General features: G+C 42.7%; 2 protein-coding genes and 1 long non-coding RNA gene across 9 annotated transcripts; 1 reads left to right on the forward strand and 2 right to left on the reverse strand.

Moving 5' to 3' along the window:
* Positions 1 to 20615: 20615 nt before the first annotated feature.
* On the reverse strand, positions 20616 to 125858 carry LOC124013828 (1-phosphatidylinositol 4,5-bisphosphate phosphodiesterase beta-3-like). 4 transcript variants are annotated; one of them, XM_046328389.1, is made up of 33 exons: positions 125170 to 125851; positions 99115 to 99201; positions 73386 to 73454; positions 60203 to 60352; positions 59147 to 59226; positions 58943 to 58996; positions 58363 to 58435; positions 56157 to 56257; positions 55841 to 56007; positions 55548 to 55694; positions 54939 to 55096; positions 53447 to 53529; positions 53221 to 53305; positions 52416 to 52572; positions 47447 to 47548; positions 47236 to 47309; positions 47031 to 47127; positions 46579 to 46788; positions 46252 to 46406; positions 45984 to 46145; positions 45085 to 45184; positions 44876 to 44980; positions 44370 to 44464; positions 43679 to 43814; positions 42897 to 42932; positions 42667 to 42776; positions 42337 to 42446; positions 41961 to 42120; positions 41733 to 41809; positions 40278 to 40367; positions 29539 to 29596; positions 29201 to 29287; positions 20616 to 22541 (listed from the first exon to the last, which is right to left on the reverse strand). In XM_046328389.1, the coding sequence occupies exons 1-33, from the start codon at positions 125266 to 125268 to the stop codon at positions 22248 to 22250; spliced, it is 3768 nt and encodes a 1255-aa protein (XP_046184345.1). In that variant the 5' UTR covers positions 125269 to 125851; the 3' UTR covers positions 20616 to 22247. The 4 variants fall into 4 exon arrangements, 3 of the variants coding, with proteins under 3 accessions (XP_046184345.1, XP_046184347.1, XP_046184346.1); XM_046328391.1 differs by having other exon boundaries at positions 22301 to 22541; positions 29176 to 29287; positions 125170 to 125853; XR_006834934.1 differs by lacking the exon at positions 20616 to 22541 and adding an exon at positions 38392 to 39893 and having other exon boundaries at positions 29208 to 29287; positions 125170 to 125858.
* Positions 125859 to 151624: 25766 nt separating this feature from the next.
* On the reverse strand, positions 151625 to 164554 carry LOC124013535. The gene is made up of 3 exons (XR_006834889.1): positions 163745 to 164554; positions 152692 to 152780; positions 151625 to 151685 (listed from the first exon to the last, which is right to left on the reverse strand). It is a non-coding gene; the product is annotated as an uncharacterized LOC124013535 (long non-coding RNA).
* On the forward strand, positions 163123 to 195393 carry LOC124013534 (polyadenylate-binding protein-interacting protein 2B-like). 4 transcript variants are annotated; one of them, XM_046327846.1, is made up of 4 exons: positions 163123 to 163397; positions 170022 to 170194; positions 182527 to 182703; positions 192867 to 195393. In XM_046327846.1, the coding sequence occupies exons 2-4, from the start codon at positions 170033 to 170035 to the stop codon at positions 192921 to 192923; spliced, it is 396 nt and encodes a 131-aa protein (XP_046183802.1). In that variant the 5' UTR covers positions 163123 to 163397; positions 170022 to 170032; the 3' UTR covers positions 192924 to 195393. The 4 variants fall into 4 exon arrangements, with proteins under 4 accessions (XP_046183802.1, XP_046183801.1, XP_046183799.1 ...); XM_046327845.1 differs by having other exon boundaries at positions 163125 to 163412; XM_046327843.1 differs by lacking the exon at positions 163123 to 163397 and adding an exon at positions 163782 to 163937.
* The last annotated feature ends 46442 nt before the right edge of the window (positions 195394 to 241835 follow it).

Consider the following 241835-nt stretch of genomic DNA (forward strand, 5'->3'; position numbering starts at 1 on the left):
ATCGCTGCCAACACCCGCCCGCCCGTCCAGCATCACTACTCTGGACGGTTCTGACTTAGAATATGTGGACAACTACAAATACCTAGGTGTCTGGTTAGACTAAACTCTCCTTCCAGACTCTCATTAAACCTGTCCAATCCAAAATTAAGTCTAGAATCGGCTTCCTATTTCATAACAAAGCATCCTTCACTCATGCTGCCAAACATACCCTCTTAAAACTGACCATCCTAACGATCCTAGACTTCGGCGATGTCTTTTACAAAATAGCCTCCAACACTACTCAATAAATTGGATGCAGTCTACCACAGTGCCATCCATTTTGTCACCAAAGCCCCATATACTACCCACCACTGTGACCTGCATGCTCTCGTTGGCTGTCCCTCGCATCATACTCATCGCCAAACCCACTGGCTCCAGGTCATCTACAAGTCTCTGCAAGGTAAAGTCCCGCCTTATCTCAGCTCACTGGTCTCCATTGCAGCACCCACCCGTAGCAACCGCTCCAGCAGGTATATCTCACTGGTCACCCCCAAAGCCAATTCTTCCTTTGACCACCTCTCCTTCCAGTTCTCTAATGCCAATGACTGGAACGAACTGCAAAAATCTCTGAAGCTGGAGACTCTTACCTCCCTCACTAGCTTTAAGCACCAGCTGTCAAAGCTACTCACAGATCACTGCACCTGTACCATAGCTCATCTGTAAATAGCCCATCCAATCTACCTCATCCCCATACTGTATTCATTTATTTATTTATCTTGCTCCTTTGCACCTCAGTATCTCTACTTGCACATTCATCTTCTGCACATCCTACCATTCCAGTGTTTAATTGCTATGTTATAATTGCTTAACCACCATGGCCTATTTATTGCCTTACCTCTCTTATCCTACCTCATTTGCACATGCTGTATATAGATTTTTCTACTGTATTATTGATTGTATGTTTCTTTATTCCTTGTGTAACTCTGTTGTATGTGTCGGACTGCTTTACTTTATCTTGGCCAGGTCGCAATTGTAAATGAGAACTTGTTCTCAACTAGCCTATCTGGTTAAATAAAGGTGAAATATAAAAAATAAAAGAAATACTGAGGAGTGGCTTCTGTCTGGCCACTCTACCATAAAGGCCTGATTGGTGGAGTGCTGCCAAGATTGTTGTCCTTCTGGAAGGTTCTGCCATCTCCTCAGAGGATCTCTGAAGCTCTGTCAGAGTGACCATTGTGTTCTTGGTTACCTCCCTGATCAAGGCCCTTCTCCCCCGATTGCTCAGTTTCGCCGGGCGGCCATCTCTAGGAAGAGTCTTGGTAGTTCCAAACTTGTTCCATTTAAGAATGATTGAGGCAACTGTTATTGAGGAGCTTCAATGCTGCAGACATTTTTTGGTACCCTTCCCCAGATCTGTGTCTCGACCCAAACCTGTCTCGGGGCTCTATGGATAACTCCTTCAACCTGGATTGGTTTTTGCTCTAACATGCATTGTCAACTGTGGGACAGGTGTGTGGCTTTCCAAATCACATTCAATAAATAGAATTTACCACATGTGGACTCTAATAAAGTTGTAGAAACATTTCAAGGATGATCAATGGAAACAGGGATGCACCTGAGCTCAATTTCGAGACTCATAGCAAAGGTTCTGAATACTTATGTCAATACTTATGTCTGAAAACCTGTTTTTGCTTTGTCATTATGGGGTATTGTGTGCAGATTGTGAAGATTATTCTTTTTTAAATTAATTTTAGAATAAGGCTGCAACTCAACAAAATGTGGGGTCTAAATACTTGCACTGTATATTAATATGGGCTGTTTTTATACCTTTCCAGTGTAGCTTATCAGAGAGACATAATATGGAAAAGAACAAACAAAGCAAGAGAGAAAAAAACATTTTCAGCAGTCCATCAATCTGTTGGTGTTTGTGTACTGTGGGTTTGAAGCTATGAATCCACAGGCTTTGCTCTCTCATCCCTTACAGGCTTTTGGTTGAGAGGTTGGACAATGAGCCTGTCATAGCAGATGTAAGCAATATCCTCACGCGCTCTGGCAGCTTTTATGGCTAGGATACATTTTTTCCTCTTCTTTTGCATAGCTTCAGGATAGTCCTCGTTTAGGAAGATGGACATTAGTCCCAAGTTCTTGGCTCTTTCCAGAACAGCTACCTTGTCTTCAGTGGTTTAAAGTACTTAAGTAAAAATACTTTAACACTTTTACCCAAGTAGGATTTTACTGGGCAACTTTCCCTTTTACTTAACTTGAGTCATTTGCAGCTTGTAAGTTTTTCCGTCAGGAATTTATGTTGGCTCCTTGGTTGTTATTTTTGCTGCGCAATTCAATATCTTGACAGCAGCCCTTTCAAATATACAGATATGGAAACTCATATTTCAAAATACCTTGAGGAAATCAATCAAACATGTCCCATTGTTGCTATCTTTAATTTTACTCAAGAATTACATTGGGTACTTTTTCCACCACAGCTTGTCTTTGAACCTAAAGGACTTGACCACTATCGGCCTGTCACCTGTGCTGGTGGTGGGTTTTCCAATCCCGTGGGCGCGCTCCACCTCAATATTCCTGTGGTTAATGTTTCAATTTCACAGTGATCATTTCCCTCACTTTGAGCCCAGACTCCTTCCTGGTCTCATGTGGAGATTCTGCAATTCCGTCCACCACAATGATGTTCCACTCATATTCTCATACAGAAATGATATCCTCTCTAAATAACTTGTAATCTTGCTGTTCTCCTGTTTAAACTTATCGAGCTGACCCTGGGAGAACTGCAAACAGTTCTTCAGGTCCTGGACCTTTCTGGTCAGATCGTCCATTATTTTATTACTTGACTCCACCAGTATTTGGACACAACACTTTAAGCTATTTTCTTGTTGTTGCAAAAACTGCTTGTAGAACTATTTTGTTTGTTTAAATGATCCTTCACCTGTGATAAAGATACGTCACTGTCCTCAACCACACTCCCGCCGGCTTTTTTTTAATGGTAGGCTTTGCTGTTACTTCTCACTGTTCCAGACAGGGCTGGTCGCAGGGCAGATGGAAACAGCAGCAAACAGCAAGAATTCAAACAGTCTCACTCCCGAGACAATCTGTGGTCCTAGCTGCAAAGTTTGTGTACAAGCTGTACAAGGACAACTGGTTAGCTTGATAGCTAGCTAACATTAGAAACTAGGCTAGCATCTGCGCCAATGAAGGAACAATGAGCGACTTCTATGAAATGCAATCCATGCAATTGGTGGTCCAGAAGGGCATTCCAGAGGCCCACGGTGGTCAAGCTGATAACAAAGTATTCCCTATGAGCCCTGGCCAAAAATGTTGTATTACATAAGGAGTAAGCAGCCATTTGGGATGTAACCATAGTTTTACCTGGTGAGGTAGGCCAGCATACCTGACCTCACAGAAGAATCAAGGTCAAGGTTAGTTCAGTTCCTCCAGGTCGCCCTCCTCAACTGTCCCAGGATGCACCTCTTCCTCTCCGTGACCACCAGGTGACCTCCTTGGTCTCACTGCCACCTGTGACAGCCCTCCCCATTGACACACACACACACACACACACACACATATACAGTCATCTCAGAAGGGGTATGGCTATCTGATACCACACAGTGTGCCTGAGAAAGACAGAGATAGGGGGTGAGAGAGGAGAGAGAGAAAAGACAGGGTGATAACATTCAATCCAATGAAGCGTGCTGTATATTAAAATACGTAGTGGGAGAGAAAGACAAAAAGAACAGAAAGAAGGAGAGGAACGAGACAGAAGGAGGGCCAGGAAAAGTGTAGGAGTGAACATTTAGAACCTGTTGCTAATCAAACATCCAAATGCATACACACAAACATACGTTCTCTCTCAGCTCAGAAGCCATTTAATATCCGTCTCCAGATACACACAGTGGCTAGGTACAGATGTAGGATCTTACTTTCATAAATCTGATGCTGAGAATTTTCCTGCACTGCAGGAAATGCAGATGAGCTTCAAACGGTTATATTGACATTATTGCAGTTTTCATGAAGGCTAATTTTGGCCAGCTGAGAGCATAACCACCGATCAAGCAACATAATCGTTAAAATCCTGTAGCTGAAGGTTTATTTTGCTGCAGCAATACTGGTCAAATTAAGATCTTACACCTGTCCTGGTCAAAATATGTCCACTACATAGGGAATAGGGTGCCATTTGGGACACAGGCACAGTCTGTTGCTATTTAATGTGTTTATATTATGGCAGCGTGTCCATTTAATGTGTTTCTATCCTTAACTTAATCAGGTGGTTATTATAGAAGTTATTATACCATCTGAATGGACTAATGTAGCCCCCAGGGAGCAATAAAGAGACAAGACACACATTGTTTGTGTGTGTGGGGGGGTGTGTGTGTGAGAGAAAGTATTAGAGAGACACAGAGAGAAAGAGAGCAAGATAAAAAGAGAGAAAGAAAGAGCGAGACAGTGACAGAGCGCGCGAGAGAGCGAGAGACACACACACACACACACACACACCTTCCCATCACCAGTCTTTGCCTCTGTTTGCCCTGGTCTGAGACATTCCCTATATGTCACATTGGGAGAGAGACTGAAAAAGTTAAATACAGAAAGAGAAAGATTGAGAGGGAGGGATGGAGTGAAGGAGAAATATGAATGTAGCCTTGAGTGTTGTTGTTTGCTTTCGGTAGGCAATCGTCCCACTCTTGTTCCCTTCTTCCAGCACGTTTAACACACAAACACACATGCTGTCAACTATATAGCACCCTCAGGACACACACACACACTTCCATAAGGTCATGTTCTAGCACAGCTCTGTATAAACTCAATGTAAAAATGACCTAGTAGTAAATCCTCACATTTTAACCCATCCATCACAAACACACACACACGTGCACACACACACACACACACACACGTGCACACACACACACGTGCACACACCTACTTACTATGAGAGGTGAAGCAGAACTGATTACTTTCAAATTAGCTGTCTGATTTCTATTCTCCGTGTTTCCCATTCAATGTTTACTTCTGCTTCAAGGAGTGTGTATGTGGGGTGTCTGTATTCCTGTATATGAGTGAGAGCGAGATAATATTTGTCAACGTCTGTATGTATACTTGTATGTAAACTTGTTGGATGCATTTGCTGTTTGTTTTGGTTGTGTTTCAGATTATGTTTTGCCCAATAGAAATGAATGGTAAATAATGTATTGTGTATCTCCTTTTTTTTCTCCAATTTTAAACTTGTCTCATCGCTGTAACTCCCCGACAGGCTTGGGTGGCGAAGGTCAAGTCATGCGTCCTCCGAAACATGCCCCGCCTAACCGTGCTCCTTAACACACACCCGCTTAACCCGGAAGCAAGCCGCACTAATGTGTCGGAGGAAACACCGTTCAGCTGACGACAAGGTCCACCTGCAGGAGCCCGGCTCGTCACAAGGAGTTGCGAGAGTGTGATGAGCCAAGTAAAGCCCCCCCTGTCAAACCCTAACAATGTTGGGCCAATTGTGAGCCGCCCTATGGGACTCCTGATCACGGCTGTTTGTGATACAGCCCGTGATCGAACCCGGGTCTGTAGCGATTACCTCTAGCACTTCAATGCAGTGCCTTAGACCGCTGCGCCACTCGGGGAGGCCATGTATTTTGTATTTTTATTGTAAATAAGGATAAAATATGTTTATGAACACTTCTACATTATTGTGGATGCTACCATGATCATGTATAATCATTAATGAATCGTGAATAATGATGAGTGAGAAAGTTACAGAGGCACAAAGATCATACCCTCAAAATATTCTAACCTTTCACCATTACCAATAACAGGTAAGGTTCACTTTTTTTTAGCGGGAATGATATTTATGCCTCTATAACTTTCTCACTCATCATTATTCACAATTCATTCGTGATTATCCATAATCATCGTAGCATCCAAAAGTGACTCCAAAATGACACAATATTTACCATTCATTTCTATTGGGCACAATATAATCTGAAACACAACCAAAACAAACAGCAAATGCATCCAACAACTTTGTGTAGTCATTGCGTGCTAGGAATATGGGACCAAATAATAAACGTTTGACATCTTTAAAGATGTTTTGGATGCATGTTTTGGTTGTGTTTCAGATGATATTGTGCCCAATAGAAATGAACCCTTCAAATGGGGGGACTAGATACATAAAATGCTTTCATTTCCAAATAATCAAACAAAAAATAAAAATCCCCTTAAATAAAAGGTGACATTCTGTACTGTTGCCTCATATGATGAATAAAAAAATCATAATAATATTAACCCCTCACCACCCCCCCCCCCTTCATAGGACAAATATCTTTTCATTTTTTAACAGCTTTTTTGCTACATAAACTCAGCATAAAAAGAACAGTCCTCTCACTGTCAACTGCGTTTATTTTCAGCAAACTTAACAGATAACAGATGTTCTGAAAGAGCTGCAAAACCTGGACCCGTATAAATCAGCTGGGCTTGACTATCTGGACCCTCTATTTCTGAAACTATCCGCCGCCATTGTCGCAACCTCTATTACCAGCCTGTTCAACCTCTCTTTCATATCGTCTGAGATCCCCAAGGATTGGAAAGCTGCTGCAGTCATCCCCCTCTTCAAAGGGGGAGACACCCTGGACCCAAACTGTTAAAGACCTATATCCATTCTGCCCTGCCTATCTAAGGTCTTCGAAAGCCAAGTCAACAAACAGGTCACTGACCATCTCGAATCCCACCGTACCTTCTCCACTATGCAATCTGGTTTCCGAGCCGGTCACGGGTGTACCTCAGCCACACTCAAGGTACTAAACGACATCATAACCACCATCGATAAAAGACAGTACACTGTGCAGCCGTCTTCATCGACCTTGCCAAGGCTTTCGACTCTGTCAATCACCAGATTCTTATCAGCAGACTCAGTAGCCTCGGTTTTTCGGATGACTGCCTTGCCTGGTTCACCAATTACTTTGCAGACAGAGTTCAGTGTGTCAAATCGGAGGGCATGCTGTCCGGTCCTCTGGCAGTCTCTATGGGGGTGCCACAGGGTTCAATTCTCGGGCCGACTCTTTTCTCTGTATATATCAATGATGTTGCTCTTGCTGCGGGCGATTCCCTGATCCACCTCTACGCAGACGACACCATTCTATATACTTTCGGCCCGTCATTGGACACTGTGCTATCTAACCTCCAAACGAGCTTCAATGCCATACAACACTCCTTCCGTGGCCTCCAACTGCTCTTAAACGCTAGTAAAACCAAATGCATGTTTTTCAACCGATTGCTGCCTGCACCCGCATGCCCGACTAGCATCACCACACTGGATGGTTCCGACATTGAATATGTGGACACCTATAAGTACCTAGGTGTCTGGCTAGACTGCAAACTCTCCTTCCAGACCCATATCAAACATCTCCAATCGAAAATCAAATCAAGAGTCGGCTTTCTATTCCGCAACAAAGCCTCCTTCACTCACGCTGCCAAGCAACTTCGTCGATGTCATCTACAAAATCGCTTCCAACACTCTACTCAGCACCTGGATGCAGTTTATCACAGTGCCATCCGTTTTGTCACTAAAGCACCTTATACTACCCACCACTGCGACTTGTATGCTCTAGTCGGCTGGCCCTCGCTACATATTCGTCGCCAGACCCACTGGCTCCAGGTCATCTACAAGGCCATGCTAGGTAAAGCTCCGCCTTATCTCAGTTCACTGGTCACGATGGCAACACCCATCCATAGCACGCGCTCCAGCAGGTGTATCTCACTGATCATCCCTAAAGCCAACACCTCATTCGGCCGCCTTTCGTTCCAGTACTCTGCTGCCTGTGACTGGAACGAATTGCAAAAATCGCTGAATTTGGAGACCTCACCAACTTCAAACATCTGCTATCTGAGTAGCTAACCGATCGCTGCAGCTGTACATAATCTATTGGTAAATAGCCCACCCATTTTCACCTACCTCATCCCCACAGTTTTTATTTATTTACTTTTCTGCTCTTTTGCACACCAATATCTCTACCTGTACATGATCATCTGATCATTTATCACTCCAGTGTTAATCTGAAATATTGTAATTATTCGTCTACCTCCCCATGCCTTTTGCACACATTGTATATAGACTCCCCTTTTTTCTACTGTGTTATTGACTTGTTAATTGTTTACTCCATGTGTAACTCTGTGTTGTCTGTTCACACTGCTATGCTTTATCTTGGCCAGGTCGCAGTTGCAAATGAGAACTTGTTCTCAACTAGCCTACCTGGTTAAATAAAGGTGAAATAAAAATAAAAAATAAAAATGTGTCACAAATCATCCCAAGGTGGCATAGCAGTCAGACGTCCTTTGTCCTCGTCTTGTCGTGTCCAATATATACTATACAATATATATATATATATTTACACCTTACTTCGCATATCTTTTATATATTTCCAAAAACTCAACTTCAAAACACTCTCCTGCAACCCGCCTCACCATTTTTTTAAAGAAAGTATTATTTACCTCAAATCTGAAATCCACAATAGAAGCTAGCCAGAAGCTAACCAGAAACTAATCAGAAGCTCGCCGAAGCTAGCCAGTTTACTGGCCAACGTTAGTATTCAGCTAACCACAGTTTGTTGTCATCAGCTATCCTTTAGCTCGAAAATCTATCGGCAGTTTTGTACAACACAACTCAGACTAGAACATACCGGACCTATTTTTCTCTCCATATCCCCGGGTTTCAACCGCAAGCTCTGGACATTTACACCTGGATCTTGCAGCTAGCTAGCTGCTATCCGTGTGACTATTGGCTTACGTCGATTCCAGAGCAAACATCAATGATTCCGGAGCTAGCCAGCCGAAGAGTTCTATCAGCCACTCCTGGGCTACAATCACCTATCAGGACCCGTTTTACTGCCAATACAGAGCCCCACGGGCCTTCACAACTGGACTACCGACGTTATCTTCCCGAGGGAGTTATCCAACTGGCCCCTCCGTCGCGACGTTACCTGAACTCCCATCTGCGGCCCGCTAATCGTTAGCTGTCTTATTGGTTGCTATCTGAATAGATCTATCGGACAATTTTTCTTGGGTCACTATAACTATATCTATTTTGTCAATTGGATTGATCTCCTCTACCACACGGAACCCCACGAATCTACTGACGGAAACGCACGAGGTGGCTAAAAACAGACCTCCATCCTATGCTAGCTTGCTACCAATGGCCCGGCTCGCTGTCTGAATCGCCGTTACCCCAACCAACCTCACTACTCACTGGACCCTTATGATCACTCGACTAAGCATGCCTCTCCTGAATGTCAATATGCCTTGTCCATTGCTGTTCTGGTTAGTGTTTACTGGCTTATTTCACTGTAGAGCCTCTAGCCCTGCTCATTATACCTTATCCAACCTTTAAGTTCCACCACCCACACATGCGATGAAATCACCTGGTTTCAAGGATGTTTCTAGAGACATTATCTCTCGCATCGTCACTCATTACATTTACATTTAAGTCATTTAGCAGACGCTCTTATCCAGAGCGACTTACAAATTGGTGCATTCACCTTATGACATCCAGTGGGACAGTCACTTAACAATAGTGCATCTAAAACTTAGGGGGGTGGGGTGAGAGGGATTACTTAACCTATCCTAGGTATTCCTTAAAGAGGTGGGGTTTCAGGTGTCTGAAACCCCACCCACTCAATACCTAGGTTTACCTCCACTGTATTCACATCCTACCGTACCTTTGTCTGTACATTATACCTTGAAGCTATTTTATCGCCCCCAGAAACCACCTTTTACTCTCTGTTCCAGACGTTCTAGACGACCAATTCTTATAGCTTTTAGCCGTACCCTTATCCTACTCCTCCTCTGTTCCTCTGGTGATGTAGAGGTGAATCCAGGCCCTGCAGGGCCGAGCTCCACTCCTATTCTCCAGGCGCCCTCTTTTGAAAACTTCTGTAACCGTAATAGCCTTGGTTTCATGCATGTTAACATTAGAAGCCTCCTCCCTAAGTTTGTTTTATTCACTGCTTTAGCACATTCTGCCAACCCGGATGTTCTAGCCATGTCTGAATCCTGGCTTAGGAATACCACCAAAAATTTGGACATTTTCATCCCTAACTAAAACATTTTCAAACAAGATAGAACGGCCAAAGGGAGCGGTGTTGCAATCTACTGCAAAGACAGCCTGCAGTGTTCTATCGTACTATCCAGGTCTGTACCCAAACAATTTGAACTTCTACTTTTAAAAATCCACCTCTCTAAAAACAAGTCTCTCACCGTTGCCGCCTGCTATAGACCACCCTCTGCCCCCAGATGTGCTCTGGACACCATATGTGAACTGATTGCCACCCATCTATCTTCAGAGCTCGTGCTGCTAGGCGACCTAAATTGGAACATGCTTAAACAGCCACCACTAACATTGAGTGGCTGCTGACAACATACTGACTCAACTCCAGCCACTTTAATAATGGAAATTGATGTAAAAAATGTAGCCACTTTAAACAATGCCACTTACTATAATGTTTACATACCCTACATTACTCATCTCATATGTATATACTGTACTCTATACCATCTACTGCATCTTGCCTATGCCGTTCTGTACCATCACTCATTCATATATCTTTATGTACATATTCTTTATCCCTTTACACTTGTGTGTATAAGGTAGCAGTTGTGGAATTGTTAGGTTAGATTACTTGTTGGTTACTACTGCATTGTTGGAACTAGAAGCACAAGCATTTCGCTACACTTGCATTAACATCTGCTAACCATGAGTATGTGACAAATACAATTTGATTTGGATTTGTTTACCACTTGGATCCTGTTTCAAGTAATAATGAAATCAGACCTTGTTGAGTGTCTGATAATCTACCTTTTTATATAGGAGTGGTTAAAACATGCTAATAATGGTCTTCTTAGTATTTAAAGTTTGATATACTTCCTCTGGCATGCCATCCTCTGGCATGCCATCCACCCCTGGATTTTTCCCAGACTTAAAGGCTTTAATTGCATAAAGAAGTTCCTCTGTAATTTGGCCTTCACATGAGTCTCTCTGTACATATGCTATTTTTACAGTATTAATAGGAAAACAATCCATACAATTAGCTTCGGTTAGTGGAGATGGAGGAGACTGAAATGAAAACATATTCTTAAAGTACTTTACTTCCTCTTTCAAAATATCGTTTGGTGAATCATGTGTGACTTCAAAAAGAATTTGGTGCATTTTTTCCCCATATTCCATCCAGCTCGCTTTATTTTCATAATATATACAATGGATCTTTCTTGAAACAGTTCTTCCATTTCTTTTTGTTTTTTCCTCTAACTTACTCTGACCCTCTATGGCACACTTTGTATGGCTATATATCTGTACTTTTAGCCCTTCAATTTCCTTTGTTAATATGGACTCTTGACATAAATTGCTTTTGATGAGCACTGAATTGCATGGCCTCTAAAGGCAAATTTGAAAGTATCCCATACAATAAGGGGATCTGCTATACCCATGTTATGTCGGAAAAAGTAAGTTATAAATTCTTCTGTCCTAGTTAAAAACAAGTTATCATCCAGTAGGCTTTGATTAAATTTCCAATATCTTCGCCCACGTGGAAATTCTGTAAGAGTAATATAAATGACAATTATGTGATGGTCTGACTGCATTCTGTCCCCTATCAACACTTTTTAACTTTTGGTGCCAGAGAGAATGACATAAGAAAGTAATCAAGACGACTAGCTTGATTAAGCTTCCGCCATGTATCTCTCACTAGGTCAGGGTATTTAAGCCTCCATATATCCACTAATTCCAATATATCCATGACATTCATGATTTCCTTAAGTGCCTGAGGGTGATAGTTTGTGGTTTCCTTTCCAGTCCATAGAGGTATTTAAAACCGTATTATAATCTCCCATAATAAGAGTCTAGTGTTGCTTGTAGAGTTGATCAATTCGTAATATATATTTTCAAAGAAGCTTGGATCATCATTATTTAGACCGTATAGGTTAATAAGGCATATCGGTTTATGGTCAAATAACATGTTTAAAATCATCCATCTACCTTGAGGATCTGTTTGGACAATATCATCACCCATTTTAAGTTTCTTTACCCATGGGAGAAATATATTTCACACCCCCAGTCCTTTTTCCACAAAACTTATCAAAAATTGTTGAATGAGTTTCCTGTAAACAATAGATGTTATATTACTCTCTTTTAGCCAGGTAAATACTGATCGTCTATTATTATCTGCTAAGCCATCACAATTATAACTGGCTATACTTATTTCACCAATTACCATAATGAGACACATAATGTTTGTAAACATACCATTAAAAAGTAACATGATGATATAGCGATACCATGATATTTGCATTGCTACTAAGTAAACCTCCAATTGGTCCCCACTATTCCACCCACTAAAACCCCTCATCCCGAGTTGGGTTGTCATCCCAATGCCTGGCAGACCCCCACCGACCCCCTGGATCCCATGGCCTGGAGAGACTGCGACCCATCCTTCGAAAAGAGCACACAGTGCCACCCACAAAACAGAAGCAGATCAACCGGCAAAAGTATTTCCATCGCCCTCACCTCAAATTGTATTATATCGCTATTAAAAAAAATATATACATTTAGAAAATACAGGTTCTTAATAATTCTTAATAATAATTAGCCACTCATTTTTGTAGTAATGTAGGCAGTTTATGCACAGGATTGTTTCCTCTTACCAGTATTGCCATTACGGCAAGCAACTATTATTTTGGCAAACAATTGTGATTCATCCGATATAATGTCCCTAACATCTTTTACTCCCTCGCAACACGCACACTCACAGAGAAACACACACACTCAACCCCTTTCCCCACAACAACCATAGACTCAGATTCTCAACAGTTGCACTATCCCAGAGCCCAACTCAAGAAAGGTCTTGATTTACGAGTGCGTATACAGTGGCAGCTGTATGAGAAAGCCTGCAAAACTGAGCAAAAAAATGGGCAGAAATGGGGAGATTTGATTTACCATTGTAGTATCATTTTATCTAAAGAGGATCATTTTTTAAATGTTAAAAAATATATATTTTTAATGAAATTCACTGAGGATGATTCTTCCCTTCTTCTTCTCCCCTCCACTGACTTAGATGTACAAGTTGGGCGAATGTCAATATGGTTTTCACAGAAGTAGTGCACTGGTCCTTTACTATTATTAGCAGACCGACATAGACATCTGTAGCCTGAGCAAAAAACTTTCTCAGCATCTCCACTTTGGCAAAAAAAGGTAGTATAAATAAGACCAGTATCTTGCAATCGTAAAAGTTGTTGCCCTTTCCCTTTTTCTGCGATTGTCATTCTAATGGTATCCAGAAAGACCTCTCCTCAAACATTTACATCAAAAGGTGCAAGGTTATGGGCAAAAACATCCACATCAAATTAAATATTTGTATTGATCAAATAACATGGAAAACAACCACTTTCTGTGCAGTATTAAGTTTACCATCCTTACAAACCACTTAATGTAAATATGCATTACTGTATTGTACATATTGTAGGCTGGTCATCCTGGTTTGTACCCAAAGAATTTCCATCACCATGAAAGAAACTATACAGTATACAGTAATTGAGTACATTGAAACATCAAGAGGTTTGTGATGATATGATGTGGCACTGTTGGTAGTTTGCAATGCAAGGCTTGTGGGATCGATTCCCATGGGGGACCAACACGAAAAATCATTTAAATGTATTCACTCACTACTGTAAGTTGCTCTGGATAAGAGTGTCTACTAAAATGGAAAATTAATTATGACTGTGACTTTCAGTTTTCACATATAAATAAGTTGCATTTGCAAAGTTTTCAAGAAACTGGAAACATATCAAGCATTTTTACATTCCACAAGTATTATCAGATTAACTGTTTTGTACAGATAATTATCAGACTCAAGAAATGCTCAAATACATTACATTTTTTCACAAAAGTAGTGCACTGGACCTTTACTAGTCCTGTATTAGCGGACCAATATAGTAGTTTTAAGTGCGGGAATAATTTTTGCTGCACCAGACAATATTACACACACACAGACATACACCCACACACACACTAGTACACATAATAAAATGGTTAGCTTACTTACCCAATGGCCAGGATTCAACACGCCTTTTAAAAGGCAATGTTACCGTGTTTGCAGAGATTGCATTCAAGGTAAGCACTGTAGATGTTTGCTCAATTGGAAATTCATTTTAAATGTCAAGCATGTTTCGGATTGAGTCCTGGCCAATATAACACAATAATAGCTAAACTCCTTTCACAAACTGTTTGTAGGAAATATTACACAGTACTTGCAATCTGCTGGCACTGCTTCTTGAAAATATAGTTTTCAGGAAAATAAATAGAACAAAAAAAACAAGAGACGAGGATCACAATGAAAACAAACCTTCAGTCTTTATTGTGTTTTATTCTTATGTACTGTTCTCTCCGACTGGAGCAGTGCAACCAACCAACCAAGACAAAGCAGAGATTTTAGACAAAAATTTAGTATTTATTGAATTTACAGTTATACAGTTTATATTATATCTCCAGATAAACAATAAAACATATTACATCTTGATGCATCATAGTATTATTCCCTTTGACATGGTGGACCAGTCCTTTCTATATACAGTGTCTTCAAACTATCTCTCACTCTTTCTTCATCTTGATTTTTAAAAATGTTTCTCTCTATATATATATTAAGTGGCTTGGGGCAGAGAGAGAAACTCATAATTTCTACATACAGCGTCAACAAACTCTGTCTGCGCCCCAAATGGTACCAGGGCCCATAGTGCACTATATGGGGAATAGGGTGTAATTTGGGACAAAACCTATACCTCTCTATCTCTTTCTATTAAGTGACCTGGGGGCTCGGAGAGAAACTCTTGTAAGGGGAAGGAGGGAGAGAACGATGGATGGAGGGGTAGACAGGGTGAATGTAAGAAGGCATTGCAGTCATACAGTGTCAACCAACTATACCGCTCCTCCATCTCTCAGTCTGTTCTAAAGATCATGAACAGTCAAAATGATGTCTTTCATGAAATTGGATGATATTTGGATGAAACCAGATCCCAGTATGATGTCCAAAGTACGAAAAATAACTGTTGCATCTACATTGATAAAGTTTGAAAATAAAGTACCTGGTCCTCTCCCCAGTGTTAAACACTTGGATACAGGTGGCAAGATTATTAGGGGGATAGGGTGACATCTCTAGAATTTTAATACATCAATGGTAACATGATATTCTCTAACCTAATTTAAATAAGTACCGCCTTGTAACCAACAATGGAGAAGGCGGGTTTGCAGAAGGGCGCGGTTTACATAAATAGATAGCTACTCCGCTGGTGGCCAAAATTTTACTGAAGGGTTTCAGAAAATATTATTAAAGGTTTACCCTCTTCATCTAAGGCAAAGGTTATTGTGTTTCCCCTTTATCCGTGTCTGGTGTTAGCTAGTTAATGGCTAGCTAGGTGTTCAGCCAGCATGGAACAAACAAGGGGGAAGGGTCCTTCAAAACTCAAGACGCAGCTGTCAAGTCAACACATCCGCCAGTGCAGCTGTGAACCACATCACAAGAGACATGACAAATGAGAGATGTAAAAAACATTTTTGACATCATTGATAAAATTTCATAAAATTAGCTTGGGATGGTTTTACTGCAATGCTGCTCACTGCATCCAAGTTGCTTGACATACGTTTTTCAAAGAGCTGTCAGTCTTGGCGAGCTCATGAATATAAGCTTCCCGCCCACTCAGCCTGCCTTTTCAAACATCCTGGTAGTTAGCCATGAGAGAAAAAGTACTTAAAAAAAACCTTTTTATCAAAAACAAATATTATGGGTGATATTTTCATCACTCAAAGGGCTTTTTAAAATGGGAATCAGAATGACTTTTCGGGACCTTTAAGTGACCTGGGGATGGAAGAGAAAGTCTTGTAAGGGGAAGGATCAATGTAAGAAGGGATGGCAGTTGGCGCCCTTACACATGGTCTACAGCAGGGTTCCCCAACTGGGGAATTTGTATTTGCCCCACCAAGTTTTTTGAGCATAAAATATATTTTATTTTTTATATACAGAACCAGTCAAAAATTTGGACACACCTACTTACTAAAGGGGTTTTCTTTATTTAGACTATTTTCTATATTGTAAAATAATAGTGAAGACATCAAAACTAATGAAATAACACATATGGAATCATGTAGTACCCAAAAAAAGTGTTAAACAAATCTTCGAAGTATCCACCCTTTGCCCTCGAGGACAGCTTTGCACACTCTTGGCATTCTCTCAACCAGCTTCACCTGGAATGCTTCCAAAAGTCTTGAAGGAGTTCCCACATATGCTGAGTACTCGTTGGCTAATTTTCCTTTACACTGCGGTCCAACTCATCCCAAACCATCTCAATTGGGTTGAGGTTGGGTGATTGTGGAGGCCAGGTCATCTGATGTAGTACTCCATCACTCTCCTTCTTGGTCAAATAGCCCTTACAAGGCCTGGAGGTGTGTTGGGTCATTGTCCTGTTGAAAAACAAATGATAGTCCCACTAAACACAAACCAGATGGGATGGTGTATTACTGCCAAATGTCGTGGTAGACATGCTGGTTAAGTGTACCTTGAATTCTAAATAAATCACCAACAGTGTCACCAGCAAAGGACTCCCACACCATCACACCTTCTCCTCTATGCTTCACAGTAGGAACCACACATGTGGAGACCATCCGTTCACCTACTCTGCATGTCACAAAGACACAGCAGTTGAAACCAAAAATTCAAATTTGGACTCATTAGACCAAAGGACAGATGTTCACTGGTTTAATGTCCATTGCTCGTGTTTCTTGGCCCGATTCACGATTCAAGGCCTGATTCACGCAGTCTCCTCTGAAAAGTTTATATTGAGTGTCTGTTACTTGAACTCTGTGAAGGATTTACAATGGCGTGCGAAAGTATTCACCCGCCTTGGCATTTTTCCTATTTTGTTGCCTTTACAACTTGGAATTAAAATAGATTTTTGTATCATTTGATTTACACAACATGCCTACCACTTTGAAGATGCAAAATATTTTTTATTGTGAAAAAAAAGACGCAAGACAAAAAAACTAAACTTGAGCGCGCAATTACAGCTGCAAGTCTTTTGGGGTATGTCTCTATAAGCTTCGCACATCTAGCCACTGGGATTTTTGCCCATTCCTCAAGGCAAAACTGCAAAACTACAGCAATCCTTAAGTCATACCACAGATTCACAATTCGATTGAGGTCTGGGCTTTGACTAGGCCATTCCAAGACATTTAAATGTTTCCCCTTAAACCACTCAAGTGTTGCTTTAGCAGTATGCTTAGGGTCATTGTCCTGATGGAAGGTGAACCACTGTCCCAGTCTCAAATCTCTTGAATACAGAAACCGGTTTCCGTCAAGAATTTCCCTGCATTTAGTGCCATTCCATCATTCCTTCAATTCTGACCAGTTTCCCAGTCCCTGCCGATGAAAATCATTCCCACAGCATGATGCTGCCACCACCATGCTTCACTGTGGGGATGTTGTTCTCGGGGTGATGAGAGGTGTTGGGTTTGCACCAGAGATAGCATTATCCTTGATGGCCAAAAAGCTCAATTTTACTCTCATCTGACCAGAGTACCTTCTTCCATATGTTTGGGGAGTCACCCACATGCCTTTTATTGTTTATTTGTTTACCTTTATTTATACAGGTTTGAGGCTGGTAACTCTAATGAAATGATCCTCTGCAGGTAACTCTGGGGCTACCTTTCCTGTGGTGGTCTTCATGAGACAGTTTCATCATAGCGCTTCATGGTTTTTGCGACTGCACTTGAAGAAACTTTCAAGTTCTTGAAATTTTACGGATTGACTGACCTTCATGTCTTAAAGTAATGATGGATTGTTGTTTCTCTTTGCTTATTTGAGCTGTTCTTCACATAATATAGACTTGGTCTTGTACCAAATAGGGCTTCATCTGTATACCACCCCTACCTTGTCACATCAAAACTTATTGGCTCAAACGCATTAAGAAGGAAAGAAATTCCTCAAATGAACTTTTAACAGGGCACACCTGTTAATTGAAATGCATTCCAGGTGACTAATTCATGAAGCTGGTTGAGAGAGTGTAAAGCTGTCATCAAGGCAAAGGGTGAAGAATGAAGAAGAATGTCAAATATAAAAAATATTTAGATTTGTTTTACACTTTTTGGTTTACTACATGATTCCATAGCTGTTATTTCATCGTTTTGATGCCTTCACTATTATTCTACAATGTAGAAAATAGTTTTTTTTTAAACAAACAAATTAAAACAGTGATGAGCAGGTGTGTAACTTTTGACTGGTACTGTATTTTTTTACATTTTCATTGTTGGACATAATAATCTGTAAAAACACCAGGAAAACAGCTCAAAGTTATTTTACTTCAGAAAATCTGTTCCAAAGTATTCCCACACATAATTGAGTGACACATAATCGTATACAAATGTAAGCATAGTTTGAAATTATTAGGTTGTCGTCAAATATATCTGTTTGGGCTTTTTGCGGTGCAATTTGTGGTCTACAAATGATTTGTAATTATGCTCCGGCCCACGGCTGAATCTAGTTGATGGACCCTGGTTTACAGTGTGGGGCTGAAGAGTGTGTGTGTGTGTATATATGTGTGGCGATAGAGTTGAAAATAGCCCACAAGGCTAAACTGAATTAATTCCCAGGCTGAGTCTCTAGGGTAGGAAACTGGCTAACCACAATAGTAAACTGAGCACAATCTTCTGGCTCTTTCTGTTTCATCTAGATCTTATTTGATACCCGCATGCACGCATTACACGCACCTTCAATGGAACTCTCTTCAGCATGTGAACGTGAAGGCCTATGAAGAGCCTCTAACTTTGTAACATAGAACCACTGCATTCTAGAACTTAGTGTTCTTCAGTAAAATTCTCTGGACATATTCTAGAACATAGAAGACTATATTATCTAGAGCCATTTCGAGAGTTAAGACATTGAGTTTTCTGCATTATGATGCATTTACATGACACTCAATGACAATGAGTGTCATGTAATTGTGTCATGTAATCAAATAATTCCATATGGTAGCCATGTGCATTATTGACAAATAGCAGTTTATAGAATTTTCTTAATTTAAACATGCTAAGTAACTGAACATCTTGAATTTATTTAAAAATCCAAATGTTTGTCATGAATGGATAAATGGAATGCTCAATGGCAGCAACATGGTGTCCATTCTAAAAATTGTCTGAACTCTCTCTATATAGAGTTGAAGTCGGAAATTTACATACACTTAGGTTGGAGTCATTAAAGCTCGTTTTTCAACCACTCCACAAATTTCTTGTTAACAAATTATAGTTTTGGCAATCTACTTTGTGCATGACACAAGTCATTTTCCAACAATTGTTTACAGACAGACTATTTCACTTATAATTCACTGTATCACAATTCCATTGGTTCAAAAGTTTACATACACTAAGTTGACTGTGCCTTTAAACAGCTTGGAAAATTCCAGAAAATTATGTCATGCCTTTAGAAGCTTCTGATAGGTGAATTGACATAATTTGAGTCAATTGGAGGTGTACCTATGGATGTATTTCAAGGCCTACCTTCAAACTCAGTGCCTCTTTGCTTGACATCATCCACAGAAATCAGCCAAGACCTCAGAAAAGAAATTGTAGACCTCCACAAGTCTGGTTCACCCTTGGGAGCAATTTCCCAACACTTTAAGATACCACGTTCACCTGTACAAACAATAGTACAAAAGTATAAACACAATGGCACCAAGCAGCCGTCATACCGCTCAGGAAGGCGAGATTAAGGAAGGAGAGATTAACGTACTTTGGTGCGACAAGTGAAAATCAAATCCAGAACAACAGCAAAGGACCTTGTGAAGATGCTGGAGGAAACAGGTACAGAAGTACCTATGTTAATAGGCCGCTCAGCAAGGAGAAGCAACTGCTCCAAAACCGCCATAAAAAAAGGGGGACAAAGATTGTACTTTTTGGAGAAATGTCCTCTGGTCTGATGAAACAAAAATCGAACTGTTTGCCATAATGACCATCGTTGTGTTTGGAAGAAAACGGGAGAGGCTTGCAAGCCAAAGAACACCAAAATAGATGGCATCATGAGGAGGAAAAGTAGGTGGATATATTGAAGCAACATCTCAAGACATCAGTTAAAGCTTGGTCGCAAATGGGTCTTCCAAATGGACAATGACCCAAAGCATTCTTTCAAAGTTGTGGCAAAATAGCTTAAGGACACCAAAGTCAAGGTATTGGAGTGGCCATCACAAAGCCCTGACCTCAATCCTATAGAAAATTTGTGGGCAGAACTGAAAAAGCATGTGCGAGCAAGGAGGCCAAAAACCTGACTCAGTTACACCAACTCTGTTAGGGGGAATGGGCCAAAATTCACCCAACTTATTCTTGGGAAGCTTGTGGAAGGCTACCTGAAATGTTTAACCCAAGTTAAACAATTTAAAGGCAATTTACATTTACATTTAAGTCATTTAGCAGACGCTCTTATCGAGAGCAATGCTACCAAATACTAATTGAGTGTATGTAAACTTCTAACCCACTGGGAATGTGATGTAAGAAATAAAAGCTGAAATAAATCATTCTCTCTACTATTATTCTGACATTTCACATTCTTAAAACAAAGTGGTGATTATCACTGACATAAAACAGGGAATGTTTACTTGGATTAAATGTCAGGAATATTGAAAAACTGAGTTTAAATGTATTTGGCTAAGGTGTATGTAAACTTCCGACTTCAACTGTATATGGCTCTGCCTCTGGCTACCTAATAGCTAAGGTGACACTATAAACTATTTAAGAAATGGTTGTCATGACTTCTTTGAATAAAAGGTTTTAAAACTAATAAAACCGTGTGATAAAAGAGCAATAACAAAATGTTTCAAAACTTTAAATTCAGCTTTTAAAAACATATTCTCGTAAGGAAAAGCGAGACACAGAGACAGGTTAAAGCTGTTGTTCTGTGTGTTAAACACATACTATGGTGGGTTTCCTAAAATCACCATCTTTAGCACTAAGTACATGTGCTGATCAAAAAAATAAATAAATGTAAGTCCAAACTAATGCTCCGGTGTACATAAATACATATAAATTGGGATTCATGTTCCCTGATTCGAAACCACATCAGTGTAAAAATAAAACAACTTTTGGGGTCCTAAATGTACATTTACATTTGAGTAATTTATCAGACGCTCTTATCCAGAGCGACTTACTGGAGCAATTAGGGTTAAGTACCTTGCTCAAGGGCACATCAACACATTTTTCACCTTAATTAGCTCAGGGATTCGAACCAGTAACCTTTCAGTTACTGGCCCAATGGTCTTAACCACTAGAGGTACCCTGACACCATGGTACTTGGAACTTACATTTTTTTTGACGTGTGTGAGGTCTTCTCCCTGCTAGCAATGGTGTGATCCATTCAATCAACAATGTGTATGAAAACGTTCAAACTTTTAAATAGACCCTCACAACCAAAAGGGAGGGGGAAGGGGTACGATGATTGCTAAAATAACACAGCAAATTAACCCCCCCACCCAAAAAAGAATCTCTGCATTTGCTCAACTGACTAAATTAAATAGATCATCCATCACAAAAAAATATAAAAACAAATTAAAGAGTAAAAAAGTGGTAAAATAATGTTGATGAATATACACAGAGGCATATTATAATATTATATACCAAGACAGACAGGCAGCAAGTACCAGTGGGGGAGGATTGGTGAGAAGAGGAAGGTTTTTCTATTCCAGAGGAGAGAAAGGTCTTTCTATTTCAGAGCAAATCAGCATCGCTCCTCCCAAAAATCTAAATTGTTCACTACCACGATCACTTCTCCTCCTCTTCTCCATTCATCCCTCCTTTCTCCCCAAAGACACATTTAGTCAGTAGTACAGGTCATGTAAAACAACAACATTACATGACACAGATTAATAATAATAATATATCCACCGAATATTCTTAACAACTGTCCACATACAGAATATTTCTGCGTCCCAATGTACCCTATTCTCAATAGGGCTCTGGTCAAAACTAATGTACTAAATAGGGGAAAGGGTGCCATTTGGGACGCAGCCCAACATGTGAAAACACACACAGGGCATTTTCCTGGGAAGTTCAAAATCAACCAAAAACTTTTGGTAACCTCATCTATCTCTCTATCTAAAACCCTGGTGAGAAGAAAAAAAATATATATATTTTTAATGAAAACATTAACAAAAAAACTAACTGAAGCTCAGGACCATTAGGTTTACATAAATGTACATATGGCTTACATATCTGCTTCTGATAGGACAGGGGTAGAGGAAGAGGATGAGTCCACCAATGAGGCAATGCTATTGTCCAGACTCCTGTTCCAGGTGCTCCTATTGGGTGTTAAGGGAAAAGTGGGTGTGGAGCAGTTGGAGGGCGGACCCGAGCTGGAGCTAGGGCTGTGATTGGATAAGGAGAAGAGAGCGTCGCTACGGAGACCTTTGGACTCGAGTTCTGCCTGCAGGTATTGGCAGATCTCCTCTGGTAGACGTTGTAACTCCGCCTCCAAGTCTCGCTCCAATCGGGCCTGCAGCTGGAAATCACAAAATGGAACATACACCAAATTGAAACTGCATTCAGAATACTACAAAAATATCCCCCGTGTATAACGTAAAATACCAAATAATGCATGTAGAGCAGAATTAGGCCTTTTGGTAGTGATTCCCAAATCTTCCATAACAAAGCCATCACCTACAGAAACATTAACCTGGAGAAGAGCCCCCTAAGCAAGCTGGTCCTGGGGCGCTGTTCACAAACACAATTAGAACCAACCAAATCATGAGAAAACAAAAAGAGAATTACTTGTAAAATAATTTACAGTGCTATTTGGCCCTAAACAGAGAGTACACAGTGGCAGAATACCTGACCACTGTGACTGACCCAAAACGAAATAAATATTTGACTATGTACAGGCTCAGTGAGCACAGCCTTGCTTTTGAGAAAGGCCGACGAAGGAAGACCTGGCTCTCAAGAGAAGACAGGCTATGTGCACACTGGCCACAAAATGAGGTGGAAACTGAGCTGCACTTCCTAAACTCTTGCAAAATGTATGACCATATTAGAGACACATATTTCCCTCGGATTACACAGACCCACAAAGAATTTGAAAACAAATCCAACTTTGATAAACCACCACATCTATTCAAATCAAATCAAATTTTATTGGTCACATACACATGGTTAACAGATGTTAATGCGAGTGTAGCAAAATGCTTGTGCTTCTAGTTCCGACAGTGCAGTAATATCTAACAAGTAATCTAACAATTTCACAACAACTACATTATACACACAAGTGTAAAGGGATGAATATGTACATATAAATATATGGATGAGCGATGGCCGTGCAGCATAGGCAAGATGCAATAGATGGTATAGAGTACAGTATATACATATGAGATTAGTAATGCAGTGTATGTAAACACAATATATAGTGGTATTGTTTAAAGTGGCTAGAGATACATTTATTACATCTAATTATTACATTTATAACATCTAATTATTACTTATTAAAGTGGCTAGAGATTTGAGTCTGTATGTTGGCAGCAGCCACTCAAAGTTAATAATGGCTGTTTAACAGTCTGATGGCCTTGAGATTGAAGCTGTTTTTCAGCCTCTCGGTCCCATCTTTGATGCATCTGTACTGACCTTACCTTCTGGATGATAGCGGGGTGAACAGGCAGTGGCTCGGGTGGTTGTTGTCCTTGATGATCTTTTTGGCCTTCCTGTGACATCGGGTGATGTAGATGTCCTGGAGGGCAGGTAGTTTTCCCCCGGTGATGTTTAACATTTTAACATTTAAGTCATTTAGCAGACGCTCTTATCCAGAGCGACTTACAAATTGGTGCATTCACCTTATGACATCCAGTGGAACAACCACTTTACAATAGTGCATCTAAATATTTTAAGGGGGGAGGGGGTGAGAAGGATTACTTTATCCTATCCTAGGTATTCCTTAAAGAGGTGGGGTTTCAGGTGTCTCCGGAAGGTGGTGATTGACTCCGCTGTCCTGGTGTCGTGAGGGAGTTTGTTCCACCATTGGGGAGCCAGAGCAGCGAACAGTTTTGACTGAGCTGAGCGGGAACTGTACTTTCTCAGTGGTAGGGAGGCGAGCAGGCCAGAGGTGGATGAACGCAGTGCCCTTATTTGGGTGTAGGGCCTGATCAGAGCCTGGAGGTACTGAGGTGCCGTTCCCCTCACAGCTCCGTAGGCAAGCACCATGGTCTTGTAGCGGATGCGAGCTTCAACTGGAAGCCAGTGGAGAGAGCGGAGGAGCGGGGTGACGTGAGAGAACTTGGGAAGGTTGAACACTAGACGGGCTGCGGCGTTCTGGATGAGTTGTAGGGGTTTAATGGCACAGGCAGGGAGCCCAGCCAACAGCGAGTTGCAGTAATCCAGACGGGAGATGACAAGTGCCTGGATTAGGACCTGCGCCGCTTCCTGTGTGAGGCAGGGTCGTACTCTGCGGATGTTGTAGAGCATGAACCTACAGGAACGGGCCACCGCCTTGATGTTAGTTGAGAACGACAGTTTGTTGTCCAGGATCACGCCAAGGTTCTTAGCGCTCTGGGAATGATGTGTTGTGCAGACAGCACTACCCTCTGGAGAGCCTTACGGTTGAGGGCGGAGCAGTTGCCGTACCAGGCAGTGATACAGACTGACAGGATGCTCTCAATTGTGCACCTGTAAAAGTTTGTGAGTGTTTTCGGCGACAAGCTAAATTTCTTCAGGTTCTTCACCATGCCGTCTGTGTGGGTGGACCATTTCAGTTTGTCCGTGATGTGTACGCCGAGGAACTTAAAACTTTCCACCTTCTCCACTTCTCCACTACTGTCCCGTCGATGTGGATAGGGGGGTGCTCCCTCTGCTGTTTCCTGAAGTACACGATCAACTCCTTTGTTTTGTTGATGTTGAGTGTGAGGTTATTTTCCTGACACCACACTCCATGGGCCCTCACCTCCTCCCTGTAGGCCGTCTCATCAATGTTGGTAATCAAGCTTACCACTCTAGTGTCGTCTGCAAACTTGATGATTGAGTTGGAGGCGTGCTTGACCACGCAGCCATGGGTGAACAGGGAGTACAGGAGAGAGCTGAGAATGCACCCTTGTGCACTCAAATACTTATGTCATGCAATGAAATGCAAATTAATTACTTGAAAATCCTACAATGTGATTTTCTGGATTTTTGTTTTGGATTCCGTCTCTCACAGTTGAAGGGTACCTATGATAAAATGTACAAACCTCTACATGCTTTGTAAGTAGGAAAACCTGCAAAATCGGCAGTGTATCAAATACTTGTTCTCCCCACTGTGGCTATTCCTCTTGTCCAGATGGGTTAGGGCAGTGTGCAGTATGATTGCGATTGTGGCATCTGTAGACCTTTTGGGGCGGTAAGCAAATTGAAGTAGGTCTAGGGTATCAGGTAGGGTGGAGGTGATATGATCCTTGACTAGTCTCTCAAAGCATTTCATGATGATAGTCGTTTAGCTCAGTTACCTTAGCTTTCTTGGGAACAGGAGCAATGATGCCCCTATTGAAGCATGTGCGCACAGCAGACTGGGATAGGGATTGATTGAATACGTCTCTAAACACACCAGCCAGCTGGTCTGCGCATGCTCGGAGGACGCGGCTAGGGATGCCGTCTGGGCTGGCAGCCTTGCGAGGGTTAACACATTTAAATGTTTTACTCACATTGGCCACGGTGAAGGAGGGCCCACAGGTTTTGGTAGCGGGCCATGTCAGTGGCACTGTATTGTCCTCAAAGCGAGCAAAAAAGGTTGTTTAATTTGTCTGGGAGAAAGACGCCGGTGTCCGCGACGGGGCTGTTTTGCTAAATGACTTAAATGTAAATGTAATCCGTGATTGACTGTAGACCCTGTCATATATGTCTCGGGTTTGAGCCGTTGAATTGCGACCCTACTTTGCCTCCATACTGACACTTAGCTTGTTTGATTACCTTTGGAATAGCTACACTGTTTGTATTCGGTCATGTTTCCGGTCGCCTGGCTGTCAGTCTTGTGTGAATGCTGCCATCAATCCTTGGTTTCTGGTTAGGGAAGGTTTTAATAGTCACCATGGGTACAACATCACCGATGCACTTGCTAATAAACTCGCTCACCAGTCCACGTGATGGAAGCAATCTTGAAGCGTGGAATCTGATTGGTCGGACCAGCGTTGAACATACCCGAGTACGGGCTTTCCTGTTTTAGTTGATGTCTATAGGCTGGGAGCAACAAAATGGAGTCCTGGTCAGATTTGCCGAAAGTAGGGTGGGGCAGGGTTTTGTATGCGTCGTGGAAGTTAGAGTAGCAATGATCCAGAATGCTGTCAGCTCGAGTCGCGCATTCCATATGCTGATAAAATTTAGGGAGCCTTGTTTTCCGATTAGTTTTGTTAAAATCCCTAGCTACAATGAATGCAGCCTCAGGATATATGATTTCAAGTTTACATAGAGTCCAGTGAAGTTCTGTCAGGGCCGTCGGGGTGTCTGCTTGAGGGGGAATTGCACGGCTGTGACTATAATCGAAGAGAATGCTTTTGGTAGATAATTCGGTCGGCATTTGATTGTATGGAATTCTAGGTCAGGTGAACAAAAGGATTTAAGCTCCTGCATGTTGTTATGATTACACCACAAGTCGTTGGTCATAAGGCATACACCCCAGCCCTTCTTACCAGACAGATGTTTGTTTCTGTCGGTGCGATGCGTGAAGAAACCGGGTGGCTATGCAGACTCTGATAACATATCCTGAGTGAGCCATGTTTCCGTGAAACAAAGAATGTTACAATCTCTAATGTCTCTCTGGAAGGCAACCCTTGCTCGAATTTCGTCTACCCTGTTGTCAAGAGACTGGACATTGGCGAGTAGTATACTCGGGAGCGGTGAGTAATGTTCCCGTCTACGAAGCATGACCAGTAGACCACTCAGTCTGCGGCACCTTTTGGGTCGCCTACTGGGATCAGATCCATTGTCCTGGTTGGTGGTCCGAACAGAGGATCCACTTCGGGAAAGCCGTATTCCTTGGCTGTATGTAATAAGACTTATGATTTCCTGGGGTAACAACGTAAGAAATAATACATAAAAAAACAAAATACTGCATAGTTTCCTAAGAACACGAAGCGAGGCGAACATCTCTGTCGGCGCCATCTTACTGGGTGAAATACCACTGTGTTCACTCACAGCAACAAGATTTGTGACCTGCTGCCACAAGAAAAGGCCAACCAGTGTCGAACAAACACCATTGTAAAAACATCATACAGTTGAAGTCGGAGCTTTACACACACCTTTGCCAAATACATTTAAAGTAATGTTTTCACATTTCCTGACATTTAATCCTAGTAAAAATCCCCTGTCTTAGGTCAGTTAGCATCACTACTTTATTTGAAGAATGTCAAATGTCAGAATAATAGTATGATTTATTTCATCACATTCCCAGTGGGTCAGAAGTTTACATACACTCAATTAGTATTTCGTAGCATTGCCTTTAAATTGTTTAACTTTTGGGTCAATCGTTTCAGGAAGCCTTCCAAAAGCTTCCCACAATAAGTTGCGTGAATTTTGGCCCATTCCTCCAGACAGAGCTGGTGTAACTGAGTCAGGTTTCTAGGCCTCCTTGCTCGCACACGCTTTTTCAGTTCTGCTCACACATTTTCTATGGGATTGAGGTCAGGGCTTTGTGATGGCCACTCCAATACCTTGACTTTGTTGTCCTTAAGCCATTTTGCCACAAATTTGGAATCATTGTCCATTTGGAAGATCCATTGGGACCAAGCTTCAACTTCCTAACTGATGTCTTGAGATGTTGCTTCAATATATCCACCTACTTTTCCTCCTCATGATGCCATCCATTTGTGAAGTGCACCAGTCCCTCCTGCAGCAAAGCACCCCCACAACATGATGCTGCCACCCCCGTGCTTCACAATTGGGATGGTGTTCTTCGGCTTGTAAGCCTCCCTCTTTTTTTTATTTCTGTTTCATCAGACCAGAGGACATTTCTCCAAAAAGTGCGATCTTTGTCCCCATGTGCAGTTGCAAACCGTAGTCTGTCTTTTTTATGGCGGTTTTGGAGCAGTGGCTTCTTCCTTGCTGAGTGGCCATTTAGGTTATGTGGATATAGGACTCATTTTACAGTGGATATAGATACTTTTGTACCTGTTTCCTCCAGCATCTTCACAAGGTCCTTTCCGTTGTTCTGGGATTGAGTTGCACTTTTCGCACCAAAGTATGTTCATCTCTAGGAGACAGAACGCGTCTCCTTCCTGAGTGGTTTGACGGCTGCGTGGTCCCATGGTGTTTATACTTGCGTACTAGTGTTTGTACAGATGAACGTGGTACCTTCAGGCATTTGGAAATAGCCCCCAAGGATGAACCAGACTTTTGGAGGTCTACCAATTTTGGCTGATTTCTTCGGATGATGTCAAGCAAAGAGGCACTGAGTTTGAAGGTAGGCCTTGAAATACATACACAGGTATACCTCCAATTGACTCAAATGATGTCAATTCGCCAATCAGAAGCTTCTAAAGCCATGACATCATTTTCTGGAATTTTCCAAGCTGTTTAAAGGCACAGCCAAATTAGTGTATGTAAACTTCTGACCCACTGAAATTGTGACACAGTGAAATATAAGTGAAATAATCTGTCTGTAAACAATTGTTGGAAAAATTACTTGTGTCATGCACAAAGTAGATGTCCTAAACGACTTGGTCAAAACTATAGTTTGTTAACAAGAAATTTGTGGAGTGGTTGAAAAATGAGTTTTAATGACTCCAATGTAAGTGTATGTAAACTTCCAACTTCAACTGCATATTTATTTATTTGACCTTTTGTACTTTATTTGCACATAATTACAACACATCCATAATATGACTTTTGAAATGTCCTTATTATTTTGGAATTCTTGTGAGTGTAATGTTTAATGTTCATTTTAAATTGTTTATTTAACTTTTGTTTATTATCTATTTAACTTGCTTTGGCAATGTAAACATGTTTCCCATGCCAATAAAGCTCCTTAAATTGAAGTTGAATTGTGAGAGAGAGAGGGATAAGGTGAGATAGAGGAAGAGAGAAAGAGAGTGAAAAAATATACTCTAATTGATTAGATGAAGGATTAATTCAACTTTAACAGCCATGCCAATAAAGCATATTTGAAGGTACAGTATGTGTGTCTGTCTCACCAGTGTCTGTGTGTGTGCGTCTCACCAATGGTTGCTCCTCCTCTATGTGTCGTTGGGCTTCTCTCTGACCAATTACCAACTTCTCCTGACGCCTTGACTGGGCCTCATCCAACTAGGCAAGGTGAGGAGACAGAGAGAATGGAAAGAAAGCAGGAGGAAGGGGAAGGGAGAGAGGAAGAGGGAGAGAGAGAGGGAGAGAAAGAAAAGAGAGAAGAGGGAAAGAGAGGAGGGAGAAAACAAAGAGCAAAAGGGAGTTATTGACATCACAATGTCTGACAGAGATGTATTCCGCCATAAGCATGAAAGGGATGTACTCAAGAGTGAGGCGATAAGTATGTGTGTGTGAGGCCTGCACACACTTACCCGGCGGATTAACGTGACAGAGTCTGAGATATGCTTCCTGTTGATCTCATTCAGTTCCCTACAGAAAGAGGTAGAAAGAGAGAGAGGTGAAGAGAGACCATGAGAAACAGACACAGACACACAGACTAGTGTTGTCTCGATACCAGAATTTTGTGGTCCTTCTGTAGCTCAGTTGGTAGAGCATGGCGCTTGTAACGCCAGGGTAGTGGGTTCGATCCCCGGGACCACCCATACGTAGAATGTATGCACACATGACTGTAAGTCGCTTTGGATAAAAGCGTCTGCTAAATGGCATATATTATATTATTATATTATTATATTAATTTGATACCAATACCAGGTTTAGTATCATGGTATTTTCGATACCACTGCAAAAAAAGATTAAGCGTATTAGTGAAGTCAAAGAATAAAAGCTGGGCTGAATTTACACTATTCAGTGCATTCGGAAAGTATTCAGAACCCATGACTTTTTCCACATTTTGTTACGTTACAGCCTTATTCTATAATTGATTCAATATTTTTTTCCCCCTCATTAATCTACACACATAACCCCATAATGACAAAGCAAAAACAGACGAACAAATTGTTTCAAATGTACTACAAATAAAAACAGAAATACCTTATTTACATTCAGTACCAGTCAAAAGTTTGGATACACCTACTCATTTCAGGGTTTTTCTTTGTAGAATAATAGTGACAACATTGAAACTATGAAATAACACATATGGAATCAGGTAGTAATCATGTTAAACAAATAAAAATATATTTTACATTTGAGATTCTTCAAAGTAGCAACTCTTTTCCTTGACAACAGCTTTGCACACTCTTGGCATTTTCTCAACATGAGGTAGTCACCTGGAATTCATTTCAATTAACAGGTGTGCCTTGTTAAAAGTTAATTTGTGGAATTTCTTTCCTTCTTAATTCGTTTGCGACAATCAGTTGTGTTGTGAGGGGTGGTAAACAGAAGATAGGCCTATTTGGTAAAAGACCAAGTCCATATTATGGCAAGAACAGCTCAAATAAGCCATGAGAAATGACATTCCATCATTAATAAGACATGAAGGTCAGTCAATATCGGAAATGTCAAGAACTTTGAAAGTTTCTTCAAGTGCAGTCGCAAAAAACCCATCAAGCGCTATAATGAAACTGGCTCTCATGAGGACCGCCACAGGAAAGGAAGATCCAGAGTTACCTCTGGTGCAGAGGATAAGTTCATTAGAGTTACCAGCCTCAGAAATTGCAGCCCAAATAAATGCTTCACAGAGTACAAGTAACAGACACATCTCAACATCAACTGTTCAGAGTAGACCGTGTGAATCAGGTCTTCATGGTCAAAATAAAATGCTACTAAAGGACACCAATAAGAAGAAGAGACATGCTTGGGCCAAGAAACACGAGCAATGGACATTAGACCAGTGGAAATCTGTCCCTTGGTCTGATGACTCCAAATATGTGATTTTTGGTTCCAACCGCCGTGACTCTGTGAGATGCTGAGTAGGTGGACGGATGATCTCTGCATGTGTGGTTCCCATCGTGAAGCAAAGAGGTGGTGGTGTGATGATGATTTGCTGATGACACTGTCAGTGATTTATTTAGAATTCAAGGCACACTTAACCAGTATGGCTACCATAGCATTCTGCAGCGATAGGCTGGTTTGCGCTTAGTGGGACTATCTTTTTAAATGTTTTACAAACAGAACAATGACCCAACACACCTCCAGGCTGTGTAAGGGCTTTTTGACCAAGAAGGAGAGTGATGGGGTGCTGCATCAGATGAACCGATCTCAATCCATTTGAGATGGTTTGGCATGAGCTGGACCGCAGAGTGAAGGAAAAGCATCCAACAAGTGCTAAGCGGATGTGGGAACTCATTCAAGACTGCCTGAAAAGCATTCTAGGTGAAGCTGGTTGAGAAAATGCCAAGAGTGTGCAAAGACATCATCACTTTGAAGAATCTAAAATCTATTTAGATTTGTTTAACACTTTATTTTGGTTCCTGCATGATTTCATATGTGTTATTTCATAGTTTTGATGACTTCATTGTCTTGATTGAAGTCCAACTGTGGTATAATTCAATTGATTGGACATGATTTGGAAAGGCACACTTGTCTTTATTAGGTCATTGTCAGTGCATGTCAGAGAAAAACCAAGCCATGAGGCCAAAGGAATTGTCCGTAGAACTCTGAGATAGGATTGTGTTGTGGTACAGATCTGGGGAAGGGTACTAAAAAAAGTCTGTACCATTGAAGGTCCCCAAGACCACAGTGGCCTCCATCATTCCTAAATGGAAGAAGAGAAGGGCCTTGGTCAGGGATTCAACCAAGAATCCGATGGTCACTCTGACAGTGATCCAGAGTTCCTCTGTGGAGTTGGAAAACCTTCCAGAAAGACAACCATCTCTGTAAAACTCTACCAATCAGACCTTTATGGTAGAGTGGCCAGACGGAAGCCACTCCTCAGTAAACGGCACATGACAGCCCGCTTGGAGTTTGCCAAAAGGCACCTAAAGACTTTGGTCTGAAGAATGACAAGCGTCACATCTGGAGGAAACCTAGCACCATCCATATTGTGTTAAACAGTGTATTGTTTGTAACAGTGATAACATCAAGTAAAACGGAAATTATAAAAAAGAAATCCAAAGTATAGATATCCACTGGCGAGTGTAGAGCGTATAGAGATATTGTTATCCACGTCGGCACCAACGATGTTAGGATGAAACAGTCAGAGATCACCAAGCACAACATAACTTCTGCGTGTAAATCAGCTAGAAAGATGTGTCGGCATCGAGTAATTGTCTCTGGCCCCCTCCCAGTTAGGGGGAGCTCTACAGCAGAGTCTCACAACTCAATCGCTGGTTGAAAACTGTCCCTCCCAAAATATAGAATTTGTAGATAATTGGCCCTCTTTCTGGGACTCACCCACAAACAGGACCAAGCCTGACCTGCTGAGGAGTGACGGACTCCATCCTAGCTGGAGGGGTGCTCTCATCTTATCTACCAACATAGACAGGGCTCTAACTCCTCCAGCTCCACAATGAAATAGGGTGCTGGCCAGGCAGCAGGCTGTTAGCCAGCCTGCCAGCATAGTGGAGTCTGCCACTAGCACAGTCAGTGTAGTCAGCTCAGCTATCACCATTGAGACCGTGTCTGTGCCTCGACCTAGGTTGGGCAAAACTAAACATGGCGGTGTTCGCCTTAGCAATCTCACTAGGATAAAGACCACCTCCATGCCTGTCATTATTGAAAGAGATCATGATACCTCACATCTCAAAATAAGGCTACTTAATGTTAGATCCTTTACTTCAAAGGCAATTATAGTCAATGAACTAATCACTGATCATAATCTTGATGTGATTGGCCTGACTGAAACATGGCTTAAGCCTGATGAATTTACTGTGTTAACTGAGGCCTCACCTCCTGGCTACACTAGTGACCATATTCCCTGTGCATCCCGCAAAGGCAGGAGGTGTTGCTAACATTTACGATAGCAAATTTCAATTTATGACGTTTTTGTCTTTTGAGCTTCTCGTCATGACATCTATGCAGCCTACTCAATCACTTTTTATAGCTACTGTTTACAGGCCTCCTGGGCCATATACAGCATTCCTCACTGAGTTCTCTGAATTCCTATCGGACCTTGTAGTCATAGCAGATAATATTCTAATCTTTGGTGACTTTAATATTCACATGGAAAAGTCCACAGACCGACTCCAAAAGGCTTTCGGAGCCATCATCGACTCAGTGGGTTTTGTCCAACATGTCTTTGGACCCACTCACTGTCACAGTCATACGCTGGACCTAGTTTTGTCCCATGGAATAAATGTTGTGGATCTTAATGTTTTTCCTCATAATCATGGACTATCGGACCACCATTTTATTACGTTTGCAATTGCAACAAATAATCTGCTCAGACCCCAACCAAGGAACATCAAAAGTCGTGCAATAAATTCACAGACAACACAAAGATTCCTTGATGTCCTTCCAGATTCCCTCTGTCTACCCAAGGACGCCAGAGGCAGCATTCCCCAAGAGAGGATGACTTTCACTTTAGCAGTGATAAATTCATGAACATCTTTGAGGAAAAGATTATGATTATTAGAAAGCAAATTACGGACTCCTCTTTAAATCTGCGTATTCCTTCAAAGCTTAGTTGTCCTGAGTCTACACAACTCTGCCAGGACCTAGGATCAAGAGAGACGCTCAAGTGTTTTAGTACTATATCTCTTTACACAATGATGAAAATAATCATGGCCTCTAAACCTTCAAGCTGCATACTGGACCCTATTCCAACTAAACTACTGAAAGAGCTGCTTCCTGTGCTTGGCCCTCCTATGTTGAACATAATAAACGGCTCTCTATCCACCGGATGTGTACCAAACTCACTAAAAGTGGCAGTAATAAAGCCTCTCTTGAAAAAGCCAAACCTTGACCCAGAAAATATAAAAAAATATCGGCCTATATCGAATCTTCCATTCCTCTCAACATTTTTAGAAAAGGCTGTTGCGCAGTAACTCACTGCCTTCCTGAAGACAAACAATGTATACGAAATGCTTCAGTCTGGTTTTAGACCCCATCATAGCACTGAGACGGCACTTGTGAAGGTGGTAAATGACATTTTAATGGCATCGGACCGAGGCTCTGCATCTGTCCTCGTGCTCCTAGACCTTAGTGCTGCTTTTGATACCATCGATCACCACATTCTTTTGGAGAGATTGGAAACCCAAATTGGTCTACACGGACAAGTTCTGGCCTGGTTTAGATCTTATCTGTCGGAAACATATCAGTTTGTCTCTGTGAATGGTTTGTCCTCTGACAAATCAACTGTAAATTTCAGTGTTCCTCAAGGTTCCGTTTTAGGACCACTATTGTTTTCACTATATATTTTACCTCTTGGGGATATTATTCGAAAACACAATGTTAACTTTCACTGCTATGCGGATGACACACAGCTGTACATTTCAATAAAACATGGTGAAGCCCCAAAATTGCCCTTGCTAGAAGCATGTGTTTCAGACATAAGGAAGTGGATGGCTGCAAACTCTACACTGGCTTCCTGTCAAAGCAAGGGCTGATCAAGGTTTTACTGCTGACCTACAAAGCATTACATGGGCTTGCTCCTACCTATCTCTCTGATTTGGTCCTGCCGTACATACCTACACGTACGCTACGGTCACAAGACGCAGGCCTCCTAATTGTCCCTAGAATTTCTAAGCAAACAGCTGGAGGCAGGGCTTTCTCCAATAGAGCTCCATTTTTATGGAACGGTCTGCCTGCCTACCCATGTCAGAGATGCAAACTCGGTCTCAACCTTTAAGTCTTTACTGAAGACTCATCTCTTCAGTAAATATGATTGAGTGCAGTCTGGCCCAGGAGTGGGAAGGTGAACGGAAAGGCTCTGGAGCAACGAACCGCCCTTGCTGTCTCTGCCTGGCCGGTTCCCCTCTTTCCACTGGGATTCTCTGCCTCTAACCCTATTACAGGGGCTGAGTCACTGGCTTACTGGGGCTCTCTCATGCCGTCCCTTGAAGGGGTGCGTCACCTGAGTGGGTTGATTCACTGATGTGGTCATCCTGTCTGGGTTGGCGCCCCCCTTGGGTTGTGCCATGGCGGAGATCTTAGTGGGCTATACACTCAGTCTTGTCTCAGGATGGTAAGTTGGTGGTTGAAGATATCCCTCTAGTGGTGTGGGGGCTGTGCTTTGGCAAAGTGGGTGGGGTTATATCCTTCCCGTTTGGCCCTGTCTGGGGGTGTCCTCGGATGGGGCCACAGTGTCTCCTGACCCCTCCTGTCTCAGCCTCCAGTATTTATGCTGCAGTAGTTCATGTGTCGGGGGGCTAGGGTCAGTTTGTTATATCTGGAGTACTTCTCCTGTCCTATTCGGTGTCCTGTGTGAATCTAAGTGTGCGTTCTCTAATTCTCTCCTTCTCTCTTTCTTTCTCTCTCTCGGAGGACCTGAGACCTAGGACCATGGCCCAGGATTACCTGACATGATGACTCCTTGCTGTCCCCAGTCCACCTGGCCGTGCTGCTGCTCCAGTTTAAACTGTTCTGCCTTATTATTATTCGGTGCTGTTGCTCCAGTTTCAACTGTTCTGCCTTATTATTATTCGACCATACTGGTCATTTATGAACATTTGAAAATCTTGGCCATGTTCTGTTATAATCTCCACCCGGCACAGCCAGAAGAGGACTGGCCACCCCACATATGCTCTCTCTAATTCGCTCTTTCTTTCTCTCTCTCGGAGGACCTGAGCCCTAGGACCATGCCCCAGGACTACCTGACATGATGACTCCTTGCTGTCCCCAGTCCACCTGACCGTGCTGCTGCTCCAGTTTCAACTGTTCTGCCTTATTATTATTCGACCATGCTGGTCATTTATGAACATTTGAACATCTTGGCCATGTTCTGTTATAATCTCCACCCGGCACAGCCAGAAGAGGACTGGCCACCCCACATAGCCTGGTTCCTCTCTAGGTTTCTTCCTAGGTTTTGGCCTTTCTAGGGAGTTTGTCCTAGCCACCGTGCTTCTACACCTGCATTGCTTGCTGTTTGGGGTTTTAGGCTGGGTTTCTGTACAACACTTTGAGATATCAGCTGATGTACGAAGGGCTATATAAATACATTTGATTTGATCAACAAACTTCTTATAGCTTAGCATGCTGTCAAGATGTTATTCAGCGGCAGGGACTGGGAGACTAGTCAGGATCAAGGGAAAGATGAACGGAGCAGAGGACAGTGAGATCCTTAATAAAAACCTGCTCCAGAGCGCTCAGGACCTCAGACTGGGGCTGAAGATTCACCTTCCAACAGGACAATGACACTAAGCACACAGCCAAGACAATGCAGGAGTGGCTTCGGGAGAAGTCTCTCAATGTCCTTGAGTGACCCAGCCAGAGCCCGGACTTGAACCCGATTGAACATCTCTGGCGAGACCTGAAAATAGCTGTGCAGCGACGCTCCCTATCCAACCTGAGCTTGAGAGGATCAGCATAGAAGAATGGGAGAAAAAAAACAAATACAGGTGTGCCAAGCTTGTAGTGTCATACCCAAGAAGACTCAAGGCTGTAAAGGGTCTGAATACTGTAAATGTGATATTTCTGGTTTTTATTTGTAATACATTTGCAAACATTTATAAAAACGTGTTTTTGCTTTGTCATTATGGGGTATTGAGTGTAGATTGATGAGGGTGAAAAAAAACAATTTAATCCATTTTAGAATAAGGTTGTAACGTAACAAAATGAGGAAAGAGTCAAGGGGTCTGAATACTTTCCGAGTGCACTGTTATAGAAAAGTATGTGGACACCCCTTCAAATGAGTGGATTTTAGCCACACCCGTTATTGACAGGTGGGTAACAATCCGAGCACACAGCCATGCAATCTCCATAGAGGCTCAGCCACGAAGCTAACAGAACGGGAGCACCGAGTGCTGAAGCACATAGCGCGTAAACATCATCTGTTCTCAGTTGTAACACTCACTACCAAGTTCCAATCAGCCTCTGGAAGCAACATCAGCACAATAGCTGTTCATCGGGAGCTTCATGAAATGGGTTTCTATGACCGAGCAGCCTCACTGCCCCACACCTGCCCCAATGCATATTGCCAAATGTAAAGTTTGGTGGAGGATGAATAATGGTCTGGGGTTGTTTTTCATGGTTCGGGCTAGGCCCCTTCGTTCCAGTGAAGGGAAATCTTAACGCTACGGCATACAACGGCATTTTAGACGATTCTGTGCTTCCAACTTTGTGGCAAAAATTTGGGTAAGGCCCTTTCCTGTTTCAGCATGACAATGCCCCCGTGCACACAGCGAGGTCCATACAGAAATGGTTTGTTGAGATCGGTGTGGAAGAACTGACCTCAACCCCATCGAACACCTTTGGGATGAATTGGAATGTCAACTGCGAGCCAGGCCTAATCTCCCAACATCAGTACCCAACCTCACTCTTGTGGCTGAATGGAAGCAAGTCCCCGCAGCAATGTTCCAACATCTTGTGGAGAACCTTCCCAGTAGAGTGGAGGCTGTCATAGCAGCAAAGGGGGGATCAACTCCGTATTAATGCCCATGGTTTTGGAATGAGATGTTCAATGAGCAGGTGTCCACATACTTTTGGTCATGTAGTGTATTGTTTTTACATTGAACAATATGTTGATAACTGGTAAAATAACCAATATAATATATTTTATTCTATATTCAATTTCTTTCCAAAATATACCACCATATTAAATACCATGAGAATTTATTACATTTTCCTAATGAAAAACCATAGCTGAGATAAATTTACAATTACATTACATTAACTGTTTTAAAATGTAATTTGATACATATTTGGGTTAATTTGCTCATCTATGGCCATAATATCAGGTCACATTACATTCATTAGACCTATGATTCATTATTCATTGTACCTAAATCATTTTATATATTAAATCAATAGTTGAGTTCCAAACGACATAAAAAAACACTTTGAAGCTCATTTCTGAAGCTTCCATATTGCAATAGTCTACACACTATAGAAATCATTTCATTTCTGAAGTTTCTGTATTGCAATAGTCTACATAGCATACTACAATTCCCAGAGTGCATTGCAACTCCCAGGGTGACTACTGCTAGCAAGCCCAGACAAACTCGAAGTAACATTAGTCTAAATATACTGCTTTCATAGCTAAGTTATGAGTGCATTTCACATTACTTTTGGGTTGTAATCATATTATAATGCTCACATGAATGTCATGCTGAATATATGTTCATGTCATTGTCCCCCCCCCCAAAAAAAATCAAGTTAAGTTGCTAGCAGAATGTTACAATGCAAATATCATTTGTAAAATAGTTTTTTATGTTGTTTCGGAACTATACCTCCCTTGCACTGCACCGCTTTGTAACACCTTTTGCTTAGTTGTTTCGGAAGGATGGCCGTCATTAACTGATCTGTAAGCAAAGTATTCCCATGATGTTTATGTTAGAAAAGCCCATTTCTCTTTCCTTTCGCTTGCTTCTCAAAAGTGTCTTGCGCTGTCAGGTAACCTGGCCAGCTTACTTCTTCCCCTTTGAGAAGATTCAGACAAATGATTCAAATCAAATTGTATTATAGTCACATGCTTCGAGGAAAAATAACATGGCTATATACAGGGCGTACCAGTACCGAGTCGATGTGCAGGGGTAGCTATGTATATATAGGTAGGGATCAAGTGACTAAGCAACAGGATAGATAATAGAGAGTAGCAGCAGCGTATGTGGTGTCAGTATGTATGTGTGTGTGTGTGTGGCGTCAGTTTGCATGTGTGCGCATGTTATGTGTGTGGGGGGGAATATGTAGTGTGGGTGTGTGTGTGTCCAGCGTATGTGTGATGTATGTGCGTATGTGTGAGTCCAACGTGTGTGCATAGACTCAGTGCAGGAAAGTTAGTGCAGAAAATGGTCAATGTAGGTAGTCTGGGTATACATTAAATGAGCTATTTAGCAATTTTGTTTAGCAGTCTTATGGCTTGGGGATAGAAGCTGTTCAGGGTCCTGTTGGTTCCACACTTGATTCACTGGTACCTTTTGACATTTTGAGTAGAGAGAACAGTCTATGGCTTGGGTGGCTGGAGTCTGACAATTTTTTGGCCCTTCTTCTGACACTGCCTTGTATAGAGGTCCTGGATGGCAGGGAGCTCGGCCCCAGTGATGTACCGGGCCATTCTCACCACCCTCTGCAGCACCTTGCAGCTGCCGTACCAAGCAGTGATGCAGCCAGTCAAGATGCTCTCAATGTTGCAGCTGTATAACTTTTTGAGGATCTGAGAGTCCCATGCCAAATCTTTTCAGACTAGTAAGGAGGAAGAGGTGCTGTCGTGCCCCCTTCCCAACTGTGCGGGTGTGTGTGGACCATGTTAAGTCCTTAGTGAGTGATGTGCTCACCGAGGAACTTGAAGCTCTCGACCCGCTCCACTACAGCCCCATCGATGTGGATGGCGTGCTCGCCCTTCCGTGTCCTGTAGTCCACAATCAGCTCCTTTGTCTTGCTGACATTGAGGGATAGATTGTTGTCCTGGCACCACACTGCGATGTCTCTGACCTCCTCCCTTTAGACTGCCTTATCATCGTCGTTGATCAGTCCTACCACCTTTGTGTCTTTAGCAGACTTGATGATGGTGTTGGAGTCCTGCGTGGCCATGCAGTCATGGGTGAACAGGGAGTACAGGAGTGGACTAAGCCCAGTGTTGATGGTCAGCGTGGCAGCTGTGTTGTTGTCTACCCTCACCTCCTGGGGCCGGCCCATTAGGAAGTCCAGGATCCAGTTGCAGAGGGAGGTGTTCAGTACCAGGGTCCTGAGGCTGGTGATGAGCTTGGACGGGACTATGGTGTTGAACGCTGAACTGTAATCAATGAACAGGATTATTACATGTTCCTTTAGTCCAGTGTGGACTGCAATAGAGATTGCGTCATCTCTGGATCTGTGGGAGCGGAATGCGAATTGGAGTGGGGCCAGTGTTTCTGAGATGATGGTGTGGATGTGAGCCATGACCAGCCTTTCAAATAATTCATGGCTATAGATGTGAGTGCTAAGGGGTGACTAGACAGATTCAATCCTCTCAATCCGTATATGACGTGAGACACATTTGACAGAAGCACCAAAAGTAAAAACAATTATTCTACCGAGACATTTTTCATGTTCTAGTATCGAAAAAGTTCAGAAGTTTCGGTATAGCGTGCAACACTAACACGCACATGCACGCACGCACACACACAGAGTGACATACGACTCAGCCTTGTCTCTGTCTCTGCTCTTGGCCTCGATAATGCTGTGCTGTCTCTTCCTGTCTAGAATCTTTTGAAGCTCCTTCTTCTCTCTGTAAACAATAACAAAAACAAATAAACAATAACTTGTAACTTAGCTTTCTGGTAATGGTGTTTTGATATGAATCCATCTGCATTCGGAGTAATACAGTTGCTATAATAGCTGATGCGTGGTGAGCGTTCTGGCACAAATGGTTGCAGTGCACCACCTAAGTGATGAGCTTTACGTTGGTGGTGGACAAAGTGAGTTCCCCTTAGTATTTACAGCGCTTTGAACATCTGGGAAAGCGCTATATGAATCCAATCAATTATTATTATAAATGATCATAAAACATGATCTTACTTCTTACCAGTGCTGGGATTAGTTACTTGAAAAAGTAATACATTGCATTTAAATCAATACAAAGAACAAAAGTAAAGCGTTACTTTACAAAAGTACTTTGTGTGAAAAGGAATGACTTGTGTTACTAGTTAAATTACTTTGACTTATTGTCATGAAAAAAAATCTCAAGCCGCGCGCTCTACTAAATATAGGCTACTTACTAACTCTGGTTTTCATCAGTGGCGTTCTTCCCCGTGCTAGTCTACAATTACTTCACTATCATATGGGCTGCTTAATTAGCCACATATACTGCAAGCCAAACATCTGTACAGATCTTTTTGTTCAAAATCTTTCTCTCAGCTCGCAAGTTCTGGTTATAGACCGCACATATATGATGGACCCATAGAGATGTAAGTATATAGGGCACACTTGCAGCTAGACAAGAAAGCCCTCTATGGGCTTTCATATCACAGAAGTGATCAATGTCAAAGATCAGAGCCCTCTACATCTCTATGGACAGCATCTTTAATGACATTTCTCCAAACAGACTTTCTCCGCTCGATCATGGAAACACGCACCCAGTAGAGATATGGTTCTGAAAATAACTGTAAAAATATTACCCAATTTGAAAAAGTAATGTGTTACTTTAGTCCGCTACTCATAAAAGTAAGCTGATTACGTAACGTGTTACTTTTGTTACACTTTACCCCCAACACTGCCGCTCACATAAGAACTTAACTCTACTTATAAAGGTGTTTTTATATAAATCCATCTACACTGAACAAAAATATAAATGCAACATGCAACAATTTCAAAGATTTTACTGAGTTACAGTTCATATAAGGAAATCAGTCAATTGAAATAAATTCATTAGGCCCTAAAGTATGGATTTCACGTGACTGGGAATGCAGATATGCATCTGTTGGTCACAGATAACCTAAAAAAAGGTAGGGGCATGGATCAGAAAACCAATCATTATCTGGTGTGACCACCATTTGCCTCATGCATCACCTTCGCATAGTTTTGATCAGGCTGTTGATTGTGGCCTGTGGAATGTTGTAAAACTGTCGTTAGAAAGCATGAAACAGTATCTTACCTCTCACAGATCTCCTTAAGTTTTTTGAGCTGAGCCGTCTGACATTCCTGGGATGTCTCCTTTATTTTCTGAAATGCCTGGAACACACAGCAGGAGGGGTGAGAATCTGTATGTGTGTGCGTGTACTTCTCATAGGTTTGTGTGTGCGTGTACCTCTCGTAGGTGTGTGTGTGTGCATGTGTTCGTGTGCGCATGCGTATGTGCTTGGGTGCGTGCGTGCGTGCATACCTCTCGTAGGTGTGTGTGTTTCTTCTCTCTCTCCAGTGTGTGTTGTTGTTGCCGTAGTTTTAGGAGCTCTTGCATTTGCCACTCTCTCAGCTGCACGGTCTGTTTCTGTAACTCCATCTCCAATGCTGTCAACTGCCTCTGCACCGGCTCTGCTGGCTCACTGACACACACACATAAACAAACAAATATATATATTTTTCTACAAATATATTATTATATACATACAAACACATTAAAACACACAAATATTCCCCAATGTGTCTCCCCCCTTTCCCTTGTAAGGGGCAAGTGGTTGATTTGGAATGTCTTTCTCCTTTTCATCACCCCCTACCAACTCTTCATCACCCCCCCATCCATCCCTCCCTCGCTCTCTTACTTTTTCTTCATGCTGCTTTTGAGATGTTTCTCCATCTGACTGCGTCGTCTCTGTGTGTCAGAGCGGAGCTGGTTACAGCGACTCCTCTGCTCTTTACTCAAGGCCCACACCTTTTAATACACACACGCACGTATACACGCACAACCGTGCACAGACACACACACAACACATGTCAAATAGACGGTGTGCTGATGCAAACACAAACAGCAGTATTCGTAATGGATTTAAGCTGTCTATAAAAAATATCACTGTGGTTTATTGACAACATCTTTACAAGTTAGTATTTCAAATTTTGCAGAAAGACGGCCAAGCTGTGTGTGTGTGTCTAACCTTCTTGAGGTGTTTCTTGCGGAGCTCCTTGAGTTCTTTACATTGTTTCTTCAACAGCTTCAGATACGACTTCTGCTGTTTCAACTCTTCTGTAGATTGAGCCTGGAGATCTGAGAGAGCGAGAGAGAAAGGGAGAAATTATCTAACTGGTTTGGCCTCCCACCACATGAGGGTGATAATGAGTTCTGTGGTGTAATGTAATGTGGATGGGTGGATAGGAGATGACTTACTTGCCAGGACTGTAGCAATAAGATCCTCTTTCTGGCCTGACACATGGAGACAGGAACAGGACAGGACAGGTTGAAATGTAGATGTGATGTTTTCACTTCAGAACTCAGCAATGATACTCACATAATGGTTGTGCTCCAGGCTGACTACATTGCAGACATGCTGAGATCTGCATCTGCAATGTAGTCAGCCTGGAACGCGACCAATAGCTCTCCCAGGTTCTTGAATAGAGCATCTGGTTAAGCCTACACACGATAACTAAGAACAAATACGTGCTCCAGAGTGGCCCAGCCGTCTAAGTCACTGCATCTCAGTGCTAGAGGCGTCACTACAGAACCTGGTTCAATCTTGGGCTGTATGACAACCGGCCGTGATTGGGAGTCCCATAGGGCGGCCCACAATTGGCCCAGCGTCGTTCGGGTTAGGGTTTGGCTGGGGTAGGCCGTAATTGTAAAGAATAATTTATTCTTAACTGACTTGCCTAGTTAAAAAGATATATACAATACTAACAATACAACACTCACAATACTCACACACATCACCAATCCCCATAACTCCATAAGGCCTGATATATAATACAATACAAAACACACCAAGGGTGGCTGGTGGGTGGAGATATCGGAGGATGGGCTTAGTATAATGTCTGGAATGGAATAAATGGATCGGTGTCCTCCGCTTATGCAAGTCATGTGTTTGATACCTTTCCATCCTCCAATAGCTCCACTCACCAGCATCCTCTATAATACACCAAACAATGATAGGTGTGTGTTACAGTGTGGTCTACCTGGTCCAGGTGAGCTGATGAGGTCGCTGATGTCATCAATGGGGGCGGGGACGGGTTGGAGGGGGGAGGGGATCTTCCCCAGGGATGCGTCGCCCTTCCGATCCCTCTCTCCCTCCTTCGGCTGCTCCAATACACGCTACACACAGTGGAGAGAAGGTTGATGATTCTTAACTTGTGACTTGTGTAAATCTTTAATTCACAATTTTGACATCAGTCTTAAAGGCCTGCTACATTGGATGTCTAACTTTAGCAGATTGCGAGGCATCCTACTCATTTCAATGAACCCTGGGCGTAAGCAGCATGGCTCCGCAAGGAAATTAAACTTTGGTTCTATTTTCAAGAATTCGATGCAGATAAAACCCTATTGGTTTTCACCACGCCTCAGTATATCATGTGATGTGTTTGTGTGTAGGTGGGTTCTTCTATCCTTGTGAGGATGTAAAATCCCCCAAAGTCCCTACAAGGATAGTAACACAAGGAAAATTGTCCTTGTGGTAAGGGGTTTTAGGGTTAGGGTTACAATTAAGGTTAGACTTAAAATTAGGGTAAGGGGTTGGTGGATAGATTTAGGAGTTAGGTTTAGGGTTATGGTAAGGTTTACGGTTAGGGGTTAGGTAAAATCATTTTAGGTCACCATGAGGATAGAAGAACATAACATGCGTGTGTGTGTGTGTATGTGTGGTCTCCTCACCTCGCCATTGTCCTCCATCAGAGCAGCTAGCTGTCTCTCTCTCTGGTCCAAAAGACTCACATGTTTGATGGGGTTGGTCAAGGCCTCAGCATACTCTAACATAAACACACAACACAACACAAAAGTGAGAAATGTGCCTAGACCTAGTATACATACACACACTTAGTCATGTTTGTTGCTCTTGGAATTTAACTGCAGAAAATGCTGTCATCAAAGTAATTTTCTTAGTAGGCAACGTCAGAGTTCAGCATGTCTGTAAACTCAGGATAGACGGATGATACCCCAGTTTCTGATTTGTTATTACGACATGGAATATAACGAAGTGGAAATGAACAGGTTTTCTTGGTCGGAATTTCAGATAACTCAGTTCTGTAGTCCTAGAGGTTATGGGTAATATAGTCCTAAGGGGTCATGTGCAGTGTAGTCATTGGGGGTTATGGGTAATATAGTCCTAGGGGTTAAGGGTAGTGTAGTCCTAGGAGGTTATGGATAGTGTAGTTTCTTACCCTGGTGTTCATTAGGAATGTAGTCTTGAGCCTCGGTGTAGACCAATAGAGAGGGAAGCAACAGAGGCTGGTTCATCTCGTTCTTCAGACTGATGTAGTGGTAACCTACACACACACACAAGATGACAGCATTGAAGGAACAGACTGTACAATACAAGATCAAAAAAATCCGCTCGCACGCAGCGAAGGCAGACAAACACAGTACTGACCCGGTCGGATGGTTGACACAGGGCAGATCCGATGTCCGAGGAACTTCCCGTTCTCCTCAAACACAGCTATCCTCAGAGAGGCCAGAGTGGGCAGGACCACCTACACACAGAATGCTGTTACCTTGTGTATGTTTGCATCGTTATGTGTGTATATTGTTATACATTGAGTGTATGAAACATTAGGAACACCTTCCTAATATTGAGTTGCATCCCCTTTTGCCCTCAGAACAAGCCTCAATTCGTCAGGGCATGGACTCTACAAGGTGTCGAAAGCATTCCACAGAGATGCTGGCCAATGTTGAATCCAATGCTTCCCACAGTTGTGTCAACTTAGCTGGATGTCCTTAGGGTGGTGGACCATTCTTGATACACACGGGAAACTTGAGCGTGAAAAACCCAGCGGCGTTGCAGTTCTTGACACACTCAAGCCGGTGTGCCTGGCACCTACTACCATACCCCGTTCAAAGCAACTTAAACTTTTGTCTTACCCATTCACCCTCTGAATGGCACACATACCCAATCCATATCTCAATTTAAATCAAATGTTATTTTTCACATGCGCCAAAAACAGGTGTAGACTTTACCGTGAAATGCTTACTTACGAGCCCTTTCCCAACAATACTGTTCAAAAGTAAGAAAATGAACAAAAAGTTAAAAAGAAAATAGTATCACAATAAAATAACGAGGCCTATTTACAAGGAGTACTGGTACCGAGTCAGTGTACTGGGGTATGAGGTAGTTGGAGTGACTGACTGAGGTAATATATACAGTACATGTAGGTTGGATTCACCTGCTCAGTCTGTGTCATGGAAAGAGCAGGTGTTCCTAATGTTTTTCACACTGTGTGAGTGTGTGTATCGATATGGTGTGTGTGTCTCTTCAGCCTGTAATAACGTTACCTTGTTGAAGACAAAAGTCTCATCGTCCCAGAGTGGGTCCAGGCTGTTACCATTGGAAGTTCTGGTACGGTACTTCCTCTTTGTGTCAGCAGGAAGTCCAAATATGTCCACTTCCACATACACACCCACTTTCTTATCGGTCAGGAACTGGCCCGAGATCACCTAGAGACGGAGAGATGGAGAGAAGGAGATAGTTACAGACATATACGTACATACACACACGTAACCCCACCGCCCCACCCCCACCGAGACACACATACCCACTTACCCTGATCTTGACGGTGTTGGCTACGATGCCGTCCACTATGTTTTCAGTGAAGGGGTCAAAGTGTTTGTCTGTCCTTCTCATGAATTCTGGTTTGAGCAGGTAACCACTGTGTCCATTATACTCAAACACACCCATGTTCAACTGCATGGGCAGGTCTGAGAGAGAGGGGGAGAGAGGGAGATTGTCAGTCATGGAAATAAGTGAAGCAGGGGGACAGAAGACATAACAGAGGGAAAGAGAGAGGGATGAGAGCGAGATGAGAAAATAATAAAGAAAGGTATGAGAAGATAAGAAGAGTTCAGGTGTAAGGAAGAAAGATCGACATACCGAGTGTCTGGAAGTTTAGCGCCACCATCTGACAGCCTACGTTCCAGAAGAGTTGGGGCATGTAGTTTGAACTATCAACTCTCGTCCCTTTAGGATAGATACGACTCAGCTGCTTCTTATTGTACTCAACAAACTCGATGGGTGCACTCTTCAGTGTGTCCATACCCTTGGTCTCCACAAATGATGACATCTCAAAATACTTATTCCTCTCTGTGAGAGAGAGAGAATATATACAAATCAGTTCAAATCAATCAATATGTCAGTGTGTGTCTCTTGGCTAATAATGAACTATGAATTAGTAATTTAGCTAGCCTTATGCACTACATGAGAGGAGTGATTAGGCGTAAATGACACCTATCCGCTCACTCACACATACACACGCACACCAATGATGAACATCATTGACACACACATACACACCTTGCTTGCTATCATCAGATGCACACACTCACTGTTTGCAACCTCAAAGCTCTTGAACTTGACAGGTTCTATGTAGTTGACAAGAGTAGACATCTCCTCTGTCGCATTTACCTCACTACTGGCAGTACCCTGAGACAGAGAGAGAATTGTTATGTGTTCATTTTATCACTGGGCTGACCCATATCGATAGAAGACTTCGGGGATCAATGAAGGTCAATCAATAAATAGAGGTTTCACCTCATCAGAGTTTGGTTTCTTCAGTTCAGCCACAGGTTCATCTTCCTCCTCCTCATCACTCTCTCCCTCCCCTCCTAGAAAACATGCACAAACAACTGTTACCAATATCCTCCATCTATCCAGCCACCCATTCATCAATCCATCCATCTCTCCCCTTCCTCTCTCCATCCCTCCCTCCCCAGCATGTTCTTCATTCAAGATGTGAACTGACCAATTGACTTCCGAGGATCTCCGTCCTTGACCAGACACTCTGCCAGCTTCTCTTCCCCATTGGACAGCAGCTGCCCCCCCTCGCTGTCACTGAATGGGAAGTCTATATACACACACACACACACACACACACACACACACACACACACACACACACACACACACACACACACACACACACACACACACACACACACACACACACACACACACACACACACACACACACACACACACACACACACACACACACACACACACACACTTAGTGCATTCATCTTAAGATAGCTTTGTGGGACAACCACATATCACAGGGATAGAAAGTACATTTTTTCCTCAATAAAGTAGCTATCATTTTAGTCTGAGCTAGAAAGGAGGGGGGGGGGTCAAGTACAAGTGCGGTGAGGCGGATTATTTAAGATACTGTTTTCAGAAAAAGGACAGGGACTCTGTCCTAGCTTCAGGGGGAAGCTGGTTCCAGGACAGGGAAGAGCTTGGACTGGGCTGAGCGGGAGCGCTGCCCTCCCGTAGCGATGGGAGGGCCGAGAGAACTGAGGTGGCAGAACGGACTGCTCGGGTTGTGGTGTAGGTTTTGAGTATAGCCTGAAGGTAGGGAGGGGCAGTTCCTCTGCTGTTCCGTAGGTAAGCACCATTTGTAGATGTGAGTTTCGACTGGAAGCCAGTGGAGTGTGCAGAGGGACGGGGAACTTGGGAAGGTTGAAAACCAGGTGGGGCTGCAGCGTTCTGAATAGGTTACAGGGGTTTGATCACACAAGCGGGGTGTCCAGCCAACAGCGAGTTGCAGTACTCTAGATGGGAGAGGACAAGTGCCTGGATTAGGACTCGCACCGCTTCCTGTGTGAGGTAGAGTCGTACTTTACGGATGTTGTAGAGTATGAACCTGCAGGAGCAAGTCACTGCTTTGATGTTTACAGAGAATGACAGGGTGGTGTCCAGGGACATGCCGAGGTTCTTTGCACTCCAGGAGAGCGACACTGTGAAGTTGTAAACTGGCCTTTCCTGGGAGAAAGAGCAACGCTTGTCGAGGTTGAGCTTGAGGTGGTGGGCCGACATCCAAGTTGAGATATCTGCCAGGCACGCAGAGATCCATGTCACCACCTGGGTGTTAGAAGCGGGGAAGGAGAAAATTAGTTGAGTGGCATCCGCATAGCAATGATAGGAGAGACCATGTGAGGATATGACGGAGCTGAGTGACTTGGTGTATAGAGAGAAGAGGAGAGGGCCTAGAACTAAGCCCTGGGGGACACCAGTAGAGAGAGTACGTGGTGCAGACACAGATCCTCTCCACGTCACCTGGTAGGAGCGGCCTGCCAGGTGGGATGCAATCCAAGAGTGTGCAGAGCCTGACACGAACAGCCCTAAGAGGATGGAGGAGAGGATCTGATGGTTCACGGTGTCGAAGGGAGCGGATAGATCTAGGAAGATAAGAACAGAGGAGAGAGAGTCAGCTTTGGCAGTGCGGAGAGCCTTCATGACACAGAGATGAGCAGTCTCTGGTTAGGGTCAAGAAGATCATTCTGAGAGAGATAATGAAAAAGTTAATCAGAGAAGGGATATAGGTCTATAGTTTTTGACGTCAGATGAGTGTCGGTTTCTTGGAGGGGAGCGACTCGGGCCATTTTGAAGTCAGACTCATCCCTGACCACTGAGTTGATGAAGGAGGTGAGGAATGGGAGAAGGTCTCCAGAGATGGTCTGGAGGAGGCAGGCAGGGATGGGGCCGAGCGGGCAGGTTGTCGGGCGGCCATACCTCACTAGTCACAGGATTTCATCTGGAGAGAGTGGGGAGAAAGGTAGTTCTGTGTGAGTGACACTAGTGGACTCAATAGGCTGAGTGAATAAGTAGTGGATGTCTTCAACCTTTTTTTTCAGTGGTTGATAAAGTCGTCCGCAGGATTTTTTTGTCTTATTTTGTCTGTCATAGTTGAAGTGTACCTATGATGAAAATTACAGGCCTCTCTCATCTTTGTAAGTGGGAGAACTTGCACAATTGGTGGCTGACTAAATACTTTTTTGCTCCACTGTAAGTATTTGGTAGAAAAGCAGACCTTAATATTTGGTACAGAAACTTTGTTTGCAATTACAGAGATCATACATTTCCTGTAGTTCTTGACCAGGTTTGCACACACTGCAGCAGGGATTTTGGACGACTCCTCCATACAGACCTTTTCCAGATCCTTCAGGTTTCGGGGCTGCCGCTGGGCAAGACAGACTTTCACCTCCCTCCAATGATTTTCTATTGGGTTCAGGTCTGGAGACTGTCTAGGCCACTCCAGGACCTTGAGATGCTTTTTTTCCTTCTTTTTTTAAACCTTTATTTATGTCAGTTAAGAACAAATTCTTATTTTCAATGACGGCCTAGGAACAGTGGGTTAACTGCCTGTTCAGGGGCAGAACGACAGATTTGTACCTTGTCAGCTCGGGGATTTGAACTTGCAACCTTCCGGTTACTAGTCCAACGCTCTAACCACTATGCTCCTTACAGAGCCACTCCTTAGTTGCCCTGACTGTGTGTTTCGGGTCGTTGCCACAACCCATCTTCAATGCTCTTACTGAGGGAAGTATGGTGTTGGCCAAGATCTCGCGATACATGGCCCCATCCATCCTCCCCTCAATATGGTGCAGTCGTCCTGTCCCCTTTGCAGAAAAGCATCCCCAAAGAATGATGTTTCCACCTCCATGCTTCACAGTTGGATGGTGTTCTTGGGGTTGTACTCATCCTTCTTCTTCCTCCAAACACGGCGAGTGGAGTTTAGACCAAAAAGCTCTATTTTTGTCTCATCAGACCACATGACACATTCTCCCATTCCTCCTCTGGATCATCCAGATGCTCATCATCCAGATGCTCATGGCAAACTTCAGATGGGCCTGGACATGCGCTGGCTTGAGCAGGGGGACCTTGCGTGCGCTGCAGGATTTTAATCCATGACGGCGTAGTGTGTTACTAATGGTTTTCTTTGAGACTGTGGTCCCAGCTCTCTTCAGGTCATTGACCAGGTCCTGCCGTGTAGTTCTGGGCTGATCCCTCACCTTCCTCATGATCCTTGATGCCCCACGTGGTGAGATCTTGCATGGATCCCCAGACCGAGGGTGATTAACCGTCATCTTGAACTTCTTCCATTTTCTAATAATTGCGCCAGCCAATTGAGAAGGATTGGGATGAGGGAAGGAAAAGCAGCCAACAAGTGCTCAACATATGTTGGAAAAGCATTCCAGGTGAAGCTGGTTGAGAGAATGCCAAGAGTGTCCAAAGCTGTCATCAAGGCAATGGGTGGCTACTTTGAGGACTCTAAAATCTAAAATATATTTTGATTTGTTGAACACTTTTTTGGTTACTACATGATTCCATATGTGTTATTCCATAGTTTTGATGTCATCACTATTATTCTACAATGTAGTGTGTGTGTGTGTGTGTGTGTGTGTGTGTGTGTGTGTGTGTGTGTGTGTGTGTGTGTGTGTGTGTGTGTGTGTGTGTGTGTGTGTGTGTGTGTGTGTGTGTGTGTGTGTGTGTGTGTGTGTGTGTGTATGCATTTGTGTTATGTGTATGTGAATGTGTGTGGGTATTGTGTGAGAAAAAACAACAACATTAATACCTTATTTATTCAGAGCCTTTGCTTTGAGACTCAAAATTGAGCTCAGGTGCATGTTTCTACAACTTGATTGTAGTCCACCTGTGGTAAATTCAATTGATTGGACATGATTTGGAAAGGCACACACCTGTCTATATAAGGTTGACAGTGCATGTCAGAGCATAAACCAAGCCATGAGGCCAAAGGACATGTCTGTAAAGCTCATAGACTGGATTGTGTCGAGGCACAGATCTGGGGAAGGGTACCAAAACATTTCTGCAGTATTGAAGGTCCACAAGAACACAGTGGCCTCCATCATTCTTAAATGGCAGAAGTTTGGGACCACCAAGACTAGTCCTAGAGCTGGCCGCCTGGCCAAACTGAGCAATCGGGGGAGAAGGGCCTTGGTAAGGGAGGTGATCAAGAACCTGATGGTCACTCTGACAGAGCTCCTGAGTTCCTCTGTGAAGATGGGAGAACTTTCCAGAAGGACAACCTTCTCTGCAGCACACCACCAATCAGGTCTTTATGGTAGAGTGGCCAGACGGAAGCCACTTCTCAGTAAAAGGCACATGACAGCCCGCTTGGAGTCTACCAAAACGCACCTAAAGACTCTCAGAACATGAGAAACAAGATTTAACTCTTTGGACTGATTGCCAAGCGTCACTTCTGGAGGAAACCTGGCACCATCCCTACGGGTAAGCATGGTGGTGGCAGCATCATGCTGTGGGGATGTTTGTCAGTGGCAGGGACTGGGAGACTAGTCAGGATCGAGGGAAAGATGAACAGAGCAAAGTACAGAGAAATCCTTGATGAAAACCTGCTTCAGAGCGCTCAGGACCTCAGACTGGGGTGAAGTTTCCCCTTTCAACGGGACAACAACCCTAAGCACACAGCCAAGATAACGCAAGAGTGGCTTCTGGACAAGTCTCTGAATGTCCTTGAGTGGCCCAGCCAGAGTGACCCAGTCGGACTTGAACCCGGTCGAACATCTCTGGAGATACCTGATAATAGCTGTGCAGCAACGCTCCCCATCCAACCTGAAAGACCTTGAGTGGATCTGCAGAGAAAAATGGGAGAAACTCCCCAAATACAGGTGTGCCAAACGTGTAGCTTCATACCCAAGAAGACTTGAGGCTCTAATCGCTGTCGAACGTGCTTCAACAATGTAAAGGGTCTGAATACTTGTGTAAATGTGGTATTTCCATTATTTTTTTTCTATACATTTGCAAATATGTCTAAAACCCTGTTTTTGCCTCATTATGGGGTATTTTGTGTAGATTGATGAGAAAGAAAAATTATGTAATACATTTTAGAATAAGGCTGTAAAGTAACAAAATTTTGAAAAAGTCAAGGGGTCTGAATACTATATTGTATATACCGTTAACAGGTGAAGCCTGCTCCAGAGCGTCTATTTCTCCTGTCCTCCTCCTCATGTTGACCCCGCTGGACGCTCTGTGGTGGTGCTTCTTCTTGTTCTTTATCAGAATCTTACCCAGCAGCTCCTGGGGCGAGGGTAAGGGCTGAACAGGGATCAGCTATAGGAATGGAGAGATAATATAATACATTACTAAAAAAGTTTAACGGCTTATCTAGAACCAGCTCCTAAAGCAGGAATCATCAACTAGATTCAGCCGCGGGCCAATTTTATCTTGAGTGGCTGGTCGTGGGGCCCAGAACATAATTCCAAATAAAAAATGTTTTTCTTTTTTTTTTTCTTAAGAATAATTCCAAATAATTATTTGACTGCAAATTACCCACAAAAATAATATATAATATTTGACAAAAAAGTTGAATAAACGTAGCAGTTCCATGAGTGCAGAGTGCTATTTTTTCTTCCTTTTTCTTTATTCTTTGAAGTATTCTGGGGTAAGGAATGTTTGTATTTTTATTTTATTTTTATTTCCAAGTACCTCAGTCGAGCACCTGATTCCCCTTTTGTGTTTAAGCTGGGCTGAAGTGCATTTGGGTACACTTTTATTTACACCATAATGAATGTTGGTCATGTGCAGCAGGTGGCAGTCCTATCACCTCTGACCACAGAACATCTGCTGTGATTTTCTGTTTCATTCCACCCAGCAGGTGCTCTACGGCACAAGGTCTATGGTGTGTCCCGCCCTTAAGAATCACCCCAACCCTGACATCTAACCCCTAACCCTTGACCTCTAACCCTTAGCCAGGCCTACCGGATATTTCTCTAGAGGGTCGATGAGGAGGGCGTCGCCAAAAATAGTCCTACAATATTCCGCCATCTTGGCCTGCTGCTTCGCCCTGAGAGAGGGATGGTACGGGGGGGATGAGAGAAAGAGAAAGATAAAAAAAATAATGGAATAAGAGAGAGATACCTTTTAGATTTTTAGTTTTTCTTTCAATGAGCCATTCTCCTTATCACTACCCAGAATGATCACTCACGAGTCAACATGGTTTTCAAAGGAGAGGATTACGGGATAGGGAGAGGTCTTAAACGCACTTTCTGCTATTGCTTCAATCACCTCCTATAGGAGAGAGACAGAGAAGAGACAGAGAGAGTGTGAGAGAGAGAGGTCAAAAATAGAATTCCATTTCAGACACATCCAATAATATGTGTGGTTAAGAACCTTAAAGGGTATCTCCGTGGACATGGTGAAGCCTTGTGTGATGCATACTGAACAGAAATATAAAACACATTCAAATAGTTTACTGAATTACAGTTCATATAAGGAAACCAGTCACTTGAAATAAATAAATTAGGCCCTAATCTATGGATTTCACATGACTGGGAACACATTTATGCATCTGTTGGTCACAGATACCTTTTAAAAAAAAGGTAGGGGCGTGTGACCATTTGCTTCATGATGCGCTACACATTTCCTTCGCATAGAGTTGATCAGGCTGATGATTGTGGCCTGTGGAATGCTGTCCCACTCCTCTTCAATGGCTGTGTGAAGTTGCTGGATATGTAACCTTTATTTAACTAGGCAAGTCAGTTAAGAACAAATTCTTATTTACAATGACGGCCTACCCCGGCCAAACCCGGAGGGAACTGAAACACACTGTCGTACAGGTCGGTCCAGAGGATCCCAAACATGCTCAATAGGTGACATGTCTGTTGAGTTTCCAGGCCATGGAAGAACTGAGACATTTTCAGCTTCCAGGACTTGTGTACAAATCCTTGCAATGTGGGGCCGTGCCATATCATCCTGAAACATGAGGTGATGGCGGCAGAATCTCGCCACGGTATCTCTGTGCATTAAAATATTCATTGATAAAATGCAATCGTGTACGTTGTCTGTAGCTTATGCCTGCCTATACCATAACCCCACCGCCATCATCTGGCACTCTGTTCGCAACATTGACATCAGCAAACCACTTGTCCCCACAACACCATACACGTGGTCTGCAGTTGTGAGGCCGGTTGGACGTACTGCCAAATTCTCTGGAGGCAGCTTATGGTAGAGAAATTAACATCCAATTCTCTGGCAACAGCTCCGTTGGACATTCCTGCAGTCAGCATGTCAATTGCAAGCTTCTTCAAAACTTGAGACATCTGTGGCATTGTGTTGTGTGACAAAAACTGAACATTTTACAGTGGCCTTTTATTGTCCCCAGCAGAAGATGCATTTGTGTAATGATCATGCTGTTAAATCAGATTCTTGATATGCCATACCTGCCAGATTGGTGGATTATCTTGGCAAAGGAGAAATGCTCACTAAGAGGGATGTAAACAAATGTGTGCACAACATTTGAGAGAAATAACCTTTTTTGTGCATATGGAAAATTTCAGGGATCTTTAATTTCAGCTTACGAAAAACTTTACAAACACTTTACAGCTTATAAACGCACTTCACGTGTTGCGTTTATATTTTTGTTCAGTGAAGAAGTAAACACACATACTGAACCCCCCCCACCACACACACACACACACCTTGAAGGGTATCTCAGTGGTCATGGTAAAGCCGTGCGTAATGTAAGGTTCTTCATCCTGGGGCCGTCCTTTCCAACAGTCCAGCTCTATACAGCGACAGCCGGTCAGCAACACCTGGCGATACATCTCCACCGATGACAGACCTGTCAACTGACCAACTGTGTGGTGGGAGGGAGGGGGGGTGGGTTGAGGTAAGAATGAGTGAGATGAGTGTGCGAGCAGCAAGTGTATCATTGTGTGTGTGTGTGTGGCATGTGTATCCATGGTGTGTATGCGTGTGTGGGTGGGTGAGAGGATACCTAGTCAGTTGCACAACTGAATGCGTTCAACTGAAATGTGTCTTCAACATTTAACCCCTCTGAATCAGAGAGGTGCGGGGGGCTATCTGAATCGACGTCCATGTCATTGGCGCCTGGGGAGCAGTTGTTCTTGTGGATTGACTGCCTTGCTCAAGGGCAGAACGGTTTATTTTTCCATCTTGCCGGCTCAGGGATTCAAACCGGCGACCTTTCAGTTACTTAACCGGTAAGCTACCTGTGTGTGTAGCTGTGAGGCTTGTCTGTGTGCATTTGTGTGTGTGTCCGGGTGTGTGTTTGTGTGTGTACCTACCTGTGAGGTATGTGTTGTGTGAAGAGTTGATAAAGTAGTGGGACAAGGGCTGGTTCATATCATCTATGATGTCTAGTCTCTCTGGTGGGACGATGGTATTCTCCTCTCCTCCAAGATATTTACTGAACCCCATCAGACTGATCTGGTCTGGAGAGAGGGAGAGAGAGAAAGGGAAGGAGAGAGTGAAAGTGGGAAGAGAAGTGAGTGATCAAAAATAAACACATACAGGTGTCTGTGCAAACACATATACACACACAACAACCACAAACACAGTCTCTCTCTGCCCCCATTACCTCTCTCCAGCTGGCTAGCGTTGCTCTCGTATTTCTCCATCAGTTGTCTGATCTGCTCTCTCTTCAGAGGAGGATAGAGGACCTCGTTGAGACGAGAGTCTCTCTGACGACGGTTTATGAAGTCTGTCAGCTGATCCAATGAGAGGAACGGCTTTCCCCGAGAACCACTGGGTGGGGGTGGGGGGTTCGAGAGAAAATAGTGTTGAGATTTGAATCTGGCATCATAACATGTTATTTTTATGTATGTGTGAGCTTGTTTGTTTTTGTGTGTGTGTATATGTGCGCATGTTCATGCATTCGTGTGTGAGTGACTCACAGCTCGACAAAGATGCGCTCTATCTCTGGTCGTAGACAGAGACTGTGTAGAAAGCTCTGGAACATTTCCCATGTAAAATCATCTGGCTTAATGCCCTCCACCTACAGAGGTTGCGAGGGATGAAGGGAGGTGGAGAGAGGGAGGCAGGGAGAAAGAGGCAGTTAACCCACTGTTCCTAGGCCATCATTGAAAATAAGAATTTGTTCTTAACTGACTTGCCTAGTTAAATAAAGGTTAAAAAAAGTGTCAGTTGAAAGGCTTCTACACATCTATCAAACTAACAATTGATCTAGGAGGAAGGGAAAGAGCAACTAAGGTACACAATAGTACATTTTGGTAGATAGAAGGTGCTCTTTGGTAAAAGGGGTAAATTGGTCATCAAAAAGAAAGGAGCTAGGTTATCATAAAAATACAACTCCAAGCTAGAAGTATCAGAACACTTAGAAAGGTAGTTCTAATCTTAAAAATGACTGGGAGAAGTGTCAAGAATAAGAAATCAATATATTCCATAGTACACTAGAACACAGCAAAACATGAACAACAACAGTCTAAACATAGCTGAGGGCAATTGAGCAAAATGTCCACTAGATGACAGCAAATGGACCTATCACAACCCTACAGGAAGGGTGAGAAATCTATATCTTCATTTAAACCAGGGTATTTAGTGGCCTGTAGTTTGTAAATCCAAAAACTTTCCCTTTGGTTTAGCTGTTTAAGACGGTCCCCTTTTCTAATAGAGGCCGGAATATGATCAATACCCCGAGCTTGTAGGGAGGCAGGATTGCCATGGTTAGAACTACCTTTCTAAGTGTTCTGATACTTCTAGCTTGGAGTTGTATTTTTATGATAACCTAGCTACAGTATTTCACCTTTTAATGTGTATAGTATTGTTTACTAGGTGTGTCTAATCAATTTTGTCACAACTCCCTCTTCCAATTAGGGCTAATTGGAAAAGCTGTTCAAGAGAGGACATTGTATTCTTTTTTTTCCGTACTCCCTGACGAAGGCCATGTAGCCGAAACGCTGCATTGCCTTCGATTAAACATGCCATACTAATAAAGGCATTTTGAATTAATTATGTGAAGAGTGCCTTGGTCCTCCTTTCTTTTTGATAACTATTGATCTGTTGGGTAGTTTTCCCCGCAACACCAACTGTTGGAACTATGAACCACTATGTCCAGCTACGGCTACACATCATCAAGATTCTCTCAACAACTGTCCGTAGATGGTTGGGTTGGCTTTAGTTTAATAGATGTGTAAACGCCTTGACAGTCAGTTTACCAGCCCTTCTGTTATTGAATCAGCAGGGGGCAGAATGGGACAATAATAACACACACAGGCCTGGTATGACCAACTACATACAACAGTTCCCAGGGCAGCAAAGTATGTTGCCAAGTGTGTGTGTGTGTGTGTGTGTGTGTGTGTGTGTGTGTGTGTGTGTGTGTGTGTGTGTGTGTGTGTGTGTGTGTGTGTGTGTGTGTGTGTGTGTGTGTGTGTGTGTGTGTGTGTGTGTGTGTGTGTGTGTGTGTGTGTATTCATAGGGAGAAATGGTCTTCGACTAAAGCCTCCTACATGCAATTTTACACCCAACTACGATGTTTGGTGCAGTATTTATCAAGTGAGAAAATGTGCATGAAAACGAGTCATCTATCGTTGAATGACAACAAACACTTCATTGAAGAATCCCTACCAACCAATGACCGACGAAGGTGCAAAGACTTGAATTTGTGTGCACGAATAGCCAATAAAACCCAAAACATCACAAAATGTTGTAATAATACAGTATATGCACAAACTGTTCTGAACTATTTCAGATGGGAAGCATGCGGACGCCTTAAGGGACACCACAATATTACGGAGGAAATGGGTTTGAACTTTGACCTTTGAACCTGACTTTGCAATGCTTTCAGCAGTTCACATATGCTGATCAGCTCTAGGGGCAACTTCACCCTACACCGTATTTACTGATAGACAAAAAATGGAGGATTATGGATGAATTTGATAACTGATAACTGTGCCAGACAGGTTAGAGATGAGGTTATTGGTTATAGATCAAGATATTGATTACCCTGATCAGACCACACTATTCCAACCACATTAATAAATGAAGGATTGTGGATCAATAATAATTTTACTGATAACTATGACAGAGGTGATTGATTACAGATTGATAGTTAATTAATTGATTGAGTGATTGATAGATTACCCTGTTGGTGACCAAACCACACTGCTCCAGCGCTGTCTCCACTCGCTTCTTATCAGAAAACATCTTAAGAATACTGAGCGAGAAAGAGGGAGGAAGGGAAAGAGGGAGAGGGGTAGGGAGGGAGAGAGAGAGGGAGACAGAGTGAGGCAGGGAGACAGAGGGAGGAAGATGAGGAGGGGAGGGGAGAGAGAGCGAGAGAATTGTTCAGCATTGCTGATTTGGCAACACAAAAAAAAAAATGTCACGCCAATAAAGCATTTAAACTGAATTGAAATGGAGAGAGATGGAGGGCGAGAGCATGTGTTATTGTTAGAATCCATCTTACTAAATTGGATGTAATGATTAAGTTCACCTAAGCACTTAGCATTTAGTTTGGAAACAAAATGTTACATGGCTGGATTTCAGTTTCATTCAAATTAGTTGAGAGGGATAGCGAGCGAGAAGGAGAGAAAGAGAGAGAGTAGGTAGAGAACAACAGAGGGAGAAAGTGAAACTGAGAAAAGAGGTAGAAAGGAGAAGTGGAAAGTCATGTCTGAGAACTACGCCAGGAATGGCAGAAGTGTGTATGTTTGCGTCTCACTTCTTCACTGAAATCTTTCCATCCTGATTCACCTGCAACTTTAACTTGGTGTACCTGAGAGAGAGAGACAGAGAGAGAGAGAGAGAGAGAGAGAGAGAGAGAGAGAGAGAGAGAGTGACAGAGAGAGAGAGAGAGAGAGAGAGCATCAAAAAACATGCTATTTCAGTATGAGTTTGATGCACACCACACACACACACAACTTACGCTTTGAGGAGGAAAGTGTTGCGAGATGCATTCTGAGACAGAATGTTTGTGGCCAGTTTAAACAGCTCCTCTGTCCACACCTGAACATACACACACACAGCGAACAATTATTATCAAGAATAGTGATAAACACACAAACACACACACAATCAGCACTTAAAATCATAACTGTAATATTACCCACAGTTACATAAACACAAACCACAGACTCAATATCACAAAGAACACAATCAGTGCAGGGACTGAGAGACAGGTCATGTCCCAAAATGGCACCCTATTCACTATATAGTGCACTGCTTTTGACTAAGGCCCATAGGGCTCTGGTGAAAAGTTGTGCACTTTGTAGGGAATAGGGTGTCATTTGGGGGACACACAGAAGGGGATAACAGAGAGAGTGGAGGGGGAAGGAAGGAGGGAGGGAAGAGAGAGATGAATGCAAACATAAAAGAGAGAAAGGAGGAGGGAACAAACAACAGGAACAGGTGAGCAGCTCAGTGTTAGAGGTGGAGAGGAGAGAGTGAGAGAGAGAGAAATATAAAAAAACATAAGCAGAGAGAAGAGAGTGATAGATGGAGATTATATTTGTTTATTTACAAGTCAAGGAAGGAGGAAAGATGGAATGAAGAGACAAAGGTAACGATATAGAGAGGCAAGTGAGAGGGATTTGAGAGTTGAGTAGAGGTGTTTCCATTGTAAGTCAAGGAAGGAAGGGAAAGAGAGTGAAGGGGACAGAGGTAGCAATAGGTGAGAGGAGAGAAGAGAGTGATAAAGGGGTGAGAGGAGGGATGGATGATAGGAGAGGATAAAATAAAGTGATAAAGGGGTAAGAGGAGATGAGAGGAGAGGAGGGAACAGAGTGAGAGGGATGAGACGAGAGGTCTTTCTATGGTAATAAAAGGAAGGAGGGAAGAGAGAGGAAAGGGGCAGAGGGAACAAAGAAGGAGTGATAGAGGGATGATAGGAGAGATAGAGGGATGAGAGAAGATAGTGATAGAGGGATGAGAGTAGTGGTGGATAAGAGGGGAGGAGGAGAGAGAAAGCTATTTCCATGGTAACCTTGGCAGTGTCTTCCTGCATGGCCTGGAAGTTGAGGAAGGATACGTTGACCAGGTCATTGCCGTGGACAACCGTTACCAGCTTCCCCTCCATGGCAACACCCCCCTCGCCTGGTTTACCGAACCCCAAAACTTCTCTGACACGTGGGTCCTATCAGAGACAATACACAACACGATAACTATACGCTAAAAACATGTAACAACACATTATAAACATGTTAACCGCAGCACTTCTGTTACTGAACCCAGTGCACCTCTTAACACCGGGTCCTATGGGAGAGAACGTACAACACGTTAGTAAAATACAATATGCTAATAATATGCTAAATACACGCTAAGAACATGACTAACTACATCATAACTACAATACACATCAGTAACGCATCACTAACACACGGTCCTTCAACATACAGTATATACAGAAACTAACAACATACCAACTACCATCGTCCTTCCCAGCTTTGGTCATTTTTCTATACTTTACTGTTCATTCTCTATAAGAGGGATCATCAACTACACTGAACAAAAATGTGTTGGTCCCATGTTTAATGAGCTGAAATAAAATATCCCAGAAATGTTCCATATGCACAAAAAGCATATTTCTCTCAAATTGTGTTAACAAATCTGTTTACATCCCTGTTAGTGAGCACTTTGCCAAGACCTGACAGGTGTGGCATATCCAGAAGCTGACTAAACAGCACGATCATAACAGGTGCATCTTGTGCTGAGGACAATAAAAAGACACTTAAAAAAAAAAATAGATAATAATAATTTCACCTTTATTTAACCAGGTAGGCTAGGTGAGAACAAGTTCTAATTTACAACTGCGACCTGGCCAAGAATAAAGCAAAGCAGTTCGAAACAGTTGAAGAAAATCTATATACAGTGTGAGCAAATGAGGTAAGATAAGGGAGGTAAGGCAATAAATAGGCAATGGTGGCGAAGTAATTACAATATACCAATTAGACACTGGAGTGATTGATGTGCAGAAGACGAATGTGCAAGTAGAGATACTGGGGTGCAAAGGAGCAAGATAAAAAAAAATACAGGATGGGGATGAGGGAGTTGGACGAGCTATTTGCAGTGATCTGTGAGCTGGTGCTTAAAGCTAGTGAGGGAGATACGTGTCTCCAGCTTCAGTAATTTTTGCAGTTCGTTCCAGTCATTGGCAGCAGAGTACTGTAAGGAAAGGTGGCAAAAGGAGGAATTGGCTTTGGGGGTGACTAGTGAGATATACCTGCTGGAGCGCGTGCTCCGGGTGGGTGCTGCTATGGTGACCAGCAAGCTGAAGTAAGGCGGGGCTTTACCTAGCAGAGACTTGTAGATGACCTGGAGCAAGTGGGTTTGGCGACGAGTATGAGGCGAGGGCCAGCCAACGAGAGCGTACAGCTCGCAGTGGTGAGTAGTATATGGGGCTTTGGTGACAAAACGGATGGCACTGTGATCGACTGCATCCAATTTGTTGAGTAGAGTGTTGGAGGCTATTTTGTAAATGACATCGCCGAAGTCAAGGATAGGTAGGATGGTCAGTTTTACGAGGGTATGTTTGGTTGCATGAGTGAAGGATGCTTTGTGGCGAAATAGGAAGATGATTCTAGATTTAATTTTGGATTGGAGATGCTTAATGTGAGTCTTGGAATGAGAGTTTACAGTCTAACCAGACACTTAGAATATGTGGACAACTACAAATACCTAAGTCAGAACCGTCCAGAGTAGTGATGCTGGATGGGCGGGCAGGTGCGGGCAGCGACCGGTTTAAGAGCATGCATTTAGTTTTACTTGCATTTAAGAGCAGTTGGAGGACACGGAAGGAGAGTTCTATGGCATTGAAGCTCATCTGGAGGTTAGTTAACACAGTCTCCAAAGAAGGGTCAGAAGTATACAGAATGGTGTCATCTGCGTAGAGGTGGATCAGAGAATCACCAGCAGCAAGAGCGACATCATTGATGTAGAGAAGAGAGTCAGCCCAAGAATTGAACCCTGTGGCACCCCCATAGAGACTGCCAGAGGTCCGGACAACAGGCCCTCCGATTTGACACACTGAACTCCATCAGAGAAGTAGTTGGTGAACCAGGCAGGGCAGTCATTTGAGAAACCAAGGCTGAAGAGTCTGCTAATAATGTGGTGATAATAATGTGGTGATTGACAGAGCCGAAAGCCTTGGCCTGGTTGATGAATACAGCTGCACAGTAATGTCTCTTATCGATGGTGGTTATGATATCGTTTAGGACCTTGAGCGTGGCTGAGGTGCACCCATGACCAGCTCTGAAACCAGATTGGATAGCTGAAAAGGTACAGTGGGATTCAAAATGGTCGGTGATCTGTTTATTAACTTGGCTTTCGAAGACCTTAGAAAGGCAGGGTAGGATAGATATCGGTCTGTAGCAGTTTGGGTCTAGAGTGTCTCCCCCTTTCAAAAGGGGGATGATCGCAGCAGCTCTCCAATCTTTGGGAATCTCAAACGATACGAAAGAGAGGTTGAACAGGCTAGTAATAGGGGTTGCAACAATTTCAGCAGATATTTTTAGAAAGAGAGGGTTCAGAATGTCAAGCCCGGCTGATTTGTAGGGGTCCCGATTTTGCAGCTCTATTCAGAAAATTAGCTATCTGGATTTGGGTGTAGGAGAAATGGTGGTGGCTTGGGCGAGTTGCTGTGGAGGGTGCCGGGGTAGGGGTAGCTAGGTGGAAGGCATGGCTAGCCGTAGAAAAATGCTTATTGAAATTCTCAATTAAAGCGGATTTATCGGTGGTGACAGTGTTTCCTAGCCTCAGTGCAGTGGGCAGCTGGGAGGAGGTGCTCTTATTCTCCATGGACTTTACAGTATCCCAGAACTTTTTTGAGTTTGTGCTACAGGATCCACATGTCTGTTTGAAAAAGCTAGCCATAGCTTTCCTAACTGTCTGTGTATATTGATTGGTTCCTAACTTCCCCAAAAAGTTTCATATCGTGGTGGCTATTCGATGCTAATGCAGTACGCCACAGGATGTTTTTGTGCTGGTCAAGGGCAGACAGGTCTGGAGTGAACCAAGGGCTATATCTGTTCCTGGTTCACATTTTTTTTTGACTGGAGGAAGGCACTTTTAAAGAATAACCAAATGTGCAGTTTTGTCACACAACACAATACCAGAGATGTCTCATGTTTTGAGGGAGCGTGCAATCGCATGCTGACTGAAGGAATGTCCACCAGAGCTGCTGCCAGAGAATTGCATGTTCATTTCTCTACCATAAGCTGCCTCCAACTTAAATTATAGAGAATTTGACAGTAACCACGCCAGCCCAGGACCTCCACATCTGGCTTCTTCAACTGTGGGATCGTCTGGGGGGGTGGGGGGATGTGCTGAGGAGTATTTATGACTGTAATAAAGCCCTTTAGTCAGGAAGAACACATTCTGATTGGCTGGGCCTGAATGCCAAGTTGGTGAGCCTATGACCTCCAAGGCCCACCCATGGAGGCACCCCTGCCTAGTCATGTGAAATCCATAGATTATGGTCTAATGAATGTATATCAATTGACTGATTTCCTGAGATGAACTCTAACTCAGTAAAGTCTTTATTGAGCGGATGGTCAGGGGGGCGGAACATAATAACAAATCATTTGTAGATTGCAAACTGACAGCAAAAAGCCCAAACATATACACTGCTCAAAAAAATAAAGGGAACACTTAAACAACACAAGTCAATCACACTTCTGTGAAATCAAACTGTCCACTTAGGAAGCAACACTGATTGACAATAAATTTCACATGCTGTTGTGCAAATGGAATAGACAAACAGGTGGAAATTCTAGGCAATTAGCAAGACACTCCCAATAAAGGAGTGGTTCTGCATGTGGTGACTATGCTTCCTGGCTGATGTTTTGGTCACTTTTGAATGCTGGTGGTGCTTTCACTCTAGTGGTAGCATGAGACGGAGTCTACAACCCACACAAGTGGCTCAGGTAGTGCAGCTCATCCAGGATGGCACATCAATGCGAGCTGTGGCAAGAAGGTTTGCTGTGTCTGTCAGTGACAAACCCAGCAGCAGGACCGCTACCTCTGCATTTGTGTAAGGAGGAGCAGGAGGAGCACTGCCAGAGCCCTGCAAAATGACCTCCAGCAGGCCACAAATATGCAAGTGTCTGCTCAAACGGTCAGAAACAGACTCCATGAGGGTGGTATGTGGGCCCAATGTCCACAGGTGGGGGTTGTGCTTACAGCCCAACACTGTGCAGGATGTTTGGCATTTGCCAGAGAACACCAAGATTGGCAAATTCGCCACTGGCGCACTGTGCTCTTCACAGATGAAAGCAGGTTCACACTGAGCACATGTGACAGACGTGACAGAGTCTGGAGACGCCGTGGAGAACGTTCTGCTGCCTGCAACATCCTCCAGCATGACCGGTTTGGCGATGGGTCAGTCATAGTGTGGGGTGGCATTTCATTGGGGGGCCGCACAGCCCTCCATGTGCTCACCAGAGGTAGCCTGACTGCCATTAGGTACCGAGATGAGATCGTCAGACCCCTTGTGAGACCATATGCTGGTGCGGTTGGCCCTGGGTTCCTCCTAATGCAAGACAATGCTAGACCTTATGTGGCTGGAGTGTGGCAGCAGTTCCTCCAAGAGGAAGGCATTGATGCTATGGACTGGCCCGCCTGTTCCCCAGACCTGAATCCAATTGAGCACATCTGGGACATCATGTCTCGCTCCATCCACCAACGCCACGTTGCACCACAGACTGTCCAGGAGTTGGCGGAAGCTTTAGTCCAGGTCTGGGAGGAGATCCCTCAGGACACCATCCGCCACCACATCAGGAGCATGCCCAGGCGTTGTAGGGAGGTCATACAGGCACTTGAAGGCCACACACACTACTGAGCCTCATTTTGACTTGTTTTAAGGACATTACATCAAAGTTGGATCAGACTGTAGTGTGGTTATCATTTACATTACATTTACATTTAAGTCATTTAGCAGACGCTCTTACCACTTTAATTTTGAGTGTGACTCCAAATCCAGACCTCCATGGGTTGATAAATGTGATTTCCATTGATAATTTTTGTGTGATTTTGTCGTCAGCACATTCAACTATGTAAAGAAAAAAGTATTTAATAAGAATAATTCATTCATCCAGATCTAGGATGTGTTATTTTAGTGTTCCCTTTATTTTTTTGAGCAGTGTATAATATTTGACTAAAACATAGTCATTTCAAACCTTGCTTACATTTGTCAGAGATCACGTGTATCTCATTTCCAGAAAACTTGGGGGGCCAAATATTTGGCCCGCGGACCACCAGTTGGGTAGTCCTGCTCTATAAGATATTGTCATTCTGTACTTCTGTTTATAATATAAACGTTATACTGTATGCATATGCAGGGATGCAACTTTGGTTATAGAAGTGGGGGGGGGGGTAATATACAATCGAAGTCAGAAGTTTACACACACCTTAGCCAAATACATTTAAACTCAGTTTTTCACAATTAATGAAAGATAATCCTAGTAAAAATTCCCTGTCTCAGGTCAGTTAGGATCACCACTTTATTTTAAGAATGTGCAATGTCAGAATAGTACAGAGAATTATTTAATATAGCTTTTATTTCTTTCATCACATTCCCAGTGGGTCAGAAGTTTACATAAACTCAATTAGTATTTGGTAGCATTGACTCTAAATTGTTTAACTTGGGTCAAACATTTCAGGTAGCCTTCCAAAAGCTTCCCACAATAAGTTGGGTGAATTTTGGCCCATTCCTCCTGACAGAGCTGGTGTAACTGACTCAGGATTGTAGGCCTCCCTGCTAGCACACGCTTTTTCAGTTCTGCCTTTTTCAGTTCTTCAGTTCTGAATCATTGTCCATTTGGAAGACCCATTTGCGACCAAGCTGTAACTTCCTGACTGATGTCTTCAATATATCCACATACTTTTCCTCCTCTTGATGCCATCCATTTCACCAGTCCCTCCTGCAGCATAGCACCCCCACAACATGATGTTGCCACCCATGTGCGACACGGTTGGGACGGTGTTCCTCAGCTTGCAAGCATCCCCCTTTTTCCTCCAAACACAACGATGGTCATTATGGCCAAACAGTTCTATTTCTGTTTCATCAGACCAGAGGACATTTCTCCAAAAGGTACGATCTTTGTCCCCATGTGCAGTTGCAAACCGTAGTCTGGCTTTTTTATGGCAGTTTTGGAGCAGTGGCTTCTTCCTTGCTGAGCGGCCGTTCAGGATGTCGATATAGGACTCAACTGTGGATATAGATACTTTTGTACCTGTATCCTCCACCATCTTCACAAGGTCCTTTGCTGTTGTTCTGGGATTGATTTGCACTTTTCGCACCAAAGTACGTTCATCTCTAGGAGACAGAATGCATCTCCTTCCTGAGCGGTATGACGGCTGCATGTTCCCATGGTGTTTATACTTGCGTACAATTGTTTGTAAAGATGAACGTGGCACCTACATGCGTTTGGAAATTGCTCCCAAGGATGAACCAGACTTGTGGAGGTCTACATTTTTTTCTGAGGTCTTGGCTGATTTCTTTTTATTTTCCCATTATGTCAAGCAAAGAGGCACTGAGTTTGAAGGTAGGCCTTGAAATACATCCACAGGTACACCTCCAATTGACTCAAATGATGTCAATCAGACTATCATGAGCTTCTAAAGCCATGACATAATTTTCTGGAATTTTCCAAGCTGTTTAAATGCACAATTCCAGTCTGGAACTGTGATACAGTGAATTATAAGTGAAATAATATGTCTGTAAACAATTGCTGGAAAAAGTAGATGTCCTAACTGACTTCCCAAAACTATAGTTTGTTAACAATAAATTTGTGGAGTGGTTGAAAAATGAGTTTAATGACTCCAACACAAGTGTATGTAAACTTCCAACTTCAACTGTAGGTGTTCCTTTTGTCCAGGTGGGAAAGGGCAGTGTGGAGTGCAATAGAGATGGTATCATCTGTGGATCTGTTGGTGCGGTATGCAAGTTGGAGTGGGTCTAGGGTTTCTGGGATAATGGTGTTGCTGTGAGCCATGACCAGTCTTTCAAAGCATTTCATGGCTACAGACGTGAGTGCTACGGGTTGGTAGTCATTCAGGCAGGTTACCATGGCGTTCTTTGGCACATGGAATATGGTGGTCTGCTTGAAACATGTTGGTATTACAGACTCAGACAGGGAGAGGTTGAAAATGTCAGTGAAGACACTTGCCAGTTGGTAAGCTCATGCCAGTTGGTAAGCTCATGCCCGGAGTACACGTCCTGGGAATCAATCTGGCCCAGCGGCCATCTGAATGTTGACCTGTTTAAAGTTCTTACTCACATCGGCTGCGGAGAGTGTGATCACACAGTCATCCGGAACAGCTGATGCTCTCATGCTTGTTTCAGGGTTACTGTACGTACAGTCATTGATAAAGCCAGTGACCGATGTGGTGTACTCCTCAATGCCATCGGAAGAATTCCGGAACATATTCCAGTCTGTGCTAGCAAAACAGTCCAGTAGTTTAGCATCTGTTCATCTGACCACTTTTTTATAGACCGAGTCACTGGTGCTTCATGCTTAAATTGTTGCTTGTAAGCAGGAATCAGAAGGATAGAGTTATGGTCAGATTTGCAAAATGGAGGACGAGGGAGAGCTTTGTACACGTCTCTGTGTGTGGAGTAAAGGTTGTCTAGAAATGTTCCCTCTGGTTGCACATTTAACATACTGATAGAAATTAGATAAAACTGCTTTAAGTTTCCCTGCATTAAAGTCACCGGCCACTAGGAGCGCCACCTCTGGATGAGCGTTTTCCTGTTTGCTTGTGGTGGAATACAGCTCATTGAGTGCAGTTTTAGTGCCAACCTCGCTCTGTGGTGGATGTAGACAGCTACGAAAAATGCAGATGAAAACTCTCTAGGTAGATAGGTTGGTCTACAGCTTATCATTAGATACTCTACCTCAGGAGAGCAAAACTTTGAGACATCCTTAGATATCGTTCACCAGCTTATGCATAGGCCCCCTGCCCCATGTGTTACCAGAGGCTGCTGTTCTGTCTTGCTGATAGAGTGTATAACCCGCCAGCTGTATGTTATTAATGTCGTCGTTCAGCCACGATTCGGTGAAACATAAGATATTACAGTTATTAACGTCCCGTTGGTAGGATATATGTGCTTACAGTTCGTCCCATTTATTTTCCAGCGATTGAACATTAGCTAGCAGATCAGAGGGCAAGGGCAGATTAGCTACTCTTCGCCTGATCCTCGCACGTCACGCTGATCTTTTGCCCCGAAATCTCAGTTTCCTTCTCCAGCGAATTACGGGGATCGGGGCCTGGTCGGGTGTCTGCAGTATATCTCTTGCGTCCGACTCAATGAAGAAGAACTCCTCGTCCAATTTGAGGTGAATAATCCCAGTTCTGATGTCCAGAAGCTCTTTTCGTTCATAAGAGACGGTAGCAGCAACATTATGTAAACAGCCTACTCGACCGCTCGGAGGCGTCCTCATGGTCCTAAAGCACATCGTTGCCCCATTTTGTACCACATTCCAATGATAAAACTGGGGGTGACAACAATTCAATTTCAGAATGTGGCCCTGTCCCCAGTGAAAGTTGCACCACTGTATATACATACTGTATGTATTTAGAACAAAGCAAACAGCATCTCAGGTCAGTTTTCTATTCTAGCGTGTAGTGATTAAGATTAGGCTTGGGCGTAGGATAAGCTGATCCTCGATCTGTGGTTAAGGGCAATGTTGAGTGCGACCTATGCCCACAGTTTAATCAACTACTTCCTGTTCCACTGTCTCTGCATACATAATTTCCTGTGTGTGTGTGTGTGTGTGTGTGTGTGTGTGTGTGTGTGTGTGTGTGTGTGTGTGTGTGTGTGTGTGTGTGTGTGTGTGTGTATACTAAACATTTTACATTACATTTGTGTGTGTGTGTGTGTGTGTGTGTGTGTGTGTGTGTGTGTGTGTGTGTCCGGAGTATACTAAACTGTACAGAGGTGTGTGTGTGTGTGTGTGTGTGTGTGTGTGTGTGTGTGTGTGTGTGTGTGTGTGTGTGTGTGTGTGTGTGTGTGTGTGTGTGTGTGTGTGTGTGTGTGTGTGTGTGTGTGTGTGTGTGTGTAACCAGACAAGCAGAGTGTGGCAACTGGAAACAGGGAACACTTTTCTACACAACACCTTGCACTGAGGACCAGTATGAAGCAAGGATGTTTCATATCCAATGATGTATATAAACCCTGGATTACTGATGCTATGTATTGGCCATTGAGAGGCTTTTAAGCCACCGGTCGGCCATATTGGCACTCCTCCATAGAGCCCCACATTGGAGGTGTCATAATACCCATAAAACCTAGCAGTCAAACAGGGAAATGGTTCCAATCGTTTTTCCACCATTCATTTTCCCCGTTGGGGATTTTAGAAACACTTAATGGCTGTGTTTTGTGTAGGCTTACCCTGGCATGACGTTTTGATAACAATGTAAATCCCTATCAGACAGGTGACTTTTATCAATAAATTTGGCTCTAATTACACTCAGATTAGAAAATGCTAATTATCATCAAAAGAAGAAATACAAAACTACAAATCCCTGCAAGCTCCTGCACATCATCTTTAGCTGACACCTTTGCTAATAGGTATTGTGTCAAATAAAAACTTGCACAATGTAGCCAATTATACATTACTACAATTTTATATTTTATTTATTTTTATTTCTTAGCTGACATTAGATAGTTAATCCAGATATTCTTACCATTGCCTCGATTCGGCAGTCTAGTTCAGATCATCATGGCATTTGTAGATCTTTATGATTGCCAAATTAGCAGCTAAGTAGTGCTTAATTTTCGGAGGGTAACTACAGCCAAATATATTGATTAAAGTCACCTTGTCCTTGAGAGATTTACACGGTTATCAAAACATCATGCCATCATGAATGGTAAAACCATTTCCATGTCTGACCGCCAGGTTTAATAGAAACTTTACTCGGTAGGCAATTAAGGTCACACTTATGAAAACGTAGGACACTAAAGAGGCATTTCTGCAGACTCTGAAAAACACCAAAATATAGATGCCCAGGGTCCCTGCTCATCTGCGTGAACGTGCCTTGAGGACTGCAGATGTGACCAGGGCAGTAAATTGCAATGTCCGTACTGCGAGACACCTAAAGACAGCGCTGACAGCTGATCGTACTCGCAGTGGCAGACCACGTATAACAACACCTGCACAGAATCGGTATATCCGAACGTCACACCTGCGGGAAAGGTACAGGATGGCAACAACAACTGCCTGAGTTACAACAGGAACACACAATCCCTCCATCAGTGCTCAGATTGTCCGCAATAGGCTGAGAGAGGCTGGACTGAGGGATTGTAGGCCTGTTGAAAAGCAGGTCCTCACCAGACATCACCGGCAACAACGTCGCCTATGGGCACAAACCCACCGTCGCTGGACCAGACAGGACAGGCAAAAAGTGCTCTTCACTGACGAGTCGCAGTTTTGTCTCACCAGGGGTGATGGTCGGATTCACGTTTATCATCGAAGGAATGAGCGTTACACGAAGGCATGTACTCTGGAGCGGGATCGATTTGGAGGTGGAGGGTCCGTCATGGTCTGGGACGATGTGTCACAGCATCATCGGACTGAGCTTATTGTCATTGCAGGCAATCTCAACGCTGTGAGTTACAGGGAAGACATTCTCATCCCTCATGATGTACCCTTACTGTAGGCTCATCCTGACATGACCCTCCAGCATGACAATGCCACCAGCCATGCTGCTCGTTCTGTGCGTGATTTCAGGAATGTCAGTGTTCTGCCATGGCAAGCGAAGAGCCTGGATCTCAATCCCATTGAGCACGTCTGGGACCTGTTGGATCGGAGGGTGAAGGCTAGGGCCATTCCCCCCAGAAATGTCCGGGATCTTGCAGGTGCCTTGGTGGAAGAGTGGGATAACATCTCACAGCAAGAACTAGCAAATCTGGTGCAGTCCATGAGGAGGAGATGCACTGCAGTACTCAATGCAGCTGGTGGCCACACCAGAAACTGACTGTTACTTTTGACCTCCCCTTTGTTCGGGGACACATTATTCCATTTCTGTTAGTCACATGTCAGTGGAACTTGTTCAGTTTATGTCTCAGTTGTTGAATCTTGCTAGGTTCATACAAACATTTACACATGTTAAGTTTGAAAATAAACGCAATTGACAGTGTGAGGACATTTGTTTTCTTATTTAAGTATTTTTTTGTTGCAGTGGGGAAAGTAACATTAGTAATCTCAAAAAAGTATACTTTAAGGAAATGTTTTCATATATTTTTTTAGCTCACACAATATAATTTCTAGTATACAGTACCAGTTAAAAGTTTGGACACATTCACTCATTCAAGGGTTTTTCTTTCTTTTGAATATTTTCTACATTGTAGAATAATAGTGAAGACATCAAAACTATGAAATAACACATATGGAATCATATGTAACCAAAAAGATGCTAAACAAATTAAAATATATTTTAGATTTTAGATTATTCAAAGTAGCTAACCTTTGCCTTGATGACAGCTTTGCAAACTCTTGACATTCTCTCAACCAGCTTCATGGGGTATGCTTTTCCAACAGTCTTGAAGGAGTTCCCACATATGCTGAGCACTTGTTGGCTGCTTTTCCTTCACTCTGCCGTCCAACTCATCCCAAACCATCTCAATTTGGTTGAATTCGGGTGATTGTGGAGGCCAGGTCATCTGATGCAGCACTCCATCAATCTCCTGCTTGGTCAAATAGCCCTTACACATACTGGAGGTGTGTTTTGGGTCATTGTCCTGTTTGTAAAAAAAATGATTGTCCCACTAAGGTCAAACCAGATTGGATGGTGTATCACTGCAGAATGCTGTGGTAGCCATGTGGGTTAAGTGGGCCTTGAATTCTAAATAAATAACTGACAGTGTCACCAGCAAAGCACCATCACACCTCCTCCTCCATGCTTCACGGTGCGAACCACACATGCGGAGATCATCCATTCACCTACTCTGCGTCTCACAGAGACACGGCGGTTGGAGCCAAAAATCTCAAATTTGGACTCATCAGACCAAACGACAGATTTCAACCGGTCGAATGTCCATTGCTTGTATTTCTTGGCCCAAGCAAGTATCTTGTTATTGCTGTCCTTTAGTAGTGGGTTTTTGTCAGCAAGTTTACCATGAAGGCCTGATTCACGCAGTCCCCTCTGAACAGTTGATGTTGAGATGTATCTGTTACTTGAACTCTGAAGCATTTATTTGGGCTGCACTTTGAGGCTGGTAACTCTAATGAACTTATCCTCTGTAGCAGAGGTAACTCTGGGTCTTCCTTTGCTGTGGCGGCCCTCATGAGAGCCAGTTTCATCATAGTTCTTGACATTTTCGGTATTGACTGACCTTCATGTATTAAATTAATGATGGACTGTCGTTTCTCTTTGCTTGTTTGAGCTGTTCTTGACATAATATGGACTTAGGTCTATTTGATAAAAGACCATCTTTGTATATCATCCCTACCTTGTGACAACAGAAACTGATTGGCTCAAACACATTTAGAAGGAAAGAAATTCCATAAATTAACTTTTAACTAGGCACACCTGTTAATTGAAATTCATTTCAGGTGACTACGTCATGAAGCTGGTTGAGAGAATGCCAAGAGTGTGTAAAGCTGTCATCAAGGCAAAGGGTGGCTACTTTGAAGAATATCAAATATATTTTCTGTTTAACACTTTTTTGGTTGCTACATGATTTCCTATGTGTTATATCATAGTTTTAATGTCTTCACTATTATTCTACAATTTAGGAAATAGTAAAAAATTCCAAGAAAATCCCTGGAATGAGTAGGTGTCTCCAAAGTTTTGACTGGTACTATATATTAAGGTGTCTGTAATAGAATAAATGTAGCAAAAATATATGCAGACATTAATAAATGCATTTCTATAGCTTCCAAAATATAGTTTACAATGGTGGGAGAGTGCCAAGATGGAGGCACGGTGGTTTCAACACAGCGCCACCTATCAGTCATAGAGTGTATGTATAATCATTGGTCACATCGAACTCTCCAAAATGTCAAATGTAATTTAAATCAAATGTATCCCATGACGTATTCTCTATCCACAGCTGTGATAGGATCATCGTTGTGGCCGTATTCATAAAGTGCACACCGTAGAACCATATCAAAATGTAGCAAAACATTTTGCAACGGAAAATGAAAACACACATACACATTACCCACCTTTGGTAGTTTGGCTAACTTCCCCGTTCTGGTGTCTCTTATCTGGCTAATGTCAAGAATTTCCACTTCCTGAAAAAGAGAGATATATGGAGTTATAGAATGAGAGAGAGAGAGAGAGAGAGAGAGAGAGAGAGAGAGAGAGAGAGAGAGAGAGAGAGAGAGAGAGAGAGAGAGAGAGAGAGAGAGAGAGAGAGAGAGAGAGAGAGAGAGAGAGAGAGAAATAAAGACAGAAAGGGATACAGATAAAGCATGTTAATACTTGTCATTGTGGTCAGTCCCACATATATTGCTTGAAAAAAGTTTTTCAGACAAGACAGAGACCGATACAGAGAGAGATTGTGAGAGAGACAGACAGTGAGACAAGTAAGAAGAAGCAGGACAGAGAATAATAGAGCAATAGAACAAGAAAAGGAAGAGGAGTGAAATAGAAATTAAGCTTTTAATACTTTTTACTACAGAACTTAAAAGCCTTCTTTTTCACCCCATTACTTCTCAATCACTCCTCCGACCCTTCATCCATTATTTCTAACCCCTCTACTCCTGTCCCTCATGCAATCCCTCCTCTATCCCCTCAACCTTTTTGTATACCCTCTCTCCCCCTCCCCTTTCTTCCAACCCCAGATCCTTTCTTTCTATCCTCTTATCCACCTCCCACCTCTCATCTTTCTTTCATCGCTCTCTCAGACATAAACAGTATGTGAAGTGGAGCAGCTATAAGCATTGAGGTTTCCGGGCACCTTCTATGGCTGTTCAAAGTCACACTGACACAGACACTGAACATAACAGTGTACAAGACTGGGGGCTAGGTTGTAGGTCTGAGAAAGACTGGACACCCGGCAGAAAGAGGGATAGAAGGAGACAGAGAAGGAAATAGGGAAGGAAGAAGAAGTGAAAGAGAGGGAGAGAGAAAGGAGAAGAAGGATGGATGGAAGAAAGGAGAGAAAGAAAGAAGAAAAGGGGAGGGAGTGGAGGAAGGAGGGAGAGAAAGAGAGGGGGGGCAACATCCTCGTAAAGGGCACCATAAACAGAGTCGAGGCCACACTAAATATTTGTGCTGTTAAGCTGAAGGTCGTCCTGACTGTATTTCTCTGACTCCCTCACTCTCCCTCTCTTCCCCCCTCTCTCTTTCCATCCAGACATCTTTCTGGATGGAAAGCGGTCATGAAAGGTTGGAGGTCAGGACCAGCAGTCCAATGGGATTTGTTTCTGGTGCAGCCGGTCGTTCCTGATTGGCCTGTGCGTAAATGTTACTTCCTGGGGACAATACTTCTGGGTCGTTAGGACATTTATATTCTCTCCCTGAGGCAAACACACACACACACCTCTCCCAGAGGCCTTGGTTTCATTACAACATCGGCATGACGACTCCCTGGAGACCACGGAAACTGACTCGCTAGCTAACCAACCGCCAAGAGTCCATCCCACATGTGGAGTATGTGTGTTAGAGAGACCACTAATCACAGATCTAAATGGCCATGTAAATACCAGGGCCCTTGGGTCACACACACACACACACACACACACACACACACACACACACACACACACACACACACACACACACACACACACACACACACACACACACACACACACACACACACACACACACACACACACCCAAATGTCCTGACTTGTTGTGTAACAGAGGGTCTCTCTCTCTGTTTGTTTGTTCCAGGCACACATTCCAGGTATATATTGGCCTGTACATGTTGTTGGCTCAGTGTGTAATAGTAAGCCTTTCCATCATTACTACTACTATATTTTAGGGAAAGAGAAGGAGAAAACGAGATAGAGAGGGGGACAGAGAGAAAGTCTTTGCAGCTAGACTGTATTGTTCAATGCATTTTTTCCTTGTGACAGCATTCTACTACAGTTCACACACTGGAACAATAGGCCTATGTGTAGGCCTGTAAGATACAGACTTATTTCAGATGGTAGAAAGATAAGTTGAATAGTTGAATTTTTTTACTTTTCCAAATTGAATGGATTGTTATTGATGTATTCTAATTAAGCAATAAGGCACGAGGGGGTGTGGTATATGGCCAATATACCATGGCTAAGGGCTGTTCTTATGCACAACGCAATGCGGAGTCTCTGAATACAGCCCGTAGCCATGGTATATTGGCTATATACCACAAACTCCTGAGGTGCCTTATTACTATTATAAACTGGTTACCAACGTAATTAGAGCAGTAAAAATACATATTTTGTCATACCCGTGGTATACGGTTTAATATCAGCCAATCAGCATTCAGGGTTCGAACCATCAATTTTATAATGTGGCTTCTCATGTGGGAGTTCCATGTGTTTAGGTCTGGTATTTGTGAGGTTCCTGTGGAACCATTGAAACAGGACCTGCTCTCATGTGTCTGTCTAATTTTCTGGGATATTCATATATCCTTATATCTGAAAGAAGAATCAGAGTGGCCAACATGTGGGACATGTATGGAACCTTTTTTTAACGTCTCGAGGACATCCCAAGCACAGATTGGAAACAGAAAAGTCCAGAAAGTTCAGCCCTCTCCTTCTTCCTCCTCCCTTGATCTCTTTCTCCTCCAACCATACCTCCCTTGTTCTTTCTCCTTCTAATAAAACAATGATGGAGGGACCACACCTTTCCTCTCACACCACTGTGTGTGTGTGTGTCTTGGGATTTGAGGTCTCTCTGTCTAAGACAAATATAGCCCAATCAGTGCAGCTACTAAATGTGGCATCACTAGGAAAAGTGATAGGGTAAGTAGGAGCTAGTTATTTCTCCTCCCATAGACACAAACTATTCACCTATAACCATACACACACAGAACTTCCTCTAATAATCGGTGGCAACTATCACTTCCTCCTTGTAAGAATAGAGGGGGTGGGGGGAGGAAGGGGTGGGTCAAGTTGTACTTAAACAAAGCTGTTTTGATGCTTTTCCCACTAAAGTAACTAATGGATAAGGTTAGTAGTAACAGATTTATAGCTGTGAGTCTTCTTGGGTACTTCTCTAAGAGCACACCTGGATTGTGCGATATTTGCTCATTATTCTTTTCATAATTCTTCAAGCTCTGTCAATGTGTTGGGGGTCATGGCTAGACAGCAATTTTCAAGTCTTACCATAGATTTTGACAGTGGGATACCACACACACATGCACACACACACACACACACACACTTTGGGGGAAGCGTTCAAACAATGGATTTGATACTGTGCACTTTCCCTGATCTGCATGACGCAATAGTTTCACTAAACCGAGAAAGAGAAAGCTGTATGTGTATGCGTGCCTGCGTGCGCATTTGTCTGTCTGTGACGACAGCACTTGGGTACCCTGCAAAACATGATCCGTTATGTATCTCGCACGAGTCAAATGTAATGGAGTCTGTTACACATGATAATGGTTGCCACTCATACAAGGAACTGTACAATCGTGGCCAAAAGTTGAGAATGACACAAATATGACTTTTCTGTCTGCTGCCTCAGTTTGTATGATGGAAATTTGCATATACTCCAGAATGTTATGAAGATGAATCAATTAATTGCAAAGTCCCTCTTTGCCATGCAAATGAACTGAATCCCCAAAAAACATTTCCACAGCATTTCAGCCTGCTACAAAAGGACCAACTGACATCATGTCAGTGATTATCTCATTAACACAGGTGTGAGTGTTGACGAGGACAAGGCTGGAGATCACGCTGTCATGCTGATTGAGTTCGAATAACAGACTGGAAGCTTCAAAAGGAGGGTGGTGCATTGTTTTTCCTCTGTCATCCATGGTTACCTGCAAGGAAACACGTGCTGTCATCATTGCTTTGCACAAAAAGGGCTTCACAGGCAAGGATATTGCTGCCAGTAAGATTGTGCCTAAATAAACCATTTATCGGATCATCAAGAACTTCAAGGAGAGAGGTTCAATTGTTGTGAAGAAGGCGCCAGGACCGTCTCCTAAAGTTGATTCAGCTGTGGGATTGGGGCACCACCAGTACAGAGCTTGCTCAGGAATGGCAGCAGGCAGGCACGCACAGTCAGGCGAAGACTTTTGGAGGATGGCCTGGTGTCAAGAAGGAGAGCAAAGAAGCCACGTCTGTCCAGGAAAAACATCAGGGACAGACTGGTATTCCTCAAAAGGTACAGGGATTGGACTGCTGAGGACTAGGTCATTTTCTCTGATGAATCCCCTTTCCGTTTGTTTGAAGCATCCGGAAAAAAGCTCGTCCGGAGAAGACAAGGTGAGCGCTACCATCAGTCCTGTGTCATGCCAACAGTAAAGCATCCTGAGACCATTCATGTGAGGGGTTGCTTCTCAGCCAAGGGACTGGGCTCACTCACAATTGTGCCTAAGAACACAGCAATGAAAAAAGAATGGTACCCAACACATGCTCCGAGAGGCAACTTCTCCCAACCACTCCGGAACAGTTTGGTGACGAACAATGCCTTTTCCAGCATGATGGAGCACCTTGCCATAAGGCAAAAGTGATAACTAAGAGGAACAAAACATTGATATTTTGGGTCCATGGCCAGGAAAATCCCCAGACCTTAATCCCATTGACAACTTGTGGTCAATCCTCAAGAGGCTGGTGGACAAACAAAACCCCACAAATTCTGACAGACTCCAAGCATTGATTATGCAAGAATGGGCTGCCATCAGTCAGGATGTGGCCCAGAGGTCTTGAAAAAGAAGGGTCAATGTAATTAATGTAATTGTCAATAAAAGCCTTTGACGCTTGTAGTTATACTTCAGTATCTTATAGTAACATCTGAAAAAAATATCTAAAGACACTGAAGCAGCACATTTTGTGGAAATTAATGTGTGTCATTCTCAAAACCTTTGGCACGACTGTACATAGCTAGAAATGAGCACCTAGAAATGATCGCCTTGTCTCACCAACAGTACACATTAACAAACATTCTCATCAGAGGCGTCTGGTTTGATGTTGATGATGTGTTTTCTTGTATGCCAAATAAGACACATATTGTTGTTGTGGGAAGGGGCAAGAGGGAGGTGCTCATTTTGGAAGTGGGTTTCGACTCTTACATGGTCCAGACTTTTGCTGACAAGTTACTGAAATACCATCCCCTCGTGTCATGCCTGCACAGCCTCAGTTATCAGTCCAAGCTTATGGTACTGACAGTACGTGACCTTCAGATTGCAGGCCTGCATAAGGCAAAGGAAAATCAGCTAGTGAGGTACTGCTCCATGTCAGCGGTCATGGGCAGCCTTGCTGTGTGGAGAAGAAGGTGCTTTCTGTATCCAAAAGTGTCCAGATATCCATGCCTTTTGAAATGTTTGAGTCTTTAAAAGATATATATATATACACAGTGGGGCAAAAAGGTATTTAGTCAGCCACCAATTGTGCAAGTTCTCCCACTTAAAGAGAGGCCTGTAATTTTCATCATAGGTACACTTCAACTATGACAGACAAAATCAAAAAAAAAATCCAGAAAATCACATTGTAGGATTATTAATGAATTTATATATGTGAAACACTCCACAGAAACGGCCAACTGCTTTCTTCTGGAAAATGTGAAGTCCAAGATGGACAAAGGGGGTGCAGTTGGGGCTTTGTTTCTGGACCTAAGGAAGGCTTTTGATACTGTTAACCATGAGATTCTCATCACAAAATTGTCCAAGTTCAACTTTTCGCCCTGATGCCTTGAGATGGATGAAATCATACCTTGAAGGCAGAACTCAGTGTGTCAGAGTGATGAGCTGTCGCCCACTTGTAGCTATGATGTGGGCGTGCCCCAAGGGTCAATACTGGGGCCCCTCCTGTTCAGCCTGTACATTAATGATCTGCCTTCTGTCTGTATTGGTTCTGAAGTTCAAATGTATACAGATGATACAATGATATATGTGCATGCAAAGAGCAAACAACAAGCTGCACAAGAACTCACTACTGTAATGGTCCAGGTTACAAAGTGGCTCAGTGACTCGTGTTTGCATCTCAATGTGAAAAAAAAATATGTTTGCATGTTCTTCACAAAGAGGGCAACAGATGCTACTGAGCCAGATGTCTATGTGTCAGGGGAGAAGCTCCAGGTGGTATCCGATTTTAAGTACCTTGGCATCATACTTGATTCCAACCTCTCTTTTAAAAAGCATGTGAAAAAGGTAATTCAAATAACTAAATTCAACCTATCTAATTTCCGATTTATACAAAATTGTTTGACTACAGAGGTAGCAAAACTGTACTTCAAATCTATGATACTCCCCCACTTAACATACTGCTTGATTAGTTGGGCCCAAGCTTGCTGTACAACATTAAAACCAATTCAGTCTGTCTACAAAGAGGCTCTCAAAGTGCTTGTTAGGAAGCCCAATAGCCATCATCATTGTCACATCCTTAGAAAGCATGAGCTCGAGTTGGGAAAATCTTGTGCAATACACCGACGCATGTCTTGTATTCAAGATCCTTAATGGCCTGGCTCCCCCTCCACTCAATATTTTAGGTAAACAGAAAGCCCAGACATATGGCAGCAGATCCACAAGGTCTGCCATGAGAGGTGACTGTATAGTTCCCCTAAGGAAAAGCACCTTTAGTAAATCTGCATTCTCTGTGAGAGCTTTCCATGTCTGGAATACACTGCCATCAGACACACATATCTGCACCACATATCACACTTTCACAAAATGCTTGAAGACATGGCTAAAGGTCAATCAGATTTGTGAACATGGTCCCTAGCTGTGTGTTGCCGCTTTCTATGTTGTCTGTTGTCTGTAGCTTGTGAGGTGTGGAAACACTTTTGTTGCTTTTATGAATTTTGTCTTGCTGCTTTTTGTTCTATGTTGCTCTGTCTGTATGCTACGTCTTGCTTGTCCTATGTTGCTCTGTCTGTATGCTATGTCTTGCTTGTCCTATGTTGCTATGTCTCGCTTGTTATATGTTGCTATTGTCTATATTGTAATTGTTTTTAATAACCTGCCCAGGGACTGCGGTTGAAAATTAGCCGGCTGGCTAAAACCGGCACTTTTACTGAAATGTTGATTAATGTGCACTGTCCCTGTAAAAATAAAAAATAAACTCAAACTCAAACTCAAATTATGGTGGAAAATAAGTATTTGGTCGCCTACAAACAAGCTCCTCTGTCCTCCACATAACCTGTATTAATGGCACCTGGTTGAACTTGTTATCAGTATAAAAGACACCTGTCCACAACCTCAAACAATCACACTCCAAACTTCACTATGGCCAAGACAAAAGAGTTGTCAAAGGACACCAGAAACAAAATTGTAGACCTGCACCAGGCTGGGAAGTCTGAATCTGCAATAGGTAAGCAGCTTGGTTTGAAGATATCAACTGTGGGAGCAATTATTAGGAAATGGAAGACATACAAGACCACTGATAATCTCCCTCGATCTGGGGCTCCACGCAAGATCTCACCCTGTGGGGTCAAAATTATCACAAGAACGGTGAGCAAAAATCCCAGAACCACACGGGGGGACCTAGTGAATGACCTGCAGAGAGCTGGGACCAAAGTAACAAAGCCTACCATCAGTAACACACTACGCCGCCAGGGACTCAAATCCTGCAGTGCCAGATGTGTCCCCCTGCTTAAGCCAGTACATGTCCAGGCCCGTCTGAAGTTTGCTAGAGAGCATTTGGATGATCCAGAAGAAGATTGGGAGAATGTCATATGGTAAAAACTCAACTCGTCGTGTTTGGAGGACAAAGAATGCTGAGTTGCATCCAAAGAACACCATACCTACTGTGAAGCATGGGGGTGGAAACATCATGCTTTGGGGCTGTTTTTCTGCAAAGGGACCAGGACGACTGATCCGTGTAAAGGAAAGAATGAATGGGGCCATGTATCGTGAGATTTTGAGTGTAAACCTCCTTCCATCAGCAAGGGTATTGAAGATGAAACGTGGCAATGATCCCAAACACACCGCCAGGGCAACGAAGAAGTGGCTTCGTAAGAAGCATTTCAAGGTCCTGGAGTGGCCTAGCCAGTCTCCAGATCTCAACCCCATGGAAAATCTTTGGAGGGAGTTGAAAGTCCATGTTGCCCAGCAACAGCCCCAAAACATCACTGCTCTAGAGGAGATCTGCATGGAGGAATGGGCCAAAATACCAGCAACAGTGTGTGAAAACCTTGTGAAGACGTTTGAAGTGTACCTATGATGAAAATTACAGGCCTCTCATCTTTTTAAGTGGGAGAACTTGCACAATTGGTGGCTGACTAAATAAGTTTTTGCCCCACTGTATATATATGAATGTATATATATATTTTTTTTTTAAAGAGAGAGAGAGAGAGAAAGAGAGAGAAAGAGAAAGAGAGTGTGTGTGTGTGTGTGTGTGTGTGTGTGTGTGTGTGTGTGTGTGTGTGTGTGTGTGTGTGTGTGTGTGTGTGTGTGTGTGTGTGTGTGTGTGTGTGTGTGTGTGTGTGTGTGTGTGTGTGTGTGTGTGTGTGTGTGTGTGTGTGTGTGAGAACACAGAGCATATGAGGAAAGGAATGGGAGAGAGAGAGAGAGAAAATAAGGGGAAACTGTCACATTATCATCCAACACACTCACTTCCTTCCTGGGTGTGTATCCCACAGAGTGACCATGCAAAGATCTGTGTGTGTGTGTGTGTGTGTGTGTGTGTGTGTGTGTGTGTGTGTGTGTGTGTGTGTGTGTGTGTGTGTGTGTGTGTGTGTGTGTGTGTGTGTGTGTGTGTGTGTGTGTGTGTGTGTGTGTGTGTGTGTGTGTGTGAAAATCCTCAATGGATTATAAACTCCTCAATGGATTATAATTTCAGACACAAAGGCTCATCAAAGGAACATGTGAAAATGTTGCCATTTGGGATGCAGCCTTAGTCTTCAACTGGCTTAATTACTGCTGGCACTGCCAATATGGTTATAGCAGAGGTGTGAACTAGAGTCACATGACTTGGACTCGAGTCAGACTCGAGTCACAAATATGATGAATTGCAACTCGACTTTGACTTTAACACCAATGACTTGTGACTTGACTTGGACTTGAGCCTTATGACTCGACCTGACTTGATACCCTCCCCAAGCCCAAATATAAAAAATGATGCTATTAAAAAAAGTGTGCGGCGCATCAACTCTTCATTTAATGGATTACAGTTTGAATTGGACAGTAGCCAATCAAATTGTGCCAGCTGAGAAAAAGTTGCAGAGGAACGTCGGCGGGTGAATTCAGATGGAGCCCTTGGAAAGATGATACTGCCTCCACACAGTCAGTCAGTGCGGGAACGTGATCATTGCACCCAAGATTGAGCTACAACTGGCTAGAGAGTTGGTAGCCTAAATCCTGCCTAATGGATGTTACTACTGTTCCTAAAACCATTGACGTACGTTAGCCTACTGTAACCACGCAGAAAGACTGTGTGTGTGTTAAGGTTGGGCGATTGTGTACAAGATTACATCACCCGATTGCGCCCCATAGCCATCCTCGATAGTCAATCACTATTGGGGGTGGGGGGGGGGGGGGTCTTTCTCATGGCTTCTCATGGCTACCCATGTATTTCTTTGGAAATATATGGGTAAAAGCATTCATGATTTGCATAAATGTAACATACTAACTATTACTCTTGTTAAAATATGAAATAGTATTCAATTTGGTGAAGAGCACATTACGACTTGTTTATGACTCGGAACTCAAAGTTTAGGACTTGAGACTTGACTCGGACTTGCATGTCTTGACTTGGGACATGACTTGGGACTTGAGTGCTAAGACTTGAGACTTACTTGCGACTTGTAAAACAATGACTTGGTCCCACCTCCGGGTTATAGTGACACACAAATAACAGCCTCTCCATAACTATTACTACTAACACTTAGTAATACCCTGGAGATAACATGACAGCCAGAGATAGAACACTGGAGGAGGACATGAGAGGAGAGAGAGGGAGGAAAGAGGGGGAGCAGGGAAAGGAGGCAGAGAGAGAGAGAGATGAAAAGGGGATATGCTGAGAGTGAAAAGGGGAGTTGGAGGAATTTGGGCACACCAGATCCCCAAACCTCCTCTCTTCTCTGTCTGAACAACATCCTGCCCTGTTTCCCACGCTAGAAAGAGAGAGAGAAAGAGGAGAGAGACGGGAGAGAAAGAAGAGAGATACAGAAAGAGAGATATAGAGGAAGAGAGAGAAATGGAGGCTGAAATGCAGCAGTTGATGGAACAGAATGGGGGAAAGAGAAAGTGGGGAAATTCAGTTTAACCTTTATTTAGCCAGGGAGTAATGCTGAGACCACGGTCTCTTCTGCATATGAGCCCTGAAACTAGAGGGAGGGTTGGAAGAGTCATCCGTCAGTTTATAGAAAAGGAAGAAGTTTGTTGCCTGCTCCCCTCTACTAATGACAACCAGATGGCCCTGAGGGAGAGGGAGGGAGAGAGGAATGGGAAGTAAAGGAGGGAGAGAGGCAGACAGAAAGGGAGAGAGAGAGAGAATTGTTAGTGCTAAGCGATTAGTAATTTGAGGTTGGTTTGGTTTTGGTTCGATTAATAAAAACATTTCAAATAATTAGATATTTTGAATGGAAACACCGAAGCCTAAAATATTGAAGATATTCCATTGAAAAGATGTACATAGAAAAATAGGAAATTACTAGTAAATGATCAAATATTTCAGTTGTGTATGTGTGACACATTTCAGGAAGCAAGGCGTATGTCGCACATTACTACTTCACAGGAGAGGTATTTTAGTGTATTTTATTTTCTATCAAAATGCATTTTTTTGCTGAAAGCCTCCTGGAAGGTGAACTTTTATGTGCCTTAAAAACAAATGTGTATGCCATCTGTAAATACAAAGAAAACATTTAAATTACGAGCCTAGATGGTTTATCCACAGAAAACCACAGGAACCTTCCCACTAGCCATGATTGGCTGAGATAATGGTGGGCTGGACATGTCTGGAAATTAGTTTGGATTGGTCTGCCATGTATATTCCCCCCCAAGCTGTATATATTCCCCCCAAGCAGACACATCGATGGCCCTGAACAAACTTTATTTGACTCTTTGCAAAATGGAAACCACATATCCTGAGGCTGCATTCATTGTAGCTGGGGATTTTAACAAGGCTAATCTGAAAACAAGACTCCCTAAATTGTATCAGCATATCGATTGCGCAACCAGGGCTGGTAAAACCTTGGATCATTGCTATTCTAACTTCTGCGACGCATATAAGGCCCTCCCCCGCCCTCCTTTGGGAAAAGCTGACCACGACTCCATTTTGTTGCTCCCTGCCTACAGACAGAACCTAAAACAAGAGGCTCCCGCGCTCAGGTCTGTTCAACGCTGGTCCGACCAATCTGATTCCACGCTTCCAAGACTGCTTCGATCACGTGGATTGGGATATGTTCCGCATTGCTTCCAACAACAACATTGATGAATACACTGATTCGGTGAGCGAGTTCATTAGAAAGTGCATTGAAGATGTCATTCCCATAGCAATGATTAAAACATTCCCAAACCAGAAACTGTGGATTGATGGCAGCATTCGCGTGAAACTGAAATCGCGAACCACTGCTTTTAACCAGGGAAAGGTGACCGGAAACATGACCGAATACAAACAGTGTAGCTATTCCCTCCGCAAGGCAATCAAACAAGCTAAGCGTCAGTATAGAGACAAAGTAGAGTGACAATTCAACGGCTCAGACACAAGAGGTATGTGGCAGGGTCTACAGTCAATCACGGATTACAAAAAGAAAACCAGCCCCGTCTCGAACCAGGATGTCTTGCTCCCAGGCAGACTAAGTAACATTTTTGCCCGCTTTGAGGACAATATAGTGCCACTGACACGGCCCGCAACCAAAGCCTGCGTACTCTCCTTCACTGCAGCCGACGTGAGTAAAACATTTAAACGCGTTAACCCTCGCAACGCTGCAGGCCCAGACGGCATTCCCAGCCACGTCCTCAGAGCATGCGCAGACCAGCTGGCTGGTGTGTTTACGGACATATTCAATCAATCCCTATCCCAGTCTGTTGTTCCCACATGCTTCAAGAGGGCCACCATTGTCCCTGTTCCCAAGAAAGCTAAGGTAACTGAGCTAAACGACTACCGTAGCACTCACTTCCGTAATCATGAAGTGCTTTGAGAGACTAGCCAAGGACCATATCACCTCCACCCTACCCGACACCCTAGACCCACTCCAATTTGCTTACCGCCCAAATAGGTCCACAGACAATGCAATCTCAACCACACTGCACACTGCCCTAACCCATCTGGACAAGAGGAATACCTATGTGAGAATGCTGTTCATCGACTACACCTCAGCGTTTAACACCATAGTACCCTCCAAACTCGTCATCAAGCTCGAGACCCTGGGTCTCGACCCCGCCCTGTGTAACTGGGTACTGGACTTCCCGATGGGCCTCCCCAGGTGGTGAGGGTAGGTAACAACATCTCCACCCCTCTGATCCTCAACACTGGGGCCCCACAAGGGTGAGTTCTGAGCCCTCTCCTGTACTCCCTGTTCACCCACGACTGCGTGGTCATGCAACTCAATCATCAAGTTTGCGGACGACACTACAGCGGTAGGCTTGATTACCAACAACGACGAGACGGCCTACAGGGAGGAGGTGAGGGCCCTCGGAGTGTGGTGTCAGGAAAATAACCTCACACTCGACGTCAACAAAACAAAAGGAGATGATTGTAGACTTCAGGAAACAGCAGAGGGAGCACCCCCCTATCCACATCGATGGGACAGTAGTGGAGAGGGTAGTAAGTTTTAAGTTCCTCGGCGTAGACATCACGGACAAACTGAATTGGTCCACCCACACAGACAGCGTCGTGAAGAAGGCGCAGCACCAAAAGCACTCAAACTTCTGCAGATACACAATCAAGAGCATCCTGTCAGGCTGTATCACTGCCTCGCACGGAGACTGCTCCGCCCACAACCGTATGGCTCTCCAGAGGGTAGAGATCTGCACAACGCATCACCGGGGGCAAACTACCTGCCCTCCAGGACACCTACACCACCCGATGTCACAGGAAGGCCATAAAGATCATCAAGGACAACAACCACCCGAGCCACTGCCTTTTCACCCCGCTATCATCCAGAAGGCGATGTCAGTACAGGTGCATCAAAGCAGGGACCGAGAGACTGAAAAACAGCTTCTATCTCAAGGCCATCAGACTGTTAAACAGACAACACTAACATTGAGTGGCTGCTGCCAACACACTGACTCAACTCCAACCACTTTAATAATGGGAATTGATGGAAATTGATGTAAAATATATCACTAGCCACTTTAAACAATGCTACTTAATATAATGTTTAATACCCTACATTATTCATCTCATATGTCTATGTGTATACTGTACTCTATCATCTACTGCATCTTTATGTAATACATGCATCACTAGCCACTTTAAACTATGCCACTTTGTTTACATACCCTACATTACTCATCTCATATGTATATACTGTACTTGATACCATCTACTGCATCTTGCCTATGCCGTTCTGTACCATCACTCATTCATATATCTTTATGTACATATTCTTTATCCCTTTACACTTGTGTGTATAAGGTAGTAGTTTTAGAATTGTTAGGTTAGATTACTCGTGGGTTATTACTGCATTGTCGGAACTAGAAGCACAAGCATTTCGCTACACTCGCATTAACATCTGCTAACCATGTGTATATGACAAATACATTTGATTTGATTTTGTGGGTTCGATTACAGGCTCAAAATGGCCAGAAACAAACACCTTTCTTCTGAAAATCGTCAGTCTATTCTTGTACTGAGGAATGAAGGCTATTCGATGTGAGAAACTGCCAAGAAACTGAAGACCTCCTACAACGCTTTGTACTACTCCCTTCACAGCACAGCACAAACTGGCCCTAACCACAATAGAAAGAGGAGTGGGAGGCCCCGATGCACAACTGAGCAAGAGGACAAGTACATTAGAGTGTTGAGTTTGAGAAACAGACGGCTCACACGTCCTCAACTGGTAGCTTCATTAAATAGTACCCGCAAAACATCAGTCTCAATGTCAACAGTGAAGAGGCGACTCTAGGATGCTGGCCTTTTAGGCAGAGTTCCTCTGTCCAGTGTCTCTGCTCTTTTGCCCATCTTAATCTTTTCTTTTTATTGGCCAGTCAGAGATATGGCTTTTTCTTTGCAACTCTGCCTCGAAGGCAAATGTAGCTAGCTAGTTTAGCCTACTAAAACAACCTGCTCAAACAGAGGGATGCTATGTTAGCTAGCTGGCTATGACTACCCAACGCAACACTGGAACTCTTCCAAGTAAATGTTTTTATTATTTTTTATTTTACCTTTATTTAACTAGGCAAGTCAGTTAAGAACAAATTCTTACTTTCAATGATAATCTACGAACAGTGGGTTAACTGCCTTGTTCAGTGTTAGAACGACAGATTTTTTTTAACCTTGCCTTAAGCTTTTGGTTTTACTAATTTATTGCCATCGGGGACCATTGGTGTAACTGCTAAACTGCTTACTGGCTGTACACTGTACTGCATGATTGTAGCAGGTTTACTAACGCGTTAGTTATAGTAGCTATGTTGACAATGCCGTTAGCTAATATGGTCACAACGATGTAGGCTGTATGTAGCGGTTAGCGGTTATGATAAGAATGTTTGGCTTGGAAATATTTTTTAGCCTGGTCACAGACAGTTGATGTGTTGTGCACGTAAGTCCACATGCAAGGGAAAAGGTGAGAGGAGTAGAGCACGTAGATGCAAGAAGGAATTATACAATGAGCAAAATGATCATGCTGTTTGTATGTAGTGGCTATGAAAGTGAACTTTTATTGCAGGGGTGTATTCATTCCTCCAATTCTGTTGGAAGAAAAATCTTAAATGGAAGAAAACAATACTAAATGGGAAAAACATACCTTTATTTGTCCAATATAAACTCTTGTTTGCAACTGCTGGACTAATGATTACACCCTAGATCAGTTATATGCAGGCAAGAGTGTGCATTTTTGATTACTCAAAAATGTTTCTCGACCTGTGCACCTACGTTGTAATCTTTTATTCATAGGCTAGGTTGTAGCAACCTCATGGGTATAGCAAAAATTCAGATATCATATAGTAGCCTAAACCTATCAATGCTACATTGAGCTGGAATATGAATGAGTCATCCAATATGCTTTAATTTTTAATAGAAATTAGGCCATGCTTGTAAAAAAAAATGTTGTCCTCCCCAACCGCCACTGTGGACTACACTCCACTCTCATTCAGCAGCATATACTGTTGCAGGAGTAAAAGTGTATCCATCTGTGTCCGAGCCAGAAAAAAACTGGCTCAATGAATTATGGTCATTGTAGTTAATTACCATGTTTCTGCACTGAACTAGGTTGAATATTTAACTCTCTTCAGCCCATCGTCCCATATAGTTCTTGACATCATTTCGCTCTTATATTATTTGATTTCTCTCTAGAGAAATGGCTCGTTGGGCTCACAATGAAAGAAATGGAATTCAAGTAATTGAACAAACATCGGTCAATTAGTTGTTTAATAGCCAAGAAAATACAAACAAAAATTTGGTTAAAATTACTCAGCACTAATCATTTGGGCGTGGAATATTAAACAAGTAATAATATATAATAGATTTAATTTGTATAGCACTTTTCCACCTTTATTTAACTAGGCACATCAGTTAAGAACAAATTCTTATTTTCAATGACGGCCTAAGAACAGTGGGTTAACTGCCTTGTTCAGGGGCAGAACGACAGATTTTTACCTTGTCAGCTCGGAATTTGATCTTGCAACCTTTCGGTTACTAGTCCAACGCTCTAACCACTAGGCTACCTGCCGCCCCCAAAAAAATGTCTTTATAGAAAGAATCTCAAAGACGCTGTCATAATAGAAAACAATTACATTTCAGTTAGCCTTTTAACAGCTGGGTGGAAGATCTTCCAACATCATCCACAGAGACAGGAGCAAGTACAACAGATCACATCCTGTGTCCGATCCACACTCCATGTGCACTTTTCTCACCTGCACCTTCCACACCTCTTTCGAATGAGGCTCAGATGAAGGGTTGAGCAGGGGGGAAAACGATGGTCAGATGATTCAGGGGGAAAACAAGTCATAAGTCAGGTCAACTCTTGCCATCCCCAGTCGTAGACTCCTTGGTAAAGACCTCCGAAAAACATGTAGCATCCACCTGGATGAAGCCATGCAGACATTAAGCTTAGGCCGCATGAAGCTCACAGTCAAAAGGGATAGTCCACTTTGGAATAAACTAATCAGGAAAATCTTCAACAGTCAACCCAGAACATTCACATTCATTCAAGCCCTGTCGAGTTGGTTGTTCGTCATTGCTAGACAGCCATTTTTAAGTCTTGTCATAGATTTTCAAGTCGATTGAAGTCAAAACTTTAACTCGGCGAGTCAGGAACATTCAATGTTACTCAAGAGTATTTGCTGTTTTAGGTTATTGTCCTGCTGAAAAGGTGCATTTATCTCCCAGTGTCCATTGGAAAGCAGACTGAACCAAGTTTTCCTCTAGAATTTTGCCTGTGATTTTATTTTTATCCTTTAAAAATATTCCCTAGTCCTTTCCAGCCTCCACCCGTTTACGCAACCCTGCACTGGCCACTTTAATAATGGAACACGAGTCACTTTGATAATGTTTACATACTGCTTTACTCATCTTATATGTTTACTGTATTTTAGTCAATGCCACTGACATTGCTCAATGTAATATTTTATATTTCTTAATTAATTATTTTACTTTTAGATGTGTGTGTATTGTTGTGAATCATTTTTAGATAGTTTACTGTTAGATACCACTGCACTGTTTGGAGCTAGGAACACAAGAATTTAGCTAAACCCACAATAACATCTGCATGTGACCAATAACATTTGATTTGCTAACATGGTGCAGCCACCACCATGCTTGAAAATATGAGTGGTTAGGTACTCAGTGATGTTGAGTTGGATTTGACCCAAACATAACACTTTGTATTAAAGTACATTTATTGGTTACTGACTCAAGACATATCAGCTTTTAATTTCAAATTAATATGCACACGTTTTGAAAAGCATTATTCCACTTTGACATTATGGAATTTCATTTAATCCATTTTAAGTTCAGGCAGTAACAGCAAAACTTTTGTTCTTCAGTACAGCCTGAATTAAAAAATGATTCAATTGAAATGTTGTTACACTGGCCTACACACAATATCCCATAATGTCAAAGTGGAATTATGTTAAGACATTTGTACAAATTAATTATAACTGAAAAGCTGAAATGTCATCAGTCAATAAGTATTCAATCCCTTTGGTATGGCAAGCCAAAATAAGCTCAGCAGTAAAAATGTGCTTAATAAATCACACAATAAGTTGCATGGAATCATTCTGTGTGCAATAATAGTGTTTAACATGATTTTTGAATGACTACCTCAGCTCTGTACTCCACACATATATAAGGTCCCTCAATCGAGCAGTGAATTTCAAACTCAGATTCAACCACAAAGACCAGGAAGGTTTTCCAATGCCTCACAAAGAAGAGCACCTATTGGTAGATGGGTAAAAAAAACAAATGCAGACATTGATTATCCATTTGAGCATGGTGAAGTTATTAATTACACTTTGGATGGTGGATTATTTACAGCCAGTCACTACAAAGAGTCGGTTTTGCTGAATCAGTTGCCGGAGAGGAAGGAAACCGCTCAGAGATTTCATCACGAGGCCAAAGGTGACTTTAAAAACGGTTACAGTGTTTAACCCTACTTTTCGAACATTCTGTTAAAAATCGCGCAACATTTCAGCGCCCAGCTACTCATGCCAGGAATATAGTATATGCATATGATTAGTATGTGTGGATAGAAAACACTCAGACGTTTATAAAACTGGTTAAATCACGGCTGTGACTATAACAGAACGTGCGTTTCATCAAAAAGTGCAGGAAAATCTGATCACTGAAAATGGGAAAATATATCCATGCGCCACTTCAACCAATTATTAAACGTGAACCACATTAAATGGGGCCGAGGTTGCAATACCTACAGCTTCCACACGATGTCAACAGTCTTGTCATTTGCCTACGATTTGTTTCTTGGTCAAACAGACACAAGGCAGCGCAGTTCTTCCGGTCTCCGACCGGATATTTTGGTTGAGATTTACCCGGACATTATTTCCAGACGTACAGCTATAGAATATACATCGCCTCGTGATCAATTTGATCGCTTATTAACGTTTACTAATACCTAAAGTTGCATTACAAAAGTATTTCGAAGTCTTTTGTGAAAGTTTATCGTCAACTTTTTTTATTTTAAAAAATGACGTTACGTTATAAAACGCTATTTTTTTCGTTGATCACACAGTCTTCATAGATCGATATCTAGGCTATATATGGACCAATTTAATCGAAAAAAAGACCCAATAGTGATGTTTATGGGACATCTAGGAGTGCCAACAAAGAAGATGGTCAAAAGTAATGAATGTTTTATATTTTATTTGTGCGTTTTGTGTAGCGCCGACTATGCTAATTATTTTGTTTACGTCCCCTGCGGGTCTTTTGGCGTGTTACATGCTATCAGATAATAGCTTCTCATGCTTTCGCCGAAAAGCATTTTAAACTTGTTGCCAGGATTCACAACGAGTGTAGCTTTAATTCAATACCCTGCATGTGTATTTTAATGAACGTTTGAGTTTTAACGAGTGCTATTAGCATTTAGCGTAGCGCATTTGCATTTCCAGATGTCTAGATGGGACGCCTGCGTGTCAGATAGGAGCAAGAGAAAATAGCTTTATGTCCATTATGTTTTGGACAAATCCAACCACTCTTCATATTTTCAAGCATGGTGGTGGATGCATCATGTTATGGGTATGCTTGTTATCGGCAAGGACGAGGGAGTTATTTAAAAAAAAAAATAGAATAAAGCTAAGCACAGGAAAGATCCTACAGGAAAACTTGGTTGAGTCTGCTTTCCAACGGACACTGAGACAAATTCATTTTTCAGCAGGACAATCACCTAAAACTTAAGCCCAAATCTACATTGGAGAAGCTTACTAAGAAAACTGTGAATTTGTATTAAAAAACTGTAACTCGGTAGCCGAGATACGTACGTACGTACCTACCTACCTACCTACCTACCTACCTACCTACCTACCTACCTACCTACCTACCTACCTACCTACCTACCTACCTACCTACCCACACACACACACACACACACACACACACACACACACACACACACACACACACACACACACACACACACACACACACACACACACACACACACACACACACACACACACACACACACACACACACACACACACACGCGTATACAAAACATTAGGAACACCTTCCTAATACTGAGTTGCACCTCCCATAATTGTAATTGTTGCATTAGCTCCCTGCTAATTCACCGTAATTTCAATACAAACAGGCTAATCACGAATCTACAGCCATTAACATAATGTTCTTCCTTGTGTCTATCATCAGAATAAACATCAAACAACTAGGATCGCTGGCTGGACAGTCCTTTCTTTAAAAACACAATGCAAGAGAGTTACAAAGTCCGATCACATCTGTTTACATGCCTGTTACATGCCTGTGTAAACCGTGGTAACATCCAACCTTTCATATGCAGACAAAAATCCCACTAATTTGCCATGCCTACTTCCATTTACCCGGAGTAAAGAACATGCCAAAATTAAAGCCACCTGAAGACTTAGTCATGATTCTTGCATTTTCAGACCCTGTAATGAAAATATAGTACATTGGTCTCTGCTTTTTTGCAGGTATATTCATGAACACTTCCATCATTTAACATCTTAATTTGTAATGCAAACAGCTCCTATGGTTTAACACCCCCCACAAATGGGCCAGTTACCCACGAATATAAAAGGGATATACCTGCAAGAAAGTGGTAAATAAGGGGCTGTTTTAAAGGGACTCAAACATTGCATTATTATTTTTTACGGGTAATATACCATATCTTCTGTCTGAAATTCGTAAGAGAGAGAGAGAGATATAGGGATCAAGAGAGAGAGAGCGCAACAGAGAGCAAGAGAGAGAGCGAGAGAGAGCGAGAAAACACGTGAGAGACAGAGGGGGAATAAAGAGACAGAAACACCCCACGCCAACCTCTAAGACTGAGGAAAAAGGGAGATTGAGAGGAGGAAAAATGGTGAATGGATAGATGGAGGAAGAAAATAATAACAAAAAGAGTCCTGCTAATTTTCTCTTCTATAGAAACACCTAACTCAACCTATACCTCGAAGAGGCTATTCTCACTGACGAACATTTAAGGAGAGACAGTGTGACGAGATGACAATTTACAGAATTTGTATATAAACTTTTCAATTTACATTACATCCTTGCCTTACCTTTAATTGTGGCTGGCAATGTGACATTCTTGCTCTGCAGCTCCAAATGTACCATATCACAGCAGCCCCTGACTAGCCAGTAAGCTTGCGAATTATTCAGCAATGTGAGCATCTTTCCCTCCAAAACACATTAGCTAGCAACAATCTTGAATAATGCAACCAAACCATATTACACTCTTGAATAATGCAACAATTCACATTAGAGGTCGACCTATTAATCGGAATGGCCGATTAATTAGGGCCGATTTCAAGTTGATTATTTTTGGGGCGCCGATTTGCCGATTTTTAGAACTATATATTTTATTTATATACCTTTATTTAACTAGGCAAGTCAGTTAAAAACACATTCTTATTTTCAATGACGGCCTAGGAACGGTGGGTTAACTGCCTTGTTCAGGGACAGAACGACAGATTTTCACCTTGTCAGCTCGGGGGATCCAATCTTGCAACCTTACAGTTAACTAGTCCAACGCAATAACGACCTGCCTCTCTCTCGTTGCACTCCACAAGGAGACTGCCTGGTATGCGAATGCAGTAAGCCAAGGAAAGTTGCAAGCTAGCATTAAACTCATCTTATAAAAAAACAATCAATCATAATCACTAGTTAACTACACATGGTTGATGATATTACTAGATATTATCTAGCGTGTCCTGCGTTGCATATAATCTGACTGAGCATACAAGCATCTAAGTATTGATAGGTGGTAGGCAGAAGCAGGCGCGTAAACATTCATTCAAACAGCACTTTCGTGCGTTTTGACAGCAGCTCTTCGTTGTGCGTCAAGCATTGAGCTGTTTATGACTTGAAGCTTATCAACTCCCGAGATGAGTCTCGTGTAACCGAAATGAAATCGCTAGCTAGTTAGCGCGCGCTAATTGTCATTGTGTTGCTGGTTCAAGCCCAGGAGGAGCGAGGAGAGGGACGGAAGCTATACTGTTAAACTAAAGTGCCTATAAGAACATCCAAGGTTACTGAAATACAAATGGTATAGAGGGAAATAGTCCTATAATTCCTCAAATAACTACAACCTAAAACTTCTTACCTGGGAATATTGAAGACTCATGCTAAAAGGAACCACCAGCGTTCATATGTTCTCATGTTCTGAGCAAGGAACTGAAACATTAGCTTTCTTACATAGCACATATTGCACTTTCACTTTCTTCTCCAACACTGTTTTTGCATTATTTAAACCAAATTGAACATGTTTCATTATTTACTTGAGGCTAAATGGATTTTATTGATGTATTATATTAAGTGTTCATTCAGTATTGTTGTAATTGTCATTATTACAAACAAAAAAAATCATTAATTGGCCGATTAATCGCTATCGGCTTTTTTGGCCCTCCAATAATCGGTATCGGTATCGAAAAATCATAATCGGCCGACCTCTAATTCACATGTGCAGACAACTAAATTGTTTATTTTATTGTTCGTAGATGCATTGTTCTAAGTTACCTTAGAACAAACCTAGCTTCATTTGATCAAAATCCTGAAAGTCATTATATGAGGTAAGCGCAAAATTGCGATTGAAATATTTATAATCCCCCTGACAATTTATGTAACAGGCTGGTCCTGCAATTTCAGGTGAATACTCAATAAAACAAGTCTCAAATATATTGAAAATGTCTATACATTTCAGCTGTTTCAAAAACATTGCTCTTCTATTAGTATTTTTACTGTATCAATGTTGAGCTCAACTAAACAATTTTGTTTTCACTGCCCTGCTAAGTGGGGGGCAACTGTCAGGTGAGTGTCATGGAAGACTTCCAGAGGTAGCGTTAGAGATGTGCGAAAAACGCAAGTTTACATTACAGTTATGTCTCTCAAATCAATACCTCACGAAAATATCTCAAAATTCTCCTTAATTCTTGTCAATGAGAATAGACCCTAAACTAAGAAAGAGATTGATAGAGGGATAGAAGAAGAATAGAGGGTGGGGGAGTTTTTCAATAACAAGAAAAGAGGAAGGGAGGGAGGAGAGATGGAGATAAGTCAGAGGAAAGGTGACTTACTGGGACGATATTGACTGGACGAGTAAAAAGAATACAGGAGAGAGGGAAGAGAGGATGAGAGATTAAACAATAGTTGGGAGAAGTGAAGTGTAATTTGACCTTCCTGTACTTCTGGTCATGGTTATTGTAGAGACATATGTAAAACTCAGATTATTATTGGATGTAGCAATTATAGCCATGTCATCTAGATATAATAGCAGATTATTTCATTAATAAAAAAAATAATGAATTTTAATAATAGCATATTCCACTCATAGCTTCACAGTTCTATCCTCATAAGTCCTTTTAGACTGACTTCGTCCCAAACGGCACTCTATTCCCTATAAAGTGCAATAGTTTCAAAAGTAATGCAATATATAGGGATTGGTGTGCCATTTGGTACTCAGAGCCTTCATTTCCCTATGGGACCTGGTCAAAAGTAGTACACTAACTATGGAATAAGGTGACATTTGGGATGCAGCCTCCATTTCTCCTTCCCTGGGGCATTCTAACCCTGTCACTAAACAGTGTCAACGACAGCCCTTGGGCTAGGGCTGGCCTAGTGTCCTACTAGAGAACACACACACAGACACACAGACACAGTAAACACAGATGGGGCTCACACGCGCAAACACACGCACACACCCCTAGCTGCACAGTATTAACACACAAGGGGCGCTTTAAAAAAAAAGTGTACCCATGGTACATGGTCTGATATACCACGGCTTTCAGCCAATCACCATTCAGGGCTCAAACCACCCAGTTGATATTTTTGAATTTACATCTTAGATTTCTTATAGTTATAATGAACCTATAGTTAAGTTATAAGCAGTGGCCTAGCACCCCCACCCCCGGAAAAATGGTATTGCAAATCTAACGGTCGGTAGGGCTGTGACGGTAACTGAGTCTGAGTAATCATGTAACTAACGGTTATGGATGAAGACCGTCATGAAAATAAAACAACTATCAAAGCCATTTTAAAAACGCCTACATTTATTTAAGGATTAAAAATGTAAAAACATTAACTTTATTTTCATGTAGATAAACTTTACCTAACAGCGGGAGTTTAAAAAAAAAATTATTTAACCTTTATTTAATTAGACAAGTCAGAGGTTATGAACAAATTCACATTTACAATGATGGCCAACCAAGAGGAAAATGGCCTCTTGCAGGGATGGGGGATTAAAAAAAGGTAGGACAAAACACATCATTACAAGAGAGACACTACAACACTACATAAAGAGAGACCTAAGACAACACAGCATGGCAGCAACATGGTAGCAACACAACATGGTAGTAGCACAAACATGGTACAAACATTGTTGAGTACAGACAACAGCACAAGAGGCAAATAGGAAGAGTCTACAATACATCACACGAAGCAGCCACAAGTGTCAGTAAGAGTGTCCATGATTGAGTATGAATGTAGAGATGGAGATAGAATTGTCCAGTTGGAGTGTTTTTTGCAGCTCGTTCCAGTCGCTAGCTGCAGCGAACTGAAAAGATGTGTGGACTTTCTTTTATACAATGTTCTGGCTCTGAGGCCTATAATGCGCTAATGTTGTGTCAAAATGGACAATGCAGCAATCCTCTCTAACCTGGCATTGTGTAATTTGATATGGAATCTTTTCTTAATTTATAGACTAATCCATGCTGATCAAGCCCAGTCCTGGCCGATATGCTGCCCTAGGTGAGTAAAAAAAAAAATGCTGACCTCTTATCCCCGCAAAGTATAATGGAAGCCTACACTGTAGCCTTCAGTGTCGACCACAAATCACTTTTATGAATGCCCATGTGGTAGCCTATTGTTTGTAAAACATGCAATTTACCATTAATCCCTATCACTTGGTTACATGTCTGTTAATAGATATATGAAATAAATTTACCGTTCTCATTCTCAGAGTGGAAATATAGTTTTGGTTTATTTCATACCATAATTTACTCACTGCATGTGAGCAATAAGCGTGTCTGGTTTCTCTGTTCTGTTAATGTTGATGGAGCACAGGGGCCTGGGCACGCATAGAAGTAGGCCTACCGAGCCTACTTCTCGCAAATGTAAAATGTAGGAAAGTGCCCAGCTGGGCTTCTCAGTCATTTTTTCTTCACCTCAAACAGTTAGTCAACAATTTAAATTGTTTTAATTATAATAGTTCATCAAGTTATTGTAAAAGAAAATTCAACACTCTCCCCCTCTATAATCAGCGTTGCTGATAAATTGGCTATGGACATGTTGCGTGTATTTGAATGATTGTCAACTTAAATCTTCATACTATAGCATAGCTGTCCCCTTTATACATTCCTTGTCTATTCATTATCTTATAGCCTACTGATGATGATTTAATCTTGTAAAAGGCCTGTTTTCAGTAGTTTAGGCTACATTATTTATCTCATTATGGCATCCTCTCTTTGAAGAAGAAATGTCAATGCCACCATAGCTGCAGGAAGTATGGGTGCTGAGAGTGCTGCAGCACCCCCGGAAAATACATACATATTGATAAAAATACATTAAAAAATTTGAAAAAAGTTTGCCACTAAAGTAGTGCACTGTTTTTACTAGTCCTGTATTAGCAGACCTAAATAGCCATCTGTAGCACGGGTACATTTTTTTGGTCTGTAGAACATCGTCCTGCAGCTATGAATGCCACTGCCATAAAATGACAAAAGCATCAGAATTTGTGACAACCCATCAGACTTCATTTTAATGGTTTTGTGCATCGAAATAGGATCTGTATTAAAAACAATTATAAACAAAAAAGCCAATAGACAAGGACAAGGTAGGCATAGGCCTATATCTTTATTTTGACTCTATTAATGTTCTGTCAATACGAAAAAGCAACAGATCCTCTCCAACCTGACATTTCTTAATTTGTTGATTTAAGTAATAACCTGAACAATCATAATGAAATGTCATGATAATAACGAAGTGGAATGGCTTGTTTCAATTGGGGGGTGGCGGGGGCCTGGGCACACATAGAAGTAGGCCTACCTAGCCTTCTATGCGTGCCAGATGCCCCCACCCCGCCACGTCCCAATTGACCTGGTCAATTACCATAACCTCGAATTCCAAGACTGTCACTGCCCTAACGGTCGCCATTTTGAAATATCCTGGTATACAGTATAAACAGTACATCGCCTAAGCCTAGGACTCACCATGTTAGGCCTAAGCCTAGGACTCACCATGTTAGGGAAGGTGGGAGATTTTTTTGTTTAAGTTAAAGGGAGGAGGTGGAAGAGTTAGAACAGGGGGATGATAAAGGAAAGATGAAGACAGTCATAACAAGAGAAAGGACTTCTCCTCTACTTATAAGGTTATACATGTAACATTTCAAAGTCCCAAATCTCAATTACATAGCCATGGGGACCAGGGCAAAAAAGTATGAAAAACGTATGCAAGTCTAACTGGATAAGAGTGTCTGCTATAAATGACTAAAATGTAAATGTAGAGAGTGAGTAACTACTGTGTAAGAAAGAGAAAAAAATAGACTTACCATGTTGGCCCCACCAGTCCAGTAAAGGAAGAATCCATCTGGGTCTACCTTCAGAGTAATCAGGGTGGGGTGGCTGCTGTTGGGCTCCTACACACACACCACACACACGCACACAGGTTAATACACCGAGATATACACACTGTGCAATGCACATTTGACAAACCGAGGTTCGAACCTGGGTTTCCTGCATACCACAAGACTTTGTTAGCCTGCTGAGCTAAACCATAGGCATTAGCTGGGGAGCTAATGCAAGTCTTCAGGTCTCAGACACAAGTCTCATACCTTCAGTCTTATGTCCAATGCTGGCTATGAGAGGGGTAAAAGAGAGAGAAAAAAAAACGTAAAAATGCTGTATTGTCAGACATTTTCTATTGTTTGTTGCATTGAACACTCCAGGGTTGCACTGAACACTCCAGGGTGAAGTTTCCCCTAGGTTCAGATCTAGGATCAGTTTCCCTCCCCCAATCCTAACCTTAACCATTAGTGGGGAAATGGAAGACTGACCCAACATCAGCCAGCATCTCGCGGCAACCTCACCCTAAACCACATTAGGGTTGGGCGGTATCTAGGATGTCATACATTCATACCATTCCTGTACCATACCCGGGTATACGGTTATATTTATAAACGCTGCATACATTTTAAACTATTACTGAAAAGACTGCATGCACAAAAATGTTGTGCTTTGTAAATTTGGCGCAGGTTTCTCGTTATATACTGAACAAAAATGCAACATGTAAAGTGTTGACCCAATGTTTAATTTCTCTCAAATTTTGTGCACAAATTTGTTTACATCCCTGTTAGTGAGTATCTCTCTTTTGGCAAGAAAATCCCTCGAAGTCCAGCCACTTTTGTGCAGTTTTTGTGCAGTTTTGTCATACAACACAGTGCCACAGATGTCTCAAGTTTTGAGGAAGCATGCAATTGGCATGCTGACTGCAGGAATGTCCATCAGAACTTTGCCAGAGAATTGAATGTTAATTTCTCTACCATAAACCGCCTCCAACGTCGTTTTAGAGAATTTGTCAGTACGTCCAACCGGCCTCACAAGCGCAGACCATGTGTAACCACGCCAGCCCAGGGCATCCACATCCGGCGTCTTCACCTGCGGGATTGTCTGAGACCAGCCACCCAGATAGCTGATGACACTGAGGAGTATTTCTGTCTGTAATAAAGCCCTTTGGTGGGGGAAAAACTCATTATGATTGGCTGGGCCTTGCTCCCCAATGGGTGGCCTGGCTCCCAAGTGGATGGGCCTGTGCCCTCTCAGGTCCACCCATGGCTGCACCGCCTGCCCAAGTCATGTGAAATTCATAGATTCGAGCCTAATGAATTGATTTCAATTGACTGATTTCCTTATATGAACTGTAACTCAGTAAAATTGTTGAAATTGTTGCATTTTGCATTTATATTTTTGTTCAGTATAAATCAGTCCTGTCGTAAAACTGTGTGCGCGTGAACGAGCGTTATAACTCTGCATGAATAACGCTCGTCACTCAACTTTTTTGGTGACAAAAAACACCCTTATTTGCTGTATAGGGTAGATCAGCGTTAATATTGCATCAATGTAATTGTCTGCATAATTTCCAATCCCCCATATATATTTTTTTGTAAATATATATTATTTGACATGTATTTTCCTTCTTTATTATTTTCCCCTAACCCTAACACCCCTCCCCTAATTGGAGTAAACTAATAGACAATAATACTTAGGCTTTCACTTCCAGATTATACATACTACACATATTTCACGGACAGTATATTTTACCGTAGTTATCTTTTGTTTGTTTTTAGTCCCAGCCTTCAGCTACCCTCAACCCCTCTCATCTATCTCTGAAGACAATCCAGTTTTGATTTCTAGCTGCCACATATTTTTCACACTGTGCTGTGATGTTTCACAAAGGTTCTGAACCTTTCTATTCTCATAGTTTCTACAGATTGTCAATTAAAAGATAAAACACATTTGCTGAGTATTATTATTATATTGTTCGATTGACTAGGATTTTTTTTTTTTACAAACAAAAACAAGCTACATATGGGGACTACCAAAACAAGTGATCTCATGATTCTGTCTCTTAACAGCCAAATCTGCACAGCTGGGATGGTTGTATCCCTATTATATAACTTTCTATTGGTTGCAAGAATTGTGTATAATAATTCAAATTGAAAAATTCTACGTTGTGAATCCGAGTCCGTTTTGTGTATCAGTTCATAAACCATGTGTTATGGAATCGTTACAACAAAAATCTCCTCCCAACTATTCTGCAACCTGTATGGTGCATCTGTCAAATTTTTGGTCCTTAAATTAAACTGGTATACTTTATAATTGATCACCATTTTCTTTAGCCAATTTTGGTCTTTACTGCAGGGTCGACAGACAAGTTCCTTACCTTCTCCCTTTCCACTTGCCTCCTCCATTTTTGCGGTAATGCTTCAATCTGTTGGTTGTAATTTTGGAAAGAGCAGATATCTCCATATATTTTTGTTAACTGCATGTGTGACATAACTCCACCAGTCCTATTTATGATATAATTTACAAAGATTATTTGCTGTATATTTGAGAAGTATTGGAATTAGGCCAAGACAGGACATCAGTAGGCTATCTAAAGGAAATATCAATTGAGAACTTTATGTTTTCTGAAATTTGTTTACCTGGCCGTTTCTGAATGACAAAAACAATTGCAAATTGTTGTGGACCTGTAAACTGATCATTTTCATTCAATAATGTTTTGCATTTACTTTTTCCCGAATCTAAATTTGCTGCAATGCCCGCGAATTCTGAAACATTGTCTACTCAGGGAAAAATGAAAACTAAAGTTTAACTACTTACAGTGGTAGCCTACACACTTCAATGCAAAATTTCAGCTGTCGGTTCACCTGTATGTTATAAACCGGCTCCCTTTTGGATGCATAGAGCAAAAACTTGAAAAGGTGGGTAATTTATTCTGCAATGATCATGGGAATTAAATAAATAACAGGAAATAGATGACCATTTCTAATTATTTTAGGATGCAAAGATAAAATACATTGATTTTCTCTTCTCACTAACCAGCAAATGACCACATATTGTTATTATATTTAGCTACCTGTTCTTTTTTTTGTTATGAATAAGAGTGTCATCCTATATTCCCAATTTGCACAAGGCTACTAGGCAGTGGTATAAAGTACTTACAGTGGGGCAAAAAAGTATTTAGTCAGCTACCAATTGTGCAAGTTCTCCCACTTAAAAATATGAGAGGCCTGTCAAAAATCTTACAATGTGATTTTCTGGATTTTTTTCTCTCTCATTTTGTCTGTCATAGTTGAAGTGTACCTATAATGAAAATTACAGGCCTCTCATCTTTTTAGGTGGGAGAACTTGCACAATTGGTGGCTGACAATACTTTGACCCACTGTAAAAATAAAGTACTACTTAAGTAGTTTTTTGGGGTATCTGTACTTTACTATTTATATTTTTGACTACTTTTACTTCATTCCTTTCCTTAAGAAAATATAGTACGTTTTACTCCATACATTTTCCTTGACACCCCAAAATACTCGTTAATTTATGAATGCTTAGCAGAACAGGAAAATAGTCAAAATCACTCACTTATCAACCGAACATCCCTGGTCATCCCTACTGCCTCTGATCTGGCGGACTCACTAAACACACATGCTTTATTTGTAAATTATGTCTGAATGTTGGAGTGTGCCCATGGCTTTCCGTAAAATAAATAAAAAACAAGAAAATGGTGCCATCTGGTTTGCTTAACATAAGGAATTTGAAATTATTTATACTTAAGTGTCAGGACCCGGTTACGAACCCGGGTCTCCAGAGTGAGAAACAGTCACTTAACCAACTGAGCCACGAATAGTCGGCAGAACCCAGAAGATGAGGCAGACACAGCAGTACTTGAGACGGTGTATTTAATGAAGTAAAAAATGAAGTTCTTCAGGAAAACATGTAACTCCACAACCTCAAAAGGAATTCCACAAGAACAAAGGTAATCCTCCAGGACAAAAAAGGTAAATCCACAAGGTGGAAGGTAAAGCACAAAAAGCCTCAAAAGATACTCAAAAAAACAAACAAACAAGAACAAAAAAACAGAATTCCACAAGAGAGTCCACCGGGATCAACAAGAGTTCTCAGAGTACTAGGGCTGGGTGCTAACATACAAACACAGAGCAAAGAACAGAGGAAAACAAAGGGTTTAAATACAATCAGGGGAAACGGGGCACAGGTGCAAATAATAATGGGGATCAAGGGAAAACAAAAGGTCAAAAGGCACAATGGGGGCATCTAATGACCAAAAACCGGAACAACCCTGGCCAAATCCTGACACTTAAGTATATTTGAAACTTTCTCAAGTAGAATTTTACTGAGTGACCTTTACTTTTACTTGAGTCATTTTCTATTAAGGTATCTTGAAGTATGATAGTTGGGTACTTTTTCCACCACTACTACTAGGCTACTTTTGCCTTCTTGCAATGCAATACTTCAACCACTAGAAACTGTGCGTACGCATGGTCTAAAGTTTGCGGGAGGTTAAGCATATTCTCACGTCACGTATTCCTCCGAGCTTCAGGGAGCCACAAACCCACGGTATTGAAAATCATACTGTCTATTTCAAAACACCCCGGTTTACACTGTATACCGCCCAAGCCTGCACCACATTGGACGATGCAAGGTGTGTTCCATGTGATCTATTTCCATTATTTCTATGATGGAACCACCCTACCTCCAGTTTAGGGTCCGTGGTAAGCTACAGGAGGGAGGACAGGGGGGGAAGAGTAGAGGAGAAGTGGAGAGGAAAGGAGAGGAGGAATGAGGGTGGCCACAACATAGACGGGTTAGCTGACAACATCAAGGAAATTATGCACACACTTCAATGGGGCAGAAGGCTGTGTGTTGTTGTGATACTGGATGGCCAGATATCTAGCAACTATGACAAGAAGCTGACATGTGGGGAATCGTGGGAAATCGTAGGTAAACTTGTTTCAGCTAGTTTTATCATGTTCTTTATGTCTATTTTATCATGTTCTTTATGCCTATGCTAATATGGCTAAAATCACATCTATGCTAATATGGCAAAAGTTCGCTAGCTAGCTGAACAACAACTGTCATGATGTATTTTTAGATGCATTTATGTTTTCAATAAACTTTAGAAACTAAATACAGTTTACATGTTGTCAAAAATCTAAGCCAGCCCCATTTGTTTTGCCCAATAGTTGCGCATGTGTCGGTTTTGGTTGTTACAAAACAACCAAACCCAACTATTGTCTTAACGGCAAAATGTATCCTTCTTTTAAAAAATATATATAATCTGGTTATTATTTTCCAATACGAAAAAACAGAGATAAACAATAACATTCACTGTAGCGTTGAAGAAATCACAGAATTAGAGAACAAGACACTGAAGCCCCAGGTGCATTTGTTATCATTTTAGTTGGGGAAATGAGCATCAAGCATCGTGGTAAAATAAAATCGTAGTACATATGTTATTCTATTGTGCGTGTGATGATGTTAGAGGGAAAAAACAGTGTTCCTTGTTTGTAACATAATTTCGCGGTTATATTGTGGTTATAATATCGCAAACGAACATGGCAGTTTCACTGCTATGGATTCCAGCTTTTACACACATACAGTGGGGAAAACAAGTATCTGATAACCTGCAAAAGTGTTTCCTACTTACAAAGCATGTAGAGGTCTGTAATTTTTATCATATGTACACTTCAACTGTGAGAGACGGAATCCAAATGTAAAAAATACAGAAAATGACATTGAAAGATTTTTAAGTAATTAATTTGCATTTTATTGCATGACATAAGTATTTGATACATCAGAAAAGCAGAACTTAATATTTAGCACAGAAACCTTTTGTTTGCAATTAGAGATCATACGTTTCCCGTAGTTTTTGACCAGGTTTGCACACACTGCAGCAGGGATATTGGCCCACTCCTCCATACAGACCTTCTCCAGATCTTTCAGGTTTCTGGGCTGTCGCTGGGCAAGACGGACTTTCAGCTCCCTCCAAATATTTTCTATTGGGTTCAGGTCTGGAGACTGGCTAGGCCACTCCAGGACCTTGAGATGCTTCTTACGGAGCCACTCCTTAGTTGCCCTGGCTGTGTGTTTTGGGTCGTTGTCATGCTGGAAGACCCAGCCACGACCCATCTTCAATGCTCTTACTGAGGGAAGGATGGTGTTGGCCAAGATCTCGCGATACATGGCCCCATTCATCCTCCCCTCAATACGGTGCAGTCGTCCTGTCCCCTTTGCAGAAAAGCATCCCCAAACAATGATGTTTCCACCTCCATGCTTTACAGTTGGGATGGTGTTCTTGGGGTTGTACTCATCCTTCATCTTCCTCCAAACACAGCGAGTGGAGTTTAGACCAAAGAGCTCAATTTTTGTCTCATCAGACCACATGACCTTCCCCCATTTCTCCTCTGGATCATCCAGATGGTCATTGGCAAATTTCAGATGGGCCTGGACATGAGCTGGCTTGAGCAGGGGGACCTTGCGTGAGCTGCAGGATTTTAATCCATGACGGAGTAGTGTGTTACTAATGGTTTTCTTTAAGACTGTGGTCCCAGCTCTCTTCAGGTCATTGACCAGGTCCTGCCGTGTAGTTCTGGGCTGATCCCTCACCTTCCTCATGATCATTGATGCCCCACTGGGTGAGATCTTGCATGGAGCCCCAGATCGAGGGTGATTGACCGTCATCTTGAACTTCTTCCATTTTCTAATAATTGCGCCAACAGTTGTTGCCTTCTCACCAAGCTGCTTGCCTATTGTCCTGTAGCCCATCCCAGCCTTGTGCAGGTCTACAATTTTATCCCTGATGTCCTTACACAGCTCTCTGGTCTTGGACCATTGTGGAGAGGTTGGAGTCTGTTTGATTGAGTGTGTGGACAGGTGTATTTTATACAGGTAACGAGTTCAAACAGGTGCAGTTAATACAGGTAATGAGTGGAGAACAGGAGGGCTTCTTAAAGAAAAACTAACAGGTCTGTGAGAGCCGGAATTCTTACTGGTTGGTAGGTGATCAAATACATATGTCATGCAATAAAATGCAAATTAATTACTTAAAAATCATACAATGTGATTTTCTGGATTTTTTTTTCGATTCCGTCTCTCACAGTTGAAGTGTACCAATGATAAAAATGACAGACCTCTACATGCTTTGTAAGTAGGAAAACCTGCAAAATCGGCAGTGTATCAAATACTTGTTCTCCCCACTGTATACAAAAAAAGCTAAGAAAAATGTCTACTATGTGGTATATATTATAAGAAGACTGCACTGTCATTACAAGCAATGTGATTATAACAAAAATAAATATTGAGTGAAGTACAGCACAGCGTAGCAACAGATCATTGTCACAAACGTGAAGGGGGACTAGTCCTTACTGAACCACTTATCAAGTATCGGCTGCCATATTTTGTAACATTTTGGACTTCTACTGAAGGTATTGTATCAAAACTTTTCCATATGCATTACATTGTAACCACATCTCAAAAGGTATGTGCAGTTTCCAATTTCCAAATTTGCAATATGAGCCATTTGGCTAACAGAGTACAGAGAGAGACAGCCTTCCCATCCAGGTTATTTCCATAAAAAGACAGATCAGTGGATCTGGGGCTATAACTCGATCAAAAGCTTTTGATAAGTAATCAAATATGAGCTCCCAGTAATTTATAATTCTTAAATCAGAGTTACCTAAAGGCACAGATCTAGGATCAGCTAAACCTTATCATAAACAAAACTGTAACGATTAGGGACAAACATAAAACTGGTCTAGAGCTAACTACTCTGTTATACATTTAAGGAATACTCTACTGTGGAAAAACAACATAAAAGAAAAAGCAGTAATCTCCACCCTAATCTTTCTCTTCTTTCTTCCATCCCTTGCTTTCATTTCTCCTTTCCTTTTTTTGAAGTGATTTTGATGTGCTTTCTCCTCCCCTCCACATTTCTCTCTCTAGCACGCTCTCTTCAGCTATCTCTTTTTCTCTATCGTTCTGTCTCATCCGTAACCATTTACCGTAAATGGAGGTTTTACTTTCCACTATCTTTCAAACACACAAACACACACACAATTTGCATGTAGAACAGCCTGTTGTGTTTTGCCTAAACGCTTCGTTGATGATCATCTCTCTAACCACAATTGCCCCCCCCCCCCCCCCCAAGCAGGACACTGTGAACAGAATTGTCTCGTTGAGTGCCTTCAGAAAGTATTCACACCCATTGACTTTTTCCACATTTTGTTGTGGGATAAAAAAATGTATTTAATCGTAATTTTTTTGTCAACGTTCTACACAAAATTCTCTGTAATGTCAAAGTAGAAAACAAATTCTAACATTTGACAAAAAGATTATGAAACATAAAATACTAATATATCTTGATAACATAAGTATTCAACCCCCCTGAGTCAATAAATGTTAGAATCACCTTTGGCAGCGATTGCAGCTGTGAGTCATTCTGGGTAAGTCTCTAAGAGCTTTGCACACCTGGATTGTACAATATTTGCACATTATTCTTTAAAGAAATTAAGCTCTGTCAAATGGGTGGTGATCTTTTTTTTGCTGATTTAAGTAAAAACTGTAACTAGGCCACTCCAGAACATTCAAATTTTGTCTTGGTAAGGAACTCCAGTGTATGTATATTTGGCCATGTGTTTTAGGTCATTGTCCTGCTGAAAGGTGAATTTGGCTCCACGTGTCTGTTGGAAAGCAGACTGAACTAGGTTTTCCTCTAGGATTTTGACTGTGCTTAACTCTATTCCATTCATTTTTATCTCCCCCCCAAAACTCCTTTGTCCTTGCCGATGACAATCATACTCATAACATAATGCATCCACCACCATGCTTGAAAATATGAATAGTGGTACTCAGTGGTGTGTGTGGGATTTGCCCCAACATAACGCTTTATTATTGTATTGTGGACAAAAAGTGCCTTGCTGCAAACAGGATGCATTTTTTGAACATTTTTATTATGTACAGGCTTCCTTCTTTTCACTCTGTTAATTAGGTTAGTACTTTATAATAACTACAATGTTGTAGATCCATCCTCAGTTTTCTCCTATCAACGTTTTAAAGTCACCATTGGCCTCATTATGAAACCCCTGAGTGGTTTTCCTTCATCTCTGCCAAATTGTGTTAGGAAGGACTAGAGCTCGACCGATTATGATTTTTCAAACGCCGATAATTGGACGACCAAAAAAAAGTCGATGCCGATTTTTTAAAAATAATTTTTAATTAAAAATTTTTAAAATTAAAAAAACAAATCGCCCTTTGTTTTTTTTACATGTATTTTTTTTGTTGTAATAATGACATTTACAACAATACTGAATGAACACTTATTTTAACTTAATATAATACATCAATATAATAAATTTAGCCTCAAATAATGAAACATGTTCAATTTGGTTTAAATAATGCAAAAACAAAGTTTTGGAGAAGAAAGTAAAAGTGCAATATGTGCCATGTAAAAAAGCTAACGTTTAAGTTTCTTGCTCAGAACATGTGTTACGGTTTTCTTCCGTTGAAGGAGAGTCGGACCAAAATGCAGCGTGGTTAGTTCGATACATCTTTAATAATGAAAACACGAACAAACAAAAACAACAAACGGAATGTGAAAACCTATACAGCCTATCTGGTGACTACAAACACAGAGACAGGAACAATCACCCACGAAATACCCAAAGAATATGGCTGCCTAAATATGGTTCCCAATCAGAGACAACGATAATCACCTGACTCTGAGAACCGCCTCAGGCAGCCATAGACTATGCTCGACACCCCACAAAAACCCCATGACAAAAACGCACCACAATAACCCATGTCACACCCTGGCCTGACCAAATAAATGAAGACAAACACACATTACTTCGACCAGGGCGTGACAACATGAGAACACATGGAAGCTGGGGGTTCCTTTTAACATGAGTCGTCAATATTCCGAGGTAAGACGTTTTAGTTTGTAGTTATTATAGGAATTATAGGACTATTTCTCTCTATACCATTTGTATTTCATATACCTTTGACTATTGGATGTTCTTATAGGCACTATAGTATTGCCAGTGTAACAGTATAGCTTCCGTCCCTCTCCTCGCCCCTACCTGGGCTCGAACCAGGAACACATCGACAATAGCCACCCTCGAAGCATTGTTACCAATCGCTCCACAAAAGCCGCGGCAACTACTTCCAAGGTCTCAGTGTCACGCCTTGGTCTTAGTATTTTGTGTTTTCGTTATTTATTTGGTCAGGCCAGGGTGTGACATGGGTTTATTTTGTGGTGTGTTTTTGTATTGGGGTTTAGTAGGTATTGGGATTGTGGTTGAGTAGGGTTGTCTAGCATAGTCTATGGCTGCCTGAGGCGGTTCTCAATCAGAGTCAGGTGATTCTCGTTGTCTCTGATCGGGAACCATATTTAGGTAGCCTGGGTTTCACTGTGTGTTTGTGGGTGATTGTTCCTGTCTCTGTGTTTGTATTCACAAGCTAGGCTGTATAGGTTTTCGCGTCACGTTTGTTGTTTTGTATATTATTGTTATTTCATGTATCGTTTATTTCCATTAAAGAACATAAGTAACCACCACGCCGTATTTTGGTCCGCTCCTCTTTCTACAGACGAACGCAGTTACACTCAGAGCGAGTGACGTCACCGATTGAAATGCTATTAGCGCTCACCCCGCTAACTAGCTAGCCATTTCACATCGGTTACACCAGCCTAATCTTGGGAGTTCATTGGCTTGAAGTCATAAACAGCTCAATGCTTGAAGCACAGTGAAGAGCTGCTGGCAAATGCACAAAAGTGCTGTTTGAACGAATGCTTACGAGGCTGCTGCTGCCTACTACCGCTCAGTCAAACTGTTCTATCAAATATCAAATCATAGACTTAATTATAACATAATAACACACAGAAATACGAGCCTTATGTCAATAATATGGTCAAATCTGGAAACTATCATTTTGAAAACAAACGTTTATTCTTTCTGTGAAATACGGAACCGTTCCGTATTTTATCTAACGGGTCGTATCCATAAGTCTAAATATTCCTGTTACATTGCTCAACCTTCAATGTTATGTCATAATTACGTAAAATTCTGGCAAATTAGTTCGCAACGAGCCAGGCGGCCCAAACTGTTGCATATACCCTGACTCTGCGTACAATGAACGCAAGAGAAGTGACACAATTTCCCTAGTTTAATATTGCCTGCTAACCTGGATTTATTTTAGCTAAATATGCAGGTTTAAAAAAATATACTTCTGAATATTGATTTTAAGAAAGGCATTGATGTTTATGGTTAGGTACATTCGTGCAACGATTGTGCTTTTTTCGCAAATGCGCTTTTGTTAAATCATCCCGTTTGGCGACGTTGGCTGTCTATGTTAGGAAGAAATAGTCTTCACACAGTTCGCAATGAACCAGGCGGCCCAAACTGCTGCATATACCCTGACTCTGTTGTACAATACGCAAGACAAGTGACACAATTTCCCTAGTTAAAAGAAATTCATGTTAGCAGGCAATATTAACTAAATATGCAGGTTTAAAAATATATACTTGCATATTGATTTTAAGAAAGGCGTTGATGTTTATGGTTAGGTACACATTGGTGCAACGACAGTGCTTTTTCGCAAATGCGCTTGTTAAATCACCCTGTTGGTGAAGTAGGGTATGATTCAATGATAAATTAACAGGCACCGCATTGATTATATGCAACGCAGGACAAGCTAGATAAACTAGTAAATATCATCAACCATGTGTAGTTAACTTGTGATTATGTTAAGATGGATAGTTTTTTATAAGATACATTTAATGCTAGCTAGCACCTTACCTTGGCTCCTTGCTGCACTAGCATTACAGGTAGTCAGCATGCCATGCAGTCTCCTCGTGGAGGGCAATGTAATCGGCGTCCAAAAATGCAGATGACCTATTGTTATGAAAACGTTTTTATTTTTATTTTTTTAATCGGCCCTAATTAATAGGCCATACCGATTAATCGGTCGACCTCTAGGAATGACGCCTGTATTCTTTGTCGTGACTTGGTGTATTGATACACCATCCAAGTGTAATTGATAAATTCACCATGTTGAAACACAGTGCATGCAATTCTTGTGAGTTTAGCACATTTTTACACGTGAACTTATTTAGGCTTGCCATAGCAAAGGGGCTGAATACTAATTGACACAAGACATTTCAGCTTTTCATTTGTCATTAATTTATAAAAATGTCCAAAAACATAATTCCACTGACATTATGGGGTATTTTTTTTAACCTTTATTTATATATAACTAAGCAAGTCAGTTAAGAACAAATTCTCATTTTCAATGACGGCCTAGGATCCAATGCTCTAACTACTAGGCTACCCTTCCGCCCGTGTGTAGGCCAGTGACACAAAATCTCAATTTAATACATTTAAATTAGGCTGTAACAATAAAATGTGGAGAAAGTCAAGGTGTGAATACGTTCTGAAGGCACTGTAAATGGTAATAACAGAGCAATGTTTTTGAAACAGCTGAAATGTATAAACATTCTCCTGAATTCCCTTTTATTTGAGATTGTTTTATTGAGGTTTTACCTGAAATTGTAGTAACAGCCTGTTACATTCCGAAATTGTAGTAGTAACTGTCATCTGGCAGCTGCACTGAGCCGCGGAAAAAACTATGGAAGCCCATCGAAAATAAAATACATATAGATCATAAGTTATATTCTTTCATTTGAAGCATCTTGTGGCCTCTTTTTTTAATATCAATTACTATCAAAAATGTTGACATACGCAAGTCAAACTACATCAGTCAACATTTTGAGATAGTAGATAATTCAAATACAATACGTTTTTTCATTTGTAACATTGTGCGGTGATTTCACAGGTCCCAGAGTGGTGGAGGGGAAATTGTTTTCCTGGGGCCCAGAGTTCCTTATCTGGTAGACTAACCTAACCAGGAAATAACAGGGTATAACATTGTAATAAATCAGCTGTAAAAAAAACAGTTTTATATGGGCTATGATGGGACCAGATTTTTTCTATTCAGGTTATATGATAAAACAAAATAATAAACTCCTGGAAAAACTCCTGGCCCTAAGGAGGATAAAATCCTGTCAAACAAATCAAGAGGCGAATCAGTAGAAACAACTGTTTTTTACTAATGGGGTGGTAGGTAGCCTAGTGGTTATAGCGTTGGACTTGTAACCTAAAGGTTGCAAGATCGAATCCCCGAGCTGACAAGGTAAAAATCTGTCGTTCTGCCCCTGAACAAGGCAGTTAACCCACTGTTCCTAGGCCGTCATTGAAAATAAGAATTTGTTCTTAACTGACTTGGCTAGTTAAATAAAAGGTAAAAATGAATAAATATGCAATATATTTTATTAAACCAAAAGTGCTGGGGCAAATGCCAGATCGCACACACGTTTGCAGGCAGCCCTGCTGTGCTGATCTCTGCAACATGAAGAGATGGAAATCACCACAAGATGCTTCAAATGAAAAAACATAACTTATATGTATGATCTATATGTATTTTATTTTTGCCGGGAATGGGCTTCCCAGCTCCTCAGTGAATTATACCCACATTTTCAGTCGCAATTTGCTTTTACCACATGTAGCCTGATTTCCATGATATTGATCAAAATTAAGCATGTGGTAAGGTAGGCCTATTGTATTTATATATTCGTATTAGCAGGATAATCGTTCATTTTTGATAGGCTAACGTTACTTGATGAAGACCTGTCATTAGCTTTAACTAGCAGTAACGCTGTGCTTTAATCAGCGAAGCTAAAATGTAATGAGTGTACAGATGAGAAAATAAACCCTTTAATAGTCTGCACTTGCTTGTGAATTGTTGCATTATTCAAGAGTGTAATATGGTTTTGTTGCAATAATTAAGTCTATAATATGGTAGATGCTTGAAGAGTTGCATGAAGAGTTGCTTGCTTAACTTTAACTAGTACCTAGCTAGCTAACCCTCTCTCGGCTCGTGATATTCTAGTCGCTAATGGGAATTGAAACGTGTATGTAAATTGACATTTTGTCCAGATAACTCTATTCAGTGAGAATTACTACCAAAGAAAAAGAGGGTGAGAGAAGAGCGGTAGAGAGAGGAAAAGAGGGGAGGGGACGGGGGAGAGAGGGGCAGAATGTTTTCATTATATTCACTATAAAAGGTGAAGTCTGGGTTTTCAGCACCTCTAATAAACCAGTTATTATACAGGGACAACCAGACTGTGTGTGTGTGTGGCTGCTTTGGCAACAAAGGTTGATGACAGTCAATAACCTTTGGACTCTGGTGAGGAGAGGAAAGGGGTTAGAGGGGAAGGGACGACAGGAAAATAATTAAGCGAAAGATAACGAGAGGGAAAGAGAGATGGAGAGGGAAAGGAGTCAAAGTGGTAAAGAAAAAGAGCAAGAGGGAATGAGGAGAGGAAGACCGAGACCGTGAGAATAACAACAAGGGTAGGGAAAGCAATGACACAGAGAAGGAGAGAAAATGACAGACAGAGAGAATGAAAAGAGAAAAAGACAGAGGGAGAGAGAGACAGCTATAGAGCACAAATAAGGACAAAGAGAGTGGGTACAGGAAATTAAATGTTATTTTTCACGTGCTGAATACAACAGGTATTCTTACCGTGAAATGCTTACTTTACAATCCCATTACCAACAATGCAGTTAAGAAAATAGAGTTAAGAAAATATTTACTAAATAAACTAAAGAAAGAGAGCATGAGAAAGAGAGGGATGAGGAGGAGGGGGAACAGAGGGGTGGTGAGAAGCAGAATACTTATGTCAATCCCAAAATGCTTCACTTCACATCTGAGTTTGACCTACGACCTTTCTCTCTTTCTTTTCCCCTCTGGCTCAACCACTCTTCCTTCTCCATTCATCTCTCATGTTAACTCCGTGTTTCACTAAGTGGTGTGACTCGCTTAGACAAACAGTGGCAAGTTTCTCCCATTTCCTCCCTCCCTTCCTCTACATTTCTCATCCCTCTGTGAGACGAATGGCTTGATTCACTGTGTGGTGTAACTCTTTAACAAACTCTTTTCTCCCTCCCTCCTTCCTAACTTATTCAGTCATCATGTCAGTCCCTCTGTCTCTCCCTTCATCTCTTTAATCATAAAGAACATTCAGAAGCCTATCTATCTATGATAGACATTTCACTTTCAGATAATCCACTAGAGCTGCATCCTAAATTCTACAATATTCCCATTACAGCGGATTACATTTGAACAAGGCCCATTGAGGGAATATTGTAGTATTGCACGGTATGGGTCTAAATGTTTGAACAAAAATGGGATTATTAACAACCGCCCAAAAATGGATGACGCAGATGCAGTAAGTAAACAGCATAGTGGGTTAATTTCCACAAGATCTAAGAGCATGGCTCAACTTTTCTGCTGTTTTGGCTACCACAATGTGATTTTTGTATTTTTTATTTTACCTTTATTTAACTAGGCAAGTCAGTTAAGAAGAAATTCTTATTTTCAATTACGGCCTAGGAACTGCCTGTTCAGGGGCAGAACGACAGATTTGTACCTTGTCAGCTCGGGGGTTTGAACTTGCAACCTTCCAGTTACTAGTCCAACGCTCTAACCACTAGGCTACCCTGCTGCCCGTGATCACTGGAAGCGAACCTGTGCAGATACTGTGTGAGTGCGAAGTGTTGCATCTCGCTCATCTCAATATCCTATTGATAACAGGCCCTGATTTACTGAAGTTGCGAGACAATGCAAGCCAAGGAATTGCGAGATACAGCATTCCATTGCGAGGTACAGCTTTTGATTGCCGATAGATAGGTCTAGTGCACGGTTCTGACTGCTTCCCTGATGGCCGACAGGCCTATGCTATTCTACTCCCCTCTCTCAGCTTTAGGCTAACTTTTCGTGCCAGCTTACAGCAGAATCTAACATCAATTCACTGCACTAGTACTTTGTTTATTATAATATGCAAACCATAACGCAAAATAAGCTGATTTTAATGCCGATTGCCACCAAAACATTATTACTTCACTTTTTTAAAAATCGGTCTCTCTCTCACGTCTCTCCTAAAGATAATCTATTACCTCAGCGAACTGATTGTGAGAATAGGGCTCCACCACCCTTGTCTCATGAATGTCATTACTGGTTAATAGTGCTGAGAGATTAACCAAAATGTTGGTTATTTTTCGGGGGGTTTTAAATGTCAGACATCCGTTAAATTATTTGAATTCCACTTCGTTCGTACTCAATGCCTACATTGCGCAATGTCTCTAGAGCAGTGGAGGCTCCTCAGATGAGGATGGGGAGGACCATCCTCCTCAGGGAATTTCATAAAAATAGTGAAACATTGTAAAAAGTTGTAATTTTTTATAAAACTACAGTACCAGTCAAAGTTTCATCATAGCGCTTGATGATTTTTGCAACTGCACTTTCAAAGTTCTTGAAATTTTCCAGATGACTGACCATGTCTTAAAGTAATGATGGACTGACATTTCTCTTTGCTTATTTTGAGCTGTTCTTCCCATAATATGGACTAATATGGTATTTTACCAAATAGGGTTTGTATACAGAAGATAGATGTATTGTGACAAGATAGGGCTGATTGGCTCAAACGCATTAAGGAAAGAAATTCCACAAATTAACTTTTAACAAGGCACACCTGTTAATTGAAATGCATACCTCATGAAGCTGTTTGAGAGAATGCCAAAAGTGTGCAAAGCCATCAAGGCAAAGGGTGGCTACTTTGAAGAATCTAAAGTATAAAAAAATGGTTACTACATGATTCCATATGTGGTATTTCGTTTTGATGTCTTCACTAATATTTTACAATGTAGAAAATAGTCAAAAGAAAGACAAATCCTGGGAATAAGAAGGTGTCCAAACTTTTGACTGGTACTGTAAATTTAAAAGTCTTGCATATCTTGCATATCATAATTTATTTCCACAATTAACTAATATGTGTAACAATGTCAGCAGTTCATACAAAGGATTGTTACTTATAACCAGGATTGGCATTACAACAATTACATTTTTAGCCTGAAGCTAATCAGAAGCTAGTTAGCTTCTTTACTGGCTAATCGTTAGTATTCAGCCAACCACGGTTTGTGGTCATCAGCTATCCTTTAGCTCAATACTCTATCGCCAGTTTTGTACGGCGCGGCTCGGACCTTTTTCTCTCCAAGTCCCCGGATTTCAACTGCTAACTCTGGACATTTATACCTGGATCTCGCAGCTAGCTAGCTGCTATCCGTGTGACTATCGGCATTCGTCGATTCCGGAGCAAACATAAATTATTTCGGAGCTAGCCAGCTGAAGAGTTCCATCAGTCACTCCTAGGCTACAATCACCTATCCGGACCCGTTTTACTGCCAACGCGGAGCCCCACCGGGCCTTCACAGCTGGACTGCAGACGTTGTCTGCCCGAGGGAGTTGTCTGGCTGGCTCCTCCGTCGCGGCGTTACCTGAACGCCCATCTGCGGTCCGCAAACCGTTAGCTGTCTTATCGGCTGCTATCTCAATAGACCTATCGGACAATATTTATTTATTTTATTTTGTATTTTTCTTGGACCTCTAACTATATCTATTGTTTTTTTTGTGTTTTTTTGCAAATTGGATTCGTCCCCTCTACCACACGGAACCCCACTAATCCTACCAACGGAAACGCACGAGGTGGCTAATAACAGACCTCCATCCTATGCTAGCTTGCTACCGATGGCCCGGCTAGCTGTCTAAATCGCCGTGACCCCAACCAACCTCACTACTCACTGGACCCTTTTGATCACTCGACTAAGCATGCCTCTCCTTAATGTCAATATGCCTTGCCCATTGCTGTTCTGGTTAGTGTTTATTGGCTTATTTCACTGTAGAGCCTCTAGTCATGCACACTATACCTTATCCAAACTATTGGTTCCACCACCCACACATGCGATGACATCTCCTGGTTTCAATGATGTTTCTAGAGACAATATCTTTCTCATCATCACTCAATACTTAGGTTTACCTCCACTGTATTCACATCCTTCCATACCTTTGTCTGTACATTATACCTTGAAGCTATTTTATCACCCCTAGAAACCTCCTTTTACTCTCTGTTACAGACATTCTAGACGACCAATTCTTATTGCTTTTAGCTGTACCCTTATACTACTCCTCCTCTGTTCCTCTGGCGATGTAGAGGTGAATCCAGGCCCTGCAGTGCCTAGCTCCACTCCTATTCCCAAGGCGCTCTCTTTTGATGACTTCTGTAACCGTAATAGCCTTGGGTTTCATGCATGGTAACATAGAAGCCTCCTCACTAAGTGTGTTTTATTCACTGCTTTAGCACACTCTGCCAACCCAGATGTTCTAGCTGTGTCTGAATCCTGGTTTAGGAAGACCACCAAAAATTCTGAAATTTTCATCCCAAACAACAACATTTTCCTGCAAAATAGAACTGCCAAAGGGGGCGGTGTTGCAATCTACTGCAAAGATAGCCTGCAGAGTTCTGTCCTACTATCCAGGTCTGTACCCAAACAATTTGAACTTCTACTTTTAAAAATCCACCACTCTAAAAACAAGTCTTTCACCATTGCCGCCTGCTATAGACCGTCTGCTACAATCTAAACTTGATGTCCTCAATCTCACACAAATTACACAAATTATCAATGAACCTACCAGGTACCTCCCCAAAGCCTTAAACACGGGCACCCTCATAGATATCATCCTAACCACTGTCAAACGCTCCCTGAAAAACTTCAGCGAGAAGGCCTTTCTAATCGACCTGGCCGGGGTATCCTGGAAGGATATTGATCTCATCCCGTCAGTAGAAGATGCCTGTTTTTTTTTAAACGCCTTCCTAACCATTTTAAATAAGCAAGCCCCATTCAAGAAATTTAGAACCAGGAACAGATATAGCCCTTGGTTCTCCCCAGACCTGACTGCCCTTAACCAACACAAAAACATCCTATGGCGTTCTGCATTAGCGTCGAACAGCCCCCGTGATATGCAGCTGTTCAAGGAAGCTAGAAACCATTAAACACAGCCAGTTAGAAAAGCCAAGGCTAGCTTTTGCAAGCAGAAATTTGCTTCCTGCAACACTAACTCAAAAAAGTTATGGGACACTGTAAAGTCCATGGAGAATAAGAGCACCTCCTCCCAGCTGCCCACTGCACGGAAGATAGGAAACACTGTCACCACTGATAAATCCACTATAATTGAGAATTTCAATAAGCATTTTTCTACGGCTGGCCATGCTTTCCACCTGGCTACTCCTACCCCGGTCAACAGCACTGCACCCCCCACAGCAACTCGCCCAAGCCTTCTCCATTTCTCCTTCTCCCAAATCCAGTCAGCTGATGTTCTGAAAGAGCTGCAAAATCTGGACCCCTACAAATCAGCCGGGCTAGACAATCTGGACCCTTTCTTTCTACAATTATCTGCCAAAATTATTGCCACCCCTATTACTAGCCTGTTCAACCTCTCTTTCGTGTCGTCTGAGATTCCCAAAGATTGGAAAGCAGCTGCGGTCATCCCCCTCTTCAAAGGGGGGATACTCTTGACCCAAACTGCTACAGACCTATATCTATCCTACCCTGCCTTTCTAAGGTCTTCGAAAGCAAAGTCAAAACACAGATTACCGACCATTTCGAATCTCACCATACCTTCTCTACTATGCAATCTGGTTTCAGAGCTGGTCATGGGTGCACCTCAGCCACGCTCAAGGTCCTAAACGATATCTGAACCGCCATCGATAAGATGGCGGTTCATTACTGCACATTACTGTGCAGCCGTATTCATTGATCTGGCCAAGGCTTTCGACTCTGTCAATCACCACATCCTCACCTGCGGACTCGACAGCCTTGGTTTCTCAAATGATTGCCTCGCCTGGTTCACCATGATGTCGCTCTTGCTGCTGGTGAGTCTCTGATCCATCTCTACGCAGACGACACCATTCTGTATACTTCTGGCCCTTCTTTGGACACTGTGTTAACAACCCTCCAGGCAAGCTTCAATGCCATACAACTCTCCTTCCGTGGCCTCCAACTGCTCTTAAATACAAGTAAAACTAAATGCATGCTCTTCAACCGATCGCTGCCTGCACCTGCCCGCCTGTCCAACATCACTACTCTGGACGGCTCTGACTTAGAATATGTGGACAACTGCAAATACCTAGGTGTCTGGTTAGACTGTAAACTCTCCTTCCAGACCCACATCAAACATCTCCAATCCAAAGTTAAATTTAGAATTGGCTTCCTATTTCGCAACAAAGCATCCTTCACTCATGCTGCCAAACATACCCTTGTAAAACTGACCATCCTACCAATCCTCGACTTCGGCGATGTCATTTACAAAATAGCCTCCAATACCCTACTCAACAAATTGGATGCAGTCTATTACAGTGCCATCCGTTTTGTCACCAAAGCCCCATACTCTACCCACCATTGCGACCTGTATGCTCTCGTTGGCTGGACCTCGCTTCATACTCGTTGCCAAACCCACTGGCTCCATGTCATCTACAAGACCCTGCTAGGTAAAGTCCCCCCTTATCTCAGCTCGCTGGTCACCATAGCATCACCCACCTGTAGCACGCGCTCCAGCAGGTACATCTCTCTGGTCACTCCCAAAACCAATTCTTTCTTTGGCCGCCTCTCCTTCCAGTTCTCTGCTGCCAATGACTGGGACGAACTACAAAAATCTCTGAAACTGGAAACACTTATCTCCCTCACTAGCTTTAAGCACCAACTGTCAGAGCAGCTCACAGATTACTGCACTTGTACATAGCCCACCTATAATTTAGCCCAAACAACTACCTCTTTCCCTACTGTATTTATTTTATTTATTTATTTTTTTGCTCCTTTGCACCCCATTATTTTTGTTTCTACTTTGCACATTCTTCCACTGCAAATCTACCATTCCAGTGTTTTACTTGCTATATTGTATTTACTTTGCCACCATGGCCTTTTTTTTGCCTTTACCTCCCTTATCTCACCTCATTTGCTCACATTGTATATAGACTTGTTTTTACTATATTATTGACTGTATGTTTGTTTTACTCCATGTGTAACTCTGTGTCGTTGTATGTGTCGAACTGCTTTGCTTTATCTTGGCCAGGTCGCAATTGTAAATGAGAACTTGTTCTCAACTTGCCTAGCTGGTTAAATAAAGGTGAAATAAAAGCAATTATTTTGGCAAGCAATTCTTGTGATTCATCCTATATTTTCCCTAACATCATTAACCCATAGCAACAGATGTGGGATACATACACACACTCATACACACTCCCCACCCTTCCCCCACAAACAACCACAAACTCAGATGTTCAACAGTTGTTCCGAGCCCAACTCAAGAGAAGACTTGATGTGCGAATGCATATACAGTTGTACCTGTATGAGAAGGCATGCAACATTGAGCAAGAATGGGGAGATTTGATTAACCAATGTCAAGTCCTAGCTGATGGAGCTCAGATACAACCCCTTCCCCTGAAACACACACATGCTGGTCTCCCGCTGTGACCATTTTCCCAAGCATCTCTGTGCAGTCAGACCATCTGATCATTTTGTGCCACCAGGGCCACAATAATTTGCCCCCACTCTGATTGTCAGAGTGTGACCAATTCCCCATGGGTTACTGCAGCTAGTGTCGCCAGCACTGCCACTACCTAGGTGGAATTGGAATTCCAACCATCTATACATACAAGGTCTTCAAGGTTCTCATTAGCAGCATTGAGAAATTCCATGTATATTATGCTCAAACATTTGGGGGCTTTGACTTTGTTGGACCAACCCCTGCCAGGCAGGCTCAGACTCTTGAGGGGGTGGTGCTGCTTTGATCGCATTTATCTTTCTGTTTTGGCTGTGTATAGCCTCACCAGGATCTTGACCTGACTGTGGTTCGGCGTCGTGAGCAACTTCATTGGGCTAATGCTCACCTCCGATGGCCACTGGTATGCTGGGGAAGTGTCTTCTTCACAGATGAATCCCGGTTTCAACTGTACCGGCCAGATGGCAGAGTGTGGCATTGTGTGGGTGAGCATTTTGCTGATGACAACATTGGTGGCAGTGGGGTTATGGTATGGGCAGGCATAAGCTACGGAAAGCAGACACAATTACATTTTTTCGATGTTAATTTGAATGCACAGAGATACCGTGACGAGATCCTGAGGCCCATTGTTGTGCCATTAATCTGACGCAATCACCTCATGTTTCAGCATGATAATGCACAGCCCCATGTTGCAATGATCTGTATACAATTCCAGGAATTTGAAAATGTCTCAGTTTTTACATGGCCTGCATACTCACTAGACATGTCACCCATTCAGCATGTTTGGGATGCTCTGGATTGACGTGTACAACAGCGCGTTCCAGTTCCTGCCAATATCCAGCAACTTCACACAGTCATTGAAGAGGAGTGGGACTACATTCCACAGGCCACAATCAACGGCCTGATCAACTCTATGCGAAGGCGATGTGTCGGGCTGCATGAGGCAAATGGTGATTACACCCGACACTGACTGGGTTTCTGATTCATGTCACAATTTTTTAAAGGTATCTGTGACCAACATATGCATATCTACATTGCCAGTCATGTGAAATCCATAGATATGGACTAATTTATTTATTTTCATTGGCTGGCTTCCTTATAAGAACTGTAATTCAGTAAAATCTTTGAAGTAGCTGCATTTATATTTTTTGTTCAATGTAGTTAGATTGCTAAAAACAAAGTGAAATTGATTGTATGATTGCATATTTGATTCATGAATGCACACATACATAGCTGTCTCTGAAAAATGTAGACATAAAACATTTCAAATGTAATGATATTGAACTCAAAAGATGACCAACGATTGAACAGAGCAGTACCTGAATTGATCTGTCTGGATCAAGTGCGATTTTGTGACTTGGCTAATATGCCTTATTTTTTTTGCTATGGTATCGTTTTGGTATCGAGTATCATGACGGTAAGGTTTGGTTTCGAAGGAAAAATTCTGGTATCGTAACACTAGAATATGGTACCACCAGATTCACATTCTAGTGAGATTCTTGAGTCCGGAGTATACTAAACTGTACTGTGTGTGTGTGTGTGTCCGGAGTATACTAAACTGTACTGTGTGTGTGTGTGTGTGTGTGTGTGTGTGTGTGTGTGTGTGTGTGTGTGTGTGTGTGTGTGTGTGTGTGTGTGTGTGTGTGTGTGTGTGTGTGTGTGTGTGTGTGTGTGTGTGTGTGTGTGTGTGTGTGTGTGTGTGTGTGTGTGTGTGTGTGTGTGTGTGTGTGTGTGTGTCAGAGAGAGACGAGAGACAAGGGTTCAGGGTTGAACTCAGAGGTATTTGGTGCAACAGTATGTAGAGGTTCTCTCCCTCTCTCTGTTACACATAATAATTTTTACTGAATTCAACTGTCATATAACTAAATTGAGGAGCAGAATGGATAGGGTTGAGGAATATAGGGGAAGGAGCGAGAGATGGAAGAAGGGTGGGAGGGAAGGAGGGAGAGAGAGAAGGGAAAGAGAGGGAAGGGGGTGTAGGAAGGGTGGGAGGGATGGGGGAAAGAGGGAGGGAGGAAGCGGGTTGGAGGGAGAAGGTAGGGAGGGCTGGGAAAGTAGTTTTGGCTCCAGAGAGCACAACAAGCTGAGACAGGAAGTAATTCAGTGTGAAACACACACCACACACACACATTGACTCACTGTAGGTGGAGAAATGTGCTGCATGTCTTTCTACAGTGTGTGTGTGTGTGTGTGTGTGTGTGTGTGTGTGTGTGTGTGTGTGTGTGTGTGTGTGTGTGTGTGTGTGTGTGTGTGTGTGTGTGTGTGTGTGTGTGTGTGTGTGTGTGTGTGTGGTATTAACTTGAGACTAGATTCTCAGCTCTTTCCCATTTTCTCAAATCAGATGTCCTTATTTGGGGACTGAACAACGTGAAATGTTGCTCTCTCACATTCCCTCTCTTTCCTCTCCCACACTCCTCCTCTTTCTCTGACACTTTTTTTCTCTTTTTCCTTCTCCTACAAGTTAGACTCCTCATATCAGTTCTGTTTCTCTCTGCAGAGGGAACGCAAATGAAAAAGGGATATAAGGAGGCAAAAGAGGGAGTGGAGAAAGAGAAATGTGAACATTGTCCCTTGCAGTTCGCAAAGTTAATCACAGACCTAACAACTTCCTGGGAATTCCCTCGGAGAAAGGAGGAAGAGAGAGAGAGAGATAGAGGAAGAGAGTGAAATAGATTAATTAAAGAGAGAGAAAGGAGAGAAAGCAAGAAAGATCGATGAAGTGAGACTGAGGAGGAAGAAAGAAACAAAGAGAGAAGAAAGAGAGTGGGAGAGTGAGAGAAGGAATGTAAATGCCATCCAGGACCTCTATACCAAGCGGTGTCAGAGGAAGGCCCTAAGAATTGCCAAAGACTCCAGCCACCCTAGTCATAGAATGTTCTCTCCAGCAAGCGGTACCAGTGCGCTAAGTCTAGGTCCAAAAGGCTTCTTAACAGCTTCTACCCCCAAACCATAAGACTGATGAACATACAATCAAATTGCCACATGGACTATTTACATTGACCTCCCCCTTTGTTTTTACACTGATGTTACTCACTGTTTATTATCTATGCATAATCATTTTACCCCTACCTACATGTACAAATTAACTCGACTAACCTGTACCAGTACCCCCTGTATATAGCCTCGTTATTTTATTGTATTACTTTTTGTTTTATTTTTTACTTTAGATTATTTAGTAAATATTTTCTTAACTCTATTTCTTGAACATTGGTTGGTTAAGGGCTTGTAAGCATTTCACGGTAAGGTCTACACCTTCGGCGCATGTGACAAATATATTTTTATTTTATTTGTAGTCTATTCATTCTTTCTGTCTGTTTGCAAAAATATGTTTTCCTATTGACACCCTTAAAGCAGTAAAATGCTTCAGGCGCCCTCCTCTAAAATACTGACAATGAAACGTAATATCTCTCTCTCACACACACACACAGTCCACAGTTGCCAGGCAAGGAGGGGTGAAAATACATGGAAGAGAGAGTAGGGCCAATCCAGTGGGGAGATCTTTTGAATTTCCCGTAAAGCATATTTGGGTTGTCTTGCTTTATTAAAACACAAAAAATATTGTTTCCAGATTAACAACCGTCTACCTGAAACAGGAAGTACTAAACTAGTCCTAAAATGTCTTAGAGTTAGGGACATACAAATGTGGGTGTTTCAGCCTAGGCTATGTCGACATGGTTTGGAAGAGTAGGCCTATGGAATGTTCATTCAGAAACTCAATTCACAAAGTCTGTCTCTCCTATGTTGAGATAAAAATTATAATTTGCCATGTGTCATTCCATTGACTCCGACTGTCTATCGAAATTCCTTGGGAAAACAGTGACAAAATGGTGCTAGAACAGAAAGAGAGAGTAGGCCAAAAGTGTGAAAGAAAAATGGCTTTGTAGTTGGGTTGTCTAAAAAACCTGAGTGGTGGAAAAACTTGCTTGACAAGAATTCAAAGGAGAGCAGAGCTAGGCCGATCTATTGCAGGATAGGTATAGGTATGCAGGACAGTCCAATGGGTACATGCCAAATGGCAACCCATTTCCTATATAGTGCACTACTTTTGACCAGAGCCAATAGGGATAGGTCAAAAGTATAGGGCAGGGGTCCCCAACTTGCGGTCTGCGGGTGATTTTATTTGGCCCATCAAGAGATATGTGACCATATATAAATGTAAGCAAGGTTTGAAATGGTTGTTTTAGGTAAATATTAATATTATGTTTGGGCGGTCTACAAATTGTAATTATGTTCCAGTCTCCTGACCCCCCCCCCCCCCCCCCACCCAACAACAAAATAAATTGTCCTGCAGCTAAATCTAGTTGATCCCTGGTACAGGGAATAGGGTTGACATGTAGCCTAGCCTATACCAGTCCTGTAGGGACATACCTACCTACAGCCTCTGGCCTGCAGTGTCTATAATAGTAAACTCTAAAGTCCACAAAGTAAGGATTTATCAATAAAATCAACTATGCTGCTATTATTTTATAATGAATGCAACTTGAACACGTGTGGTGGGGGGAAAACGAGAACTAAATGTAGGCTATAACTCTCTCTCACTCACTCACAAACAAACACGTTTAGAGCCACTAGGCTATATTACTAACCTCATCCCATTTGATAAACTTGCTCCCCCGTTTTAGTATGTCGTGAACCGACACCGGTTTGAGCTGCAGAGCGTGGACTCCTGGCTTCGCCCCGGCCATGGCTCCGGGTCAAAGCCGTGTGGCAACGCCTAAACTCCGGCTGCGGTGACCTGCCCTCTTCGGTGCCCCTTGGTCCTTGGGGCTAAATCCTTTTCCGGGGTGAGCTGTGACTTGCAACGCTGAAAGTTGCTGTATGAATTAGAAAATACGATAACTTGGTTCCTAATAGCCTAAGTTTGCGTATTCAACTATCCTAAGATAGTTTTAAACGTCACAAGTTGAGACGAGTCGAGTAGCTACGTTTAATATAGGTCAATATATAGTTTGTTCATGTCTCGTTTAATCGTGTTGTATGGCTGGATTAGATCCCTTCCTTAATTTCTTCCTTCCTTCCATCCGCCTATTAATGTCCCCCTCTCTTGCTTTCCTCGAACTTTCTCTTGTTCACACTCGTCCCCCCCGGATTCTTATCTTCTCTTTCTTCCTTCATGTTTTCTAGAAAGGGGGAGAGCAGAGGACAGACAGAGCGAGAGGAGGACGATAGGGAAAAACGGACGGGGAGTGTTCTCTCTCTCTATCTTTCTCTATCTTCTCTCCTTTTCAGTCAGACATTCAACGCGGTCATTCCATTTGGTATTTCTAGAGGCATGTTCTGTGCGTTGGGGACTTAATGCAGAAGTGTGACAAGAACGTTGGAGTTTGTAACGCTCTCAAACTGCCAGCTAACCCACATTTTTTGTTGTTGTGCAAAGTTATTTTCTCATGCATGCAGCCTCCTACAACACCTTTAAAGAATGTCAGCTATGTGCTGCATGTTCTAGGTTCAGTCTATACAGAACAGAGAAGTGTGTGTGCGCGCTTCTGAAACCTCACACACTTTCAGTCAAACAGCAAAAGAAAATCAGAAAACAATTTAATATAAATAAAAGACGTGCATGACTTCCTTTGTTAAATTATCCTGTTTGGTTTAGTTTTAAAGGGTTACAACTTGACTTGTAATGTGTGTTGGCATTTGTACGATCTGGTATAAAAGGGAATATCCACTCAACAACTGGTATCTTTTTAATTAGTCCGCTGTTGATACAGTCCCAAAAATGTTTTGCATTTCAGCAGTCAGGTCTTCCAGATATTGGATATTGTCACTGGCCACATCATCATGTTGATTTGTTTTGCTGATGAGTTTCCCCTTAAAGGGACATTTCACCTGTCACGACTTCCGCCGAAGTTGGTTCCTGTCCTTGTTCGGGCGGCGGTCCACTTTTCATTTTCCATTTGTCTTGTCTTCCCACACACCTGGTTTCAACTCCATAATGACATCTTGTGTATTTCACGCTCTGTTCCCCCAATGTCCTTGTCCGGAACTGTTTATTGTAAGTGCGTGTGCACGTATTTCTGGTGTGCGACGGGTTTCGCACCCATTGTATTGATTGTTCTGTTTACGGTGATTTTATTTATTAAACTGTGCCGTTGTAAAACAGTTTTGCTCTTCTGCGCCTGACTTCCCTGTCGCCAGTACGCACCCCTTACATCACCCTGGCTCTGCCACAGCATAATGTCATTACTACATCATCACAAATATAAACGCAACGTGCAACAATTTCAAGATTTTACTGAGATAGTTCGTATAAGAAAATCAGTCAATTTAAATAAATAAATTAAGCCCTAATCTATGGATTTCACATGACTGGGAATACATATTTTTTAAATATTTTTATTTTTATTTAACCTTTAACCAGGTAGGCTAATTGAGAACAAGTTCTCATTTGCAACTGCGACCTGGCCAAGATAAAGCAAAGCAGTTCGACACATACAACAACACATAGTTACACATGGAATAAACAAACATACAGTCAATAATACAGTAGAAAAAAAATATATATACAATATGTGCAAATGAGGTAGGATAAGGGAAGTAATTGCAATATAGCAATTTAACACTGGAATGGTAGATGTGCAAAAGATGAAAGTGCAAGTAGAGATACTGGGGTGCAAAGGAGCAACATAAATAAATACAGTAGGGGATGAGGCAGTTGGATGGGCTATATACAGTTGCACTGATCTGTGAGCTGCTCTGACAGCTGGTGCTTAAAGCTAGTGAGGGATATATGAGTCCCCAGCTTCAGTGATTTTCACAGTTTGTTCCAGTCATTGGCAGCAGAGAACTGGAAGGAAAGGCGGCCAAAGAAAGAATTGGTTTTGGGGGTGACCAGAGAGATATACCTGCTGGAGCGCGTGCTACAGGTGGGTGATGCTATGGTGACCAGCGAGCTGAGATAAGGGGGGACTTTACCTAGCAGGGTCTTGTAGATGACATGGAGCCAGTGGGTTTGTAAATGTTTTGTAAATGACATCGCCGAAGTCGAGGATTGGTAGGATGGTCAGTTTTACGAGGGTATGTTTGCCAGCATGAGTGAAGGATGCTTTGTTGCGAAATAGGAAGATGATTCTTGATTTAATTTTGGATTGGAGATGCTTAATGTGAGTCTGGAAGGAGAGTTTACAGTCTAACCAGACACCTAGGTATTTGTAGTTGTCCACATATTCTAAGTCAGAACTGTTCAGAGTAGTGATGCTGGACGGGCAGGCAGGTGTGGGCAGTGATCGGTTAAGGAGCATGCTTTTAGTTTTGCTTGCATTTAAGTGCAGTTGGAGGCCACGGAAGGAGAGTTGTATGGCATTGAAGCTCATCTGGAGGTTAGTTAACAGTGTCCAAAGAAGGGCCAGAGGTATACAGAATGGTGTCGTCTGCATAGAGGTGGATCAGAGAATCAACAATTTTGGCAGATAATTTTGCAGCTCTTTCAGAACATCAGCTATCTGGATCTGGGTGAAGGAGAATTGTGGGAGGCATGGTTGAGTTGCTGTGTGTGTGGGGGGGAGGGGAGGGGGGGGGGTTGAGTTTTGAGTTTGTGCTACAGGATGTAAATTTCTGCTTTAAAAAAGCTAAATTTTTATCTGTTGATCACAGATACCTTAAAAAATGTAGGGGTGTGGATCAGAAAACCAGTCATTATCTGGTGTGACCACCATTTGCCACATGCAGCGCGACACATCTCATTTGTATAGAGTTGATCAGGCTGTTGATTGTGGCCTGTGGAATGTTACCCCACTCCTCTTCAATGTCTGTGCAAAGTTGCTGGATAATGGCGGGAGCTGGAACACGCTGTCTTACACGTCGAGCCAGAACATCCCAAACATGATCAATGGGTGGCATGTCTGGTGACTATGCAGACCTTGGAAGAACTGGGACATTTTCAGCTTCCAGGAATTGCATACAGAGCCTTGCAACATGGGGCCATTTTTTTATTTTTTATTTATTTTACCTTTATTTAACCAGGCAAGTCAGTTAAGAACATATTTTTAACCATGCATTATCATGCTGAAACATGAGGTGATGGCGGCAGATGAATGGCACGTCAATGGGCCTCAGGCTCTCGTCACGGTATCTCTGTGCATTCAAATTGCCATTGATAAAATTATATTTTTTTCATGTTTGTAGCTTATGCCTGCCCATACCATAACCTCACCGCCACCATGGGGCACTCTGTTCACAAAGTTTGACATCAGCAAACCGCTCTCCCACACAATGCCATACACATCCTGTTCCATCTGCCCAGTACAGTTGAAACAGGGATTCATCTGTGAAGAGCACCCTTCTCCAGTGTGCCAGTGGCCATCGAAGGTGAGCATTTGCCCACTGAAGTCGGTTACGACACCGAACTGTAGTCAGGTCAAGAGAATGAAGAGCATGCAGATGAGATTCCCTGAGATGGTCTCTTGACAGTTTGTGCAGACATTCTTCAATTGTGCAAACCCACAGTTTCATCAGCTGTCCAGGTGGCTGGTCTCAGACGATCTACAGGTGAGGAAGCCAGATGTGGAGGTCCTGGGCTGGCATGGTTACATGTTATCTGTGGTCGTGAGGTTGGTTGGACATACTGCCAAATTCTCTAAAACGACATTGGAGGCAGTATATGGTGGAGAAATGAACATAAAATTATCTGGTAACAGCTCTAGTGGACATTCCTGCAATACGTTGGAGTGGGTTGGGGCAATTCTGTTTCTTTGTGTCATTTAGACAATGACGAGTCCAGTTAGCGCTAGTTTATGCTAACTTGCTAGCTAGCAACTAGCAGTAAATGCTAGCCATCTAGCTAGTTAGCATAAGCTGCTAGGAGTGCTAGCTAGCAACCTTACTACCAGATATTCTGAGGTAAAATACATTAAAAAGATAACGTAGCATAATTGCAGTTGTAAATGTTTCCGCTAGTGACTGATAGCGTTACAGTTAATGTTACTTCATGGCCTTTTAGCTATTTTACACAGCATTTTATGTTATATTACCAGATAGCTAGCTACATTGTTAAGAGAGAGCTTTTCAATTGGCATCTCTCCCCCTGTTTTCAGTCACAGGTGGGGACTGGAATAGGTGTGAGCAGTGCAGAAGGTGGTCTCATGAGTTATGCTCCAATATTACTGGGGATAGGTGTATTTATTTTGGCAGTTACCCCAGTACTTAAAAAAACAATGCCCCTTTTCTAAAAACAGCATTTCATAAAATAACTTTTAAAAAGTGTAAACCGTAGCTATTTATTTCCCTTTATAGTTTATTAATCTAAGAATGACCTTCCTCCACAAACCAATTGTTTCACAAACACAATTAGACATTGTTCTTAGGGGTGGGGCTAGTTACCCCCTAGTACTCTACATGTCCTAATAATTGTAAAGATTGCCCAGGTGTTTTAATCAGCATATGCTTACTTCGATTTTGGCCTTACGCCGATTAAGATAAGCAGAGTAAGGTGTTTACATGACTATTGCATAATCTGCCTAATGCCATAAGCAGTTTAATATCGAATTGTTAGTGTGAATGTACTCATAGTGTATATATATATTTTTCTTTTTCCAAACACTATCGTAGGTCACTGTGAGTGGTTGTGTAAGCTCCTTAAATCAGCACTCCTACTCTTGGATGCTTTATGAATATGGGCCCTTGAGTATTGTGTGATCTTAGGCATGAGCCCACTAATCCTTCCCTCTTTCTCTGTCTGTCTCCCTCCTGGAGGACCTGAGCCCATGGTCATGCTGCTGTTCCGACTGCAATTGTGGACCCTTGGCCGGATTTCAATGGGTGCAGGGATAGGCAAAAATCACAAAATACAATTACCAAATACAGATACAAAATACCATAAATATCAATGTATCAAAATAAACTTGAAAATATTGTGTTTTTGTATTTTAAAATATAATATACATATACAGTACTTTAATTAAATACATTACAAAATACATTTGCAAGTAGCCAGCCCAAACAGCAACAACATTCTCAGTAACGGTTACAAAAATGACTGTGACATGTTATTGTTTATCTACCTTAGTTGAGCAAGTCACTCTGGATAAGAGTGTCTGCTAAATTAGTAAAATATAAATGTATATAGTGCCTTCAGAAAGTATTCAGACCCCTTGACACTTTCCACATTTCGTTACGTTACAGCCTTATTCTAAAATGGATTAAATAATAAAAAATCTCTGAAATCTGCACACAATACCCCATAATGACAAAGCAAAAACAGGTTTTTAGAAATGTTTGCAAATGTATAAAAAAACAAAAACAGAACTACCTTTTTTACATAAGTATTCAGACCCTTTGCTATGAGACTCGAAATTGAGATCAAGTGCATCCTGTTTCCATTGATCATCCTTGAGATGTATCTACAACTTGATTGGAGTCCACCTGTGATAAATTAAATTGCTTGGACATGATTTGGAAAGGCACACACCTGTCTATAAGGTCCCACATTTGACAAGTGTAGGTCAGAGCAAAAACCAAGCCATGAGGTCAAAGGAATTGTCCGTAGAGTTCCAAGACAGGATTGTTCGAGGCACAGATCTGGGGAAGGGTATGAAACAATGTCTGTAGCATTGAAGGTGCCCAAGAACACATTGTTCTACATCATTTTTAAATGGGAGAAATTTGGAACCACCAAGACTCTTCCTAGAGCTGGCCGCCCGACCAAACTGAGCAATCAGGGGAGAAGGGCCTTGGTCAGGGAGGTGACCAAGAACCCGATGGCCACTCTGACAGAGGTCTAGAGTTCCTCTGCAGCACTCCACCAATCAGGCTTTTATGGTAGAGTGGCCAAATGGAAGCCACTCCTCAGTAAAAAGGTACATGACAGCCCGCTTGGAGTTTGCCAAAAGGCACCTAAAGACTCTCAGAACATGAGAAACAAGGTTCTCTGGTCTGATGAAACCAAGATTGAGCTCTTTGGCCTGAATGCCAAGCGACACATCTGGAGGAAACCTACGGAGAAGCATGGTGGTGGCAGCATCATACTGTGGGGATGTTTTTCAGCGGCAGGGACTGGGAGACTTGGCAGTTTCGAGCCAAAGATTAAGCAAAGTACAGAGAGATCCTTGATGAAACCCTGCTCCAGAGCGCTCAGGACTTCAGACTGGCCTCAGACCTCAGACTGGAAGGGTCACCTTCCAGGAGGACAACGATCCTAAGCACACAGCCAAGACAACGTAGGATTGGCTTCGGGACAAGTCTCAGAATGTCCTTGAGTGGCCCAGCCAGAGCCCAGACTTGAACCCTATTGAACATCTCTGGAGAGAACTAAAAATAGCTGTGCAGCAAAGCTCCCCATCTAACCTGACAGAGCTTGAGAGGATCTGCAGAGACAAGCATCATACCTAGGAAGACTCGAGGCTGTAATCTCTGCCAAAGGTCGTTCAACAAAGTATTGAGTAAAGGGTCTGAATACTTATGTAACTGTCATATTTCAGTTATTTATTTATGGCAAAAATGTCTATAAACCTGTTTTTGCTCTGTCATTTTGGGGTATTGTGTGTAGATGAGGTAAAACAATGCTGTAATGTAACAAAATGTGAAAAAAGGCAAGGGGTCTAACTACTTTCTGAACTTACTGTATGTGAAAATGAAAATATCAAAATTGACTGCAAATACTGGCATTTATTATTGGTCTTGTTTCAGGGTGGAGCTGTTCATTTTTACATTACATTTGAGTCATTTAGCAGACACTCTTTTCCAGAGCAACTTTTAATTTGTGTATCATAAGATAGCTACGTGAGACAACATATCACAATTGTATAAAGTACATTTTCCGTCAACAAACTATTTATCAACAATTGTACATATATACATATATTTAGTTAATTTGGCAGACTGTCTTATCGAACCATAATGCTATCAGACTTCAGATAACAATGGTATAGAAAAAGCACACACAAAAACAATTTATTCTAAATGTTCTAAATTTCCAGATAGCGGCTCTTTGGCTTGTAAACTATAGCAGAACCCTTTTTGATACAAAACACTAGGAACACCTTGCAAATATTAAGTTGCACCCCCTTTTGCCCTCAGAACAGCCTCACTTTGTTGGGGCATGGACTCTACAAGGTGCCGAAAGCATTCCAAAGAGATGCTTGCCATGTTGAGTCCAATGCTTCCCACAGTTGTGTCAAGTAGGCTGGATGTCCTTTGAGTGGTGGGCCATTCTTGATACACACGGAAAACTGTTGAGTGTGAAAAACACAGAAGCGTTGTAGTTTTTGACAGACTCAAACACGTGTGCCTGGCACCTACTACCATACTCCATTCAAAGGCACTCAAATATTTTGTCTTGCCCATTCACCCTCTGAATGGCACATATGTGCAATCCATGCCTCAATTGTCTCAAGGCTTAGAAATCATTCTTTAACCTGTCTCCTCCCCTTCATCTACACTGATTGAAGCAGATGTAATCAGTGACATCAATAAGGGATTATAACTTTCACCTGGATTCACCTGTTAAGTCTATGTCATGGAAAGAGCAGGTGTTCCTAATGATTTGTACACCAAGTGTATAACCCTTGTTTGAAGGGAACATGCTCATAAGATTCTAAATAGAACCTGTATGGTGGTATAAATAACCCTTTCCTAAGGTAAAAAATAAAGGGTTCCGTTATGGTTACGATCTTTTTTGGGGCTATATAGAACACTATATAGAACACTTTATGGTTCTTTGTAGATCATTTTGAAGAGCCAATGATGTAATATTAGGATAACATCAGATATTGCATGTGATGTGCTATATCTATTCTGGACAGGGGGCTAGCCATGCTGTTCTCCTCAAAATATTGGATTACTAACTTGAACCACAAGATCTTAGCTAAATAGCTAAATAGTAAAGCCAACCAAATATACACCCGAGCAAAGAAGAATTTTGTAAACGAATACTAGCCTCAACTAACATGAAAAGTACTTAGACATATTTCTCTGCTTAACAACGTCAGATACGGTCTAGCTATGATAAAGGCCAGAAGGCTCTGATGCTAGCTAGCAAACCAGCTATGTCAAATATTGAAGAGGCTAGCTAGCTAGCTCACCAGCACGTTGCTGTAGCTTTCCATTTATATGAATGTAATTGTAACAAATTTCATACATTTTTTTATGACATATCTTCCCTGTTGGCAATGCCTGACGATATATATTTCCACACTATGAGGTTGGAAAAATACTGTAAAATTGAAAATTATGACAATGCCCTTTTAGTTTGAGATCTGTTTGAAAAGGCCGCCTGGAATTTCAGCCCGATTTGGTGGGATGGTATTTTGACATAGACTAATAAGAACCTCTGCCAATAACAGCTAGTTTCCAGTTTTTCCCTCCCATTCAAACTACTCCCAAATAGTCCTAGCAAAATCTTTGCTTGAGGAATTGCTCTTTGCTTAGAAGCTATTTTTGTTTCTTTTGACAATTTAAATGTAAAACAATCACAGTAAGGTACTTAATTGCTCCCCAGAAAGGATTTGATATTGAGATAAAAGACCTTTCCAAATGGACTCCAATCCTGACACACCCACTTCATATCGCAATAACCCTCTCTCTCCTACCTTGAACAGTGCACCAGCGCCCTGACACACACCATAATGGCCTTCTCATACTTGGCAGAAAACATTAAAGGCTGGACACCTGTGGTGGCAAAAAAATAATTCTCTCTCTCTCTCTCTCTCTCTCTCTCTCTCTCTCTCTCTCTCTCTCTCTCTCTCTCTCAGCAGGTGTTCTGTTCACAAAGGAAGTATTAGGTAAGTATTTAGAGAGTATTTAAAAACTTGTTTTATTCTGTTTTCTCCTCCAATTATCTATATCTTGGGTCATAATATATTTGTATTTATTTATGATGTTTAAGAGTAAAGATTGGAAAAAAGAGAGGAGCGAGTGGGAAAGGAGAATGGTTAAAGGAAAAATGGAAAGAAGAGGGAGAGACGTATAAGGTAGTGTATTATGAAAGGCCCCCTTCCTTCTCGCTCTCCTACTTGCTCCCTCTCCTTTCACTGATATCCAGACATTTCTGACAACATCGCAACGATTCACAAAGACACACTCTGTCTGAGTGCACGTACACACACACACTCTTATTCTGGGTTGACTGCTACTATGCTACCTCCCGAGTGGCGCAGCAGTCTAAGGCACTGCATCTTAATGCTAGAGGTGTCACTACAGACCCTGGTTTGATTCCAGGATGTATCACATCCGGCCATGATTGGGAGTCCCATAGGGCTGTGCACAATTGGCCCAGAGCTGTCCGGGTTACGGTTTGGCCAGGGTAGGCCGTCATTGTAAATAAGAATATGTTCTTAACTGACTTGCCTAGTTAATGTCTTCATGTCTTTATTGAACCCACTGTGTAAACATTCACAGTGCAGGGTGAATAAAGTATGTGAACCCTTGGATTTTATAACTGTTGACCCTCTTTGGAAGCAATAACCTCAACCAAATGTGTTATGTCGTTGTGGATCAGACCTGCACACATTCAGGAGGAATTTTGGACCATTCCTCTTTACAAAACTGTTTCAGTTCAGCAATATTCTCGGAATGTCTGGTGGGAACTGCCCTCTTGAGGTCATGTTACAGCATCTCAATCGGGTTGAGGTCAGGACTCCAAAAGGCATGTTTTCTTCTGCTGAAGCGATTCTGTTGTTGATTTACTTCTGTGTTTTGGGTTGTCATCCTTTTGCATCACCCAACTACTGTTGAGCTTCAAATTGGCAGACAGATAAAGACATTTTGCAGGAGAATATTAGGCTAAACTGGGGAATTCATTTTTCTGTCGATGATAGCAAGCTGTCCAGGTACTGAGGCAGCAAAGCAGCCCCAAACCATGATGCTCCCTCCATCATACTTTACTTTTGTGCTGTGCTTTTTTTCTCCACACAGGGTTGTGTGTTCCTTCCAAACAACTCAACTGTATTTTCATCTGTCCAAAGAATATTTTGCCAGTAGAACATCCAGGTGCACTTTACAAACTACAGATGTGCAGCAATGGCTTCTTCCGTGGTGTCCTCCCATGAACACCGTTCTAGTTTAGTGTTTTACGTATCGTAGACTCGTCAACAGAGATAGCATGTTCTAGAGATTTCTGCAAGTCTTTAGCTGACACTCAATGATTCTTCTTACCCCCATTGAGCATTCTGCACTGTGCTCTTGCAGTCATTTTTGCAGGACGGCCACTCCTTGGGAGAGAAGCAACAGTGCTAAACATTCTCCATTTATAGACAATTTGTCTTACCATGGACTGATGAACATCAAGGCTATTAGAGATACTTTTGTAACCATTTCAAGCTTTTTGCTGGTCTTCTGAGATCTTTGTTTGAGGCATGGTTCATGTCAGGCAATGACTCTTGTGAATAGCAAACTCAATATTTTGAGTGTTTTTTTATAAGGCAAGGCAGCTCTAACCGACATCTCCAATCTCATCTCATTGATTGGACTCCAAGTTAGCTGACTCCTGACTCCAGTTAGCTTTTGGAGAAGTTATTAGCCTCGGGGTTCACATACAACATACACTGTGAATGTTTACATTATGTATTCAATATAGACAAGAAAAATACAATAATTTGAGTGTTATTAGTTTAAGCACACCATGTTTGTCTGTTGTTGTGACGTAGATGAGGATCAGATCAAGTTTGATGCCAATTTATACCGAAATCCAGGTAATTCCAAAGGGTTCACATACTTTTTCTTGCCACTGTATGTACACTACTGTTCAAAAGTTTGGGGTCACTTAGAAATGAACTTGTTTTTGAAAGAAAAGCAATTGTTTTGTCCATTAAAATAACAACAAATTGATCAGAAATGCAGTGTAGACATTGTTAATGTTGTAAATGACTATTGTAGCTGGACATTTTTTAACGAATATCTACATTTAAAAGGCATATTGATCATTAGAAAACCCTTGTGCAATTATGTTAGCACAGCTGAAAACGGTTATGCTTTTAAAGAAGCAATAAAACTGGCCTTCATTAGACTAGTTGAGTATCTGGATCATCAGCATTCGACTACAGGTTCAAAATAGCCAGAAACAAAGTACATTCTTCTGAAACTAGTCAGTCTATTCTTGTTCTGAGAAAGGAAGGCTATTCCATGTGAGAAATTGTCAAGAAACTGAAGATCTCGTACAACGCTGTGTACTACTCCCTTCACAGAACAGCGCAAACTGGCTCTGTCCAGAATAGAACGAGGAATGGGAGGCCCCGGTGCACAACTGAGCAAGAGGACAAGTACATTAGAGTGTCTAGTGTCAAGTCCTCAACTGGCAGATTTATTAAATAGTACCTGCAAACACCAGTCTCAACGTCAACAGTGAAGAGGCGACTCCGGGATGCTGACCTTCTATTTCAGCACTGTTTCATGCTGTTAGGATTATTTTGGATTATTTTGCTCTTCACTCGCAGTCACTTAGTAGCCTACTCCCGACTGGTCACGTTGTACAGCCCCATGTTAACAAAAATTATCTCTTTCTTATTCTCCTATTTTCTCGCTACATAAAAAAGGTTCTGTAGTTAGCCAGATACTTCCCACCTTTCTCTCAACTATACAGCTATGGCTTTTCCTATAACATCCATCCTTGTTTAGTGTTACTGAATCAAGCACTGTCTGTCAGATATATATTTTTTAAATCTTCTAATAGAAACACCATTATATTAACTTTTAACTTCTTGACGCTACCAATCCCTTTAGCGGGATAGTTGTTATCAACAACCGCTGAATTGCAGAGCGCCACATTCAAATAATATTACAAAAAATATTTATATTCATGAAATCACAAGTGCTTGACAGCAAAACACAATTTAGCATGTTGTTAATCCACCTGTCGTGTCAGATTTTGAAAATATGCTTTACAGCGAAAGCAATCCAAGCGTTTGTGTGAGTTTATCGATCACTAGACAAAACATTATGAACACCTAGCATCAAAGTAGCTTGGTCACGAAAATCAGAAAAGCAATAAAATTAATCGCTCACCTTTGATGATCTTCGGATGTTTTCACTCACGAGACTCCCAGTTACACAATAAATGTTCCTTTTGTTCCATAAAGATTATTTTTATATCCAAACTACCTCAGTTTGTTTGGCGCGTTATGTTCAGAAATCCACAGGCTCGAGCGGTCACGACAACGCAGACGAAAATTACAAATAGTATCCGTAATGTCCACAGAAACATGTCAAACGTTTTTTATTATCAATCCTCAGGTTGTTTTGAAAATATATAATCGATAATATATCAACCGGCACCGTCTTTTTCAGTAGAAGAGGGAGAGGCTTCCCAAGCTCTGTTGCACAAGCAAAACTCATGCGAACACCTGACGCGATGTTATCTTTCTCGCTCATGTTTCAAAATAAAAGCCTGAAACTATGTCTAAAGACTGTTGACACCTTGAGGAAGCCGTAGGAAAAGGAATCTGGTTGATTTGATTTTCCTCAGGTTTTCGTCTGCAATATCAGTTCTGTTATACTCACAGACAATATTTTGACAGTTTTGGAAACTTTAGAGTGTGTTCTATCCTAATCTGTCAATTATATGCATATTCTAGCATCTGTGCCCGAGAAATAGGCCATTTACTTTGGGGAAATTATTTTTCCAAAAATAAAAATAGTGCCCCCTAGCTGAAAGAGGTTAAAGGAAGAACCACTGTACACAACCTTCATTATGTAGCACTATATTGGATCACTTCAATATGGTATCACAATATCAGATTAAATGGTGAACTATATAAGGACCAGACAGAGAGCAAAGTCCTGTAGGACTGAGCTCAGGGCAGTCATAGTTACAATATCCCTCCGTCCCCTCTCAGGGAAGCGGAGGCAACACCCAGCACAGCAGTTCTGACCTCATTGGCGGGGACAACAATGGCTCGATAGTACCTAGTAAAAAAGTTATAGTTGATGCCCACCTGGCCGAGGCGCAAATGTCATTGAGGGGAACTCCTCGGGGCAGTGCCCACAATGCAGCTACTCCTCTAGTAGAATGTACCACTACAGCAGATGGCAGATACCGGCTGACCAGCCGATACGATGCAGGAATAGTGTCCATAATCCAATGTGAGAGTCTTTGTATCGATAGGCTCTGGCCAGAACTAATGTAACAAAACTATAGTAAACCCAGCTATATACTGAAACCCTCAGTGTAATAGATCTGAGATGTGAGTTACCAGGCGAAACTAGGATAGTTACTGTCTTAACTGTAAGTACAACAGAAAACTAGTAACCACAGCTACACAATGTGCAAGGCCACATCGTAATAGCTGAAAAGTGAGTTTTCAAGGGAAACTAGAATGGTCACTGGATACTAGCATAATTACTGTATGTAGCCTACTGTAAGTACTGCAACAGAAAAACTATAGTAAACCCAGCTACACACTATGTGAAAAAAACTACATTGTAATCAGTGTCCAATTAAGGGATAGTTACTGTCTGTACTGTAAAGTAGTGCAACACTGAAACCATCAGTGAAATAGAGATGAGATGTGAGTTTCCAAGGGAAACTATGATAGTTACTGTCTGTACTCTAAAATAGTGTAACAAAAACTATCGCAACCCAGCACCTGTGAAAAAACACCAGTGTAATCTCACTATTGTTGGGCTAATATAAACTCAGCCTAATACTGAAAAATGAAGCCAACTGTCACACAGTAGAGATCTTTTTATTCTCTATGGTTGGTTGATCAGGGTGTGACTCGGGTGGGACACTCTATGTTCTGTGTTTCTATGTTTTGGCTGGGTATGGTTCTCAATCAGGGGCAGCTGTCTATCGTTGTCTCTGATTGGGAATCATATTTAGGCAGCCTTTTTTCCTTTTGTATTTTGTGGATAGTTGTCTTTGTTTAGTGGCCTGTATAGACCTAGTAAGCTTCATGTTCGTTTTTGTTGTTTCTTGTTTTGTTGGCAACATTGATAATAAAGAGAAATGTACGCTCCCTACGCTGCACCTTGGTCTGGTCATTTCCACGACGATGGCGATCGTGACACATACAGTGTTATATTACTGTGGCTATAGTATACACTGCACAATACTGTACGATAGTATAGAATAGGACCTACAGTATCAGCCTTAGTCTCATATACTTTCTGAAGGAGAAGAGAGATGAATGGCTGTATCTTTTCCGTATGAAAGAAATTCATCCAAGAGTGTAATATACTGTTTATAGTAAACACTGTGCAATAGTAAAGATTACTACGGGCCCAGTATCAGCCTTTCTTTGTCTCATACACTATCTGAAATGATGAAGAGGCAACATGAATGGCTGTAACCTTTCCTTGTGGTAAAATAATGAAGCCAACATTGTAATATACTATGTAAACCCTGTGCAATACTGTATAATAGTAAAGATTACTATGGACCTACAGTATCAGCTTTTGTCTCATACACTATCTGAAATGGAGAGGTGACATGAATGGCTGTACATTTTTCTTATGGAAAATAATTTAGCCAACAGTGTAAACTGCCTGACTGTGAATTGGCAGGGCATTCTACCTCACGCACGTTTCTGTCAGGATTTGGCCAGGGTTGTTCCGGTTTTTGGTCACTAGATGCCCCCATTGTGCCTTTTGACCTTTTTTTTCCCCTTGATCCCCATTATTATTTGCACCTGTGCCTCGTTTCCCCTGATTGTATTTAAACCCTTTGTTTTCCTCAGTTCTTTGCTCTGTGTTTGTATGTTAGCACCCAGCCCTAGTACTCTGTGAACTCTTGTTGATCCCGGTGGACTCTCTTGTGGAATTCTGTTTTTTTGTTCTTGTTTGTTTGTTTTTGAGTATCTTTTGAGGCTTTTTGTGCTTTACCTTCCACCTTGTGGATTTACCTTTTTTGTCTTGGAGGATTACCTTTGTTTTTGTGGAATTCCTTTTGAGGTTGTGGAGTTACATGTTTTCCTGAAGAACTTCACTTTTTACTTCATTAAATACACCGTCTCAAGTACTGCTGTGTCTGCCTCATCTTCTGGGTTCTGCCGACTATTCGTGGCTCAGTTGGTTAAGTGACTGTTTCTCACTCCGGAGACCCGGGTTCGTAACCGGGTCCTGACAGTTTCTAGGTTATGTCTTGCTTTATACATTTGTTATTTCAACAAAAACATTACTAATCTTTCTTAAACTTAAATACCAAACTTGTTTTTGCATGGAGTCCACGATGCCATTTGCTTTTAACAGTAGGACTGCTATTTCTTGTCCTGGAATCCCGCTTGACTGACAGGTTAAAGTCTGCTTGAAAGAGCCTCTAACCTAGCTAAACTGCTAATGTTAGCCATCAAGCTAATGCAGTTATCCCCAGATGAGTTTTCCAATGGAGCCCTCTGTCTGGAGAAGTAAATGAATGGTTCCAGCGCTGTAGGAGCTCTATCTACAATGCTTTGTTTCGGAACAAACTGGATCACTGAGAATTCCAATGCGGCAATCGTATGCTTAAGAGATAAAAGTAACAAGTAATTAAAGAGGAGCAGTAAAAAATAACAATATATACAGGGGGTGCCAGTACAGAGTCAATGTGCGGGGGAACCGGTTAGTTGAGGTAGTATGTACATGTAGGTGGAGTTAATTAAAGTGACTATGCGTAGATGACAACAGAGAGTGGCAGTGGTGTGGAGAGGGGGGGGGGGTGGCAATGTGAATTGTCTGGGTAGCTATTTGACTAGATGTTCAGGAGTCTTATGGCTAGGGGGTAGAAGCTGTTTAGAAGCCTTTTGGACCAAGGTGTGGCTCTCCGGTACTGCTTGCCATGTGGTAGCAGAGAGAACAGTCTATGACAAGGGTGGCTGGAGTCTTTGACATTTTTTAGGGCCTTCCTCTGACACCGCCTGGTATAGAGATCCTGGATGACAGGAAGCTTGGCCCCAGTGATGTACTGGGCCATTCGCACTACCCTCTGTAGTGCCTTGCGGTTGGAGGCCAAGCAGTTGCCTTACCAGACAGTGATGCTCTCAATGGTGCAGCTGTAAAACCTTTTGAGGATCTAAGGACCCATGTCAAATATATTTAAACTCCTGAGGGTGAATAGGTTTTTATCGTGCCCGCTTCATGACTGTCATGGTGTGCTTGGACCATGTTAGTTTGTTGGTGATATGGACACCAAGGAACTTGAAGCTCTCAACCTGCTCCACTGCAGCACCATCAATGAGAATAGGGGTGTGCTCGGTCCTCTTTTTCCTGAAGTCCACAATCATCTCCTTTGTCTTGATTACGTTGAGGGAGAGGTTGTTGTCCTGGCACCACACGGCCAGGTCTCTGACCTCCTCCCTATAGACTGTCTCGTTGTTGTCGGTGATCAAGCCTACCAAATGTAATGATGGTGTTGGAGTCGTGCCTGGCCGTGCAGTCAAACAGGGAGTAAACAGGGAGTACAGAAAGGTGCTGAGCATGCACCCCTGAGGGGCCCCTGTGTTGAGGATCAGCGTGGCGGATCTATTGTTACCTACCCTTACCACCTAGGGGCGGCCCGCCAGGAAGTCCAGGATCCAGTTGCAGAGGGAGGGGTATTTAATCCCAGTTGAAGTAATATGGCTTCATCTGCCTCACCTAAAACCCATTATGGTGCTATAGACCACCAAGTGCTAACAGTCAGTATCTAGATAATGTGTGAAATGCTTGATAATGTATGTGTAATCAACAGAGGTATATTTTCTGGGTGATTTTTAAATAGTGACTGGCTATAATCAGGCTTGCCCACTAGAGAAAGCTTTAAACTGTAACTAGTGCCTGCAACCTGGTTCAGGTTATCAGTCAACCTACCAGGGTAGTTACCATCACCACAGGAATGAGATCATCAACATGTATTGATCACATTACTAATGCTGCAGAAATGTGCTTTAAAGCAGTATCCAAATCCATTGGATGTAGTGATCACAATATTGTAGCCATATCTATCTAGACAACGAATGTTATAAAGGCTGGCCTAATGTAGTGTAGGCCTAATATAGTGTATAAGAGGTCATACAATACATGTTGTAGTGATTCCTATGTTGATGGAAAGAATATTTGTTAGTGTGTAACAAGGAGCAACCAGACGCTGCACTTGACACATTTATGAAATTGCTTATTCCAGTTACTAATAAGCATGCACCCATTAAGAAAATGACTGTAAAATCTGTTAAATCCCTGTTCAACCAATTGAATGGTTGAGAGGGATGATGCAAAAGGAATGTCAAAGTCTTGCTGCACAACTGATTAGCAAACATACTGCAAATTGAGAAATCATGTGACTAAACTGAATAAAAAGAAGAAACTATACTATAAAACAGAGATGAATGTTAGTAAAAAACCTTTTGGAGCACCTTAAATAAAAATGTGGGACAAAAAGGTAATATCGGCTCAATCATTCATTGAATCAGATGGCTCATTCATCACAAAACCCACTGATATTGCCAATTACTTTAATTATTTTTTAATTGGCAAGGTTAACAAACCTTAGGCGTGACATGCCAACAACAAATGCTGACACAACACATCCAAGTATAACCGATCAAATTATGAAAGACAAGCGTTGTAATTCTGAATTCTGTTAAGTGAGTGTGGAAGAAGTGAAAAAAGTTTTGTTGTCTACTAGAAAGCGTGTGCCCTCACGCCTGGAGGGAAGTCATAACCCAAGAATAGTAAAGCCCCCTTTACTGGCTCATATAGCCGACCAATCAGCCTGTTACCAACCCCTAGTAATATTTTTTGGGGAAAAATGGTTTAACCAGATACAATGGTATTTTACTATTAACAAACTGACAACAGACTTTCAACACACTTATAGGTAAGGGAAGACCCCCATGAAATGGACAAAAATGAATGGCAACTTATTGCCATTGGGCGAAACATATACACAATCGCAAATACCACTCAAATGGACGGCAGTTCATCCAAACCTTATGGCAAGTGGCATAAGGCGAAGACTTTCAGCACGCTTCTAGGGAAGGACATTCAACAAGCACAGCACTTACACAAATACATGACTAATGATTGGCTGAGAGAAATTGATAAAAATATTGTGGGAGCTGTTCTGTTAGACTTCAGTGCGGCTTTTGGCATTATGGATAATGGAAAAACTTGCGTTATGGCTTTACACCCCCTGCTATATTGTGGATAAAGAGTTACCTGTCTTACAGAACACAGAAGGTGTTCTTTAATGGAAGCCTCTCCAAAATAATCCAGGTAGAATCAGGAATTCCCCAGGGCAGCTGTCTAGGCTCCTTACTTTATTCAACCTTTACTAACAACATGCCACTGGCTTGTGTCGATGTATGCAGATGACTCAACACTATACATGTCAGCTGCTATAGCGACTGAAATGACTGAACTCTTAAAGAGCTGCAGTTTGTTTCAGAATGGGTGGCAAGGAATAAGTTAGTCTAAAATTATTTCTAAAACTAAAAGCATTGTATTTGAGACATCATTCACTAAACCGCAAACCTCAACTAAATCTTGTAATGAATAATGTGGAAGTTGAGGACACTAAACTGCTTGGAATAACCCTGGATTGTAAACTGTCAAAACATATTGATAAAACAGTAGCTAACATGGGGAGAAGTCTGTCCATAATAAAGTGCTGCTCTGCCTTCTTAACAACACTATCAACAAGGCAGGTCTTACAGGTTCTAGTTTTGACGCACCTGGACTACTGTTCAGTCATGTAGTCAGGTGCCACAAAGAGGGACCTCTGAAAATTCCAATTGGTTCAGAACAAGGCAGCACAGCTTGCCCTTAAATGTGCATGAGCTAACATTAATAATATGCATGTAAATCTCTCATGGCTGAAAGTGGAGGAGAGATTGACTTCATCACTACTTGTTATTGTAAAAAGTGTTGACATGGTGAATGCACCGAGGTGTCTGTTTTTAAACTACTTGCACACAGCTCAGAAACCTATGCATACCCCACAAGACATGCCACCAGAGGTCTCTTCATAATCCCCAAGTCAAGAACAGACTATGGGAGGTGCACAGTACAACATAGAGCTATGGCTACATGGAACTCTATTCCACATCAGGTAACTGATGCAAGCAGATTAAAACAACAGATAAAAATACACTTTATGGAACATCGGGGACTGTGAAGAGACACACAAGATGCGCAATTTACACACACGTGCACATGGATGTTGTGCTGTAAATATGTGGTAGTGGAATAGTGGCCTGAGGGATCACACTAAATGTATTGGGTAAAGTGTTATGAAATTGAATGTCATGGATTTATTTTTATTTTTATATAACTGCCTTAATGTGGCTGGAAGAATGCCAAGGCAGCAGCTAACGGGAAACTTTAATATATACAAATGACAGATGCCCCTATCTAACTGCTAGCTGGCTGGTGGATACATTTTTAGTAACAAAAGCGTGACACCCAATGCTGTCACATGTGGACCGTGCATCCTGTGCACTAACTTCAAGTTTCTCTGGATTAGAGCATCTGTTAAAAATATAATGTAAATGTCTCTCCAGACAAAATGTATATGGTTACCTGAATGAATAAAATGGCATAAAAATAACCCTGAAGATCTTTATTTATTTTTTAATGCTGACCCTGCATTAATGAATCTGTCTCTCTACCCTCCCTCACCCTATCTCTTCCTCCAGCCCACACCAGTTCTTCTGCTAAAGGAGGGGACTGATAAATCTCAGGGCGTCCCCCAGCTGATCAGCAACATCAATGCCTGTCAGCTCATCGCCTAGGCCGTCCGTACGACCCTGGGGCCTCGCGGCATGGACAAACTCATAGTGGATGGCAGAGGTGAGGACGAGGGAGATGATAGGGGAGATATGGGTAGGAGAGCGGAGGGTAAAGACACAAAGGATATCTGTACCCCCTGGCGCCTCACAGCGTGGATGGCAGAGGTTAATACTATCCTCCTATGATGATGTTTTAGGGAGCGGTTGTATTCATTAGTGCACATTAACTTGTTATGGCTGCAGGGGCACTACTGAGTAGCTTGGATGAAAAGGTGCCCATTGTAAACGGCCAGCTCCTCCGTCTCAGTTGCTAATATATGTATATTATTATTAGTATTGGATAGAAAACACTCTAAAGTTTCCAAAACTGTCGAAATATTGTCTGTGAGTATAACAGAACTGATATTGCAGGCGAAACCCTGAGGAAAATCAAAACAGGAAGTGGCTTCTATTTTGAAAACTCCATGTTCCATAGCCTCGCTTTGCTGGATTTAAAGGGATATGAACCAGGTTTCTTTTTCTATCGCTTCCTCAAGGTGTCAACAGTATTCAGACATAGTTTCAGGCTTTTATTTTGAAAAATGAACAAGAACGATAACATCGCGTCAAGTGGTCACATGAGTTTTGCTCGCGCAACAGAGTTTAGATAGGTATTGCTTTTCCCTCTCCTACTGTGAAAGACATTTGCGGTTGATATATTATTGATTATATATTTTAAAAACAACCTGAGGATTGATTATAAAAAACGTTTGACATTATGTGGACATTATGGAAACTATTTGGAATTTGTCTGCATTGTCGTGACCTCTCTTTCCTGTGGATTTCTGAACATAACGCGACAAACAAACAGAGGTATTTTGGATCTAAAAATAATCTTTATGGAACAAAAGGAACATTTGTTGTGTAACTGGGAGTCTCGTGAGTGAAAACATACGAAGATCATCAAAGGTAAACAATTAATTTGATTGCTTTTCTGATTTTAGTGACTGAGCTACCTGACGCTAAGTGTACTTAATGTTTTATCGTGCGATCCATAAATTTACACAAACGCTTGGATTGCTTTTGCTGTAAAGCATAATTTCAAAATCTGACACGACAGGTGGATTAACAAAAGGCTAAAATGTGTTTTCCTATATTGCACTTGTGATTTCATGAATATAAATATTTATAGTAATATTTATTGTATGTAGCTCTATGCTATTCAGCGGTTGTTGATGACACTTATCCCGATATCGGGATTGCAGCCATAACAAGTTTTTAAGGCAGACAGTGGTCAACAGAATAGATCAAGGGGTGCTTGCTCCCCCTCCACCCAGAAAAGACATGGCAGTAAAACAGATGGCCTTTTCTTTGTAATGTCTTATAGGCAAAGATCAGAGGTTTATTAATAATTTATGTTTCTGTACAGCAAAAATTGAAAACATTCTTATGTAATGTGTCTCTTAGGCATAGCCACCATCTCCAATGATGGGGCGACCATCCTGAAGCTGCTGGATGTGGTTCACCCTGCAGCCAAGACCCTGGTGGACATCGCACATTCTCAGGATGCTGAAGTACTGTTTGTGTGTGTCTTGTTTAACCTCTTGAAGCTAGGGGGCACTATTTTTTTTTTTGGAAAAATAACGTTCCCAAAGTAAACTGCCTATTTCTCAGGACCAAATGCTAGAATATGCATATAATTGACGCTTGGGATAGAAAACACTCTAAAGTTTCCAAAACTGTAAAAATATAAACAGAACTGATATTGCAGGCGAAATCCAGATTTGTTCTCTTATTTTGAAACCCCTGTCTTTCTATGCATCCCTATTGCCCATTGAAAGGGATATCAACCAGATTCCCTTTTCTGTGGCTTCCCTAAGGTGTCTATAGCATTTAGACATAGTTTCAGGCCTTTATTTTGAAGAATTAGCGTAAACGTCCACATTGCGTAAGTGGTCAGTTGTTGGCTCACAGTGTGATTCTTGCGCTAAACAGAGAGGTAGACATTTTTCCTCCCGGTCCTAGTGAAAAGCCAACTGTCCCGGTTGATATATTATCGAAAAGATATTTGAAAAACACCTTGAGGATTGATCATAAAAAACATTTGCCATGTTTCTGTCGATATTATGGATATAATTTGGAATTTTTGTCTGCTTTGTCGTGACCGCTATTTCCGGTGGATTCCTAGGCATAATGCATCAAACTAACGGAGGTATTTGGATATAATATCTTTATGGAACAAAAGGAACATTTGCTGTCTAACTGGGAGTCTCGTGAGTGAAAACATCCGAAGCTCATCAAAGGTAATCTATTAATTTGATTGCTTTTCTGGTTTTCCAAGAGGTTAAGTCTGTCTTCTGTCTGTGAAAGCGTGTGTGATTTCTTCTTTATCCATCTCTCTCTGTGTGCTCTCTCTCCCTCTTTCCCTGTGCTCTCTATGAGCTCTCTTTCATTTTTGTATACCTGTTCTAGTGTTAGTCTATTCACACTCCCTCCTTCCATCTCGCTATTAAAAAAAAATATATATATATATATATATATATATATATATATATATATTTATTTTTTACTCTAGGTGGATGATGGTACTACATCAGTGACCTTGCTAGCAGTTGAGTTTCTAAAGCAGTTGAAGCCGTACATGGAGGAGGGTCTCCATCCTCAGACCATTATCAGGGCCTTTCGCAATGCTACGCACCTGGCCGTCAAGAAGATCAAAGACATATCTCTCACCGTCAAGAAGGACGACAAGAATTGAGTTTGAGTGTGTTGTTGCTGGTGTGTGTGTGTGTAAGAGGGAGAGATCTTCATTAACATCAATAAGGATGACAAGCATTAAGCTGGAGGGTCGGTCATCACTCTCATTTTCCTCTCTTCTAACTATCCTCTCACACTCCCTATAAATCCTCCCTCCAACCTCTGTATGTATGTTTTTCTGAGGGGATGGAATAAAGCGGAAGACAAGTTCTGTTGGGCATCAATGCACATTGAAGAATAAAGTCTTCATCTTATTTTTCTTCTTCTAGAGAACAGAGGGAACTCCTTGTGAAGTGTGCAGCCACAGCCATGAACTCCAAGCTGATTGCAGGGCAGAAATGTATTTTTATTTTTAACAAAAACAAGGTGATGCAATTAGCTTTACAGATTATTTGTGTACAACTAAACGGGCACTTACAAAATTACACTAATTGGCCCAAAGGGGGCACTATAGTAATCAACTGAAATTCCAGACCCGGGAGAGGCTATACGTACAACTCTGGTGCTCATATTTATGACGTACAGTACCAGCCAAAGGTTTGTACTATTTTATACATTGATCCTGGATTAAATAAGTTCAGGAGTCAAAATGTGCTTAACAAGTTGCATGGACTCTGTGTGCAATAATAGTGTTTAACATAATTATTTTTATGACTACCTCAACTCTGTACCCCACACATACAATGATCTGTAAGGTCCCTCAGCTGAGCAGTGAATTTCAAACACAGATTCAACTACAAAGACCAGGGAGGTTTGCCAAGGCCTCGCATAGACATTTATGGTTCCAACCTCCGTGTTTCGACTGGTCTAATGTCCATTGCTCGTGTTTCTTGGCCCAAGCAAGTCTACTCTTATTAGTAGTGTCCTTTAGTAGTGGTTTCTTCGCAGCAATTCGACCATGAAGGCCTGATTCGCGCAGTCTCCTCTGAACAGTTGATGTTGATGTCCGTTACTTGAACTCTGAAGCATTTATTTGGGCTGCAAATGCTGAGGCTGGTAACTCTAATGTACTTATCCTCTGCACCAGAGATAACTCTGGGTCTTTCTTTCCTGTGGTGGTCCTCAGGAGAGCCAGTTTCATTATAGCGCTTGAAGGTTTTTGCGACTGCACATGAAGAAATGTTCAAAGTTATTGAAAGTGTCCGTATTGACTGACGACGGACTCTAATTTCTCTTTGCTTATTTGAGCGGTTTTTGCCGTAATATGAACTTAGCCCTATTTGGTAAAGGACCATCTTCTGTACACCACCCCTACCTTGTCACAACACAACTGATTTGGCTCAAATGCATTAATAAGGAACAAAATTGCACACTAACTTTTTACAAGGCACATCTGCAGAGGGGAAGAAGGACAACCTGTGCAGCAAGCAGACACACAAGGTAGCCCACAAGTGATGGTACTCCCCTGTGGTACACATCAGGATCTACCAACAACCAACCGTGGAACAAACAAACATGAGGATCACCTGGGTGATCCTCCTCCTCATGGTTGGTAGACACTGATGTTCCTCGTCTCCCACAGGTCTGGTGTTTGGTCCCCCCTGGGTGATCCTCCTCCTCATGGTTGTTTGTTCCACGGTTAGTTGTTGATAGACCCTGATGTTCCTTGTCTCCCACAGGACCTACTTGACAGTGCCGATGATCCTCCACTGCTGGCGGAGCTGTGTGGTGCTACATCCGCCGGGAGGACCGTTGAGAATATTCCTTGCCGTTAAGCAAGGTAGGGTTAGCAACCTGTTTGGTGGAAACGAGGGAACAAACAAGGCCCAGACCCGTCTGGCCATGGTGCACTCAACAAACAGGTGATCGATATTTTCAGTGTCAGTGCATCCGTGGGGGCAGCTTTCTGTACGTGCTATGTGCCGTCTATACATTAATTCCATAATGGGGAGGCAACCATGAACAGCCATCCATGAGACGTCTTTCTGTTTGTTTGTGATGCCGTGGTGTTTGACGTTTAACCATAGCTGTTAGTTGTACGGCTGATCTGGCTCTCAGGTGGGCAATGGTGTTCTTGGAGCAGATGTGGGCCATGATGTCCTTGTACTTTCAGGATGCCTGCCCAGCCTGCCCAGCCGTTAGGACACAGTGTGGTCGATGGTGCTGAGTCTGAGGGTTCTGAGGATGGGGGTGGCAAAGTACTGTTCTAAGTAGCTGGCTTTCCTGTCTGTCTTGTGGATGTTGGTGACCAAGTTGGATAGTCCCTTTGCCCTACTGATGTTATGGATGTCTGGGACCCCTTCCCCCGGTTCTCACCTGCTGTTTACATGGTGCTGCGCTTGAGTCGCTCCATCTGGCTCCCCCAGACAAACGTAAACATCATGCATTCTATCTTTTTGCTGGTCGCTCTGTCTGGGAGAAACACTCTGCTTAGGTACAGGGGAATGGGGAGAATGATGGCCTTCAGGACCAGGAGAGGGGCGGCAGGGTAGCCTAGTGGTTAGAGCGTTGAACTAGTAATCAAAGGTTGCAAGTTCAAATCCCCGAGCTGACAAGGTACAAATCTGTCATTCTGCCCCTGAACAGGTAGTTAACCCACTGTTCCTAGGCCATCATTGAAAATAAGAATTTGCTCTTAACTGACTTGCCTAGTTAAATAAAAGTAAAAAAAAAAAGCATGTGTGGATTGTGAGTCTTCCCTTTCAATATTGATGAGATATTAGTTTGTAGCTCACACAGTTCTGGTTTTACAGACGATTACGTGATGTCTTTGTTGTCCGGATCCTCTCATGTGTACAAAAAGGTCTCTTTCACAAGCCCCATGTTATGGAAAAGGCACAAACGTTATATTGGCAGATTACGCTGCAGCCACAACGGTAAGTCTCTAGCATAAACACATAGGGAGATATTCAATATACAAAATGACATCACCATGTGACGCATGGGTGCGTAAATCGACTCTAGGGGGTTTTAAGTCATGGATAAAATTCACTGCAAAATACTTGTCTCAAATATATTAGCATAACTACACAGAACTGTCCCAGTGAACAAGCAACAAGCCTCTGCCCACTGGGTTAACAAAGCGCTCTTTGCAATGTACGCTTGGTAGCTGTCTCTCCGGTTGGAGTTATCTTATCACACTGCATCAACCACTGTATTATATCGACTGTCTGAAAGAGTCTTCAGCAAAATGTGACCCTTTGTCTGGGTACAGGTTGGTTGTTTTAGATAACATTCCACTCCTTGCCACACCATTTGCCAAAAATATTAGCCTTTCGGTAATCTCAACTTTCAATATGCAGCAGTGATGTGCAGTTCACGAACAATTCGTTCTTTTTAAATCACTCTTTTTACAGACTCAAGAGTCATGATGTTTTTCTGAGTGACTCATTTCATTTTAAGCTTACTGAATGCGCAAATATATATACAGTACCAGTCAAAAGTTTGGACACACCTACTCGTTCCAGGGGTTTTCTTTATTTTCAATATTTTCTACATTGTAGTGAAGAAATCAAAACTATGAAATAACACATATGGAATCAAAAATTGTTAACAAATCAAAATATATTTCATATTTAAGATTCTTCAAAGTAGCCACCCTTTGCCTTGATGACAGCTTTGCACACTGTTGGCACTCTCTCAACCAGCTTAACCTGGAATGCTTTTCTTTCACTCTGCGGTCCAATTCATCCCAAACCATCTCAGTCGGGTTAAGGTTGGGTGATTGTGGAGGCCAGGTCATCTGATGCAGCACTCCATCACTCTCCTTCTTGGTAAAATATCTCTTACACAGCCTGGAGGTGTGTTGGGTCATTGTCCTGTTGAAAAAACAAATGACAGTCCCATGCTCTCATTCAACACCATAGAAGTCTCATTCAAATTTGGTTGACATATAGTAGAACCCCTAGGCAGTGCAACATCATTAATATCTCAAGGGGATTTCATTGGGGACTCTGGTGAATACATACAAAGCTCAGATTTCTCACTTCCTGTTTTGATTTCAACTCAGGATTTTGCCTGCCATATGAGTTATGTTATAATCACAGACATCATTCGAACAGTTTTAGAAACTTTAGAGTGTTTTCTATCCAGTACTAATAATAATATGCATATATTAGCAACTGAGACTGAGGCGCAGGCCATTTACTTTGGGCAACTTATTCATCCAAGCTACTCTATACTGCCCCCACAGCCATAAGAAGTAAATATGGTTTCTACTGATAATTGAGATGTACAAACTATGGAATAAGGGAACGATTAGCGGATAAGAGATAAGAGGCAATGCAGTAATTTTGATTAAGACATTAATGAACGAGCTAAGACGGACATAGTTAATATAACTATTTGTTCAGCACTTTTGAAATGTACATTAACAGAATTCAGAACATAGGCTGTTCTTACAGTATTCTCCCTGTACACCAAGTCCGAACACTAGGATAAATAAAGGGGGCATATAAGCAGACAATAAATGCTCATACAATATTCGATGATGACATTTATCTAAAATCAGTTATAGGCTACATGTGCACCACCAAGTTAGAAAGGTAGACTAAGTTATGAGGGGGAAAAGGACCAAATTATTAGGGTGAGGCACATGGGCTACTAAAAGCTTTTTACACACCATACACTTAGTATTACATTCTTAACTACAGTATGTGAAAGATGGCGCCGGAGAAGATGGCTGCCGTTTTATTGGCTCTTAACCAACCATGCTATTTTGTTTGTTTTTTCGCATTGTTTGTAACTTATTTTGTACATAATGTTGCTGCTACCACCTCTTATGACCGAAAAGATCTTCTGGACATCAGAACAGCGATTACTCACCTCGAATTGGATGAATAATTTTTCTTTAATGAGTTGGACAGGTAGGATATACTCCAAACACCCGAACAGGCCCCCATCCCCGTCATTCGCTGGAGAAAGAAACAGAGATTTCGTGAGGTTCAGGCGACAAGTGGCTAATCTGCCTTTGCCGTCTGTACTGTTAGCCAACGTTCAATAGCTGGAAAATTAATGGGACGAACTGAAAGCACATATATAAAAACTGTAATATCTTCTGTTTCACAGAGTCGTGGCTGAACAACGACATTAATAACATACAGCTGGTGGGTTATACACTCTATCGGCAGGATAGAACAGCAGCCTCTGGTAAGACATGGGGCGGGGGCCTATGTATATTTGTAAACAACAGCTGGTGCATGATGTCTAAGGAAGTCTCAAGGTTTTGCTAGCCTGAGGTAGAGTATCTCATGATAAGCTGTAGACCACACTATCTATCTTGAGAGTTTTCATCTGTATTTTCCATAGCTGTCTACATACCACCACAGACCGATGCTGGAACTAAAACCGCACTCAATGAGCTGTATACCACCATAAGCAAACAGGAAAATGCTCATCCAGAGGCAGCACTCCAAGTGGGCTGGGACTTTAATCCAGGGAAACTTAATTCTGTTTTACCTAATTTCTATCAGCATGTTAAATGTGCAACCAGAGGGAAAAAAACTCTTAATTTACTCCACACACAGAGACGTGTACAAAGCTCTCCCTCGCCCTCCATTTGGCAAATCTGACCATAATTCTATCCTCCTGATTCCTGCTTACAAGCAAAAATTAAAGCAGGAAGCACCAGTGACTCAGTCTATAAAAAAGTGGTTAGATGAAGCAGATGCTAAACTACAGGACTGTTTGTTCCGGGAATCTTCCGATGGCATTGAGGAGTACACCACAATAGTCACTGGCTTCATCAAAAAGTGCATCGATGACGTTGGCCCCACAGTGACTGTACGTACATACCCCAACCAGAAGAAAATGGATGACAGGCAACATTCACACTGAGCTAAAGGGTAGAGCTGCCACTTTCAAGGAGCGGAAGATTATAAGAAATCTCGCTATGCCATCCGACGAACCATAAAACAGGCAAAGACTACAAAGGGAAGCACAGCTGAGAGCTGCCCAGTGTCACGAGCCTACCAGACGAGCTAAAAAACTTCTATGCTCGCGTCGATTCAAGTAACACTGAAACATGCATTAGAGCATCAACTATTCCGGACGACTGTGTGATCACGCTCTCCGCAGCCGATGCGAGTAAGACCTTTAAACAAGTCAACATTCACAGGGCCGCAGGGCCAGACGGATTACCAGGACCTGTACTCCGAGCATGCGCTGACCAAGTGTCAAGTGTCTTCACTGACATTTTCAACCTCTCCCTGTCTGAGTCTGTAATACCAACATGTTTCAAGCAGACCACCATAGTCCCTGTTCCCAATAACATCAAGGTAACCTGCCTAAATGACGACAGACCCGTAGCACTCACATCTGTAGCCATGAAATGCTTTGAAAGACTGGTCGTGGCTCAAATCAACACCATTATCCCAGAAACCCTAGACCCACTTACTTCCGGCGCCGACAGAGATGGCCGCCTCGCTTCGCGTTCCTAGGAAACTATGCAGTTTTTTTTAACGTGTTATTTCTTACATTAGTACCCCAGGTTATCTTAGGTTTCATTACATACAGTCGAGAAGAACTACTGAATATAAGATCAGCGTCAACTCACCATCAGTACGACCAAGAATATGTTTTCCGCGACGCGGATCCTGTGTTCTGCCTTTACAAACAGGACAACGGAATGGATCGCATGCAGCGACCCAAGAAAACGACTCCGAAAACGAGGGAAACGTAGCGGTCTTCTGGTCAGACTCCGAACAAGGGCAAATCGCGCACCACTCCCCAGCATTCTTCTTGCCAATGTCCAGTCTCTTGACAACAAGGTTGACGAAATCCGAGCAAGGGTAGCATTCCAGAGAGACATCAGAGACTGCAACGTTCTCTGCTTCACGGAAACATGGCTTACTGGGAGGACGCTATCCGATGCGGTGCAGCCAACGGGTTTCTCCATGCATCGCGCCGACAGAAACAAACATCTTTCTGGTAAGAAGAGTGGCGGGGGCGTATGCCTCATGACTAACGAGACATGGTGTGATGAAGGAAACATACAGGAACTCAAATCCTTCTGTTCACCTGATTTAGAATTCCTCACAATCAAATGTAGACCGCATTATCTTCCAAGAGAATTCTCTTCGATTATAATCACAGCTGTATATATAAATCCCCCAAGCAGACACATCGATGGCTCTGAACAAACTTTATTTAACTCTTTGCAAACTGGAAACCATTTATCCGGAGGCTGAATTCATTGTAGCTGGGGATTTTAACAAAGCTAATCTGAAAACAAGACTCCCTAAATTTTATCAGCATATCGATTGCGCAACCAGGGGTGGTAAAACCTTGGATCATTGTTACTCTAACTTCCGCGACGCATATAAGGCCCTACCGCGCCCCCCTTTCGGAAAAGCTGACCACGACTCCATTTTGTCGATCCCTGCCTACAGGCAGAAACTCAAACAAGAGGCTCCCACGCTGAGGTCTGTCCAACGCTGGTCAGACCAAGCTGACTCCACACTCCAAGACTGCTTCCATCACGTGGACTGGGACATGTTTCGTATTGCGTCAGATAAAAATATTGACGAATACGCTGATTCGGTGTGCGAGTTCATTAGAACGTGCGTCGAAGATGTCGTTCCCATAGCAACGATAAAAACATTCCCTAACCAGAAACCGTGGATTGATGGCAGCATTCGCATGGAACTGAAAGCGCGAACCACTGCTTTTAATCAGGGCAAGGTGTCTGGCAAACATGACTGAATACAAACAGTGCAGCTATTCCCTCCGCAAGGCTATTAAACAAGCTAAGCGTCAGTACAGAGACAAAGTGGAATCTCAATTTAACGGCTCAGACACAAGAGGCAAGTGGCAGGGTCTACAGTCAATCACGGACTACAAGAAGAAACCCAGCCCAGTCACGGACCAGGATGTCTTGCTCCCAGGCAGACTAAATAACTTTTTTGCCCGCTTTGAGGACAATACAGTGCCACTGACACGGCCTGCAACGAAAACATGCGGTCTCTCCTTCACTGCAGCCGAGGTGAGTAAGACATTTAAACGTGTTAACCCTCGCAAGGCTGCAGGCCCAGACGGCATCCCCAGCCGCGCCCTCAGAGCATGCGCAGACCAGCTGGCCGGTGTGTTTACGGACATATTTAATCAATCCCTATACCAGTCTGCTGTTCCCACATGCTTCAAGAGGGCCACCATTGTTCCTGTTCCCAAGAAAGCTAACTGAGCTAAACGACTACCGCCCCGTAGCACTCACTTCCGTCATCATGAAGAGCTTTGAGAGACTAGTCAAGGACCATATCACCTCCACCCTATCTGACACCCTAGAGCCACTCCAATTTGCTTACCGCCCAAATAGGTCCACAGACGATGCAATCTCAACCACACTGCACACTGCCCTAACCCACCTGGACAAGAGGAATACCTATGTGAGAATGCTGTTCATCGACTACAGCTCGGCATTCAACACCATAGTACCCTCCAAGCTCGTCATCAAGCTCGAGACCCTGGGTCTCGACCCCACCCTGTGCAACTGGGTACTGGACTTCCTGACGGGCCGCCCCCCAGGTGGTGAGGGTAGGCAACAACATCTCCTCCCCGCTGATCCTCAACACGGGGGCCCCACAAGGGTGCGTTCTGAGCCCTCTCCTGTACTCCCTGTTCACCCACGACTGCGTGGCCACGCACGCCTCCAACTCAATCATCAAGTTTGCGGATGACACAACAGTGGTAGGCTTGATTACCAACAACGATGAGACGGCCTACAGGGAGGAGGTGAGGGCCCTCGGAGTGTGGTGTCAGGAAAATAACCTCACACTCAACGTCAACAAAACTAAGGAGATGATTGTGGACTTCAGGAAACAGCAGAGGGAACACCCCCCTATCCACATCGATGGAACAGTAGTGGAGAGGGTAGCAAGTTTTAAGTTCCTCGGCATACACATCACAGACAAACTGAATTGGTCCACTCACACTGACAGCGTCGTGAAGAAGGCGCAGCAGCGCCTCTTCAACCTCAGGAGTCTGAAGAAATTCAGCTTGTCACCAAAAGCACTCACAAACTTCTACAGATGCACAATCGAGAGCATCCTGGCGGGCTGCATCACCGCCTGGTACGGCAACTGCTCCGCCCTCAACCGTAATGCTCTCCAGAGGGTAGTGAGGTCTGCACAACGCATCACCGGGGGCAAACTACCTGCCCTCCAGGACACCTACACCACCCGATGTTACAGGAAGGCCATAAAGATCATCAAGGACATCAACCACCCGAACCACTGCCTGTTCACCCCGCTATCATCCAGAAGGCGAGGTCAGTACAGGTGCATCAAAGCTGGGACAGAGAGACTGAAAAACAGCTTCTATCTCAAGGCCATCAGACTGTTAAACAGCCACCACTAACATTGAGTGGTTGCTGCCAACACACTGTCATTGACACTGACCCAACTCCAGCCACTTTAATAATGGGAATTGATGGGAAATGATTTAAATATATCACTAGCCACTTTAAACAATGCTACCTTATATAATGTTACTTACCCTACATTATTCATCTCATATGCATACGTATATACTGTACTCTACATCATTGACTGCATCCTTATGTAATACATGTATCACTAGCCACTTTAACTATGCCACTTTGTTTACTTTGTCTACATACTCATCTCATATGTATATACTGTACTCGATACCATCTACTGTATGCTGCTCTGTACCATCACTCATTCATATATCCTTATGTACATATTCTTTATCCCCTTACACTGTGTATAAGACAGTAGTTTTGGAATTGTTAGTTAGATTACTTGTTGGTTATCACTGCATTGTCGGAACTAGAAGCACAAGCATTTCGCTACACTCGCATTAACATCTGCTAACCATGTGTATGTGACAAATAAAATTTGATTTGATTTGATTTGCATACCGCCCCGACAGATCCACAGATGATGCCATCTCTATTGCACTCCACACTGCCCTTTCACACTTGGACAAAAGGAACACCTATGTGAGAATGCTATTCATTGACTACAGCTCAGCGTTCAACACCATAGTGCCCTCAAAGCTCATCAATAAGCTAAGGACCTAAACACCTCCCTCTGCAACTGGATCCTGGTCTTCCTGACGGGCCGCCCCCAGGTGGTAAGGGTAGGTAACAATCCACCACACTGCTCCTCAACACTGTGGCCCATAAGGGGTGTGTGCTCAGTCCCCTCCTATACTCCTTGTTCACTCATGACTGCACGGCCAGGCACGCATCCAACACCATCATTAAGTCTGCCAATGACACAACAGTGGTAGGCCTGATCACCAACAACAATGAGACAGCCTATAGGGAGGAGGTCAGAGACCTGACCGTGTGGTGCAAGGACAACAACCTCTCCCTCAACGTGATCAAGACAAAGGAGATGATTGTAAACTACAGTAAAAGGAGAACCGAGCACGCCCCCATTCTCATCGACGGGGCTGTAGTGAAGCTGGTTGAGAGCTTCAAGTTCCTTGGCGTACATATCACCAACAAACTAACATGGTCCAAGCACACCAAGACAGACATGAAGAGGGAACAACAAAAGCTACCCCCCCCCCCAGGAGACTGAGAAGATTTGGCATGGGTCCTCAGATCCCCAAAAGGGTTTACAGCTGCACCATTGAGAGCATCCTGACAGGTTGCATCCCTGCCTGGTATGGCAACTGCTCGGCCTCCCATCAGTCTATTCTTGTTCTAAGAAATGAAGGCTAAACCGTGCGAGAAATTGCCATGAAACTTAAGATCTCGTACAACGCTGTGTACCACTCCCTTCACAGAACAGCGCAAACGGGCGCTAACCAGAATATAAAGAGAAGTGGGAGGCCCCGATGCACAACTGAGCAAGAGGACAAGTACATTAGTGTCTAGTTTGAGAAACAGACGCCTCACAAGTCCTCAACTGGCAGCTTCATTAAATTGTACCTGCAAAACAGAAGTCTCAACGTCAACAGTGAAGAGGCGACTCCGGGATGCTGGCCTTCTAGGCAGAGTTGCAAAGAAAAAGCCATATCTCAGACTGGCCAATAAAAATAAAAGATTAAGATGGGCAAAAGAACACCGAGATGGGACAGAGGAAGATTAGAAAAAAGTGTTATGGACAGACAAATCTAAGTTTGAGGTGTTCGGATCACAAAGAAGAACATTTGTGAGACACAGAAAAAATGAAAAGATGCTGGAGGAGTGCTTGACACCATCTGTCAAGCATGGTAGTTGCAATGTGATGGTCTGGGGGTGCTTTGGTGGTGGTGAAGTGGGACATTTGTACAGGGTCCAAAAGGCACTCACACATCTGAGCAATCTTATTTGTAGGTGCATGGCAAACAACTGAACACGATGAAGGAAAACGGAAGCCGAACACTGCTCTTGGTAATATCACTGATCTTTAATAGGCTTACGTATCGGCCTCACGGCCTTCGTCAAAAGCTCTGATGAAGGCCGTGAGGCCGATACATAAGCTTATTAAAGATCAGTGATACGACCAAGAGTAGTGTGCGGTTTCCTTTTTCCTACATTTGTACATAGTAAAAGGGATCTTGAAGAAGGAAGGCTATCACTCCATTTTACAACACCATACCATACCCTGTGGACAGCGCTTAATTGGAGCCAATTTCCTCCTACAAACAGGAGAATGACCCAAAGCACAGCACCAAACTATGCAATAACTATTTAAGGAAGAACTAGTCAGCTGGTATTCTGTCTATAATGGAGTGGCCAGTACAGTCACTGGATCTCAAGCCTATTGAGCTGTGGCCCATCTTCGGATGGGGCCACAGTGTCTCCTGACCCCTCCTGTCTCAGCCTCCAGTATTTATGCTGCACTAGTTTGTGTCGGGGGGCTAGGGTCAGTTTGTTACATCTGGAGTACTTCTCCTGTCTTATCCGGTGTCCTGTATGAATTGTAGTATACTCTCTCTAATTCTCTCTCTCGGAGGACCTGAGCCCTAGGACCATGCCTCAGGACTACCTGGCATGATGACTCCTTGCTGTCCCCAGTCCACCTGGCGGTGCTGCTGCTCCAGTTTCAACTATTCTGCCTGCGGCTATGGAACCCTGACCTGTTCACCGGATGTGCTACCTGTCCCAGACCTGCTGTTTTCAACTCAATACTCAATCTCAACTCAACTCAATACTCAATTTCAATACTCTTAATACTCTTAATGATCGGCTATGAAAAGCCAACTGACATCTGATGTGCTGACTTGCTGCACCCTCGACAACTACTGTGATTATTATTATTTGACCATGCTGGTCATTTATGAACATTTGAACATCTTGGCCATGTTCTGTTATAATCTCCACCCGGCACAGCCAGAAAAGGACTGGCCACCCCTCATAGCATGATTCCTCTCTAGGTTTCTTCCTAGGTTTTGGCCTTTCTAGGGAGTTTTTTCCTAGCCATCGTGCTTCTACACCTGCATTGCTTGCTGTTTGGGGTTTTAGGCTGGGTTTCTGTACAGCACTTTGAGATATCAGCTGATGTAAGAAGGGCTATATAAATACATTTGATTTATTTTATTTGTGGGAGCAGCTTGACCGTATGGTACGTAAGAAGTGTCCATCAATCCAATCCAATTTATGGGAGGTGCTTCCGGAAGCATGGGTGAAATCTCTTAAGATTACTTAAACAAATTGACAACTAGAATACCAAAGGTCTGCAAGGCTGTAATTGTTGCAAATGGAGGATTCTTTGACGAAAGCAAAGTTTGAAGGACACAATTATTATTTCAATTAAAAATCCTTATTTATAACCTTGTCAACATCTTGACTATATATATTTCCTATTCCATTTGCAACTCAGTTCATGTATGTTTTCATTGAAAACAAAGACATTTCTATCTGACCTCAATCTTTTGAACGGTAGCATATATATATATATATATATATATATATATATCGATTGATTCTTGAAGAATATAACTTATAAATGCCTCATGAGCTTAGTTCAACTGTCACACTCCATGAGAACCCAAAATATAAACTTGTTTTACTCCAATGTTTGCAAACATTGTAAATGTAAACAAACACTGTATTAGCCTCATAACATGGTTAACAACAATTTTTATGATGGATGTATATCATGGATGTAAAAATTGTTGGGTTAACCATGTTATGAGGCAGTCCTTACATCCATAGCTCTGTCTATTAATCTGAGAGTGGTTACATTTCTCCAGGCACATCCCTCAGCTTTTTACCAAAACAGAGTTGGGACAACCGTTTTATTATTGTTTCATGGATTTGCCCTTTAAACAGCTGCATATTAGCAAGACATCAAAGTGTCACCAACTAAAAGGTAAACAATAGGCCTGTAGCAAATGCAGCATATGGCATTCATTTTTCACATGTAAATAGCACTTTTCAGTAGTGCTCAAAGCATGCCATTCCATGAGCACAGCATTTATTTTTCAACTTCAATCAATGAGTCAATTTGAGTAGAGTAGGGCTGGCTAATAAGTCCTTATTTTTGGGGTCATGCTCAGGTAAAACTATTTGGTTAATCTATACTTCCATATTTCCAAGTCCTATTCTTGAAGATCAAGGGGTATAACATGCATTGGAATGACTGGAATTCTGATAGACTTTGGTTTCTAATGTAAATATATAATTAAATCGTATTATTATATGTAGTAGAAAGCAATTGGGTTAGAAGAAGCCTACAAAACCAACCCATAAAGTAAAATGTAACATCCATATATGGCCAGCTATGTAAACTTTAACGTTGATTTATCCTGCAATAGATGTTGTTCAATTGGTAACATACATCGATGTCTTCTTCTAATGCAGGGGTGTCAAACATACGGCCCGCGGGCCGGAACCGGCCCCCTAGGAAGTTCGATCAGGCCCGCAGGATAATTTGAAAGTGGAAAAAATGCATAAAAGACATGGAATTAATATTTTTAATTCGCTGCAATTCATGGATTATCCGCTAAGGGGCGCACTCTTTCCATCAGAGTAGAAGACAAGCCGCATCACTGAGACAGACTGAAAACAGCAGATGGTATCAATGCGCCATCCGCTGCTTGTTACGACGTTGTTAATACCTTGGTCTCTACCTCTCCGCTACACCCTCATTAGCCAAAATGTTGTTATCCAAACGGAGAAAAGTAGATAAGGAGTGTAGAATTTTCAAAGAAAAATGGACCACATCCTATTTATTTACAGAGATGCACGGAAAACCTTTGTGCTTGGTGTGTTTGCAACAAGTTTCGGTATTGAAGGAATATAATATTCGACGCCACTACGAGACTCATCACAGCGAAAAATATGACGGCTTGCAAGGACAACTGAGAAGAGATAAGATTAACGAATTGCTGGCGGGTCTGAGGAAACAGCAGTCAACTTTCATCCAGAGCCGAGAAGTCAGTGAAGCAGCGGTAAAAGCCAGCTACCTAATTGCTAGCGAAATAGCATTAGCATCGAAGCCGTATTCCGACGGTGACTTTGTTAAACGATGCATGATGAAGGCGGCTGAACTTGTATGTCCCGAGAAACGACAAGCTTTTGCCAATATTAGCCTGACGAGGAATACTATAGCAGAGAGGATTTCGGAACTATCGGCAGATGTAGACAGCCAATTGAAACAGAGAGTCAAGTCATTTATTGCATTTTCCGTGGCAATTGACGAGAGCACTGACATCACAGACGTGGCCCAACTGGCCATATTTATTCGAGGAGTTGATAATATGAGACATTGACTATATATATTGACTATATTGACTGCATTACTATATTTTTCAGTACCAATTAAAGTTTTGTGCCTTTGTACAATCAGTGGGATCAGTTGCAATGCATATTTGTGAATGATAAAAGTAAATTGCACATTTGTCTAAGGAAATATGAGGTGTTTCATGAAATGTTTTGTAAAAGGATAGTTCATTAAATTTCAATATTTTCCTAATGTTCTTGTGCTTCTTTACACCAAAACAAAGGAAAGACATGATATTTTGGTTATTTATAGCAGAGTATGGTATAATTTTAATGGTCCGGCCCACTTGACATCTCCCTAGGCCGTATGTGGCCCACGATGCGAAATGAGTTTGACACCCCTGTTCTAATGCCTCTTAAGGGGGAAAGTAATTTAAAAGTAACGTAATGTAATCAGATTACGTTACCGAGTTTGGGTAATCCAAAAGGTACGTTACTGATTACAATTTTTGGACATGTAAGAGTAACGGATTACACTTAGAAAGTAACAAACCCAACCCTGTCAGCACCCCTACTTCCCAAGGCTATGGAAATTGAGCTTCCCAGGAAAATGTTGTCTGAGGTTGCAACAGTAACAAAGGAAGGGGGGCTTATCGACGGTTCTGAGTATACAGTTGGACAATCGGTACCACGTGACCGTTTTCCTGGCTCGCCTTTGTGGCACAAATCGTGATTTTCGAGTTTCTCTATGGACAATAATGGGAGAAAACTGACAAAGACGCATATTTACGAGGCTTAAACGGATGTATTCTACTGTCTTGTGGTGTGGTTCTTTCGCATTTCCGGGAAGATAGGAGACGCCGCCGTTGTTTTTAGGACGGGTTTTGTTTATCACATCTCAATTTGGTTGGTGAGTAGTTTATTGGTAAGTCGCTAAGTTAATTGCTGTGCCTGTTTATTTTTATTCAGAATGCTCGTATTGTTCGTTTTGCTTGACAGTTGAATATCAAAACAAAGCTAAGTAGGTAACTATAAAGGATATAACGTTAATGATTTTCAGAAAACACACTTTGCATTGTCCGTTAGCTAGCTAACAACGTTGTTTACTCTGCTAGCCAACAACGTGTTATTTTTTTAATACTAGCATTGCTTTGAACTAGAGCTATCTACTGTGTCACAAGCAACAACTGTTTAGTAACAGGCTGGTATACTTTTGTTTCTATTCCAATATTCAACAAATAAAGCCCATAGACTTACCTTTTCGTACCACTCCGCTACACGCGCGTGTGTTTTTGTTGAAAGAGACTGGAGGGGGCGCGTGTTTGATGTTTGTTCAAGCATACAGACCAAGGTGTTTCTAATGTCGTTTAGCTAGCCTCGCAAGGAAAGTGTGTTGTTGGAAATACGTTAATTTGTCTGCTTGAAGTAACGCGAAAGCACGAGATGCCAGGTACTACTTTCGAACACCCACAGTCAGTTATTACATGGATTTCACAGCCACGCACTTGAACGCTGAGTCTTGCGTTTTGAACGGATTCCTTTCTAAAATCCCATTCACTTAACTAGCCATGCTAGTTTTCCTAACTAGTTGCGTCTCTGACGCATCAATCCATTGTGCCATGTGAATGGAATCCGACTCCTTGTTACATTGCTTTGTGGAGTTATATAATTTAATATTGCTGTTCCATTTTCCAAAACATGTTAACTGTCGATGTTTTGTGAAATTTAGCTAGCTAGTTAACTCCTTTAGCTAGCCTTCCGTTATGTTTTCCTTGTAGGCCCATCCGTGGTGGTGGTCGCATGGTCATGGTGTTTGTTGCCCGTTAGTATTACCTAGCTAAATCCTCTATTTTAACGAACAGTTCGCTAATGTCATGTAACTATTGTTATGCTATAACTTAATGTACAGGTCCTGTGTGTTGTAACCAACATTGCTGTTAGCTAACTAGCCTTTTTGTCAAGCTGTGACACTGGTCTATTATAAACTAGCATTTAATCCACCACCACGAATTTAGAAGATTTAGCCAAAGTCTTAGTCGAGAATTAAGCATTTCACAAGGCAGAGAAGAACCCGTGGTGTATTAATTCCGCCGATTGGGCAGGGGTCTAAATACATTTGTCCAATAGAAACCTGAAGTGTTGGTTCTTAAATCGTAAACTGTTATCCTAATGAATACACCAGACTATTAAAACATTAAGGATAATCAAATCGAAAGCCAGTAGCAACCTACAGGTGTAATCCTGGCATTGTGGATTGTAAAATAAATACAACACGTGGTTTTATTTGTTAGCTAGCTCTAGCTCATTGTCCTACAGTTCATTAGCATGATATTACTAAGTCACGAGAACTGAAAATGTAACCGTCTATTAGGACTGATGTTGATGTATTTAACATCACCAAGCAAACTTTGGGTGGGTGTCATGACTAGCATATAATCTTGCCCGTGTTGTAGCTGAGTAGCCTAGCTACTGTAGCACGCTAGATCTCTATATAGCTACAACTGCCTCTTTTATATACACTGCTCAAAAACATAAAGGGAACACTAAAATAACACATCCTAGATCTGAATGAATGAAATATTCTTATTAAATACTTTTTTTCTTTACATAGTTGAATGTGCCGACAACAAAATCACACAAATTATCAATGGAAATCAAATTTATCAACCCATGGAGGTCTAGATTTGGAGTCACACTCAAAATTAAAGTGGAAAACCACACTACAGGCTGATCCAACATTGATGTAATGTCCTTAAAACAAGTCAAAATGAGGCTCAGTAGTGTGTGTGGCCTCCACGTGCCTGTATGACCTCCATACAACGCCTGGGCATGCTCCTGATGAGGTGGCAGATGGTCTCCTCCCAGACCTGGACTAAAGCATCCGCCAACTCCTGGACAGTCGTTGGTGGATGGAGCGACATGATGTCCCAGATGTGCTCAATTGGATTCAGGTCTGGGGAACGGGCGGGCCAGTCCATAGCATCAATGCCTTCCTCTTGCAGGAACTGCTGACACACTCCAGCCACATGAGGTCTAGCATTGTCTTGCATTAGGAGGAACCCAGGGCCAACCGCACCAGCATATGGTCTCTCAAGGGGTCTGAGGATCTCATCTCGGTACCCAATGGCAGTCAGGCTACCTCTGGCGAGCACATGGAGGGCTGTGTGGCCCCCCAAAGAAATGCTTCCCCACACCATGACTGACCCACCTCCAAACCAGTCATGCTGGAGGAGGATGGGGCAGGCAGCGGAACGTTCTCCACGGCGTCTCCAGACATGTCTGTCACATGTGCTCAGTGTGAACCTGTTTCATCTGTGAAGAGCAGTGGCGAAATTGCCAATCTTGGTGTTCTCTGGCAAGTGCCAAACGTCCTGCACGGTGTTGGGCTGTAAGCACAACCCCCACCTGTGGACGTCGGGCCCTCATACAGAAACATGCACATTTGTGGCCTGCTGGAGGTCATTTTTCAGGGCTCTGGCAGTGCTCCTCCTTGCACAAAGGCGGAGGTAGCGGTCCTGCTGCTGGGTTGTTGCCCTCCTACGGCCTCCACATCTCCTGATGTACTGGCCTGTCTCCTGGTAGTGCCTCCATGCTCTGGACACTACGCTGACAGACACAGGAAACCTTCTTGCCACAGCTTGCATTGATGTACCATCCTGGATGAGCTGCACTACCTGAGCCACTAGAATGAAAGTGCCGCCAGCATTCAAAAGTGACCAAAACATCAGCCAGGAAGCTGAGAAGTGGTCTGTGGTCACCACCTGCAGAACCACTCCTTTATTGGGGGTGTATTGCTAATTGCCTATAATGTCCACCTGTTGTCTATTCCATTTGCACAACAGCATGTGAAATTTATTGTCAATCGGTGTTGCTTCCTAAAGTGGACAGTTTGATTTCACAGAAGTGTGATTGACTTGGAGTTACATTGTGTTGTTTAAGTGTTCACTTTATTTTTTCTGAACACACACACACCAGCTTAATTTACTTAGATTTGTGTGTATTGGGTATGTGTTGTGAAATTGATAGATATTACTGCACTGTCGTCGCTAGAAACACAGGCATTTCGCTACACCTGCAATGACATCTGTATGTGACCAATACTTTTGATTTGAATGCAATCTTATGCGATTGCTACACTCCCATGCAAGTCTCTAGCTAGCTAGCTATGGGGAACACACTTTTCATGCCACTTCGATACCGAAGTTACTTTTTCGCAGCAGGTTAGGAGACTACGGTTGGGGTTAGAAAAATTCTCTCCTAACCTGCTACAAAAATCACTTTGTATTGAGGTGGTGTGAAAAGTGTGTCCCAGCTAGCTACATTGGACTTAGTAACTGGAAGGTTGCAAGACCGACTCCCTCGAGCTGACACTGTGAAAATCTGTCGTTCTGCCCCTGAACAAGGCACTTAACCCTAGGCCGTCATTGAAAATAAGAATGTGTTCTTAACTGACTTGTCTATTTAAATAAAGGTCAAATAAAATTACATAGGCTCCATTACATGGCCCGTTGTGTTGACATCATAGACCAGATGTTTTTCCTTGGGCCATGTCACTTAATTAACGCCAGGGTTTCCTTTAGCAGATAGGTGGCTTTTTGCCATAGTTGTTTTAAAAAAAAAAGAAGTTTTTTTAAAAGCTAATTAATACAATTTTCCCCATCATCCAGTTGTCTGGGAGAAAAACAAATCTCATTTGCAAAATAGGCCAGACAGACCGTCTACACTGTTCCAGTAAAGAATCAGGGAGGCACTGGTACTGTTAAGTATCTTTAGTAAAATAGATTAGTTTTTAAACAGATACAGAAAGTAGAATGTATTAGAAAAATCACTATATACATTCATACAAATAAAGAACAGATTTTATATCATGAGCTAGCAACAAGAAAGTAAGCCTAGCTAGCCAACATGACTACAGAAATGAAGACAATTTACATCACAGGAAAGGTGCCACAACATATACACACAATCTAAGTGTCCATACAACTGAATAACTAATACTTTAGCCCTGTCACGAGGAATCTGAACACATGAAATAGTTATTTTTGTCCAAAACCCAAAGAAGCTCAATTCTGTCTCAAAACATTAGCTAGCATGCTAATACATGATGTTAAGTGAATGGACGATAGTTAGCGCAATTAGCTTAGCATAATCGCAACATTGAAAACGAATATAAACATGTAAATAACGTAAATTATAGAAACACAATTTGAATTAGCAAACGCATGTCCTATTAACTGAAAGTACTTAGTCGTATCTTTAACCAAGGCCTAGTAAGAGACTATCTCTGTTCTGACAGGAAATAGCTCTGCACCAAGAGTTAGAAAATGTAAAGCTACAGTACTAAACTTCTCCACTAGATGACAACACAGCTGTACAAAGTCTTATTGTCCAATCAGAACACTCATGGTCTGACAAACACCAGTCTATCTCCGTCTAGCTCTGTCACCTTTCACCGCATTTAATCTGTATATACTGTTCTATACTATTCAACGGGTTCTCATTCACTTAATAGTTATCTTGCATTACTCATCTCATATGTATATACAGTATTCTATACTATTCTACTGTATCTTAGTCCGTTCTGCTCTGACATCGCTCGTCCATATGTATATAGTCGTAATTCATTCCTACTTAGATTTGTGTGTATTGGCTATATGTGCAATTTGTTAGCTATTACTGCACTGTTGGAGCTAGAAACACATGCATTTCTCTACACCTGCAATAAATAACATCTGCTAATCATGTGTATGTGACAAATTTGATTTGATGGAGAAGTGCGACATTAGCTGATGTGGTGGAGAAAAATGTATGTGTCGAACTGCTTTGCTTTATCTTGTTCAGGTCGCAATTGTAAATGAGAACTTGTTCTCAACTTGACTACCTGGTTAAATAAAGATCTGATATTTTAAACTGACAGTTTGATGGAGATGTTTTATTATGGTAGTTAGATTTCCACAGGGGCGCGGACATCGGCTTTAGGGTCTTAATCCGGCCTTGCACAGGTGTTAGCTCCCTCTAAACTGTTAAGCTGCTAAAAGGCTAGTGCACTACTTTTGACTTGTGTGTAGCCCTTTATGATTGGAATGATCTTAAACAAAATACATTTATGGAATTGTATTCAATTTGTCATTATCGGGGTTAATGGAACTCTTTACAACATTGACAAAGCTACACACACCTTGCACCCATGTTTATCTAGTTTCATCAGTGAATGGGAGAATCTCCATCACACGATTTTCATTTAACAATTTTGATTGGATTTTTTTCTAGCTCATGGCTGAAAGAAGCACAAACAACAATTTCAGAGGGAGAGATCACACAACATGCAACACTTGTAGTAATATCAAAATCAGACAGTACAGTACTGCTGTCAGAGAATATTGTGTGAGAGTTGAGTAAGCTTTCTTAAGTCTTTTCAAAATGCTGATGAAATCTGTGTTGCAGATGGAATCCAGACATGTTAAAATCATAAAACAGTTCTACATTAACTTTTCATGCACACCGGGAACAAACAACACAAGCTTTGCTGTGAAGTCTCGAGTTCGTCAAGGTTTTGTGTTATCTGCCTTACTCTTCAAACTGGCAATAGACTTCTGTGAACAACAGAAGATCAGGCGAGACCTTGGTTTCGCCGATGGCCTGGCTCTTTTATCACACACACCAACATCTAGGCCTACAAGAAAAAACTGACAAGACTCTACTCCAGTGGTTATCAACTGCAGCGTAGCAAAGGTCATGCCCAGGGCTGTTACGGTGAACATGTGACCGCCTGTGTGGCGGTAATGAGTCATGGCCGCAGTCGAATTCTATGTGACCATTTAATCACTATAACTAGGCTTCTCTGAGCTCTGCTGCCAATGGTCATTAGTGGACTACCAAACTTGCTAACTGCCTTGTACTCAGCACTATTGTCCCTCTAATCACTCTGACATCAATGTTTTGAAAATCAAATCAAACGCTTAATGAGCTCATGTTCTGCAACATTTCCAAATGCTATGGATTTGTGTGAGAAGTGTTTTGATCACCTATTAAAAAGCAGGTCCCATCAGCTTTCTATAGGCTTGGCCTACTTATTTGTTAACTTTCCTAATATAAAGTTCTTTGAAACAGCCTACCGGGCTGGCATGAAAATGAACCACGGGAAAAGCGTCATCCGTTCGCCATTTAAGTGCATAGATTACATATTGTTTTCCCCTACACCCCTGTTCCGAGACAGGTGCATGATAACGGTCCATTCTAAATCAACTAAGTTCACACATATTATTTAGTATATAAAGACCATATTAAATTTGAGTAGTCTGATGGGTGACAATATTAACTTGTGAATGATGCCCACTGTTGGCAAGCAACAGCGCATGCTTTTTAAAAACTTTTTCAAACTTCTCGAAATTATGATCTTGTCTCACCGCTACAACTCTTCAATGGGGGAGGCGAAGGTTAAGTCATAAACAATCTCTCAAGCACAAGTCCACATGCTAGTGAGTAGCCAGCAAAAAAACACAAAAACATTAATCTATCTATCCCGCACAATCAGAGCCGTCAGAGATGAGTGGTCCCGAGGTAGCGAAGACGCCGGGGGGCAGGGTGCCGGGGAAGGAAGGCATGGAGGCTGTAGCCAATGGCCATGCAGGAGAGGGTGAACAGGGAGGAGACGATCCCTTCGCTGAGTACATGTGGATGGAGAACGAGGATGCGTACAACAGACAGGTTGGTACACACACAGTAAAATATAATTTTTGCATAAGTATTCACCCCTTTAGGCAATCCTAAATTAAAATGTGGTGACAAATCAGGTTACATGGACTCGCTCTGTTTGAAATGAATGACTTCCCCCTTCCTCTGTCCCCCATAGACATCTGTAAGCTCCCTCAGTCAAGTATTTAGTGTGAAACTTGTTAGGGAGAGGGGGAAGTATTTGGAATTTTGTATGACTGAGGTCCAAGTAAACTACCTGTTATTCAGGCCCAGAAGCTAGGATTTGCATATATATGGTAGTATTGGGTAGAAAACAAGTTTCTAAAACTCTTATAATTATGTCTGTGAGTATAACAGAAATGACCTGCCAGCCAATTCCAAGTTGAAGTTATTGAAACCAAAGACTTCCGCCTCCCAAATTGCAGTTCCTATGGCTTCCACTATATGCCCAGTCTTTATACATGGTTTCAGGCTTGTATTCTGAAAAACCAAAGGGGAATAGTTGTTTATCCTCAGGAAGTCCTATGGCAAAACTAGTCTAATTGAGCATGTGACCGAGGGCGTGCGTTGCATTCTTTTCCATTCCTATTAAAAATGGTTTGCTCCAATTTACCAAACAAAACAACCATTCATTGTGTTCCTGGGATTCTTGTGATTGCGATCAGAGGAAGATCTTCAAAGGTAAGTGACTTATTTTATCACTATTTGGGATTTTGTGACCCTTGTTTGGATAATATGCTGTTGTGGGACGCTGACATCAGATAATCAATTTTTTATTTTTTTATTTCACCTTTATTTAACCAGGTAGGCTAGTTGAGAACACGTTCTCATTTGCAACTGCGACCTGGCTAAGATAAAGCATAGCAGTGTGAACAGACAACACAGAGTTGCACATGGAGTAAACAATTAACAAGTCAATAACACAGTAGGAAAAAAAGGGGAGTCTATATACATTGTGTGCAAAAGGCATGAGGTAGGCGAATAATTACAATTTTGCAGATTAACACTGGAGTGATAAATGATCAGATGGTCATGTACAGGTAGAGATATTGGTGAGCAAAAGAGCAGAAAAGTAAATGAATAAAACAGTATGGGGATGAGGTAGGTAAGAATGGGTGGGCTATTTACCGATAGACTATGTACAGCTGCAGCGATCGGTTAGCTGCTCAGATAGCAGATGTTTGAAGTTGGTGAGGGAGATAGTTGGGTATGGAAATCTCATAATTTTTGGTGGCCTTCCTGAGCCAGGATTCAGACACGGCAAGGACATCAGGGTTAGCAGAGTGTGCTAAAGCAGTGAGTAAAACAAACGTAGAGAGGAGGCTTCTGATGTTGACATGCATGAAACCAAGGCTTTTTCGATCACAGAAGTCAACAAATGAGGGTGCCTGGGGACATGCAGGGCCTGGGTTTACCTCCACATCACCCGCGGAACAGAGGAGTAGTAGTATGAGGGTGCGGCTGAAGGCTATCAAAACTGGTCGCCTAGAGCATTGGGGACAGAATAAAAGGAGCAGATTTCTGGGCATGGTAGAATATATTCAGGGCATAATGCGCAGACAGGGGTATGGTGGGGTGCGGGTACAGCGGAGGTAAACCCAGGCACTGGGTGATGATGAGAGAGGTTGTATCTCTGGACATGCTGGTTGTAATGGGTGAGGTCACCGCATGTGTGGGAGGTGGGACAAAGGAGGTATCAGGGGTATGAAGAGTGGAACTAGGGGCTCCATTGTAAACTAAAACAATGATAACTAACCTGAACAACAGTATACAAGGTATATTGACATTTGAGAGACATACAGCGAGGCATACAGTAATCACAGGTGTTGAATTGGGAGAGCTAGCTAAAACAGTAGCTAAACCAGTAGGTGAGACAACAACAGCTAATCAGCTAGCAAAACAACAGCAGGTATTGGCGTTGACTAGGCAGGGAGGGTTGGATTAACTACACACAGAGCCTGAGTGCGGCTGGGGCCGACAGATAAAACAGAAACAAGCAGAATGGAGTACTGTGATTAAATGGACAGTCCAGCATGCATCAGCTATGTAGCCAAGTGATCAGTGTCCAGGGGGGCAGCGGTGGATGGGGCAGGGAAGCTGGACTGGCGAGTGTTATCCAGATTTTACAAAACTGTCTGGCTGTGCAAAAGGTAAAAGCCGCTAGCAGTGGCTAACAATGACTCAATAGCTTGTACCTAGTTAGCTTCTGGAGGTTCTTGAGTGTCTTCTAAAGATTAAAAATAATAGCGATTCCGTATCACATTGGGTGAGGCAGGTTACCGGAAGGTATAAACAAATTCAAAATCGAAAAGCCATAAAGTAAATATGGGTCCAGTGAGTGTTTGGGACGCGGCGATTCAGACGGTTAGCAGGCCTGTGCTAACAAGCTAACAGTTAGTTGGCCAGGGCTAAGCAAGGTAGCAGTTAGCAGACCAGGGCTAAACAAGCTAGCAGTTAGCAGGCCGAATTAGCAAGCAAGGAGATAGCAAGGGCTAGAAAGTTAGCCTTTGGGGGACGTCGCGATGGGGCGAGTCTGTTTATTCCTCTTCATGCGGTGACATCGATCGACCGGTCATGGGTCCGCATATTGTAGCCCAGGAGTATGCTTCGGTGGTAGCACAGGAGCTCTGGCCGGGCTAGCTTCAAGCTAAGTGGGTGGAAACACTAGCCAGGAATAATCATCCGGGGTTGCGGTTAGCTAGATAGCTAGTTGTGAAGAATCCAGCTGAAAATGTTCCGTTTGCGGTGGGAATCCGATGGGAATCTGGGGATAAAAAAATAATAGGTCCGTTATGCTCTGGTTAGAGTCGCGTTGTTCGAACTGGCGAGAGCTTTCCGAGCTAAAGGTTAGCTGATGACCGGTTAGCTGAAGACCGCTAGCAATGGTTTGCTGACTGATAGCCAGCCAGCTAGCTACCAGCTATCTTCAGTTGAGGGGTTCCGGATCCAAAGTAGATATAACTACTTTAGAAAAAAATAGCTACATTGGGTGAGGCGGGTTGCAGGAGAGTATTTAGAAGTTGAGGTTTAGCAAAATGTTTTAAAAGATATGAGAAGAAAAATATGTTAAAATTAAAAAACGATATATACAAGGGACACGACACGACGTCCGACTGCTACGCCATCTTGGATCACTAAGATGTTGTGCTTTCTTTCGTAAAGCCTTTTTGAAATCCAACTATGCGGTTAGATTGCCAAGATTCTAAGCTGAAGAATCATGTATGACACTTGTATTATCATGAAGGTTTAATATAACGTTTTCTGTATTTTGAATTTGGCGCTCTGCAATTTCACCGGATGTTGTCGAGGTGGGTCGCTAGCGGGACCCCTGCGCCAGAAAGGTTCAATCACAGATAAAATTCCAAAGACCAGGGAGCTTTTCGAAAGCCACAATAAAGAAGGGCAGTGATTGGTAGATGGGTAACGTAATGTCTTTTAACTTATGGTATAGGGGACGCTTGCGTCCCACTTGGGCAAAAAACAGGGAAAATGCAAGCCCGGCAAATTTTTAAAAAATGATATAAAAATCAAACTTTCATTAAATCACATGTAAGATACTCGATTAAAGCTACACTCGTTGTGAATCCAGCCAAAATGTCAGATTTTAAAAAGGCTTTTTGACGAAAGCATAGGAAGCTATTATCTGATGACAGCACCATAGTAAACAAAGAAGGTAGCATATTTCAACCCTGCAGGTGCTACACAAAACACAGAAATAACATATAAAACATGCATTACCTTTGACGAGCTTCTTTTGTTGGCACTCCAATATGTCCCATAAACATCACAATTGGTCCTTTTGGTTCGATTAATTCCATCCATATATATCCAAATGTCCATTTATTTGACTGGTTTGATTCAGAAAAAAACTGCTGCCAAAAAACAGCTGCAACGTCACTACAAAACATTTAAAAGTTGCCTATAAACTTTGCCAAAGTATTTCAAACTATTTTTGTACTACAACTTTAGGTATTTTTAAACGTTAATAATCGATCAAATTGTATACGGGTCTGTGTTCAATACAGGAAGAAAACCAACCATGCTACTTTTCACGTCTTGCGCACTCAACAGTGTTACGTTGCTCCTAGATTACCTACTTCTTCATTGCACAAATGAATAACCTCAACCAAATTCCAAAGACTGGTGACATCCAGTGGAAGTGGTAGGAACTGAAAACGGCTTCCGAAGAAATATAATTTGCCAATGAGAACTCTGTGAATAGAGAGAGACCAAAAATAAATAAATTCTGAACTGTTAGTCCTCAGGGTTTTGCCTGCTACATAAGTTCTGTTATACTCAGACCTGATTCAAACAGTTTTAGAAACTTCAGGGTTTTCTATCCAAATCTACTAATAATATGCATGTCTTCTATTCCTGGCATGAGTAGCAGGAAGTTGAAATTGGATTTTTCTCAGGCTTTCGCCTGCAACATTTCTGTTATACTCAGACAATCTTTACAGTTTTGGAAACGTTAGTGTTTTCTATCCAAAGCTGTCAATTATATGCATATTCTAACATATTTTCCTGACAAAATATTCTGTTCAAAACGGGAACGTTTTTTTCTTCCAAAAATTAAAATACTGCCCCCTAACACCAAGAGAGTTAAGAAGTTAAGCATGCTCAAGTTAATAATTATCCTGTGGATTATTGTCGTCCTCCTGAACTGAGCTGCAGGACAGGAAGGAAACTGCTGAGGGATGTCACCATGAAGCCATTGAGGATTTTTTTTTAAGACTACGAAGTCAAATGGCTGTGGTGGGAGAGAGCTGCGGAAGGATCACTTCACAATTACTTCACAATAATGAGTGAAAAGAATAATACTAATACTAACATTCCAAAACGTGCATGTATGCAACAGGGTACTGTTATTCTGCAATAATTTACTTTTTGGCCTAAATGCAAAGCCTTGTTTGGGGCAAACGACGCATAACTGACTCTTTATTTTCATGCATGGCTGCATCATGCTTGACATTGTCAAAGATGAGTTTTTCAGGATAAACAGGATGTTAAGCACAGGCAAAATCCTAGAGGAAAACCTGCTTCAGTCTGCTTTACACCAGGCACTGAGAGAGGAGTTCCCCTTTCAGCAGGACAGTAACCTACAACTCGAGGCCAAATTGAGTTGCTTGCCAAGAAGACCGTGAATGTTCCTGAGTGGCCAAGTGTAGTTTGGACATAAATTGCTTGAAAATCTATGGCTAGACTTTAAATGACCCGCAACATCTTGCCAAAGCTTGAATATTGCACATTCCAGTTCGGCAAAGCTTTTAGAGATTTACCCAGAAAGACACAGCTGTAATCGCTGCCAAAGGTGTTTCTAACATGTCCTGACTAGGGGGTGAATACTTTTCTTATGAAGGTGTATTAGTGTTTTCATTTTTCATAACTTTTAAAGAAATTGTGGATTTCCCCCCAATACTTTGACATTAGTATTTTGTGTAGATTGTTGCCAAATGCATTTTAATCCCACTTTAACTGTAAAATGTGAAGAAATCCACGGGGAGGTGAATACTTGATACATACACACTATTAATGCTAGGCCAATGCTTCTGACAGCGGTATGAGACAAAACAGTTTCTCATTGTTTGGGGGAGGCTCGATCAGCTTCAATATTGTCGTTTCAATCAATGTAATTGTCTGCATTTCCAATCCCCCATATATTTGTGTGTGTGTGTGTGTGTATTACATACGCAGAGTGCATTTGGAAAGTAATCGGACCCCCTGACTTCAAACAATTTAAGTTACAGCCTTATTCTAAAATGTATTTAAATAAGTATTTTTCCTCACACAATACCCCATAATGACAAATCGAAAATATCTATATATTTTTTCGAAGTGTTTGCTAATGTATTAAATAAACTGATACCTTATTTATGTACAGTACTAGTCAAAAGTTTGGACACCTACTCATATTTGACTATTTCCTAGACTGTAGTATAATAGTGAAGTCAAACTATGAAATAACGCAATCATGTAATAACACAATCATGTACTAACAGTGTAAAACAAATCAAAATATATTTGAGCTTCTTCAAAGTAGCCACCCTTTGCCTTGATGACAGATTTGCACATGCGTGGCATTTTCTCAACCAGCTTCACCTGGAATCATTTTCCAACAGTCTTGAAAGAGTTCCCACATATGCTGAGCACTTGTTGGCTGCTTTTCCTTCCCTCTGCGGTCCAACTCATCTCAAACCATCTTAGCTGGGTAGAGGTCGGGTGATTGTGGAGGCCAGGTCATCTGATGCAGCACTCCATCAAGTTCCTGCTTGGTCAAATAGCCCTTACACAGCCTGGTAGTAGTGGTTTCTTTGCTGTAATTTGACCACGAAGGCCAGAATCACACAGTCTCCTCTGAACAGTTGATATTGAGATGTCTGTTACTTGAATTCTGTGAAGCATTTATTTGGGCTGCAATTTCTGAGGCTGGTAACTCTCTAATAAACGTATCTTCTTGCAGCAGAGGTGACTCTTGGTCTTCCTTTTCTGCTCTTTTGCACACCAGTATTTCTAATTGCATATCTATCACTCCAGTGTTAATTGCTAAGTTGTAATTACTTTGCCACAATGGCCTATTTATTGCCTTACATCATTTGCACACACTGTATACAGATTTTTCTATTGTGTAAATGACTGTACGTTTGTTTAACTCTGTTTTTGTCACACTGCTTTATCTTGCCCAGGTCGCAGTTGTAAATGAGAACTTGTTCTCAACTGGCCTACCTGGTTAAATAAAGTCGAAATCAACCAAACTTCTAAAATATGTATTTTTTTCGCAACATTCTCTAAACCCTAGATGTGTGTGTGTGTGTGAGAAAAGTCCAAGAGGCTGGCCGTTTCTGAGATACTGGAACTGGCGCGCCTGGCATCGACAATCCTACCACGCTCAGTCTCTTTAGTCATTCGTTTTGCCCATTCTGACGTTCAATCAAACAGCAACTGAATGCCTGCTTTTATATAGCAATCCATGGCCACATGACTCACTGTCTGTAGGAGCAAACCATTTTCGTGAACAGTGTGGGTTACCCAATAAACAGGTCACTGACTGCATATTAACTCTCTTGGAGGAATTTTCAGAGCAGGGGTTCCTGGATCGTTGCTTCTCAGTCTCCCTCCATATACAGTGGGGAGAACAAGTATTTGATACACTGCTGATTTTGCAGGTTTTCCTACTTACAAAGCATGTAGAGGTCTGTCATTCTTATCATAGGTACACTTCAACTGCGAGAAACGGAATCTAAAACAAAAATCCAGAAACTCACATTGTATGATTTTTTTTTAAAGTAATTAATTTGCATTTTATTGCATGACATAAGTATTTGATCACCTACCAACCAGTAAGAATTCCGGCTCTCACAGACCTGTTAGTTTTTCTTCAACCTCTCTGCGCACGGAACCCGCTAGCGGGCTGAAATTCCACAACATAGGATGATCGCTACATAAATAGTCATATTAAACATTCATGAAAATACAAGTGTCTCACATGTATCGACAGCCTAGACTATTGCTAATCCAACTGCGTTGTCAGATTTTTAAAAAGGATTTACTGCGAAAGAATACGATGCAATTTATCTGAGCATAGAGCCCCATTTAAAAAAATATATTTTTTAACCAGCACAGGCGTAACAATCACAAACTGCATTAAAATAAATAGTTTACCTTTGACGATCTTTTGTCTGTTTGCAATTCCAATGCTCATTGTTACACAATAAATGATCTTTTGTTTGATAAAATCTGTTTTATAGCCTAACACAAAACATTTTGTGAACTGCTTGTGTCGTGAATTCCGTCTCATTCCATTTTCAACGACACATTCCAGGTAAATAACCCACACAGAACGTGACTTTTCCAGTCATGTTTGGTTTCACCTCAATCAACTGGTTTGTTTGTAACACAATCATGACATTTTATAAATCGGTTTCTTTCAGTCAATACGTCCCGCGAAAGAAACCGATTTGAAGACGAGTCATGACATCATTGTGCCCACTATTGTAAAGTGACTGTTCCACTGGATGCCATAAGGTGAATGCACCAATTTGTAAGTCGCTCTGGATAAGAGCGTCTGCTAAATGACTTAAATGTAAATGTTTGGTTGATAGACTCTTTTAACCCAATGACCACTGATCGTCTTGAAATCTAGCTGGGTAGATGGCCAATGAGCTGAGCTAAACGGCAATACGCCATGTTTGTGTTGCAAGACCAACCCATGTAGTAAGCTTCAGCGTAAAGTGAGTCATTCGCTATTGAAGTTTCATAACGGAAGAAGCAGTGCATTGTTTGGTGAACGAGCAGATTCAGCTGTTTATATCAATCATTATGGCGACTAAGTCAGGGAAATCTAAATCTAGATATACAGCTGTACACAATTTTAGAATACATTGATTGGGAAGGTGAGACAGATTGTTGTAGGACCCTTCATTTAGCGATTGTGGAGGAATATTTTTTTGAACGGGAGAGGACATCGTTTTGGACTGGTAAGTTCTTATCATGCTAATGCCCTTGTTTGAAATTAATAATATAAAGTATTATTAGATTTTTTAAATTATTATTTAGAAGCAATATATAAACATGTCATGAAATGTGAGATGCGTGTGTCTGCCGCCCCAACCCACATGAAATAGCCTATTTGAGGCTGTTGAGGAGAGGGCAGGACCACATCAATGGCCAAAGTGAAATGGAGACAGTAGATACAGCTGGTCTGTTGTAATATAATAGACAGTAGATCCAGCTGGCCTGTCATAATATAATAGACAGTAGATCTAGCTGAAATGTCAGAATATAAAAGAGACAGATCAAGCAGGTAATAATAATATATTCAACCTAATATATTCAACCTTCAACTCTATATATCTGTTTATTATACCTGTTGATACAGGGCTCATATGTGAAACTATTCTACAGTGCCTTGCGAAAGTATTCGGCCCCCTTGAACTTTGCGACCTTTTGCCACATTTCAGGCTTCAAACAAAGATATAAAACTGTATTTTTTTGTGAAGAATCAACAACAAGTGGGACACAATCATTAAGTGGAACAACATTTATTGGATATTTCAAACTTTTTTTAAATCAAAAACTGAAAAATTGGGCCGAATACTTTCGCAAGGCACTGTAACTGAACATTTTCTTTCACAGTGACACTGACTCCGAATGGGAGTCTTATCCGGTGTCCTGTGTAAATTTAAGTATGCTCTCTCTAATTCTCTCTTTCTCACTCTCGGAGGACCTGAGCCCTAGGACCATGCGTCAGGACTACCTGGCATGATGACTCCTTGCTGTCCCCAGTCCACCTGGCCTTGCCGCTGTTTCAACTGTTCTGCCTTTGGCTATGGAACCCTAAACTGTTCATTTTTACTCTTGAGGTGCTGTCCTGTTGCACCCTCTACAACCACTGTGATCTCCACCCGGCACAGCCAGAAGAGGACTGGCCACCCCTCATAGCCTGGTTTCTTCCTAGGTTTTTGCCTTTCTAGGGAATTTTTCCTTGCCACCGTGCTTCTACACCTGCATTGCTTGTTGTTTGGGGTTTTAGGCTGGGGCTATATATACATAGATTTGATTTGATAGAGGACTGAGGGTCTTCCAAATATTGAATGTTATTTTGTAAATGTGTGTGTGTGTATGTATTTAGTTTTTTTCCTTTTTTTTATCAAGATTTTACCTGTCCCCCCCCCACACCATTTTAGTATTTTGTATATAGTTATTTGTTTCAAAATGTGTGGGACACCTGGGTGACTTCATGATAAATGTCATGTAGCACACTCATTTTGGAAGTTATCATTCTGAAATTTTGTACAAGTACTGTTGCCCTCTTATATTTTTCACTGCAATTGTCCCAATCATCCTCATCTGAATGTTTGTTTTATCTTGTTCATTTTAAAGATGATATGAAAATAAAAAACTTTTTTTCATTGTATTGTCTAAACGAGCTCTATTGTGTTCTTCTACATTCACATTTACACAAACTTCAGATTGTTCTTTCAAATGGTACCAAGAATATGCATATCCTTGGTTCTGTGCCTGAGCTACAGGCTGTTAGATTTGGGTATGTCTTCAGGTGGAAATTGCACAAAGTAGGGGGGAGCTGAAAGAGGTTAAGAAGCCCTCCTGTTCTCCACTCATTGCCTGTATTAACTGCACCTGTTTGAACTTGTTACCTGTATAAAAGACACCTGTCCACACACTCAATCAAACAGACTCCAACCTCTCCATTATGGCCAAGACCAGGGCGCCATGTAAGGACATCAGGGATACAATTGTAGACCTGCACAATGTTGGGATGGCCCACAGGACAGTAGGCAAGCAGCTTGGTGAGAAGGCAACAACTGTTGGCGCAATTATTAGAAAATGGAATAAGTTCAAGATGACGGTCAATCACCCCCTGTCTGGGGCTCCATGCAAAATCTCACCTCGTGGGGCATCAATGATCATGAGGAAGGTGAGGGATCAGCCCAGAACTACGCGGCAGGACCTGGTCAATGAGCTGGGACCACAGTCTCAAAGAAAACCATTAGTAACACACTACGCCGTCATGGATGAAAATCCTGCGGTGCATGCAAGGTCCCCCTGCTCAAGCCAGCACATGTCCAGGCCCGTCTGAAGTTTGCCAATGACCATCTGGATGATCCAGAGGAGGAATGGGAGAAGGTCATGTGGTCTGATGAGACACAAATAGCTTTTTGGTCTAAACTCCACTCGTCGTGTTTGGTGGAAGAAGGATGAGTACAACCCCAAGAACATCATCCCAACCGTGAAGCATGGAGGTGGAAACATCATTCTTTGGGGATGCTTTTCTGCAAAGGGGACAGGACAACTGCACTGTATTGGGAGGAGGATGGATGGGGCCATGTATCACGAGATCTTGGCCAACAACCTCCTTCCCTCAGTAAGAGCATTGAAGATTGGTCGTGGCTGGGTTTTCCAGCATGACAACGACAAGAAACACACAGCCAGGGCAACTAAGGAGTGGCCTCCGTAAGAAGCATCTCAAGGTCTCCAGACCTGAACCCAATAGAAAATCTTTGAAGAGAGTTGAAAGTCCATATTGCCCAGGGACAGCCCCGAAACCTGAAGGATCTGGAGAAGGTCTGTATGGAGGAGTGGGGCAAAATCCCTGCTGCAGTGTGTGCAAACCTGGTCAAGAACTACAGGAAACGTATGATCTCTGTAATTGCAAACAAAGGTTTCTGTACCAAATATTAAGTTCTGCTTTTCTGATGTATGACTTATGTCATGCAATAAAATGCAAATGAATTACTTCAAAATCATATGTGATTTTCTGGATTTTTGTTTTAGATTCCGTCTCTCACAGTTGAAGTGTACCTATGATACAAAGCATGTAGAGGTCTGTAATTTTTAAGTATGAAACACTGACGATTTTGCAGGTTATCAAATACTTGTTCTCCCCACTGTATATTGAAGAGAAATGCAACATATAAAGTGTTGGTTTCGTGAGCTGAAATAAAAGAACCCAGAAGTGCTCTTCACAGACAAATCCCATTTCAACTGTACCGGGCACATACGCCTGGCGTCGTGTGGGTGAGTGTTGACATCAGCAAATCAGAGTTCCTTGTGGTGGTGGGGTTATGGTATGGGCATGCGTAAGCGATTGACAATGAACACTATTGCATATCGATGGAAATTTGAATGCGCAGAGATACTGTGATGAGTTTCTTGACATGCCATTAATTTGCTGCCATCGCTTTATGCTTCAACATAATGATCTGTACACAATTCTTGGAAGCTGAAAATGTCCTAGTCCTTCCATGGCCTGCATATTCACCAGACATGTCACCCATGAATAATGTTTTGATGCTCTGGTTCGACGTGTACAGCAGCGTGTTCCAGTTCACGCCAATATCCAGCAACTTTGCACAGACATTGAAGAGGCGTGGGACAACATTCCACAGGCCACAATCAACAGCCTGATCAACTCTATGTGAAGGAGATGTGTCATTCTGCATGAGGCAAATGGTGGTCACAAGATACTGACTGGTTTTCTTATCTACGCCCCCACCTTTTTTCATTTGTTTTTTTTTAAAGGTACTGGATCTGTGACCAAGTGAAAAAGAAAAGGCGAGCCGAGCCGCACACTAGGAGCTCAGATGCAATAATTTAACCTAATAACCAACATTTCGACAGACAAGCTGTTTTCATCAGGGTTGTCTCCAACAGATGCATATCTGTATTCTCAGTAATTAGAAATCCAAATATTAGGGCCTAATACATTAAAAAAATTATTGACAGATTTCCTTTCTATGAACTGTAACTCTGTAAAATCTTATTGTTGCATGTTTTTTTTTTTGTCCAGTGTAGATACTAAACCCTCTCTCATTTGTCACTGTTAGGTTGAAGAGGAATTGTTGGAGCAGGAGTTCTTGGAGCGTTGTTTCCAGGAGATGTTAGATGAGGAGGACCAGGATTGGTTCATCCCGGCCAGAGACCTCCCCTCAGGGATGGGGCAGCTCCAGCAACAGCTCAACGGCTTGTCAGTCAATGACAGAGGAAACGCGGAGGAGATGGCGGTGAGCATGGAACACACACACACAGCGTGGAACAAATATATATCTATATATGTGTATGTCAGTCAGCCAGATCCAACAACAGCTTAAAGGCATGTCAGTTGGTAATGGGGGAAACGCAGACAATATGGCGGTAAAGAGGAGTGCTGAACACACGCACAGCGTCAAACACACGGCATGTTATGTTTTCTGTGGAAGGTACTACGCAGCGCACAGACCCTCCTCACGCAATCAACTTCGCCAAGATGTGTTGAGTTTCCTTGTAGCGTTATAAAATGTTACCTCCGCTTTATATCCTGTCTCTATCGGAGTCATTTATTAAAGTATGTTAAACAATGTTTCTGTTTAATGCTTTTCGTTAAATCATGCATAGCTGTTTATATTGCTTAAAATAAATGTGTTCATATGGGCAGAATATTATCTACGCTAAACATCTAAACATTCGGACCACCTAATGCACTACCTTCTGCCCCCAGCACAGCCTCAATTTCTTAGGGGCATGGACCCTACAAGGTGTCGAAAGCGTTCCACAGGCATACTGGCCCATTTTGACTCCAATGCTTCCCACAGTTCTCAAGTTGGCTCAATGTACTTTGGGTGGTGTGTACCATTCTTGATACACACAGGTAACTGTGGAAAAACCCATCAGCATTGCAGTTTTTGAAACATTCAAACTGGTGCGCATGGCACCTTGTACTATTCAAAAGCACTTAAATATTTTGTCTTGCCCATTCACCCATTGGCACACACAATGTGGTTTTCAAAATCATTTTCCTCCCCTACAGCTACATCAAACTCAGTCCTCAGGACCACAAGGGGTGCAGGTTTTAGTTTTTGCCCTATCACTACACAGCTGACTCAAATAATCAACTAATTATCACACTGGGCTCCTGAGGACTGTTTGGGAATCACTGATCTACACAGCTTGGAAGTGGATTTAACAATTGATCAATAATGGATCAGACTGACCAGGTGAATGCTGTCATTGAAAGAGCAGGTGTTCTTAATGCGTTGTACACTCCGTGTATAGCATACTGCATTTTGATCAGTTTTGAAGAAAAAAGTAATTCTGGAAACATTTCTTGGAAAAGGCTGACCTTTGGATGTTTCATGACTAGAAATGGAAACATTGATTTTTAGAGACTAAGTAACAATAGCTTATGATTATAGGGTGTGAGGCTATACTGGGTTCTCACTGACATCGTCATTCCAATTCAATCATTCCAGTTCAATCAGTCACAATTATCAGCTTTGGTATTGACATCAGTGAGCAGTCATTCAGAGTGAGGTGAAACACATTGGAGGCCTACCAACTGAAAACATTGAAAACAAAAATAATGAAATTCAGACCACAGAAATCCAATGTTTATATAAAATGTCTGCCTTTTCCCCTACATTTTAAAGTCTGACTCAATTTAATATAGTGGATATTCTTGGGCTCGGGTAATATTTCAGTCCCTTTGACTTTTATTTTATTTTGGGTTACCAAAATGAAATGTTAAGAGTTTTTATATATAAATTGAAATATCCAGTAAAATGAGTTGAACTAAATAGCATTAATTGAAACTTTTATTTAAAATCATATTTTTTAACTGACATGAAGAATTGTCTGTTAGATGAAATAAAGATGGAAAACGAGTACTTTTCAATGTGTATTTTCATGGGTTCAAATATAAATCTATCAATATCAAAAAAACTCAACCGGTAACGTTTCATTGTAACAGGGTTGAGTTATTTATGAATATTGCATCTAAACAAATGAATTATTCAATATTATACATATTGTTTATATTCACTTATGAAACATGCTGTAATGTTCCATGTGAATTTTATTTTAAAGCATGTAGCCTGGTGGTAGGAGGGTTGGGCAAGACTTCGGTTCTTTTTAAGTCGCTCTAGATCCTTACTCAAGGATTATAGTGTATATATTCTAAGAATCTTTGCTTTAACATTATTCATTGAAATGTCTAGGGAATGACGGCGCCCACATCAGCAGCAGAAAGACAAAGGCAGTGTCAAGCACGTCAAAATGCTAACTCAGGAAAAAGGGAACAATACCTTGAGAGAGCGCGTCAGAGATGGAAAAGAAAGGTTGAGGCAGGGAACAAGATAAAGATCAGTGATTTAAGTGAGAGAGACCAGTCTAAACAGTGGAACAGCATACACAAGAAGCAAGGAGAGGAAATGAGCATGTGCGATGGAGATGATGCCAAGCCCCATTGACAGCATTGCCCTCCACCTTGAGAATACATCAGGTCATCATCCTTGCTCCTGGTGAGCTGATGTCTCGTGATGTCAGCTGCCTTTGTTCAACAAAGAAGGACCTAAACTGTACATGCTTTAACACACATCACTTAAATTTCAGGCAGAAGGTCCTGGCTGCTCCAGAACAGCCAGCCAATGAGGAAAATCCACAACCTCTAGACGAAATCCAGTGGGGAAATCCAAGTCTTCTTGGGTAATGGTGTGGAATATGATAACCTGTATTCAGGCAGGCATCATCCTTGGCACGGATGGAATGAGTGTATAAGTGAAATGTATGCATCGTGTAGGAACAAACAGATTTGTCTGGCCTTCTCAAGTCGTCATCCACTGGTGTCAGTTGGATGAAGGACTTGATCAAATTTGTCACATGCGCTGAATACAACAAGTGTAGACCTTACAGTGAAATGCTTACTTACAAGCCCTTAACCAACTATTCAGTTTAAGAAAATGCCCCCCCCTAAAAAAGAAAGAGGTGAGAAAAAGCGAGCAGCAGTAAATAACAATAGCGGGGATATATATACACCGGGGTTGCTGGTACAGAGTCAATGAGCGGCGGCACCGGTGTCGACGATTCCACCCCCACAGCGTGTGACATCCCGCCTCGTTGAGGGAGAGATGTGTGGGCCAGACTCTCAGGAAGAAAACCAAGAATGAATGAATATGGTGCTCCAGAGAAGTATAGTCATGCTGACACTAGTGCTGTAGTTAGCTGTTCTAGCATTCTAAACGCCCTTGGAAAATGTTCCTACAGTTTGATGACACGTTGAACTTTTCTGATAACCTGTTGAATGTTAATTACCCTAATGCATGATGTTTTTGTTTGTTTAGATATTTACTGCAGTTTGGTTAATAAAACCCAGATTATTATAAATATATCTAATGTCCTTATTACGTGGTTGCATACAATGAAATGCAATGTTTTGGGGTAAATCTTGGAGGGATTTTGATAGTAAACTAATTTTATATGGAAACCGATGTCTCTAACCCTTTCACAGTTTTCAACCCTAGTCTCAACCCTGTCAAATGACAATATTTGGTAAATAAAATGGCAAAGAAGAATATGAATTGAATGTTTTCTGAGCTCAGTCTGAAATGTTAAGCACAATGTCAAGAAGATTAGTTCTTTCTGAATTGAAAGCATTTTATTTATATGATGAGCTCGCTGATGATGTGTATTTCAGGGTTTAATACAGTAAATTTGAGGTTTTACATGAATTGTATATTATAATACTTGGTTTGGGGGACACATGAGCATTAGGTAAATGTTGCTTTTATAACAAGTATATTTTTATAATCATATTCAGACAACGTCCATATCCGTGACGGGGTTGAAGATAAATGGTGTCCATATCAGACAATTTGACAATAAAAGGGCTTTAATGCCGGAGTTGGGGAATATGTTTTCTTAAAGGATTAATATGTACTTAATGTTGTGGGGTGTTCAGAAAATGCATTTTCTCTTAAAATAAAAGTATATTTCTAAAATATATTACCGCAGCCCAAGAATGACCCATAGGTCAAATGGATTTTGTAATGGCCTTTCATTGTGATACGGAAAATCTAGGCTATTTCAAAAGAACAGAATCCCTTATTGAGTTGACCTTAATGGCTATTATACTAAAGATCTATCCGAGGTTCAACTTTGAAGGCAATCTTTTAAAAATGAAGGCAATCTTTTAAAAATGTTTTGATACTTACCTCATAGCTTGGTAATGAGAATGTAAATCCATTTGTTTTGAAATCAGTATTTGTCAGTCTCTCCAATTGATCCCATTTTCAATCAAAAAATATGCATGAGAGATTCACAAGACTAACATTGTAATAAAATTAATTGCAAGGAAATAAAGCTTTTATTTGTTGAAACAGGGTTCAAGTTCATTGTCTAATTTCACAGATAAATGCTTTATATTGATAGGCAAACACTGCCATTAATACAAATAACACGTATTTTAATGCACACGATTTTGGACAACTACATTTTTTGGGGGAATGTGTTACATTCCCATGACACCCAAAATACGTTTCTCTAGGTCATACTTAAATGTTAAATAATAGGCACACAAACTAAAGTATGCTGCTAATGAACAATAATTAGGCCTAGTTGATTACCTTTGAAACTATCCTCTGAACTGCCGGATCTGAGTAGAAGGGTTGGATAGATGGCTTTGAATAGTCCAACAATTGAATTGCAAGTTGTTCATATGTTAATAATCCAAATAGTGTGCTTACAAAGAACTTGCACAACTACCCTCAGCATTCATTATTCTTAGAAGAGGTCAGAACAAGCAATGGAATCTGAATTTGTCCTCTGTGCATGGATGGTGCATGAAGGCGGCAGCGTAGCCTAGTGGTTAGAGCGTTGGACTAGTAACCGGAAGGTTGCGAGTTCAAACCCCCGAGCTGACAAGGTACAAATCTGTCGTTCTGCCCCTGAACAGGCAGTTAACCCACTGTTCCCAGGCCGTCATTGAAAATAAGAATATGTTCTTAACTGACTTGCCTGGTTAAATAAAGGTAAAAAAAAATGTTTAAAAAAAAAGGCGAACACCGACAAACATGACCAAAAGAATGTGGACACCTGTTCGTCAAATCCCATTTGGTGTTAGTCCCCCTTTTGCTGCTATAACAGCCTCTCCTCTTCTGGGAAGCCAGTAGAACATTGCTATGGGACTTTCTATTCTGCTACTAGAGCTTTAAGGAGGTTGGGCACTGATTGTGGGCTGTAGGCCTGGCTCGCAGTCGGCGTTCCAAAGGTACTCGATGGGGTTGAGATCAGGGCTCTGTGCAGGCCAGTCAAGTTCTTCCACACCGATCTTGACAAACCATTTCTGTATGGACCTTGCTTTGTGCACGGGTGAATGGTCATGCTGAAAGAGCCTTTCCCAGACTGTTGCCACAAAGTTGGAAGCACAGAATCATCTAGAATGTCATTGTATGCTGTAGCGTAAAGATTTCCCTTCACTGGGAGCTAAGGGGCCTAGTCCGAACCATGAAAAACAGCCCCACACATCATTCCTCCTCCACCAAACTTTATTTTCGGCACTATACATTGGGGAAGGTAGCGTTCTCCTGTCATCCGCCAAACCCAGATTAGTCCATCGGACTGCCAGATGGTGAAGCGTGATTCATCACTCCAGAGAACGAGTTTCCACTGCTCTAGGGTCCAATTGGGGTGAGCTTTACACCACTCCAGCCGACGCTTGACATTGTGCATTTTAGTTTTTGGCTTGTGTGTAGCTAATTGGTCATGGAAACCCATTTTTCATGAATCTACAGACAAACGGTTATTGCTCTGACGTTGCTTCCAGAGGAAGTTTGGAACACGGCAGTGAGTGTTGCGACTGAGGACAGACTATTTTTACGCACTTCAGCCCTCTGTGAGCTTGTTGTGGTCTACCACTTTGCATCTGAGCTGTTGTTGCTCCTTGACGTTTCCACTACACAATAACAGCACTAACAGTTGACTGGAGCAGCTCTAGCAGGGCAGAAATTTGACATGAACTGACTTTTTGGAAAGGTGGAATCTTATGACTGTGCCACGTTTTGAAGTCCCTGAGCACTTCAGTAAGGTCATTGTACTGCCAATTGTTTAGCTATGGAGATTGCATGGTTGTGTGCTCGATTGTATACATTTGTCAGCAACCGGTATTGCTGAAATTGCAGAATCCACTTTGAAGGGGTATCCACATACTTTTGTGTATATACATACATGTCCTTTTGGAAGTGCACCGAGTGTGATGCTTTCCTATGCCAAAGTTTCCTAATCCTCACTGATGGTTATCTAGAGAATGCTCGGCTTCAGATCCGAAACGTGAATATCCTGAAGGAGAAAAGCCTGGAAACCCAGGAAGAAACCAATCAAGTTGTGGACCGTGGTACACATGGATGGCCTGTGTCTATTTGGGGAGAAATGCTCTCTCTGGAAAAACATGAAGTTGATGCATCTACAAAATAACTAATCGGCATGGCCCCTGTTCCTACATCCCTCTCTGAACTCGTCATCCCTGACAGCTATAAGGGCTACAGCGGAGAGCTGTTACTCCAGCAAGACAAAATTCAGATCTTTACAGCCAAATGCAACTTAGCGTGCCTGTGCGACTAAGTACTGGTTTACAGATGGAATATTCAATACAACCCCCTCCTGTAGTATAGATATAGTATAGTCTGTTTTTAGCCTTCAGCCTTTATATAACCATATGAATGAATTTACATACAAATGTCTGCCCTTATGAGCAAATATTTATATAGGCCTAGGCTACAATATTCTGACTTTGGCGATTATTTGAACCAATTTCTGTAAGATGTACATGCATATCGATATTTTGTATGTGTATGTACAGTTGAAGTTAGAAGTTTACATACACCTTAGCCAAATATATTTGTACAATTCCTGACATTTAATCCTACAAAAAATTCCCTGTTTTAGGGCAGTTAGGATCACCACTTTATTTTAAGAATGCGAAATGTCAGAATAATAGTAGAGAATGCTTTATTTAAGCTTTTATTTCTTTCATCACATTCCCAGTGGGTCAGAAGTTTACATACACTCAATTAGTATTTGGTAGCATTGGCTTTAAATGGTTTAACTTGGGTCAAATGTTTCAGTTAGCCTTCCACAAGCTCCCCACAATAAGTTGGGTGAATTCTGGCCCATTCCTCCTGACAGAGCTGGTGTAAATGAGGCCTCCTTGCTCGCACATGCTTTTTCAGGTCTGCCCACAAACTTTCTATAGGATTGAGGTCAGGGCTTTGTTGGCCACTCCAATACCTCGACTTTGTTGTCCTTAAGCCATTTTGCCACAACTTTGGAAGTATGCCATTTGGAAGACCCATTTGCGACCAAGTTTGAACTTCCTGACTGATGTCTTGAGATGTTGCTTCAATATATCCACATTTTCCTCCCTCGTGATACAAATGTATTTTGTGAAGTGCACCAGTCCCTCCTGCAGCAAAGCACCCCCACAACATGATGTTGCCACCCCCTTGCTTCACGGTTGGGATGGTGTTCTTCGGCTTGCAAGCCTCCCCCCGTTTTTGTTTCATCAGACTAGAGTCTGACAAACCGTAGTTTGGCTTTTTTGGCGGTTTTGGAACAGTGTTTTCTTCCTTGCTGAGCAGCCTTTCAGGTTATGTCGACATAGGACACGTTTTACTCTGGCTATAGATACTTTTGTAACCATTTCCTCCAGCATCTTCACACGGTCCTTTGCTGTTGTTCTGGGATTGATTTGTACTTTTCGCACCAAAGTACGTTCATTACTTAAAAACAGAATGCGTCTCCTTCCTGAGCGGTATGACCGATGCGTGGTCCCATGGTGTTTATACTTGCGTACGTGGTACCTTCAGGCATTTGGAAATTGCCCCAAGGATGAACCAGACTTGTGGAGGTCTACCATTTTTTTCTGAGTTCTTAGCTGATTTATTTTGAATTTCCCTTGATGTCAAGCAAAGAGGCACTGAGTTTGAAGGTGGGCCTTGAAATACATCTACAGGTACACCTCTACTTCTTTCAAATGATGTCAATCAGAAGCTTCTAAAGCCATGGCATCATTTATGGAATTTTCCAAGCTGTTTAAAGCCACAGTCAAATTAGTGTATGTAAACTTCTGACTCACTGGAATTGTGATACAGTGAATTATAAGTGACATAATCTGATGGTAAACAATTGTTGGAAAAATTACTTGTGTCATGAACAAAGTAGATTTCCTAAACGACCTGCCAAAACTATATTTTGTTAACAAGAAATGTGTAAAGTTGTGGAAAAGAATTTCAATGACTCCAACCTAAGTGTATATATGGATATACACACACACACACACACACACACACACACACACACACACACACACACACACACACACACACACACACACACACACACACACACACACACACACACACACACACACACACACACACACACACACACACACACACACACACACACACACACACAGTTGAAGTCAGAAGTTTACATATACTTAGGTTGGTGTCATTCAAACTTGTTTTTCAACTACTCCACAAATTTCTTGTTAAATTATAGTTTTGACAAGTTGGTTAGGACATCTATTTTGTGCATGATATGTACTTTTCTTCAACAATTGTTTACAGACAGATTATTTCACTGTATCACAATTCCAGTGGGCCAGAAGTTTACATACACTAAGTTGACTGTGCCTTTAAACAGCTTGGAAAATTCCAGAAAATTATGTCATGGCTTTAGAAGTTTCTGATTGACACAAATTATGTCAATTATCCTATTGGAGGTGTACCTGTGGATATATTTCAGGTCCTACTTCAAACTCAGTGCCTCTTTGTTTGACATCATGGGAAACACAAAAGAAATCAGCCAAAACCTCAGAAAAAAATTGTAGACCTCCAAGTATGGTTGCTTTATTGAATGTACTTTGGTGCGAAAAGTGCTAATCAATCTAAAAAAAACAAAGGACCTTGAAGTTGCTGGAGGAAACAGGTACAAAAGTATCTATATCCACAGTAAAACAAGTCTTATATCGATAGAACCTGAAAGGCCGCTCAGCAAGGAAAAAGCCACTGCTACAAAACCGCCATAAAAATGTGCAACTCCACATGGGGACAAAGATTGTACTTTTTCGAGAAATGTTCTCTGGTCAGATGAAACAAAAGTAGAAATGTTTGGCCATAATGACATCCTTGTGTTTGAGGCTTGCAAGGCTTGCAAGCCAAAAGCTTGTGGAAGGCTACCTGAAACATTTGACCCACGTTAAACAATTTAAAGGCAATGCTACCAAATACTAATTGAGTGTATGTAGACTTCTGACCCACTGGGAATGTGATGAAAGAAATAAAAGCGGAAATAAATCATTCTCTGTACTATTATTCTGACATTTCACATTCTTAAAATAAAGTGGTGATCCTAAGTGACCTAAGACAGGGAATTTTTATTAGGATTAAATGTCAGGAATTGTGAAAAACTGAGTTTATATGTATTTGGCTAAGGTGTATGTAAACTTCCGACTTCAAGTATGTATGTATACATACATCTTCCCACTCATATGAACAAATGTATACTTTTGCAAAAATATATGCAACATTTTCAAAGAGTAACGGTTTATATATGGAAATCAGTCAATTGAAATATATTCATTAGGCCCCACTCTATGGATTTCAAATAACCGGGAATACAGATACCTTTTACAAAAAAAGGGTAGGGGCATGGATCAGAGAACTTATCTGACGTGACCACCATTTGCCTCATGCAGTGCGACATCTTCACATAGTTGATCAGGCTGTTGATTGTGGAATGTTTTCTCACTCCTCGATCAGGAACACGCTGTAGTACATGTTGATTCTGAGTATCCCAAACATGTTTAATAAGTGACATGTCTGAGTATGCAGGACATTTTCAGCTTCCAGGAATTGTGTACAGATCCGTGCGACATGGAGCAATGCATTATCATGCTGAAACATGAGGTGATCGCGGCGGATAAATGGCACGACAATGGGCCTCAAGAACTCGTCATGGTATCTCTGCATTCAAATTGCCCTCAATAATATGCAATTGTGTTTGTTTGTCCGTAGCTTATGCCTGCTCATACCATAAAACCCCACCGCCACCATGGGGCACTCTGTTCACAACGTTGACATCAGCATTACCACTCTGCGGTTGTGAGGCCTGTTGGACATACTACCAAATTCTTTACTATATTATGCATTGTGGTGATGCTTCTGCATGGAACACACACACATTAGGGAAAACCCATTAACTTATACACACCATATTCTGTACAACAATGGTCTTCTCATTGTAAAATGTAAATTAGTTTGTACAATTTGAGGGTTCTCACACTTTCTCGCTCTCTCCTTAATCACTCCACTCCTCCGTCCCTCAATCTCCTCCCCCCCTCCATCTATCTCTGCAGAGGAAAAGCAACTTGAACCCTGATGCGAAGGAGTTCGTTCCGGGAGTGAAATACTAGGAGTCCCCCTCAACCCCATGGAGCACGAACATTCACGCTCACATAACCTTGCAGAGACTCTGGCGGCCTTGACCGCAAAACACACACTGGTCCAGGGTGTGTAGGTAGAAACCTGTAAGGGGGTGGGGGGACTTCTTTTCTTTAAGATTTGTATTTTATTTGTTTCAACTTGTAATCTAAAGGACAGGGGCGGGATATCAGTATCAACAGAGCCCTACAGAGGGCGCTGCTGCTGCATTTACATTCGAGGATGTATCCCAAATAGTACCCTATTATGTAGTGCACTACTTTTGACCAGGGCCCAGATTCACAAAACATTTCTAAATGCAAAAACTTACAAACTAGCTTGTTTTTATTCTTAAGTGTATTATCTTAAGATTTAATGATTTTCTTATGAACTTCTCAATCTTCTTAAGATGCTTGTTGCTAGGCAACCGATTTAGCAAGCAATGGCAATCATGTTAGCATATTTATTACTGTTCTAAAACTTGGGTTTAAAATTATCAATACTGAAACTTTTAGATGACGTTTGTGTGAATTAAACATGTTCAATTGCTTTTTTACATATTTCTTTTTTTAGAACATTTCCAATAACCTTTTTGAGGAATAGCAACTTTGCTTAACTTTCTTCTTAACTACCATTTTGTTCCTTAAGACTTTTCTTCTTAAATCTATATTTAAGGTTTTGTGAATCTGGTCCCAGGGCCTACCATAGTTGGCCCAGGGCCCTAACGTTGTGGGCCCTGATCTAAAGTAGTGCACTCCATAAGAAAACGGGTGCTTTTTCGTACATATACAGAGAAATTGCAAACTCTTGAGATTTTCCAACTTTATTTTTTACTTGTCATGGTTGCCATGTTGGCACCTAAAAGTTCCATGTGAATACAACAAGCGAATTGCAAATGATACCCTGTTCCACTATAGAGTGCACTACCTTGTAAAAATAGGGTGCCATTTTGAGATCTGCATTTATACGTTTCATGGCGGCCTTGTTGGTGCCAGAATGTTCCACAACGTTACCATTCTAATTGGAATCCAACTACGAATGTAATTATTGTTAACGAACGACGACTGGAGCCAACGTGGACGACACGGTTGGCCGTTCTAGATTTCTGTAACTACGTACCTCTGGTCACAATATGACATTACTCTTCTGTCTCATTTCCCGTTATGACATCATCATCATACAGACTCACTCTGCGTAGAGCTGTTTTTATTTCTCATGGGCCTGGTTCCAAACCAATTATTCATATTTCCTATCCCCTACACCCTTTAAACTCAACTCTTGACCTCGAAGCCAGTTCAGCTGCATTTAAAAAAAATCTTTCCCTCTAATCAGGGACTGATTTTAGAACTGGGACACCAGGTGAGTGCAATTAATTATCAGGTAGAACAGAAAACCAGCAGACTCTGACCCTCGTATGGTAAGAGTTGAATACACCTGCCCTATTGTTCACTCCCTCCTTGTGGGTGAAAAAGTTTAAGTTTTATTCCCCATAGGCTGCGTTTACACAGTCACCCGAATTCTGGTATTTTTTTCCCCAGTAATTGGTCTTTTGACCAATCACATCAGATCTTTTCCAATCAAATATTTTTCAGAGTTGTTCTGATTGGTCAGAAGACCAATTAGTGAAAAAAATATCAGAATTGGGCTGCCTGTACAAACGCTGCAATATAGTCTTACTTTTAATCAGAACCTGGAGTCCTGATCTAAAGATGTGCATAATTTGAGGTGTCACGTGATGGGGAACCAGAGTGCATGGGTTAGGGTATTGGTGTTTGGTTTGTAACTAGGCCGTTCCCTGTTATGCGTCTCAAATGGCACCCTATTCCCTTTATAGTGCACTACTTTTGACCTGTGCTCTGGTCAAAAGTAGTGCACTCAATGGGGAATAGGGTGCCATTGCCTCTCGCAGTACTGAAGGAATGGAAGCAATCATGTTGAACTTTGTTGGATCAATAATGTTGATCAATACATTATCAGGTTTATCTGTTAATCAATCTCTTGTTTTTAGAGGAACAAGGTGTTTGTCTCTTGGGTTGCCGTAGCTTGTGGTCAAAACGGGAATGGAGGTGTCCCCCAAATAGCACCCTATGCCCTTTAAAAAAATGTGTTTATAACCTTTATTTAACTAGGGCCCATAGCACTCCCTATGAGCTCTCAAAGGGTCCTGGTTAAAAGTGGTGCACTACATAGGCAGTTGGGTACCATTTATGAATCACACTAATCTTAACTGTTATGGTGGGGGGGGGGGGGTGCTAGATTAGTGTCTAGGGGAGGTTTAAAATGAATGGGTGGGACTTGAGCGAGGGTTGACTAACCACAGGCCACGTGCACCCTGGGTCAACCAATAGGAATTGTCTGCCAGTTGGATTTACATGAAAATAATGGATTTTGAGTTGGAAAAAGTCCCAACGACCCAAAGTACGAATTTCAATACAACAAGATGAATAAAAATGTGAAACTGCAGGTATGTCTGGTGGTCTTAATAAAAAATGAACTTGTTAAAATCAGTGATTTGATAAAATAAAGAAGTTAATCTCAAGGAAAGGATGTAGGTAAACAAGGGAGTGGGGAAAATAGGTATTGGGGGAAAAAAAGGTATGCAGATCTCAACCAGGACCAAGGTCAAAAATAGTTACTTCGACCTTCCCATTCATCTGAGACACACGCGCACGCAGTGCGAAGGTTTCCTTGAACGTCTTTCAGTGAGATTGGTTTATATGAGGCTGCTCTGTTCTACATCATCACTGCCATTATCACATCATTGGATACATGGACCTTCTACACCCTACTCAAATATAATTGAGAGAAGGTTTATAAGTTACTATTCCTAAGGTTTTTGGAGAAATGTATTGTAGAACAGCCCTCATTAGCATAGTTAAATACACTGCTCAAAATAAAGGGAACACTAAAATAACACATCCTAGATCTGAATGAATGAAATATTCTTATTAAATACTTTTTTCTTTACATAGTTGAAAGTGCTGACAACAAAATCACACAAAAATGATCAATGTAAATCAAATGTATCAACCCATGGTGGTCTGGATTTGGAGTCACACTCAAAATTAAAGTGGAAAACCACACTACAGGCTGATCCAACTTTGATGTAATGTCCTTAAAACAAGTCAAAATGAGGCTCAGTAGTGTGTGTGGCCTCCACGTGCCTGTATGACCTCCCTACAACGCCTGGGCATGCTCCTGATGAGGTGGCAGATGGTCTCCTGAGGGATCTCCTCCCAGACCTGGACTAAAGCATCCGCCAACTCCTGTACAGTCTATGGTGCAACGTGGTGTTGGTGGATGGAGCGAGACATGATGTCCCAGAAATGCTCAATTGGATTCAGGTCTGGGGAACGGGCGGGCCACTCCATAGCATCAATGCCTTCCTCTTGCACGAACTGCTGACACACTGGAGGTCATTTTGCAGGTCTCTGGCAGTGCTTCTCCTTGCACAAAGGTAAAGGTAGCGGTCCTGCTGCTGGGTTGTTGCCCTCCTACGGCCTCCTCCATGTCTCCTGATGTACTGGCCTGTCTCCTGGTAGCGCCTCCATGCTCTGGACACTACGCTGACAGACACAGCAAACCTTCTTGCCACTGCTCGCATTGATGTGCCATCCTGGATGAGCTGCTCTACCTGAGCCACTTGTGTGGGTTGTATAGACTCAGTCTCATGCTACCACTAGAGTGAAAGCACCGCCAGCATTCAAAAGTGACCGAAACATCAGCCAGGAAGCATAAGAACTGAGAAGTGGTCTGTGGTCACCACCTGCAGAACCACTCCTTTATTGGGGGTGTCTTGCTAATTGCCTATAATTTCCACCTGTTGTCTATTCCATTTGCACAACAGCATGTGACATTTATTGTCAATCAGTGTTGCTTCCTAAGTGGACAGTTTTGATTTCACAGAAGTGTGATTGACTTGGAGTTACATTGTGTTCCCTTTATTTTTTTGAGCAGTGTATTTTTGAATTCAGAAAGTGCAGAGTTTATTGAAATAATGCATGTATAGCTTCAGCAAAATTGTGGAATTAAGGGTGTATTAAGGGTGTATTAAGGGTGTATCATCTATATGTTTTTAATTTGCAGAAAGTAAAGATAAAAAATAAATAAACAATATAGATTTAACTTGAAAGATAAAGTTAATTATGATGATGGAGGCTAGTCAGCGACTGTTGTACTGGTAGTACACCGGGCTGGAAATGAGTGGCTGGTGAGGAAGAGGATGAATAAGAAACTGATGGGCTGCATCTGAAAAGGCACCTTATTCACTAGATAGTGCACTACTTTGGACCATAGATTTTTGTGCACTATGTAGGGAATAGGGTGCCATTTCAAACACAGCCAAGGTGTATTACTGGGAATGGTATAATACTACCTATGTAGCTATTTACTACAGCTCTGTTCAACATGGGGCCAATTCAGACTAAGGAAATGTACCCATTTCCTACGCACGCCTTTCCAATGCACTTCTCATTATTTGGTATTCAGACATTACAATGTAACTAGGCAAGTCACTTGCCTAAACAAATTCTTATTTACATTGACCGCTACACCGGCCAACCCAATTGTACAGCGCCCTTATTCAGTTGCATAACTCGCTCTGCAGGTGTGGCTACCTTGTGCATTCTGAATTATTTTAATTCAACCCCTGAAAACACTCCCACTTGCTGGCCAACATATTTTCTCATGGAGTTTTCATTCAATAAGGTTTTCATTACATGTTATCTTAAGCCATCCCTTTAAATACAGTGTACCTTTTTAATTAGAATTTATTTAGAGAATGGGTTCAGAATATTTGGGATCAATGAAAGAACATGCATCATTCATCACTGTTTCAGCACCAATTGGTAGATTAAAATAAATATTAATCATAAACCAGTTAGGAGGGCCTTTATGCACGAAAGAATTACAGAATTGTATGCCTTAATAACATAATTGTATGCCATCTGTAAATATGAATACAATTGTTAAATTACGAGCCTATAGCCACAGAAAAAGGGAGCAAACCTTCCCTCTAGCCATGATTGGCAGAGATAATGAGTGGGCTGGACATACAGAGAAAAAAGAAAAAAAAACGTTCAAAAATGGAGCAGACAGAGATGGTCGCCTCGCTTTGCGTTCTTAGGAAATTATGCAATATTTTGTTTTTTTAATGTTTTATTTCTTACATTGTTAACCCAGGAAATCTTAAGTCTTATTACATACAGCCGGGAAGAACTATTGGATATAAGAGCAACTTAAACTTACCAACATTATGACCAGGAATTTGACTTTCCTGAAGTGGATCCTCTCTTCGGACCACCACCCAAGACAATGGATCTAATCCCAGCAGCTGACCGAAAACAACGCCGATGCAGAAGGGGCAGACGGAGTGGTCTTCTGGTCAGGCTTCATAAATGGGCACATGGCCACCGCTCCTGAGTACACTACTTGCCAATGTCCAGTCTCTTGACAACAAGGTAGAGGAAATTCGAGCAAGGGTTGCCTTCCAGAAAGACAGCGGAGATTGTTACATTCTCTGTTTTACGGAAACATGGCTCTCTCGGGATATGTTGTTGGAATCGGTTCAGCCCCCGGGGTTCTCCATGCATCCGCCGACAGAGATAAACACCCCTCTGGGAAGAGGAAGTGAGGCAGGGGTGTATGATTTATGATTAACAACTGATGGTGTAATCATAACAACATACAGGAACTCAAGTCCTTCTGCTCACCCGACTTCGAATTCCTTACAATCATTCTACCTACCAAGATAATTCTCCTCAGTTATAGTCACAGCTGTGTACACCCTCCCCCTCCCCCTCCCCCATAGCTGGGGATATTAACAAAGCAAATTTGAGAACAATGCTACCTAAATTCTATCAGCATATTGATTGCCCGACACGTAGGGCTAATACTAAACGGGACCACTGCTACTCTAACTTCCATGATGCATACGAAGCCCTCCCTGCCCTCCCTTCTGCAAATCCGACCGTGACGCCATCTTGCTCGTCCCGGCTTATATGCAGAAACTCAAACAGGATGTACCAGTAACGAGCACCATTCATCGCTGGTCTGACCAATCGGAAGCCACGCTTCAAGATTGTTTTGATCACACGGATTGGAATATGTTCCGGTAAGCCTCAGAGAACAACATAGATCTATATGCTAAATCGGTGAGTGCGTTTTCTAAATAAGTGCATTGGAGACTATTTTTAACATTAACATTTAAGTCATTTAGCAGACGCTCTTATCCAGAGCGACTTACAAATTGGTGCATTCACCTTATGACATCCAGTGGAACAGCCACTTTACAATAGTGCATCTAAATATTTTAAGGGGGGGGTGAGAAGGATTACTTTATCCTATCCTAAGTATTCCTTAAAGAGATGGGGTTTCAGGTGTCTCCGGAAGGTGGTGATTGACTCCGCTGTCCTGGCGTCGTGAGGGAGTTTGTTCCACCATTGGGGAGCCAGAGCAGCGAACAGTTTTGACTGGGCTGAGCGGGAACTGTACTTCCTCAGTGGTAGGGAGGCGAGCAGGCCAGAGGTGGATGAACACAGTGCCCTTATTTGGGTGTAGGGCCTGATCAGAGCCTGGAGGTACTGAGGTGCCGTTCCCCTCACAGCTCCGTAGGCAAGCACCATGGTCTTGTAGCGGATGCGAGCTTCAACTGGAAGCCAGTGGAGAGAGCGGAGGAGCGGGGTGACGTGAGAGAACTTGGGAAGGTTGAACACTAGACGGGCTGCGGCGTTCTGGATGAGTTGTAGGGGTTTAATGGCATAGGCAGGGAGCCCAGCCAACAGCGAGTTGCAGTAATCCAGATGGGAGATGACAAGTGCCTGGATTAGGACCTGCGCCGCTTCCTGTGTGAGGCAGGGTCGTACTCTGCGGATGTTGTAGAGCATGAACCTACAGGAACGGGCCACCGCCTTGATGTTAGTTGAGAACGACAGGGTGTTGTCCAGGATCACGCCAAGGTTCTTAGCGCTCTGGGAGGAGGACACAATGGAGTTGTCAACCGTGATGGCGAGATCATGGAACGGGCAGTCCTTCCCCGGGAGGAAGAGCAGCTCCGTCTTGCCGAAGTTCAGCTTGAGGTGGTGATCCGTCATCCACACTGATATGTCTGCCAGACATGCAGAGATGCGATTCGCCACCTGGTCATCAGAAGGGGGAAAGGAGAAGATTAATTGTGTGTCGTCTGCATAGCAATGATAGGAGAGACCATGTGAGGTTATGACAGAGCCAAGTGACTTGGTGTATAGCGAGAATAGGAGAGGGCCTAGAACAGAGACCTGGGGGACACCAGTGGTGAGAGCGCGTGGTGAGGAGACAGATTCTCGCCACGCCACCTGGTAGGAGCGACCTGTCAGGTAGGACGCAATCCAAGCGTGGGCCGCGCCGGAGATGCCCAACTCGGAGAGGGTGGAGAGGAGGATCTGATGGTTCACAGTATCGAAGGCAGCCGATAGGTCTAGAAGGATGAGAGCAGAGGAGAGAGAGTTAGCTTTAGCGGTGCGGAGCGCCTCCGTGATACAGAGAAGAGCAGTCTCACTATTAAAACCTACCTTAACCAGAAACCGTGGATGGATGGCGGCATTCGCACAAAACCATTTAACCATGGAAAGAGGTCTGGAAATATGGCTGAATATTAACAGTGTAGTTATTCCCTCCACAAACGAGAAATGTCGGTACAGGGACAAGGTGGTGTCGCAATTCAATGCCTCAGAAACGAGACGTATGTGGTAGGGTCTACAGGAAATCACAGACTACAAAAACAAAAACAGCCACGTCACGGACACCGACGTCACACTTCCAGACAAACTAAACGCAGTGCCACCGTGACAGCTCGCTAACAAAGACTGCGGCCCCCCTCTCCTTCTCAGTGGCTGACATGAGTAAAACATTTAAACTTGTTAACCCTCACAAGGTTGCTGGCCCAGACGGAATCCCTAGCCGCGTGCTCAGAACATGTTCAGACCAGCTGGCTGGTGTGTTTACGGACATATTTAATCGCTCCCTATCCCATTCTGTTGTCCCACATGCTTCAAGATGGCTACTATTGTTCCTGTACACAAGAAGACCAAGATAGCTGAACGAAATGACTACCACCCCGTAGCACTCACTTCTGTCATCATGAAGTGCTTTGAGAGGCTAGTCAAGGATCATATCACCGCCACCTTACCGGCCACCCTAGACCCACTTCATTTTGCATACCGCCCCAACAGGTTCACAGATGACGCAATCGCCATCACACTGCACACTGCCCTATCCCATCTGGACAAAAATAATACCTGTAAGAATGTTGTTCATTGACTACAGCTCAGCATTCAACACCATAGTACCCGCCAAGCTCATCATCAAGCTGGAGTCCCTGGGTCTCAACCCCGCCCTCTACAACTGGGTCCTGGACTTTGACGGGCCGCCCCTGGTGGTGGTAGGAAACAACATCTTTGCTGACCCTCAACACTGGGGCCCCACAAGGGTGTGTGTTCAGCCCTCTGCTGTAATCCCTCTTCACCCACGACTATATGGCCATGCACGGCACCAACTCAATCATCAAGTTTGCAGACAACACAAGAGTAGTGGGCTTGATCACCAACAATGACGAGACGGCCTACAGGGAGGAGGTGAGGGCACTCAGAGTGTGGTGTCAGGAAAACAACCTCTCACTCAACGTCAACATAACAAAGGAGAAGATCGTGGACTTCAGGAAAGAGCAGAGGGAACACCCTCCTATCCACATCGAAGGGACAGCAGTGGAGAAGGTGGAAAGTTTTAAATTCCTGGGCGTACACATCACAGACACTGAAATGTTCCACCCACACAGACCGTGTGGTGAAGAAAATGCAACAGCGCCTCTTCAACCTCTGGAGGCTGAAGAAATTTGGCTTGTCACCCAAAACCCTGACAAACTTTTACAGATGCACAATCGAGAGCATCCTGTCGGGCTGTATCACAGCCTGGTGCGACAACTGCACCGGCCTCAACCATAAGGCTCTCCAGAGGGCGGTGCGGTCTGCACAATGTATCACCGGGGGCAAACTAACTGCCCTCCAGGACATCCATGGCACCCAATGTCAAAGGAAGGCCAAAAAGATCAAGGCCTACAACCACCCGAGCCACTGCCTTTTCACACCGCTACCACGCAGAAGGCGAGGTCAGTACAAGAGTATCACAGCTAGGACTGAGAGATTTAGTTAATGCCCCACCTTATCTCGGCTCACTGGGCACCATAGCAACACCCACCCGTAGCATGCACTCCAGCCGGTATATTTCACTGGCCATCCCCAAAGCCAACACTTACTTTGGCCGCCTTTCCTTCCAGTTCTCTGCTGCCAACACTGGAAGTATCTCTACTTGCACATCTTCATCTGCACATCCATCACTCCAGTGTTAATGCTAAATTGGAATTATTTCCCCTCTAAGGCCTATTTATTGACTACCTCTTCTACATTTGCACACACATTACATAGATTTCTTTCTATTGTGTTATTGATTATATATAACTCTGTTTGTTTTTGTCACACTGTTTTGCTTTGTCTTGGTCAGGTCGCAGTTGTAAATGAGAACTTGTTTTTAACTGGCCTATTTGGTTAAATAAAGGTGAAATGAAACACATCTTACATTGCTCATATTCCATGTATATACTGTATTTTATACCATCTACTGCACCTTGCCTATGCCGCTCGGACATCGCTCATCCATATACTTTTATGTACATATTCTCATTCACCCCTTTAGATTTATGTGTATTAGGTTGTTGTTGGGGAATTGTTAGATGACTTGTTATATTACTGCACTGTCGGAACTTGAAGCACAAGCATTTCGCTACACTCGCATTAACATCTGCTAACCATGTGTATGTGACCAATAAAATTTGATTTGATGAGTTCAGATTGGTCTGCCAAATAGCATGCTTCTGCCTCTTGGAGCTGGTCAGTATTGGTAGGTAATCCTGTCTAACATGTCTTTTTTAAGAATGTATTGCATAGTAGAACTGCATAAGTTGCTCTCAACTTTCTGGAGGACCGCGTTTTAAAATCAGTGGAATTAGAGTGATAGCTAAGGAGACTGAGAACACACCTGTCTCCGGACAGGCTAATGGCATCCATCCATGATGTATACGGGTAAGATAGTCTAGTTAGCTACATTTTCAGATATTACAAGTTTCTAATTTTGAAAAAGTTGTTTTCATTCCAAATTAGAGTACTGTTGGCTAGCTAGCTAATGCTAGTTGGCTGGCTCACTAGCTAACGTTACATGTATGATATTATTTGTATCTCTTTGCTTTGCTAGTCATTGCCTAATGTTGAGTAGCTAAGACGCTCAGATCAACCCTTAAAGAGATGGGTGGGTCTAAAGCTTAAGAGGGTGTGAACAATACTGAATGGGTGTAGACAAAGAAAAGCTCCCCAGTAAGTACCAAAACATTCAAATGTAATTTTCTCAAAAGTGAGGTTTCAAGTTTATCAACTTTCAAAGCAGAATTACTTTCCCATTGTTCCCCAAATGCAGTTTTGACCATTTTGTAGCTCAGAGTCTCTGCTTTTATACAATGTAATAAACACCATTTCAAATTTTGATACATAAGACCGAATCAAGGCAATCAGTCACAAATTATTAGGGTGAGGCACATTGGCTACTAACAGCTTACTACACAACATACACGTTATTACTTTCTTAGCTACAGTATACATATCTCCCTTGCATATTATATCATTTCTGCAGCATTATACAATACATTTTTGGACTCACCTTGTTGTGCTGTGCTCAGTTGAACAGGAAGGTGGCGCGGCGGTCCTTCATGGTCAAATTTGGTCAAAGTTTGGCATTCTCTGGATTTATGATGCTTTCAAGACAACTGGGGAAAAAGCAAGGTCAAATCGTGATGACGTCAGTGATCTTCAGGTCAAAGCTCAAGAAAGAGGCCTGAGTTCCCGACTTCAATAACGAATCGGATGACCGTTCAAAACGTATTTTCCCAGACGGAGTTAGTTTTTTTCAGAGTTCCCAGTTGTCTTGAACGCACTGATGTCGGAGATTTCCCAGTTCTCAGTTTCCAGTTGTTTTGAGCGTGGCAGAAGTCATGCTGGATTGACAGCATGGCCAATATTGAATGTTTATCCTCTTAAGCTTGTAAAAGAGACCCTTAAACCCAGACTTTGATCACACACCTGCTCCACTGAATAGGAGGCTAATGATTGCTTTGCAATGCTTGCAGTTAGCCACTGATTCCGTCCAAAACGCTCATTGTTGACTTTGCAAACTTCTGTAATGTTTATGGCCGATGAGCACCGATACGTTTTATCTATAATTTCTCTTCATTTTTCTCTTCATTTGAAAAGGATTTGCCAGTATTTTATCGACTTGATTCATGATGATGCTTGCTAGCTAAGATGTTGACATGATCAGTCCAATATAACGTGATTTGACACCACCCATCTTTTTGGATGGGCACTTCTAATGTAACTCTATGGCAGCACCCAAGGGGCTTGAATTTGAGCTATACCCGTAGATTTTGCGGTGACGTAGTGTCCCCATGAGTGACAGTGTTATGCTGGTGAATGAGGACCCAAAAGCGACTTAACGAAAACAGAGTCTTTATTCCAGTATATGACAAAAGTAATAATCCTGGAAAAATCAAGAAGAAAACAAAACAGGAAAAAACTTAAATCCACTCGTAGTAACGAGGACAGACTGGAGACTCGACCATTGACTGCAGGTTGCTTCGGGAAGGCACCGACCATAGCAGACTAAGACACCTGCTCACACGCAGCATCTGAAGGAGACAAAACACGACAGGGCGAGACAAGGACACAGAACAGCGAACATCATACAAGGATCCGACAAGGACAGAAGCGGAAAACAAGGGGAGAAATAGGGCTCTAATCAGAGGGCAAAATAGGGGACAGGTGTGAAAAGAGTAAATGAGTGAGTTAGGAGAATGAGGAACAGCTGGGAGCAGGACCGGAACGATAGAGAGAAGAGAGAGAGGGAGGGGGAGAGAGAGGGATAGAAAAAGGGAACAAACCTAATAAGACCAGCAGGGGGAAATGAACAGAAGGGAAAGCACAAGGACAAGACAATATATGACAAAACATGACAGTACCCCCCCACTCACCGAGCGCCTCCTGGCGCACTCGAGGAGGAATCCTGGCGACAACGGAGGAAATCATCAATCAGCGAACGGTCCAGCACGTCCCGAGATGGAACCCAACTCCTCTCCTCAGGACCGTAACCCTCCCAATCCACTAAGTACTGGTGACCACGTCCCCGAGAACGCATGTCCATGATCCTACGTACCTTGTAAATAGGTGCGCCCTCGACAAGGACGGGGGGGAGGGAAGACGAACGGGGGCGCGAAGAAAGGGCTTGACACAGGAGACATGGAAGACAGGATGGACGCGATGAAGATGTCGCGGAAGAAGCAGTCGCACAGCGACAGGATTGACGACCTGGGAGACACAGAACGGACCAATGAACCGCGGAGTCAACTTACGAGAAGCTGTCGTAAGGGGAAGGTTACGAGTGGAAAGCCACACTCTCTGGCCGCGACAATACCTAGGACTCTTAATCCTACGTTTATTGGCGGCTCTCACAGTCTGCGCCCTGTAACGGCAAAGTGCAGACCTCACCCTCCTCCAGGTGCGCTCACAACGTTGGACAAACGCCTGAGCGGAGGGAACGCTGGACTCGGCGAGCTGGGACGAGAACAGAGGAGGCTGGTAACCCAGACTACTCTGAAACGGAGATAGCCCGGTAGCAGACGAAGGAAGCGAGTTGTGAGCGTATTCTGCCCAGGGGAGCTGTTCTGCCCAAGACGCAGGGTTTCTAAAAGAAAGGCTGCGTAATATGCGACCAATCGTCTGATTGGCCCTTTCTGCTTGACCGTTAGACTGGGGATGAAAACCGGAAGAGAGACTGACGGAAGCACCAATCAAACGACAGAACTCCCTCCAAAACTGTGACGTGAATTGCGGACCTCTGTCTGAAACGGCGTCTAACGGGAGGCCATGAATTCTGAACACATTCTCAATGATGAAGGACCCAAAAGTCTCCTTAGCGGAAGGAAGCTTAGCGAGGGGAATGAAATGTGCCGCCTTAGAGAACCTATCGACAACCGTAAGAATCACAGTCTTCCCCGCAGACGAAGGCAGACCGGTAATGAAGTCTAAGGCGATGTGAGACCATGGTCGAGAAGGAATGGGAAGCGGTCTGAGACGACCGGCAGGAGGAGAGTTACCTGACTTAGTCTGCGCGCAATCCGAACAAGCAGCCACGAAACGGCGCGTGTCACGCTCCTGAGTAGGCCACCAAAACCGCTGGCGAATAGAAGCAAGTGTACCTCGAACGCTGGGATGGCCAGCTAACTTGGCAGAGTGAGCCCACTGAAGAACAGCCAGACGAGTAGAAACAGGAACGAAAAGAAGGTTACTAGGACAAGCGCGCGGCGACGCAGTGTGAGTGAGTGCTTGCTTAACCTGTCTCTCAATTCCCCAGACAGTCAACCCGACAACACGCCCATAAGGAAGAATCCCCTCGGGATCGGTAGAAGCCACAGAAGAACTAAAGAGACGGGATAAGGCATCAGGCTTGGTGTTCTTATTACCCGGGCGATAAGAAATCACAAACTCGAAACGAGCGAAAAACAACGCCCAACGAGCTTGACGTGGATTAAGTCGTTTGGCAAAACGGATGTACTCAAGGTTCTTATGGTCAGTCCAAACGACAAAAGGAACGGTCGCCCCCTCCAACCACTGTCGCCATTCGCCTAGGGCTAAGCGGATGGCGAGCAGTTCGCGGTTACCCACATCATAGTTGCGTTCCGATGGCGACAGGCGATGAGAAAAATAAGCGCAAGGATGGACCTTATCGTCAGACTGGAAGCGCTGGGATAGAATGGCTCCCACGCCCACCTCTGAAGCGTCAACCTCGACAATGAATTGTTTAGTGACGTCAGGAGTAACGAGGATAGGAGCGGACGTAAAACGCTTCTTGAGGAGATCAAAAGCTCCCTGGGCGGAACCGGACCACTTAAAGCACGTCTTGACAGAAGTAACAGCTGTGAGAGGGGCAGCAACTTGACCGAAATTACGAATGAAACGCCGATAGAAATTAGCGAAACCTAGAAAGCGCTGCAACTCGACACGTGACCTTGGAACGGGCCAATCACTGACAGCCTGGACCTTAGCGGGATCCATCTGAATGCCTTCAGCGGAAATAACAGAACCGAGAAATGTGACAGAGGAGACATGAAAGGCGCACTTCTCAGCCTTCACGTAGAGACAATTCTCTAAAAGGCGTTGGAGTACACGTCGAACGTGCTGAACATGAATCTCGAGTGACGGTGAAAAAATCAGGATATCGTCAAGGTAGACAAAAACAAAGATGTTCAGCATGTCTCTCAGTACATCATTAACTAATTCCTGAAAAACAGCTGGAGCATTAGCGAGACCAAACGGCAGAACCCGGTACTCAAAATGCCCTAACGGAGTGTTAAACGCCGTTTTCCACTCGTCCCCCTCTCTGATGCGCACGAGATGGTAAGCATTACGAAGGTCCAACTTAGTAAAGAACCTGGCTCCCTGCAGAATCTCGAAGGCTGACGACATAAGGGGAAGCGGATAACGATTCTTAACCGTTATGTCATTCAGCCCTCGATAATCCACGCAGGGGCGCAGAGTACCGTCCTTCTTCTTAACAAAAAAAACCCCGCTCCGGCAGGAGAGGAAGAAGGCACTACGGTGCCGGCGTCAAGAGAAACAGACAAATAATCCTCGAGAGCCTTACGTTCGGGAGCCGACAGAGAGTATAGTCTACCCCGAGGGGGAGTGGTCCCCGGAAGGAGATCAATACTACAATCATACGACCGGTGAGGAGGAAGGGAGTTGGCTCTGGACCGACTGAAGACCGTGCGCAGATCATGATATTCCTCCGGCACTCCTGTCAAATCACCAGGTTCCTCCTGAGAAGAGGGGACAGAAGAAACAGGAGGGATAGCAGACATTAAACACTTCACATGACAAGAAACGTTCCAGGATAGGATAGAATTACTAGACCAATTAATAGAAGGATTATGACATACTAGCCAGGGATGACCCAAAACAACAGGTGTAAAAGGTGAACGAAAAATCAAAAAGGAAATGGTCTCACTGTGGTTACCAGATACTGTGAGGGTTAAAGGTAGTGTCTCATATCTGATACTAGGGAGAAGACTACCATCTAAGGCGAACATGGGCGTGGGCTTCCCTAACTGTCTGAGAGGAATGTCATGTTTCCGAGCCCATGCTTCGTCCATAAAACAACCCTCAGCCCCAGAGTCTATCAAGGCACTGCATGAAGCAGCCGAACCGGTCCAGCGTAGATGGACCGACATGGTAGTACAGGATCTTGATGGAGAGACCTGAGTAGTAGCGCTCACCAGTAGCCCTCCGCTTACTGATGAGCTATGGCTTTTACTGGACATGAATTGACAAAATGTCCAGCAGAACCGCAATAGAGGCAAAGGCGGTTGGTGATCCTCCGTTCCCTCTCCTTAGTCGAGATGCGAATACCTCCCAGCTGCATGGGCTCAGTCTCTGAGCCGGAGGGAGGAGATGGTTGCGATGCGGAGAGGGGGAACACCGTTAACGCGAGCTCTCTTCCACGAGCTCGGTTGACGAAGATCTACCCGTCGTTCTATGCGGATGGCGAGTGCAATCAAAGAGTCCACACTGGAAGGAACCTCCCGGGAGAGAATCTCATCCTTAACCTCAGCGTGGAGTCCCTCCAGAAAACGAGCAAGCAGCGCCGGCTCGTTCCAGTCACTAGAGGCAGCAAGAGTGCGAAACTCTATAGAGTAATCCGTTATGGATCGATCACCTTGACATAGGGAAGCCAAGGCCCTAGAAGCCTCCCTACCAAAAACTGAATGATCAAAAACCCGTATCATCTCCTCTTTAAAGTTCAGATAATTGTTAGAACACTCAGCCCTTGCCTCCCAGATAGCTGTGCCCCACTCTCGAGCCCGACCAGTAAGGAGTGAAATGACGTAAGCAATCCGAGCTCTCTCTCTTGAGTATGTGTTGGGTTGGAGAGAGAACACAATATCACACTGGGTGAGAAAGGAACGGCACTCAGTGGGCTGCCCAGAATAACATGGTGGGTTATTAACCCTAGGTTCCGGAGACTCGGAAGACCAGGAAGTAGCTGGTGGCACGAGACGAAGTCTCTGAAACTGTCCTGAGAGGTCGGAAACCTGAGCGGCCAGGGTCTCAACGGCATGACGAGCAGCAGACAATTCCTGCTCGTGTCTGCCGAGCATAGCTCCCTGGATCTCGACGGCAGTGTTACGAGAATCCGTAGTCGCTGGGTCCATTCTTGGTCGGATCCTTCTGTTATGCTGGTGAATGAGGACCCAAAAGCGACTTAACGAAAACAGACTCTTTATTCCACTATATGACAAAAGTAATAATCCTGGAAAAATCAAGAAGAAAACAAAACAGGAAAAAACTTAAATCCACTCGTGGTAACGAGGACAGACTAGAGACTCGACCATTGACTGCAGGTTGCTTCGGGAAGGCACCGACCGTAGCAGACTAAGACACCTGCTCACACGCAGCATCTGAAGGAGACAAAACACGACAGGGCGAGACAAGGACACAGAACAGCGAACATCATACAAGGATCCGACAAGGACAGAAGCGGAAAACAAGGGGAGAAATAGGGCTCTAATCAGAGGGCAAAATAGGGGACAGGTGTGAAAAGAGTAAATGAGTGAGTTAGGAGAATGAGGAACAGCTGGGAGCAGGAACGGAACGATAGAGAGAAGAGAGAGAGGGAGGGGGAGAGAGAGGGATAGAAAAAGGGAACGAACCTAATAAGACCAGCAGGGGGAAACGAACAGAAGGGAAAGCACAAGGACAAGACAATATATGACAAAACATGACAGACAGAACACTGAGCCAATCATGGTGCAACTACTAGAGAACACACTCTGTATTTTCTGCTGGCTGCCCCTCCACCACAGAAAGCACTGTGCAAGGCTGAAACACCTGCATTTTGGAGCTGCCTTACTCAAAAAAGCAAAAAAGAGACCAAGTTTGTATGCAGCTTTATTATATAGATTATTTTTTGTGTGACACATATTAATGCCAAAATAACATGAAAAACAGGCTCTGTCCCACCTGCCCTGAATGTTAAAGACGACAGAGTTTTTCAGGATAAAAAGAATAACGGAATGGAGCTAAGCAGAGGCAAAGTCCTAGAAGATTTAGTCTGCTGTCCACCAGGAACTGGGAGAGGAATTCACCTTTCACCAGGACAATATAACCTAAAACACAAAGCCATATAATAAATGGGTTGTAATTGCGCTGAAGGGGATGGCTGCCTTTTTATGGGTTCCTAACGAATTGTGCTGTTATGTTTGTTTTTTCACCATTGTTTGTAACTTATTTGCACATAATGTTGATGCTACCGTCTCTTTTGACCGAAAATATCTTTTGGATATCAGAACAGCGATTACTCATCTTGAACTGGACAAAGATTTTTTTTTTTATGAGTCTGATGCAAATGCTATAATTTTGCTCCCAGACAAGGCAACAATTCCCACTCATTCGCATGAAAAAAGAAGGAAATACAGGGGACGGAGACCAGGGTGCCTTGTGAGAATTTGTTGGCGAGTGGGTAACCCGCCTCTACCATCCATTCTATTGGCCAATGTGCAATCACTGGAGAATAAACTCGATGAGCTCCGTTCGAGACTATCCTACGAAAGGGACATTAACTGCAATAACTTGTGTTTCACTGAGTCGTGGGTTAACGAATACATGGATAATATACAGTTGGCTGGGTTTTCCGTGCATCAGCAGGACAGAACAGCTACGTCCGGTAAGACGAAGGGTGAAGGTGTGTGTGTCTATTTGTCCATGACAGCTGGTGTGCAATGTCTATTATTAAAGTAGTCTTGAGGTATTGCTCGCCTGAGGTAGGGTACCTCATGATAAGCTGTAGACCACACTATCTACCAAGAGAGCTTATCTATCCACAAACTTTCGCTGGCACTAAGACCGCACTCAACAAGCTGTATAAGGCCATAAGCAAACAAGAAAATGCTCATCCAGAAGTGACACTCCTAGTGGCAGGGGACTTTAATGCAGGAAAACTTCAATCTGTTTTACCTCATTTCTACCGGCATGTCAACCAGATTGAAAAATACTCTAGACCACATTTACTCCACACACAGTGACACAAACAAAGCTCTCCCTCTCCCTCCAATTGGCAAATCTGACCATAATTCTATCCACCTGATTCCTGCTTTCAAGAAAACTAAAGCAGGAAGTACCAGTGACTCACTCAATACGGAAGTGGTCAGATGATGCGGATACTACGCTACAGGAATGTATTGCAAGCACAGACTGGAATATGTTCTGGGATTCATCCAATGGCTTTGAGTAGTATACCACCTCACTCACTGGCTATATCAATAAGTGCATCGACGACGACATACCCACAGTGACCGTACATTCAGTGGGGAGAACAAGTATTTGATACACTGCCAATTTTGCAGGTTTTCCTACTTAAGAAGCATGTAGAGGTGTGTAATTTTTATCATAGGTACACTTCAACTGTGAGAGACTGAAACAAAAATCCAGAAAATCACATTATGATTTTTAAGTAATTAATTTGCATTTTATTGCATGACATAAGTATTTGATCACCTACCAACCAGTAAGAATTCCGGCTCTCACAGACCTGTTAGTTTTTCTTTAAGAAGCCCTCCTGTTCTCCACTCATTACCTGTATTAACTGCACCTGTTTGAACTCGGTACCTGTATAAAAGACACCTGTCCACACACTCAATCAAACAGACTCCAACCTCTCCACAATGGCCAAGACCAGACAGCTGTGTAAGGACATACTTGTTCTCCCCACTGTACATACCCCAACCAGAAGCCATGGATTACAGGCAACATCTGCACTGAGCTAAAGGCTAGAGCTGCCGCTTTCAAGGAGCAGGAAACTAATCCGGACGAACCATCAAACATGCAAACCGTCAATACAGGACTAAGATTGAATCCTAATACACCTGCTCTGACGCTCGTCGGATGTGGCAGGGCTTGCAAACTATTATGGACTACAAAGGGAAACCCAGCCGCAAGCTGCTCAGTGGTGCGAGCCTACCAGAGGTGCTAAATTACTTTTATGCTCTGTTAGGTTCTAAATAAACACTGTAAAAACTCAGATGACTAGTAAAGCTGAAACCAAGTTTATTCCCCACTGGGTCACACAGCTGCATAAGACAAAGACATATTTACACAAGCACAGGTATTTCATCCTCTCTCCTATACTGAGTCTCCTCCTTACACATCTTGACAGCCAATACATGGCTGTTGCCAGACAGGACTTTAGTGATGCCTGTTCTTTCTCAATTCATCTGACCTGACCTCGGCCCACATTCCTCACTCCTCCCTAACTCATGGCTGTCCTGTTGACTTGTACCAGACTATGGCCCTTCTCCTTTCCATAGGATACCTGATGTCTAACGATAAATGTTCTGCATTCCCCTCTCTCCCTCAGTAACATGAATAATGATATTTCAAGTTTAGAACCTATCAGTACCCCCTTTTGAACATGAACTCCATACTGTTCAACATGAAATAAACTTGGAAATTACTTATAAATGAACAAAAAAAGACAAAATGAATAAGAAATGAAATATGATTTAACATTCACAGTTGATTATTAGGTTTCCACTGCTGAGACAAATGGCCTCTGATCCATAATTACACTATGCACACGTCCATCTCTCGTCTGATAACTGAGAATGACATTTCATCTGGAGCTTTTGACTTCCACCATTTTCTCCTTCTGGTTCCTAAGAGAGTGATAGCACAAAATTTGAAAACCAAAGATAAACACAAGTATTAATAATGTGTTAAGCTATGCATCATCATATATACAAAGAAAAAACTAAGTTTGATAACATGACGATTTCCACACTCTCTTCACCTGACTCCGGAATTTTTTCTGCTGGTTTGCACATAAATGAAGGCCCTAAAAAAAACTCCTCATTCTTTCATCCAGTCTTTCCCCGTCCGGCAACAGGTTCCAAGAGGTGTTCCCAAGCCATGTAATTTTCACTTCACTCCCCATCTCCCTTTTCCTCCATGGCCACCCGATATAAACGTTCTGTGGCCTTAATCAACTTTACCTCATCTTGAGGTAACTCAGCGCTGTATATACGTTTCACATCAATGCCCTCAAAAGATGATATCCCAACAATGCTACTACTAACACTGCCCATGATGCATACCTCAAAATACCCTCATTTGCGCTCTAGTCCAGTTCCATGCTGTTACTATAGCATCCTTCAATCGTACTTTCTTTGATGAACCCCTCACTGAAAGTTGACAATAGTGTCTGAAATGATCACACTATCTCTGCTACTCCCACCATGATCTGAGTGTGTGACGTTCAATTTAACTTCATAGAAGTCTCTATATTGTACACAGTTAGCTGTCCTTCCTCGCCAACTAGCTATTTCCTGATATAACTATACACAGCAGAGTGGTATGGTCCCCAGATTCTACTACCCCATTCCTTAATTTATGAACCACACAGATCTCCGCCCCAGTCACATTCCATTCCGCTCTCCCATTCCATATAACGTTAATGCCTTGGTTTTTGGGACTCCACATGTCATGTTTTGTCATTTATTATCATGTCTTGTCCCTGTGCTTCCCATTCTATTCGTTTCCCTCTGCTGGTCTTATTAGGTTCTTTCCCTCTTTCTAGCCCTCTCTCTCCCCCTCCCTCTCTCACTCTCTCGCTCTCTCTTCTCTCTATCGTTCCGTTCCTGCTCCCAGCTGTTCCTATTCCCCTAATCATCATTTAGTCTTCCCACACCTGTTCCCGATCCTTTTCCCTGATTAGAGTCCCTATTTCACTCCTTGTTTCCCGTACCTGCCCTGTCGGATCCTCATTTATAATTCACCGTGCTGTGTCTATGTTTTGCCCTGTCGTGTCGTGTTTCCCTCAGATGCTGCGTGGTGAGCAGGTGTCTGAGTCTGCTAGGTTCAAGTGCCTTCCCGAGGCAACCTGCAGTTCTCGATCAAGTCTCCAGTCTGTTCTCGTCTTTACGTGTAGTAGTATGCTTTTTGTTTTGTAAAGTTTATTCTGGATTAAATACTCTGTTTTCGCCAAGTCGCTTTTGGGTCCTCATTCACCAGCATGACAGAAGGATCCGACCGAGGAATGGACCCAGCGACTACAGACGCCGTAACACTGCCGTCGAGATCCAAGGAGCCATGCTCGGCAGACACGAGCAGGAATTGTCTGCTGCTCGCCATGCCGTGGAGAACCTGGCCGCTCAGGTTTCCGACCTCTCTGGACAGTTCCAGAGTCTTCGTCTCGTGCCACCTGTTACTTCCTGGCCTGCCGAGCCTCCAGAACCTAGGGTTAATAACCCACCTTGCTACTCCGGGCAGCCCACTGAGTGCCGCTCCTTTCTCACCCAGTGTGAGATTGTGTTCTCTCTCCAACCCAACACATACTCTAGAGAGAGAGCTCGGGTTGCTTACATCATTTCACTCCTTACTGGCCGGGCCCGAGAGTGGGGCACAGCTATCTGGGAGGCAAGGGCTGATTGTTCTAACAATTACCAGAACTTTAAAGAGGAGATGATTCGGGTTTTTGACCGTTCAGTTTTTGGTGGGGAGGCTTCTAGGGTCCTGGCTTCCCTATGCCAAGGTGATCGATCCATAACGGATTACTCTATAGAGTTTCGTACTCTTGCTGCCTCTAGTGACTGGAACGAGCCGGCGCTGCTCGCTCGTTTTCTGGAGGGACTCCACACAGTGGTCAAAGATGAGATTCTCTCTCGGGAGGTTCCTTCCAGTGTGGACTCTTTGATTGCTCTCGCCATCCGCATAGAACGACGGGTAGATCTTCGTCACCAGGCTCGTGGAAGAGAGCTCGCATCAACGGTGTTTCCCTGCTCCGCATCGCAACCATCTCCCTCCTCTGGCTCTGAGACTGAGCCCATGCAGCTGGGAGGGATTCGCATCTCGACTAAGGAGAGGGAACGGAGGATCACCAACCGCCTGTGCCTCTATTGCGGATTTGATGGACATTTTGTTAATTCATGTCCAGTAAGAGGCCAGAGCCCATCAGTAAGCGGAGGGCTACTGGTGAGCGCTACTACTCAGGTCTCTTCATCTAGATCTTGTACTACTATGTCGGTCCATCTACGCTGGACCGGTTCGGGTGCTACATGCAGTGCCTTGATTGACTCTGGGGCTGAGGGTTGTTTCATGGACGAAGCATGGGTTCGGAAACATAACATTCCTTTCAGACAGTTAGACAAGCCTACGCCCATGTTTGCCTTAGATGGTAGTCATCTTCCCAGTATCAAATTTGAGACACTACCTTTAACTCTCACAGTATCTGGTAACCACAGTGAGACTATTTCTTTTTTGATTTTTCGTTCACCTTTCACACCTGTTGTTTTGGGTCATCCCTGGCTAGTATGTCATAATCCTTCTATTAATTGGTCTTGTAATTCTATCCTATCCTGGAACGTATCTTGTCATGTGAAGTGCTTAATGTCTGCCATCCCTCCCATTTCTTCTGTCCCCACTTCTCAGGAGGAACCTGGCGATTTGACAGGAGTGCCGGAGGAATATCATGATCTGCGCACGGTCTTCAGTCGGTCCCGAGCCAACTCCCTTCCTCCTCACCGGTCGTATGATTGTAGTATTGATCTCCTTCCGGGGACCACTCCTCCTCGGGGTAGACTATACTCTCTGTCGGCTCCCGAACGTAAGGCTCTCGAGGATTATTTATCTGTGTCTCTTGACGCCGGTACCATAGTGCCTTCTTCCTCTCCGGCCGGGGCGGGGTTCTTTTTGTTAAGAAGAAGGACGGTACTCTGCGCCCCTGCGTGGATTATCGAGGGCTGAATGACATAACGGTTAAGAATCGTTATCCGCTTCCCCTTATGTCATCAGCCTTCGAGATTCTGCAGGGAGCCAGGTGCTTTACTAAGTTGGACCTTCGTAACGCTTACCATCTCGTGCGCATCAGAGAGGGGGACGAGTGGAAAACGGCGTTTAACACTCCGTTAGGGCATTTTGAGTACCGGGTTCTGCCGTTTGGTCTCGCCAATGCGCCAGCTGTTTTTCAGGCATTAGTTAATGATGTTCTGAGAGACATGCTGAACATCTTTGTTTTTGTCTATCTTGACGATATCCTGATTTTTTCACCGTCACTCGAGATTCATGTTCAGCACGTTCGACGTGTTCTACAGCGCCTTTAGAGAATTGTCTCTACGTAAAGGCTGAGAAGTGTTCTTTTCATGTCTCCTCCGTTACTTTTCTCGGTTCCGTTATTTCCGCTGAAGGCATTCAGATGGATTCCGCTAAGGTCCAAGCTGTCAGTGATTGGCCCGTTCCAAGGTCACGTGTCGAGTTGCAGCGCTTTTTAGGTTTCGCTAATTTCTATCGGCGTTTCATTCGTAATTTCGGTCAAGTTGCTGCCCCTCTCACAGCTCTTACTTCTGTCAAGACGTGTTTTAAGTGGTCCGGTTCCGCCCAGGAGCTTTTGATCTTCTAAAAGAACGTTTTACGTCCGCTCCTATCCTCGTTACTCCTGACGTCACTAGACAATTCATTGTCGAGGTTGACGCTTCAGAGGTAGGCGTGGGAGCCATTCTATCCCAGCGCTTCCAGTCTGACGATAAGGTTCATCCTTGCGCTTATTTTTCTCATCGCCTGTCGCCATCTGAGCGCAACTATGATGTGGGTAACCGTGAACTGCTCGCCATCCGCTTAGCCCTAGGCGAATGGCGACAGTGGTTGGAGGGGGCGACCGTTCCTTTTGTCGTTTGGACAGACCATAAGAACCTTGAGTACATCCGTTCTGCCAAACGACTTAATGCCCGTCAAGCTCGTTGGGCGTTGTTTTTCGCTCGTTTCGAGTTTGTGATTTCTTACCGTCCGGGTAGCAAGAACACCAAGCCTGATGCCTTATCCCGTCTGTTTAGTTCTTCTGTGGCTTCTACTGATCCCGAGGGGATTCTTCCTTATGGGCGTGTTGTCGGGTTGACAGTCTGGGGAATTGAAAGACAGGTTAAGCAAGCACTCACGCACACTGCGTCGCCGCGCGCTTGTCCTAGTAACCTCCTTTTCGTTCCTGTTTCCACTCGTCTGGCTGTTCTTCAGTGGGCTCACTCTGCCAAGTTAGCTGGTCATCCCGGTGTTCGAGGCACTCTTGCGTCTATTCGCCAGCGATTTTGGTGGCCGACTCAGGAGCGTGACACGCGCCGTTTCGTGGCTGCTTGTTCGGACTGCGCGCAGACTAAGTCGGGTAACTCTCCTCCTGCCGGTCGTCTCAGACCGCTCCCCATTCCTTCTCGACCATGGTCTCACATCGCCCTAGACTTCATTACCGGTCTGCCTTTGTCTGCGGGGAAGACTGTGATTCTTACGGTTGTCGATAGGTTCTCTAAGGCGGCACATTTCATTCCCCTCGCTAAACTTCCTTCCGCTAAGGAGACGGCACAAATCATTATCGAGAATGTGTTCAGAATTCATGGCCTCCCGTTAGACGCCGTTTCAGACAGAGGCCCGCAATTCACGTCACAATTTTGGAGGGAGTTCTGTCGTTTGATTGGTGCGTCCGTCAGTCTCTCTTCCGGGTTTCATCCCCAGTCTAACGGTCAAGCAGAGAGGGCCAATCAGACGATTGGTCGCATACTACGCAGCCTTTCTTTCAGAAACCCTGCGTCTTGGGCAGAATACGCTCACAACTCGCTTCCTTCGTCTGCTACCGGGTTATCTCCGTTTCAGAGTAGTCTGGGTTACCAGCCTCCTCTGTTCTCAGCCCAGCTTGCCGAGTCCAGCGTTCCCTCTGCTCAAGCGTTTGTCCAACGTTGTGAGCGCACCTGGAGGAGGGTGAGGTCTGCACTTTGCCGTTACAGGGCACAGACTGTGAGAGCCGCCAATAAACGTAGGATTAAGAGTCCAAGGTATTGTTGCGGCCAGAGAGTGTGGCTTTCCACTCGCAACCTTCCTCTTACGACAGCTTCTCGTAAGTTGACTCCGCGGTTCATTGGTCCGTTCCGTGTCTCCCAGGTCATCAATCCTGTCGCTGTGCGACTGCTTCTTCCGTGACATCTTCGTCGCGTCCATCCTGTCTTCCATGTCTCCTGTGTCAAGCCCTTTCTTCGCACCCCCGTTCGTCTTCCCTCCCCCCCTCCCGTCCTTGTCGAGAGCGCACCTATTTACAAGGTACGTAGGATCATGGACATGCGTTCTCGGGGACGGGGTCACCAATACTTAGTGGATTGGGAGGGTTACGGTCCTGAGGAGAGGAGTTGGGTTCCGTCTCGGGACGTGCTGGACCGTTCACTGATTGATGATTTCCTCCGTTGCCGCCAGGATTCCTCCTCGAGTGCGCCAGGAGGCGCTCGGTGAGTGGGGGTACTGTCATGTTTTGTCTTATATTGTCTTGTCATTTTGCTTTTCCTTCTGTTCGTTTTCCCCCTGCTGGTCTTTTTAGGTTCGTTCCCCTTTTTTCTCTCTCCCTTCCTCTCTCTCTTCTCTCTATCGTTCCGTTCCTGCTCCCAGCTGTTCCTATTCCCCTAATCAATCATTTAGTCTTCCCACACCTGTTCCCTATCTTTTCCCCTGATTAGAGTCCCTATTTCTCCCCTTGTTTTCCGTTTCTGCCCTGTCGGGTCCTTGTATATTGTTCACCGTGCTGTGTCTTTGTATCGCCCTGTCGTGTCGTGTTTCCCTCAGATGCTGCGTGGTGAGCAGGTGTCTGAGTCTGCTACGGTCAAGTGCCTTCCCGAGGCAACCTGCAGTTTATTATCGAGTCTCCAGTCAGTTCTCGTGATTACGAGTGAAATTGTTTTATGCTTTATTTACCGCTCCGATTTGTCTAGGAGTATTGCTATTTCCTTAAACTGGATTAAAGACTCTGTTTTCGCCAAGTCGCTTTTGGGTCCTCATTCACCTGCATAACACTCTACATCATCGACTGCATCCTTATGTAATACATGTATCACTAGCCACTTTAACTATGCCACTTTGTTTACTTTGTCTACACACTCATCTCATATGTATATACTGTACTCGATACCATCTACTGTATGCTGCTCTGTACCATCACTCATTCATATATCCATATGTACATATTCCTTATCCCCTTACACTGTGTATAAGACAGTAGTTTTGGAATTGTTAGTTAGATTACTTGTTGGTTATCACTGCATTGTTGGAACTAGAAGCACAAGCATTTCGCTACACTCGCATTAACATCTGCTAACCATGTGTATGTGACAAATACAATTTGATTTGATTTGATCACACCACCATGAAATCAAGGCTTTTTTTATTATAGAAGTCAACAAATGAGAGTGCGTGGGGACACGCAGGACCTGGTTTAGCCTCCACATCACCCGAGGAACAGAGGAGGGGTAGGATGAGGGTACGGCTAAAGGCTAGCAAAACTGGTCGTCTAGTGCGTTGGGGACAGAGAATAAAAGGAGCAGATTTCTGGGCGTGGTAGAATAAATTCAGGGCATAATTTGCAGATGGGTATGGTGTGGTGCGGGTACAGTGGACATGAGCCCAGGCACTGAGTGATGATAAGAGAGGTTGCATGCTCTGGACATGCTGGTTATACTGGGTGAGGTCACCGCATGTGTGGGAGGTGGGACAAAGGAGGTATCTAAGGCATGTACAGTGGGACTAGGGGCTCCACAGTAAATAATAATTATAATTATAATTAATTACTAATTATTAAATAATTATCCTAAACAATACAAGGCATATTGACATTTGAGAGACACATAAAGCAATCACAGGTGTTGAGTGGGAGAGCTAGCTAAGTCAACAATGGGTAAGACAACAACAGCTAATCAGCTAAGTCAACAACAACAGGTAAAATGGCGATGAATGGGCGGTTAACTACACACAGGGCCTGAGTTCGGGGCTAGGGCGACATATAAACAAAGGTAAACAAAGTGGAGTACCGTGATAAATGAACAGTCCAGCAGGCATCAGCTATGTAGCCAAGTGATCATAGGGTCCAGTGTACAGCAATGGATGAAACAGGAAAACCGCTAGGTGGTCGTTACTACGCTAGCATGCGGGAGATACGGCGTTTAGCCTCCCGGGTGGCACAGTGGTTAAGGACGCTGTACTGCAGCGCCAGCTGTGCCATCAGAGTCCCTGGGTTCGCGCCCAGGCTCTGTCGTCACCGGCCGCAACCAGGAGGTCCGTGGGGCGACGCACAATTGGCCTAGCGTCGTCCGGGTTAGGGAGGGCTTGGTCGGTAGGGATGTCCTTGTCTCATTGCGCACCAGCGACTCCTGTGGCGGGCCGGGCGCAGTGAGCGCTAACCAAGGTTGCCAGGTACACAGTGTTTCCTCTGGCACATTGGTGTTGGATGTGCGGGTTGGATGTGGGCTGTGTTAAGAAGCAGTATGGCTGGTTGGGTTGTGTATCGGAGGACGCATGACTTTCAACCTTCGTCTCTCCCGAGCCCGTACGGGAGTTGTAGCGATGAGACAAGATAGTAGCTACTACAACAATTGGATACCACGAAATTGGGGAGAAAAAGGGGGTAAAAATAAAAAAAATTAAAAAAGAGATACGGCGTTTAAAGTTAGCAGTCTGGGGTATATAGAAGCGTCTGCTCTGTCGTCCGGCAAAGGTCGGTTGAAGGCACAGCTGATGGAATTACGTCTGTGGACCAGTCGTGGTGGTACGGGGGGGGCCTCGTGTCGACGAAGGGAATGTGCCAGATGGCGAAAGAGGTATTGTAGTTGTGGGAATTTTGTTTGCTAGCCGGGAGATGCGCCTGGCTCAGGGCTAGCTTCTGGGCTGGGTCACGAAGTTGAAGATAGCTAGCTGTGATGATCAATGGTCCAGGTGTTTATGGCAGGAATCTGGCATTGTAGTGGAGAAAAACAATCAGAGGCTGGCAGGTATTATCCATCCTAAATAAAACAGCTGGTGCCTGAGCAGAGGATAAAGGCTGCTAGCTGTGGCTAACAATGACTAAATGGCTAACGTAAACTCACCCCATTCCGTACAAATGTGCGCAACTGCAACATTCAAACGAGGCTACAAAGAAAACTAATGGGACTGTAGCGACTGTGTTGCCTTCAAAATCGGGGGTGTGAACTACGTTTCTATTCAAGCATTGATCGACATTGATCGGCTCTATAGTATTGGAGAAAAGTTGAAAAAAACGGACCTTCCGTTACATCATGACGTGTCGTGTCTTAACATACACGTGGTCCTTCTGTAGCTCAGTTGGTAGAGCATGGCACTTGTAACGCCAGGGTAGTGGGTTCGATTCCCGGGATCACCCATACGTAGAATGTATGCACACATGACTGTAAGTCGCTTTGGATAAAAGCGTCTGCTAAATGGCATATATTATTATTATTATACAGCACTCATAAAGCGACTATTTCTGTCTTAAAATCTCTCTCCACCAGGTGTAGCACTTCTCTCATCCTTTAAAAACAAGAAATGGACAGTGACGGGGGTAAGGGGGGATACCTAGTCATTTTTGCGTCATCATTGCATGCGATCATCATTCTCGAAGTCGCTGTTTACTTCTAAGATCACTTTAGCACCGCCCTAAAAACCTGATTCAAATTCGACACAAACCTTCAAATAGGTATGTAATGACACATTATATAAACTCTTTATAGTGTTTATTTAAATTTGAGAGGCGATAAGGTGATAAGGTGATAAGTTGGACAGATCGAGTGAACACAACATCTCTCCTCACTATCACGCACTAGTTTCGCTTCCCCACCCGCCATTGCCTTCTTGATTCATGCAGAAACGGGCAGCGTGGGGGTCATGTAATTCATTCTGTTGGGAAGGGGAGAAATTGGGCTTTACAGTGGTATTTATATTACAGTTGATCTGGAAGTATTAATTTTTTGGGGCGCTAAAATAAAGTAAATTGTACGGACCAAGGCGATGTTGTCACGGTCTTCCTCTGAAGAGGAGAGGCGAGAAGGATCAGAGGACCAATATGCGGCGTGGTATGTGTTCATAGTGAAGTTTAATAAAGAGAACACTGAACGCTGCAACACTATACAAAAGAGTAACAAAAACAATAAACCAATGATGACCGTGAAGCTACAAAATGAGACCTGTGCTGACACAAGCCACTAACATAGACAATCACCCACAAACAAACAGTGCAACCCAGGCTACCTAAGTATGATTCTCAATCAGAGACAACTAATGACACCTGCCTCTGATTGAGAACCATACTAGGCCGAAACATAGAAATACCCAAATCATAGAAAAACAAACATAGACTGCCCACCCAACTCACGCCCTGACCATACTAAATAAATACAAAACAAAGGAAATTACGGTCAGAACGTGACAGATGTACAAAAGTGAGTGAGTTTACGTTAGAAACTTAGCTAATTAGCTGGCTACCTTCTGATGGAAGTTTTGGCTATAGGATCTAAAAAAAATGCGGATCCGTGTCACATTGAGTGAGGCGGGTTACCGGAAGGTATATTAGAAAAAGAGATTGAAAAATGGAAAAAGAGATTGAAAAATAAATTGGAATATATACAAAAAATATACAAAAAATACAAAAAATACAAAAAGTAAACGAGAGGACAACAAACTACGTCTGCACTGCTACGCCATCTTGGATACTCACACACAATAACTGTCAGTCTTAGAATGATCAAGTGTAAAAATGTTAAAATACTTGTGTTGTATAACATGACTGATCCCTGTGTGTCCATCTCCTCTCCCTGAAGCTCTGACGGCAGTTTAATGGTTGTTATAGGAGAATTGAGGATGGATTAACAACATTGTGTTTACTCCACAATACTTACATGCTGACCACACCGCTCGTGTGGTTCTATTTGTGATGCTTGACACGCTGCAAGTCCCACCTCTCCCATCTCCTAATTGTTTTTTAGCAGCATATACCCACGTGGGTGATTGAAAGATGAACTGAGATCCATACTTCAGTCCAGTTGTTAGTGGTAATGCACCTTAAATTTGGTTGCCATCTGCCATATAAAGTCCAAAGAAGAAGAAGAAGCCTGAAGGAGGAGAGATTACTAGAAACAAACTCGGTTTACCCTTTTATCTGTGGATTAATTGTTGGAGTAGAGGACCTTGTGCATTTAATTTAAAATAACACAAGTAATACTGCAAAAGATGTGGCCAAGAAATTAACTTTTTTTCCTGAATACAAAGCATTATGTTGGGGCAAATACAACACATTAATCGCCACCAAAGGTGCTTCTAGTACCACTCTTCATATTTTCATGCTTGTCATTGGCAAGGACTGGGGAGTTTTTTTTAGGGTAAAAAGAAACGGAATACAGCTAGCTATAAGCACAGGCAAAATCCTAGAGGAAAACCTGATTCAGTCTGCTTTCCAACAGACACTGGGAGACAAATGTACCTTTCAGTAGGACAATAACCTAAAACACAAGGCCAAATATACACAGGAGTACTTACCAAGACGATATTGAATGTTCCTGAGTTGCGTAGTTATGGTTTTGACTGAAAATCTATGACAAGACTTGATCATGGCTGTCTAGCAATGATTAACAATCAACTTCACAGAGCTTGAAGAATAAAAAAAAAATTGTACAATCCAGTTCTGCAAAGCTCTTAGAGACTTCCCCAAAAAGACTCAAAGCTGTAATCGCCACCAAAGGTGCTTCTACAAAGTATTGACTTATACCTGTATTTCATTTTCAATAAATTTGCAAACATTTCCAAAAACATGTTTTCACTTTGTCATTATGGGGGTGTTGATGAGTGAGAAAAAAAAATCTATGTAGTTAATTAATCCATTTTGAATTCAGACTAACACAATAAAATGTGTAATAAGTCAAGGGGTATGAATACTTTGAAGGCACTGTACATAATAGGCTACAAAACATTTATTATCTTGATGGAAAAACTGTATTGTGTAAAAAAAGGGATTTAAAAAAATAATTAATTTAATTTAATTTAAGACCTACAGCGAGCTCTTTAGCCTATATTCTGGAATAATTTTCAGCACTAGACAGCTCCTGTAACGACACAGTTAAGTTTAACTTTATAATGAGTTCACTGCGTGGTGTTTTGAGACATGGGTGTGACATCTTCAGCTGTTATGTTTACGATGCATCTTTAAAGCCAGACTCAGTAAGTCTCAAATAAAATGTCATTTTTTTATCTGGTTTAATATATCTCAAAATGTATAGATAAAAGAGTAATTTATCATTTGGGTCCCTTCAAAGTGTCAAAAATGATGGTTTTACTAATTATAAGTACAGCAGCTTTGTTTAAATATTGAAGGTCAGATTTCTCCAGGTAATTATGATGCATAGGCATATTGATCATTTATCTTGTGCACTTTGTCACGCCCTGATCTGTTTCACCTGTCCTTGTGATTGTCTCCACCCCCTCCAGGCATCGCTTATTGTCCTCTGTGTATTTATCCCTGTGTTTCCTGTCTCTCTGTGCCAGTTCATCTTGTCAACCAGCGTGTTTTTCCCGTGCTCCTGATTTTTCTTATCACTCTTTTGCTAGTCCTCCCGGTTTTGACCCTTCCCTGCCCTGACTCTGAACCCGCCCGCCTGACCATACTGCCTGTCCTGACCTCGAGCCTCCCTGCCACTCTGTACCTCCTGAAGTCTGACCTTGTTATGATCTTTTTGTCAGTCCATGATCATTCTCTTGCCTGCCCCTTGGATACTAATAAATATCAGAGACTCAAACTTCTGCCTCCTGTGTCTGGGTCTCGCCCTGTGCCCTTATACTTTCTTTCTGCTCCTCTGATCCATCCACAACTACAGCAACAATACATATCTATATCAAATTGTATTGTTCCATACACATATTTAGCATATGTTATTGTGGGTGTATATCACCCTCATTACAAACGAGAGTTGAGAGATACAGAATAAAAGTGTAATTTAGCTGACAAAAACATGTAACGGTTAATAATATTGTCTCCTGGCTGTCAGTCCGTCTGAGCGTCTGCCTTTCTGTGTGACCATTGACGATGTGCAAGAGCGCAGATTAGAAAACACTGGTGGGCCTGTCAAAGTTGCTTTGATGTTGCTAGCTTAAGCTTCTGAATAAAAATTAGACACAATTCCACTTTTCATTCAGCAAGGGATTGAGAATATTTTCCTAGTGCAACACTCGCTAGTTGGACCACATTTCAGACTCCTCAGCACGGCCTGCTGGACACTATGGACTTTTTTGGGGGGACGTCAGCTAACTTTCTGCATTTCAACACATTTTACCATGATACAAAGAGAAACGTGCAGTTTTATAATGCTACTTGTCATGACGTGGCCCTTTCTGGGTATAGATCATGTCTTCCCCCTCTCTCACTCTCTCCTACACCCAGGTTATGTTATCTCAGGTCGTAAATTCCTGGCGGAGACTCTCTCCCCCTTTTCATGCAGATAGAGTCCACAGAGTGAACAAAGGATTTCATGTGGCCGAACTCCTAAATCCCCAAATGAAAATGAAGCTATATGTCCACTTGTGAGAATGTGGGAAGGGTCCGTGGACACTTAAGGGACAGTTATGTTGAGTGTGTTTCATTTTGTGACCTCACGAAGGACAGGAAACACACACAACTACAGTGTATATTGATTGCAATTATTCCCGAATGAGTGAGGGTTCAGGTGAGCATTCAGGTGCAAAGGATTAGCATTTCAATGAATATAATTATCAACTGTGTGTAGTGAATCCTTTTGACTTTCCCGCTTCTTTCTCAGTTCACACCCACTTCCCTTTGTCCACCGAGCAGTCATATCGGCTTAGCCAAATAGGGAATCTTCCCTATCCTTGTTTTTACCAATATCTACTCTTTAGGTAACCTACCTAACTACAGGTTGTTTTCTCCACAAGCGGGCGGGCCGCAACATTCTATCTAATACTGACTTGGACTATGGTCTTGAGTTTATCCATGGCATCCTTCTGTTCTCTTCCACTCAGGGTCAAGTACTAGGGTCAAGTACTAATGTTAGTTCACGAAATACAAAAAAATATACATTAATTGAGGGGTGTGTTGGGATTATTTAAGATACGCTTTATAAACTTGATGCAAGTACTCAGGACCACCATTCTGAGTAGCTAACATAATTATTGCCTTGCGTACGGTATACATTCAGATTTTTTTTTTTTAACATTCATTGAAAATGATTAGTTGATTCAACAGTGGTCCAGCCGGCCTTTTTCTTGGCTCTCTGCACCATGCCATTGATGGCCTTGATACACTTGTCCATGCCCACCAACTGCAAGACAACACACACACACACACACACACACACACACACACACACACACACACACACACACACACACACACACACACACACACACACACACACACACACACACACACACACACACACACACACACACACACACACACACACACACACACACACACACACACACAGAAACGTATCAGGAGAAGTGGAAGTCTAGAAAAGCTTCACTTACCCTTTTATTTCATCATGCTCAGATCTAGGACCAGTTTATCCTCTCCAAACAATGATGTTAACCAGTAGGAGTGAAAAAACTTGTCTTCAGATCAGCATCTGTAGGGGCATCTTCATCCTGATCAAAGCTGTGTACTAGTAAACTCAGCAAAAAAAGAAACATCCCTTTTTCAGGACGCATGAGGACTGCAGATGTGGCCAGGGCAATAAATTGCAATGTCCATACTGTGAGACGCCTAAGACAGCGCTAGAGGGAGACAGGACTGACAGCTGATTGTCCTCGCATTGGCAGACCATGTATAACAACATCTGCACAGGATCGGTACATCCGAACATCACACCTGCAGGACAGGTACAGGAAGGCAACAACAACTGCCCAAGTTACACCAGGAACGCACAATCCCTCCATCAGTGCTCAGACTGTCCACAATAGGCTGAGAGAGGCTTGATTGAGGGCTTGTAAGGCAGGTCTTCACCAGACATCACTGGCAACAACGTTGCCTATGGGCACAAACCCACTGTCGCTGGACCAGACAGGACTGGCAAAATTGCTCTTCACTGACAAGTTGCGGTTTTGTCTCACCAGGAGTGATGGCCGGATTCGCGTTTATCATCGAAGAATTGAGCGTTACACCGAGGCCTGTACTCTGGAGCGGGATCGATTTAGAGGTGGAGGGTCCGTCATGGTCTGGGGTGGTGCCTCACAGCATCATTGGACTGAGCTTGTTGTCATTGCGGGCAATCTCAACGCTGTGCATTAGAGGGAAGACATCCTCCTCCCTCATGTGGTACCCTTCCTGCAGGCTCATCCTGACATGACCCTGCAGCATGGCAATGCCATACTGCTTGTTCTGTGCGTGATTTCCTGCAAGACAGGAATTTCAGTGTTCTGCCATGGCCAGCTAAGAGCTAAGAGCCCGGATCTCAATCCCATTGAGCACTTCTGGGACCTGTTGGATCGGAGACTGAGGTCTAGGTCCATTCCCCCCAGAAATGTCCGGGAACTTGTGGAAGAGTGGGGTAACATCTCACAGCAAGAATTAGCAAATCTGGTGCAGTCCATAAGGAGGAGATGCACTGCCGTACTTAATGCAGCTGGTTACTTAATATTGACTGTTACTTTTGATTTTGACCCCCCCTTTGTTCAGGGACACATTATTCAATTTCTGTTAGTCACATGTCTGTGGAACTTGTTCAGTTTAGGTCTCACTTGTTGAATTTTGTTTAGTTCATACAAATATTTAAACATGTTTAGTTTGCTGAAAATAAAAACAGTTGACAGTGAGAGGACATTTATTTTTTGCTGCGTTTAGTTTAGGGGCTGTACTTTCCATCTTGCGGCACCGTCACAATTACTTTTTACAGACCTAGGTATTTTTCTGACATTGAAATCTGATATTGAAATCTTCTCAAATTCAGCCGCCTCGACGGGCTACACCACCACCAAAGATTTTTATGACTAACCCAAGATAGACCAGAGCCTGTCATTTCCAATGGGAGCAAATCAATCACAGTGGGCAGAACAAGCAAGGAGGTGGGCAGAGCACGAGCTAGCAAAATCCTATTGATGTGTTTTGGCATTTATTAGGAAACGCCTACTGTGTGAACTGCACGTGTACAATAACTCAATTCGCTCTTGCCCTCCTAAACGACTACATTTTTTTACAACTTTGACAAAGGGCAAAGCCAACAAAACATAATACACTCTTTCACAGATTCTAGTTTTGGAAACAGAAAACTGTATTAAAATCAAACTTTTCATCGAGAACATTTGCCTGCCACTGGACTTCCTCACATCTGTGCCACCACTGCAGCCATGACTTCACTCTCTTCCTGTTTAGATCATGTGAGACGTCACAGCAGTTTCCAGCTCATCAGATCTCTCCACGGATGTGGATGAGCTCTTTGTGACATTTGCTGATGTAAATCAAATACATTTGATTTGATGACATTATACAGTTTAGACTTCGACAATTTGCATCACTTATATATAATCTGTTTTATTGTACGAGGCTTTCATGACGTCCACACCTTGTATTTAATTATTTTAAACCACTCACTATCTATTATAGTATCAGTATCGCAGTATTGCATAATATCCACCAGGTGGCAGAATTATACATGTAACTGATGGCAAAACTTGAGAGCGAGATAAGAAAATTGTGCTGATATTTTGATGATAAAGATCTGGGTACAAGGTGTGTTGAGAGGAGAGTGATTATGTTAACTATAGAAAGAATACAAATAATTCCGTGTGACATATTGGTGAGAGACACAAGCACTGTCTGCCTTAGCCCTTGATATCATAACTCTTAGTTCCATTACATTACACAATAATTGGACGAAGGCGTTTTCTGTGCTGGGGGAGTTTTAAGAGACCGACACTCAGTCTGAACATTAACACACGTCACTAGTGGTACAGTTTTGGAAGCATAACAACCTATTTTAGTATTAAGGTTAGGATTAGTGTTCCCTCACAGCCATATCTCCAAGTTACAGCGCATGCTTACGGAAGACAGACAGAGGGACCATTTGTGTTAATTAGCTATCTAGCATGCTCTGAACACCTGTGTGTAATGGAAACATGTTATCACTCAGCTGCCACTGTGATAAAGCACAGTAAGTGTTCATTTGCATTTGTGGAATTATTTTGATGTGAAATGAAGGTAAAGGGCTTAATTTTTTTCTTTTTTTCTTTCACCTTTATTTAACAAGATCACTATATGGGGAATAGGGTGACATTTGGGACTGTCTGTGGTTCAGGCCCACTGTAGCTGACTGGACTTGATATAATGCTCCCAAAAGCACTCTACACTCAAGTCAACTGTCACTACAACTTAACAACCACTTTACCACCAAAGCTCATCTTCTATAGTTCGGAGAGAAAGTTAATGCTCCAGGATATGTCTGTCTCTGCTAAGCCATATCCTCTCTGTCTGATTGAAGGGTCCCCTACACCCATGACTATAAATCAACTAAGCTTCCCTTATGTCTTGCTGTCATGTTCTTGTCCAAGACAACTTTGTAAGACATTTTCCTGCAAATAATACAACAATTTAATTCCAATTACAGGGCTCCCTGGGACATATTTGTTTACAAGGAGCAGAAATTAAACATTTAAGAGCACAATGAAAACTATTTGCCATATTAAAGCAGCAATCCGCAGATGAAACAATAACAAAGCATTTCCCCGCAACTGTTTTGGTAAAAGATTGAAGGTCTTTTGAAGGTCTGGAGATATTTAACCATACTCAAATTCACAGACAGAGCTATGGATGCAAGGACTTACCATCCATGATATCAAAATCATAGTTTGAACCATGTTTTGAGGCTATACAGGCTATACAGGGGTGGTCCACACTGCTCATTCACAAACATTAACAGCACCCAAGTTGCTGGACAGATAGCCTTAGAGTTTGGCTTGTGATTTTGCCGACCATTACTCCTTGAGGTCCAAGGTCCTGTATGTTATTTTCAGAGGTAAACTGTCTCCGACAGCCAAACACTCCATATAAACCTGAATCAGTTCTCAATTGCAATACAGTTCTAGAAGCATAACTCTGTGTAACTCTGTTCACACTGCTATGCTTTATCTTGGCCAGGTCGCAGTTGTAAATGAGAACTTGTTCTCAACTAGCCTACCTGGTTAAAAGTAGTGCACTATGTAGGGAATATGGTGCCATTTGGGATGAACCAAAGGTTTGGTTGAAACTCAGGGTTTGAGTTAGACCAGCCAGATGTTAGGACGTTTGGAAAGAAGGACATACACACAATATCACTAAGGATGTGCAAAATGTAAGCATTTTCTTAATGTTTAAACAGCGTGTTATTAAAATATGATTTAAAAAAAATATGAAATTACGTTTATTCACAACTCTGATATAATCCTGTGTAAGGCTGCTAGGGGGCAATGCAGTTCAATCTACCACAGTCCTTGCTACCTACCAGACGGTGCTCACTTTGCTGCTGTCCCCCACCCAATCAGCAACAATGGTGGCTAATGCCATTTTTGGTTCTCTGCTGTGTGCCTCCTGTTCTTAGTTGTCAGTAGGGCTGAGAATTGCCAGGGACCTCGCGATATGATATTATTGTGATATTTAGGTGCCGATACGATATGTATTGCAATTCTCACGATTCTACAGTGCCTTTAGAAAGTATTAATTTACTTGGACTTATTCCACATTTTGTTGCTTTACAGCCTGGATTAAACATGTATTAAATATATATATATATTTTGTCTCACTCAGCTACACAGAATACCTCAAAATGACAAAGTGAAAACGATTTTTAAAAAAAAAGTTAAATACAGCACTATCTAATTTAAATCAGTATTTCCACCCAAGTCAATACTTTGTAGAAATACCTTTGGCAGCAATTAAAGCTGTGAGTCCTTTCTGGGTAAGTCTTTAAGAGCTTTTTACACCTGGATTGTGCAACATTTGTGACTGACGGCCTTGATTCGGTCTTATGTAGCAAAATTTGAAATTGTTTTTTACATTGGATAAAAGCAGAGACAGAGGGCTACAAAATGGTATAAACTTGTAACTTCATTTTTGAGAAAATGGCCTTTTAATATTTTGGTACCTACTGGAGAGCTCTCCCCTCCTCTCTTCAGCCATCCCAACCCATCTCTTTAAGAATTCACATCTGAGATCATGTGCTAAACAGTGAGTAGTGTAGTAAAGATTAAGACCAAAAGTAGTAGCCTACAATAAGGAAAAATTCCAGATAAACAGAAAGTGTCCAAATTAAAAATATTTGTTTAACTATTAGATGACGTTTACCCAGACATTTGTCTAAATTGGTGGGTCATATCAGAACTCAGGATAAGACCCAGATGCAGACAACTAGAGTCATAGATGTTTATTGACCCAAACGGTGCAGGCAAAAGACAGGTCAAAGGCAGACAGAGGTCCGTAATCAAGGGCAGAGTCAAGCAGGTACAGAATGGCAGGCAGCCTCTGGTTCAGGGCAGGCAGAATGGTCAGAGCCAGGGAAACAGAAATTGAGAAAGCAGGGAGACGGGAAAACACACTGATAATATCTGACAAGACAAACTGGCAACAGACAGAGAACACAGGTATAACACAGGACCGATAAAGTGGGGAAAAGTTTGCGGGACTCCACTGGGAGGGGCAGGTCATGAGTGGACTGCCATACCCTTTGCCCGAGACGATACAGGGGAGCGGGGGTCTGGTGTCCCTCTGTTTGTCATCGATACCTGGAGGTGGTCTTGTGAAGAGCCAACCGGGCTCTCTTCCAGGTCCTGTGACAGCGGCGGACAAAAATCTGGGCCGAGGGTATTCCAACCTCTCCTTTTGCTCCGGATAGAACAGGGGGTGATAACCCAGGGAACACTCAAAAGCAGAGAGCTCAGTGGCAGAGCAGGGGAGGTGTTGCGGGTGTATTCAACCCATATGAGTTGCTGGCTCCAGGTGGTGGGGTTGGAGGAGACAAGGCATTGAAGAGTCGTCTCCAGGTCTTGATTGGCTCGCTCCGACTGAGGGTGGGAACCCGGGGGACAAGCTGGCCGATGACCAAATGAGCGTGCAGAATGCCTTCCAGAACCAGGACGAGAACTGAGGGCCCTGGTCTGAGACCATGTGCACCGAGTGTCCATAGATCCGGAAGACGTGCTGCACCATGAGCTGGAAGTTTGGCGGAGGGTAGCTTGGGGACAGGAATGAGGTGGGCGGCTTTGGAAAACCGGTCCACTATTGTCAGGATGGCAGTGTTGCCCTCAGACGGGGCAAGACCAGTGACGAAGTCCAGGGATATGTGAGACCAGGAACAGTGAGGGACAAGCAGTGGTTGAAGAAGACCAGCCGGAGCTTGCCAAGGACTCTTGTTCTGCACACAGACCGTGCAGGTGGTGACGAATGCGGAGACGTCCGGGACCATGGTAAGCCACCAAAAGTGTTGTCGCACAAAGCCCAGGGTCCGACGGGAGCCTGGGTGGCAGGCAAGCCTGGAGCGGGCAGCATCTGGCGCAAACATCCGGTTATCTGGGCCCCCACTTGGGATTCGTCTGGGAACGCTGTGCCTCACGGTCCTGCTTCCCTATTCCCCAAATGAGTGCCCTCGCAAGAAATGAGGTGGGAAGGATGGTCTCAGGTCCGAGGGTGAAGTTGCAGGGATATAGCGGCCTGACAGCGCATCCGGCTTCATGTACTTGGAACCTGGTTGGTAGGAGAGGGAGAAGTTAAACTAGGTGGAAAGCAGGGCCAATTTAGCTTGCCTGAAATTGAGATGCTTGGCGGTGCGAAGATATTCCAGGTGCTTGTGGTCCATCCACACAATGAACTGATGTTCCGCCCCCTCCACCCAGTGTCTCCACTCCTCCAACGCTAGTTCCTCTCTGTGGCGTTGAGGTGATGGTAGAAGAAGGCGCAGGGATGTAAATTGAAGTCCAGGGCAGAACGCTGGGACAGGACAGCCCCCACTCTGACATCCAAAGCATCGGCCTCTACCACGAACTAACGGGACAGGTCAGAATGAACCAATATGGGAGCAGTGGTGAAGTGGGGCTTGAGGTCCCGGAATACCCGGTCAGCAGCTGGGGACATTGTGAACTGAATCTTGGGAGAGGTGAGTACAGCCTGGGGAAGCCAGGGTGCTGTAACCCCGGATAAAGTTGCGATAGAAGTTGGCAAATCCCAGGAAAAGTTGCAGCTGCACTCTGGACATAGGCTGGGGCCAGTCCACCCACCGCTCTCACCTTCCCGGAATCCATCTGTACATTCCCTGCAGTGATGATGTAACCAAGGAAGGGGATGGTGGAGCGATGGAATTCGCGTTTCTCTGCTTACCTAGCTAGATAACAGTAAGCTTCAACTTGAAATGAAAACAACTTTGGCAAAATTAGAAACCTATAATATCTGAAACTGTAGCTATACTCTTAACCATCCGTATACTCTTAAATGTCCGTATACATGGATGAACGCTTCACGACAGACTGCAACCCCTTTCATGAAATAAGAAGTTTTAACAATTTTTTTTTCAGCCACATCCAATACCAGGTGTATCAAACTCATTCATTATAGCAGGCAGGGAGCAGGTTTAAAACCCTCAACATTCTAGCCAAAAAGTCCAGCATGCTATCGACTGTGCCGAAATGTATTAATTGTTGTTGGGCCCAATTATGGCTAAAAACACTTTGTCTATTGGAATCTTTAACGTGGAAAGAGGGAAAAGTATTATTATTAGTTTTTCACAAGCATAGCAGGATGGACTTTTAGCTGAACAATAGACTAGTCAACTTTTCCTAAAGAATTGTATAATAGCCGAGCTAGGCTTTATTTACAAATTAGTGAGAATGTCTCGCCCATGTTCAGGAATTGCCTTTTTCTCGCTCATTCTAGGTTAAATGAAAACGAAATCCCCAAAATGTTGTTACTTTTTGAACAAAGCGATTTATTATTAATTAATTTAGAATGATATAAAAGCCCCTTAGGATCTGTGAAAATATCTGAGAATATCTAACGGAAAATGCCCCTTAGATATTAATACAGAGTCCTCCAATCCTCTAAATGTAATTTTTTGGTGGAGAGTCACATCAAACAATTTTTAGATATACTGTTAAAAATGGTGTAGGTCTTATTTATTTACGGAGAATGTTGAAGTCAGAAGCAAAAGCCTACAACTATTTTAGCACTGTGCTGCTCTGATATAAGCACGTGCTGCTCTGATATAAGCACGACACTCTGATTCTTTAGCAAAATAGCCCAGTACTGTACTGCCGGACATCACATTGTACAGCGCCATATTTTCTGTTCCATCCTGGCAGAAACTCAGAGGGATTTTGGTTTTTCATGGAATAGAAACATGATAATATTAATCAAATTAATTAAGGAACTACCAGTCAAAAGTTTGGATACCTACTCATTCAAAGATATTTTCTACATTTTTACTATTTTCTACATTGTAGAATAATAGTAAATCAAATCAAATTTATTTATATAGCCCTTCGTACATCAGCTGATATCTCAAAGTGCTGTACAGAAACCCAGCCTAAAACCCCAAACAGCAAGCAATGCAGAAGCACGGTGGCTAGGAAAAACTCCCTAGAAAGGCCAAACCCTAGGAAGAAACCTAGAGAGGAACCAGGCTATGTGGGGTGGCCAGTCCTCTTCTGGCTGTGCCGGGTGGAGATTATAACAGAACATGGCGAAGATGTTCAAAAGACATCACAACTATAGGATGTGTCATGCAAATGTTTGCTATTAGCAGGACAATAAACTTTTTATAACCAGGCTACTGTTGTGAAAATCCCTCAACTTGCAATGTATTCGATGCTTAAGTACTCTAAAGTGTTACATTTCTAACTCAAAACAGCAGTACAGTATTTCTTCATCAACACCTTTATGCTTTCGTTAATAAAATAAAATGAGAACAAAGGACATTCAAATGCGGATGTTTATATTTCACTTCAATCTCCATTTGGGTGTTGGTTAGAGAAGAATTAGAAAATGAGGGTGCAGAGATGTTATGCTCTTAATGTAACCTTTATTCGACTAGGCAAGTCAGTTATGAACAAATTATTATTTACATTTACATTACATTTAAGTCATTTAGCAGACGCTCTTATCCAGAGCGACTTACAAATTGGTGCATTCACCTTAAGACATCCAGTGGAACAGTCACTTTACAATAGTGCATCTAAATCTTAAAGGGGGGGGGTGAGAGGGATTACTTATCCTATCCTAGGTATTCCTTAAAGAGGTCGGGTTTCAGGTGTCTCCGGAAGGTGGTGATTGACTCCGCTGTCCTGGCGTCGTGAGGGAGTTTGTTCCACCATTGGGAGGCCAGAGCAGCGAACAGTTTTGACTGGGCTGATCGGGAGCTGTACTTCCTCAGTGGTAGGGAGGCGAGCAGGCCAGAGGTGGATGAACGCAGTGCCCTTGTTTGGGTGTAGGGCCTGATCAGAGCCTGGAGGTACTGAGGTGCCGTTCCCCTCACAGCTCCGTAGGCAAGCACCATGGTCTTGTAGCGGATGCGAGCTTCAACTGGAAGCCAGTGGAGAGAGAGGAGGAGCGGGGTGACGTGAGAGAACTTGGGAAGGTTGAACACCAGACGGGCTGCGGCGTTCTGGATGAGTTGTAGGGGTTTAATGGCACAGGCAGGGAGCCCAGCCAACAGCGAGTTGCAGTAATCCAGACGGGAGATGACAAGCGCCTCGATTAGGACCTGCGCCGCTTCCTGTGTGAGGCAGAGTCGTACTCTGCGGATGTTGTAGAGCATGAACCTACAGGAACGGGCCACCGCCTTGATGTTAGTTGAGAACGACAGGGTGTTGTCCAGGATCACGCCAAGGTTCTTAGCGCTCTGGGAGGAGGACACAATGGAGTTGTCAACCGTGATGGCGAGATCATGGAACGGGCAGTCCTTCCCCGGGAGGAAGAGCAGCTCCATCTTGCCGAGGTTCAGCTTGAGGTGGTGATCCGTCATCCACACTGATATGTCTGCCAGACATGCAGAGATGCGATTCGCCACCTGGTCATCAGAAGGGGGAAAGGAGAAGATTAATTGTGTGTCGTCTGCATAGCAATGATAGGAGAGACCATGTGAGGTTATGACAGAGCCAAGTGACTTGGTGTATAGCGAGAATAGGAGAGGGCCTAGAACAGAGCCCTGGGGGACACCAGTGGTGAGAGCGCGTGGTGAGGAGACAGATTCTCGCCACGCCACCTGGTAGGAGCGACCTGTCAGGTAGGACGCAATCCAAGCGTGGGCCGCGCCGGAGATGCCCAACTCGGAGAGGGTGGAGAGGAGGATCTGATGGTTCACAGTATCGAAGGCAGCCGATAGATCTAGAAGGATGAGAGCAGAGGAGAGAGAGTTAGCTTTAGCAGTGCGGAGCGCCTCCGTGATACAGAGGAGAGCAGTCTCAGTTGAATGACTAGTCTTGAAACCTGACTGATTTGGATCAAGAAGGTCATTCAGAGAGAGATAGCGGGAGAGCTGGCCAAGGACGGCACGTTCAAGAGTTTTGGAGAGAAAAGAAAGAAGGGATACTGGTCTGTAGTTGTTGACATTGGAGGGATCGAGTGTAGGTTTTTTCAGAAGGGGGTGCAACTCTCGCTCTCTTGAAGACGGAAGGGACGTAGCCAGCGGTCAGGGATGAGTTGATGAGCGAGGTGAGGTAAGGGAGAAGGTCTCCGGAAATGGTCTGGAGAAGAGAGGAGGGGATAGGGTCAAGCGGGCAGGTTGTTGGGCGGCCGGCCGTCACAAGACGCGAGATTTCATCTGGAGAGAGAGGGGAGAAAGAGGTCAGAGCACAGGGTAGGGCAGTGTGAGCAGAACCAGCGGTGTCGTTTGACTTAGCAAACGAGGATCGGATGTCGTCGACCTTCTTTTCAAAATGGTTGACGAAGTCATCTGCAGAGAGGGAGGAGGGGGGGGGAGGGGAGGAGGATTCAGGAGGGAGGAGAAGGTGGCAAAGAGCTTCCTAGGGTTAGAGGCAGATGCTTGGAATTTAGAGTGGTAGAAAGTGGCTTTAGCAGCAGAGACAGAGGAGGAAAATGTAGAGAGGAGGGAGTGAAAGGATGCCAGGTCCGCAGGGAGGCGAGTTTTCCTCCATTTCCGCTCAGCTGCCCGGAGCCCTGTTCTGTGAGCTCGCAATGAGTCATCGAGCCACGGAGCGGGAGGGGAGGACCGAGCCGGCCTGGAGGATAGGGGACATAGAGAGTCAAAGGATGCAGAGAGGGAGGAGAGGAGGGTTGAGGAGGCAGAATCAGGAGATAGGTTGGAGAAGGTTTGAGCAGAGCGAAGAGATAATAGGATGGAAGAGGAGAGAGTAGCGGGGGAGAGAGAGCGAAGGTTGGGACGGCGCGATACCATCCGAGTAGGGGCAGTGTGGGAGGTGTTGGATGAGAGCGAGAGGGAAAAGGATACAAGGTAGTGGTCGGAGACTTGGAGGGGAGTTGCAATGAGGTTAGTGGAAGAACAGCATCTAGTAAAGATGAGGTCGAGCGTATTGCCTGCCTTGTGAGTAGGGGGGGAAGGTGAGAGGGTGAGGTCAAAAGAGGAGAGGAGTGGAAAGAAGGAGGCAGAGAGGAATGAGTCAAAGGTAGACGTGGGGAGGTTAAAGTCGCCCAGAACTGTGAGAGGTGAGCCGTCCTCAGGAAAGGAGCTTATCAAGGCATCAAGCTCATTGATGAACTCTCCGAGGGAACCTGGAGGGCGATAAATGATAAGGATGTTAAGCTTGAAAGGGCTGGTAACTGTGACAGTATGGAATTCAAAGGAGGCGATAGACAGATGGGTAAGGGGAGAAAGAGAGAATGACCACTTGGGAGAGATGAGGATCCCGGTGCCACCACCCCGCTGACCAGAAGCTCTCGGGGTGTGCGAGAACACGTGGGCGGACGAAGAGAGAGCAGTAGGAGTAGCAGTGTTTTCTGTGGTGATCCATGTTTCCGTCAGTGCCAAGAAATCGAGGGACTGGAGGGAGGCATAGGCTGAGATGAACTCTGCCTTGTTGGCCGCAGATCGGCAGTTCCAGAGGCTACCGGAGACCTGGAACTCCACGTGGGTCGTGCGCGCTGGGACCACCAGATTAGGGTGGCCGCGGCCACGCGGTGTGGAGCGTTTGTATGGTCTGTGCAGAGAGGAGAGAACAGGGATAGACAGACACATAGTTGACAGGCTACAGATGAGGCTACGCTAATGCAAAGGAGATTGGAATGACAAGTGGACTACACGTCTCGAATGTTCAGAAAGTTAAGCTTACGTAGCAAGAATCTTATTGACTAAAATGATTAAAATGATACAGTACTGCTGAAGTAGGCTAGCTGGCAGTGGGTGCGTTGTTGACACTACACTAATCAAGTCGTTCCGTTGAGTGTAATAGTTTCGACAGTGCTGCTATTCGGGGGCTAGCTGGCTAGCTAGCAGTGTTGTTTACGTTACGTTGCTTTAAAAGAACGACAATAGCTGGCTAGCTAACCTAGAAAGTCGCTCTAGACTACACAATTATCTTTGATACAAAGACGGCTATGTAGCTAGCTATGTAGCTAGCTACGATCAAACAAATCAAACCGTTGTACTGTAATGAAATGAAATGAAAATGTGATACTACCTGTGAATGCGACCGGGTTGTTGAGTTCTATTCAGAAGACGTTGGCTAGCTGTTGGCTAGCTGTTGGCTATCTGTTGGCTAGCTAGCAGAGTCTCCTACGTTAAGGACGACAAATAGCTGGCTAGCTAACCTCAGTAAATTAAGTTAATCACTCTAAGACTACACACTCTAAACTACACAATTATCTTGGATACGAAGACAGCAAAGACAGCTATGTAGCTAGCTAACACTACACTAAATAAGTCGTTCAGTTGAGTGTAATAGTTCTACAGTGCAGCTAATCGGTGGACGTTAGCTAGCTGGCTAGCTGGCTAGCTGCTGGGCAGAGCAGTGAAGACTACGTTAGGACGGAGAAATACGATAATTACGCAATTATCTTTGATACAAAGACGGCTATGTAGCTAGCTAAGAAGAAATTGCTAAGATTAGACAAATCAAACCGTTGTGCTATAATGAAATGTAATGAAATATAATGAAAAAGTTATACTACCTGCGGAGCGAAGTGCCGATGCGACCGCTCGCTCCAACCCGGACAGCCTACTCTTTCCCCGTAAATAGCCCAGTACTGTACTGTCGACCATTTTCTGTTGCAGCAGGTACCAGTCAAAAGTTTGGACACACCTACTCATTCCAGTATTTTTCTATATTTTTACTATTTTCTACATTTGTAGAATAATAGTGAAGACATCACAACTATGAAATAACACATACGGAATCAGTTAAGAACACATTCCTATTTTCAAGGACAGCATACTCCTTCCTCCCCAACGGGTCTGCTCTCCCTTATATAATGAGTGAGGCACTTTCCCATGTTAACTACAGTATGTATTGTAGGCTGCACAGTAGCCTAATTGCCATAACAAAGGGGTTGAATACTTATTGACTCAAGACATTTCAGCTTTTCATTTTTATTAATTTGTAAAAATGAAATTCTACTTTGACATTATGGGGTATTGTGTGTAGGCAAGTGACACTCAAAATTGTATACATTTTAAACTCAGGCTGTAACACAACTAAATATGGAAAAAGTCAAGGGGTGTGAATACTTTCTGAAGGTACTGCATGATGGGTTGCATGATGCGAATATATAGTGATGATTTGAGAGAGTCTCAAAAAAAGCTTGTGCTCTGTTCCTTGCCTCAGGCTGCAGACACTGGTCTCTCATTTAAGTGATCATATTTTCACCCATCAGACTATTCTCAATTTAAATCTTGTCTTTACTAATATGTACTGTAAAAAATGTTTTTGATTTAGAATGGCCCATTATGAAATGGGCAGGAACAGGGGAAGAAAAGACATGTCATCTGTATGCACTCAAATAGCAAATGGAGGCCGTTTTCATGCCAGTTCATTTTTCGATCATGCTGGGTAGACTACTCTGGTTACTACTCAGTGCATCAACCACTGTTTGAGGAGCATGCAGCCTCTTGCTGCGCAATAGGTGATATTCCGCTCATGGCCTCTCCAACCCTTTTGCTGAAGCTTCCCAGTGCTTAATTTGGAAACCAATTTAAATCTGTTCTGGAACATCGATAGTAACATGTTTCCACAACAAAATATATTGAATTAAACTGTTGACAGCCCCTCTCTGTGCACTCGAGAAAGGTTTGAAGGGGAAAGAGTAAGAGATGGAAACACACAGTGGTGAGAGATTCTGTGGGTAAAAAGGTAACGTGTCAGTCTATTCATAATGCAAATATAAACATTTCCCTATTATGAGCCTATTCAAAATTAAATACAAATTCACTATAATTTAGGCTGACTCTTAAGCCGCCCTGCACAATCAATGAACCAACCGCATCGTCCAGGCCTATACATTCCATAAGCAATTAGCGCTGCAGTAGGCCTGTATGCAAATAGCCATGGCCATATATGGATATGTGCCGTTCACAGCATGAGCAGTCTTGAGTAGATCTGCTTGTTTTGAAATCAAAACTAGAACTGCATGTAGGAACCTGTGCACGTTTGTTCATATTATTTGCTAATTAATGAGTTATTAGTCCAGTTATAGCACATTTTTTGTAATAAATGGGGAGTGGTTGCTTCCTACATTAGCAGCCATTTTTGAAAAGCGAGTCAGGTATAGAGCTTTTTGTATGTCTTCAAGAGACAGTGTTGTATTTTGAGATGTCCTTGAATAAACTAAGTAGCCAATAGGCAGAGGGTAGCATAATTTGTCTGATTCTCTGTAATAATGGTATGGGAATAATAATACTTTTTATTTTGTAAAGGGGTTTCTTGCATCAATGTCAAGCAGGTTAATGTCAAGCACTGAATGTTTTTTATTAAAAGTCTCATGGAATGGAATGCCTACATTGAACACCCCACATTTGCCCCTACTTTAGGCTGAATGTTAGAACAGCTATTTCCATGTTAAAATGTTTTGAGGAACCACTCACATTGCCTGTTTCTTAATACTGGCGCTGAGGCCTGGGGAACAAGCGATGTGATGGGGAAGCAGGAGCAGCAGGTAGCCTAGCGGTTAAGAGCATTGGGCCAGTAACCCAAAGGTTGCTGATTCAAATCCCTTAGCCAGCTAGGTGAAAAATCTGATGTGCCCTTGAGTAAGGCACTTAACCCTAAGTCGCTCTGCTACATGACAAAAAATAAATAAAATAGTGCAAAAACGTGTTAGTGTACAATTAATTCTGAGTTTGCAATACCCAGGGCGTCACTGTGCATGTGCACCGTTGATCAAGCAACCTTGATTTCCCTTTCAAGGGATTAAAAAACAACAACAACTTGAAACCCGCAAACAATGGCATTGTTTCAATGTGTTTAGGTTTAGGTGCAAACGTTTTCCTGAAGCCAGTCCACTCTGGGTTTGGCGGCTTAGGCCATCCGTGACGTACCCTGATTGGCCGTGCCACTTAGGGTTACTGTTGTCACCATGGGTGTTTGGAGTGGTTGGCAAGGGAGAACCCAATCCCGTGCCACCCCCTTTCCCTGCGCCAAGACCACCTCTCTCCTGGACCTCCGAGGGAGAAAAGCGTGCAGTGCCTCTTCCTGCTTCTTTTTGTTTTCAAACCGGGCCTTGCTAGACTCCAGGGCCTAACCAAACAACCCTGTGGGAGAAATCGGCTCATTGAGGTACAGCTTGTCTGTCCCTCTTTGGCACCGGCGAAAGCGTCAGCCAAAGATGCTTGTTACGTACGCCACATGGAGGGAACGCAACACCCTGCTATACTAAACTCCCCGTGAGTGAAAGAGATGTGATTGTAGGTGCATGAAAGAGATGTGATTGTAGGTGCAGGTAAAGATGACAGAGGCAGAGAATATTACCATTTACTGGGAATTTATTTCCTTAACGCGTTACGTGGGGAAAAGGGG

The sequence above is a fragment of the Oncorhynchus gorbuscha genome, linkage group LG25 (genome assembly GCF_021184085.1).
Source record: "Oncorhynchus gorbuscha isolate QuinsamMale2020 ecotype Even-year linkage group LG25, OgorEven_v1.0, whole genome shotgun sequence".
Taxonomy (NCBI): domain Eukaryota; kingdom Metazoa; phylum Chordata; class Actinopteri; order Salmoniformes; family Salmonidae; genus Oncorhynchus; species Oncorhynchus gorbuscha.

Coding starts and splice junctions, on each gene's coding strand:
- LOC124013828 (XM_046328389.1), bottom strand. CDS start 125,268: ATGGCCGGGGCGAAGCCAGGAGTCCACGCTCTGCAGCTCAAACCGGTG. Junction 43,815..44,369: donor TGATGGAGGACAATGGCGAG/GTGAGGAGACCA, acceptor CACTGTGTGTAG/CGTGTATTGGAGCAGCCGAA. Junction 29,288..29,538: donor CTGTCACGTTAATCCGCCGG/GTAAGTGTGTGC, acceptor CACCTTGCCTAG/TTGGATGAGGCCCAGTCAAG.
- LOC124013534 (XM_046327843.1), top strand. Junction 170,195..182,526: donor AGGATGCGTACAACAGACAG/GTTGGTACACAC, acceptor TGTCACTGTTAG/GTTGAAGAGGAATTGTTGGA. Junction 182,704..192,866: donor GAAACGCGGAGGAGATGGCG/GTGAGCATGGAA, acceptor CTATCTCTGCAG/AGGAAAAGCAACTTGAACCC.